Consider the following 288,358-nt stretch of genomic DNA (forward strand, 5'->3'; position numbering starts at 1 on the left):
ATTTATTATTTTATATTTTTATTCTATCATTATTCTACTCTTATTTTATCTGAATAAAAGAAACTATAATTTTGTACTGTAAAATTGGCTATTATCTTCATTCTATATTAAAAAATATAAGTTGTGCTGAAAACCGGTCATTTATACGTGAAGTGTCGGTAGGAATAGTGTTAAATGCTTTTAAACGTACAAAAGCACAGTTATTTTACAGAGAAACATAATAAAAATCAGCTGAACATCAAACACTGACATTTCTGTTGAATCACGAGCATACGAATGCATTCGTTTTCTTCGCGTAACAGTTAGAAGAATGAATAAATCCCCATCATAACTGAATTCTGTCTTAGACGCTGGAATATTGAGAGTCGATCGAGTGCTTGCGAGAGAAACGGTCCCTCTGGCGGCGAATACGCAAGGCGATGGTCCCCACAACTCCATCGCGTCGAGTTTACCTATTACATCTACTTCGTTGATCTTGAAAATCGTTTCAAATTCAATTTTTACCATTTGCATTCCTTTCGATTCTTCTGTGTCTTTCAAATATGGTACACTGTGATTATTAGACTGCGGATCTTGATGCAAATTCATATTTTTATTAATAAAATTAATGAAATTGGAGCTTTGTAGAGGGTTGTCTCTACCCATAGATATAATAATTCGTACCTTGCTTTAAGTATTTCTTATATTCTTGCATATTAACTAAATTCTGTAGTTTTTTGAAAATTAAAATTCGCAGTCTAGTGATTATAAACGATTTTTTGGTGCTCGAAAAAAGAATTCTGGTCAATTAGAGCAGCGTGTTTATGATTTATTTTCTAAAGTAAACGCATCACGTTTACGTCGAAGGTTCCACGGAAAGCTGTAAGATTTTCGTTTAATAAAATACGCAGCCATGGAAGGGGACAGCTGTGGGAAGCAGTGGAAAAATCAATCTGCGCGTTATAAAATCTTTCGTACACGGGATGAAAGAGTAACGACATCGTAAGAGGCGGTGGAAAGTGGACGGGGAAATAAAATTTTGTTCGAGAGACGCGATTGTGTATGCGGGGAAGATTTTTCGGTGTGCATCTCATCCGATTTGGGGCTTCTTTCGGGAGATTTCCCGGCGGAGATGTTTATCGTCAATTGACGAAATCCAGTCCGCGCGTAGGAAGAATAGCGATGCGGTGTTTTTGTGACAGATAATCGATGGCCGTGAACGCGCGTGCCATTTTGGTCCCTCGATACATCGCGAGCCGGGCGATGGAAAGCCAAATAACGTTAAACTATCGTCGAATCAAAGAGATTAACTAATAACGTTCACGTTTACACAATCAGTATTATTTGACATGATTTTACGTTCATTTCGAATACCGTTGCTAATGGCTAAATTGCAAATAAATTGGTATATACCAAACTACATATCAACGCCTTAAGGGGCCTTTCTACCTTGTGGGATTAAAAAAATCGATATTTTTTTTTTGCATTTTCCTTTAGTATGTAGTCTCGAAAATATGTCTACCAAATATTAAATTGAAATTCGGAAACCTAACGAAGTTATAGCCTGCTGAAATGTACCGCGCGTAGGTATAACAACTAGACGTGAAACCTTAAAGTTGTTTTTCTCGAAACTACATCTTTCGGCACTGCGTGCGTGATAACTAAAAAACTATTCAAGATATCAACATCAAATTTATACAGTATCTTCAGAACTGGTCTCCCTATAGCATGAACTAGGATAATTGCGATATATGCAATACTTTTTCTTTTATTAACAAAAAAGCAACCAAATATATGAAAATATTCAGTATTTTTTCGTAAAATAGCTGCCATTTTGCCATTTTTTGTTTTTTTGAAAAGATCCTAGTTCATGCTATAACCAACACTCATCTATATTAAGAATATCGTTGGTTTTAGGATTTCGAATAACTTGTTCGCAAGATATCACGTACGCAGTCGGGTGCCGTTCGTAAAAACTGTTGTTTGATGATCAACAAAAACAGCATAATCAATAGATATTATGCGTTGCAAAAATTCGTAAATATAGCTAAATATATAATAAATGTATCTACAAAATCCGGAATTAATCGCTCTTTAATAACCCGCAAAAAAAAATCACAAAGAAACACGTATTTTTCATGCCTACAAGGTAGAATGGCCCCTTAAGATTACCATTTCTTGAGGATATCAATAATAATTAAACAATCATTTAAATCAAGTTTAACGGACTGAAACCTTCGCGTATTGCTTCGACATTTATCTTACGTGCCATTAACGCGAAAAAACTGTTATCGATCGTCTCGATTATCGTTGTTATCACGTTATTATTATCAAGTGTACGCGAACGCATTCATTATTATCACCGTGTCGCGGTTGATATTATCCCGTGCTTTATGCCATAGAATCGTTGCAAGGTAATTCAATTATCCATTGTTCCTTAATTTCATACAACCTGCTCTCCCAAATAAAGCATTCGCCTTCAAGACAGACGCAGCGTTCGCGATATAACGAAACGCTCCCAACATGGACGTTTCGAACGTCCCGACCCTCGTCACGTGGGTGATCGTTTCATCCCTTATCAAGTTACAGAACAGTTAAACGAGTAACAATTCTGTCACGCCACACCAATTTTATTCTTGGAATTGGATAAACCATACTGTCTCTCTTCTTGATTTCGTACCGATACCTTGACCACCGCAATTTCTTTCCATGTTTAGAAGCGTCTAGACTATATTTGGATTAGGCGTTAATTAGGAATCATTTAACATCGATTCCATATAATTGGTGTCCCTTCTAATTCCAAACAATGTTTGTACAGGAATCGACGAGCAAATGAAAGATTCAAGAGACTGTTGGATGACCAATAGGTCAAATATCGATACGTCATCGTCTGTTAGTCACAAGGCTCGTTAGTCACTAGGTCTAAGGGTCCTCCTCCCCCACTATGGAGTTGCACAAGAAGTCTGAGGGTGTTAACGCCTTGTCCAAGAGTAAAATTTCATTTCAAATTCCGTTATTCTTCACAGTTGAGTTCGACGCGAGTTCAACGTAAATGAATACACTCTTATAATACAAAAGGAGCATTTCACTTGACCACCCAGATTCCATCAAGACTATTACCATATCAGTCCATAAGTAGTTAAGAACTGTATTACAAGCATACGTCCAATCGTTCGAACAACAACTCTACAGCTTTTTTAACACGCACGTGTGTGCTCGTAACATAAGAGCCGTTCTAGCATTGTTAACGTCCACTGACATCGATTTTGTCGATTGTTTTCTAGCAGTGAATGGGGAAGTTTCATTCGAACCTTGATTTTCAGCTGGAAACTGCTCGAACTTTTGTTTGCAGATAAAACCATACAAAACCCATTCCCCCGGATAGCGTTGTTTGGATACTGTAAACTTCATCAAAGGGAGTAAAAGAGTCTCGGTACTGTGTAAATGAAAATTGTTTGTAACGCAATTAGTCGGCGCGATAACATCGCGATTGCACTTATCGCATCCAAGAACATTTTTTCTTCGCCTCGATCGTCAACCTAGATTCTCCTATCGAAGTCTGGAATATTCGAGTACGGTCTGGGTTAAATCCAAGTTAAATAAAGTCGAACGGTTTACTTGTAATCCAATCACTATAACGATCAAATATGTAGCGGGACGAGGATCGTGAATTCTTTGTAGAGTCTCAATTTTTTAATTTCCCTGCTAAGGAATCGAGGATATTCTCTTATTTTGAAATTCTTTCACGTTTTATTAACATTGGAACAGCCAGTCTCGTCGAAACGATGATCTCAGAGTTCCCGTTTCAAGTTAAGAAATCATCAACATGATAATTATATAGAATTTCTTTGTAACTTTTATTTTGAGTTAAATTTATTATCTCTGCTAAGGAATCGAGGATATTCTCTTATTTTGAAATTCTTTGACATTTTATTAACATTGGAACAACCAGTTTCGTCGAAACGATGATCTCAGATTTCTCGTTTCAAGTTAAGAAATCATCAACATGATAATTATATAGAATTTCTTTGTAACTTTTATTTTGAGTTAAATTTATTATCTCTGCTAAGGAATCGAGGATATTCTCTTATTTTGAAATTCATTGACGTTTTGTTAACATTGGAACAGCCAGTCTCGTCGAAACGATGATCTCGGAGTTCTCGTTTCAAGTTAAGAAATCATCAACATGATAATTATATATAATTTCTTTGTAACTTTTATTTTGAGTTAAATTTATTATCTCTGCTAAGGAATCGAGGATATTCTCTTATTTTGAAATTCTTTCACGTTTTGTTAACATTGGAACAGCCAGTCTCGTCGAAACGATGATCTCAGATTTCTCGTTTCAAGTTAAGAAATCATCAACATGATAATTATACATAATTTCTTTGTAACTTTTATTTTGTGTTAAATTTACTACGATAGCCCCAACAGTGCTGTAGCATTTTCTCGAATGCTGTCCATATTAACCTACTTGCGTTTATGCCAGCGTCACCCGTATCGTCGAATCTCGACTCTAATAATTAATCGAAATCGAACTCGTCCCCAGGTGACACGTTGAAGTGCACAAAATTTATGACGGTAATAATGGATACTCGACTTTCCATTCCCGCTCGAAATAATTGAAGCGGTATAAATAAATTATCTAGGACGAAATAAGTATCTCCGATGCCCTTACATCGATTATACAACTACTCTTACGTTCCATTATCGTTTGCAAAATAGCTTCGACATTAATAACGAGAACCATTGGAAAAGAAATATAATTTCAACCTCGATATCGAAAACAAAATAATTTGTAACAAGGATCGAGCTAATTTTCGTAAGCGATCCTCGAATTATTACAAGTACCGAAATCAAATAATTGTTTTATTTCGCTGCTGAAAGCGTTTCGAAATTTTTTTTTTTTAAGCAACTCGATGCTTGAGCCAGTCGTTGGATCGTTTAGCCACGGTCCAGCGATTGTTCAGTGCGAGCAAATAATTATTTGCCACGCAATATCTGATTCTAATGCAGAAACGTACGTAACAGCGGTGAACCGTGCCCGTTTCGTATCCCTCAGGATAAATATTGCAATTCGAGCTGCACACCGAACGGAGAACTCTGTTTATATTTGATTAGGGATCTCAATTATTCATTGCAAACGCAACGCGAATAATGATACAAATGCTTGTCGATCGGAGATGAGTAATTAACGATGGAAACAGTCAAGGAAAAAGATCGTGTTGTTCGTAATTGTCGATGAAGCAACCTTAATGCGATAGAAATTGGCAGATATAATATTAATAAAAAAATAATCGAGTGTTATTGTACCGGTATTTATCTTGGAAATGGAAAAATTCGAACTACAGTGTACGCAAATTTCAGAATCAATTTATTCAATTTCAGAAACGTTTCCATCGATTAAAAAATATTCTTTGCGTGTCTTAAATTGCTTGAGATTCGATGAATATAATTTAATAAATAAATAAGTCTTGAGCAGCCTCGTGGGCATGTTATTTGAAATAAGAAATTATCAATCTGGTTACGTAAAACATTATTAATATTTTAAATAATGAAAACTAAATTCATAGAAATTTTTCAGCTATACGTTGCCATTAATTATACGTACAGTAATTCGCGCGATCGTTACTTTGATATAATTTAAATAGTTAATTTAACGAAGTCTCACTGAAATTACATAAATCCAATTAATTGCAAACATTCTACGGTACTGTTGATCTGTCAATGATTAATAAATGCTCTCATTCTCGTTTGTAATTATAATTAGAAATAAAACAAATAATTAGTGTAATAACTACAGTAGTGTCTACATAAGTGACCGCATTATTGCCCACTTAGATGTCCGTTTAGATTGTCCGTGATGCTCCTTGTATATAAGTTGAAGAAAGTGTGACTGTGACCCATCCGTGGTACATGATTTGCACAGCCGTCTACGGCAAACCGCCCACGTTTGTCGCGCAATAGTTCGTTATTTTCAACGCTAGATGGCGCTCATTTTTCGACCTTGTGGCCGCCAGTCGGAACGTTGGCGCATCTCGGCCATCACCGTGATGCCCCTGGTGGACAGACAGCGAATTAATGGGGTTTTCCCAAAATCGAGTGACCACTCTAGCTACAATAAGGTAGCTTGTGCAACGCGCGCGGAAGAGTACGAGGAGACACGTTGTTGATTTACGTTTAGTTACATTTGTTAACACTTTTTGAGAAATAAAGGAATATATACCAAATATTCATCCACCTCGTCCTGAACATTATTGTGTGTATAGCCGTAGACGCTATAACCTCAAACCCTCTGGTGTTAAAACGTCCAAGTTTGTCGTGGACTAGTTCGTTATTAACACCAGAGGGTTTGAGGTCGAAAAATGAGCGCCATCTAGCGAAAATAACGAACTATTGCGCGACAAACTCGGGCATTTTGTCGTAGATAGCTGTTGAAATCACAGACGAGATATATGAATAGACGTCTCACGTAATGTAATTTTTCGGCCGGAGTTTCTGGGGTCCCGGGACCCCATTACCATTTTCGTGTCACTCGCTACGTTATCAACAGATTCAGAAATTAACACAAGAGGAAGTGAGACAGAAAATAAAATTACATAAATTTTATTATTTTTTAACGGAATTAAAGCTGTAGGGTCCATCATTGGACATTAATCGATTAATTTCATTGGAGAAATCAATCGATTAAGAGTATTTAAAAATTTCAAGATTATTAAAATTCATAAGGATGTATTTCATTGATACGTACACCGCAAATTCTCTATTTTTTATTTTAAATTGTAATACATCATTTATTAAAAAAATAACTCGGCAGAAACGTATTTGCGACTCGAAATCAGTTTAATCAGACTGTGCATCGGGGCCCCGGAAACTCCTCATTCCTCGCTTTCGCACACTATGCTCAATTGCGTGTACGTGAGCTCGTTGAGTTTCGGAAGAGCCGAGAAGAACAGGCTGATACTCGCTTTCCTTCTCGCTCTTGCATCGCTGACGTCGTTTACATTTCTCGAAAGCAAGCCTGGCATCGCCAACCGTTCGAATCGTCAGTAAACGACAAAAGCCATCGTGACTGACAGACCTTACATTTCTCGAAATCGGACCTGGGCGCTTTTTGAAGATTTATTGACTTTCCATACGAAGCGACCATGCGTTATACATATACATATACATGTTATACATGCTAGGAACTATAAATTGTATAACTTTCGTTGTATATCTACTTTCTAATAACATGGGAAAATTTTAAAATATAAAAAAATGTAAGAATACTGTAGAATTTTTGCAATGGAGAATTATTGAAAGAAAATGAGGTAATTATTTAGAAAAGGCCGGGTCTCACCGATTTCGATGATTTTTGAATATGTTGTAGAAATCAACATTTTGAGCAACTTTTTCCTATACATATAACCGCCGCTCGGCCTTAGTTTCCGAGATTTTTCTTCAAAAAGATCGCTACTACTACAATGAATTCTGTCTATATGTACATATCTGTGGCTCTGTATTGCATCAGTCCACGATCGTTGCTTTTTTCTCTTGTTTGTATTAGTCGGCATGACAACCGACGACAAATAATGTATAATGTGTCGAGCTAAATCTAGTTCTGCATTGTTGTCAAAGGTTCGAATTTTCTGAAGTATGGAACTCGCCAAATATATTATGTAGGCTATTTAGGTGAATTCTTCTTCCGTCGACAATATCATGCTAATGATCTAATAATTAAAGTCGAAATAATGGCTGAAATCTTTCCCACTTCTGATAATATCAATAAAGAAAATTGAATTAGAAAATGAATGCGTGGCCGCCGTTTGGCGGCCGGCTACACAAATCGAGTTTTTAAGCACAGCTGTTATACGCATTCATTGCCGGCCGCCTCGATGTATCTATAGAAAATAAAAAATAAAAATTTATTTCTCATAATTTTCTATGGTATGGTAAATTCTGAAACAATTCCCAATATACATAGGTTGATTTATACATGTTTCACAATAAAATGTTGTTTGACGTCTTTCTCCTGGTGTTTTCCTGTCGGAACAAATAATGCAGTCCCGGTTTCTTTGGTCTACATTTGGAATATGTAGCTTATTATTCATTCTATTGTCCGACAAAGAACGTTAATTTATTTAGATTATAACGAAGATAGCAATAGGAATGGTTCGACTTTGAATGAAGTTTCGATTTTACGTTTATAGTTTTTTACGTTTACGTTTTATGTTCTTTATGTTAAATAATTTCAGTAAACATTAAATAATATAGTTTATATAGTTACGTTTATTGTCCACGTGTTTGAATCCGACCATACGCCTCTGACCATCATCGACAATCCTTCCACTTCAACGTAAAAACGGCTGATATATTTCTCATTTTAATAGAATATTTCCCATTTTAATAGGAAAGTACAGGAAAACATGTGTTTCTTAAAAAATTGCGGTGAAATCAGTTCATTCTCCTTAATCACTAATAAACTTTCATGTCCCCTCAGAGGGGACGACCGAGTGCAAAGGGTTAAAATATGTTCATAAAATATTATCGTTTTAAAACGTGTATTTCCGTAAAAACAAATTTTTGTAATTTTTTCTTCATTATGGTATATTGCTTATACATTGTATATGCCTACACAGGTCAGAAAGTCAAAAATGCCTAGGCAGTCGAGAATCTCGGCTCGAGAATATGCGAGATCGAATTTCAGCTGTGGTGAGAGCAAGAAGGATAGACTGACATTCGCCGCCTTTCTCGAATCTACGAAGCTATACGAAACGCCAGAACTCATATACAAGGTGGTTGGCATTAGTGTGTGTGAGTGGTGGGGCAGTTCCCTTTGGGCACGGGTCTGCCGTCTGATAATACTCCACTGTCTTTTCCAATCCCTCCCATAATCAACTCACATGTATTTACGTACCCACTCAGCTGGCTGCCCATCAATACTAATTCAGTGCCTAGTTTCTCAACTAACCGCCATCCATGAGAAGAGGCCGCTAAAATCAGCTCCGAATTTTCAGGTCGGTATGGCAGTCAGATTCGGCCGCGAAAGTCCATAAGGTGAAACGTCTATTCATATATCTCGTCTGTGGTTGAAATCATGTACCATCGATGGATCACACTTTCTTCAACATATACACAAGGAGCATCAAATAGCTAATGGTACAAGGCTACACTGCAATCATTATCGTCGTTATGCTATACACATCCTGTCGGAATACTTATCCCTTCCTCGAAGAGGCCTTTTTGCGCGACACTAAAGACATCTAAAGAAAAAAAGGACAATGCCAGTTGAACAAACAATGGAGAAACAGATGCGAAGAATTGTTCTCATCGTTCTTGCGGTGTTACTTGCGTCGAAAAATTTAGCGTCGTGTACGGATGTTGTTTCCCCGTTGATCTATTTCCACTCGGAAGAAGATGATCCTGGTTCGAACGATTCCGAACCGAAAGCTGTCGTGGATTTGAACGAAGTTAACAACCCAGAAAGCCTCAATTTTATCAAATCCGACGATTCGAAGATATTGAAAAGCGATTTGGTACAAGTGAGTAAATTTATTGCTTTGGAAAATACTGTTTAATATTCTAATCTTGCTCTAAAATCTGTTTCCCTCGTCCTTGTAAGTAACTTGTTCTAATCAACGTATTTCTATCCACACCTTTGAATTTAATTATTTCGAACCCAATCCACTTTATACAGGTATAAATTTTATACAACTCGCATAAAAATATTTTTCTGAACGTTCTCCAAGTAGGACGCTGGTAATTAAACATGTTCTAGGATGATCCGACGAAGCAACCAGATATTACTGATAACATTGAAATCGTTATCAATGGGAGATCAATGAAACCAAACACCAACGCGTGCAAGAGTGGCGTTTGCAAGATATCCGTGTCCACCGATCGAGACGAGGATGGCAATATCGTAACCGACGTGCATCTGAAAGTAATATCAAAAACCGAGAGACCCACGATAAATGATATTCCAGTGATCGACGGAGTTCGCGGCGTAGAAGATCGCGATCTCCGCCTTCCCGATTTCCGGCGTGAGAGTTCTTTTCGTCCAACGACGCATTCGTACAACATTCCACAGGCAAATATCACAATTATCAAATCAAATATCAAACAGTGGTTTGTGACCAATTAATTTATCACTGGAAATGGTCCTTTCATTTTGTCGCGAAGCGAAATCTTTTTAAGAACAGGATATTCTATAACACCGAACATTTGCGTCCAACGCAGATAGCTGGAAAAAGGTCCCCGTAAGCAGACCATAGAAGCAAGGCAATTAAGTATTTTCGCGACTAAAACCGTCCCCATAAACGTAGACTCCTCGACAGCTGCACCTCACGTGCAAACACCCCCAATAAACCATACCTGCCCCAACGACAAACATTTTCCCAAAAATATTTAAACATTCAAGACACGCCTCAAGAACATTCCTGATACACCCTCCTCCCAAGCACCACCAATAAGAAGCCATCCATCTCGCCCTTTCCACTGATGAAACCAACCAACCACAACTTCACCGAGTCGAAAAACGCGGAAAGATACCTCCGTTAGACAGAAATCAATCAACGCTCCTTCAGAGTACACACCAACAGTCTCGTCATCTACTTGTATTCAAATAAAGACTTAAGGGGCCTTTCTACCTTGTGGGATTAAAAAAATCGATATTTTTTTTTTGCATTTTCCTTTAGTATGTAGTCTCGAAAATATGTCTACCAAATATTAAATTGAAATTCGGAAACCTAACGAAGTTATAGCCTGCTGAAATGTACCGCGCGTAGGTATAACAACTAGACGTGAAACTTTAAAGTTGTTTTTCTCGAAACTACATCTTTCGGCACTGCGTGCGTGATAACTAAAAAACTATTCAAGATATCAACATCAAATTTATACAGTATCTTCAGAACTGGTCTCCCTATAGCATGAACTAGGATAATTGCGATATATGCAATACTTTTTCTTTTATTAACAAAAAAGCAACCAAATATATGAAAATATTCAGTATTTTTTCGTAAAATAGCTGCCATTTTGCCATTTTTTGTTTTTTTGAAAAGATCCTAGTTCATGCTATAACCAACACTCATCTATATTAAGAATATCGTTGGTTTTAGGATTTCGAATAACTTGTTCGCAAGATATCACGTACGCAGTCGGGTGCCGTTCGTAAAAACTGTTGTTTGATGATCAACAAAAACAGCGTAATCAATAGATATTATGCGTTGCAAAAATTCGTAAATATAGCTAAATATATAATAAATGTATCTACAAAATCCGGAATTAATCGCTCTTTAATAACCCGCAAAAAAAAATCACAAAGAAACACGTATTTTTCATGCCTACAAGGTAGAATGGTCCCTTAACGAACAAACATCGTCTTTGCTTCTATAAGCACCCTAACTACTCACACAATTTTAAGTAGGCGTGTGAGGTACGCGTACAAAAAGGCAAACGCGCAATTAGTTACGCGTACAAACACATTTTCACTGGTAAATTAAATCGAATAAAACGTATTACAGATTCAGACTCGTTATCGTGACGGTGAACCTTGGTATCAGGGCCAGAGGAATTTCCAAAGACCTCAAATTACTTGGCATTACCATCATCCGGGAGAATTTGCAAGCAGAGGATTCTCGAATTATGGCGGACGATCGTTCGGTGCACCTGTTGTGGACGACAAGATCGAACCGCCGCTCAGCAAGACTCGAGGCAATTAATAACAATCAATAAAAATGCAATGTATCGCGATCGTTCGATCGTTTCGTTTTGAATATTGTTATCCAGTGTAATAAACGTACGAACAGTATCAAATAATGGTATATTTTTGACTTTCGTTTCACAAGAAGGAGGCGAGGAAAGACGGGCACGCAAAGAATTGCGTATCTTAAAACGCAAATTAATTACACCTACATTAAATAACTAGGCGGATAACGATTATCGTACAATAATCGGCTAACAGGAAAGGACGATGAGTTCTTGGGCATCGATTCTTCGGTAACATTGTTTCTCGAACGCAAATCAGCGCTAGCCCGTAAGTTTAAAATGATCCAAAGATCGTTACCTATATCGGTTGAAACGCAATTCTACGCTGACTTGTACTTATTGAATACATAGAGTATTTTTATGGCATTCGATTAAATATATTTGACAAGTAAACGATTAAAGGTATTGTTTATAAACCTGAGTTATAGAGGACCTTGAAGTAAAGGGAAGAAAACGTAGAAAGGGTAAGAAATAATAGATTAGCAAGATCTCTTATACTTCGACGGTGCGGAAATGAATTTTTCCATTGTCATTGACACCGGTTGTCGAAACCTTGTGAGAGACTGCTTTCCCATCAGGACCAATCATCGTGTTGCTACTGCTGCTGGTGAACACCCCATAACTGCCCCCAGACGGTGGTGGAAGCTCCTCAGCGAATCTTGACTCTACTCCAGGGGCACCCTAAAAAATCAAAAGTAAAATACGATACAGTACTGTCAAAATTTCCATATCATTCGTTACTGGCCAAAATTATAAATTCGGTTCAATTTTGGAAGCTATTAGAAGCTATTAGGTGTAATGAATAATCAAATTTTTTCCAGCCATATTCGATGTCTATTTTAAAAGAAAGTAAGTTGAATTGTTCCATCAAAGTATTCGTTGTTACTTTCTATAACTTTAACCCCTTAACGTTCATGCCCGAGTCTGACTGTTTTAAAATACAATATTTGTTTAATCCAACGGTTTGAGGGATGATAATATTTATTTTCCTTCAAATAATACATTAGATACAACATTGTAATTGACAAGAACCGTATTTTTATAACCAAATCCAACAAAGAAAACTGATCATTGTTGGTTAACCCGAAAAATATAAGCGTTAAGGGGTTAAGCCATCTTTCAGGCAGTTGATGAATTCCATCTCGGAAAAATTTTACGTTTTTGGACCCGATTAAGTCGTCAAGACATTTTCGGATCTCATCTACTGATTGGAAGTGCATATCGGATAGGGTGTGTTGCATCGATTGGAACAGGTGATAATCAGATGGAGCAATGTCTGGTGAATACACCGGGTGCTACAAGACGTCTCAGCCAAGACTCATTATGGTGTCTTTTGTATGGAAAGCAATATATGGTTCAACAATTTCACTGGGCGTTCTTCTTTGCCAGTATACGAACGTTTTCGTTCCAATGCTTGACTGAAGTAGATTAATTGACGTTGATAGCAATCTACAGTAACTGTTTCACCCGGTTCCAACAACTCCTAACAAACCACGTCCTTGATATCCCACCAAATGCAGAGAAGAACCTTCTTTCGTACAGGATTGGGTTTTGCAACCGATGTTGAAGCTTCGCCAGGATTTACCCATGACTAGACTGCGGATGTTTATGCATTTATGGGAAATTTTAATCCTCAAAAAACTACAGAATACATTTAATATACAAAAATATAAGAAATACTTAAAGTAAGATACGAATTATTATATTTAGGGGTTGAGACTCTGCAAAGCTTCCGTTTCATTAATTCTATTAATAAAAATGTGAATTTGCATAAAGATCCGCAGTCTACCCATGACTTTCTGCGTTTCTGATTGTCATAGAGTATCCACCCCTCATCTCCCGTAACGATTTTCCACAAGAAAGACTTTCGACGCTGCTTATTGGGAAGAGAAAGACACGCTGCCACTCGTTGATTTTTGTTGGTTGCAGTGAGCTCAAGAGGAACCCATTTTCCTTCTTTCTGGATCTTTCCCATCTCACGTAGGCGTTTGGAAATCTTTTGCTGGGTTACTTTTAACTGTTCTGCAAGTTCTTATTGCGTTTGTGCCGCATTCTCAGCGAGCAGTTGTTCCAAATCATCGATGTCGCTCTTTCGGGGGCCTCCAGGTCGTTGTTTGTCGATTAGACTCAAATCACCGCTTTTAAACCGCATAAACCAAAATGTGCACACATCATACAATACAACACCTTCATCGAGAAAGGAACAAATTGATTCGCATGCTCTTGCAGCATTTCTCCCTTGTGATATGCACCTTATTTGTCGCCATTTTTGACTCTACTCAATTGAATACTTTTGAAGATTATGTTGGGCCTTTCGCTAAACTATCTTTTGTTTTAACTAGCTATATGTCAACACTATATGACCGCTAAAGAACGGGAAAATCTATCGACTTTAAACTTGATTTTATAACTGCTTAAGGGGCCTTTCTATTTTGTAGGATTTAAAAAATCGTATTTTTTTTTGCATTTTCTTTTGGTATGTAGTCTCGAAAATATGTCTACCAAATATTAAATTGAATTTTGGAAAACTAACGAAGTTATATAACAACTAGACGTGAAACTTAAAAGCTGTTTTTCTCGAATCTACATTTTTCGGCACTGCGTATGCGATAGCAAAAAAACTATTCAAGATATCAACATGAAATTTATACAGTATCTTTAGAACTAGTTTCCCTATAGCATGAACTAGGATAATTGCGATATATGCAATACTTTTTCTTTTATTAACAGAAAAGCAGTCGAATATATGAAAATAATCAGTATTTTTTCGTAAAATAGCTACCACTTTGTCATTTTTTGTTTTTTTTTAATAGATCCTACATGCTATAACCACACTCATCTATATTAAGAATATCGTTGGTTTTTGGATTTCGGATAGTTCATAATAACTGTTGTTTGTTGATCAACAAAAACAGCGTAATCAATAGATATTATGCGTTGAAAAAATTCGTAAATATAGCTAAATATATAATAAATGTATCTACAAAACCCGGAATTAATCGCTCTTTAATAGCCCGCAAAAAAAAATCGGAAAGAAACATGTATTTTTCGTGCCTACAAGGTAGAATGGCCCCTTAAGATAATTTGGATCATTCATTTGTACACCTAATATTATCAATATTCTTTGAATGAATAATACAAAAAATATACCGGATTGAGTACAGCAGCGTGGTAACCACCACCAGGTCCTAATTGGATGCTGGAAACTGCACTCTGTTGTGAACCGCTAGTACTGGTAGAACTGCTAGTACCAGTACCTTGGGCTGAATCGGTGTTTATGCGATTAGCTGTATCGAAGATCCTGTTAAAAAGGAGCTCGTATTAACTCACACGATTCAAGTTGATTCAAATTCAATTGATCCTTTTTTACGATTCGAAAGAGTACAGTAATCCCTCGATATAAGCCACAAACATGCGTGAGATCGCGTGAAGAAACGAACGTGGAAGTAGCAAACGAATAAAACTAGCTCAATTTACCAAAAAGTTAAAAAAACTCTTCATCAAAACATTTATTCGTTTTTAAATTAGCAACGAATTCAGCGAATTATCGTGACTCATCGTATGTATTGTTGATTGTCACCCGTTACTTCACCACGTTTACATTGTATTCACATCTGACAAATGACAAAAAATAATAATACCATGTCTCTTCGACGAGGAACAAAGTGTATTCAAGTGCTGTAAAAAGATTAATGATTCTTTTCATGGGCAGAAAACGTGTTCACGTAAGAACTGAAATTCGTCGAATAACTGAATCAAGTTTTTGTTTCGAAATAACCGTAATTGAACGTATGGAACGTAGAAAATAAATTAGTCTCGTCTATTGTTCGAAAATTTTATCCGCGTAAAAACTTTATCTCTTTCTTGCGCAATTCGATCAAAAATATGTTTACTGAAGCTTTGGAACGTACTGTTGTTGCTGTCTTTGGATCTGGTCCTGTAACCGTCTCCAATTGTCCTGCATATGCTGCTGGAAGCCATTAAAATCGTAGGTGGGGAACGCGAAACCTGGATCGTAAAATGGAGCGTCTGTAAAAAGTAAAAAACGTGTCAAGAATGTTTTCGAAAACCATGATCGTGCAAAATGTTCCTACTCTCTTCGAAAATCGTGCGATTGCGCCGTGGTATGTGGATACGTTCGTACAGAGATTACAAGAAAACGTGTTGAATCAATGTTCATGAAAAATCGGGAAATATTTAAAAAATTTATGATTAGAACCGATAATCAAGAATTAATTTAACACATTTCTCATTCTACAACGTTTCCACGATAATGCAATTGTTACCCCTTCGACACTGAGGGAAGTAGTCGCATACTGACAAAACTTTGCAGTACTAGTATCGAACGTGTCAAATAGCGTACAACTATCCTATGTAATTATTCTCAAACTTCGAAATAGAGTTACAGCTCTACAAACTGCGTTCCCAAGAGATACTTCGAAAGACGAGACCGTTTCGTTGATCTCGTCACCAAAAGGTAAGCTCGTTTCTCGCCATCCCCCGCGTGGCATCGATTCCCCCAAAACGCAGATCGTCACAGCGCATGCATGCATATTCCCCCCCCCCGACAGTCTTCAAGATGAAATCCTCGAATTCGAGATCGAGTTTGCCAGCTCACTGAACATTACCTCCTCCAAAGTAACCGAATCCTCCAGGGTTAATATAGTTGGGTACATTGGCTGCTTGCGGGGTGTTGTCGACGAACGCTCCACGGTCGGTTATCGACGGTTTCGCGTAGTTTGGAGCGCCAAAAGCTCCGGAACTAGCGAAGGACGACGCCATGCCGGACCCACCACCGGTGCTGGTCGCTGTCCAGCCATAGCCGTCCGGGCCTGGTATAGAGTTGAAAGTAGAATCACCGTAAGGTGACACGTAAGCTGGTTCGTAACTTGACCCGACGAAAGGAGTATACGGGTAAGTTGGGTACGTGGAATAGATAGGATTCGCCTTCGATGGCATCTGTTTCCCAGGAAGCTTCGAATCGGGCTTCTTATCGGACTGTGGCGGCTCGTCCTTGGACGGGTCGATCCGCGAGCCTATGGCCGGCGCCGCGGTCGTCGACTTTGATTTTCCAGGATCCGTTGGCTTCTTTGGCGGAGACGTCGTCGCGATGGCCTCATCCGACTTGGTCGTAGGACTCGATTTCGGTGCTGTTGAACTCGAACCAGGCGTGGAACTGGTTGTAGGATCTGAATTGGACGGGGACTCGGTCGTGGGATCTGGTTTTTTAGTGGTTATCGCGGGACTGGTGGTGCGTGCAGAGGCAGTGGACTTAGGCGTAGCGGTGCTTTCGACAGTGCTCGAATCGACGGATTCTCGCTTCGTCCTCGACGGCCCGTCGAACTCCATGACACTCTCTTCCAATCCATCTTCGCCGATGAAAAGAAACAAAACACCAACGTTCGTATCGTTAACTGTTCCCGGGCAAACGCGTTGCTAGATATTTTTGGATCCACGTTTGTTATCGACGACATGCTTTTATCCAGCAGATTCCGTGGGCGCCTCTGACCCCACCGGCTCCTTCACCAACACGCATGCATGCGAGAAGATAGTTTCGACACACATAAATGTTAACAGAAGTATCGCTTTTTCGTTTGAAACGTTTAGTCCAACGGTTACGGTGGTTCCGTGCAGTTTGAGAGTATCGACGGTGTTCGAGTAACATAGAGACATGCAGGAAATATTTCCATGCGACACTGACTCGGCCAAACATATATTCGAATGATCATTTCACGGACCTAACCCAGACCTGCTAATTTCCTCGTTCGGAGACGTCGGGATTTACCCAACCGACACGTACAATGAGACGCGGACGGCTATAGAGTGGAAAGTAAAGAACGTTAGTCGCGGAGCAGGAAATAAACGAAGGTTAGACGCTGTCCAACAGATTTAGAAATTATGAGACCGCTAACGTGTGGTCGTTCGACAGAAATGAAACTAGGAGAAAGACAGAAACGGTAACTTTCTTTTTAAGAAACTTACGAATTTTTAAAATTATCAAATAATGTTGCGAAGTGCGTGACGAGAAATGATACAAGCGAAGGAAGTCGAAAGAAAGTATCGTGGTAGAGTTCAAGGTAGAAAGTAAACGAGGTCACGGTTCACAGAAATGTCGCGACAAGTTATCGTCGTTCGTCGTACGCACTACATGCACAACGTTTACACACAAAAGTGAGTGCACTGGAGAAGTGACAGTGATTACGCATGCGAGAAATGATCGATTATCGATACGACGCTCATTTTTACACAGATTAAGCGGTAATCGATTATTTTCAAACCATCTTTCGACGACGATTATTACAAATTATGCAACCTATGTTTCTTTAACGTCGACACTCGGCATACTCTGCAGTATTAATAAAAATTTAACAAGTCAATTATTTATTTATTCGTAGCTTATTGTTTCTAGAACTCTATTACTATTTTTTTTGTATTCCTACACGCGATTAAATCAAATCAACTTGTAAATTGGCCGGTTAATGGAATAGCAGATGAATATATTTAAATCGAGGCGCTAACGTTTATCTCTCCAAAGAAATCATCGATCGTATAAACTCCTCGCTGTCGACCAGTTTAGTCGAACGCAAAAAATGATTGCAAATCTGTTTGACGTACGGTTCTCCTTCGAATAACCGATTTCTGCTTCCCGCTTAATCCTTCCATCGACGCGCCATAAATCAGAGCTCGCGGACCTGTTTCTCGCCATCGATGAACGTAAACATCCTTCGCAACGGTTCCCATTGGCCGTCGAAAATTTATTAAGACCTCGCTATTAACGTTTCGCAATTATCCGAAAATTTCCGTGTCCCGTCGCGAGTCCGGTTTAAATGCACAACGAACGTTACGCAACTTATTGTTGGACACAATTTTTATTATTCTCGACTTACGCAATGGAAGACGATTTCTTTGGAAATGATACTCGAACCGTTGAGGCTGTTAAGCAACACTCCTACGAGTCGTATCCATCGACGAACGTGTTAATTAAAGAGCGTAATTGCAAACAAAATATTGCGTCACGATTATGTTTAAATCGGTCCCGTTGCCGTGTCGACTTTTCTTTATTTACAGATTATTAGCTACGAGTACGGATTTTATCAACACAAAACTGAGCCTGGGAGTATTCGAATAATTCGATATTTCGTAACAGATTATTGAATGAAGAAATAAAAAAGAAAAAGAAAATTAATTTAGAAAAGTAAAATACAAACGATCGGTACAAAAGGCAAGGTAGAGCTTTCTTAAAATTCAAACTCAAATTCAAATTCAAATTAAAGAATATAAATTATTTGAAATTTATTAATATTCAAAAGTTTCGAAGCTCCGCGTCTATTTCAATTTATTTATTTTGTTCGTGAACCGCTCTTTCGAGGTCGATGAATTTCATTTGTACTCCACATTGCTTAATATTCCGATGTCAATATACTCAAACGTTCAAATGGCATTCGAATAATATTAATCGAGTATGTGGATCGCCGAAACGTTCGGAAATATTCGAAAACTCTCCAGTCCCGGGAAAGACAAAGTATAGTGTTCACGTGCAACAAGTTCGTGCATATTCACGTGCTAGCGGCAAGTACAGTTTCTCCGTAATTGCTCCTACAAAGCAGGCGTGTCTGTGCGTGTACTGAAGTCGACTACTCACTTCTACGCATCCTGATATTCGCTGAACGTGCTTCGCCGAAAGATCCTACGATGCCAACGAGTACAATCAACGCCACGATCCTGATATCCATTTCAACGGGAAACAATCGATCGTAACAGCGCTCGTAATAGGAAATTTATACTTGTTGCACTGTCTGTCACTATTGTAATTCACGAATTCGAACGATCCTGACGTTATCGCTGTTTGCACGGGAATGACTGACTCAATTCGCGCCTCCGTCACCTTATATAGTCTTCGCTCGTCGTTGCTTCCTCACCTCCGGTCGCTTCCGCGCTTTCCGCGCGCGCGAAAAGTTCTACGAACTACGATATCGTGTTTACAATTTATTTCAGACCTCGGCGATTTTCTTTCGTTACATTTTTTATTGCTCGCGAGAAAAGAAAGTGAACGCTGCGAAAACAATTTTTGTTCGCTGAAAAATATGTTTTAATTATGATTTACATGAAAAGACGAACATTTTCACATAGAACGAAATGTAGCAGAGCCCCCCACTATTTCTTATTACGTTAATAAAACGTTTCATTATAATGATCAGAATTCATGTCGATCCAAAGAGTTTAAACCGAATAATTATGCTGGGAAGAACTTAGAATCTAGACTTAGAATCTTATCAAATTTTAATATCAAACCAAGAGCCTGAATAAATTATTTCGATTCGCGTTTGTAAATTATGTACAGTTTACTTTGAATTGAAAACAAGATCTGTGATTCGCATTGACTTTGTACAATGATCTACTAACCTTGCTACTATTACGTATTGTATATCGAAATCCAGTTTTCCTCGTTATCACGTTTTATCCATTGCAACTCATGCATCGTTTCCGATAAACCCGTGATACCGAAGAAAAAGATCGAAGCAAACAGTAAGTAGTTTCACAGTTATGTTTATGAATTAATGTCGGTTTAAAATATTCGTTCAGAAGTCCCGTTCGATCCCGACAGAAATTTCAATGATTGCTTGCGTCATTGTTAAACGGCGTTCGACAATAATTATCGTTCGATCGAATCGCAGATTTCGACTGTGGCATTTTTTTCGTCAATTTTCATTGGGCTAACGATCCAGATCCAATTATCGACATCTTCGAAGGAACGAATCACAATGTTTAAAGCATAATGAATTGACTTATCATTCGTTGTTCCTATCGAAGAATTACGCTCCCGCGATAAATAATAATCGCCACGTCGAAACGTAATTGTTCTCACATCCTGTTTTGCGTGACGAGCGATCGAAGATAATTGAGGCCAATCGTTCGGCATTTTTTTATTTTCAAGAAGAACAAAATCGTGCATAAAGATGAATAAGCAAACGATTGGTGTTGCTCGAATGGTTAGATCGATGAATCGATTAGGATGATAGTATGGTTGATTAATGATTGGGTAGCAGGTAACAAATTGATACCTTTTGCACCTACGTTCGTGGAAACTGTCATTAACGACGCGGTCCCTTCGCTGGAATAAACATTGTTGCATAAGTTTACGGAAAAATTCGTAATTCACGAAAGATTGCTCTTGGTCACGATTTAATTTGGATGATCGATAGAGATACTTCCAAAGGACTAACGCTGATGGAAAGAAAAGCTGATACTATTTCACAAATGATACATAAGGTCTTCTAACTTTCAAGAACATTTATTTTCGTAGTTACGATCCTGTTTAACATATTTCGTAGTACACACTCTGGGGGACATTAAATCTGTCGCGTAGTTACGGGGCATATATTACGGTACTAGACTTCCGGTTGGTGAAATGACACTGGAAACGCCACGTTCTACTAATTGGGAGTCAATACCTTCGAGTGTGCATACTAACATAGACGCTTGCTGTGTTCCAGTAATCGTAGTACATTTTAACATAAAATAAAAACATAAGCAAATTTAAAGAAATCTCTTACTTAATAATTCGTTCGAACGGAATCTCCAACGAATACTTTTGCCATCGACTGTTTGCATCGGTAGGCGTCCTGCGTCGACAAATATTTTCTACTCGCCGGACGATGGAGTAGGATGAAAATTTTTTTTCAATTTTTATTAATTTCGCGTAAACAGTTTGTTCGATAATTCGCAGTGACTCGAATCAAAGCAGATTTACGTAAATCCTTGTCCGTGCTGGTGCTAGATAAATTTCTTGCCTCGAAACGGCCGAATGACGCTGCCGGGGAATACCCAATCGCGAAAGTTGATTACCTTCTGCGTATTAATTCGCCGTGGCATCGGAACGGCCGTTCGTTCCGTTTCACGGAGGCGTCCATTGTCTCTGAAGGCGAGGAACATCTGCCTCTCGGGTTCAATGTCAAGACATGTAACCTAGCTACGACTCGAGCATGTACAGTGGATAGAAAAAACCTATTGACACATCTCCTTCTCTCGAAACGACACATTGAAGTCGGAAATTTCTGTCCATCTGCCGTGTAATTATTTCAGGTATCCAAAACGAAATTTTTTTGCCACCAAGACAGGAGGAAGTTGTTAACATTAATGGTAATTACATTGTAATTTAAATATTTCTCGCTTCCCGTCTCCCTGCAAATGCCATATTCATCCAATATTTCGCTTCCTCGTTTCAAAGAGTGTTAACAGGACGACGTTTCGTTACGCAATAGACGATAATCATGAAATCTTGTGCATTACCGTTATCAATCGCGATAAGTACATTTTGGGGTAAAAGAAACCCTTAGGTGAACCGATACGCCTGTGTTTCGAGACCACTTATTATAAGTGAAAACAATATGCACCAGAAATGCCTCAGTATCGTAAAGATAACGCAGTTCCTAATGGTCAGGACAGGATCTACCAGTGAGCAAAATAATGGGTCCTGCTAATGGGTTCAACAAAGGTATATAAATCGACCATCGAGGGCAGAAGCTTCAGTAAGGGCTTTGTTTTTGTGTAACTTATGAGGAAGTAACGACAAACTTCAAGACATCACGATGAAAGTGATAGTTTTGGTATTCACGATATTCGTCGCGTTGCATCGCGATGTCAGAGGTAACTTTTTTGACGATTAGTTATTTATTACTTAGGATGTAGCTTAACTAAATTTTTAAACGCGATCGTTTTCAAATTGCGCTGCCTTTAACATTCAAATTATCCAAGCTATTCGTTTGAAATAATTGATATCCATGCAGCTAATTTAAACCGACGACAGTCTCAACACCTTCGATATTCGATGATATATGCAATGTAATCGATAACAATGACTAAAGCGTGTTTTTCAAGAATACGAGTAACATGAATCATTCGTGTGTTTAACTAAAAACCGAGAAATGCGTTTGCATCATTTAATAAGGAAACGTAAAGTCGATTAAATTATGATCGATCGTACGTTCCGATGATTTAATGCCACGAAATGCCCGATCGCCTGACAGTTCGTGGATATCCAATGACGCATATAATTTTCAAACAATGTTGTAATATATAATAGTACTGTTCAAAGGTGTTCACGTTCCACGAGACGGTAATAAAACAGCCATAGCATCTGCGTTACTTCGATCTTCGACTAATAATCGTGTTTAACTCGACATATTTTGAATTCAATTACGACCATCGAAATGTTGAGGTTGGATTTTGGCGCGTGGGCGGCGTTAAGAAATCGAAGGAACGAAATTCCCATAGCGATTAAAGAAAACTATGGCTATGTGTGTTTCAGGTAACCCGCTCTCGAACCGTTGGTCAGTCAATATTGAAACTAGTCGAGTCACAAGGACGGTCAAACCAGAATCAACGGTTCAGGCCCGTTCCTACAACTCCTGGATGCCGACATTTTCGATAAGCGGCTTGTTTAAAGACGAGGACGATGACGCCATAGCTACGTTGGGAAAGAAGATTTCAGCACTGGAGAAGTCCCAGAAAGAAATTCGCCAACTTTTTAAAGAATTCACCGAAGGTAACACGACAATTGCAAGCAACAAGAGTGACAGACGTAATCAACGATCTATCACAATTTTTAAAATGTGTTCATTCAACAGCTACTAAGAAGACATCTTGCGATGCTGCATTGGCTCCGGGAACTAGCAATAATCGAACGCAAGGGCAACCTCAAAATACGAAGGACGAAAAGGGGAAAGAAAAAGTTGACGCGACTGGAGATACGAAGAAAGATTTGGCGCTAAGTGTTCCTGAAACGACAAATGGCGACAGCGTGGGCGAAATGAAAGAATCGACGCTGACACCGATAAACAATGACGGTGTACAGAGTACTACTATGATTGTGAACGAGCCTGATATGGGTGAAACGATACCAACGTTAGCGAAACCGCAGGTTGAAAATGGTTTACAGACCGGAAATTAGGAAGGAAACTGAAAGTGAAAATGGTTCTTCAAATTGCCAAGAAGAGTAACAGCGCAAGAAAAATAAGCTGAATCCTCCTTTTTGAGAAGCTGGGAAAGGATATTTTTATTTTTATGTATTAATGTACCCATTTTTGGAAAAGGATCCAAGAAAGGAAAGGTCGACTGTTATTAATACATTGAAACACCTACGATTTATATAAGAAGACATGAATTATTGTTATCGTCGAATGATAAGGTTCAAATGTTAATCGTTTGTAAATTTTTAGACGAAAATAAAAATTAGCACTGTAATAAAATTTGTAAATAACATTGAAGTAAATCCGATCGTGTCTAATAGCATTACCTTCGCGGGGCCTTCGAACCAATTCATCCGGTGAAAGTAACGACCTCTTATTTCGTCTGTTATCTTTTGATACGTGTAACTGCATTAAAACCGTAGATCGATTTCGATTAACGTAAAATCTGAAAAATCTGATTGGAAAAATGCGTTCTAAATCACTGCGGAATACAAGGTCAATCAGTATCGAAATAATTATAGATCGTGACATCAGTCTCGTTTTCTAGATTTCTATTCGGTACCCACGAAACTAATATGGTTAAAAAAGGAACAGACATTTCAATAATTTGAATTAATCAGACCAAAGAAAACCGTCCAAGATCCTTAATAAATTGTTTCACATTTGTTACTGAACAGTAAATTCTAGAAAGTGTTCGATAAATTGTAAATTCGTTGTCTACTTTCGTTCTCAAGATTACATTAACCCAAATTGATGGGTGTTCACCGAAAATCGCATTTTTTTATTTACGTGCCATACGACTCATCATGCGATTGAAACTCCGTTTGTTCGAAGAGTATTACGTCGATGGACACACGCTGAATATCAATAAGGCGTCTAAGGTCGTTCATACTTATTAAAAAAGGACGAAGAGCTGGCACGGAGAAGTCAGAACTCTGTTAGACATGGCCAGAACAAGTCTCTGCATCGTACCAGTGTGTTTAGTGTTGTTGGTCGTGTGGGCAGGTAAAAATTACTATTTCCATAAGCTGAAAATATGTGTCTCGCGCGATGCGTTCTCGTCTCGTAAATTTCTGAGTGTACAGTGATCGAACCGCGATAAATCCGTAAGCAACAGACATTCTGATGCGTCTCAATCCGTAGATGATCGCACATTTCTTACGGGGGAGGACGAACGACGATGGAACACGCCACCGGAGCTCATACCGGAGCAAGTGAACGAAAAATCCGACGTGAAGAACGAACGATCTTTAACTATTCCGATCACGACAAATATAAACTTGAACACAGGAAACAATGCACACTCTTTGGGCTTCCAAGTAGGTCCCGAAGGCTTTGGATACTCCGAGAGCAACAGCTTCAACCATCCGTACGTTTTTATTATTAGAATGGCCGTGGTATAATCGAAAAGAAAATGATTCGACGATTTGAAGATAAATAGAAGTCACGGAATAACACGTTTCTTCTAACTTTGGCGTTTACATAGTTTTCCATAAACGCTCCTCGATTATAAATAATGAAGCAATTTGTTTCCAGTACCGTTTCGCAGAGTCAATCGTTGTCATTTGCTGCGGGACCGTCAGGAATTGCTGGCTCTATAAGTCAGGCAGCTGCCAACCAATATTATCCTGTTCATGGTAATCAAGGAATCGTTAATAATCAAGCGCCTGGTTTTGTTAACGGGGCTGCTGCTTCTTCGTCCGGGACTGTCCAAAATGGCCACGCAACGTCTTCCGCCTCGTCGAGCGCAGGAACCATTGTGCTCTCGGAAGGCATGCATATCCGGTTCCCGGAACAAGGCCACAGACAACCGATCTGGACCAACATTCATCCGAATCATAATAATAACGGTAGGATGCATCAATCAGAAATGTTTACTGTATTCCACGATTAGTTTTATTAGTTCGTAATGCAAGTTCGAGACGAATAAAAGATCAACTGACAAATTGGGAATGAATAAAATTAGTTTTCGATATGAGTTTCGAGTAACACGGTGTTTAGAAACATGGAACCATCTTTAATGATCGATGGACTGATGATAGAAATTTTTCAGGTCCTCAAGCTTCGCGTGTGCCGAAGTTGGATATTACCATTGAACCGCAACAACATCAACGCCGTGAACCAATCATGTTACATATTTCGACGCAACAGACGCAATGGGAAAATAGAAAGCCAACTGTCCATATACGCAAATGGCATCCTACTTACAGATCATACTACGATGGTATATAATTGTGAAGAAACATTGAAGATTCGTTTGTTAGATAAATTTTTAATTGACTCGACGGTATCGAATTTCAAGTATTTATCCCGTTGTTGATAGAATTTCAAACAGCCCTTCATCTAACCTTACTGTATGACAACCCAAAACTTTGCGGAAACTTAATATTTTTTAACTATAGCACAATTCATGTATATCGCAACTGAAAGTTAATATATTTATTGTACAAAAATATTCCCTCCTTAAAAATAGTAATATATGTATACGTATACGATTATATACTACATGTAAATAGTAAATGTAAGGAATCAATAAAGAAAAATAAAGCAAAAGAAATATTGCTGTTGTTATATTATATTTTCGGAAAAGAATTTTTTTCTCGAAAGTGGGCAGGATTTCGGGGGTATATCTATTCACAAAGAATGATTGTAATTAACCCCTGCAGCAGAAAATAATTTTTCCAGAACGGTTTGAAAATTTGTAATTTCGCCGAAAAATTTCGACACCTACTCGAATTTTTTTTTCGAAAACGCGTAGGATTTTGGGGGTATGTCTATCGATCAAAAATGATTGTAATTGACCCCTTCAGCAGAAAATAATTTTTCCAGAACGATTTGGAAATTTTTTCTTTTCGTTAAAAAATTTGAGAAATTTGTACGTATTGTTTTGCTAAATTTCATACAGTATTACGTACTGCCTACACTCAAATATTAATTTCGACGATAGTTAAAGAGAAAGATTATCAAGAATCACGAAGAAGGGTTCACTAGCTTTAAGATCTGAATTCACAAAATTGGTCAAGTGCACTAAGCGATAATTCAAGTACTGCCAACCAAATGCCGAAGGATATCATCTACAAATTGGGCGTTTCAGCCTCAATGGAAGAGCTAAGGGAACAACTCATGTGACTTTGTTGAGTTATTAATCGATCTAGGAAATTTGTATTTCAAAAAAATTGGAAACTACGTTAACGTGTCAATAATTCGATTGAAAAAATCTGAGGGAGGCAGTTGCCTAGAGTTCCTTGTAACTGGGTTGATATGTGCTGTTGGAAGGGTGGGTCGCTCTCGAGAAAATGGAGGGTGGTCCGACTAGCAGATTCCTGGGCTGATCGATGAAACGACCGGCGCATTGGATTTTCCGAGTGCAGCGCGCGCATTTCCATCTTTTCCAACAGAATTACGTCCTCTGTGTCTTTCAGTTAGTCACGATCCTGCCGCGGTGGTGCAACCCCCCGTTCGGAAAGTGCATACTACCCGACGAGAGCGATGCAACTGTGTCACTAGGACGAACGGCACGTGATTCTGCTGCCGACTACCGAATAACGCAATCGTGGAAACTTCGATGGATTCGATAAAAGCGTGCAAACATCTTCGTCAGGGGGAAAAATACTTTGCTCTCGGTGAATTCGTGATCCATTCTATTTAAATAACAGTACAGGTGCGTAGTTACGTAAGAAACGTTCGCGTTTCCAATCCAAGTGGAAACAATTTGTTGTAATATCGAAGGTAAATTGATTTGTCGGATGTCGCGGCTAGGTTTCCGATCTGTTGCAACGCAGAAAAACCAGCCGATGTCGATAGAACGTGAACGGAGGAATATTCTACGCTGGTGGGCCAACTGCTACATGTCAATGGACACCCTGTAATAAATAATTTTCGTCCGATCGTATGGTAGGAATCCTTTCCTTTTCGTATTTTCGATTCGCACGTCGAACGATCAAAGAGTTAAAAAATGGTTTCAGACGTTTATGCTAGAAACATGGATAAACGACGGTCTGTCGATGGCAACCTCCAGGAACAGGCTTTGCCCATTCCGGTTCAGATGTTCCTTTGGCGACAATTGAGGTACAATAATTGAAATTACGTATCCTAGAGCAATCGTGAGGCACCAAACTATCGTTCAAAAATAAATTCGAATTATAGTAATAAAAAACAGTAAATAAGAAACGTTGATTCTCTTGAATTTTTCTTAATTTTTTTTAATCATGATTTGATGTGTACTAATTTTATGAATTTCTTCATCTATTTTCATCCCCTTTAAAGGACACGTTAGAAAGAGTTTATTAAGGGATGTAAATATAGTAGAAATTGTTACACAACATTCAACTTAGTATTATTTAACGTAGAATATTTCTATTATTGTTCAGTATTGTATTTATGTTCGCAGACCGTTCATTCGCGCGAAATTGGGCAAGCTACACGAGGCGTCATGCACGGTAAAAATTAACACTGACTTTAGCCGACATTCCTCGAGTTGTGAAAGAAAGTTTGCAAAAGATAAATGTGTGTACTATATGTAGATTAATTTTCAAGTTGCGGATAATTAAAAATTGAACCCAGACGAGCAATATGTCTATGTATTATTCAGGAACAGAAACAAACCTAAAAGTTTCACTGAAATTCATCTAATAGCGTTTGAATTCATCAGGATCGTCTAGATTAAATTTCTATTTTGATTGTACAGCAGTGTTTGCAAGGTATTCGCACGCTACTAACATATATTTATAGAATAAATAAACTTCTACTCGTAAATCATCGAATCGTTCTTATGGAAATTTCATCCACTGTATTGTGCACCCCATATCGTTCTATTTTCATTCGTAAAGGGGTGAAAAATCATAGATCGCGAATTTCTTGAGACTTCGTGTGAAAAGTTCCTTGTCAACCACATCCCACGCTTTGTTTTCCAATACCTAATAGGGCTGTTGGAATACTCGTATATTCGAGTTTCTCGGTTCTATCGAACCACTTCGATTAAACCGAGGATTACTCGATTGGCATTTCCCGAGTATTTCGACAGCTCTAATACCTACCCGACCTGCACTAACAAAGTGACCTCCTGTACGCTGCCACGTGTCACCTGCAGTTCTGTCAACACGCGCCAGGCCATCATGTAAGTTCGCTGAGCCTGATGTCTGCTTGTTTTCGTATTTGCAAACCTACTTTACACTCGCTTTCCAATTACTTTGATTATACCACTAGAGACAATTTGTTATTTACGAACAATATTACCTACGTACAATTGTTTCCACGCATGTTATCGATACGAATACGAACGGCTGCTTCGAAAGGATTATTTTCTAAATGTAAACGTTTTGGCGTTTACTCTTGTGTTGTGTGTTTGACTGCATCTTTTATTACATCCTAACTTCGTGCTTTGGCATCCTCTATTTCCCTCGTAGTTTAATATTTTTAGAACATATGTAGTTTTCAATTGGAAAGGAAACTTGTTCTGCGTATTTATATTGCATATCTTTTACGTTATTTAAGTCTATCTGTATCTTGAGAAAACAATAACACGAGAAATTGAACGTTTCGATAGTGCCTAATTTCTTAGGAATATCATAGAAAGTATTTCAAACGTATGAGCATGTTGGCTAACGAAGAGATTAGGCTTTCACTTTCCAAACGTCACATTATACATTTTACACGTAGAATAACGTAACAAATTAACTTTTCTAAGTATTTACGAACAATTTCAGCAATGACGTCACCACTAAACACGTAGTTTCGTTAATCGTGCAATGACAAAACGTGTAACTATAGCTTTGCATCGTAGTATTGTCGCAAGTACTCCTTTTATTCCTCTTTCTTACTATTTAAAAATTCTATTTCTTAAACGATCGAATATTAATTTCAATTTATTGCGTTTCAATGCATACGCAGGAGACAAAGGAAGCTTGCACGGTTAGTATTTGGAAACCATAAACGTACCACTACAATCTCTATAGGAAGAGATTATTAATATTAGTGGAAATTGCACAGTAAATTGAATATTGATTGATTGCTTCCTAACGTTCAATAACCTTGGAGCTTTTGTTTGACAGTCGCTCGAGAAAGTGTTGGTTCAGAATCTCCGCAATGATTTGACACCCTCTTTGAGCCTGATTCTGGGCAGCGTGCCACGATGGCATTTGATCCAAACCGCCCTTCCCTACATTCTTCATGCCGCCGCCAATCTTCTGCACAATAGGTGAGTTGCCTTTGTGCCCCCTTTCTAAGAAACGTTACTACCTTCTTTCTAACGCGACAACTGCTTTCGTTAATCCTCAAGGAAAGATTTCCAAACCCTCGGAGTCATGGAAACGACGCTCCTTTACATTCTTCATTGGATACTTCTCGATGCTGCCGAAGAATGCTCTGAAACCGAAGCCGATCCTGGAAATCCCTTTTATTATTTGTTTTCTGTGCCCACTGTGAGCGTGAGTAATCCTTTATTAATTCAATTAAAAATTATTAGACCTAAAATTTTAAAGCTCATAAAGTTATTAGCTGTACGTAGACGAGTATGGTTCTTTTAAAAACTCAAGAAATTTCTTCTGCGCTTGAAACTTAACTTAAAATAGTAATTCTAATTTTATTTTTCGTAGCTGTTCGTATATCTGTTTGCACCTTTGTGCAACCATCTGAAAGACATCGACTTCAAGACTAATCTACGATTGGAGAACGGTTTGAAGATATGGTCGGCCATGTACGAGTGCCGTCATCCGGATACTCCTTGTTTCACTACTCACTGTCGAATCAAACCGCAAGCTCTGTGGAACCGATCCTTCAAATCGTCCAAACAGCATCAAATGTCTGACGACGTGTTCGTGGGGGAAAGTGAGCTATTTTCGTTGTAAATAAAAATTATGCCTCGTAACTTCGAATTGTAATACCCTGTTGAAGATGTTTCATGTAGCTCGAAGAGTCTAGAAATCGACATTTATCAGTCACGATGTTTTGAGACTTTTCTTGAGTAACAAACTGCTTTGATCGTTGCAAAGTGACTTATTATGCAATTTTCAGACGTCGAAAGTCCACCCAGTCAATCGGCTAGTGCGTTTTCGGACCAGAGTGCTGAGAAACCTTTGTCCACCAAACAGCAGGATGAAGATGTAAGTATATAATACAAATTCTTAAAATTGTGACTCTAGTAGACTTCCCATGTATTAAAGAGCACTATCAAAGTAACTTTTATTTAATTTTATTTCCAGAATTCTTGGGTATCGTCGCCAAAGGACACCGTATTCCCGGAAACGATTCCCGAAGAGAGCTCTGGCGCCGAAGACGAGCACGTAGTGAGTGTTCCCAATGATTCCAATCAATTTCATGTACTCGAACCGATAAAGAAATAGATCAATAAATATTCTCGTTAGGTTATCTTCAGACTACCGTCCCTCAGCGAGTCGGAAAAGGCGCTAGACGGGGTAAAGGATATTTCTATACGATTTTCACGATCATCCTAGGAAGAATCGTTGAATTCTATCGTTATTTCAGGGCGAGGCTAGCATCTTTCACGTAGCCATGGGTCGAACCAACGATTTCTCCAAGTCTACTTTGACGATCGAAAAAGTCACAGCAATTTCGGGGCTGAACATTTGCAGACAATATCAAGAAAAGCCTCTAAGCACGGGGTCAGTCGGCTATTTCCATAGATTCCTTTAATTAGCTACATTTAACCGTAACCGTAAACGAGTCGTTCGGTTGATAGAGACACGGAGAAGGAGAAGGTGGATAAATGCCAGAAAACGGAAAAGGAGGCACAAGATGCTACGAAAACGGAAGCTGTAACGGCGCAACAAGTGTCTCCTAGCGATTCTGGTCCTGCTGGACTGATGAGTAGTCATGGTATAGACACGGACGTCAGGGCTGCCACCTTTCTAGATGTAGCCGTTCTGAGGTGTCTCTTCATCCCTCAGTGGCAGGAGGAAGGCGTCCATTGGGGTCTGCAATTTTTATACCACCGGTAATAGCTCGTATATTTATTTAATATTATACACAGAATGTCCTTTTTATCTTGGGATCATTTAAGTCGAGATTTCAAGGACGATTTTCTAAACGGAATGGAATATTTTTAATAAAACGAGGAGAACCATCTAACATACTGATAAAAGTCTGCAAGCACCGTTACTTTCATCGAAAATTTATTATTATACACTTTAATTAGAAATTCCTTCATCCCCACAATCTAATTTGACAAATTACTCTAGATTACGCATGATCAACGAGGAGACATCGGTGCAGCAGATGCCACGTCGAAGAAGCAATTCTTTGCCAATACCAAAGATCGAAGTATCGATTTATCAGAGTCCCGAAAGTAAGAAGAAGGACGTGGCGAAGGATTTCATGGAAGTGCCAGACGTTCGAGACGTTTCCGTGCCAAGTGGTACTTGCAAATAAGCTTTTCTCCTTTTATTCGAAACCTCTGAATCGATACTCTTTCTGTATTTCGTGTGTGTAACCATCGCAGGTCAGGATACCGACACAAATCACACGAGACGAGGCAGCGAGAAGAAAAAAAGAATGAAAATGGCTGATCTTAAGGCGTTTGTCGAGACTAAATTGTTGTCAAAGTCGGAAAAGGCACTCGAGAAAATTGGTCAAGACGATCCCAAAATTTTGTTCGAACAGGTAGGTCGATTAGATAGTGTTTCTTTGTACATTCTTTATCAGACAAGTGTTTCGTACGACTTACAACGTTTTTACACTCAGCAAAACGCTATAAGAAACTTAGGGATATTCGTATCTTGTCTCAGGATAGCCGTAGAAGCCTTGACACGGGCGACGATCATTTATCGAGGCCCACATCGACCATTTCGAAAATCTTTGAAGCGAAGGACGTTGATCATATGAAATATCCTACAAACCTGATAAAAGGGAAGAGCATGCCGAGTTTAAGGTACGCAGTTTCCAGACACAGTAAAACGTATTTCTATACTTTACTTTATAGTCATTTTCTTTCGTCGATTTTATTTTTTTTCGTTCGTCGTAGCTACATACATACACGCGTATTCTCACACAGCTTTGGTTTACGTTGCGTCTTTTCCATTCCATTTCTTCGTTCACGTCCCTTAAACTTTGCACGGATATCTGTGCAAAGTTTATATAGCGTTTCAAAACGACCAGAATAGTGCTGAGAATTCGTGTGTAAGTACTGTGTGTACGCGAGAAGTTGGCTAGACAGAGGAACGCGATTCTGATTGGTGTTCGAATCCCCACTCTGGAGCATAATAACTCCCCCTCCACCATTGGCTCCTCCCACTAGCCATCTTCTCACCGTCGCACAGTACGTACGCGCGCATAGATCTTTGGTAGAATAGTAAATGATTTAAGGGGGTTTGATGACGTGTTTAACTAATTAAGAGAATGATTTACAAAAAGTTTCTTGAAATTTCATTGATACCAGTATCGAACCTCTTTAAAGAATAAAGTTGAAATAACTCGTATTACAGAAGGATGTAGTTACGCTTACGCTGAATGCGATAACGATCAAACGTTTCGTTAGACCGATAACATTTCTCTTTAAACGTAGTTTATAATCAGTGTTGGGTAGCTTCGTTCATATGATTTTAATAACCCATATATCTACGTTTTTTAAGGCAATTTTCTATGCATGTAAAACGATATTAAACTTTATTTGCCATAAATTTTATAATTAAAAATAAGTCCTCTTTGATACCGTAAAATTTTTATACGAAATACTTTTTCACAAAACGCGTACTTTAGAAATTATTCGCGAGGGATAGGCAAACTATGCGGCTCTGTATAATTCTTATCGTATCGCTCTTTTTAAAAATTAAATTCCCAATAAATTCTCTTTCTTCAATTTCTAGTGATTCCTTTCGAGAATTGGAAACGCATTTGTTCGGTGTGCAAGAAATATTCGCATACTTTCACCCAACACTGACGGTTACTTTGAACTTTTACACGTACAGAATATCCGAAAACTTTGTTACATCAATGAACATTGAAATTCTATATAAATCTAAGAATCGAAGAATCGTGTATCGTTTTTTAATATGAAATTTCATTCAGTTTCGACTTAAATGGGGCACTTTGTATATAATAATTCATTAATCAGTTTAAAAAGAAATAATATAGTATTAGGTGGCTCGTCAAGCAAATATTCTAATTTAATTACCTCGAAAACGAAGAATCGCGTGAACAAAGTTTGTTCCCCATTTTCGATTTACTTTTTTACGTAGGATCAACTCCTCCTCGATACTGAGGACACCCTGTACAGTTACGTGCAAAGTATTTTAAGAGAGTTACTAATCATCGAAGATATTACACTACTCGTTCAATTTATATGCACATTTAAAAAATCAACAGTTTCAGAAAAGCGTTACAGAGCTTCGATTTTTGTCACTGTAAAGAATTTGCTTATTTTCATGTGCAACACAAGTTTTGGACCATTGCATAATTTGATAAGCTCTTCGTTAAAATTGATGCATAATGTGTTTCTCTATGTGTGTCTTTTTTTTATCTCTCATTCGCCTTTTCACACCTGAACTCGTGCTCAGCTGCTTGATTAACGAGCTGACCGCGGGAGGGTAAGTCATTAACGTCACTCGGAGGAAGTTCCGTACTGCAAGTTCGGTTTACACGCTTCTTTTACGAGCTTCCTGCTTCCGGTAGGGCGCACTAATTATCCTTAAACCACACACCACGCCCTAGTCGCCTGGACACGTTGACAAGAAACAACGTAAACACGTCACTCTGTCTGCTTTTCCTTTAACTTTCTCAAAAGTTCACCAATCGCCTGGTTATTAACACTTTGCCAAACATAAAAGTTATGGAAAAGCGTAAAATATATAAAATAACACAAAGAGGGATTTTTTCCCCGCTTGGTTGACAATGTGTTAAGAATCACGGATGATTTGTATACCCAGTGAGTGTAGAAACTGTACAGATAATTTTAAATAACAATACGAAGAGCACTGTTAAGTGTTAAAGGTCCTCGTTCAGGAATGACCAAACTTCCCCCACCCCCCAAACCAATTTGATTCAAATTTAACACATTCGTAGATCCAATGTGGTCGTCATCGATTTCCTGTGTCACTCCTCCCCGGAGTTTATAGGGCGTGAAAGTTAAAAAATTGTAATGAATTTCGTATCTAAACATAGTAGAAAATTACTGTTTCCATTGTTTTACCCACTGTTCTAGAAATCTACTTCACAATTCCGTGGTTTGATTATGGTTGTAAATCATACGAAACTCCATATATGTATTCTCCATGCAGGTCGAAACAGAAAATTTGTTAGCAACGAGCCAATTTTTCACGTTTCTAGTTGTGTACTCTCACGTTTTCTTCTTCGAAAGAATTTTAGACACGAATCCAGCGCCAAAAAGAATTTGAACAAATTCTGTGCGAATATCGACCTCGTCTCACCAAATTTCCTGCACAGCAACCGTCCACTTTTGATATTTTTTGGCAAACTCCAATGTTTAATAGTCTTCTTCGAACACTTTTAAAATTCCTTTAAGAGCCCCTTGCGTCGCTCGGAAAGAAAACCATACCTAACTCTGATACTCGCGACACGTCGGAGTATAAAGTGCCCCCTGGTATATCGTTTACGTCCATCGAGAGCATTATAATGTAAAATTTTGAGACACTGTACGTAGCGAAATATAATTTGAGGGACGCATCGAGCATGTTGTGTGGAATGGCAAACGCACCAAAGTAGATAAGGACTTTAGAGATCAGACAGTAGCGCTTAGTAGAGATGTTCGGAAACTCGAAACACACGAGCAGCTCGAAATTCGAGCTCGGTTTCCTCAATCGAGACTCAAACAAATTCGAGTAGTTCGAACGTTCCCGAGTATCTCGGATGTTTCGAATCGCTCGATTCGTTCGAGTCGCTGGAATAAGAGTATTCCACGTACATACGTGTTCCAGCGATTCGAAGGAAACTCGGAACGCGAAGGAATCGGCTCGAAACATCCGAAGGAAATTCGAGAAAGAATAATCGTGCTACCGAAAACGTGTTCGAGTCTCGACTCGGACCCGGATAACTGACTCGGTTCTTTTCCAATACTCGAACAGCTCTAGTGCTTAGATAGGATTTACATTGGAAATTGGCATGGGAGGATCGATGCGATAATTGCATCGCGCTGGGCTACTAATCGATCAATTCGTAGGTACGTCGGCGATACTCGCATCGAGAGGAAGCAAAGTCGGTTTTACAGTCAATCGTACACCGCCCCGAATCCCATTATCACCGTCACGGAACACACGCCCACGCCATCCCCCGACTATATGAAACGGCAGGTTAGTAACAAAACAACATAATTTATATTCAAATTTTACGTCTCGACGAACCATAATTCTTTGGCCAATTTTAAAATATATTATTAAATTTTATTCTGGTAGGCTTCGATCGACAGTCAGTTGGACGTTATTAGCATGCGCGGTAATCGTTTAGATTCCGAAAGGAAGCCCAGTCTTACACGCTCGCAAACAGATTCTAACATCACGTATGCCAGCGACGAGATACCGGAAGCGCCTGGATCATCTTGTTACATCACCAAAGAAGGTGACATCGATTTGCAAGTAGTTCTAAAGGTGAGCTTTCCTATGCAATATTGGAATAATTCCGTGGAAAAACAATTGTTTGAACAGATTTCGTGTAGCTACGATCGACAACAATTGTTTTCTTCTATATCTCGCCTAGTATTAGTCTACAATCTATTTTTTGTGTACACAGATACGATAGCAAAGTATATTAGTCTAGAATCGTTTAACGATCGACAAAATCCTTACAAACTTACTAGTTTGGACGAGTAAATAATAATTCACCGAAAGAAAAAGTGATTCATTAACTTCAAATTATAGGGAACTATTCGTTCGATCGTTCTTGTTAATAATACTTTTTAATTCTTTCGCCAGGCAGTGCACTCGGTTGCATTACGAGACAGCAACTACTGTTCTTTACGAGTGTGCGAAAATATTTTGAATTTGGTGGAACTTTTAATGGATATGGGAGTGATGAAACAATGTCTTCGCGATGAGATGACCGGCAGTTTAACAGGTAAATGAAATATAATTAAAATTGTTAACTTTTGAATCTCGTAGAGCAAATATATTAAATTTTCAATGTTTATTTTTATATGTTCAGAGTCAGGAACGGTAATAGAAAAATCGGGCACGGAAAAGAAAAAGGAGAACGCCGAGAACGAACAAGACTATAGACAGAGTCAGACGGACAAAAATAAGACCTCGTCGCATAATCTCCTATTAAATTGCGTGATCAGAGTACTGAAACACTTGGGCTGCCCGCACAGCTGTTCGGAAGGAATACGCGGTCCTCACGCTGACTTTTGTCGTTCGCAAGCCCAAACGATCCTCACAAAGCTGCATCGAGCCAGCTCGAAGCAGTTCTCGCGATTCCTGCGATCGATGATGCGCGATCAACCGATACCAGAGATTCTGGAATTCTTTCATGCATTCATTGGATTCTGCCTGGATCCAAGTTCGTTGTTATCTCCACTTAGTGAGTAAATCGAGGGAAACGAAAAAAGCTACGTGTGTATTTGTTTGGTTTTGAAGTTGCTCGATTCTGTTGCCACGCTTCGATCGTCCATCGTGATTTTAATCCAAAGCTCCCTTTTTCACGAACTTTTCAACCCAATTGCATCCGAGATATTAACATGTACATCGCAGACGCTTCGTTGCCCTTGAATTCCAATTCTATGCGTTATTCGATAACTTTTGCTCGATCGTTCCGCCGTAGATCAGAAACGTGGATCGAGCAAATCGCCAGAGATCGGATCCCAGGGCGGATACGCGACGAATTACGGCGTGAATCTGATGGGAGGCGGCATGGTTTCCGGTGGGACGCTAGGCGGTTCGAACGCATCCGGTGCTGCGGCCAATATGGCGGCGACAGCTTCCGCTAACGCGATCTCGACTTACGGGCTCGGCGGCCATGGTTCACGCGGCATAGAAAGTCACATTTTTAACTGCGTGTTCAAGACGCTGGTCACGCGTTTCGTTAAAGCGCTCAAAGAGCTGAAATCACAGGAAAACATAAGCTTGTACTGCGATCTACGGCAGTTCATGACTTATGTGAAAGAGATACACGGGGGTGTTTTCCGTCGAGTCATCCTGAGCGGAATCTTGGACTCTGCGGACCGACCTAACAAACGGTGCAACAGCAACATTCAAACGACCCGTGTTATCAGGTAAAAATAAATAAAAATAAAAGAAGAACCAAATATTAATAGAAGTATATTCATTCAAGTGCTAGCAAAATAATATAGTCTCGTCTTGTACTCAAATAATAGTGAAATTAGCATATATTCTGTAATCAATCTTGATCGGGAATTGAGTTTACATTTAATGATAAATTTCATGTTCTAGAAATTAATTCCAGACCTAATATTGACATTTATTCTAGACACATACACCAATCAGATTTGGAGGAGCACGCGGACATCGGAGGGGATACTTGTTACACCGTGGACGACAGAGGAACTCGGAAATTCCTTTTCAAGAAAAGGAGCACGTCGTCTACTTGTGCAGTGCGTATATAAACGAACACACGTCGTGTACATATTTTTTATATTTGCGATAACGTGCATCGGAACCTTCCAGAGCCTCCTCGAGACAGAACTGAGCGAAGAAAACGCGAAAATTAGCCAAAGTCCTTTGGGGAACTTGAGAAAGAAACATCACATACTCACACCAAGGCCAAGCGAACGCAATTTGGGAATAGAATTCTTAGGCTCTGGAAAAACTCGGAAATCGACTCGATTTCAGATCGGTAGTATAGGTAATGATAAAACAAAAATGTAGATATATAAGATAGATATTAAAATAAAAATTAATTTCTAAATTCATTTCAGTCAATTGGTTTCGAAAAGAAAATGGCAGAACCGATTCTACCGACAGCCACGAAAGCAGCGAATCGCCAACGGACGGAAGTTTCGTTAGGCAATCCAGTTTTCATTATGGTTATTATCGTAGCGCGTCCAGATCGGGACGCAGGTAAGTTAATCTCGATAAGCTTTTTATTCGAGAATTTTAACCCTTATGTTAAAGACCAAAATATTCACGATACCTGAGTTCTTCGCTTAATTCACTGTTTTCCTTTTAATTAGGATCTACATTCGTATCGTTAAAATTTCAAACAATATTTATGAGTTATAGGCCCCGCGAATCTAGTGTTGAATAATAATCGTAAATATTTGTTACGCAAGCGTGGGCGTGACTCTGCAGAAGGCGAAACGTCGCGTGGAAGACCAACTGACGAAAATTGGCTTTGGAAAAAGTAAGAAGAAGGAAAGTTTAGAAGAAGTGCCCGGAAGTTGTGAGTGAACAAATTACCAGAGAGGGTTTGATAATATGTGGAATCGACGTAGAAAGGACACAACGATATAAAAAGTTTGAAGCTCTAGGCTTGTCTCTGTTGTTTTAAAAAGAGGACCAACAATTTTTATTCTTTCGTGTCTCCGATCTACCCCCGTATATTATGAAATACCCTGTTCGTTTCTTTCGATCTGATTAAAATTATAATCGTTAAGACACGAATCAGGTTTCGTTCTAACCAGATTTCAGCAGAAGAAATTCGATGGAGTTTGGGGAAGCTTCGAGGGAATCTGAATTCGTGGTGTTAAAAGAGAGACGACTGGTGCCCTGCAACGCTGTTTTCGATGGAATGCTAAGATTTTCGTTCCTATTGGAGACTTGCCAACCGGGTTCGGTCCCCGATCACTATCTAATGGCTGCGATCTTAGATCTCGTAAAAATATTTCATTTTCAATACAACGTTAAATCGATTTCATATGCAAACGAACCGAAATAAGTTTTTTAAAGCAATTCACAACATCGCTGTGTGCATTTTTGTTTATTTAGCCGTACGCACCGGTGGTCGCACGGACGTGTTTGCTGCTAGAATGCGCCCATTTCGTTCACTTGTGTAACAAGGGACAATGGCCGACCTGGATGAAAATGAACTTTCCCATATTTCGTCCGTCGGTGCCCATTAACAATCGGAATACGTCCACGGTACTCAGCAGAGTCCATGTTATGCAACGGACTGCTGGAAAATTGTTTTACCAATGGGCCGAGGTACTTAGAATTCGACACGTGATTTTATAAAATATTAATGATTTTTTAATTTGATTTATGTTTAACGCGAACAGGCTATTGGTGCGCGATTGGAAGAATTATTACTCGAGGACAAGCAAAATGGTGATCAAATGAGAGCTATGGTCTCCGACGAAAACAAGCAAAGAGATTTGATCATCGAAGACGAGGAAGAAGATTTTCTCGACGAAGGCAAGTCAAGACTTTCAGGGCAGACAGTAACAAAAATAAGAAAAACTAAATCCTGGGACTACACTCCTATATTCAATTTATCTTCCTGAAAATCCTGAATTCTTTTTATAATTCGTGAATTATCGAGTTTTATAGTATTTCCTTTATTGTATTTTAGCTAGCATAAACGGTTATGGGTCCCAGTGTCCTATCGCGTTGCGACTTGCTGCCTGTATTCTACTGCTGGAGGTGACTGCATTCTTGAGGGAGACTTATCAAACTCTGCCAAAGTTCAATAAACTTTTAACGAAAGAACGTCCTCCGCCTTGGGAACGAATGTACAGCAGAGAAGCGAACAGACGATGGAGTATGGCACTCTCGTCGATGGGACATTCGCAAACATCGGCTCAAAGTCTTCAATCGATCGTAGGCGATCGAGAGGTAGCGCGTAAGTATCATTATAGTAAGGAAAAAAACGCACACGTAGAATTTTAACATAATATTTCAACGTTCGAGCATAGAACATAAACTTCTAATTAATATGTATTTAGCAATTGATTCCACGATAATGAGTATTATTAACGAAGGAACGTTACTTCATTTTAAGGTGTTTAATCTAATCGTTTTGAATTGAACTTTCAGCAGAACGCAAAATTAGCTTTGTTCTTTACGAGCCCGATAACGAATCGGAGGGTAGTAGCAAATCGACTATTACGATTCAGGGGGAGGATTCCCAGAACGCTGAGAAAGAGAAGGTGAAACGCGTACAGCCGCCGCAAGGTCGGCCATTTCTTCTTCGACGCGGTACCGCGGAAAACGCGACTGGTTCGTTCAAAAAACGAAGTTTGAAACTTCGACGCGGTACCAAGGAAGGAAAGGACACCGAATGCGAGGCTTGTGAGTATTAAAATAAATTTTAGAGCCATTAAATGTGTGATCGATGGATTCGTTATTGATGATTAGATACGGTGAGACGAGCGGATTCTATCCAATCGAAGAGAAAAGTGAGCTCGTTGTCGGACAGAAGCGACACTTCCGAGCCCGGTTTCGGGGGTGAAATCAGTGGCGAAGAATCTCCAGGAATATTAATAGACGATCAACCGCCGGAAAGTCCCAGCGACAGCAACGAAACGGACGAAACCAACAAAAATTTCCCGTGGATGAAGGTCTTGGTGCAGTTCGCCAATTCGTTCAACATCTACTGTTCCCATCAGAACTTTTGCCACCCGCATTGCCATCGACGTCAAATGCGAGCCAGCAGCAGGCTGATCAAGTCCGTGAGGAAAATTTATGGCGAGAAGTTCGGGATACTGAACGGCACGGGAATGTTCGACTTCGACGCCGAGAAGAAAGAGGCCAACAAAAAGGACAAACGTGGTCGCAAAGTGTCCGAGCAAACCAGCACGCAGGTGTCCCCCGTGCGAAGAAAAGACAGCGTGGGAAAGAAATTCAAGTAATATTTTAAATAAATTATCTGGAATATCCGCGTTCCTTTCGAATATTTATTTTCTCTGCGTAGAATCGACAGAAACATAGACGGGTCGCAGTCCGTTCGATTAACGCAACGAGACTCCTCGAAGGATTTGGCTGACCAGGACTCCGAGAAAGGGAAGGAATCTTCCAAAAGATCGGGGAAAGACGAATGGGAGAAGGAGAATCCGGCGATTCTGAAGTACATCAAGACTCAAGTGAAGGACATATTCCATGCACCGCTGGCCACTTTGGTCAAAGGAGCCGTCGTAATGACGGAAGAGTTGTTCGTCGACGTTCTACCGATCGCTTGGGAGCTTCTGCTCGAGTCGAACCAAGAAGTTGCAGCGTCTGCAGCGTCCCTGTTCATAGTCGGGGCCGTACGGGCCCCGAATCAGGCGAGCGAGCTGATGCATCGCGGCCTCGAGCACAGCAGCACCAACGTGCGAATAAACGCGATACTGAGGTTCCAAGTGCTATGGAAACTGAGGTATCAAGTTTGGCCGCGAATGGAGGAAAATGCCCATCTGACGTTCAAGGTACCGCCGCCTGGGATCGAATTCACGTTACCGTCCCCGAAAATCGGTATCGAATCGTTGCCTGTCGTCGATCCGCCATGGATGCCGCAGGTGAAAACGAAGGTGGAGGAAGTGACGATCAATCAGGAGCATCATGTAAGTCTGAACCGAGGGCATCGTCGGTGAGTGTATCGTAGATCCTGAATTGTTTAGCGATTAAGTAGAGTTCATTATGACTATTACTTAGAGATCTCTGGTGACGGCAACGAAAACTCGTAAGAAGCAGCAAACTGAACTCATAAAAAAGGCTTTACAGGCGCAGGATGATAAGAAACGAGAAGAGAGGGAGAATTTTTTGATCACGACTATACCGATTACCGTGCAAGCGGCGTACGAACCCAGCCCCGTCGGAGACGATCACGACGAAGGTATTTGTCCACCGTTATACTTGTCCCAGTTTCTTAACCCTTTGCACTCGGCTGTCCCCTCTGAAGGGACATCCAGCAAAGAATTTGGATGTACACAACGATATTGTTTTAAAGTGATTATATAGGACAAAATGCATAAGCAAAGAATGTAAAAAAAAATATTTTGTAAGAAAGTGTGTGTTGAGTTAGTAGTAAGTGATCGAAGAAAAGTCTCCGGAGTGCAAAGGGTTAGATATCTCTGTGTGATCTACGATCGATGCATCGAACAAGTTAAGAATAATATCGTTTTCCGTAGGAAACGTTGGGGACGAGGATGCGGGTGAAACGATACCAAGAAACACGTCCCATCACGGCCAATCAGCGCCATCGCTGTTCCCCTCCTCCTTATGTTCCGCCATTGTTCAAATCATTTACTTGCTCGACGACGCGGGCGTCTCGAACGACGGAAGCGCCGTTTACGAAATAGCATATCAAGTGAGGAACCGATCGAAAGTTATGTTAATAACAAATAAATCGAGTCGCGTGACGTTTTCTTTATCTTTAGGTGATTTGGAATTGTCTGGTGGAAGACAGTGCGTTGTTTCTACGTTACGTTTTGGAGCGTCTCACCAGGGAGAAGCAAGAATTGATGTTTAAAATTTTGAGACACCTGATTCGTTTTGTACCGAAACTACCTCAACAGGCCGCGTTCGCCTTGTACAATTACATAATCGGTTACGTAATGTTTTACGTACGTTCTCCCCACGAAGAAGGGCAACAATTGATCGGAACGGCCCTCTCCATTCTGTGGATGGTAAGGCAATTCTAGGAACATTTCTTAACGCGAGATTTACAATTCTTGTTTCTACAGGTGGTCCACAGCGTCCACGGAATAATGTTTAAAGATCTAAAGCAAATTCTGCGGAAAGAACAGTGCGACGCCTCGATTTTATTAACCGCGAACGTGCCATCGGCGAAAAGAATCGTGGTGCACGGTCCACAAGATCCGGACGCTGGAGGAATTCCCTCGCAATTTCCGGTCCAGGAGGACACGCAATTCTGTCAAATACTCCGGGAATCGTTAGATTACTTTGGCATCGAGGAGTCGAAACAACGGGAATACTTCCTCGTGGACTACAAAACACGTTTGTACCCGTTTATATTATTCTATGCGTATCGTTTGGAATTTACAGTTTCCCTTTTTTTCGATTATCCAATAATTTTCTCGCTTGAAATTTATATACAAATTTCAGATCAAATCCGTAACCCGTCGTCCTACGTTCGGGATTACTACTTTTTTAAGGGCAGATCGCAATTCTCCGAGATCGAGCTGGTTCACATGAAACCGGAAGACGCGTTCAACGCGCTGCAACGCCAGGAATTGGTTCACAAGTTCGTCGAGATTGGAAAGGTTCTATTAACGTGGGCGATTTTGAAAAACGTCGACATGGTAGTGCAGAGGGTGGTATTTCTTCACGAGGAACTAATGAAACTGCCCTCCTTTCCAAGAAGAGCCCTGGAAGCGGACTTGGATTTGTACAAGGGCGGTGAAATTGGCAGAGTAAGCAACCAACGCGATACGATATTTCAAACTAAATTCTACCAAAAGTTTACAGTAAAATTTGTATAAATTCTTCGTCTTTTCTACTACGAATAATGAAAGTTTTTACTCTATACTTTTCATTCAAATTTTCGCGTAGAATCAAATTACTGGACGCTCTTAATTAGCAACAAGAGTTCTAGGAGAAACGTTACTGGCATATTTTGGCGCAAATGCTTGTTTAATTTTCTCTATTTCACCGTATAGGAACTTCTCGGTCTGGACGTGATGCACAAATTTATGTGGGTGAAACTGATCGCGAGGATGTTCGAGGCGATGGCGGGCAATTTCGCCTATTCCGGAGACATCCATCTTTTCTTGAACGTTCTGAACGGCGCGATCATCCTTCACAGCGAAGATTCTTGCATTTTGCGTTACGTTGTCGCCACGTACATAAACGCGGCGCACAATTTCAAAAACATTTTCTCGACCAACGGCTATTTACTAATTATGCCGACGTTGTTGCAATTGTACTCGACCCACCAAACGAACAAATTAGTGACGACCACGGTGGAGTACGCTGTCAAGCAATTCTACCTGATGAATCGAAAACCGTTTATCCTTCAGATGTTCGGAAGCGTGTCCACCATATTGGACACGGACGAAACGAGCGTTCACGGAGAAGCGCACAAGGTACCATTTTTTTTAATTCGACGCTTCGTTAATTCAAAGAATACTCGTATAAAATATTGAAAATTATTTGCAGGTCCCCGCCACGTGTCTTTTCAATTTGTTGTTAAGTTTGGAGACCCCGTCGCCGGATCCTTTGAACATAGACGAACTGGTGAAAGAGGAAAAGCCCCTGAAAGCTATCGACTTCTGTTATCACGACGAAAACGAGATGGTCAACGTGTTGGATTGCATTTCACTCTGCGTGATGGTGATAGCTTACGCGCCTGACTCCGTCAGGGGACAACAAATGTTGGTACGTCATTTTTATATGACAATAAATGAAAAGAGAAAATGAGTTTACGTTAGTTCTTCCGTTCTTGTAATTTCTTATACTTTGTAGATTATATTGGAAGCGATATTGCCGTGCTACGTGCAGCAAATTCAGTCCCCGACTTACAACAGAGAGGGAAAAACGGAGAAGGAAATAATAAATCAACTGGCCATAGCCGTGAAGACTTTGGTTAATAATTCGGAGGCTCTCACGAAGTAAGTTTCGGTGCTTCGTATTTTAGATTCGGTGATGGAAGATCGATGTTTTCACAGATATTACAACGGCCCGCAAAAGTCGAGCCCTGAACATAAAGGATCCAGTCAAAGAAACTATGGAAAGGGTCCGTATTCGCCTGGTTTCGATTTCGAGGACGAAACTCACACGACCAAGTACATGGAACACTCTAAAGTTCGCACCTTTTACGATCGAGACAACGACTACGCCGAAAGTTGCCATAAAAACGAATTTCGTCGGCCACGCGACACATTATTGAACATGGTAGGGGACTTTGTGGCTCGATGCTCGGCTAGATTAATTGAACTGAACAAGAAGTCTCAGGATGGGAAGATGATCGAACTATTAGACTCGAAATGCCATATAGTAAGTAGATCTCACGTAAACGTACGATGCTGAAGTTTTCAATTGATTAAAAAACGTAAAATTCATGATTGATCGTTAGCGTTTGGCAGATATAGCCCACACCCTGTTAAAAATATCCCCGTACGACGCGGGGACAATGGGTTGTCGTGGTTTGAGAAGATACATGAACGACATTTTGCCCTCAACCGAGTGGTCCAACGACGACATGAGACCCGCGTTGACGACTATTTTAAGAAGGCTCGATAAAACATTTAGCAAAATACATAAAAAAGCCTCCATCAGAAGGAACACCGACTGGACGGCGGCGAGCGATCTTTTGAAGGGAGTTTACGAAACGCTATCCAAGTGTCCTTACATTGCACACTTTCAGTATCTGAAAACATTGCTGAGTACTTGTCAGGTATTACAGTTATTATTTTACTACTATCCTTCCGCTTTGTGTTTTATTAAATAAGTTGTGAACTACTATATTCACTAATCGAATAAACAAAAAATATTCCAAAACATTCAGGCCATCTCTGGTTATGATGCAGACAAAAATTATCATTTTGTGTAACAAGTATACTGAATACAGTAACAATTTTCAGTAACGCGATTAATATGAATCTACCTTTAGATATCAATGAATGTAAGTTCTAATTTTGTACGTAGTCTCTGATTATCGGAGACACCCCCCCAGAGGATGTGACCTCGGCTTCCTCGGCTGCTTTAATGAGCAAAATACCTCCCCAACATTTCTGCTCGACCGTACTTCGACTGATAGCTCTTCACGTGATATCTCTGAGCGAAGGATACTCTCTCGACAATGTGTGCGGCGGCCATGCCATGTTCGCCACGCAAACTCGAACGGAAAACATACTGCTTAACTTGTTAATACCGTTGTTTCTGCGCGTGGGCACCGGAAGAAAAGGTAAAACGCAAAAATGGTACTCGTAAGAAAGTAAATCGAAAATGGATCCTTGTGTTTCTAGATGTGACGAAACTAAGGCAATCGGACATAAATTTCACTTTGACAGCGGTGCTGAACACTCTGTGGCCACCGAGTACGAAGACAGTACCGATAACTGCTCAGAATCTCAAAACTACGACGGATATGAGAGCGGGTAGTTTGACATTCGTAGCAAGAGACTCGAAGACTTTAACTAAAACGTCCTTGACGTTGTATCAAGTTGCCTTTTTAGGTGAGCAATCGAACGATTTTTAAGTCTGGGACCTTCTAAAACTGATCTAATTTTTATTGAACGGAATTCAATTCTGAGAGATATCGATATATCTAAACCAGAAGAGAAGTTGATCTCTTACGTTATTTTTAAAGACGTCGTTCGATTTTTTGCAGCCTTGAAAATAATGACGATATGCTTTGAAATGGAGTTGAAGACCGAGTGGCCAAAGATTTTACGCACAATGCGCCTGTTGAACAAACGAAACGAGGCGTCCACGTACCTCTGGAATTTTATAGAATTCGTGGTCACTCATCGTACCGCTCTCTACATTCAAATGCTTCCATTCATCGTTCACAAAATCGGCCAAGCGCCCATTTCCGAACACGAGAGAAACATGCAGAGTATCATACGCGCAAAGATTAACGGAGACACCAAAACGGTACCAAAATCTCGTAGCACTTTATTGACCGACCTCATACACGAATTAAAGGACCTGAAAGAGGAGATAGAAGATAGGAGATTCGGTTAGTAAGTTAGATTTGATACAATCTCTATGATAAGAATATTATATTTTTTTTATAATTACCTTAGTTTCGTTTTTCCTCGACACAATTTTATCCTGGAAGAAATGGTCACATACAAACCCATTCTACAATATTTACATGAATTCTGTTCGCAATTTTTCTGAATTCATCCACTACAGTATGATGAATCCTAGATGAATTCAAACGACTGCTAGTGTGAAACTTTTAACATTCTACAATATTTACATTTCCCTGAAGTTGTAATTCTCGAATGTTTCCCTTATCTTTGAATTTATCCCCATCACTGTGTGTGAATCCCAGATGAATTCAAACCACTGTTAGTGTGAACCCCCTAAATAGAACATGTATATACCGTATTGTGATCATTGCATTTAGACGAAATGCAGCCAGAACCGAAGAAAAGCGTCGCAGATATGCACCCCGCGAACGAAGGGCAGCCCCGTACGCAAAGGCCATCGTTGTTGATCGAACTTCTGACGGGAGATCTCGGATCCAGAGCTCATATAAATCGCACGCCCGCGGAAACTCCGATTTCCCATTCCACGGCCCCTCAATCCGCCCCACACATAATTCATCTATCGAATTCAAGCGGGACTGTCAAGACGTCGCAACCGAGTCAAGTAACCGCACCGCCAAACGGTATACACACAGCACGTGGTACGATTATAGTTCCATTCTGCGCCATTGATCGAAAATAACACTGTTTTCCGTATAACTGATCGCAAACGAGACCTGTGATCGTTCAGTTACCCGGGACAGGGGTTGATTCGTGACGCAGAGACTTTAAATTAAACCGAAAATTCGTTAAAATTGGAACAATTCTAGTCGTTGATTCAAAATTATTTAACGATAATAATGATCGATGTTTCAGGGTCAGCTTCTAGTACGAGCGTGGGTTCTTCCACTCTTCGCGAAGCCAGTGACGTTGGTATTATCGAACCGACCGCGGAACAACAGATGCCCGCAGGTATTCGATTGCTTTCGAGAAACTTTTATGAAACGGTTCCCAACTTCAAGTACATATTTCCGATGCGACTGCAAGCCTCTCATAAATGTTTCGTTATTTTTCTGAGCGATTGCGATACGTTTACCACAGTTGGATCGAGCCATTGTCTACAGGGCACTGCTACGAAATTTTCTACGTTCGACCGTTTATATAATTTTTTTTGCCGACATTTTTCTATTTTCTATTTATACCCCGACAGCGAGGCTTGCGATTGAGCGACTTAAATTCAAAATAGAAATTTCTCTCACGAACCGAACCTCTTAAAAGCTGCTTTAAATCGGTCCGCATTGCTTGTATTCCATTATCCACGATTCCATCGTTCGGACCTTCCTGTTTAGATCGTATATTGAAACATTGATCATTGCGTTGCTTTCATTGCTAGCTAGGGAACGGAGGTAAGCAGATTCTAACAGTCAAGTTTCACCGAAATCTATGATGAACGTCCTGCTGGTGTGTTCCTTGTCACGCTTCTCCGTATCTCATAACTTCTTGTTATACTCTGTACACTTTATCTCCCTTTCTGTGTGCTCCTCTCGATCACACTTTTTGATGGTGTTTTCTTATTGTTTCCACGAACAGAGAGATTCGACGGATTCTTTGTACATTTAACACACGTCTCTGCGCAGTTTTAAATGTCACCGCTAACGAGAAAAATGGATTTTATCGTTTCTCCTATTTGTTCGAAACTTTACTCGACACACTGGAAGCAGGGTTTCTCAAAGTACAGAAAACCACCATTTTGATTAAATCGAACATGTTACGTCCCGTGTAAAAATTCTCTCGTTTTCGAAATTATATGAAAAACACACACTCCCTTTTACTTGAATTTAATAAAACAGAATTTTACGATAAAGGAATATTTTCAATTTGTCGAACGATGCAAACGAGTCGATGCTTGCATTGGAAGAAATTATAATTGTGTTGGAAAAGTCTGACGAAAAATGTTGGGAACCCCTGCTGTAGAGAATACATGAATCCGATTTTCACATATCTCTTACAATATTATATTCTTCTACTATAGTTGTGATCTTTCCCGTTAAATGTAGTTCACGATTGTATTTAATTTATACAGCAGTATTTAGACAATGGTAATGTCCAACGGCTGGTATTCAGTTCGTCGTTACGTAGATATATACTTCACTACACGTAGTTGCTTCGACTTTTTATTGCTTCTCCATTCTTATCTAATCACGCTACGATCTCTGTACTCGAAAGTTCATTTCTTTCATACAGACTGACACAGTATTCTTTACGAAGAAACGCATACATCTAAAATTCTATATACAATTTTCGTAATTCCAGTGCTTTTCTGGTATTCGACGAGGTCCTGGGTCACTTGAACTTTCAGATATACATATTGTCTCGCAAAACTTCCATAATCGAAGCAACCCCGTACCCCAACCCCGACAAACAATTAATAACTGTACAGTACATCGTCTATACCTTATCAACTTTATACACAGTGGGACATAATTCAGAGTACAAATAATGAACTGACTCAAAAGTAAGTAGCAAAATTGGAAAACGGTCTTTTAAAATATTAATATGAAATATTTTGCACACTGGGTACCTTCGCTGCTTTCATTTGTTTATAGTTATATATACAGTGAAGAAATTTAAAACAAACGAAATCTCGTACGAGAAGAATTCAATTCGCGTTACTTCGTGAATCTTTCACCGAGAAATCGTCCAATCTCGGTGTTGTGCTGCGAATTATGTCCCATTCTGCACATTGTACTACGTTCCATTCATATTTAATTCTTTCGTTCATTTCAGATTTAATATTGGCGAAGCGTATCACGATGATATCCGATTTAACGACATTAAAATATCGCGAAACCGTACTATACGTTACTTGCATTGAACGCTACGCGGTCTGTGATCGCACAGAACGATTCGTGAGCGTTTAATGCAATTTCTGTAAACAATGTATCGGCATATCAATGACGTCGTCACGTGGTCTGTCTCATTTGTCGTCTTTCCTTTCATTCTAGACGTTGAATGTGGCATGTTTCAGATAAATCCCAACCACCTTCTACTAGCGATGAACGTAACCATGTTAAGCCTCATCCTATATTAACTCATCAAAAGGCACCAAAACTGCGCTTTCTATCTTCCGTAGAATTTAGGCACTCATCAGGTAAATTCTGAGCCCTGTTCCAAATAAATATATTATAATTGCAGCTAACGACGGCCTCTACGTTACTTCTGATCGATGAAAGTAACGTTGGCCGCTCAAAGTACATTGAAAGTGTGTATGTTACGCGAATTAATTCTGCAGAATGTTTCAAAGAGAAATAGGGAGAAATTTATCAACGAACGATACGTTTAGTCACGAGTAAAACCGATATTAACGGAGATCTAACTCCCAAAATTTTAATACTCGTTACGTTACGAGTTATAATCGTGTTAGACGTCAGAAGATAAACTTTAGTAGATTACAAGATTATAATAGTCGTTAAAAGGGTTCAAAACTGATGCAAGCCATTTTCACGATTATTTTCGACCGTCGCTATCATCGTTGCATATATCACGATTCATTTAATTTTCATTAGAACACCCCTACTTCACTTCTTTTTACTTGCTAACAATATATACATATTTTTGTTCTACGAAAATTCTTTTAAAAGCTAAATTACATATTTCCAAATCATCCACGTATACAACTGAAAAAGATATAATTTCGAAAATACGCGTACACTTGGAACAAACGATTCTTGTAAGCCATTTCTTGCCGTAAAAGACAATGGAAGTATTTAGGTCGATCTCGCTCAAAGGGACATTTTATATTTTACACACAGATATTCTACACAAATATTTTTTTATCTACTATTCTTCCTTGTTTCTCCTTTTACTCCCTGTACTCTATAATTATCAGGCGTTTACTCTTTTGCTGTCCTTCCATGCTCATATTTTCTTCACGCCTCAACAAAGACGCGTGAATTATACTCAAAAGACGATGCAATGCAACTTTGACAATTTTAATTTCTTTGTTAAAAACATTCGTGAACGTAACCGTAAGCAAACGACAAATTCCGTTGAGAACGATCTATAGTAAGAGCGTAGTTATCGATTCTAATAGTTGACAAGTCGCGTTCAGGGTCGTCTGTTCGATACAAGTAGAAATTACTAAACGCTGATCTGCTAATTAGATACGACAATGTTTCGACAGGTACCTATTCGCAAGTAGATATAGTGCGATGTTGAAATAATCATAGTTCGCGGAACACTGTTGTTTATCACGTACACTTCAGGATACGCATCGGGTTGGAGATTAGTTAATTTCTTAAAGAACAGCATGGATAGATTCTATAGAGATTAGCGTTCGATAATAAAAGCGAATTGATCGAATGCTGGTTCATTAGGGGAGACTATGACGAGTCAGCTGAGCCCGACCAGTCCAAACGAGGACAGTTCAGGCGAGTCGCGACCAGACAAACCTCGTTTACAACGATCTATGGGCCAAAGCAAAAAGACGTTCCGACTGAGAAAGAGTCGAAGGGCACACATTGAGGTAACGATGTTCAAAACGGAATCAATTGGAATTAATTGATCTGCGATGCCTTAATGTACCGATTCCTTTTCAGGTGGCACAAATCGGGACGGAGCAAGTGTTTGATATGCCACACGTGCCATTAACGACCCAACTGTCTGTACGAACGTCACCGATGTCGACGAGGGAACCTTCGAACTTCAACATCCCCTCGGACTCGTCGTCCATTCGTTCCAGACGAAGCTCGTCGATCCGTCAGTCGGACTGCGAGAAAAGCAATAACGTGCCAAACGATCAACAACAAATGCATGGCAACCTGCATCACCATTACCACCATTGTCATCACTATCATCATCTGAGTCTCCAAACGTCGGACGTTTCGTGGGACGAGGACACGTCCAGCACGTCCGGTTATCGCGAATCGTACAGCATACAATTGGTATCGCTGGAAAGCAGCAACAATCGTCCGGTTCAAGCGCCACCGTTGGCGTCCCCGGATTTAAACGACATGCCTTCGACCAGCAGCACCACAACGAACGTCATAGCTTTCGACGGTAGTTCGCCTGATTGCTCCATCAACGGAAGCGGAGGAGAGAAGACAGCTCTGTTGACTTCTAGCCAAAGAACCACTTCTCAACACTCCCTGTTGATAGTGTTTCCCAACCAGGACGAAGACACGTTGATATAAACAGTCAACGAGCATAGTTACGAGACTGATTAAGAAGGCACTAACGACCTCTAATTGCTAACTGTAATTCCTGTTATAGCTCAACGAGTTAACGAAGATCCCTGCAGCTCGTTCAGATCTTTCCAATTTTGATTTTTGGCCAAACGAGTTCTAACTCTTTCTAATTTAAACAACAGGCACGATAAACTACTGAATTTTATTTTTTCGGTTTTTTGAGAAATTATTTTTCACCCCGATAGTCCGTAAATTCTCTAGATCGAGTTAATGGCACTACTATAAAAAGATTACGTTAGCAGTTAAAGGTCCGATCGAGATGTAATGTAGAAAATATTTCGCGACAATGTAGAGTGGCAGTTAATAAATCTTCTATTATGATGTTCAAAGTTTTAATTAATGTTTTTCGTTGACCGAAGAGACCAATTGATGATGTATATATGCCGTGGGCCTAGCTTTGTGATTTCAGAATACTTTGTAATACATAGCGAATGTAGCAGAATCACGAGCACACGGACAATTACATCTAAATATTTGTATGAGACGATTCCCTGTAAAAGTGAGTATATTTGAAATAAAAATAATTTATGATTATCAAAATAGAATTATTTTCTACACTTTTACATTTATTATGATCAAGGCATTGATAGACAGTCATAAAAAAAAATTTTATAACATTTACATAAACTATAAATTATTAACTTTTTAAAGAAAAAATTCGAGTTGAACAAAAGTATCAATTCAATTATAAAAAACCATTAATTAAAAACAGTTTACATTTCTGGTTGCAAATCTTTCTAATAGATTGATCACAGCAGTTTTTAAATCAAATATTCCCGCGCTCCTCGACGTACCAACTGCTTAATGAAATTCTCCAAAACTAGGGAAATACTTTAGAAACTAAATGACTGTAGATATCTGGGGGTTCACAAACTTAACCAAAAATGTCAACTTCGTCTTTTCAATGCTTCGATATTATGATAACTATTGGACTTAAATAAATCTCTCGATTCAATATTCTTAACATTATGTTTTGTACAGAGACTGCCAAAGAGTCCGTGGAAATAATAATTAAGAACCACCGCCTTAAAGTATCACTGTACTGTTGCATTTCCTGTATTTACTCTTTGACAAACTATTGTTTGTTTTAGGGTACAGGGCTTAAAGACTAGTTCTTACTTTTTTAAATTAAAGAGTCTATGAACTTTGCAAATGGATAACTTTTAACATTTCATATAATAAAACCTAACAAATGTTTTTAAAAATTTTGTTTCTCTCTACACTCAAACAACAGTGTAAAGTATCTGTTATACTATACTATACTATTTTAAGTATCCCATGTATATTATGTAAACATTAATTTTTGAGAATAAAGTGATTTTAGTGTACCTACATGCTTCATAAATAATTGTTTATTCAACATGTATCCTCGAAAAATTTGTATCGTCGCGTGGATATTCTATGTACAACTGGTGATAGCTTTGTGCAATATTGAAAACAATGAAGTTAACGAGTGTCAATTATCAACAAAATTGATACGAGAAATAGATTCGTATAAACCGATAGTTGAATCTATAATAAATGAGACAATATCAGGTTCGTTCAAAGGAGTCACTTTGAAGGAATTGGCTCACTTTGTGGATAAGTTTGGTCCGAGATTATCCGGCACTGAAGTACTCGAAACATCAATTGATTATGTATTAAATAAATCACACGACTTTGGTTTAGAAAACATACATGGAGAACCTGTGTCCGTACCACATTGGGTCAGGTAAAGTTTGTTAAATATTTATTATATTATTTAAGGGCTTTTTCAAGCATAGGTAGCACAAAAAGATAAAATTCTTACGGAATGTTGATTTGTTAGAGGATCTGAGTCTGCTACTCTTTTAAAGCCAAGACAGAAAGATCTTGCTCTTTTAGGATTGGGTTATAGCATAGGTACTCCACCTGAAGGAATAACAAAAGAGGCTGTTGTTGTAAATAGTTTCAAAGAACTTGAAGAAAGAAAACACGAAGTAAATATTTTCTAGAATTATTTTTATCAAAATTGTTTTTTGGTTTACTTTTGATTATTCCTTATTTTTTAGGTATCTGGAAAAATTGTTGTATTTAATCAAGAATATGTTTCATATGGAGAGACAGTGAAGTATAGATCTATTGGAGCAACAGAAGCATCCAAATATGGTGCTGTTGCTGCTTTAATTAGATCAATTACACCATTCTCATTGTATACACCACATACGGGTATGCAAAGTTATGGGCCAAATGTAACTAAAATTCCAGTAGCTTGTATTACAGTTGAGGATGCAAACTTGTTAAGAAGATTGTCAGATATGGGTAAATAGAAAGCAAAATTTTAAAAATAGTTGAAAAAATGCATTTTTATACTTTTAACTGTCTAGGTGAAACTATAGAAATAAAGTTAAAAATGCAAGCTAAGAATTTACCAAATAAAGTATCGCGAAATGTAGTGGCTGAAATAATAGGATCTACAATACCTGAGAAAGTGGTAGTTGTATCTGGTCATATAGATAGTTGGGATGTTGGTCAGGGAGCAATGGATGATGGAGGTGGAGCATTTATTTCGTGGCAGGCTTTAAGATTGCTGAAACAACTTAATTATCAACCTCGTCGAACCATAAGGTGATCTTTAAATAAATTCAGAAGGAAGTTTAGTACACCCCCGGATAACCAATTCCCGAAATAACTTGCAGAATGATCATGTGGACTGCCGAAGAACTCGGTATTATAGGAGCTCGTTATTATATCAAATCACATAAAGCAGAAGAAAAAAATCTTCAATTTGTAATGGAATCAGATATGGGCACGTTCATGCCGCTAGGTCTCGAATTTACTGGAACAGAACAAGTTAAGTGCATTTTGGAAAGAATTATGAGGTCCGTACGCATACTCAAATTATAACAAAATATTGTGAATTATAAATGTTTTATTGTCTATTTTGTTTATAGACTCTTATCTCCTATGGGACAGATGAAACTACGAAATCCTCATGCAGGACCTGATATAGAATCATGGGTGAATGCAGGTGTACCAGGAGGTTCACTTTGGACACAAAATGAAAAATACTTTTATTATCATCATTCGAATGCAGATACTATTCTAGTTGAGAATTCGGATGCCCTTGATAGGGGGACAGCCTTATTTGCGGCAGTATCGTACGTACTTGCCGATCTTAGCATCGATCTTCCTCGTAATAAATGATTTTATACTCGATTGTCAATATGATTGTTAATGGTATTTGTTATTAAAAAAGAATTGAGCAATAGAAATTTCTTATCTTTGACACCGGGGTCATTAAACGTAAACAGAAAACTAAAGATGGCTACATAGATCGAATAGAGTGTGGCGACACCTTCCACACTCGTCAGCAGAAAGGTACACTTAACCTTCACCTCGCTCACAAATCCAAATGCCCACGATAGCACCTACGACCTCCTTAAGAGTCCGTTTTGTATGTTACAAAAGGCGTGTCCATCAGTAATGCCAGACGGAGCCCACTTTTGCACACTATGACATGATGACTACGCCACCAGTCAGGCGTGACTGAGCTCGTACAATTTCAGAGAGTCGACAAGGATAAACTGACACTCGTTCTCTCTCTCTCGATTCTCCGAAGCTGCCCGAAGTGAGCGCTAATGAACTTCGGACCGCCTCGAGAGAGAAGAGTCGAGTGAGTTTCCTTCTCGATCTCGAATAGATGAATTTCGACCTTCGATTTCGAATCTCGATTGCAAATGTGAGTCTTCCTCTCTTACTATTACTCTTTTAAACGAAAGTCACGTATAGAACAATCACTTTATTGGTCGTGAAATATTTTTTGTGTTTTTCTTCACTGATTTAATTAATGATTGTAGTTCCATATTAGGCTTCAACTTCGGTTGCTTGGTTTGGCTTTCCTAAAGATTGGACGAAATTGATATTGCGATACATGCAATACACGGAACTTATCGAAATATGTTGTATAAAATGAATTTTACTTACATCGACGGAAGTATCATCGACTCTTCTTTTTAATTTTTCTTTGATTAGAGCTTCTGTGCCCTTCGTTTTTCTGTAATGTGGATCTGCTGGATCGATATTGAAATGATGCGAAGTAAACAATGCATTGAACCTTGAATCTTGTACATTCACTTCAAAATTGTCTTCCACTATTTGATCCTGTCCATTCTTCTTTTTATTAAGTCGCTTTTGTTTAGATTTCGTCATCGTGGCATTTTCTTCGATCTTTTTCATATTGAAATGTTGTTTACCATCACCATCTTCTTCATCCATTAGAAGAAGTTCTAACTCGGCTTTACGTCGTGCTTCGTCTTCATCGTCCGACGGAGCCAGACTACCATGTTTCATAACTTTTCTCCTTGTGGAAGACGATAATTTGTTATTTGTATTTTTTCTGTCAGTTTCGTTTGCATCCGAATCAGACATTCCAGAATCCTCAGAATTTGTAGACGCGTCGTTATCTGCGTTTTGACGATTCTTTCGCTCATTGCGTTTAGCTTTTTTCTTTTCTTTACGTTTCTCCAAATATTGCTCAAATGGCGTTAGATTTTCGTTCTTCTTCATTCTTTCCTTTACCAGTTTCTCAGCTTTCTCTTTTGTTCCTATACCCCATGTGAATTCCAATCCAACGTCCTTCATTTGTTTTGCTTGTTCCTGTTCCGCTATCTCGTTCAACAAAGCTGTATATTTTTTAATTGGATCTGCATTTGTTTCCGCGTCGGAATCATTTTTACTTTCTTGACTTTCTTTCTTTGCTTCTTTATCCTCTGCTAATACAAAAATATAATAATAATGTTACGTTAAATATAAAAAAATAAAGGTTATAAAAAATACCTGATTCATCGCCGCTTGAATCGGTAGCTAAATAAGCTTGTAAATCGTTCCTGTTGATTTGATCAAGTTTCCCAGAATTTAATTTTTGTGCAATCTCTAGCCTTTCTGGATTCGTCTCATCCCATGTTAAGTCCACTTTAACTTGTTGTAGGGCTGTAGTTGTGAACTGCCTTGGTTGGTATTTCGTAAATTGCGGCATCTCGTTACAGGTTTCTTTAGGAGTCTTAAAGTAGGCATCTAAGGTCATATACAGTGAATATATTTTATAAGCTTGACAACTAAATAACGTACCCGATCAAACTCCATATCATCTGGTATAAATCTAAGATCTAATTTTGTTGCTGTGGATTCATATTCTGTGCCATCACACTCTGTATAAACTTTATTTGCTGTTTCAGCAGAATCAAACTCAACAACAGCATAGTAATACTTTAATCTATTCAATTGATATTGTCTTAATTTCTCCATATGATATGTTGATCCTTCTTCATCCTACAAAAATAAAATGTAAAATTACAATAAATAGTCATTTTTACAGTAATAAATATAAAAACAATGTATTCCATACATCATTTTCATCATTAATTTCTCTCTCACTATTTGTTTGAGTTAATTCTTTTGGGCCAGCAATTTCTTCTTCTTTCATGCGTTGCAGACCAAATTCTGATGGATAAATCTGAAATTATTTTGTTACAAACTTTAATGAATACTGTAAGTTTGTTTTTGAATTATTCTTACCATAACTGAACAAATAACACCTCCACTTGGTAAAAATGAATTGAATAAGACCATCAAATCTACAGCACGTATTCTATCCCAATCCATATTACACACTGCTAATCGACGTGTAATTTGATCTGTTGTCTCTGCCTCTTTGTCTAATTCACCCCAATTATGTTCAATCTCTTCTTCATCTAATTAGAACATGTATTATTATATTTCTGATAAAATTATTTAGTAAATTATTTTAAAGACTTGTGCATCATATAATATTACCAGAAATATCTGAACTTTCTTCATCAGAAGAGCTATCTGTTAACAAAACTCCTTCACCCCTGGCATAATTTACACTTAAATCCCTTAATTTTTCTTTAATTTTATTTGTCAGATTGTTAGATTCATTTTGCCTCCTAATTTTCAATTGTTTTTCACTTGCTTTCAAATCTGCTTTCAAACTATTTGTTATACTCTTTGCATCAGAATCAGACTCTGATTTGGACTCGCTGTGTTCCTCAGAATCTACATTTGATTCTTCTTTTGGTTTAATTCGAAGCAATTCTCCATTGCTTGAAAAACAATTGTCTGGCGAATCATCATCTTCATCTTTATTATTTGTATCAACATCATGTTTTGTAGGACTAATTTTTTTTAATTTAGATGTATCAGTTTCTTCTTGATCTTCCTCATCTTCGCTGCTTGGCAAATCATAATATTTTCTGAGATTTTCAGATGATGTTTGATTGATAGGTCTGCCTCGCTTATCAATGGTATACTGAACAGTAAATTTTTTATCGTTAAACATACTTTGAAATCTTTTGTCTATTTTCACTTTTCGTTCTGTTTTAGGGATCCTTTTAAATTTAGGATCCCTTGCAATGTGGGCAAACCGTTTATCGCTCAATAATTCATCCATGGTTTTAATATGTTTTATTTCACTGTTATTTAAATTCACTAATATCTAATAACACGATCTACAAACGTTTTTAACGTAACATACGATAGAGTAGATGGGTACAAATCTTGCACGATCCATGTGCTCGATTTCCATATTTATATCATAACCTATGTATATACAGATACCTCTAATAAAGGCTTCCCATTGATTAATTATTAATTTTGACGGATACAAGTGTCAAAACTTTTTCTTTAAAAATACATTAAGTATAATGTGACCGAATAAAAATTTTATGAAAACTTAAGTTCCGTTTATAAATCAAACAAGGATATTTCGTGAAATAAACGCGAAGAAATTTACAATATTTGAAATCGTCTAGAAAAATATTGAAATTAATGACATTAAAAAAATATGTTTTAGTATGTATTAAATTAATATTAATTCGTAAATAGTGTACAATATTGCTTTAATGAGGCAACAGGTTTCGGTCTTATTCTACAGCGGAAAGGGCCAATCACATTTGTTCCCGCTATTTTTGCTTCTATAGATCCATGGAGTAATGTTTGACGCGTCGTTGTGATCAATTTTTTCAACGTGTTTGCGTTTATTGTGATATTGTATATATGTTTTCATACTTTTTTAAATAACAATCTCGTACTTTATTAGTGGGCAATGCAACAAAATTAAATACCGATTGTTGCAAAGAAATATCAATATTTAACGTGTCATATTGAAGTGTACTCGTTATTGAAGATACACAAGTGGTTTATATATTCGAACGAGGAATTCTTCGTTGTTTTGTGAGAAATGAATACCCCTACGACTAGAGACTTTCCACGTAGACGCGATGGAACACGTAGAAGATCTATACGACAAGCTTTAGCCGTAATTCCTATCAACAATTCGACGTCTTCCCCTGGTGTGCTTCCGAAAATCTACTTGTTATTAATTATTCTCTGTTTATTCTTTTTAGTTTCGATTCTCGTGTTTCAGGGGAAGCTATTTCTACCGAAGTGAATGCAATGGATAATTTTTTAAACAGTAGACATGGTTCTGACTCCTGGAGTCCTGCGCCCAGTCCCGATGAGCTAGTAATACAAAAGCGTGGACGTCGTCATAGGACCATAGTATGGTCCCCTGATCTTGATGCATGCAAAAGAAATAGTCTTTTCAGGTAAGAGTTACTGTAAAGCAGATACTTCTGTTTTGTTGTTGTCAAAAGTATATCAAAGCTTTACTCATTTATGGGGTTTCTTAACTTGATTTGTGGATGATTCAACGAACAAATGCACGTATGTTCATATAGACCCTTAGGTATAATTTCTATGTTCATACCTTGTTATTATAATTTCTTGCAACTTAAATTAGGCACGAGCATCTTTCTAGTAGTGGCAATTTACCATAATAGAAAAGTACATTGAAAATTTTTCAGCATAAGCGCCAGAGATCGTACTCCGGTAAAAAGTCCAACAAAAACTTCAATGGTGTTAAGGAGTACACCTAGGAAAAGGCTTGCTCTTGACAATGATAATGTGTCTCAATATACAACACCAGAAAGAAAGAAAAAGTCACAAATCCTATTGGATGACAATGATTCGCAAACACATTTTACTGGCAATTTAGTAAACGGTTTGCGAGGTCTGAGTCATGAACAATTGGTGCAGATGATTACAGATATGGTGTCTATGCAGGAGGATGGTACTCTAGCCGAGCGTGAAAAGTTACGCAATGTCCTTTTGAGAAAAATGCCAATAGCTGATATACAACCATTAATTGATATCTTAAACAATTTAATACAAAACATTTACGCTAGTATGGTGTCTCCTAATTTGGACGATTCAACAAACAAATGTGCATATATTCATTTAGATGCTTACCAGGTGCTATTTCTATGTTCTATGAGCACTCATATTTACTGTTTAACTCAGTTTTTGTTACTTCTGGTTTCATATATTGTTATTTTAATTCGTTCATAATATTGTACTGATTCCGCACAGAAAACTATTATAGATCAGGGAAAGAGACTAGTAGAATCTCAGCACTGGACGTCGGTGATGCATTATGTGTATGCAGCGTGGAATATTACAAAGCAGTTATTTAAGTGCGAAGATCAAAATCTTCGTAATTTAGCGCGTAAATGTTTTAAAAATTTGACGCACTTTTGTTCTCAAGCTTTAAAAAGAGGAGACTTCTCAGCTCCAGTCTTAAATATGTTTGCTGACAGGTATCGAATACAAGAAAACGTTTAATCTATTCATCCTATATGAATTCAACATATTGAACTTACACATATGGTGATTCGTGTTTTAGGCTTGATGCTATGGTCGACGATTATGAAGACATAAAAGTTTGTCTGCAGTTCATAAACGAAGTGAAAACCAACGAAATTTAAGTACGTTTTATCTGCAAATAACAACGAAACTTAAATACCTTTTTACATCGTTAATATTAAACAAAGATGCCATGCGTATTACAAGTGTTAACATATGTTTACATACATATATATTTTTAATATATACAGATATTTTAATATCGATACTCGTCGTATAAAGGCCCTATAGAGGTTTTAACAGTTCTCACTGTTAAATTAATTATATTTTTTTACTAATCGTTTGTACAACTTCTCAAGTACTCTATGAGATTTATATGGAATGGTATTAAAGTAGTTATAAGAGTATTCAGGTATTCAAATGAGATTTTTGTTATAATACTTTAAGTAATCGCATAAGGTTTATGTTAATTGGACACATGGCTTTTTAAGCTACGTTTTTTACAATTAACATAATACGGATAATTTACATCACTCAAAGGAGATGATACTATTTTCAGTAGAAAGTAAGTTATTTCGGACGCACGAGTGGTTAGAGCTTATTCATAATTCATGGTGTTTTGTTCTCTTTTGTTTTATGATATTTATTACGATTTTAATCTTTATATACCTAGAGTATTTTTTTAGAAGTACCAGACGACTACTTTTACCTTCATTTGGTATTGCTGCTCGTCTGTACTATTCATGACAATAAACGACATTTGTAACAATTTTCTATTAAAAGTTTACGAACTCATTACGATTTTAGTTTTTATTTCATACCTCGAGAAAATTTGGTTAGGAGTACATGTCGGACGATTACTTACCCCCATTCGACATCGCTGCTCGTCTGTATCATTCGAAATAATCAATAAACAATATTTATATAATGATTTTCTATTAAAAACAATTTATTCGTCATAATATATCATGCATTCTTACATAATATATATCCATTATTACTTCTGAAAGGCACATACTTCATTTACGAGTAAACGTCAGAAATTTTCTGAGAGCCATTGCAATTATTTCACGTACAACTGTACATACCTAAACAGTACAAGATGTGCTCAGAACCTTTCTGACCTCCGGACATTCGAATTTGACCTAGGTGATAATTATCAATTATACAAGTCTAGTCATGTATTAAGTCGATTATCAGAGATTCCAAGAATCACTGTTGGCGATACATTTCTAAACGAATGTCAACTGTCGTATCGTCAAGTCTCCTGGGACCTCAATTCGCGCGCTTATTTCCGTTACAGATCGTTCGAAGTGCGGTATTGGCAAGATTACATTATACATCGTTAGGAACATTTTCGAAATCCGAAGCCGCCTCTGTCGGATTTGGAAAATTTCGCTGCTGACGAATAAAAACGTAACAATAATCTGCAACAATAATCTGACTTCATCTAAATAGATACATTTAGATGAAACAAATCAAAACATTAAGTACGCCTATATACTGCATCGTTCACGACGAAACGTTCGCGCGACATGCGTAAAATAAAAGTTGTTCCACTGAGGGCGGAGTGTCGTTCGAAAAGTTTCTCGGAAAAACGATGAAAATTGATGTACGATAATTGGACGATATATACTCCCGAGTTCGATAAACATGACTACAATTAATTAGCAGGTCTAAAAGCGAAACAAAAGCTTACTGTTCGCGGTAATGCATTTATTAAAATAATTTAATATCGCATCGATGGTAATAAAAACATTTTCATTACTTTAATCGTAGCCAGTACATCGATTTTCAACAGACTCTTTCTCAACCGAGTCTCGCGAAGAACAGATTGCAAAGAGAAACTTTTTAAAGTTATCTCCACCACGGTGCAATGCTTTCAATCAGTGTTTCTCAAACATCTTCCAACAAACCATCTTGATAAAGAAACATTTTTAGCTAAATCATTCTATTTTATGATATATTTAAAATTATTCAATTTAATTTGAGCTTTGTATTAATTTTAACAAAAGCAAAATGAAACCCTCACTAATACGTTTGAGGAACACTGATTTAAGTGATGAATATTAAATGTAAACGTTTCGACTCTGAACTTACGCAAGTCGTCGACCTATGAGCGTAATTACGGGGAGCGAAATTGAAATTTTTCTTTTGTACTGTTTCGTTGAAGGAACTGACTAACGTGCAGGCTACGAATGCGAACAATTTCCCTTGTTTCCCTTTAACATATTCGGAATCATACTGTCTTCGTTAAGACCGAGTGTGCGAATGCGACGATTTCAGAGTTCGACGAATAAACGGACCAGAGTCTACGAACTATGCGTAACGAAACTGTGCGCGTGGTGCTTAGGTTAACCCTTTCGCTGCAGGTGACGTACTTATATATCGTCGAACAATAGCCTTTCAGCCCAACGCTATTGCATTTTTAAAGTCTTTATGGTGAACACTTAGCCGTACGAGATTCTTCTAGATGTGATTTAATCTAAATAAAACGGGCACGTAGTCCTGCTTCGACACTCACAAAGGGACTCTATGTTCAAGATCAGAACCGTAACTAGTCGGGGACAGAAGGAGCACCATGCTCTTGGGCGCCATGTTACAATGACAGTAAAGCAAATTAACTGTTGTAACGTTTCATTCATTATTTATAAAGTAATGTTTTTTTTTCAATAAATTATACTAATTTGTGGTATAATATTAATTTTTGAGAAAAAAACGAAGTTAAAAACTTCTGAAAGAAAATTGACATATAAAAAATGTATTGTAATCAAAGTATCAAGAAAAAATAACGGCGCCATTGTTGCCCTGTGTACCAAAATACCTAGACCCGGTCCTGATTTTCGACTTTTTGAACAGGATCAGAGAAATTCGTAAAATAAGCAAACTGTAAGAGACGAGATGTATAAATAAATCCTGAGATAGCAAGGTTCAATGTTTAACTATTTTTAGAATAAATGATAAAATGAGGCAATTTATTTAAAACAGGTAGTCCTGATGTATCTATTAATAATCATACTTTTCCTTTTGAATATTAATATGATGCATGTATCAAGGTAAAGCAAGGGCTTGTAAACGACAAAAAAAAAACGAGAAACTCATGTAATGATTAATTTAATTACCCTAATTAGTCATTCAGCAGGTGTAGTCTGGATTGTAAACGGGTTATTCAGGACCACTAATTGAACATATAATACTTTATTGCTTAACGATGCGTATCGTTAACTGAATAATGAGGATCATTTCTAAGTTAAAGACAGCAATTTCCAGTAATAAAAGCTGCTCCTTCGAGCCTTGTTTTTTTTCTTTTTTTAAATCTGTTTACATCCTAGCATGGTTTTGGTAATACTTTGAAATTAATGTACGGAGTCTTTTTTATAAGAACGATTTCTACAGTTTGCGTTTCATCCCGCTCAACAAGTACTCGTTCTGACCATAATATTTCCGTATCAGTCTCAGGGGTTTACAAGCTTGTATTCTCCCATGCACGGCAGTGTCTTTAGGTTGAAGAGCGTCGTAGCGAAAGTGTTAATTCTGGGATATCGTTTTTTCCGATCGACGTACACAAGTCCGAAGCTACTGTTCCTCGAGCTAACTAATTACATCCTAATTGTTCGTTACACTGTGTTTAATCGTATCGTTATTCGATCTTCCTACACGTTCGGCGGGCGCGTGTCCTCGTCACTGAACACGAAGACGATTTTCATCGATCGAAAAACGACGAGTCGACGGCCTCGCTCCTCTCTTCAACGAGATTAACTTACGAGACGACCCGTGGATCCGGGCCCGTCAGCAATTACCGGCTTCGTCTTACAAAACATACAAAAAAAAAAGAAAAAAAAAAAGAGAAGTAAACTATATAAGAACACCTTCACTCGCTTCGTTCGGATGACAATGGGACGCGATTAAATAAGATAACATTGGTAATGCGACGACGATGCAACTATGATACTTAACGAGATAAAGCTGCGAATCGAATACTGTGGTAATGATGAATCATCGGATTATTACGAGTTTAGAGGGCGAGATGCGTCTCTCAGTCCACCTTCGCTGGCTGCACCCTTGGATACAACTGTAACAAAATCAGCAATTAGACCTGGAGTGATTCAAGGTCATCAAAGGTCATGATCGTATCACAAACGTCTTAAAATTCAATATTGAGAGATCGAAGCTGATTTATTCTGGTAATTGTAAGATCCTTTTATGTTTGTGACCTTGAATAACCTTGTATCATAAATCGACGAGCTCGAACTCGTTCCAAACGATTTCGTACACGGTGGAGAACATTTCGATTAAAAGGTACTGTTCACCTCGATGCCACGTGAACGTCTTCACCTAACAGACCAATTTTTACTAAAACAGCGACTCTCCATCCTCCTTTACATTTTCTATGCGGCTTCGTATTTCGACTTTTTTTTACGAGTAAGGTTCTCAACTTACGCCAAGTAAATTCCGTGGCACGTAGCCTTCCTTGTGTCCCAGTTTGCTCCACCACCACTCCCTCTCGTTGTCGTCGCCTTTTCGAAGCACAACCAGGGAGTCGCCGTTCTTCAACGTCAGCTCGTCGTTGTGTTGCGCCTCGTAGTCGAACACCGCGTACACCTGACCGTTGTTCATTATACCGAGTTTCTCTTGAACACCTGTAACGAGACGCAACAAGCTTACGTTAATTGGTTACAAATAGCGCCAAGAATTCGAGAGACCTTATAAAGGAAACTGATCGACTCCATCGATCTCCACTTCCACTATAATAAACGTCTACCGCGTACTTGCACATAAACTTGTACCAGGAGGATGTTTCTCGTTTTTCAAATGCTACGTAACTTTAATATTCGTTCGTATTAATAGTTGAGTGCAAATACCTTGTATAATATTACAAATATCGAGTTTGTAAGTTTTTCAAGCGTTACATTTTCCTTTTTTTAAACTTCGAAGTTTACTTTTTGTGACTTAGCGTCATGCTGTAAAAGTTGAAATTTCTCCTTTGTCATGGAAGTGTACGGTGCCTTTTAGCCGCGACAGATTAAAATGAAGAATGTACAATAGTTTATCAAAGTACTGACTGTACAAGTATTCCGAGCAGCCATCGAAGCCCTCTTCATCCTCCTCGCACTTCTCCGCCGCGGTTTCGTGGTCGGAAAGGGTGGTGGCGAAGATACAGGCTCCATGTTCCACTAAGAACCTCACCATCGACAGGTTGTTGCAGCTCGCGGCGCAATGCAACGGAGTCCTACGTAAATACACGAATTAAAAGTTACTAGTTATCAGTAGTAAAATGACATCGAATGCAGTCGTAACACGCTATTTATTACTCTCACTTAACGTCCTCGACCAATGATCGTTTGCTTACTGTCGCACACACGACTCTTCAAAGTTCGTTAGACCCCCAGGGATCCGTGGACCACTTTTTAATAAACTTGAATAATAAATGGCATAACTAGTCTCTGCTTACCATCCGTCGCTGTCTTGCGCGTTCACGTCGCAGCCAAACTCGACGAGGAACTTGACAATTTCCAGATGACCGGCGCAAATGGCGTTGTGAAGCGCGGTGATGCCCTCGTCGTTCGCGGAACTAGGATTCGCCACTTCCTTGGCGGTCTTCTTCACCAGTTCGAGTTCACCCTCGAGGCTGGCGTCCAGCAGCAACGCCAGAGGATCGAAGGACACCCTCTTCGAGAGATTCGCCTTACCGGTGCTGGACTTGAGATTTCCCTTCTTCCTCCTCATCACCTCGTTGCTCTTCCCGTCCACGTCCAGTTCCGTTCTTCTGTCGCAGTCCTTTTGCGCCTTCGCCTTGTCCTCGATATTTATCACGTTCAGAGCGTCGATGATGTCCGACTCCTCCAGCTTCTCATTACTGATCACGTCCTCTATCGCGTTGCTCTTCTTGCAGTTGTCCGTCGTGTCGATGATCTGCGACTGCTGTTGCTGCTGCTGTTGCTCCGTTTGCATCAGGTCAGCTGGAATCTCGGTCTCCGGGAACAGGAACGCCGGTGGCATCTCAATCCGTCGGTTTATCGATACGTGAACATTCGACTTCGCGTAACGAAGTTTCGGCTGCTCGGATATTGGCGCCTTCTTCAGGGTCAGAGGTCGAGCCTTGATGATCTGATGGTTACCGAATTGCGTCTCTGTGGGCGACTCGGGTGGCTCAGACGTGGGAATCGGTGGTAGGTCTTCTTCCTTCTCCGTCCTGGAGTATTCGATTTAAACGTTAGGACCATACACGGTATTTAAATTACTAGCAACGCGATTTGTAACGCGAAGCTTTAACAAAAATTAAGATCGATGCAATTCCAGGTAAAATTATTTTGAAGAACTGAAGCTATAGGTTTAGGGAGCAGAGTTTGCGAGATATTTAACGTTAACCATTATTAGTCTCGGTAGGAAGTTTCTGTTCTTTTGAATTTCACAAGCGCGACGACACTGGTTCACTGATATTTAATTACCGATCGTTATCAATCGCGCGAAAGGGTAAGTTCCAAGTCGCGGTTGGCCCTCGAACGAGATTCTCGAGTTGCTTGACGTCACGGTCGGTACGTTCGAATCCTGAACCCGGAGGAATAATTTGAAATGAAAAGCGCGCCAGAATGGTCGATCAGAAAACAAGGACTCGATCGATCGAAGAGCTCGCGACTACTAAAGCCTGTTGTCTTCGCGCGCACAACAGCCGTCGTTCTATTTCGGTGTCTATTATTCGAGACAGGCTTCAATTCACCGGCCAAATCGATCGCGGACTAATTAACATTTATAATTAACCCGATAATCGTTTTGTCATCCTGTGCCCGAAACCTTTGTCGTTCGCTTCCATCCGCCTCGATCGATCGTTTTCCCCTCGATTGTCCGACTCTCGATCGAGGAAACACTTTCTTATTTCGCTCGTTCCGTTTCGAACAACGCGGACGAAAGATACAAGACTACTTCCGGAGATACGAAAGGAGACATAAAACCACCCTTTGTCAGTGTATCCTGAAATTCGAATTTAAATACATTCGTTAGAAATACTATAGTTGAGTATTGCATTTCTCACTTGGTAATAATTTCATGTTAATAATATTTAGAGTCAGGTTTAAAAACATTTTAGTTCCTTCAATTTTCTGTATTAATGTTTTGAGTTTTACAGACGCCAAATAAAATAAATAAAAATAAAACTATTGCTTTCTTTTGGTTGGGTTGTACAGTTACATATTAATGAGATTATGCAGAGGTGTAAAATGCTCGCGGATAACCCTTTGAAGAATTTAATGTCCTCGGTTCGCTGTGTGGTAACGATATTACATACGTGTACCAAGAATAAAGGGTGTCATCGCTAACGCCAATAAACGAATGAATGATGTATAGATGAAAAATATACAGGATGTCCTATTGGAAGCAGGCCAACAGAAAGAAGAGGTATCTCGCGATTCTGTTATTTGTTGAATATTTTAGAGGAATTATTATAATTATTTATGTATGCAAGTATGGATATGGGACACGAACTAAATCTAAAAAAGTACTTCTATTTCTATTTCTATTTTTATCGGTTCATCCCTCGAAGCTTGTTTGCTTATCACGGAATTAATACTTTCCGTGGTATTCAATCAATCGGTTGGCCGCTCAAGGCCGCCACCCCCCCCACCACTCGAATCTCCTGTTTTTTTGCTCCGCCCTACCGTTCCAAAGACAGAGTGTGCGGACTTGCAAGCATGCGTTCTTTATCTCTTACATGGAAAAGCTTGTGTGGAGTAGGAGTGGGTGAAAGGGGGCGTGTCTAACGTGATTTACAGCGAGGAAAGTGGCGTCCAGGGGCCAATCGATCCCGTCCCGCTCGCTACATGAGTTTTGTCACGTATTTCATGGTTTCTTGGTGGCCACGCTGTCATCGAATCTCCATAGCGAACAGTCCCTCTAACAATGATATTTAAAAAGTAAACGGGCTACCTGTAGGTTCTCGATCGACCTTAGTGATATCTATTTTTTTCAAAGCAACAATCTAGAAGTTGATCGTTAATGATTAACCGGGTCTTAATGGAGGAACCGTCCTCTGCTTCCATGGGTAATTTAACTAACTGCCTCAGAGCAGAACTATTAACCCGTTATCTAACAATTTATTTTCAAGCGAACATACTCAACCACAATCGTTATAAATAAAATTAACATATCTCGCTAAACTAAACTAAACTCCCTAAATCTTTCCAAAAATGGTACGCGAATATTTCAAATATTTTAGCAGGTGAATCACGATCCAGAAAGATCACAGATGATACGAACCTCGGACTCAATCCTATATTATTCTTGCAATCTCCGACCCCGTCCGCGGTGGAGTCCAACTTCTCGTGATGGGTGAGTCTAGGCGGTGGATTAGGTTTGCTCGGTTTCGGTGGTAGCGCCGGCTTCGTTTTGTCCTCGCCCCGTATCTCGGCCAGATTCTTCCTCTCGTTGTCGCCCTTCAGCCTCTCGAAGTCGAACGTTTTGTCGGTCGTCTTCGCCGGAATGTCGAACTTCCCGTTGTGCTCGTGCTTGGTCGTCGAGCTCTGCTCGTACTTGTTGTTCTCGAATTTCACCGACTCCTGTTTGAACTGTTGCCCCGGTGTCTCGTATTTGCTCGGTGGCTCGTGCTTGAACTCGTACTTGACGGACGGTCTGACCTCGTGCTGATCGTGCTTACCGTACTGCTGAGTATTTTGATTCGGATCGTACTTCGGTCCATGGTGCTGTTCGTGCTTCCCCTGCTCGATCTTCGACGCGTTGTCGTACTTGTTCGTCTGAGGCTGTTCGTGTTTGTTCGACGGCTCGTAGAGCTTGGTCGACTGACCGGTCTGCTCGTACTTGCCGTGCTCGTATTTCGTATGCTCGTACTTCATCTGATGAGGATCGTACTTGTTCGCCTCGTACCTCTGTTGCTCGTGCTTGCCGGGCAACGCGTGCTCGAACTTCTCTTGACTCTTCGCCGTCTCGAACTTCATCTTCTCGTTCTGCTCGCTGTTCGACGACGAGCTGGTCAACGGCTGCGTTTGGTTGTACCTCTGCACCGATCCGCCAAAGTTGGCCCCGCTGGACGACGTGTGAATGCTCGGCGGCAGATTGGGAGAGTTCTGCGTTTGATAGCCCACGGACGTGGACACGTGGGTGTTGGCTTGGATGGAATGCTGCTGGATGCCTGGATAATTGTGTCTCGACGTGTACGTTTGTTCCTGGTTGGTCTGATTGCTGGGTATCGATTGATTCGTTTGCTGCTGGCTCTGCGTGCTCAGACCGACGAAGTTCTGCGCGTTGGTGTGCCCGCGACCTATGAGACTCAAGGTCTGCGGCATCACCGGATGGATCTTCGTCGAGGAAGTTTGATAGATTTGGGACTTGACGGAGAAACTTGGCGCCACGCTGGACACCGGTTTCTGATGAGTTTGGAGGTTCCGGTGGTTTTGGGTTTGCGTGATGGAGATCGTCGTGCCGAGGCTGGACGCCGAGGAACCGATATTGTGCTGCTTTTGCTGAACCGTACCGTGCTGTTGTTGTTGCTGCGTCTGCGGTTGCTGTTGGTGATGAATTCGTAGGTTCTGCGACAGCCCCTCCGGGCTGAAGTTGTGGCCCGACACGATCAGGTTGTTGTTCGTGCTGTTGTTGTTGTTATTGTTGTTGTTGTTGTTATTGTTGCACGTCTGCTGGAGGTTCATCGGCTGGCTACCGATATTTTGATTGTGTTGCTGCTGGTTCGTGCCTAGTAGCTGCGATTGACCTGAAATTCGAGTACAATTTCAACTAAGCTCCGATGTAATTGAGATTTAATGCTGTCAGCTTTATTTCTAATAATTAAGATTTCTCTTTATTTACAAACCTTGAATATGCGATTGGGATTGACTATGGGCGATCTGATGTCCAAACTGCTGGAAGGCTGCCCTCTGTCCTAACTGGGAAGCGCTGGCCGAGTGTTGGATCTTGTTCTTGTTCACGTCGTCCTCGGCAGCCTTGAAGTTCACGGTGAACTTGGTGTTGTACGGCAGCGTCTGATACTTTGGATCGTTCTTATTTAAGTTGAAATCGTTGTCGTTCGGTATGTGGGAGTAGGGCTCGATGGCAGCTATGTTCCCCGCCGGCCTGGACTTCCCTCCAGCGTTGAAGTCGAGTTTGGACTCCGTGAAACCGGTGTTCGCGTTGGTACGGTTCCCGGAGCCTATTTGCTGGCTCAGCCGTTGGTTTAAGGCTCTCTTGCGTTGCAGACGACCCTGAAGCTGAGCTATCCTCGCGTCGATCGACGCCATTTCCGCTTGTCGCTGCGCCAGGGCCAATCGTTGCTGGGACACCACTTGGTTCTGCTGCTCGTTCATCTTGTTACGGTACTGTCGACGAGAAAAGGAAATCGATTCTGGGCAATCTATTTGGATTTAATTTCATCTCGGGAATCATCTTCGTTTTAACGCTACGCATCGACGCACGGTCAGCCTTGAAATTTTAGGGAACAAACGTGTACGCTTGGTGGTCAAACACTATCCTTAACTATAACTCCACTAGGATGTAGCTTTCAGTATAAAGTTTCCTGACTCTACTCAGTTATTCAAACTTAATATGCGAGCAAAAAATGGAATTAAAGGAAAAGGTAGGAAAGCTTCCATCGATGACGTTTTTCAGTTTAACTAACTGCTGGAAGAACTCGATGAAAGGTCCATGAGGCGCTTTGGCTCAGTATCTTTCAGATTCTCGAAATCGAACTGTCCACTCGCGAGTATTGAGGTACAATTTACTGCAAATGGAACGCGGGATCAGAAATGCAGCCACGATCGCAAACGGACAAAGGGACCTTTCGTTTTTCGCGAATTCCGTTCGAAGTTGAACGGTCTTTGGACGGGGACAAAAGGACGTAGAATAGGAAGGGGTCAAAGGACTCACCATAAGCTCCCTCCTGAGCTTTTCGAGCTCGGCGCTGGCCGGTGTCGACAAGTGTCCACCGCCGGCACCGCCAACGCCGCCTCCGCCGACGCCTCCAGCGCCTCCACTTCCGGTCCCGGTGCCAACCGCGTTCTGTCGACCTCGTAGCTCCTCGAGCTGCCGCGTCAGCTCCTCGACCTTTGCCACGGCCAAGGAAAGTTCCTTCTCCTTCTCGTTGAACAACGCTCGTATGCAGTCCAGGTCCGAGGCTGAAGGAACAAATGGAGATAACAGTTAGAAACACCGACTCCCTGAGGGGTGATGCGGTCTTTCGGGCAAAGATAGAGTAAATGCAGTATCGCGGGTTACGAGCGGGAGCAATTTTTAATTAAAGTTCCCGTTACTCGTGGAGCACAACTGGTCAATCAATAATGCAGGACCGCAAGAAAAATGTGTTTAATATAAACGAGTAAAAGTTTCTTCATCTTTAAACTCTAGAACCGAATTCGTTATATTATTATCTCCAATCGTGTCACGATTTTTTGTTGGGCAAAGAAAATGTTTTAAAAACGATATTTTGTGCTTTGAAAATATAGTACTAGGAGCACACAAAGGGACTGTGATATATGTTCCTGAAAATTTGATAAAAAGGATTGACAGTTGCGAAGTTATTCCTTCCTGCGACGAGCAATAGGGAATGCGAGTATCGTCGTTCGAAATACATCGAAGCGTTTCTTCGCTCTAGATGTCGTTTCGTTTTGTTCCGCGTTTGAAGCGTGAACCGGAAACTGATTCGATATTTCTGAAAAGACACCAAAGGGACGCCCAGGCGATCGTTTAATCCAGCGAGGCAATAGTTCGCGCGAACGAAACGTTCCTCTAATTATTATATTTCCCTCGGCATTTGACCGCTTGCCCCCTTCAACCTTTTCGGGATCCTTCCTTGGCCTTTTAATTTTGCTCCAATGGACGTCTCTGGAGACGTCATTCACGTTCCTCGAGATGAGGTTTCTCTCGAGACCTTAGGCGAACGCGAAACTATCAAAAACAGGAAACGTTCCGAGGCTACGACGTTACCGAAATAACGAATAGCGTATCTTTTTAGGTCATTTAAAATAAATCTATTAACGATAGTAGAAGATTATCTCGATATTGGTGGTTGATAAATAAATGTTTATTTTACAAACGGTGTCTGATTGTAGTTTTCTCGTACGCAGTGTGTCATTCGCGGAGAAAATGTATCGAAAAAATATCGAACAGGATCGAGGGTTTGAGCGATTCCGGCTTCGACGTGTCTGAGACCCGTTTTCCAGCGAATCGAGCTGGAAAACGTCGCAACGGAACCATTCGACCGCGGTAAACTGTCTCGTTTCGATATCGTCGGGGCAGAATGGCCTCCAGTCGGAAAACACCGCGTCCAGGGGGAAGAAATCAACAGAAAAGATCCTGTGGTTCCTTTCAGGAAGCACGTTCTTCCACGTAATTAATCCAAAATCTAATTTTACGAAAACCCAGCGCTCTCGTTTCGACGTTTCGTCCAAGAGAACTCTTCGCACGGTGGCATCGTAGCAATAATCAAATTATTATAATTATTCCGAGCGGCGGAATATCCTAACTCGAAAACAAGGTCGTTCTCGCGAAACTTGGTCGGTTTTACCGAATTATTTACATTTTAAAACTCCATCCGCCAAAACTCATAATACCACCGAGCGAGCAATTCCACGGCGCTGAACCATTAGCGTTGCATTTAATTGGACGCAAAGACTCGGCGTGGATCCGGATTTGCAAAAGCGCAGCACGCTCGTTTGTTTCCGCGGGCTCGTGTTTCCCGGGGCTTTGACCGCCTTAACGTCATTTCCCGCGGGAGGAAGGCGGAAAATACGAAGAAAAATAGTCGACGCCCGGGGAAACGGGAGACGACGAGGACGGTGCAAAACGGAGAAGAATGTGGAAGAAGGCACCTTTTGTCGCGTTCCTCTTTTGAGGAACGATCGGTCGCGACCACGCCTTATTAGAATTTTCATTTCCATCCTTCCTTTCCTCGTTTTTATTTTCCTTTTTTTTGTCGCGGGGAGCGTCTTCTGCATTCCTGCTTATTGCGTCGCGACGAAAAGCCCAACGACTCTCGCTGCTCCGCGCGTTATATTCGTCGCGGGACGAGCGCCGCGGCGGGAAATTCCGAGTTCCTTTGATGCCTCGGACGAGGGACGCAAGAAAGCGCATTCTTCGTCTTCGTCGAAAGAAAACCGTACGCGTTTCTGTGCACGAGCGACAAACACGAAAATTGCATGGTCGTCGAAGGGAAAGGGGGCGACATTACTTTTGCGGGGAACACGCGTTGTTGCAGCCGTCGAATTTTCCTCTCGGAAAATTGAGTTCTCGAACCGCTCGAGCTCGGAAGTCCGCGACTACTTGTTTCCCGTTCAACAGATATTAGGTTGCAACGTAAAGAAGTTCTGTTGCGAGCGTAAACGTGCTCCAATTCCAAGAATTCTAAACGAATAACAAACTCCTTGCCCCGGTAGGAAATATATTCTTGCGAAAACGTATAACATTGTTACTCTTTTAAAGCTAGTTAATTGCAAAACGTAGCTCGCGAAGGGTAATTGGAAAACTGCGAGAGAGTTAATTACCTGTAACGAATAATTGGAAACAAAATGTTCCTCGATTTTCACGGTACGAGTATAGTTAATGGCGACGCGACAAAAGAGCCTCCATTAGCGCGTCCCGTTGTTTCGTATTTTTTGGCGCCACCGAAGCTGTCAAGTTGTCGAAAACAAGTAAACAGACAGGCGTGGAGAACGCGTTAAAGTGTGATTCGCGATAAGACAAATCGTTGTTTAATTAAACGGTGGCCTTTTAATTGATGCATACAATTAAATACGGAAGTCGAGTAAATCGACACGATTCATCGATGCAGGCGGTCCTCGTTTGTGCATTATTTACCGGAACGGATTTTCTTCTCGTCGTTATTAACGACCGTTGAATCTTCATCAATTAAACACGTTCGACGCTGGACACTCTATTACTCGATCGTTCGATCCAGCGATGCTCGTTTGGCAATTTCTTGTTTGAAGTGTCCCCCACGATGACCCATTTAAATCGACCCACTCGTCGATGGCACGTTAAATTATATTGTTTTAATAGATAAAAATAGTCGATCAAAACTGTTCATCTAAATCTAAAATTATTAAAAGATCGTGTACATCGATGGCACGAGACCAAAACTTTTCTTTCGCGTCAAAAAGTAAATAGAATTTCGTACCGCGGATAGTCGTCGAGGAGAAGTTCCAGAGCGAATCGAGGACTGGCTTCAAAAATCAATCTCCACTAGAATTCATACGGTTCCGTTCTCTGCGTTCCCGTGGTACGATTCACGAGGTTTTCCGCGAGAAAAAAAAAACCGTAGTATCGATTTCCCCGCTACAATTACGCGCACAAGCGTGGCCGGATCCTCTGAATAATTAACGCTCGGCATCTTCCGGCAACGGTGGGGCTCTGTGAATCGCTTTGGGGTTGATTTACGGTGTCATTGTGGTCACTGGCCATCGGTGATTATCGATTCCGCGAGGACGCGATATGCATATTAAATTGTGTCCTGTACGGGACGCAGCTGCTGGTTCTATCAGAATAAGCGGCCCATCCTTAATTGCTGGCGCGAGCCAATTAGACCCTCTCAAGGCGGCTACTTCGCGCTCGCGACGAAAAATCGAATTTTTCAAATAAAACGCAACGTTGGGAATCGGATTGGATTTTTAATGGTATAGAAAATTATACAGTACAAAACAAAAATGTAAACATTTAGAAACAGGTTTGCAACGCTCAAAAACGTTCGACCAAACCCCGAATTTGCGTGGGGGATCCAGTTTGAATACCACTGGACTAGATCAGGGGTGGCGAACCATTTATCATCGGAGCGCGGGCTAATCCTGCTCTTTCATCAACTTCATCCTGTCCGCAAAATGAAGCAAAAGACGGATTCAAAAATGTATACGCAAGGAACGATTACGTCGTTCTTATAGTCAGTGGAAAGTCCGAACCACTTTATAAAATTATCACTTCCAATTAGCGATGGTGCAGGAGTACAAGATAGTTACATACAAGGGCTCGAAATTTATTACCTGAATTTTTCTCACGATTTCACAACTTCTATGTATTTTATCCATAAATATTCCAACTTTGCAGAGACTACTTTCTTTTACGAAATCAATTTCCTTATAATTGTAGTAAATTTTGTTCTACAAGAGGGTAGAATATTAGAAAAACCACATTAATGTCTCTCGTAAGACGATTAACGATTGCGATGGACAGCACGAAATATTTTGGAAACGTCCGCGGATTCTTAGGATCCTCCCAGCGAAATACATCGTCTTTCGGGAGGGGCGGTGTGTCGAAGGGTTGTACCACGTCGTATCAGAAATCCATTTGCCGTCCGCGGGCTCGTGAAACGCCACGAATATCGAGTCTCGAAAACCGTGACAGGCTGCGAGGAGCGAGTTCTGCGAGCGAGCACCGGCATCCGTCGGCCGTCTATAGGCTATAGATACCCAGAATTCGATAATGGAATTCTAGGTCATCGGACAATCGCTCGACGCGACGATACATCATTCTCGTCGAGATTATGGAGTCGTATTGGCCTCCAACTTACACGAGCCCACCGATCCGCGGATTCGCGAGCAGTTAATTTTAGCAAATCCATGAACACGCCGCGATCCGACGTTCGATCTTAATTTTAGCCGGATAATCGATCAACGCCTCCAATAATTGACTGATTTTTAACGAGGCTCTCGATTACCCGGACCGGAGTTCGCTCTTCCGACACGTTCCTCGTTTATTATGATTCATCGTCAATTGTACTCTTTCATTAACAGCCTGATTAAATAATTATACGATTCTAGTCGCTTCTGCGTTCCTCTTTTAGCGCGGACACCACACTTTGCGAGCAGTCAGTAACAGATGGCTATGGTACCGTCGAACAACGCGGAAAGTTCCGAGTGCCGACGGACTTCGATTCAGCTCCCTCGTGAATACAAAATCTCCAGATGGAAAACCCGTATATCCGCTGCGGCGTCCTTGGTCGTTCAAAAAGTTCCTCGAACACGGTCGAGACCGCACGCTCTACCTCTTCTTTACGTTTCGAACGTCGTTGAAATTTCGAAACGCTCGAAAGCTGCGAAGCCGACTGATGGGGCGACGCCGCGAACGAGGATTCTCACCCCCCTCATGGGAAATCGGTGTTTTACTTTTGTCCCTGCGGGGTCGAACTCGTCGAAATCCCGCGAACGAAAGTTTGAAAGAGATCGGGCAATAACGATTTACTGGATTCAATCCCGATGACCTATCGTTGCCGAAGACACTTCCAACAAGCATCGTTTTCACCAAGAACTTTCTTCCTTCTTGTAACGGCGTCACGTTGTTTGTTCGACGGGGTGCTTACACCCCCCGAGCAGAATTTTATTCGAATAACAATGGATTAGTAATAGACACTTTTCTGTCTCGGCGACATAATAATATTACTATGTCAATTTCATATTGAATCATTGGGAATAGATCTCACTTTACGGGAAATGAACTCTTTGCATACGTTTGCTAACAGTATTCTATTAATAAGGGGTTGTAAAGTAAAATTGGAAATATACAACACAATTTCCATCATATCAGTCTTTGTTGTCGAAATAACAACGTCGAAAGTTCATCAGGTGAGGAAACAAACGCGCGCGCGAGTGACTTGACTAACGCGTCTGACCATTATCGGTTATTTCTACTTCCACTTGGCACAAGCATATCGACGTTGGTACATCGTTCGTTTTGACTGGTTACTGACTAGTCAGGAGACGATAACGTAAGCTCAAATCCATGATGTGACGTTAGATCGTGTATCGACGACGATACAAAGATCGACAATGTCTTAGAAATCCGAAGATCTAAATTGCGGGGCAGTCGGCGATTGCCGTCGATGCGCGATTCTATTCATACAAAGTGTAAAAAGTCTTTTCCCTCGGCTTTATCTCCAGCGAAACAGCTCCGCTTTGCCCCGCCGTCACTTCGAGACCCCATTTCCCGCGGAAACGAGATTTCCCGGTCAGAAGAGCCTACCGAGTGTCGCGCGGAATTCAAGGCATAACGCGGAGAAGAACGGATTTCAGAACGCGACGTTTCGCCTGTAGGAATACTCTGGAGTATTCGGCTATGAAAACTCGATTGCCCCGACGACTTAACACCTTTATCCCCGCTATACGAATACACACTCATAAATATATTAGATGGCGACACAAATAAGTTCGGCTGAAAAATTGTAACTTACGATGGAAAATAAAATGCCAGCGAAGAAGGTGGAAATATGAAATTTCAATTCATTTCTAGGCGATTTTTCAAAAACTTCCGGATTAATTAACTTAAGTACCGCCGTAATCTACTCCCCGTTCATTCCTCTTTTATGCCCAAGGACGCGAAATGAAAAAAGAACTTCCATTTAGGAAATCTTATCGTCAAAGATGTACTTTTCTCCAAGGTTTCACATTGCTAGCATCGAAGCTCTTCGGTGAGCAATTTTATGAAATATAATATTTAGTAAATTATATTAAGTTCACGTGGTAATTTGTGGAAACTCCACAACTGAATATAAAGTAATCGGAAATAGAATCCACGAGCGTGTTTCATGCTTCGCGAGTTTTCTTTGAATAAAAAATTAGAAACCTTTTACATCAAAAGCGCTACGTGCTCCTTTGAAAGATGAGGATCCGATATAGGCAATGCAGGCAAAGATATGAGGTGTCCCAAGAAAGAGAGTATGTTTGACCAAAAGGTAATTCTATATGCAAGGATATGTCGAATATATTGAATAAAATTTGTTCGTATAGTGCTTCGTGTTCGAGGAAACCGACGTTGAAAATTCATCCGGTACGCGTGCAATAGAATACTTGGACATCAATGGGGAAGTAGAAATAGCGAGTAATGGACAGACGCGGCAGCCAAATCGTATTCAATCGCACGTGCTTCGTGAGTTTGCATTATCAATGGAGAGAAACTTTTAGAAATATCGTCACGCAAGAAGACATAAACATGGATAAAACAAACCATCCATAAGGAGATTAACTAATAAAAAGAACAATACTCTTTCAAATGCATTTTTCGACGTCTTCTTTCCTAAGTTAAATATTATTTCGTTTCGATCTGCCAGCCGCGTCTGCCCATTACTGACAATTTCCACTTGATTTCCCAGAAAACAAAACCACGTATGAAAAAATATTATTTCACATATTTTACCCATTTTTACACATCCTGGAACATCCTGTAAGCGTATCGCTTGATTCAGAATCGAATTTAAAATTGTAAATTAAAATCAACATCCAGCAATACAGAACTTCACGAACGAGTCGAAAATTTCTATTCGCGAACGAGATTTTCCCAGCTCCGGTTTAACTTCGAACGCGGGGTGTATTTTAAAAATTTCAATTCCAGGTTCACGTTCGTCGATGGACAGGAATCCAACACAAGGGCAAAAAAGAAACGCCGCCTGGATCACGCTGATTCCTTTTTTTTTCAGATTTATTTGTTCCCCGCTTGGAAACGAGTGTTGTTCCGCTCGATCATGTTCGTGCTTCATCGAAACGAGATTTCGCGATCGGAAGGGGGTCACGGTTGCGTTAACCCAGTTCGAGAAATTTAGCCACCGCGAATCGGAGAAACCTAGAAATATCGTTGTCGAATCCTCGCAGAGCTACGATATCCTCTCGGTAAGGGAATATACCATCGGGACAACGCTTTTTGGACGAAGCTGGCTTAAAATCTCGCGGACAGTATACATAGACGTATCCTGGAATATTAGCTTCGAATGTCCAGTTTTTCTAATGGTACAGTATTATATTGAGTTCGTGCAAAAATCTCGATCTAAAGAGCTTTTAGAATAATTAATTATTACGTCATCCAACGTAAACAACAGTTAATAATATTTCTCCATCTTCTGGTCCTTTGGATAATTAATAAGTAATTAAATGATAAACTTTGTTTTCTTTTTACTTGCACCGATCCAAATAGCGATTGAAACATCGAGAAGTCGCGTTTATCTTTCGTCCTCCTCGAAAATTCGAGGTATTTACCGGTAATTTTGGAATCTCCGATCTAATTGTTGTTTCCTGATTCCTTGGGACGAACAGACACGCGTTTCCTTTTTCGACCGGTATCAACAATGGCCAATTTCGTGCGTTGCTCCTTTTTGCACCGCGTGCAAGCATGCCGGTCGGTCAGCCGACCGTGGAGCGAATCTGCGTTCAAGAGTAACGCGGACCGGCGCTCGGTAATTGCCAGGTTCGCGGCGCGTAATCGCTAATTGGCGAAGAACTCGCAACTGCGAGGGATATTTTCGTTCCTACTTTTCCGCCGTGTTGGAATTAAAAATACAGAATTCGCTCGTTAGGAACGCAATTAAGTAAGAGAAGCGGCCGGCTGTTGTTAATGCGGCGTACGGTCGAGCGTGAATTTCTTTTTCTTCCAACGTTTCAGCGTGACGACACGCGTTTCGAGCCCCGGCTTGCTTCATCGCGCCCCCTGTCAAACCAATACCATACAATTTTCTTTTTTTCATCGGTTGTTTAAGATCGTGTTCCAGCGGGGTTATTAGCGACAAAAACGTACGAGTTCACAGCTGATTAAACAGTTTGGTATGCTCTGAGTACTGTAGAAGGTTTAAAGTTGGATTCTTCTTTGTTGAGAAAGTATCAGTAGCTCAGTTATTTATTATTCTCGAGATTATGGTTTGATCTCGTCTGGTCGGTGTACGAACTGTTTTACTGTTGAGGATTACCATTCTTTGTTCCAATAGTCTTGTATTTGCATTTTACAGTGTCGAGAGTGGTTGCTGTAGTGATGGTCAGGAGTGGATAATTCAACCCTTAATATTTTTAATTTCCAATGACAAAAACTCAGGGGTTCTACCCAGTTACGTAACGATGAGCAACCCTGCCTTTTCTATTAATCTATCAACTTAAACGATTCTCAGATTATTGAACAAAAAAAAAAACGGAATATATTTGGCACTAGCCCGGGCAATTTATATCCGTATTGCGTCTGAACTGGATCAAGGCCTCGGCAGCCTCCTTTCCGCGTTCATCTCTTGTTTAATAATCTAAAGAAGCCATTAGTAACGTTCCCCGAAGCTGCTTCTTTCAAGAGTCAACGGGAATCCCTGCGGTTTATTTTTACTATCGCGCCAATGGAACCGACGAAGCAGCGGATAACAAAAATTAAACAACAGTAACCAGATACAGAATCCATATTACAATCAGAGAACGAATCCGTTGGTCGAACTCTTGCAAACAAGTTAAATCGTAAATATGAGAAATGAACGCAGAACAGGAAAGAAACTGTTCGAAAGTTCAAAGTTGCCAAGTAACGTTCGTTTAAAAAGTTCGAGCCCTGATTACAACGAGACCGTCGAGCATCGCTGAAAAATTTATCGCGAAGAAACATGGAAAAGTTGCCTGAGAATATGTCGATGATGATGGAGAGAAAAAAATAGTTCTCGTCCAATGGAAGGTTGCGTTCACCCTTGGGACCATTTCTACCCTTGGTTTTCCTGCTTTCCAGATAATCGCTTCTTTCGAATCGCGGGGATAATCGAGTCGGCTGTCGGCCGAAGTTTTTCGATCGGACTTTCTCCGGTTGGCGCCCGGTAGATAATGGCGAAACTCGGGGAAAAAAAATGTTTAATCCCGTGAAAGGGTCGTTCTCGGCTTTTGAACGTTGTCCCAGGCGAGATAAAGCCCGCGGTATCAGGAGATCGGCCAACTTTTCAGATCTGGGTCCGGGATTCGGGACTCGGGATTCGGGACGATTATATTAAAATTTCGATCGCTACGAGGGAAGGTTTAATAGCGCAGAAAATTATGTGAATTACGAGCACACGTTCAATGCCACGGGCGAATCTATCGATCGGTTTCCATGGTCGATAATATCTAGAGATCGTCAAAATTTCGTCTAACGCGTCCGACCATTATTAGTTATTTCTACTTGTTTTGGACGCTTCACGAGCATTCGCGTTGCGACGATATTACTTTTGCTACGATTTAGTTGAAATCGAATAGCAGAAATTAATTCTATCGTTTCTAAATGTTAACGCTTGCTCCCGTTTGGTCCTGGGGATATCAATTAACGCGATACCGAGCGAGTGATTAGCGTGCTCTTTTAATTCCCGCGTAAAACGGATTATCGCCGCGGGATTTTGTTATTACGGCGTTACGAGAAATTATCCGTGGTTACGCATCCCGAACGTCACCGCGCCTGCCATAATTCAGGATCGAATTCTGGAATAGTAATCCGCTTGATCGCCGTGACAAAACGTTTGTCCATGTTCCCCGCAAAGCGTTCGCCCACTCCTGTGGGTGCACTCGTGCCCCGACAACACGGAAATTCACACGTGAAATCGGTAGAGAGAAAAGTGGTTCACCTAACGAAGTTTCCCAATAAACAATGGACGAGTCGTCGAAGAAGATTACATTTGATCTTAAAAAGAGATACGAGCTTTCTGAGTGACGCGATAGTTCTGAATAATTTGGCACGCAATTTTGACGAACTTAAATCTGGTTTTCGGAAGCATAGGAATATGACGCGACAACCATTTTACAGCGCGGCAGAACGATTTATCGGTCCTTGAGGCAGCCACTGAGCGTTTCCACTGCTTTGGTAGTCTTGTTTTACTACGTCTCGTAAAGCTTAGTGACTGTACGCGTTTCTGCCATACTTCCCAAATAGTCTCCTACCTCCAATTTCAAACTGTATATTACAGCAGCGATCGCGAAAATTAGGACGTCCTGGTTTTCAATCTTTCGACAGACATTTTACTCGATCAATAAACAACACGTGATGCTTATACAAATCTTGATTCGTTCCAATGTAAAATTGTTCTCACAAGAGCAATGAAAGGGTACTTACAGAGATCAAATTTATATTATTTAATAATCGAAAACGTTTATGTTCGCGAATAATAACGTTTACTAGTCGGTGAATATTCCACGAATAACCTTTTTTATGAGAAAAATTTTTTTGCGTTGCGAGATATCGGTCTCTCGGATGAACGAAGTTGTTTATCTTTTATTCGTTATTTAAAGCCTTCATCGACACAAGAATTTTGCTCGTCCCTGCCATTCGGCATGGAATACTTGGCATTCGCGGCTCCAAAATAGAACGCGACGATCTATTTTTAGATTTCTCGAATTTCGTCCAACGAACTCCTCGTCGGCAGTTTTCTTCTTACTTTTGTCCTAAAAGGGGGAAGAGAGTTCTCGGAACTTGGAATTTTTACGCGAATAAGAGGGAAACTTGCACTTTTCGCGCTTTGTACGCACCGTTCGCGCCGATGATCTTTAGAATGTTTTCACGCTTGACGGAATCTCCGATAAGTACGGGATACGAAGAATCACGGAGGTTGTTGGTCGAAGTTTTCCGAAAAAATTATTCAAAGCCATCGTGTCTCCGAGAGTTCGCGCGCAATTCAATGAGATGCGCTCGATACCCGAGGCACGGGACGGAAATGTACTCTTTTTGCAGTTTAAGCTTCGAGGGGACGATGCCGTTCGCGAAACTTCGACAGGAGACTGTTCGAAAGTTCATCGTTCTCGCAAGAGTCTGCGGAAACACGGCTTAAATTTCTTTCGCCGCCAGAATTTCCAAGAAAAATTAATTAAAACAATTTTAAGTCCGCTTTAAAGTTCCCAGTGCTCGATCTTCGATGATTGCCGGGAAACGATATTCCAAAATGGCGTTTACAATACTCGTTGGAGAAAGAAAGTCTTACGTAAATAATCAATTCAATAGTTAACAAAAAGAACTGCAAAAATAGCCACTTAAAATAGCTCTTCGTGTTCGAACTTAACAGACGCATTTACAAATATGGAGAATATTTGTTCGTGATTATACGCAGAAAAATCGTTTGTATATCGTTGTCGGGAACGATTACGGGGTGGTCGGTGTGCTAAACGCAGGGAGGGTTGGTTGATTTAAAGATTCTCGTGTTATCTTCCCTATTAATCGAACCTACTTAGGGATAAAAGTAAACGAGGAGCAAGATTTATCGCGGACTCTTAAGAGGCTGGAATCCTAAATCGCTGTAATGATTTCTCCGCGCGTTCCAACGTGTCCGGCGACTAATCTTCTTCTAAAAGTGTTCGTGGAAAATATTGCGCGTCCTGAACCTCGGTTAGCGCGCAGTGAGCGGGAAATTAGCCTGCGGAAGGCGCGCGAAATTATCGCTCGTTATCGTCGCGGCGAAGGCGGTCTTTTACCCTGGCTCTTCACCCTCCCTTTTTTCGTCCACTGCTGTTTGTTCAGGCCCCTTTGACCGGCGTGAGTTCAATTTACGAGCAGACTCGATTTTCTCCGTAAGTTTTCACCTCCGTCGCTGGGCCCCGTGTTATTAAGGAGGAATATATACGTCTAAGAGGTCGAGGAAACATTTTGTCTTCTTTTATTTCTGTCAGACGAAGGTGCATAGTCCTAACCAAAGTATGGAATAGTTTTTATTTATTAATTGAAAATTTTTTATTTCTATTCAATGAGTTAGAACCATAGCTAGAGACCTTAGACGAAACTTTGTCGATCCAACATAAGAGCTGTATCGTATTTTGTTCCTGCCATTTTTCCACTTTATGGGAGGTGCCAACCCTTATATCGAAATCACCCTTTTCACTCGTGTCTATATAACGCTTAAATTACAAAAGATATTGAAAAATGTGTCGAATAAAAGTTTTACGGGGCAATCTTGCCTGATCCTTCGAGAGCGCCGTAATTTTGTCAGTTTCGAAGTTTTCCAATTTCTTTCTGTTCAAACGACTTCCACATTTGTATAGGAAAATAATCTGTTGGTATATTTCGTGTCCAATTATTACAATAATATTCACAGTAAATACTTGCTGGAACAAAATATCAAAGATGATTCGGATCGCGGAGATTTAATAGAAACCCGGATCTCTCTGGAAACGAACCTTCGTAAAATAATGAAACGCTGGGTAGTATATTTTCCGCGCGAAGCTAGAGGAAACCGCCAAAGAGTCTCTGAAACGGCGAGATTTTAGTTGAAAATCTGCAACGCGCGGTCCTTAAAATGTAATTGTTCTCAGTTTCGACAGTTTTATACCGATTTACGTTTCAACCGTGCCAGAAACTGGAATCGTTTCTACCCGCTGGTAATAGAGAGGAAGATCCCGTCTCACTGGGACGTTAAATGTCAGATTTGATATTCGAACCCCGTTTTCTGGTTTCAAAGGATTCGACTGAATCGTATTTTAATTGCTACATTCAGTAATAATCTTTCGTGATCTTCCTCGAGCCATTGTGGTGCTCGACGATTCTGATATTTCGTATCGGGCAATTTCGCGCGTAATTCGGCCATAATGAACCCTTTCTTATGTTTTTATTAGTAAAGAGTTTATGTATACGATAACGAATATACTAAATTAGAAATAAAATTCAGATTCGAGTCAAAATAGACCTAGAGTCCTACTTATGGCGACAAATGTACGAAAAGTTCGCGAACACGTGTGTGCATAATATCAAACAATGTCAGCTATGTCGAATAAATAGTTGGTGCTGACATAGCAACCGTGCACCAATATTGACCGTCGTGAAAAGTCTCGTTTGTATTTGAACTACCCTCGTACACCTAAAATAAACGACGTGAACCCTGCGCTACATATCGGAGAATGTTTTTTAAAATACCATACTGTAGGAAACTAGTGTGTTGGCTAGGAGAGGTCGTTCGCAAATAAAGTTTGGACGAGGATTCGTCAAACAAATAACAATAGTTTATTAAAAATACGATAACAGAACAATAATAAAACCCAAATCGCTTCTCTCGCTATAACGCACTCTCGCTTATTCAATGTCGCCTATCAACTGCCGCGCCGCCGAACATTCACGCACTTATAGCATTCACCCTCAGTCGCTCTATCTTTCTCACGCAATCATCCCTTTTCACTCACACCCAAAATCCTCGCATCCATGGTCCAGGTTCACGCAGTCACGTACACGCCTTGCTAATCGTTTCATTCTCACGGTTCAGTCGCTCAGTTCCAAACACTCTTCCTCGCATTCTTTCAGCCACTCGACATTTTTTAAACGCAGTCACCCTATTTCCCAAACATCCCGGCGCCGTCCAGACGCAAGACGACACCGACCGCACGCACGCAACAATGACCAATTCATACCTCACGAAAGTTTTCAAGACCCAGGCACTCAAATCCACAAACATACTGGTGCCATCCCGTCGCGGGATGACACCGACCGTTCGCACGCACCACAAATCGTTTACACCCTACAATACTATAAATTACGCAAAAGTTTAAAACATATTTTCGTAAATTATTACCTCGCTCGTATGAAACATATTACTGTAGAATTAAGTTTTCATTAGTGAAATATGGAAATAGACATAAACCACTATTACGGTACAAGTGGTAGTACAATAGAACTCTATGTATTCGTAATTGCATTACTCGAATACTCTACCAAAGGATTACTGTATTATTTCAACGTAGAATATCCTGGAATATCTCTCCTTGGGTTGAAATATTTTTCCGTAGCAATTTAAATGAACTCTTTTCTCAAAATTAGTTGCAATTTTGCTTGCTTTTGGGTCATACACATGGCAAACTAACAAAAGGAAGTTAATTATGCATACTAGTTAATATTAATTTAATATTTTAAACCAAATTTTCCCAAACCTTTGATAATTGATTAATTGCAAACGTATAAAAATCAAGGCACGTGTAAACACTTTTGAAAGAGATCCAAAACGGTGTATATCGTCTGTGAAATATCGACGCGAACGGTACAGTTCCTGGATAGCAAATAGCTTTGGAGTTCGCTACTCTTCTTTTGTGGCCATTTAGTCTGGACGTACAGGTTTGGGTAAACATTTAACTATCGAGGTCAACAGCACATGCAGATCCTAGATATCAAATAGTTCTTACTGTTTGCACGAGCACCATATCGAATTTAGCATTACAAATATCATTTTGGCGAACGTCTACAGTTTTAGAAGCTCTTTGATGTCTAATTCCTTGTCATCGTCATTAATATTTTCGAATAATGTATAATCAATGGCGATCAACGGTTTTTATTCTTCGCGAATCAAGAGTTGGGAAATTCTCGCGCATACTCATCCGTCTTCTGAAGCGGCGTCGTTTGTCTAACGTAATTAATTTAATTATGATGCTCTATTATACTCAGGTCATTCTATATTAATTATTACCTTACACTCGTGCCTTTGCATTCACACCATATGCCGCGCTTCGTAATTAAGGGGCAAAGCGTTAAACTATAGGGCAGGGGTGGGAAACCTTTTGGCATTCCAAGAAATCACTTTACAGAATTCTCGCACGACCGCACAGTTTCGTGCACATCCAACTTTATCAAAATTAGAAAGACACGTTTATCTAAATTAACGTATTTTTATGAACTATAAACGACTTTTTAAGGACAACACGCGACGCGTATTTAGAGATTCGAAAACTTAGATAATGGGAATATTTTATTAGAAAATAAAGTAATACATAGTTAAATAGGATCATACGTTGTTTCAGCAACAATTCTTCGATTGCTTTATATCAACAATTTCCAAGCCTGGAGAACAGTTTATCGTTTATCGTTTATCTAAATATATTTTAACGTCTTCTTACGAATTTATAAACGACTTTTTAAGGACAACACGCGACGCGTATTTAGAGATTCGAAAACTTAGATAATGGGAATATTTTATTAGAAAATAAAGTAATACATAGTTAAATAGGATCATACGTTGTTTCAGCAACAATTCTTCGATTGCTTTATATCAACAATTTCCAAGCCTGGAGAACAGTTTATCGTTTATCGTTTATCTAAATATATTTTAACGTCTTCTTACGAATTTATAAACGACTTTTTAGGGCCAACACGCGACGCGTATTTAGAGATTCGAAAACATAGATAATAGGAATATTTTATTAGAAAATAAAGTAATACATAGTTAAATAGGATCGTACGTTGTTGCAGCGACAATTCTTCGATTGCTTTATATCAACAATTTCCAAGCCTGGAGAACAGTTTATCGTTTATCGTTTATCTAAATATATTTTAACGTCTTCTTACGAATTTATAAACGACTTTTTAGGGCCAACACGCGACGCGTACTTAGAGATTTAAAAACTTAAATAATGAGAATATTTTATTGGAAATAAAGTAATACCTAGTTAAATAGGATCATACGTTGTTTCAGTGACAATTCTTCGATTGCTTTATATCAACAATTTCCAAGCCTGGAGAACAGTTTATCGTTTATCGTTTATCTAAATATATTTTAACGTCTTCTTACGAATTTATAAACGACTTTTTAGGGCCAACACGCGACGCGTATTTAGAGATTCGAAAACATAGATAATAGGAATATTTTATTAGAAAATAAAGTAATACATAGTTAAATAGGATCGTACGTTGTTTCAGCGACAATTCTTCGATTGCTTTATATCAACAATTTCCAAGTCTGGAGAACAGTTTATCGTTTATCGTTTATCTAGATATATTTTAACGTCTTCTTACGAATTTATAAACGACTTTTTAGGGCCAACACGCGACGCGTATTTAGAGATTCGAAAACATAGATAATAGGAATATTTTATTAGAAAATAAAGTAATACATAGTTAAATAGGATCGTACGTTGTTTCAGCGACAATTCTTCGATTGCTTTATATCAACAATTTCCAAGTCTGGAGAACAGTTTATCGTTTATCGTTTATCTAAATATATTTTAACGTCTTCTTACGAATTTATAAACGACTTTTTAGGGCCAACACGCGACGCGTATTTAGAGATTCGAAAACATAGATAATAGGAATATTTTATTAGAAAATAAAGTAATACATAGTTAAATAGGATCGTACGTTGTTGCAGCGACAATTCTTCGATTGCTTTATATCAACAATTTCCAAGCCTGGAGAACAGTGTATCGTTTATCGTTTATCTAAATATATTTTAACGTCTTCTTACGAATTTATAAACGACTTTTTAGGGCCAACACGCGACGCGTATTTAGAGATTCGAAAACATAGATAATAGGAATATTTTATTAGAAAATAAAGTAATACATAGTTAAATAGGATCGTACGTTGTTGCAGCGACAATTCTTCCATTGCTTTATATCAACAATTTCCAAGCCTGGAGAACAGTTTATCGTTTATCGTTTATCTAAATATATTTTAACGTCTTCTTACGAATTTATAAACGACTTTTTAGGGCCAACACGCGACGCGTATTTAGAGATTCGAAAACATAGATAATAGGAATATTTTATTAGAAAATAAAGTAATACATAGTTAAATAGGATCGTACGTTGTTGCAGCGACAATTCTTCGATTGCTTTATATCAACAATTTCCAAGCCTGGAGAACAGTGTATCGTTTATCGTTTATCTAAATATATTTTAACGTCTTCTTACGAATTTATAAACGACTTTTTAGGGCCAACACGCGACGCGTATTTAGAGATTCGAAAACATAGATAATAGGAATATTTTATTAGAAAATAAAGTAATACATAGTTAAATAGGATCGTACGTTGTTGCAGCGACAATTCTTCCATTGCTTTATATCAACAATTTCCAAGCCTGGAGAACAGTGTATCGTTTATCGTTTATCTAAATATATTTTAACGTCTTCTTACGAATTTATAAACGACTTTTTAGGGCCATCACGCGACGCGTATTTAGAGATTTGAAAACTTAGATAATGGGAATATTTTATTAGAAAATAAAGTAATACATAGTTAAATAGGATCGTACGTTGTTGCAGCGACAATTCTTCCATTGCTTTATATCAACAATTTCCAAGCCTGGAGAACAGTGTATCGTTTATCGTTTATCTAAATATATTTTAACGTCTTCTTACGAATTTATAAACGACTTTTTAGGGCCATCACGCGACGCGTATTTAGAGATTTGAAAACTTAGATAATGGGAATATTTTATTAGAAAATAAAGTAATACATAGTTGTAGGAGAGAAGAGGATAAATTAGTTTGGATAGGCGTGGTCGGAAAAGAATTTGCTACTGCCCGGGTTCCGTTTGTCCTTTCTTCTATTTATTGTTTCTGCTCCAAGGTTTCGCACGCACTCTCGCTCCTCGTTGCGAGTCCGCGCTATTTACATACTAGGTTGTACATCTATCGCCACCTATATCATAACTTCGACCTGTTTCCGCCGAAAAGCGAGGCAAATACAAAATTCGCCTACAGTCGGCCATCCTGACCTTATGGCCGTCTCTGGCCATTGCCGCAATTGATCGCTCTACTTACAAAAAAATAAAAAAATAAATAAATAAAAAAAAATATACATCGAGTCTCGAAAAAAATGAAACAAACTGAAATAACGTACTTTTGCACACATATATAGAACGCTCACTCCTATAAATGCAGTATGTTAAGTGGACATTTAACTCGTTACAGGGGAGTCTCGAATCCAGTGCTTTATCTGATCAGGACCGACAACGCTTTCGAAAAACTTTCGAGTTAATTGAAAGCCATCTATATCGCTCACTATATACCGATCGCGGTCCAATACTTGCTTGATTACGTAGGGTCCTTTGAATTTTGGAACTAATTTCTTATTAACCCCCGGAGTAGAATCTACGTTTCTGATCATGACGTAATCGCCCACTTGGTACGTGCTTGTGGCCTTACGTTTTTTATTGAAATACCGCTCGTTCGCGGCCTGGGTGTCTTTAGTTTTACGCGTCGCGGATTCGCGAATTTTTCGATGTCTCGCCCTTCCAACGGGTGTTGACATAAATACTCCCGCAGTTTATCACTGGCTTCCCCGCGCTGATTTAGGCCGTAAAGCAATCTGCTCGGAGTCTCACCGGTCGACCTACACACGGTGTTATTGATTGCGAATTCGACCGATTCTAATGAAGCGTGCCATTTATGTGGAGCTTCAGAAATTTTCGCCAACATTGGGACTAGATCTCGATTAAATCTTTCCACCTGTCCATTGGCGCGAGGGGTTCCAACGGCGACCAAAACATGTTCGATCGATTCGGCTTGCATAAAAACCCTAAATTCTTCCGACGAGAACGCGGTTCCCCTATCGCTGATAATCCTTCTCGGTCGTCCGTAGCAGCGCAAATAATCCCGCAGGTGCTTTATGGTCTCTTTCGAGGTAACCCCCTTGCATGCGTACAGCCGAATGTACTTGGAAAACGCGTCGACGATTGACAATACATACTTAGCTCCGTTTCTCGATTTTTCAAACGGGCCGCAATGATCCACGTGGATCGTATCGAACGGGACGCTGCCTTTCGGTAGGCTGTGTAAATACCCTTCCTTCCTCCCACTAATGGGAGAAAACTCAATACATTTTAGGCAGTTCGAAATGTAAGATTTCACTTTATCGTAAATCTTTGGGAACCAATACAGCCTCGTAATGTTTTCGATGACTTTATCTGTCCCCACGTGTCCCAGGTCATCATGGCACGTTCGAATGACATTTGTTTCCATAGATGCGGGTACACAAAACAATAACTTAGCATTTTTAACCTTACGATACACTAGTCCGTCGCGAAGTTCGAAATATTTACTCTCACTCTGCTCCAGCCCTTCTCGTATCTGCCGTAAACGATCATCTTGGTTTTGTTTTAAAGCCAAAGTTTGCTCGAAGGTATTCGCTTCCAGTATAAGAACACTGTGGCAACGGCTTAATGCGTCAACGTGCCTCATCCGATCGTTGGGCGGTGTTCGATGGTGTAGTCATACATTTGCAGGAACATTGCCCACCGGGATATACGAGGATTTATTCCCTGTTTGCTTAGTGTTAATCTAAAACTATCGCAGTCTGTGATGATTTTAAACGGAATGCCGTATAAGTATATGTGGAAACGTTTGATCGCGTAAACCGCAGCTAAACACTCCAGCTCGAAGCTGTGATATTTTGATTCTGTGGGTGTTGTTCTCCGGCTAAAATAAAAGACAGGTCGGAGCTTACCATCCTTTTGCTTCTGCATTAAAATCGCTCCGAAGCCGCTAGAGCTAGCATCGCAGTGCAACTGCGTCTCGAGGTTCGGGGAATACACCGCTAAAATAGGTTGACTCGCCAAATGTCCTTTTAATTCGTTAAAAGCCTTATATTCTTCCGGGCCAAAACTAAATTCGGATTTCTTAATCGAGTCATACAAAGGTTTCGCGATCGTTGAGAATCCCCTTACAAACCGTCTGAAAAAACTTGCTAGGCCAACGAATTGGTGCATCTGGCGGGCAGTACGCGGAACCGGAAAATTAACGATAGATTCAACGTGTTCTCCGCTTGGCCGTATTCCCGTCTCGTTTATCGTATATCCTAAATAAGTAATTTCTGAGTACAAAAACGAACATTTATCAAGCCTAAATTGTAAACGATGTCGCTGTGCCGACAAAAACACCTCCCTCAAAATTTCCAGATGCTCTTCAACCGTTTCTGTGGCCACTAAGATGTCGTCTAAATAGATCAAGATTTTATTATTATCGATCAAAGGCCTATAAACGTGGTTAATGAACCTCTGGAAGCAACGGGGTGCATTCGTCAGACCAAACGGCATTTTGACGAACTCGAATTGTCCGAGTGGCGTTACGAACGAGGTGAATCTAACGGAAGATTCGGCCATCTTGACATGGAAAAATCCATTTTTCAAGTCAAGCTTGCTAAAAAACTTCTTGTTTCGCAGTCTATCGAGATGATCGTCGATAAGCGGAGTGGGAAAATTATCCTTGACCGTGATTCTATTGATCTCACGGAAATCTACGCAGAGCCGAATTTCGCCGTTTTTCTTACGGACCAGCACAATGGGACTCGCATACGGCGAATTACTCGGCCTAATCACTCCGTCGCGTGATAAATTATCGAGAATCACTCGCAGTTTCTCTTTTTCCGCAAACGACAAACGCCTCGGGCGAAAACTAATGGGCTGTTGATGTTTTAGTACGATTTCCATTTCAAAATCATGTAGAATCGATTCGATCGCCGACTCCCGAATTTCGTCGTATGTTTTCCGGAGTTTAATGGCAACCCGGGGTTCGATTTTCGGATCGATATTAAGCGCGTCCGAAGCCGGCCCGTCCGTCGCATCCATTAACGACAGCTGACCACAAAATTTGTCCATCTCGTCCGTACCGTCCGTTCGCGTCTCGAGATCGCGACTGACAACGTTTAGCGTGCCCTCTAATGTAAATTTTAAAGTGGAGCGTGAAGTAAAATCCCGACCTAGTAGAGCCGCGCACGCCATCGTTTCATCGGGGACGACGAAAAAGTCGATGTCGACCGATATATCCCGAATACGAACGTGTTTCGAAAACAAAGCTAGTATGACCAATTTTGATCCGTTTATCCCGCAGATATCATAATCTTTCGAATCGATTGAAGATCGCGCGTCAAGCGGAGCATAATTATTTTTTATGAGACTCACGGGGGATCCAGTGTCGACCATCGCCGAGATTTGGAAATTGCATACGTTACCGGACGCATCCGTCAGTGAGTACTCTACGGGAAGCATATACGGTGCGTTCATGGATGACGTTTGAACCAAATTCGCTGTGTTCGCTGGTTCCGATGTCTTATTCTTCGGACAGACGTTGACCCGATGATCAGTGGCTCCGCAGCCGTAGCAGGATCCCCAGCTTCGCTTCGACCGTTGACATTCGACAGCTTTATGGCCTCTTCCGCGGCAATTTGAACACCAAACAGGAGCACGTCGGGCTGCGTCCGCCGATGCTCTCGGTCCCTGCTCCTCGTCTGCTCCCTTGGATGGTTTAGCCGTTCGTCCTTTTGCGTCAACCGGTTGGCTGATCTTCTTAAATGCGTCCAGCAGATCGGATTTTGACGAAAATCTTTGCACACGAGCCTGATCTCGTAATCGAACATCCCGAATACCGTCGATCAAATAGTCCACGATCTCACTCTCGTCGATAGGCACTCTATTCGACAAAATTACCTTATCATGGTAATAATCGGCGAAGGTTTCACTCGATCGCCACGATCTTTCCTCAAACTGTCTCCGCAACGTTAATTTGCCGGGCCGATAGTCAAACATATCGCCCAACTCCTTAAGTAGTTCGTCCACGGGAAGGTCGAGATAATTCGGTCTTGAATGCAACCATGAAAGCGCGCGCCCTTTTAGTTTAGACCCGATCAAAACTCTCGTCATGTCTTCGTCTAATTCGTAGGTTCTTCGAAGCAGGTTAACTTGTTGTTTCCATCTCGCGAATAAACCGTCTTCACCTTGGAAATCACTAAGCAGGTTGCCAACGTTGTTGATACTTACGTTCGGACGAGCGCTCTGTCCGTTACTCATTGGCGTAGACTCGTTCGATCTTCTCTGAGTTTCGCGCGACAAAAGCCTCACTTCGCGCTCCAACACGGCATTTTCTCTCCGGAGAAGCTCCAATTCCCGTCGCACGAGTTCGGGTATCTCGTCATCTTGCCGAGTATCGCGTCCAAAACTATTTACAGTTTCTTGGCGGTAATCCTCCTCCGATCGCTCCCGGCTTTCCTGAGTGTCTTGTACGCTTTGCTGATCCGCCGGGGCAACCAAGACCGCCATGCGGTCCCAAATGTTCGCATCTTCCAACAATAGTCGGTTCACCAACTCTGATTTCGTTCCGCTCGAACTCAAATTCAATGATCGCAAAGCGATCTTCAGTTCAGCAACGGTATAATCGGTGGGTCCCTTTACTGGCGCCATTGCACTCGCGAAGTATCGTAAGTCGCACAAACCGAAACCGACAAAATTTCGATTACTCGCGTGTCGCAAAAATTTCAAGGCGAAAGGTACTACACTCGCGACAAAATTGGAAAAACTCTCGATTCAGATCCCACTTCTGATTCTGTAGGAGAGGAGAGGATAAATTAGTTTGGATAGGCGTGGTCGGAAAAGAATTTGCTACTGCCCGGGTTCCGTTTGTCCTTTCTTCTATTTATTGTTCCTGCTCCAAGGTTTCGCACGCACTCTCGCTCCTCGTTGCGAGTCCGCGCTATTTACATACTAGGTTGTACATCTATCGCCACCTATATCATAACTTCGACCTGTTTCCGCCGAAAAGCGAGGCAAATACAAAATTCGCCTACATAGTTAAATAGGATCGTACGTTGTTTCAGCGACAATTCTTCGATTGCTTTATATCAACAATTTCCAAGCCTGGAGAACAGTTTATCGTTTATCGTTTATCTAAATATATTTTAACGTCTTCTTACGAATTTATAAACAACTTTTTAGGGCCAACACGCGACGCGTATTTAGAGATTTGAAAACTTAAATAATGGGAATATTTTATTGGAAAATAAAGTAATACCTAGTTAAATAGGATCGTACGTTGTTTCAGCGACAATTCTTCGATTGCTTTATATCAACAATTTCCAAGCCGGGAGAACAGTTTAGATCGGTTGGGAACTGGGGCTACCTCGATAGTAGAAGTTACGAGCTCGTTAAATGCTCGACTATGGCGTGGCCTTCGCCAGTCAGCAGCGTTTAGAACATCGATAATTAGGATTCACGGTCTCTGCGAAAAGTATACCCATTACGCCACCGAAGTGGAAACTATTCGCCGGGAAAATACGAGCTGCTCCGATAACGGGTAGCGTCTGCTAGTTCTTTTCCTGGGGACTTTCGCGCGGCATTCGTGTTCCATTTACTTCAGAGTACCCAGAATTCGAGTGAGGTCGTCTTCGTGTAATGTCGCCGGAGCGATAGCCAGGAAATGAAATCCTCGAATGTCCGGGAACGAGAAAAGTGTAGCTTCGGGCGCAAGCTATCTACGACAAGAGATATTTTGGTGTAAATATCGAGAAGAGATTCGAGACAGATGGCCGTGGTAGTAATATCGGTGTACGTTCGAATCGAAAAAGAATCGTACAGAGGGATCTCGACTTTCGATGGGCCAATCGTAGGTTAAATTCAACCTATATCGCCGTTCAAACGAGAATCTTAGGATATTTGCTGCTTTTAAGGTATCTCTAAAACATATTTTTTAGAACCAGCTCTGACACTCGCTCCGTACAGTCGAGAACATTTTATGATTTTCTTTTTTTCGCGAGATTCATGAAACAAGATAGCACGGAATTAAATTATTTAACGGTTTCCTACTTTTCTACGATGCCTGTGTGCAATTTTAGCGAGCATCCTTAAACTTTTGAACGAAAGTGTACATACTCTGGGAAAGCTGCCTTAATTAAAGCGCGAGCTGCCGCCCATCATCGGCTTTGGTCGTTTAATTTGCAGGACTTTTTACATAATCCGTGACGCGTACGAAACGTCGAGATTAGAAGGATCCCGACGTCTATTTCGTTTCGGTTTGGGTATTCCGCGAGCTTCCATTACGTAGGAATGTTTTGCGAGGAACTTTTATCAGCGGGAGATTTCGACTTGTAACGTTAAAAATTACTTTCGACCGTTCTTTTTCTCTGACAACAGCCAAACGAATTTCATTCTCTGCTTCGGTGACTGGCACGCGATTTAATTTTGAAGTTTGTAAGATATACACTGCTGGAACGAGCAGCTAAAAAAGTATTTTTAAGATCGTTTTTAACACCGAGTTTATAAAAGTTGGAAGAATAACTGAAAGATGTTCCTGCCAATTGCCGTAACCCTTTCAATCCCATAAAGTTGGATCCCGAAGCAGGATCTTACGGGTTAGTGCGCCGCTATAAAACGCAAAACCAAAAGTACGCAAAGATCCCAACGCAACGATCTACAAACTCTCTTGGATACGATGATTGTGAATATGAATGTACTTCCACGTATAAACGTCAACTGTTCTGGAGTATATTAGGTAATATAAAGTTTGGGATTCGCTCCCCAGCCAGAGACGTAGAAACTCCTCCGTTCTCGTAACAAATACAATTTATGTTTCAACCGGTTCCCAAGGCGTTTCCGACACGTATTTTCATAACTTGGCTGCTATTAGTAATAAGTTGGAGATGTAGTTTTGACGTTGCTAAGCATTCATCCGACGACTAACATTGTTTAATCGAAGAAGGCATATTTCTTATAAACCCTACGCGTGCTGAATCCAGCCACCTTGCGTAACAAAACAGAAACGGAACGAATTATTATTTCATCGAGTAATACTCAATAACGGTGGAACGATCCAAGTAACCCGGATGGGAATTCCTACTCGAATATAAATTTTTAACAGAGAACGAAAGATAAAGTGTTCGTTCATCCGTTGCTCGTTTAAATAAAAATTGATCGTCAGAGTGAAATATGTTCCGATCGAATGAACGTCACCTATTAAATTGCTGTACGATTCGTTTCAAATTTTTCTTGTCGAACAAAGAAGATCGAGATCATAGAAATATAAGAGGAGCACCAGATCTACGGCCGGGAGTCTCGATGAGAATCGTGTAAAGCGGTTGAATCCGTAGATTATTGTGGTTTATTTGCAGCCCGAACGGACCACACCCCTATTTCACGGTCGAAGATCAATTCGAGGCAGCTGGGCGCTTCGACGAAACGTTTGTCAAGCAATCTCGCAATCAGGCCGTAGGTATGATTCGCAGACAGGCGGGAACTCAATTACCATGTCTGGTGGTAAGAGGCCGACGTGATGCGAAGGGTGAGACGGATCAATCCCTTCAATTTATTTTCCAGAAGTCCTCGACCTCCCACGAACGGAGCACGTCAACGACACTGTCCGGTCGGATTTGATTCGTTATACGGGACGTCCCCGAGTCACCGACAATCAAACTCTAACAGTACTCCTAACGCGTCTCCTGTCACGTTCGGTAGTTTTTTTACACTTTTTAGATGTACACTTCCGCTTCGCTGGACCGACGAAATAGTCCAACGAAAAGAAAACGCTTCGTCCAGTTCAGTATTTCTCAACGACAATAAAGGATACGAGATACAATAATAATTAAGACCAATATTATCTTTGAAGGAGGTTTCGATAAGAAACACGTAATTTGATGTCCCGATGTCCGAAATTCGCCTTACTTTTTATTCGAAGTGCATGCTGTGACCGTTTGGTGGTTTAACTCGGCTACACCCTGTATAATTATTCGAATCACGAAAGCGCGACAATGGGGGAATAAAAGGAAACATAATAGGAGGCGAGGGATGCCGAGAAGAAAGCGGAAGAAACTTCTCCGCGCTTGAGTAAAGTTTGTTCCACGGCTTGGAACGAGTCCCTATTGAGGAGCAGAAGGCAACTTCCACGGCTCTATAGGAAATAGATTACGTGAATTTCTGAGCGTAACGCGATCAGAGAATCCTCTTCAGCCTCCGTTCTCGACTTCGGACCGTGCATCGCGCTCGATTGCGGATTTTGCCACCCCTCCCGAGATATCGAGCTACTTATGCCCACCATTATCGAACTCGTCATTAGGGATACTCGATTCTGAATAATTTATTATTTTACACTCACCACCGTGTAACAAATGGCCAACAAACAGTAACTATTTTGTCATTTGATATCTGCTCAATCTTTCTAACCCCTATAAAATTTGATTAAATCGTATATTCTTGGTAAAGAATTGTTTTCTCGAAACTGCGTAGAATATCAAGGGTATGTGTATTCACAAAATATGATTGTAATTGGCATCTCTAGCTAAAAATAATTTTTCAGAACGATTTGAAAATTTTAATTTTGCCGAAAAATTTCGACACCTACTCGAATTTTTTTCTTGAAACTGCGTAGGAATTCGGTGGTATGTCTACTGACCAAATATGATTGTAATTGATCTCCCTAGCTAAAAATAATTTTTCAGAACGATTTGAAAATTTTAATTTTGCCGAAAAATTTCGACACCTACTCGAATTTTTTTCTTGAAACTGCGTAGGAATTCGGTGGTATGTCTACTGACCAAATATGATTTTAATTGACCTCCCTAGCTAAAACTAATTTTTTTAGAACGACTTGAAATATTTTTTTTCGGCGAAAAAATATAGCACTACACCCCTGTCGATTTTTCTTAAAAATTCGTTTTTCGAAAAGTTGTTTAATACTTTTTTGTAGGTACTCGTGAGCTCTACTTCAGAAAAAAGATTCATTGAAATATAGTCACTATTGTAGGAGAGGAAAGGTATACCTCGTCTGCGGTTGCAACTGATCTGAATTGAACAAAATTTTATTCGATTAGATTTTCACGCCAAAGAAAAAGACCGAACGTTATTTACCAATGCTATTGGAATTTATTCCCGATAGAAATTTTCTGAAATAAATGTTTACGATCGTCGGGCACGCCACGTCGAAACCAATCACCGGGGAACGTTTTCCAGGATCGAACCAAAAGGGTCGCAAATAGGCCGATGTATCATCTCAATCCGAAGTCTTAAGAGGAACGTCGACATTGATGGGACCCATTCTGTTCGCGAAATCTTTATTCAATTCGATATTCCGCGCGCTCGTGCTCGTTCGATATCCTTTTACGAGGCGTCCAATCCGTGTGGAAATTACGGGAAACTCGTCTATCTCGTTCGATCTGGTCTCCTCTCTTGTTCACGGCGAAAAGAGGGATTCGGTAAACGCGGTACTCGAACGTTGTCGAGATACCGGGGCTTCTCGATTCCCCTCTCCCTCTGACCCGACGCCATATTGATATTCGCGATACTCGGTGCTAAAAGGGTTCCAGAGACGAGAATTCCTCTTTGTTCCGCGCGTCGTCCGCTATTTTCTTGGCACCGCGATCGTGTCAGCCGCAACGGGGATCGAACTTTCGCTTTCGAACGCAATATGCCGGAACGCCCGGACTCCGACGAATTGGATTAACGAGGTTTATCATCGTCCATTTTATAGGCACGCTGTCCCGCCGGAACGACATTACAGTTCCATAGCCCTGGTACACGCTCGGATTCATCGTCGCGACTCGCTGGCGCGGAATCTTGACGAAGTGGACCAGAAAACGAAAAAGGATGGCCAGAAACAAACTCGAAAATTAACGCGACTGGAATTTATCGTTATGCTCGGCAACGGTTCGAGCAAGCGTCGAAAAAATATTTCCGTCGATTCGATAACTTCGTGTTTCGAATTATTTAAATTCCAGCGAAGGAGCTTCGAACGATTTAATTATACGAAAGGGGGCCCTTACCCTCCGTATAGTAGAAAAGTGGTTATAGATTGGATACTTCGGGAGGATAACCATCCAAACATACATTCCGGAAACAGCAAAATTGCGTTTCTCGCCGACTCAGCAGCCTGATAATGCCGAGTCTTTACGATCGAAAGCTTCGAGGAGAAGGTATTTCGTATCGAAAAATTTACGAAAACAAATTTTTCGCGACAAATTGAGTCGATTTACCGTCCATCGTTTTATCAGAGATAGGAAACGACTCACCCCAACGGGTCACGAGTGAAAAAGTTCTATTAATCGACTTACTCAGCGTGGCGTTGTTGGCGCGCGACTGATCGGTCTGCGATCGGAGCAATCGCAGCCGATTCAGCTTGCTCTGTTGTTGGTCTAGCCTGTGCCTCAATCTGGCGAGTTTGTCCTGCTGTGCTGGCTCCTGAAACAGTAAACAATTGATCGGTGAATATGGCGAACGCGATGGAACGCCACGGCCAATGCAGTCTAACGATAAGGACGTTTCGCGTTTGAGGCAAAATAACAAAAACGTTCCTATCGCGAAATATACAGGGTGAAAATGCGAATGACACACTGTGGACTATTTTTTTCTTGAATAAATGGAGTTTGGCACGTTTGATGGTTTCTATACGACGCTTCCTTTCTCTTGAAACTAAAACACACGAACAATTTTAACCTCGATCTAAATGCTTGATCTTGCAGGTGTTCCATTATAATGGTTAAGTTTTATCCGCTGAGATAGTCGACAAAGAGACGTACTTTCGCGCGTGCTTTGAGGTTATTAGCGACGTCGTTAATTAGCTCCACGTGGACCGGGACAATTTCGTAATTTGTAATATCACGATCCCGAGATACGCGGGCATATTTGGCTCGTGCGACGCGGCCAGTTTTGCTCGTCGTCGTCACGTAATCCGTTCGTTAATGACGGGAACGTCGGAGTCCACTGTCCTAGAATCCAGAACGCGGCTGGAACGACCGCCGCGGAAACGAAGCGGAATTTAGTCGTCGCGAGACCGAGGCGTCCGAGTAATCCCGTAGGCGCAGCCACCGAAATTACCAGCGGCCTTTCATTCGCGGAAAATAAGATTGGCCCTTGGTTTCCGCGGGCGTACATTGTCGGCCGTTAAAAAGTCCCCCTGGGCTTAGAGCCGAAAGCCGCCTCCGCTCGCCGGGAGAGCCAAGCGGATGGAAGATCAGCCGAGAACCGTATAAAAGGTTCCATCTTGGGCGGTATCGAGTTCGTCGTGCCCGTTCCCGAGGATAGAGTCGGCGGGGATTAAGGCTTTCAAGTCCTCCGGAAATCCCGCCTGAGTCCTGTCGCAGGATCCCCTATTACTCCGAATCGTTCGCGAGCCGGGAATGAAAACCTCGGTGCCTGACGACGGCTCTCCCGCGCGACACGTGTCTGAGCATACATCCGCGCTTTTTGGTCTCGCTGAAACGGACCTCCTTATCTCCGGGGCAGATACGCTCCGGTGGCCTTTACGAACGAAAAAGGAAACAGAAACGTGAGGCTTTGAGAACGCTGAGCCGGGAGTATCTCGATAACGCTCTCGACCTGCAATCGATAGGAGTTCCAGATGCACGCTAGAAGGCGGGCTAGAGCAAGTCCATGCTCGATTTTAGGGGTTCCTTTTAATAAAATTTTAGATTTTTAAATATCGAGACTTTAACGATTCGTCGTTGTCGATGATCTTTCGACTCCAAAAAGTAAGATACAAAGCAAGTGATCGTGCCAGCTATCGGAACGTCGTTTAATTTAAAAGGAAGAACTCGAGATATCGTGTTAATCGTTTCGAAAAAGATAGTGTCACTTACGCTGTTACTTCGATCGCCAGTCGCGACAGTTTCGATCCCCTGCGTGTTGTCGGACATCTCGGTAACTTGCAGCGTTACTCGACGATAATGACCGCGCTTAGCCGTTCAGATACAGGAAGCAAAACGAACGAGAAGGAAGCGAGCGATCCCGAGGAGCAACCGCCGGACGTTCTTTTCCATTTTCGATCGCGGAGAGCCTCCGGTTCGCGTAAAAACGTAATCGATTAATTAGCGATCCTTCCTATCGAGCGCCAGCGTACACGCCGAATTGACTATAACCAGTTCCTCCAGGATTTCATTTAAATCGCATCAGCTTACCCACGGTGGCGCAATGACGCGTTAAAATCGCCTCCGTGCTCGCGAGTAAAGCGATCAGCGACTCGTATCAGCCGGCGCGAGATTACGAAGTCGCGAGGGGGTGGTATCGCAGTCGCGTTTAATCTCGTTAATCTCGTAGAAGAAGAGACACTTGGCTCGTTACCCGGGTGATCCTCGACACGCTCGTCAAGAGGCAAGTACGCGAGACAAGAAGCCTGCACACGCGCGTCGTCGTCGTCTTCGAGAAGAATCCGCCGTTAGTATCCCGCGTTACGTGCTTAACTAGCTCGTGAAAGGGTGCAAGCTGATTGAATCGAGTGGGCGGCTCGATTTAAATCGCGTTTAATCGCTGATTTCGAACGCCCCCAGGCGTTCTGCACCCACGGCTCTCGTCGAGAGTCATCGTGATCGGGACGCGATCATCGAATTCGAACGAATTAATTGCGAGGAACTCCCTGTTGTCACCGAGACACCTTCCGAAGGTGTTGGGAAGATCTACTAGGACTGTAGCTTCGCGATTTTCGGTACCAATTCCCAGGAAACTCTCAAGAAAATACTCCATTTTTGGGGAGGTTATTCCTAATCGATAATACGTAGTCAATAAGGATCGTAACTTAAATATCGAACGGGGCATATTTATTCTTAAATTGCAATTTCTAAACGACAGCCCGGCCATAACTTTTAATGGGACTTTTCGCGGTTCAACCAGCCGTATATCAATTCGCGCGACGATCTCATATTTCACTTCTTTATATCCGCTTCGTCTTTGCGTTAAACCGGACAATGGACGTCCATTCCCCGCAATAGGGCTTTATTTCGCGCCATAATGGTCGCTCGCCATCGATATCCCGCGATTCACGGCGCAGAAGATGTTTCTCTCCGACTGGTTCCCTCGTTCAAGGTCAAGGTCACGGCTGGCAAGGTCAACCTAACGGTAGGCACACACGGAGTGGCTTGGCGCGATTCTTTTTTTTCTCTTCTCGAGCGCGAGTAGAACACCTTTGGCACTGATTTTCGCGCGCCACGCGGAAGGGAAATGACGCGTAGCAAATTTATCAATGACGGTGCCGTGCGATTCGACTCGCCATTCGGCGGACGTCGAACACCTGGGTCTTCGAATTTTTTCCCTCGTCGCGATGACTACGGAACTAGAAATCCACCGTTGTCTTACGATTCGCCGTAATACCAGCTGTTCGTTTACGAGGTTCGCTGTTGGGAGTCGCGAATCGAGAACGAGAGTCATTCCACGCGAACAAGTAGAAGAGCTTCGTGATATTCGAATAATTTCTATCTCGTAAAATTAAGATTCTCTTTAAAAAATAAAAACCAGGAGTCGAATGGTCAAAGTTGTCACGTAATAATTTTGTTTTTCCATCGAATACCAGAAACGGTCGTTCTCGATCGTCCTGTTTGGAGGTCGTGTCACGCGCGCATTCGAATTTCAAGAGTCTGAGATTCGGTCAGGAAACTCTGGCGATGTCACGAAGAAACCCCTCGGTGTCCCTCGGTCTAAATTGCCTCGTCGATGCCACCGAGAGAACTACGCCGGTGGCCATTTCTATCCTGCAACGAAGATCGCCGCCAGGATGTCGATGCCGAAGGGAACCGACAGTTATCCGGCCGATAATAGGCATAAACTGTCCGCGAGTCTATCATTACATTGAATTATTCATGACGAGGGCTTTCTGATTCTTGTTGAACGGAAGTCGAGTCCTCGCGAGGGTTCCTGAAATACTGTCGAACAATATGGACGACGAAAGTCGGGATCGTTTCGAGCTTTTATATCGGCCGTGATAGGTCAATCTTTAGTATCGAGAACGTTTAGAGCGGAGGCGAGCTGGGTGAACCTTAATCCAACATTAGAAGTCACTATTATTCTTTTTTAAAGTCTGTTATTTATCGACTTGAAAATGCTCCCTTACGATACAATTTCCACACCTGTTCGACTCGTAATCCTGTCTAATCCGATCACCGATTGCGGCCTGCTCGTCGTCGACTCGCGCTTTCTCATTATCTCTCTTTTTCTATTTGCCAATTAGCCTATCGCGTACCCAAAGCTTGCTTACACCGCATTTTCTTTTGTCGCCATTCTCTCTTTTCACTGCCCTTACTCATCGTCGTACACGCACGCACACAACATTAGGGTTTAATTAAGGTTTTTGAGGCTCGGGGACGAGGGAACGTTTACAAGCTCGTTCGATAAGGAAAATGGAGAATGTCAGGACTTGTGAATGCTTTTAAAAGTGCAAGCGTTATCTTACCGCTCTTCAACATTCTATGTTGATTTTATCTTAAATATTTCAACTTCTATTAAGGTTCTCTATAGGCAATATCTTAATACCGACATCGAAGCAAAGCATATTTCGCTATAAATGCTTGTTTTTTAATGTCAACGAGGCTTTAGGTCGTCGGTTAGTTGCAATGGCGGAGCGAAATTATTGCGTGGCTTGTAAATTGCAGGCCCTGCTATCGATTTCCGTTAAATAAATCTTTTTTTTTCGCGCACATACGCGGCACATAAACATAAACATCGCGAGTGTGGCGTTTGGTCCATTCGTGGGGGATAAAACAAACATCGATTCCGCTATCTCCATTTGGACGATTCCTATTATGGATCGTATTTTTAACGGATACAAAATACTACGAAGGAACGGCGGTATCGAAAGAAAATTTCGATTGTATTTTTTTCTACATCTAAAACTATGAACGGTATTTATCTCGTTTGTAGTTAGCGTTTGTTTGTACTTTTTCTGTACGTGCGACGATCGTTAGCACGATGCTGCTTCGATAAAATTGGTGTAAAAATTGTTTTATCGATTGACCTAGAACCTGGTACACAGTGAATATGGAAATTTATGTGGGTTCGCAACCAGAGAGTCTGTATCAAATATTATTCAATAAATTCTGTTGCTGAGCGAATAATTGCCTCGCTATACGGAACTGGCGGGAACATAACAATAAGCAATTAATTTACCCATTGTAGAGATTGCTAGGGAAGTGCCGCAATTTGCACAAATTGACGGCAGCTGAGAAACAGAGAAGTTTACGCAATCTTTGGTCTTGTAAGAAATATACCATAAACACTAGTCTGAGTTTTCAAGGCCTGATGCGTCCATTAATTTTTTAAAGGCATTTATCGAAGAGTTGTGGGAGGAGCCACTAATTATTTATCTTTTCAAACGACACTGACCCAGTTCCCCGCATCCGGCTCCAAAACGATCAATAATTCTAATTAGACTTAATTTATCCAAATTATTTTCAGCCCAAAATCGATTCGACTGCCATTTTACGCGTCCTCGAATCCTCGATGTCGATCAGCTATAGTCGGTATTATTCTTCGAAAGGACATAACCAGCAGCATCTAACAGTTTTAACTGCTGCCCCGGGAATCTCTGCAGCACTCGAATACCTTTATTGCTCTGCATAAAGTTAATTCGATTCTTCATTGCTATCGCGAGGTCTAGGAAGGAGCAACTCGAGTGGAAAGACGCGACGCGTCTCGATGGTCGAGTCGCAGCGGAAATCAGGCTCGTCGGCGAGCGGAAGGCGAACGCATCGGGAACCCAGCAAGATCAAGGGACATTACGGTTGCTTGGTCGAGCAATTTCCAGAACGATTTCCGCACTTAAGCGAGTAGAGAACAGAGCTGAAATTCCGTGTCGAATTTTTTCTTACTCGAATATTCGGTCACCTATTTATGCCACTCGATGGTATAAATATTCAGCGAATATAATTCGAAAATATTTATTTCTTTAGAAGTACACCTTTAAAATATTAAATCAGATTACGTACGCTTGGTGTAAATAATTATTTTAAGATCCGAATAATGGTATAACTTAATATTACTAATTTTTGCCCTGTACATATACAGATTACTGAGACCATCTTCGAGGAAGCACCGATTCCACTAACCATCAACGAGCAGCATTTAAACGCGTCGTCGGTATCCGGCATTAAATAGTGCATATATGAATATTTTCTTATTCGAATGATAATATTCAAAGTTTATTCGCACACTTTCAAATACCTATAAAATGTTTGAATATTAACACGTTCGCCAACGGGCATATATGGCTTCGTTAGACGCTAAGACGAGATATGAAACTCTAGTACAGGGTTTAATTGACCAGTACTGCAACATTAAAGTCAACGAAAAAAACCCACGCGTTGAACACGTTAAACGATTTGAATAGCCCCGGTACCAGTCGGGAACGAAGCAGTTCTTACCTGTGCGCCTCGAAGCACGGCTAGACGGGCCTCTCTCTGCTCCAGGAGGCGCCTCTGCTGGGCAATTTCCCGCTGTTGCCTGGCCGCCATGCTTTCAAGTTCGCTGAGCACCAGCACAGCACCACCCCCGCCCACTGGTAACTGAAACAAAATTAACAGTACGTCAGAAAAACGAGTCGCCAATGACTATGCGTTAATGCTCCTCAGGGCTTTGTTTCTCTGGATCCTCGTGAAAGATCCTACCACGATCGGTCATTTGTTTATAAAAAACCAGACAAAATGTGGTATCAAATTCTGCTTAGGTTCCGATGTAAATAGGAAATGATGAAAGGAGAGAATCTTGTTTCCACTTGGAACAGTCTAAGAACGCGTATTAAAAATAGTTAAACTTTAGATGCGTACAGTTTTAAAACTGCTGGTGTTTTATTAATAATTGAGGCATTGTTAGAAGCGGCAGGGCTTCCCCTTTAAAACGGTTTTTGGTTTTTGTCGATCCGACTTCCCGTTTTCGAGATATCGTAATTTATGTAAAAGGGTATTTTTCTTAATTCGACTATCTCTGTCTCCGTCTGACGCGTCGCGTTGGACCTCTCTCTCGTGCGTGAGTCGAGACAGTCGCGTGACGCGGAAGTCGTAGTATTTCCAAGAATTTACTACGCACTGAGTTCATTCAACTCGAGTCAATGAAACGTAAACAAACGCTTCGGATCCTTATATCTCCGAAACTAGCCACCGCATCGACTTGAAATTAAAATCGCTATATCTCCGGAACTAATAACGCTATCGACTTGTTCGAACGCTCATTTTAAAGGATATTTCATCCTCTATCCAATGACTATACCAACTACTATATTTTATGCTGTCTTCTATGTTTATTTTGCAATTTACTTTAACACTATGCGCCCAAAGAAGTTTCAACAATTCCTATGGATTATACGACTGGTGTGCGATGAAACTGGATTACAAATTTCATATTTAATTGAAAATGAATTTAAATTTGTATACAGGATATTTGCACAATTATTACACCAAATTTTCCAGAATTAACTACGCTATCGACTTGAAACAAAATTCGTTTTTAAGGGCGTTTGAGGTGGCTTTTGAGGCTCCCCTCGAGGGTCTCGCGTGGCAGTCAGAGGGCCGATCTTTCCGTCTTCCGTAGACGTTGTCCAAACAAAGTGGTCGATCGGACCTCCCACGCACAGATTCCTCGCCAACAATGCAGCGGCGCGATCGAGGCTGCACAATAAAATCGTACCGTAACGGTTGTCGCGGGAGGCCGAGTATTCTAAATGTCAGGCTGCCATTTCGCAACAGAGAGCTGGAAACGTTGGCGGGAGCAGCGAACGAAGCGCGGCGGATTACGCGATTTTGCTACTCCCCAGCAGAAATAAATCGAAAAACGGAAGGCACGGTCGGCGGGACTGGTCCGGGGATAGGTGTAACGCAGCGGAAAATAAAAAGCGAGACGAACAGTGGTAGGTCCGGAGCCCGGAGCCCGGAGCCCGGAGGACGGACGGACGTGTACCGCGAGAGCGTTCGCAGTTCTTTTTGCTTGACCTCGTGCACCATCTGGAGAGGACCGGCCGCCGATACCAAGTAGAATCCCAAGGACGACCTGGCCCTTCGAATTCCACAGCGACAAGGACTCCCGGGTAACCTTCGTACGTCAACGAAAACTCGTCGAACGACGGATGCTCGCGTATCGCTGCACAGGCGGACAAAGTCTCCCCGGACGCGGAGAAAACGCGTAATCGTGCGATCCCTGACTCGTTTACTCTCTGTAACGATCCATTTTCTAAAATTAAATAGTCGAAGAAACAATGGTCAACTCGCCATTACGAAAAGAGCTATTTTCACGTGAACATAAAATTAATTAGATTGTTCTGGCACCGACTTTGTACGTCAGGATATTTGCAAAAATACAAATGTCGAGACCAGTACATTTCGAAAGAGTATTTGCTAGACGGTGGAGCCATCGACTGCGCTCGTTCTTTGTTTAGGATCGAAGCGGCGTCGAGTCGGTGGTCTTCTGGCAAAGGATCCAGGACTATCAACGTTTCATTGCGATCTATTAAGCTTTTATTGCGACCGCGCTCGTTCAACCGTTTCCCCGGTCGCGTAGCTACGATTTCGTAATTAAACGTCCCCCGGAGCACGGATTGAAGAAATTGGATTCAGCATGCGCTTGGACTCCATTAAAATTTCAATCTCTCCTACGCGCACTCCTTAACGAACGGTTCTCTCGCGTGTTAACGAACGATCGCGGTGGTTCGGCGGGAAATAAAATTTTTCCCCGACGAATCGGACAAATTCATTCGTTTGTTCCTCTTAATTATGGAAATCATCGATAGACGAAGCTTTCGTGAAAGAAGTTTTAACGCGACGATATTTTATTCTTAAATAATTAAAACATGTCGAAATGTCCTATCCTAACGCGTCACATTTTGAGAATGAATTTTTCAGCTCCACAGTGAAAAGTCCTATCACCTATGGTTTCAAAGGGTTAATTTTTTCCGAGTTATTACCGAAACCAATCGTTTTTGTACCGCCAGCGAATGAATTCTGGCCCCCCTGCGTGACGATAAAGCCAGATAACGGCGGGCCTGAGAGCGTACGTCGCTCGTTTCTAATCGTTCCTAGTCGAAACTCGTATACACCCGGGTGTGCTTATCATTTCGTTGGGCGTGGAAATTAATCTCGAAGCTTCCCCAGGGCGCCAGTTTCGAATGTCGTGCTGCACGACCCCCGGAGGCAGCCTCGAAATTTATCATTCACAACGGCTGGTTTTATCGCGACCCTTTGCCCGTAGTCCTCAAGACTCCGTCCAACTTCCACGGCAGTAGGTCTCCTCAGGAGACGTTCGTATGCGGCTCCACGGCTTTTCGTTGAGGGTAAAATATTAATTGGCTCGGTCTCCAGCACACACGTCTGCTGAGTATCCCTCGAGGAAACGTCCGGACACTTTGTGGGCTTCCGTTTCTCGACGCGAAACATATACTCGAAAGCTGCGTCGATAGCTCGCGCGAAAAGCTCATCGAGACTCGACCCCATATCAAGCTATTTAATTTAATTTCTTTTCAAATTCTTTTCCATCGAATGCTTGGTATAATATTAAGTAAATAACTTGCGAGGAAGAATAGGAAATACTGAAATTTTCAGTTCGCTTCTCGAGAAATTGTAAACAAGGTTAACATCGTATAAAAGAAGTCTTCGATACTCTCATTTGTTTAACTAAATGTTCCCCAGGTATTGTTAGCGACAGAGATAACAAGTACTATCGAAAGTTACCCGTTGCAATTTATCGACGAAGAAGCAAGACGAATCGGTAATCGTCCAAACGACAAAACTTTCGTACTTATTCGGTGCTTGTTATCTTTATTAATGTAACCTTTCCAACTTTCGAACCGAGGGATTCGCGTACGAAAGGGCCTGGAAACTTTTATTTTATCCCCCGTCTCGTAACCTGACGATCTGCGTTAAATCTGTCGTGCTCTTTGCGCTTCCCTTTGAATAATTTCGCTTCTTCCTCGGGGAAGATTTTGCAGGAGAAAAATTACATTTTTTACGCGAGGGTGGATTTTTTGCCAACGAACCGTGTTCGATTCAGACTTCCCGGGACCCGAAACACCTGCTTCGTAATCTATTTTTCAAATTATGATTCGTATTAAATACCTTCGGGCTATTTTTACTTCGCGTCGAATAACTCCTTCAGGAAGCGTGTTAAAAAATTCAACTCGATGCTCATCAACGAATCGCCGTTTATTTTGAAACTTTGTAGACCAAATAACAGCGGGATATAAAAGTTGATTAAACCATGAAAAATACTTTATTATCTTCTGAAAAGGATCGTTTAACGATAAAGGATTAGTTCCGTTCGGTATTAGCCTAGGAAACAGACTCTATACGTGAAATATGTATCTGAGAGTATAAAGCATTTTTAAATTCCATCGCCGATTACATTTTTGTAATCTTTTATGTCCTTCTTGGAAATATTATGCCCAATTGTTTTGTCCAATTCGACTGAACTCGAAGGATTCTACGCGGTAACGTACGGCATTTTATTCCTTCGGGTTTTATGTCCCGTTTCTTAACCCGAGGATTTTACGTTTCAAATCTTCTCGAGATCGTTACGCTTCACGGCGTATAATTTCTCGACAGGAGAGATCGTATTTTTATACAGTAGCGCCGCGCGGTACTGTTCCATTTTTTTTAGTGTGTGGAGGTGATTAAACGCATCCAACGATGAGTGTTCCGTTGTCTCAGGCTTTTCGTGAGACTGGTGATGGCAGAAATGCTGGCTGTAAACTATACCGAAAAGTCGAGTGGTCAAGGAAAGTATTTTCGAAGGAACTCGACCCGAAAATTAGTTCAGAGTGGCTTCGAAAGAGACACGACCATTTTGGATCATCTAACGTTGCGGTTCTCTTCTTCTTAAGCGCGTTAAAACTTTCATTATTGTTTTATTTATAAGGGACGATGCATCAAGTAACTCTTTTCTCGAATAAAATTTAAAAACAGGCTAATTGCCGCAATTACATTTTCGCGCAAAGACCTTTTGCATTCGTCCAATTTTCTAAACATATTAACGCGTTGCCAAGTGCATCATAAATCGTTTTCCTCTTCAACGTTTCGTCCGAAGAAACTTTATGAAAGCGTTGTCAGAATAAATTTCATGTCGTTTTCCTTTTTTGTAAATTCATTATGTTAACAAAAATACTAGATCGTGATACTAATTCAACTGATAAAGTGATTCATTTTTAACAAGTAGACGCTAACTTTTTAATGGCCGTTTGCAGAATAATAGCGAAGTTAATGATATATAATAGTGATAATATATATTGACGAAATTTGTAGTTGCACGAAACATGATAATCGTGTCAGAATTAATAACATTCTGGCTATTAATCACGTTTCTTGATTACCGCGTACAATCACAGTCTGCAATTTCATTTATCAATTAATTTTCTAATCAAACTTTTTCGTATATTTTGCTATATTAAACTAGCGTAAATACATAAAATACGATTAATAAAAGAACTAGAGTAAAATGTATCGTGACGGGGCCCATGTTCGTTACGAATTGCAAGCGCCCTTATGAGTCTGGAACAGGATGAAATAAGAGGAACGTTTATAGGTACCTTTTTCATTATTTTTAAGGCCTCTGTCCACCGTCGAAGTAGGTATCACATGTTATGAAAGGATCCGGTGTAACGAAGGAAAAATTCCCGTTCCCCGAAATTCAGCTCGTAAAGAATTTTCAGTCGCGCGACCCTTTTCAGGGGAACCCCAGTGTTCCCATAATTCTCGAACCCGCGCGCGAATTTCTTGCCGTTTCTTGCGACATTCGATATTGCATTCCTCGCAGCTACCGCATTCCGAGCAGTCGCTTAAATCCCGCTACCCCTGTAATTGTTTATTTATTCGCTCGCGTGCCCGTGCGCCGGGAAACGACCGGATATTAAAGAGAGAAATAACGTTCGAAGTTAACTAGATTCGTCCTTTACGGGGAACGAATCAACGCACGCGTGGATGATCTACGAATCGGCCGTCAGAACTAATTAACCTCGGGTAATGTTAATATCGCGTTGATGAAAACCGTTAATAAACGTTAAATAATAAAATCAAAGCCGATCGCGACGGCGATATACCAATGGCGGGGATAAGAGGAGGACGGCGAATATGCAGCAGGCTTATAGCAAGATATTCGACGATACATATCTGTTAAGGCGATTTAAAATAGGATTATAGTCGCCAGTTTTCTATTCACTCGGCGTTGAAATAGGATTACAGTCGCGATCGGTTCCATTCAGTCGGTAATCCATATTGTATGAGTTTCAGGAGTTCTGTTTCGTATGGCGCGATTGTTAGAGCGCGGAACGCACCGTGACGTTGCGCGCTTTATTTGTCTCGAATAACTTACAAGCTGAACGAACAAAAATAATTTTATAACTATCCAAACAGAGTAGCAAATGTAAGTGGAGGTTAACTGTGACTTCAGAGCCATTTGTTTACCGATGACGCTTGTTTCTTAAGTCATCCTTAAAAAATCGATTCACAATTAAATATATTTTATTACGATATTTAATTTAGAATCGATTTTATTTGGTAGGGTCGAGGATTTTCAGTCGAAACGCAAGCGGAAATGGTAGACACGTAATCGGATGGTCATCAGGCTGCTAAGTCCATCGAAACGAGCGGCATACTGACCTTTCTCGTTCCAGGTCGGGTTAAACGGGAATCCCGTAGCCTAACGAAAGTCCTTTGGGATCCTACGATTAACCCCGACGAGCGTGATTTTCGTAACTTCTGTCTATAGAAATTTGAAAGCAAAATTCAAGCGTTCACAGTTTCTCTTTTAAAGAAGATATTCTACGCTTTAAAAAATATCGATATTTTTGCATTTTTCCGTAGTTCAGGACAGCGGTTCTAAAACTTCTCGTTAAGTGCTCGTTTTAGTTTAGAGTGTGCCTGGCGCCACCAAGATTTTAAGACGTCTGATTCATTTAGATACGTCCAGCAAAGCATGCATAAAAATACTATCTACCGGAACGTTCTGGGCATTTTTGAAACGAAAGAAAATAATAAATTTGTGCATTGTTGCCATTAATGTCTATGGTAGTACTGTTTTTAATAAATAATTCAGTTGTCGCGTACAGATCGTTCGAGTCGGTTCTCCAGGGAAGCTGATTCGAGAAGAAGAGGGCGAAAACGAGCGTTTTTAATTGTTCCTCGGACCCCTCTAGCGAGGATTTTACGTTCGGCGATAAAGCACGGTGTTCCTATCGGTAATAGACGGTGCGTAATTCTGGAGGAGCCAGACACGGTAATTCCGAGTAGTGGTAATTAAGGAAATTCGTAGGAGACGGTTACGAGAGGGACACTTTCCCCAAGGAAACGCATAAATACCGAGGGAATTTCATCGAAATAATCCCTACAGGGCAATCCCAGTCCCTCCGTGCGCCTTACAAAGTTATCTCGCGACAGTTTAAGCGGCAGTAACTATTATTTACTCCGCGAACTCTATTCGACGCAGTTACGCTCGGCTATGACGCATTTCCCTCGCCTTACAGTTGTTTCAACGTTTTATCGAGAATAACTAACGAACTCGAGGCGCGTCTCGAAAGCTCAACAGGGTGTCGAAAAATGTTGCCGACGATCCCCGAGGTTTCCGTGATCGAAAACGAATTTTTTCGAGATTCACGACACACGTTTTATATCTTCGTAACCGACGCTTTTTAATATCTCGCGTCTTTCAGCGATTTTATGTCATCAATGTTTTACGGTTTAGAACGCACATTGTATTCGCGATTCGTCGAATTCGCGACTTGTTCGGCTATCTTTAACGATCGTGCAGCGGATACAGAGTCGTTTCTTCGCTCGGAGGAGGTCAAAGATACAAAAATATCTTGTCTTCAATTGCTCTGTATAACTCTTGACTTTATAGGATTCTTTCCGCGAAGTCAGACGATTCGGGATACATTCGGCGACTGTCTTCGAACCACGACGCAAATACCAAATACGGTACAAAATATTGTAAAAATCTTACAATGTACGTATACATTATACCACATAAAATAAACTGGAAATTACTGCTCGTTACTGAGCACTAATTCACCAGAATAGAAGACAGACACGAAGTAATACGTAGAAATTTTTCGTTCCTGGTTTCGGAATATAAATTCAAGCGCAAATATACCGCGTTCCGACTAGATTTTGCTGATAGACCGATCATTAAGGCCGAACCAGCAGAGTTTGCCTTAGACGGAGATGTATGTTGACTTCAACCGAGTTAAATTCTAGACTCGTCTAAGGCAAGGTTTGCTGAGTCAGCCACACTGACGAGCTCGCCGTTAAAACCTGCTCGAAACGCCAACTTATTTGCGCAATCTTTTCTAAACGTATGCGGTCTCAAAATTAATTATCTCGAACGATTCTGTCAGAAAATTCCACCTATATTCTCGATGTACTTTCGGACGAAGAATGCCGCCATTTTCCGATCGCGTCGCGACGTTAATTTCCCGCGACGGCAAACGACGAACGTCGTCCCCGTTTCTCGCGCCCCGTCGTGATTTTCCGCGACGGAAACGCTGGAAAATAAAGGGTCTTACCTCGTTCTCGAGCTTAGCGTTCTCGTTGCATTCCTGCTCCTTGCCGTCCGTCGGTCTCTCCTTCACCGATAGGAGCTTCTTCGGCTTCCGCCTCGATCGTCCGTGACGGAGCTTCACCGTCACGGTTTTCGACTTGTTGAAGCTCTCCGCCGGATAAACGCACGCCAGCATCGTGCTCGTCGACGGTTTCGCGATTATTTTCGTTCGATTTGTCCACGAGTTACCCGAAAACACGCACGTTCACCGGTTAGCGAAACGATCCTCTCCGTTTCTCTGTCGCAGTTCCATCGACCCGCGGAACTCGTTAATCGCGACGATCAATTAAAGAACGCGTTTCCTCGCGTCACTCCGTCGACTGCTTGGGTCCCACGCACTCTCGATACCTCAGAATCTCGTGCAATTTAAAAGAACAAGATGTCTTGAGTCACGAGTTTCTTCTTGGTTCGGGACTCCCAAAAAATATACAAATTCAAGTCGACAATAATTTCGATTTCGAGAGTCCCCGAAGCAAAGTCTTTCCTCGGGTTTTTCTTCCTTTTTTCTGTACCAGGTTCGGCGCTGGTCCTCTTTCGGGGTCGATTCACTTTTTCTCGGTATCGAATCTAGCGCTCAGGGACAGAGGCGCGTCGGTTCTCTGAAATATCACAGAAACAAGTTTTGCGTTAACGCGCGACGACGAATGCATTCGACGTTGCGACGACGACACCCGGGGTCTGGGAAACCGGAGGACGGGAGCATGGCCAATCGAATGGAGCCGAGCCGAGCCGAGCGGCGATAATTAACGATTCGAGTCGCGCGTGCAATAATGCGAGCCCCGAGTGACGGTCCAAGCGGTGAATGCAGCCCGAGTTGCAGCGGAGAATCCGCACGGCGCGTTATATTCCATTACGCCTGCCAATTAAAACGCGAGACAACTCGTCCAGTTCTTTATCATCGTTGCTCGCGATGCGTCGCATTGTATCTACCCCTCCTTCTCGCGTTATTTCTCGCTCTCTGCGCTCCAGATGAAACGTGAAAATAATATGTACCCGATAGGAAATATTACTCCACGCCTGAAACGAATCGCCAAAGTTGATCCGCCTCTTCTTGCGATCGAATCGTCGTGTTTCAGGGAGAATTTATTCCCCGGAATTTGCTCGACAAGTTTTTAACATCTCGACTCGTTGGTAACCGGAGTCGGGTAAATTTTACCCACGAACAACGAAATTAACGAACGTTAAAAAGTAGAATTCTGTTACGACCCTCGAGTTCTTGTACGATCCTGAAGATTTATGAGACTCGTTCTGCGATTCTTAATCAACTCAAGTTCTCTACATTCCTAGACCAGAATATAGTTAAATTTTGATTCGTTATTTGGAAATGGAATTTAAAGACTCGCCCGACAACGATCTGGAATCCCGATAACAACAGAACCAAGGAGTCCAACCCCCATCGGGCGCGGAAGCAAATCCAATTTCGAGGGCAAAGGATGCTCGAAGCGTGGAAGGAGCCGTCTCTATCATCGGGCGGTAATGCGACTCTTGTTAATTATAGTTGAGTCCGTGGAGACGCAAAGGGAAAATGGCTACCGAGGATCCGTTCGATCGTAGCTGTGCCGATTGTCCGCAGCCCCGCGGATCCTCGTCTAGCGTTTACGTATTCCGCCTTTGATTCACGAAAGCGTTCGGCAAATCGAAAGGGAGCATCGCCCCGGCAACGGCAAGTTTCAGTCGTCGACGTCATCGACTCTGTAATTTCGATTACATAGCACGATTAGGCGTGTCGTCGGGCTTAACGACGTTAACTCTTTGCTGCACGGTGGCTAGCTCGGCTAACCACCTGGAAAATGTCCACTAAAGTAGTTAACATCGGTGACCACTTGCTGCGACAATTTACCCAACGCGTTCGCGCCCGCCTTGATAAAGTATCGCATTTCCACGGCGATTATCCTTGTTAAGCAACGATCTGTTTTAATTGCAAAAGTTTCAAACATCGGATTTTAAGTTTATAGACGTATCTTCCTGACTAAGAGTTAAAAATTATAGACAGTTCAGAAATCTCCGATAAACCACGGAAAAGTAGTTCCTGGTACGGGCGCGTTTAAACTTTAATTTCACATCCAAGTTTTTTCGAGTCGCTATCGCGAGCATTTTAAATAAATAGCACGTTTGATCCAACCCAAATCCTACGCGCCGGGGTAAAAACTTTAATTTCGAGCGCTTTGGGGGCGAATTTCTGTTTCCGCAACGACCCGAGCTGAATCTTTGCCGCGCGGTCTTCGAGTGGGTTTTTAAACGGCGCTGAATAGAGCAATGCGAGGAACAGCTAGAGGGTGGGTTCGCCGAATGAAAAATTTACGACGAAATACGCTTAAGAGGCCAACAGAGGAGAGAGAAAAAGATTCGTGAAAGCCGGTTCCTCGGCGTCGCTTCGTGGCAAACGACGCTCGAGAGTGGCCGCTTTCGCGTCTTCGCCTTAATTTCGACTATGCTTCTGAATGGCGATTCCGCGCGAGGTTTTGCGACCGTCGCGCCTTCTAACTCGCTCGAGCAACGATCGTCGTCCACAGAGATTAGCGTTTCAATAGTCGACCATTTTGCGAAAAAATTAACGAGCCACGCTCGTCACCCGCTTTGCCGGGCAATTTCTTCTTTAATCGGGCAATTAATTTGCTAATTCTTGCGCGAAATACGTACACTGACGCTTACAAATATGCGGTCGCTCGGTGAAATCGGATAATTATTGCAATGTAAAACGACTACGCTTTTATATTTATTGCATCCTGCAAATCTTACTGGGTGGATTTTACATCTAGAACATTTCTAAGTTCGAGAAAATAAACATTGAAAACGCGTGCACTGATTGGTATCGGACAGCGGTGTAAGTAGAAATAGCGATTCGTGGTCAGACGAGAAACGTTTCTACTTGCAAAAATGAGTTCGAAATTGCTTTGTAGAGCACGTTTAGGAGGAAATCGACTCGAAGACGCGTGCACTGCTCTTTGGACTTCGCCACAAGTAGAAATAACGATTTGAGTCAGACACGCTGGAGGTGATTCTCCGTCGAAGAATATTAATATTTAATATTTTACGAAAAGGGTAAAGGCGAGTAAAAATATTTCCAAAGCACGCTAGAGGGGTTGAAAAAAGATGTCCACGAAGAAGTTTTACCTCCGCCGAGGATAATTCAATTTTTCACGTCCTCTAGGCTCGGATATTCGCCGGAAGGGCCGTTAAAGTTGATGTTGAACATTACCGTAGCCCGAGCATCCACCCGTAAGACAACAGATTTCTTATTATGTTTTCCCCTGTGTAAAAAAAGGAACGTTCGTTCTCTCCTTTTGCTCGACGGTGGCGTCGACGACTATACGTTAATTAAATCCCGACCCGCTCGATCAATCCTAATATTTTCCGAGCGCCGGTCGAGCATCCCCGTCGGCGGTATCGCCGGCTCTTTAAAAATGGAACGCGAGAAAAGCGACGCGCGGGCAGAGTCCATTTCCAGGCGGGGAAAACTTAGTAGCACGTAACCGTCGTTTATTAAGCGACTATATCCGAAATCGATAGAGGGGCAACGCAAGAGGGGAAGAGGGACACGCGGGACGGCCGTCCGCGCGACAGGAAACAACGGAAACGACGGAAATCGAGAACGATTAAGCGACCGGCATCCCACGGTGCTATCAGTTTCGCAGCGTATCTCTAAAAATAAACGACGGAAGATCACTCGAGGACTCGGGCGAAGTCGTCCTCGTGTCTCGAGCCCCGTCCACGCGACCCAGAAACACGAGGGTGCTCGACGACCCCGCGAGAACGTTCAGGGCGTTTCTTCGAACTTGAAAATAGGACTTTCGAACAATCGAATCGTTCCCCGGTTCAATATTCGAAGGCTGTTCACCTCGGCTAGACCATTAACTGGTTTCACGCTTAAGAAGTTAGAAACGAGATTTCCTGTTTCTCAGATAGCGATACTCTCCTTTTGCTTTGCTAATCGAATTAAAATAGTTTCTTTAAAATACGTATTTATTTCAAAAACTAATCGCAACGTTATTGCATGCCTTGTAAAATAATTGTGTACGATCAAAGTCGACCTACGGGAAGTTTTAGTAATCGCGTTAAGGGTAGATCCTAGCGTAATCTAAATATTTAAATTTCAAGGCGGAAGCGCGTCTTGCAAGGTGAAAATACGCTAATTAACGTGTTTTATTTTCGAAGTAATTGTTCGAGAAAATAGAAGATCGTTGCACGTTGCGAAACCAGAAAATTCTATATTACTATTATTACGCGAAAATAACGAGTTTGGGAAGATTGCTTCAGGTATTTATCGGTAAAGAAAAATGTTTACCAGAAACATCAAATTTTATCAGATCCTTGCAACATCTTATTCAGGGTCCAGTTATACCGTTAAACGTTTCGTTTACGTAGTATTCGAGCATGTCGCTAAAAAAGTAAAACCAAACTCGATGCCATTGGACACGCGTGTGGACGTCGGTAAACGGGTTGTCGGCTATTACTTTCGCGTAGTAACGATTTTATGGTTGCTTCGCTTTGCTCGTCATCGACCTTCCACGGATTTACCGGCAGATTTCTTGGACGATTATTTCGTAAATCAATCCTCGTTCGATGGAGGGAAGAATGAAGCGTCATTAGCGGGACGAGTTCTGCTCCCTATGAAATTTCCATGTTTACGCGTGACTGTGTTAAAAATATTCGTAGCATTCGAGTAACTGCAAAACGTTTGAATAGCTCTGGTTTTATTTCTGGAAATTCCTGACGCGCGGGACGAGAAAATTCTCGGGCGAAAAAACGCGTGAAAAGGGGTCGCGATAAGTGAATCAAGATGCGTCAACGCAAACAGACGCCCTCGGCTCCCCTAAATGGGTTTGTCTTATTTAATTTTCGATGCCTCGAGGGGTAAAATCGCGGCTTGATTGCTCGGCATTTCTGCTACCATCGTGGCGGGAATAAAAGTATTTCCACATAATCGATGTACCGGGTGTCACGACCCGCCATCATTTCTTGCGACCCTCCAGAGAAATATATCTTACTGGGATCATGCGACTAAAATAAAACGATTTCCAACCACCATAATCCGTCTTTCCTATCGTTCTGGTAAGTTTTAAATTTGTTCGAGTCATTCTACGCGAGAAGATCAATCGAAAGTATAGAATAAAATTCTTTCATTCGAGTCTTACTTTTCGAGATAATTGAAAATTTATCGTGTAAGCGAGCGATTAAGTTTGAACGCGTCTGTCCATTATCAGCTATTTCTACTTAAATTGAGTGTTGGTAGGTATCTATACTGACGCGATATTAAGTGTTTCAACCGATACTAACTAATAAAAAGACGATAGGACGGATAAAAATCGTATTACACCATAATCGATGTTAAGAACATCGATTCAAGTAGAAATATCGAGCAATGGTCAGACGTACTGCGACAATTTTCAAGAAGAGAAACCTTTATTACACATTTTCAGTTCACTTTTTAACGTAGAATGCTCATATTATTTTAATTGTGCACTATTTTATATTTAGAAAATTCCAGTTTAATTGGGCCAACTATTTATTTTGAACTATCAAAATTGTTGAATCTTTTTCGACCCGTACACCTGCAATATTTATATATTTAGATTTCTAAGGTATCGAATATTTGTTTCGCTTGTCGGAAGTACAGTCGTCAGAAACGTTAACATCATAAAAATCGAGGTAAGGAATGAATGAAAAATAACTGGTACACGGATCAAACAAGACCCAATGAAATTTCAAACAAGTAAAGCAACGGTTTATTTGGGCCAAACTTTTTTGCCTCAGCGTGTCCCAATTAACTAGAATCGACTGTAGTCGTATATTTAATTTCTTCATTCTTGCTCTCGAGGTTACGTGTGGAAACGGATTTTATCTCCGCCCCGTCTCTTCCGTGCGCTCCTACATTTTATCTTATTTTATATTCCTGTATATTTTCTCCACGGTACAGCAAAGGGCAATAAATAAAATGCGAAATACACAAAGCAGCAAAGTCTCGGGTAGTACTACGGAGTACGTTGTACGGGTACCCGAGTAGAATCAAGAGTCCTAGTTTCCGCTGGATCTTTTCACGGAGCAGCTGCCTCTTCGCCAGCATGTAGAAGTCAATCATGCTCGGTTAAGCTCGCCGCAACGTTCGTCTTTCGATCTCGCGTTCACGAAGCCCCTCGTGATCTAAATAGTTCGACATACGATCGAGCTTAAGCTTCGTACACAATGTCTTGCGTCGCGAAATTCGCGGGCACGTCAAATCGCGGCGTCTACTCCAGAATATGTGAATATTAAATATTATAACAAAATTCGTAAAACGAACGATGCTTGGGAGGCTCGAGATAAATTGCGCGCAGATATAAAATAACTCGAGATAAAACTTTAAAGAGACTACGATTTTCAAACTGGTTGACGCGATTTCTCACAAATTAATGAGCTAACTTCGAATTATAAATCTCTCTGTCGTTCCCTCCAGAAATATAAAATTTTATATTCGTTCCTTCTTCGTCTTTTCAACGTTTAATTTTCCACCGAATTTTTCACCGTCGCCGGTGATGCGCGTCACGAAGAAAATCAAATGGTATTGAAACAGTTTGTCGTTGACATGTAGCACATTCGCTGTTTGAAAATTCTATTATCCGGAAGCTGTTCTATCTACGACAGCGTGTATTCTATCTGCCCCCGAAATTGAATATTCTATGCGGTTCCGTGTACAGTGTGTACACGCACACAATCCAGCGTGATTCTGACGCATGGTTCACCGCGATTTAAATGATAATTCAACGATGATATTGTGCTCGGTTCAAACAATCAAACGGCACCGTGAAAGGGACGACTACAATGACTACGTGGCCTGCATTTCGGAACCATCGAAGGCTTTTTGTAAACGACAGAGCTGAAAAAAGCTCGTAGGTTCCGTGGCGCTCGGCTTTTCCGATATTTTTCTGGAAATAAAAAAAATATGAAAACCGCTCACGGAAAAACGAAGGTCATTGTTATTCAAAAGTTCTTTCGTACGGAATAGTCGCGCGTCCCTGTTAATTCGGGTAATGGAGGTTGCCCGCCGTGGTAAATTCGGTCGTGAAAAGCATTCAGGATTATAAAAAAAAAAAAAAAAAAGAAAGAAAAGAGGCCTCGACGACACGGTAGATCGTGGCGCGAAAACATATCTGGTCAAAGGGAAAAAAGAATCGCGATGATTTCGAGAGCACTTCGTTTGGTACGGTAGATTTACGAATGAAAAGTAGGCCGGAAAGGTCAAAGGTCGTCGAGGATGTCTCGATGGTGGAACGAATCCGATAAATCACCGCGGGATAAATAGATCGCTGGTCAGAGGAAAATTGCTGCTACCCCTGGCAATCAAAGTCCTCTTTAAAGCTCTCTAACGTCGTACTTTTACCTAGATGTCTCGAGATGCCAATCGTATTACTTTCTAGGATCCCTCGAACCGATTTTCCCTCGGAACCGCAATAAAAACCCTAATTGGAACGTCGTTGTCTACGTGCAAGTGTCCTCAAGCCCGAAGTCCCGGACCGAATGTCTCCATTTTCCAACGGGGAGATGCACCGGCGTCACAATTACCGCGAACGTTATATTGGAATTGTTACCGGGACTCTGTGTAATGCAAACGAACCCAGAATCGACTGGATATAACCATCGATGTCGGTGCGTTAACCGCTGCGACGATCGGTTCCCTATTAACTATTAAATGTTCAGCAGTCATCGACGCTGCTCGTTATTTAGTCACGCGACGCGTTCAACGCCGACATTTGTTCATAAAAATAACTGTGCAGGGTCCAAAAAAATATTTTCAATTACATTTTCTTCCGATTTTCACCATCACGATAAAATAATTCTTCGACGAAGACGCGTAGATCAACTGTTTTCAGATACATGGAAATTATTTTTGCAGTCTCGTCAAAATTAACGAGTCCTGTATAGATTTATTGTACATTATACGATATCAGAATTAATTAATGTTTTCAACATTGTAGAAGTGGTAATAATAATAGTTGTTAATATTGCTAGACTCTCGCGACGTAATTAGATTACTTGGTTCGTGTAGAACACGTGTAACACATGGTGGAACGCGTGAATTTGCTAACCAATATTCATTGTGTTAGCTTGAAGGTGGACAAAACAATCACGAAGTTCATTGCACGCCAGAATATAATACTCTAATTTCGAATTTGAAGAAATGTCAAAGTTATTGTTCAATTTTGCGCCCGCGTCGAAAAATCGTTCGAGGCAGCCGTCAATATTTTTCGAAACATATTAAATTTGACGCGGCATATTGACGGATGCATTTTCACATTTTTCCGTTTATCACGTCGTCGCAATTTTTTTTTCCATTTGCTTTCGGTTCGTATTAATCTTTCTATGCTTAGCCTATACTCGCACACGTATTTTCAGTTTGAAATATAAAAATTCGCCGGAAAAAGAATTTTGAACGCAGGTGCATGGAAAAAATCTCGCTTGTGCATTAAACTATGCACGACTCGGGGAACGTGCGATTTTAATTTTAATTTAGAGAAATTACGTTTAAAATAAATATTTTTACGTCACTCGTTGTCCACGGCGCAAACCCAGCCAGGTATAAAAATTTTATAATAATATCGAAATAACCGATGCAAAACATTTCTTTTATGTATAGAAACTAAAAAGAAAAGAATGTACGGGAATTATGACCGTGAGATAAATGTGCGAACTTTATCTAATTCGTTCGTTAATAGAAACTATTGCAAAGGCGACCTTACCGTTCGACCCGGTGCTGCGATGATTCCGGTTAAATATTTGATTGGTTAATGGAAAACGAGGACAGAGGAGTCCATGACGAAGTCGCGGAAGTATCCGAAGGACCGAGAGGAAGCCTGTAGATCAATCGGCTCGTCAATTGACGGGGCGCATTAAAGGAAAAGGTCGTCGCTTAAATAAGTAATCCCCGGCGAAGAAGCGCATCGTGCGAGAATTTGTCTCAAACGGGAACGTTCCGATCTCGTCCTCGATCGCGGTGGACTTTCAGAAAGAAACCCGAATCACGTTCCCGTCATAAAACCGAGATATTCGTCCGAGATCGTAAATCGGTAATTGGAAAAAGAGTCGAAACCTCTGTCGGTTGTTGCACCGCGACTTTCTACGGTTTCTTCGAAACATCCGTAACAGAAGAATTCGACGAGACGAAATCTAAATAAAAATATCAGTGCCTGAGGGGTATTCAAATTTGATTATTTATATATTTGGAACTACCGCGTGTATCGTCTCGTAAAAGCTCGTCGAAATCGATACGTCGAACAGTTCCTTTCCGTTGTCGGCTTTAATGCTGTTGCAAAATGAATCGAGACAATTTATATCTCTTTCGGGCGACTGCGTTTCTCGAGTGCACCGTTGCACCGACGGAGAACAAGCTCGTGGGAAATTCGATCGCGGGACGCAATTTTGTCATCCATTGTCGACCAAGAAAGGAGACGCGAACCCGCGCCAATTTGCTCGGCGTCCTGTACGCTGCGAAACCTATAAATTCCTAATCCTCGATGGTCCCCGGGGAGTCGTAAAGGGAAATAAAGGGGAACAGCACCTCGGTTGGAACGTCGCCAGTGTACACCGGTTCTAGGGTTGGCCAGGTTCGGGATCGGGCTCGAAGGACTTCGTTTTCACTCTCGAACAGGACCTGCCTCAACCTTTCACCGGTTCACGGCTACTTAGGCGAGCGGAGGATGATGAATGCGCCCGCCAAGACGTGGATCGATGATACGACTATTTTTCTCGACGCGCGGAAGTCGGCTCGCTCGGGAAGGAGTCTTCGCGGACGACGATATAAATTCATAACTCCTTCGGATGGAGATTAACAACGCGTCGGTCACTTCTTACTCTACTGGTTATTATCAGGCTACATTTCCATTAATTCGGTCAAAAACTACCGTGATTCGTTGTAAAAACGAAGTCTCCAAAGTATTTTTATAAAAGATACAGTAGAACATTCCTTATCTGACACCAAGTCTGATCCTACTCACTCGTCATCGAGGCTTATATATTAAAATCAACACATTTTTACACGCACGAAGTATTCGTAAAACAAATATATTCTTTTTCGTGGCCATTCCTCGTACGAACAAATGTAAACAAAATTAAATGGTACACATTTGAAAAATTGTAATTAAGTCGTACGTCAAGGGGTTAAAAGAGAAATACTGTACCGTGGACGTATAAAATTGCGGTGAGATCTGTTTACAAGGATTCGGTATGAAATCGGTGGCCATATAGAGCACCAAGTTAAAACAGGAAGCCGACAGACACGTCAGGAGCCGCGAGATGTATTTTTAAAGACGTATACTCGTAACTCGGGAGTCGCGGTTTCGATATAATTCACGATCCGCGGCTATAAATTATCCGGGCTATAAATTGCCGTATCCCGGCCCTGGTATATCGTTAATATCAACGAGGAAACGAGTAACAGGTAGCGTTCTTCGATTCAGAGCCAGTTCGCTCCCACCTCCCTCGATTCTTTCGCCGCGGCACACAAAGTCTTCGTACTCGACTTCCGTTCACCGCCGCCGTGATCCTTGCCTTGGATGTCCTCCGTCTCCGGACAGGACTAACCGATTAACGAAACACGACACCCGACGATCTCGAACATCCTCGATGGAAACGCGAGACGAGCCGAGCCGAACCGACCCATTCTCGTCGAGCGTTTCTCGTCGCTCGATTTCTACGAAGATCTTGGTCAAAAATTTTTACGACGCGCTCGGGAGACGACCAAACAAATATGTTAAACAAATCCCGAAAATGACCCGACTTTGGATTCCAATCGTGGTCACGATTCTGTTCGTTCTTTCGGCGAACGCTTGGGTAGAACAAAAATACGTTCGAGTACTATACGACCATTGTTTGCTTAACAACAGAAAAGTCTTCTTTTCGAAGAAATTGGAGAGGAACGGAGTGGTGCTCCGGATCGCACGGCACGGCCGAGAAACGCGACGAACAAAGTTCAAAGTGTCACCGATTGTGCCCGGGGGCGAAAGGGATGGGAGGAGGAAAAAAAGAGGACACGCGATGTAAGGTGAAGATGAGCCCCACCTCGAGAACACGGGACAATGCCACGGGGGCGACGCAGCCTTTGTGTGTAAAACGATCGAGGTTTCGCGCACCGGTGTCCTGCGTCTGCTCCGCCTCTTTTATTTTGTTCATCTTTCTCGCCACAATCAGAGACAGTTTGTCGTGCACACGACGCGTCTGGTTCGATGTTCGGGGCTGATTCACTTTCAGATCCGCGGAACCAGCCTTTCTCAACGTGGAGCATAGATCCCACGTGGGATGGCAATTTTAAATATTTTTTAACGCTTGAAAATATTCAAGATGTTAAATATCAGGTCGTCCCGTAAGTTCGTGTCGAGTTTTGTACCAGAACTTAAAGCGATATTTCAAGTTTGCGGAAATCAAAAACTTTCGATACGTTCCTTCTATGAAACTTTCTTTTTTCATTAGTATGTTCTTTTTGGCCGTTAGAAAGCCTGCAGTTCAGGAAAGCTTCGGTTTTTCCTACTAATTTGCAAACGTAATCCTCATCGATTCGAGTGGGACGATCTAAAACTAGATCCAGGCTCGTCCCCACCCCTCGCCCGGGGGTATTTTCCAACTTGTCGAACTATATGCACTGTATACAGTTAAGTGATCTAAAGTTTGGCCGAATTTCGTATCGAAGTTCCCTCTCATTGCCATTTATTCTCATTCCCACGATAAAGAGTAGCGATAAAACACCTCGAGACACACAGAAATTCCGGAAGAAAACCGCGATAAATTACCGCGGGGTCGGCAAGCAAAGAGAGATAAACGCGATACTGTGGCAGAAGTTTGACAGCTTCCATTATTTATAGTTTTATTTTTTTTTGTGTGGAAGGAACTGCTTAATAGCTCCGTAGCCGTTCCATATTTCTCGAAGAAAGAAACCCCAAGGTATCTGAGAAAATAAAGAGTTCGATTGAGTCGGTCGGAGATCGCGGGGCAGCAGAAGCCGCCTCGAATCGCATTTTTCATCGCACGACCGTATTTATTCCACGGGCGAGCAAATAAAATGAGGCGGATACGTGTCGGGTGCATGGAAATACGTGATCCGTGCTTGCATCCGCTAGGAAAGCGCTCATTTCCACGCACAGAGATACATTTTTCAACGAATACGAAGCACGTGCGTGACGTGTCGAGACTCCAGATGTGACGGGGTTCGAAAACTATCGATTTATTTATTATTTTCGTACAAATCGAGTACAAGTCGAGTTAACCTTCCATCGTCGATTAAAATCCATCTGCAACTCGTGGGAAACACGGTTAAATATATCCGATCGAAGGTTTGGTATAATGCAATGTGCACAAACGACCGTTTCCGTCGTCGTGACCATTTGCGGGCAAACGCAGCGTCCTGTTCCGTGAAACGATCGCTAAAAATGCACATTCGATCGACAGGACCGCGCGAAATGCCAAGGACGAAGGGTCCGAAAGCGCGCACAGACCTCGTGGACGACATTCATCCGTTGGCAACTATCGATCCTTGGCCGACATCGACCAGATATTCCACTTTACGTTCCGCGCGATGACGTTCGGCGAACGATTCGCGTAAACGTCGCCTGCGCCTGACAGACGGCACCGAAGCGCTCTGTTAGCGAATTTTTTTTCACGATCGTGCGGAGAATTATTTTCGATTCCGGGCGGAGGAAACGTTTTGGAAAATAATCGTCACGACGGCCAAACTTTCATCGGAGTTCCGCCTCTCTTCCGACAAAAACAGAGGTATTTTTATCGATGCTCGTGCCTGGAATGGGAAATATAGGAATCTCTGACTCGGTCGTTAATTAGTTTTCATGAAGTCTACTCTGCGTAAAGTACGAGCCGGGCAAAGAATATTAAACCGTTCGATCCATGACGCTGGAAAGGTGTAGATACCGGACGACCAAGATAAACTGGTTAGACCATAATATCTTGGTTTGCTAAACAAACATACCGTATATTCGAATCGCGAGGAAGGGGAACGAAACTTATCGCTCTGATTAATAGGATCCACCGAGCGTTATTTGCATTGACGACCAGAGCAAGGTAGGAGCAGAACCGAACGAGATTTATTCACAAATAACGAGAGAATTGTAGATTCGTTCGTAATTTAATTCGTGAATTACCAATCCATTTCCGGATGTTTAAAAAACGAATCGAAAATTTGATTCGACCGAGAGGCGAAGGAAATCCAAACTCTCGCAAAATTGATCGAGCGTAAATTACATAATAATTCAAATATTCAATATTCCAAGGATACTATATTTCAAGAACTTTCAAGGTATTCATGATCCAAAAAAAAGCAATACAAAGCTTCTTTCGTTTCCAAAGAAGATTTCCAATCTCTTGGAAGAGAGCTAGTTGGATCGCTTCCACGTTAGCCCCGATGGAGTACGTTCCTCCCAGCTAATAAAGACGATCGTCGAGGCAAATTAGCAAGACACGAATCGATGGAAACGCTGCCAGGGACTCGAACTTCGTTACGAAGCGCGACGAGATCGATATTCGTTCGTCGCGGAACGCATTCATCGACGGCTACATGCACGATACGACGCGACTGACGCGCAAACCAAACTCGAACGCCTATTTTCCTTGGTAATAATCCGGAACCAGGAACGATTGTTTGGTGACGTTGACATCGATCGACTTCTGGATAAATAACTAACCGACCGTCTGACACGCACGCAACGGGACGAGAGAAATTGAGTTTCAGGCCGGGCTTGACGTTCCCTTCCGAGCCTTTCTTCTTCCCTTCTTCCAGCGACGACGTTTAGGAAACGAACCTGTCCGACTCGTTCCCCCCCCCGAAACTTTCAGAGATCAATGACGGGGCCACGTCGAAACTTTCGGCGCTGATGAACTGACAGCTACCGAGCGGGGAACCGGAAACGGTTGCAACCCGCTCGGAGAGATCCCCGAGACGATGATTGAAACGTCTTGAGACTGAAGTATGCAAAGTGACTGGTCCGCGCAAGTATTAGAACTCTACACCGCAAGCTACTGTGCTCTGTTTCTGTAGACTTTTGACGTAGGAACGAGATCGTGTCGATAGATCGCTAGACGTTGATGGACTACGGTTTACGAAAGGCTACCCGAGCCTATCCATCGACTCGCGCACCGGTTCTTAACGTTAGATTTACGGAACCCGTCGGTTTCTTTCGAACCATCCGTTTCTTTGTTTTGTTACTCGTTTCAATCTTCTTCTGGCCACCGAAAACACTTAACCACGTATAACAACGATTTGCTGTAAAATTTTTCAGCTCGAAATAAGAACCACCGGAAGAACGGGTTATCCATACGCGATAAATCAGAGGATTTCCAGAACACCGCGATCGAACGTCTGTTTACAGATTCCTCGACTCAAAGTTTGCGAGAATACATTCCTGACCGAGGGTCATCGAAAATTTAGGTCACCCATGGATTTTGGAGCCGGATACCGGACAAGACCACGGATTTCTCGGTGATTGGCAGCCGTCTCACGAAATACTGAACAACACGACGAATCCGAAATAAAACCGAACGGAAGAGCTCTGTGTACTTGGGCTCGTTCGATTGGAAATTTATCAAATTGACGGAAACTAAAAACCAATGCCACTCTGTCGCCGACAGAAAGCCGTGCTCCTGTTGACCGAGTCGAGTGCTTTTAATTCAGTCAAGCACTCGACCAACATTCCGCGCGAACACTGCGCTACAACGGCCGAAACGTTCCAATTTTTCATCGACCCGTATTGGACTACACGCTACCGACGGCCCGCTACTCGATATTGCAAATTCGACGCGATTAGAATTGTTGGCATAACGCGTGACGGGCTGTGCAAGACTCTGGAAGGGAATTACCTTTTTCCACGCTGGACACTTTTGCAGATTGGATTGTCGACGGAACGCGTGACAGGGTGTGCACGCCCCTGGAAGTGAATTCGACCAGCCTGGTAGATTTATGTTTTTAGGTCTCAGACGTAAGATTTATCTATTTACGCAAATATAACGTACGTGGAACTCGGAACACTGATATCGAGAAATTTAAAAATCGAGTGACTTCAATGCCGGGAGTACGATGAAGTAGCTCGAGCCCAAGGAACGGTCGAACAAGTAAAAGTATGCCTAAAAGAGATCCTGGGACTAGTTCGCGAGAGTTTCATTAGTATAGTCGCTATAGTTTTCGAGGTAATGCCGGTGCTCGCGTAGGCGAGGCCGCGGGGCAAAGACTAGTTCGTGAATAAAATTTGCTTAACTCAGTGACCCACGCTCCCGCAGGAAAGACAGACTCCACTTACGACGCGACAAAAATCTCGTGAAAAGAGTTACGGAGAAGGCAATATGGGAAGTCCCTGAGCGCGTGGCTGGTCGTTGACAAATGGACGCGAGAAGGCGTGTCCGAGGAAGGATGGGGGGCACAAACGAGTCCGTGAGCGACGCTCAGCTGGACAGGGTGACAGGATGCAAGCTGACTCGTAACTTTTCGAGACAGTTACGCAAATTGCTCTCTCGACAGTGCGCCTATGTCGCGAGGGACACGGAAGACCATGGCGATTTATGGAGATTGGAGAATCCTCTCCGACTACGAGCCACCCTGTCCCGTCTCGTTGACGCTACCCCCGTCATGTCCGCTTCGATGGACCCCGTCATGTCCGCTTCGATGGACCCCGTTGCTGACCCTAAGATCCGACACGTAAAACGTAAATTTCGTATCAAGAGACGGTTCAAGATGTCGCGGGGAAACTTGGCCTGGAAAACGTGCCCTACGTTACTTGTCTTCTTAAACAAAAATTAAATGGTTTTTAAGAGTCGACATCTTTTGAACGTAAAATATATCGCACTTTGCACACGCATTCGTTCGTCGATCTTTTTTGTATGGCTCAACCGGATTTATTAAAACGCGACGAACCGTCGACTAAATAATTTTTTGTTTTCACGGAGAACCGTTTCAGGAATGAATATAATTCCGTTCAATAAACACGGAGTTTCAGTCTGTGCCGCGGCAATAATGGAAATGCCTGGGGATCCTACCGAGTCTTCTAAATGCGTCGCTATTAAATGAAACCTCTTAACAGACTTCCATCAACCAGTAACTCCATTCAAAGTTTAGTCGAAGAAAAACCGTCGGAGGAACTTTGGAAGAATTTTTTTTCCCGCGGGTTTACCCCGATGGATTTGCACTCGTTAGCAATGTGTGCGCACAGTGTCCGAACAAAGGGATTTATGACAATTTATAAAAATTTACGATACGAATAATGTTGGATCGAGTAAACGCAGCTGATAAATCCCGGTGTTTTTGCATGCCAATTGTTAGGATGAAATTTTGTCTGTTCCTGCTCTAACCGGTCCGGAAATGCGCTCTGATCGGAGATTCGATTGTTGCTCGTAGATATTCTCAGATGGTTCGTAAGTCAGAAAAAGACGATTCACAAGACGTAAATGAAGACGAAAGGCAGGAAGCGTGCCGTCGTGCGCGAGAATTAATCCGCCACATTTTTACCTAATGGACTACGAGAGCGAGTTAAGAAAGTTGTCGCTGGCTAATTAGCTCTGTAGCTAGGCGATACAATTATGAGAAAAAAGGTTGACGCGGAAGAAGAGCGCCGACACGAGTGATACGATTTTTACTTCGTCACGGCTCGTTTCGCGTTCCGATGAAAAAACGCGATGCATCTTGCTGCGGCGAATGCACCGTTGCGTCAGACTTTTATAATCGTAACGGAACGCGCGGCCATAAAACGCATTGTTTCCAGGTCGCTAAGTTTGACCGAAAATCAGCCGCGCCAAAGGAATTCTTTTCAAACGCAACTCGATCGAACGATCGAGGGGTCATTATTTACATAATTATTTAACATTTGCTAGATATTGTTTACCAGAGTAAAAGTTCAATAGTAATATTTGTCAGAAAGACGCTCCGTTAGAAAAAATGATGCGATCGTGCAAGGGTTAATTGCACCTGCAACTGAATTCTGATTTGCATAGAATTTTCGAGGACGAACAGACGAATATTTAGCTCTTTGTAGGCTCTCAAAGGTAAGTTAAAGCGAGCCACGCAATAAATTCGCGATTGCGTCGTGTCAGAGACAGGCGCGAGAAAGAGGACATCGTCGTTAACGAGGTAGGACGACGCGTAAAAGGATACTCCAGTTTGGTCCAGCTGGGCTCTCGACCGGGGACGTTTTCAAGCGTGCTGCAAACATCGAGGTCATAGCTGTGCTCTCGTTAGAACATGACTTGCGCAACCTTTTGCTCGGGAAAGGACAAAATTCAACGAACCGATCGAATTCTTTGCAAACCTATCGGGTAACCTTCTCGGAAACATAATCAAGATAACTCGGTTAAAGAAAGGCTGACGTGAACCTTCCAAAGCTCCTCTCAGGGTTCATCAGGATCTAGAAATTTTCTAGACACACGATCCTGACCTTCAACTTCTTCGAGTTCAGGTCTTCTCGAGAAGATTTAGTAATGAAACATTCAGTTTTTTTTAGAAGACTCAGTATAAATACGAAGGATCTTTTCCTCTCAAAATGCTATTTACGTGAAATGTAAATTTGTTTTTCCAAATTAATACACCGATGGATGAATTTCCTGGAAAATTCTGTTTTTAATTATCTGTCTGTGGAACGGGATGTTCAAATAATTAACGAGTTCCAAGAGTTATGGAATTTGTGTACCAGAAACGGATAAAGTTTATATGAAATAGCAATGGAAAAAAACCTACATTGAAAAACAGACGTTTCCTTATAATTTTTTAACGAAGCGTACATTTTCATATTACTACTAACCATAAAATATTTTAGCTTTGTACCGGAGCTTTGTATATTTGTGATTCGTGTAAATCATTACCATATTATTTACAATTACGTGAGTCGAATGATGGATATAATCCTATCATTTTAATGAGGGAAGAGACTTGCAACCTTATCCATTTAAATATTTCGGAACACGTTGATTAATTATTTGCATGAGTATTACGTTACTTGGTTATTGCAAATACTGATTTACCATTGCCAATGTTATTTCGCCAAATAAGATAACGCGATTCTGTTCAAAATATATTATGCAAAATTTCTAAATCCTATCCCCGAGGTTCCTACTCTTTATCTCCCTGAAAATGAAACGCTCTATGTATTCTACCAGTTTCGTTTTCACGCAGACGTCCCGCATAAATATTCATCTTTCGATCACGATACTCGTCCCGGGTAAAAAGGCAAAGTTCGTTTCATAAATTACCCCCATTCACCGTGGGCAGTTAGCTGCGCCCTTTACGGTAAACTCTATAAAGCAGAAAACTACGGTGCGTTTTGGTCGAGCAACAAAGCGTTCGTTCCGACCTCAAAGCTTCAACACCGACAAAAGGACCACCCCACCGTTCTCATTTTGCGTGCATTTACATCAACTTCCGGGTCGTTGAAGGAGGAACAATGGCGGTGGGCGCGACGAGATTCGGACGCGCTCGGAACACAGAGGGAACAATGTCGGGGGAGGATTTTCACGCGGAGTCGAACGGAACTCAACAGGTTTTTATCCGCGGCGGCTCGAACGCGGCTTACGAATCCACGGACCGATAAATCCCGACCGTTATTGTTCCCGCGGCGAGCTCGGCTCCGCGTCTGTCGCGAATTTCCATCCGCATTGATGCGCGAAACTGAACACAGCTTGCGAATTCTTCCGAAGCGGTATCAACTCCGAGAATGTAAATTGTTGGTCCCGATGATCAGCCTCGACGCTACCATAAGGCTAACTGGTTGTTTTAACGCGTTCGGTGCCGGGACATCTACGTCCGCCATTAATCTTTCGGTTCGAATCTGTTATCGTTGTTTCGATATTTTTTTCTATGGAGATCATTGTGCAACCATCCGAATAAACAGTAATAAAGTCGTACTAAATTAGATAATCACGGAAGACGTTCCACAGGTTCCCAATTTAATACCTTTTTTCGAGTCGTAAAACTCACTTCGTGAAAGACGTCTCCCTCTCCGTTGACGAAGTGTGGGCAGTTCACCGCTGTCCATTCGTGGGAATAAACTTGGAAATTTATAGTCTGATTTGGTAGTAAAAGTTCGTACTAAATTAGTCCCTCCGTGTTCCACTAAACACGGAGCATAAGCTCTATGTCAGACTTTCTTCGGGTATAGGTCCAGGTGTCTCTATCTTTCTCGAGTATAATTTAAAAAATAATATATTGGTCGTTAGAAAATTCGGTTTTAGAATTGAGTTGTTCAAATATACTGTTATGTCTAAAATCCAAATAGACGAATAAAAAAATAGAAAAATTTTCTTCAACAAAAGTAATTCCTGAGACTTTGAAATATAAAACTTGATTAATCTGCCAACGATATTATAGAAGTTTTCGTCATAAACAAACTGCGCCAATACACGAGTCCATAATTTCACGATGCATTAATATTTAAAGATATCGGTGATTTAATTAATCGTTCGTGACGTTCAATAATAAATTCGTTTCCATCGTTATTGATTCTGGTTATTAACGTTTTATTAGCAGAACGTAATTTGGAAACGTTCGTTCGACGCGTTTCGATCGTCACTGCATGCATTCGCTCTTGTCGGACAGATGCGTGCCCGGTTATCTGCGAACGGACGGACAATAGTGCGAGGTAATAGATAACCCAGGCTCGACCCCTGCCGGTAAACTAGTAACAGTTACAGATAATTAGATATAGATTCTGTCGTGTGCGCATAGGGTTCGATGAACGTGTAAATTTCGATCTTGCGCGCGATGGGGAATCCGTGTTGCGAGCGTAGAATCGAGTATGCCCGACATTGCCAGTCTCTCGACCACTTCGATTTGTTCTCATGGACCGAGTTCCTTTCGAAAATTCATTATTCTTCGCAGTTTCTGCACCGAGATTGCACAGGAATGCGTGGTTCGATTTCTCGATATTACTCCAAATTATAGCAAAATATAAATATTAAATGTGAAAATAGTGATTCGATGTTGGAAGGAAAGTTGCCTGATATAATTGTGTACGATTGTGACGCTAAAATAGCTTGGAATGGAGACGAAACTGATTACTTTGGAAGAAGCAGCTGATAAAGACAAATGTTTTTAGCTGGGAAACGAAGAATTCTCAGAGCCATGTTCGTAGGAATTCTTTTCCCCTTATACAGAGTAGAATACGCTTGTTTTATTATTTAATGTTCTGGGATCGGAGATTCTCCGCATAGAAAGAATCTATAGAAACGATATAGCTGTCCTGTGATTCAAGGAGCTCGAATTCCCGTGCCCTTCTTTTTTCTTGGATTTCTACGCTGACGAAATACTTTGTATAATATGTACGCGTCTTCTTTCCTTGCGCAATAAAGACGCTATAATGGTAAGAACTACCAACGAGAAAAGGGAAAGACAATTGCATCGCGATCCAACGTGATCGTACCGTGGAAATGAACGAGAATACAAATCTCTCGCAGGGGGGGATTACGTTCGCACGAATCTCTTTCAATTCTTACAGTCGGTGGAATACGCTTCGAAAGTTTGACTACCCATTTCTGAAACACCGCGCAGAGGTAGAATAGGCGTTAGTCGCCACTGACACATTATTCCTCGTTACTTTTATTTCATAGCACGACTACCCTCGCAACAGGGAGATAAAGCCGTGGCTAAAAGCAGTCCCTCGTGGCCATCCATTCTCCGGGGAAACGTTTGTCGGTCGGCGGGATGTAACGGCGTGAAATTCGCGCTGGAAAACCCGGGAATAAACCAACCACCCTTTCGTTTCGGGGCTCACCTTCTCTTCGAAGACAACGCGTGGAAATCCGTGATTGTTTCGCGAGAGAGGCTGCGTTTTGCTCTCTGACGCTGTTTCGATAGAACGTTCGATCGATTCGTTCGCGTGGGAGACGTATATTTTGAAACCAGCAGACTGACGCGCGTGCCTCTTCTCGTTATTGGTGGTTCCGTTTCGAATTGATGGGTTTTTTATAACGTGGGATCGAAAATTCGGCGAAAACGATCAACGCTGGATGGAATAAAAATATTTACAAAATTTACTAGACCGAACGGTCAGTTAGACAAACTTTCATTCGCTCAACGCGACATATAATTTAATTATATGGTAAATTCAACCGTTACTTCTACTTTAATGTTATTATGACAAGCTCATGTTAAATCCTTTCCAGCGAACCGACGCGAAATTTCTTTCCAATAAATTAATTTTAAAGTCGAAACAAATCCACGGTTTCGCTTACGGTTAAGTTCATTCAAGATGAAACGTCCCGCGAATTTTTTCCCCGGGCAAATTTACGTTACAAAGGAACAAACTCTCTAACGTAATTCGAAACTGACACGGAACTCTTTCGCGAGACGCGATCGCTTAAAATTCTTTTCCCGGGACCGTGCGCTGCGATCGCGATGCCATTCTGAGCAATGAGAGTTTCCGTATCGAAAAACTTGGAAAGCGCAGAACGTCGCGGGTAAAACTTTAACGTCCCGGAGTTCTGTTGAACATAATCCCTCTGTTAATTACCCCGCTAGTAATCCCCGACGCTTTAAGTTCGCAATTCTCGGAGGGAGCCAAGTGAAGAACCGCCCCCGCGTTTCACCGCGAAACTCGGAACTGCGTGCACTGTTCCAAGAACAATTATGTACAGAATCGGTTAGAGAACGCCTCGAGTTTCGTTCTCACCTAGTCGGTTCGCTTGAAAACACGGGGTCGGGCCATCGTCGTGGAAACGGCGAATTCGTTTAACCGAACGTTGATTGTCGCTGGTAACGAACGCGAGAAGACGCGTTTCCCGATGCATCGTCGGGCAAACACGAGTTTCAACTCCGAGACGCCGACGACAGTTCCAAATAGTTCTGCTCCCGGTTCGTTAGGGCGATAAGTGATAAAAGGGGACTCTCGTAGACCGGGTAAAAGGATGCCAGGAATTTTTTTTTTTTAGTCACAGATACGCGCCGCGCGACCAACAAAAGCGGAGAAACCGCGCCTGGCTCACGAACGCGAACTAATCTTTTTAATGCGGCCTTAAACCGGCCGGCCTGAAAGTCGACCGATTCGATAAAGACTCGTCCCACGGGGAGGATTAATCCCCGCCAAATGATATTCAATTCCGAAATTCTCCTTCTTCCCCGGATAATTGTTATTCAGCCGTCCCCTCCGCGACGCGCAATTACGAGAAAGAACCGGGACCAGAAGGACGAGGAAGAACCAACAGGTATGCAGGATGGTCCATCAAAATCTAACCACTTTGCTTCTTTATCTAGATTTGTTACTGAAAACAGTATGTAAAACTGAGTAAAAAAATGTAGAAGTAGGTCGATCGGAATGCAATATTATTTGATATCTCGACAGATATTAGTCTTCTTTCGAATAAAAACGAAAAAGATTCAATTTCGCGTCGAATCCTCCTTACAGGGGTTGAACGAATTAGCGGGGGGTGGTCTCGAGAATTCTCCGACCCTCCAGGACTCACGGATCGTTGTATCCGCGCGCTATTATTCGCTACGTCAGCGAAATGCTTCGCCTCTGGCACTTGTTGCCTCGAATTTCGATGCAACTTCGCTCTTGTTGCTCGTCTGCGCCGGCAATCGACTACCATTGTAACCAAATTTCGGTTCTCAGCAAGCGCGTAATCGGTTTAACCTGGCCGGGTACTATAGTAAACACGTATCAGAAATTTCCCCTGTCCGCCGAAGCCCAAATAATTTTTACGCAATTCCCTCGAAACTCGTATTTGTACTCTGTCGTTTCAATCGGACGAAATGGCTACCGCAAAGTAAATACCGCCGGTTGAGCAAACAAATGGGTAAACTGATGAGACGGAGCCCCAGAAATCTCCACGGAAACTACGAACGATCGCGACTGCGACTCTGGAACAATCAGCGAGCACGAAAATGGATACCTCTATGCTCGGTTACTGCAAACAAGTTGCAAACGAAACGGGCGTATTTTAATTTTTAAATTAAACTCTTAGTTTACGAACTTACACATTTTATTGATCGAAATAACTTTATAAACTTTCCAGTTCTCTAGTCACTCTAGATAAATTTTCTATAATTTAAAGATACTTCCTTACAAAAGTTCGATCATAAATTAACAATAGATATTGAAAACAAAAAAAATGTATGAATATCGGTTACTTTTGGAGCTGTTACACGAGAAACCCTTTGAAGAACCGTTGGTCTATCTCTTTCGTGGCATCCGAAGCCTCATTCCAGTCCCTAGAACGAAACCGAACACTCCCCCGCACTCCTATAACCCATTAAAGTTCCACGTTACAGTGTTCCGGGGCCGGGTAAACTTCGGAAACTTATTACGTGCTCTCGGCGAGATCGTACGTCCTGTCGTCAGTTTTTTAGCAACAGGAAAGTTTGCGCAAGCTGTCGGCGAGAACATCGACGGTCCAGAGAGACGGAAGTGAGGAACCGATCGCATACGTGGCGAAATTCCCTATTTTAACCACGGTAATATTGGATGACCGAACATTTGAATTTTTCATCACGGAGCTAGAGCTCACGCACTCGCAAGAATACGTAATTCCCGCGCATCACTCCGCCCGGCGCATTTGCATGGATGAATGCGGAGTCGCCGGGGCGAGAATGCGCGATTAAAAAACTTCCTACGAATATTCGCTATAAAAATTCATAATTTCGCCGGCTCGAGAAATCCTCGGATCAAAGAAACGGAATCGCTGATCGAGAAACTGATTTCAAAGATCGAACCTCCGAGCGTGTAATTGCTTCCAGATAACGGCCATCTTAACCGGACGGTCCGATTGATCGACGGAAACGACAACGAATCGATACTGGAGGGTAAATTATAATTTGGTGTCGAACAATATCATTTATCATTTTAAAAACTAAGCAATCTGAATCTGTTTCTGTTTTTCTGAATATAAATATAGTTATATGATAATTGCAGTGTAAGCCGCAACGTTGGTATAATTGAAAAAAGGCGACGGTAGCCAACGTTTCCTTGATTTTCAACGCGAGAACTTTAAACGCGTATCGATTCATAATTCTAGAACTTCTAGTGTATAATTCTGACGTAAAATAGTACGAGTTAAAATTAACCCAGTCCCTCTGTTGTACGGCTAAGAGATTGAAGATTCAATGAAACCGGAAAAAGCAGGTTATTATTCTTCCTTGAAGAATACGAATGTAATTGCTGGAAACTGTGTGACTCGCGATGGGATTTAGACCGCTACGACGATTCTACCATCGTGACTGAGAGTCTTGGAAATATTGTACCGAGCAGGAAACCTTGAGTGGTTCAAGTGTCTCGGAATTTTTAAACGTCTTAAAGCTTTCGACGAAAACGTACACAGGAAAGTGTTACGAGTAATAGGAAAACAAGATTTTACTTGAAATTCCGACCTTCAACCAACAATATTTCAGGTTTTTCATAGAATACTAACGAGCAGCTTCGTTCCGAGGTTTTCAACAATTCCACTGCATTCAAGAGCAGCCGAGTTTGCCAAGATTTCCAAACCTATTTCGAGCTTAATGCATTTTCGAAGCTACTACAAATCTCGTATACACGATACATTTGAAGAATTGCATTCGAGTCTCGCAACTACCTGTAACCTTTGCAAACATAATAAATAATCAGCCAGCAGATATTCTATTGCAAGTTTTCTTGAATGTACACGTGAAATCTATTTTAAATGCAACAATATATCTCGTTAATTAGTTGTAAAATAAGTTCTACAGAAGAAGTTCTTGCTGTAAATTTCATTGAAAGATTTGTGAAATTACCATGAAATTATCGGAAGATTACCAAAGGATATCGTCTCTTCGAGACAGCTGATACAAAAATAATTAGAAAACGCAGCCATCAAAGATAGAAACTCGTCGGCTGTAAGTGGAAAATTGTCAGCGACCGTGTCCAGGTAAGCTGCCTTTCTAGACACATCTCGCGTGCTTCTATATTAGGCAGAAACCGCGACTCTCGAACAATACTTCCGAGAGATCGAGGAGGCGTCGAACAATATCCAGCGACGCGGCTATCGACGCCGCGAAAGATAAACGGTGAAATAATAATCGAACGTCCATCTTGGCTCTATTGTTACTTTTTCACCGATGGGAACTTTTCGTGGGCAGTTTCGAATCTCCCCTTTCGAAATTTTAAATTCGAGATTCTTCGGGCTCCGTGTTAGGAGACCATAAAACGCGATCGCATCCGTCTAGAAACGAAGAAAGATTAAGGAAATTCCTTGGGAATATCGTATAGGAACGGAGTAGCGACGCGAGAACGGGACGACTCGGGCCACGATTCAACGCCGTATATATCGGGATCTAAATAACGCCCTGACGTTTTACACCGACACGATCGTCGGTCTAACCTTGATTCCCTGAAAATTTTATGTTCCTATTCCGTCGCTCGTAGGTCATTTATTAAAGGTTTCCTCGACGTGCTATCGCGACTCCCTTTATTATCGCGGAGGCTAAAAGGCTTTTCTGATCGATCCACGGAATTCCAGAGAATGTAGAAACCTCGAAATTAAATGTCACTTTCGATAGAATTACGAAAACAGTTGCTACCATAAAGGTACCGCCAGAATCGTCCAAGAATCTCTTTACAGGACGTGTCTTTCCGCGGTCACAATCGTCGTTGCGTGAAATTAAAACGTTAGACCGTCGTTTGGGAGGGAAGAAACCATCGTGCGAAAGAAGAAACAGGCAGCAAATGCCTGGTATCGATGAACAACACCGTGAATTTATTACTAGTACTAGTACGTATTAAAATGTTGGACCATCACTCGAGAGGGGAAGATCAGTCGCGCGAAAACGGAAACAGTAAACGCGATACCGATGGCCATGAACGAGTGGTGGGAATAGGGTGATCGTTTACCCTAAGTCACCCCCTTACGAGTGCCTGCTGATACTTCTCGATGATCGAAAATGTCAAATTCTCTTGTTACCCGAACCGTTTGTTTAGGGCAGATAATTCTTGTAAACGTGATCCGAGGCTTTCGAGTCTGAGACGCATTCAAAGACAACAATACTCGTATCTTACGATCAGATTATTAAGCATGCTACGATTATACCAGTTAGAGGCAAGCACAAACAAAATTGGAACGTAAAAGGTTCAAAATTAAGGATAGGAAAGTTCCGGATGAAAAGTTCGGATAGCTGATGTTGAATTTTTAGTCGGCGAGCGTGTTGAACAGACAACAAGAAAGTCCTGGAAAGTTTCAAAAAGGGGTAGTCAGGGTCACAGCGAGGATCAGAGATGCAACGTTTAAAACGTGGGATCAGCGTAGAGTGGCAAAGTGTGTAAAAGGGAGAGTAAAAAGCAGACACAGAGCAACACAGTGTGTCAAAGATTTTCGTGGAATTAGCTTTCAAAATAAAATGCCACTCTATTCGCTCGTTACATTTTCGGTGCAAAATAGTTCCACAATATTATTATATAGCTATTTTACGAACAGAGATCCCTTTGGTTCCAATGCATACGCATAGTGGAGAACTGGAATTCGCTGTGAGAGATACTATCTACTTCCATATCAAAATTCACGGGAAAATCAACATCTCCGAGGTACGCATACTCTACAAGTCTTTTATTAAAACAATAATTCATTTTCTATAATTATTTTCATTCTGAGAATAGCTCTGTACCAGTAGTTACGTTTAACATCGAATTCTAGCAACAAATACCGCGTCTAAGAAAGCCTCGAATCACGCAGTATCCTGCAGAAAATTAACCCTTTGCGGTCGATGTCCACACACACTGGAGAACAAATTTTTACAACACGTTCTCTTATAAAGATATATAAAAGCTCGACAGATTCATTAACTGACTAATTTATGTATGCAAAAATAACCAAGAAATAATTTCTTTCTCGACGGACAAAATAATTACGGAGGTAAACTAAATGCATACGTCGGGCAAGGTAATTTTCTTTCGTGCTCCAAAACATGCGTCCGCAAAGGGTAAAAAACCAAACATCTCCGGAGACCCAAACGACCCTGTCGTGTCCCCGTAAAATAAAAAAACCGTAAGGATTGTCTTACTGTGAACCATTGCAGACCGCAATTGCCTCGGACTCTGTGAATCGTCCCGCGGATCATCGGAGCCGGCGGAACAGCTGTCACGAGGATAGCAGCGAGAGAGAGCTCAAGGTACGCGCGATAGAGAGAAACGAGCGCGAAAAACGAACCCACCAACGTACCGTGCCGCGCTCGTCGACCAACTGCATTGGTTTGTGGGCGCTTCTAGATCGTAAGCGCGCTCGCGGCTCGATTCGGGCGAAATCGCGTCTCTTCGGCTCGACTCGGCCGCGTTCGCCACCCTTCGACGACACTCGGCCGGTATTCGAGCCATGGCGGGGCTCGCGTACTCCCTTGACGCTCGAGCCGATAACTTTCACGGGGGTTGCGTGGACCAGAAGCCGAATTAAATAGATTAGGATCTCCATCGGGGTTCACGGGACAACCTCCACCGGGATTCATATTATGCTTGATAGCCGGACACACTAGCTCCGGAACCTTTGTGCGGCGGGAGAAACGCTCCCGCGTTAATTCGATTTGCGCGCCGATTCGCGAACGGCCACTGTGTGTTGCACGCCGGGGGATTGAGTTAGGGGTATAAATCGGAGGTGTTGATTCTTGAACTGGTACTAGAGTCCAGAAAACTGTCACATAGGATTTCGATTGGAGGTCATAGTTTTGAATTTGTATTAAAGAGACACTGAGAAATTAAAATTCCATGTCCTTAACACTGAATCAACCAAGAAATTCAAAACTATTCTGTACTATTTCGTTCAGTATGGGTTCTTCAAATTTTGAATATTGTCAAACAATATTTAACTCGTTTCACATTCGATTTTAATGCAAAGGTATAACATAATAATTCAAATTATATTTTGTTCTTTTTATTCTACTGAAAGATAGCAGAAAATTCTTTTAAATATTGGGGAGATCTTGGTATAAATCAGTACCTTTTTTTAATAAAACGTAGCCTTTTCCCTCCGAGGTAAGGCATTTTCTACCAAACCTCCTGCAGGCTTGTTGGGATTAACGAGATTTTATGATACTGTTGCAGCCTCCCGTGTTTCATAGGGGACCAGAAATTATAGACGACCAACGAAAAAAGAAAGTGGCACTTTTACTCGTGACGGAATAATTAAAACACGACGATAGATGTGAAACGGATGGTTCATCCAAGTGGAGGAAAAAGCTTCCAGAGGAAGGGAACAGGACGAAGCGATTATTCTGTACATATTACAGCTAATTACACGTACGGCCTGGCCTGCGTATACACGGTGTTCTTGTACAATTTTTTAGACACTGATAATCTAGCGAAAATATATTACGAACAAAGTCATCAATATGTCACAATACTTCCCGACACAGCGTAATATTACTTTAACCGAAGATAACAAAATTCAACAAAAGGTTATTTTGATTTTTTTATCGAAGAAAATATACACTGGCAATTTTTAATATTGCATGTTGTTTCCGAGTACTAATTAACTTTAGTTCGTAACGTTTGTTTGTTCAATTACTAACGTACAGCGAGAAACATCCTGCATATCGTTGCAGGGGAAAACGCAACGCCTTAACGAAGGCTCCGAAGTCGACCTCGTATCTACCTTGACACGAATGAAAACAGGCATGCAACGATCATGCTGACAAGCGTATCGAGAAAATTCTTTGGAATTTAGTACTCGCGATAATGTTGCAGAAATTGAACGTTAGCGTGCGAGCCGATAATCCAACGCATCCCATAATTCGACGCTGCTCAAATCCCACTCGCGCCGACCGTACAGATTGGACTGCATAATGAAGCATTAAGGGGAACATAGATCTCCCCATTGTCTGGTTCTCGCCTCCAAACACGGGCCAATCCAAACAAAAGGCTATCGTCATTGTCCTTGAAATTCGGGACAACATGTATACTCCATTTGCGGGCCAGAATTGGAACCCTGATGGCTGGTCACCTGGGCGTTCGAACCTGGTTTGGGCATTATCGTAATAAACCATTTGTCAAACGATTATTCTCTACAGCATTTCGTGTTCAACTCCAAGCACGAAACAATTTTTAATGCTATTCTTTGTTTCAATTTTTATTCGACTCTGATCGGAATTGTCCTGTAACCGTTCGATTCCCCTGACACGAGGGTGCAAAGATCCAGCTTCGCGTCGACCCGATCGTCTCGAGGAGCTTCTAAACATCGCCTCGGAGCCCGTCGAGAGTTAATTTAATCGACAATTGAACGCAGCAACTTCGTGGGAGAAGAGGCCGACGGAGGTAACAGAGGTTCGTTAACTGTGCGAGCGTTCTTCGCATTGTCGCGGCGATTGCAGAACTCCTGCCGTGAACTCTGTTGTCGCGGGAGTTTCAACAACGCCTTCGAGGCCAACACTCGTGCTAGTCCTCTCCAATTACGTGGCTTCCAGTTTTAACGCGACCGACCGTCTCGCGCTCACCTTTACCACCTGGAGATGAAGCGAACGCGAAGGGACGTCGCGCGTCTCCCGGAGCCAGGACAGCTACGCAAAAGCGATTAAACGGATGATCCAACAAGCCTCGGGACACGATGTCAGGGATGAACGACTCCATTCTACTTCGTAATGGCCAACAGCTTGAAAATCCGTTCGAGGGAATCCGAAGTAATACGATCGCTGTACATCCTGTTCTCCGCTTGTCATAACTGTTAACAATCCTATGACAGTGGATGAACGCTACGTTACTCACGCGTTAACAGAATTTAATGTATTGGCTGTTCTTTGCGTCTGTACGACTTGGAAATAAAATGTAAACTTTCGTAGTTACTGTGTTCCTTAATGTTTGTTTCCTATGTTTTGTCGCGTTATGGTTTTTATGTTACTGTTTGCATAAAATAACTTGCGTTACTAATGTAAAGAAAACGCGTGGAGGGAATGGAAACTCGGGGAAACAGCAGAGTTAATGTTTAACCTTCCGTTGATCGAGAAAGAGCTATGGTTGCCCCAGTTTCGAAAACTGCCCTGTATTCAGACCCGTGTTTCACATTTATAATAATAGCGATACATTCTTATAGTATCGAAATTGTGGAGATATATGCCAGGTAAGCCGTAGCTATATACTGTTATTAAGTTAACCTGGGTGGGAACAGTTGCTGGTTAAGCTGAATTTGCCACAGGGGTCATTCCATGCGAAATCGGACACTTTTCGGAGTACCATGTCGGATTTTGTTCTACTTTGAATATGTTGTAGTCTTTAGTGATATATAAACGTATCTCGAAGGATTTTTAAAAATTTTAAAAATTGTTGGTTTTACATCTGTTTGAAATATAGAACTCCCTTTTTTTCAATAAATAATAGCTGCTAAAGTAAAGAAGTTATAAAAATGAAATTTTAGGTACTTGTAGCAGACCCATGGGAGTATCAAATAAAAATTATTTTAATTAATAAAAAAAATTTTTTGACTATTTATTTTGCAATTGTTTACAACAAATGTCATTTTTTTATAGCGGGGACATATTTAAAAATCTGAAAAAAATGGGCATATAGTCCTGTTTGTCCCCTTCACGGACCAAGTTTTAAAAATACGGACACTTTAAAATTGGCCTTATAAAAATTAATTGAATGGAACGCTGCGTCGCGTCGTGACATGCTGGCTCGACCGGCCAAGTCGCGCAGTGCCTGCAACCGCCAAGCGGCTATACCTGCTATTGTTATACATAGGGTGTTGGACTGCTGGAAAATGTAACAGTTATTGGACACTCACTCTTTATCAATGACACTTAGCATTATACACATTTAAGTTGTCAATATTCAATGGGATAGGATGTTCAATGTTCTAATGGGATAGGATATGATGGGATGTGATGGGATTAGGTTCTGGTTAAGAAATAATGGTTGGATTGTACCAATGATCATCTACCGGATTAAATTGTTTGTTATAAAATTACTTACCTCATAATAGCTACAACTGTTGATTTTTCACTGTCTGAATAAATTCGGGCAGTTAAATGCGTTACTTCTTTAGTTGGTGTAAATAAGTGAAAATTGCGTGTTCCACAGATTGTTGTAGCCAGTCCACGCCTTTCCAGCAAGAATTCCGAATGTTCCTTATATTCTTATTTTGAGTTGAATTCAAAATGTACATTTTTAACAGCAACACAGTTTGTAGATGAATTAGAAATCCGATTACCAAAGTTGCAAATTCACGATTTTATTGCAAGAAGTCAAAGCAGCTTTTTTAAATATTCTAAAGAAAATGTAGGACCTGATGAATTTGTTGTCGTCGGCGATTTTGCGGAAAATTATTCCTTCGCTATCCAAGACGAAATCCAAAATTATCATTGGTCCAACAAACAGGCGACAATACACACATTCATTGCATATTATCAGGTGGATATTTGTTTAAACCATGAAAACTTTGTAATTACTTCGGATTGTCTCCAACATGACAGCACTGCAGTCCATTTATACCAGAAGAAATTAGTGGAATTTTTGAAGGAAACACATGGCACAACTATCAAGGAAATCAAATATTTTTCTGACGGAGCATCATCACAGTACAAAAATAAATATAATTTATTAATTCTCAATTTCCATTTTGAAGACTTTGGAATCAACGCCGAATGGCATTACTTTGCAACATCGCATGGCAAAAATGCATGAAATGGTATTGGTGGTTCTTTAAAACGTCTTGCTGCTCAAGCTAGTTTACAAAGACCGTTGGAAGACCAGATAACGACACCACAAAAATTATTTGATTGGGCAACTGCCAATATTAAAAATATACATTTGCAATTCAGCTCAACAGAAGAATATAAGGAACATTTGGAATTCTTGCTGGAAAGGCGTGGACTGGCTACAACAATCTGTGGAACACGCAATTTTCACTTATTTACACCAACTAAAGAAGTAACGCATTTAACTGCCCGAATTTATTCAGACAGTGAAAAATCAACAGTTGTAGCTGTTATGAGGTAAGTAATTTTGTAACAAACAATTTAATCCGGTAGATGATCATTGGTACAATCCAACCATTATTTCTTAACCAGAACCTAATCCCATCACATCCCATCATATCCTATCCCATTAGAACATTGAACATCCTATCCCATTGAATATTGACAACTTAAATGTGTATAATGCTAAGTGTCATTGATAAAGAGTGAGTGTCCAATAACTGTTGCATTTTCCAGCAGTCCAACACCCTATGTATAACAATAGCAGGTATAGCCGCTTGGCGGTTGCAGGCACTGCGCGACTTGGCCGGTCGAGCCAGCATGTCACGACGCGACGCAGCGTTCCATTCAATTAATTTTTATAAGGCCAATTTTAAAGTGTCCGTATTTTTAAAACTTGGTCCGTGAAGAGGACAAACAGGACTATATGCCCATTTTTTCAGATTTTTAAATATGTCCCCGCTATAAAAAAATGACATTTGTTGTAAACAATTGCAAAATAAATAGTCAAAAAAATTTTTTTATTAATTAAAATAATTTTTATTTGATACTCCCATGGGTCTGCTACAAGTACCTAAAATTTCATTTTTATAACTTCTTTACTTTAGCAGCTATTATTTATTGAAAAAAAGGGAGTTCTATATTTCAAACAGATGTAAAACCAACAATTTTTAAAATTTTTAAAAATCCTTCGAGATACGTTTATATATCACTAAAGACTACAACATATTTAAAGTAGAACAAAATCCGACATGGTACTCCGAAAAGTGTCCGATTTCGCATGGAATGACCCACAGGAGAGAGTGGTCGATACTAAATCTGCTCTGGAATGTTTAGTAGTATAGTAGTATCTAATCTGCGGCGTATATCTTGATGAATGTTGTATCTTGGAAGTATGTAATTCGGATTTGAATCAACACTCGTAAATCAAAAGTAGAGTCAACGCGTGTGCTTACTGGTTATACAATCGTAGGATGAATGTATTGCAATAGAATGCCAAATACGAGTTACATAATCGTTAAAAAATATATTTTATTTAAGTTGCTGTTACGAAAGGAACAAAGAAATCTAATGCTTTCTTCAACCCTACGATATAAAGTAGAACCCAAGTATTGGCACTCGTAAATATTGTTAAAGTAATATTTAACTTTCTCCGTAGGAAGTAGAACGTAGTTTATTATTTTGTATTCAGTTAGATATCGGTAGGTGAAAATTGCACATCCCATCAAGCATCGTGATGAGATTATATCGTACTTCTCGAGTTTTGTTGAATCTAGGAGAAAGTGATGAAACTCTCCTTTAGGAGTTTCGAGCGAAGTTGACTTAAAACATTAATAACTATAATAGTGTTGCAAACTTATTTCTAACTATATAACGAGAATGAAAAAGAAAAACAGACGGGCGTGGCGTGAGCTACGAACGGATAAAATGTGTTCTAGGTTCAACAAAAGTCGTGAGGTAGGATATAGTTTTATCACGATTCTCACGATTATGTAAAATAATAAAATAATAAAGAAGCGTTTTAAAAAGTAGCTTCGTACGGAGAAATTATTCTTCTCGTTGTCGTCCGTCTTTCTCGTTTTGCTCATCAAATTTGTTAGCAGAGGGATGCTCGTTTGTAGTTTCGTTTCTCTGACACGGAAATTCACACGTTTCCTCCCGCGTGTTCATTTCGGCCACGTTTTATTGAAACCCGCGCAAAGCTCGATTATCCATACAATATTTGGAGCGGCTTATTGCTCCGTCGACCGTTTATTGTCGAACGGATTTCGAAATCCGATTCAAAAGCCGAAAAGTAATAATTTTCCAACGCTTTCGCAGAATTTTAGGCAATTTTTGTTCGCGTTTTCTCTCGCCGAGAGCTGCCATCTGGCCCCTGGCGAAATAACAAACACACATTCACCGAATAACAATAAGGCGGAACGGCAGAAGCTCGATTCGTCGATGCGTGCTCGAACTATAATACAATAAAACGAAATTCACTACGAATCGATCGTGATTTTAACCCTCCGCGTATTGTGAGAATTTTATTGTGCCCATTGTAAAAAAAAAAATTATTTTTCGATTCTCTATACGTTCTCTAAACGTGACAATTGGTTGAATTTTTATTTTCACTGTTTGTCAGATTTACGATTTTTTTTAAACCTCTGTTAAAATTACATAAAAGTAATGGAAAATATAAAAGAGAATTTCGAAGCCTTCAAAACGATATACCGTTCCTACGATTAAAACAATTTTAGTCGGTTGAAAAATTCGTACAAGCACGATACGAGAACAAAAGAGGAAACTCATGGACCGCCCATATAAATATGTAAACCACATTTTCGCTCGACAGCGACGACGAGCGGACAGTCTAGCATTTAACATTCCATAAACGCGCATTGTACAATTATTTTAGGGCAGTACTCGTTTATTCGTCTTTACGAGATAATTTAGGTCAGCGCAGATTTTATGACTGCAAATCGAGTCGAGTTACTCTTCCATTTTCTTCGTGGCGAGCGCACGCGCGCACCTCTTTCCCGTGGAATTAATTTTCGCCATTCAGAAATAAATAATAACACACGCATATCGATTTGTTCGTTACTCGTTGATTACTCGGTGAACAAACGTGAAATCAAAATTAAAAATTTAAAAGAACGTTTCTGCTTCGATCATAGATTTTCAGTTTTTCAACCTTCGTTTTTTGTCATCGAAATACTCCATAGAATAGTTTAATTTTCCAATGTAGGAGAAGCGTACGAACGATGTTACGAATTAACGGAGCCCGTAAAGAAATCAACACCGAAAGATAAATTGTAATCGTTGGTTCGCGAAAATTCTCATATAATTCGGTTGGTGAAGAGGCACAGTTCGAGGCTGCCGGCATACCGAAGCGAATTTACGCGAATTTTCTTTTCCCCTGACCCAGTTCCGAGCGGCGGCCAGATAAGCAGAGACAGGTTATGCTAGCTAGCTCGCCCGGATAATGAATCGCGCGCGCAAATGTCAACGGAACCAGCTCCACCTCCGGCACGTATCAAGTTATTTACATAGGTGTTTCGGCCGTGGACCGTTCCGGATTCCCCATTAATCGCGATAACGCAAAGAGAATCGACTTGGTCAACCGAAGACGTTGAACGGACGCAAACAATATCCGATAATGAACTTCCGCCCCCGGAGAGATTGCTCTCGAAAATTAATATCGATAAAAATTCAATCTGGTCCTCTTTCTTTCGGAAGAAGGAAGGTAAAGAGTAATTACTTCGTAACACCGACTCTTTGCTTCTGAAAATTACCTCCATACAGTTGAAAACGTTCATTTCTTATATTCATTTCGTACCTTTTTTTTATTTATGACCTATGTATATCGTATTAATTAAAACTCACTTTTATTATAATAAAACAGCACCAAAGTATTGCTTCGACGGATGATTAAAAAAGTACTCGTATACCTCGTTCGTTTCTCCCGCCAGTTTGACTCCCTTTTAATTATAGTCACTTTAGCACAATTCAACCACGTATTAACGCGCGTACAAAATGGAGCATCGAGTTGACAGTGCCTCAAGAATGATCCAGGAATGAGCAAATACTGACCGAGGAATATTTCCTTTGCTTCAATATCTAATTATGAGTCAAGATGTCCAAAGATATGTGTTATCTGTTCTGAGTCAGTTGCAACGGTTCCTTAGTCACGACACATGTTTATATGCATGTAAAAGAGTATTGCAACTCAATGAACTCTGACGAAACCGAGGTAAGAGAATTATTCTACCAATAATTTGCAAGAACAACATTCGACAAAGTTAATGGAGCTGTCCAGATTTCCAAGATTAAGTTCACATAAAAAATCAACGTAAATCAAATTGACTGCTGGAGGCATCGACGGGATAGCCCTTATTTCTATTAGGAATAAAGTTGTTACATCGATCTCTAGTGTTTTGTTTTGTATAATAGTCGATTACAGCGCATTATTCCTGACCATCGGTGGATGCAAATCAATTTCAGTGTCATCCAGGCGACGTCTTTACGTAAGTAACTGATCTCGTCGAAAGTAACAGCGGTGTAGTTAATAAGCCAGTAGTATGTGCAGACCGCATTAACCAAACGCGCGATACTTCGAGTTCGTTCGCTGTCAGTGGTTTCACGAGGGACAAAAAACAACGTGGTGAAGCCCTCGTCCCGATGAAAGAACAAGTTGTGAACGTTACTATCGGATTACTGGTTGGCGCAAAACGTTCGTGGGGCAACGGCTGTCGCGATCGAATGCCCGTAGAAATCATGAATAATCACTAATTATCGATTACGAACCGAATTCGAGATTTGGAATTTTGGATTGTTTTATATTGCATCGAGAATGAAATCGTTTGAGAAACACTGATCCACGTATAAAAATGTTTCGATCTTTGCACGAGTCTTTTCGTGTATGGTTCACGATGGAGGAAGATCGGCGAGGGATCTCTTGGACGGATTTCCTTCGGAAAACAACGATTCGGACCTCGATGGGCAGATAGAGCGAACCTTGAGTCGAAGGTGCAATCGCCTCGAAGCCACGTGCGTGCGCGTGAATTGTCGTGGGAAGGCGGGAAGCGCGTAATTAAGCGAGCGAAAACGATAGCGTTTCCTTCCCGTGCTGAATTTCATCCGTGGAAATGCGATAAATTTGTTCAGAAAACGGTGTCGTTTGCTGCACGAGCCGCACACGGCACAAAACAATTTCGACTGCGCCGCGTCGCGCAAACTTCAACGTGGAAATTCGACGGTTACAAACTTCGGACGCGCGCGTAAATGGGTCGAATCGTGAAATCCACGCTGGTTAATCACTGAAACTTCCCGAAAGGGACGTAATTTTCTCCCGTTGCGTGAAACTCGACCGAAATACAAAAACGAAAATCCCACGATCCTTTGACGCAAAGTCGAAACTCGCGACTGTTTGTTCGTGATTTACAGTTTATTTCCACGCGGCGTCGTGTATAAACTCTGCGAGGATCGCGGTTCTAAAATTTGCTTAATGACTCGTGGTTCGGGAGATACGGTAATTAACATTTTTGCGCTCCATTGTTAATTTTTGCGAGAAAAACTGCGTAGGAATGTTTGGTTTCATTAAAATAGATAGAATCTAGAATAATTAACGAAAATATAGTTATTTCCTTATAACAGAGCGAGTTTTCTGCAACGTCTGAACAACAGGTGCAGAGAAATTGCTGGACAACTCGACCAGATTTAATTTCAACCTCGATTATCTTGCGTTTAAAAATTCATCGGCGCTGATAGATCGCGCGTGTAAAATTGCAAATCGTTCGCGAGAGCGATTTCAATGCGCTAGATGATGAAAGGGAAAGCTATTTCCTGTGAACCAACGAAAGTTCCAGTCACGAAAATGCATATTTCTCGGGATGCTCTCGAATATGATCGGTCATTACTCGTGCCACGGTTGGCTCGCGATCGCCGCTATTTCCTCCTAGAAACAGGGGAAAGCGGATTTACGTTGTTCCAGCTGCATCACGATCTTAATGAGCTAATTTACACCGAGTGTTTAAAACGTTTACCAAGTTATTCGGAACAAAATTGTGGTTTCAATGATCTCTATCTCTTTGATGGATCGTCAATCTATTCATATATTTAGAAATTGTCTATTTATAAACGGTCAGAACAAAGCAAACAAGCGTATAGCACTCACTTGTTCGGACGTTGGGGTAATTCGGTGAAAACGTAATCGAATGAAGAAGTTGACTCGCACTGTGTTAGTCGTGTGTCAAAAACGAGCACGGTGTAAACCGAGTCACTGTCCTCCCCGACTCGTCGACACCGTTGGTGACGCTGTATCGTTAAATGGTTTCATTAGGGAATTTCTAGGCCGCCATGATACGGGAAACGCGAGACGAAACTCGGCTGCGAGATACGGCTGAATGATAGCGGGGGTCGAGCGTCCCAACGCGAGCCACGTAATTCCGAAATCCACCTCTATCGTGAACCAAACGAGTCGGTTAATTAAACCGGCTGAAATCATTAGGATAATTGCGCCTCGCGTGGCTCCCAGGGACCGAGGGACGAGCTAGTCTGGCGAACATCCGTCGACGAAGATTTCAAGTTATACTTCAGAAATGAATCGGCAACGTTTTCAAGTTGTTTCGAGGAAGCGCGAGTTTCGAGGACATCTGATCAGTTCGTGGGTGGCAGGAAAGTTAGAATGGCCCTTCTCCCGTAACAAATTTCGTATATCGCTCCAGAGATTAAACCAGTGACGGGTCTGGAAAAGCTCAAAGGGAGAGGGTTGACTATTCGAGAATTGAGAATAAATGAAACTTGGCATTGTTTAACGTTACAACGCAATAGTTTAAATAATTCTTAACAATATATGGTATATGGATAATGAAGGGGCCCATTAGTATGCTTAAATAATAATTTCTCGTGACCAGAACTGACCACTACTGACCAGTTGGCCAATACTGACCACTTGACCAATGGTGAGCTTGTGATGACCAATGGTGACTACACTTGCTGGCCAGTCGTGAGTACTGTACAAATTTTCCCCCTCTCTTATTTTATTGATGCCAAAACTAGTATGTTTCTGTGTACTATTTGATGGAAGTATTGATTTTGTTTGATTTACTGGTTTCTGTTTCGTTTCTATGGATATTTCCCCTTATCGATATTCTTTTAAATTGTTGGTCATTTTTATTCTTCCGTTAATTTTGACAATCCTAGTAGTATCTTAAGTATATGTGGTCATTTACTGTTCCTATTTTTTGTTTGGTTCTGGAATTCATATCTGTCTCTAACAAGAACTAATGTTGAAAGACGATGTATGATAAAATACTGCTTTCACTTCTTGTTATTTCGTACAATCGTTTGACTCTCTACCTGCGTGCATCAGTATCGCCTGTTGATTAATTATAATTTTTACTTTGATGTTATTTGTGATGTGGTTTCGACGTTAGGCGCAACAAATTACTCCCCTGCATTGGTCTTTATTAAATGTTCTTTAATGATACTAACACAAGTAGCAGTTTTTGTTTTAGATCAGATCTATTGTAGATCAATTCCAAGGACATCGAGGAGGACGCCACAGCCGCCGAGGGATTCAACCATCAAGGGATTCGATCATCGAGGGATTCAACCACCAAGGGATTCATCCGCCGAGGAACCTTTAATTCCAAGTACATTAGTCTTAAGCTTCGTCGCGAATCTTACAATTAACGTCGAAGATTTCTCTATTATCCGTGTCTCCGCGCTCTACCAAGCAATTATTGACCAAGTATGTAACTTCATTTTCTCTCGTCCTCCCGTTTCTCGTTTCGATCACCACTGCTTTAATGTAGAAAGCAAGTGATCAGCCGTGTAGTTGGTCCAAAGAATCGCCTTCCCTTGGTGGCTCGAGATATCAAGGCCAGTAGGTTCAATCCTAAGATCTGCTGCATGGTTCAGCATCACGTCGCGTCTCGTATCCCACGATTAAGCTTCATCCCTTTGTAGACGGTATAATTACTTGGTACAACTAAACTAGAAGATCGAAGGAACTTTGCTTCCTTTTATCTCTCTAGTTTAGTAACCTAAGAATGTAAAAGGGAGATCAATGGAACTTGGATTCCATCTATCTCACTTCGGGTCTCCACTCGCAGCAACCTCCACGTGGTGATACCTGGTAATCGGTGTTACCTCCGATCGAAACGTTCTTCTTCATGGGCAACACCGAAGTTAATGGCTGCCCAATTTAGAATTGCTTTTTAATCTAAGATCGTACAGGCTTTGAATGCTTTAACGAAATTTGAAAGCTATACGCAATCTCGTGCATCAAATACTATGCGTTCACCAAGTATATACTCTGAGGCTAACAACTTCGTAATGAAACTGAGAAATTTAAAGCAACATTCAACGCTAACCGGCAAACGATGCCAGGTCGCATTTTCTGACAGAGACCAAGAAATGTCTATCTCGACGCTTCCGTTTCTCGCGGGAGCGCGTTGTTTTAATCACCAGCAACACGACACAATGCCGCCAGGAATCGACGACACTTGGCGGGCACTTGTCTCGTTTTTCTTGGCTGGGAACGGGGCATTCAGCAGGGACAAATGCTCGTTACTCGCAGCGGGCGTCGGGACGAACGAGCATCTTCAGACTAGGCCTCTCGTCGTACGAAACAGAGCCCCACCGGTGATTGCAGCTACGGAAGAGGACTTGGGGGCTCGATGTAAAAAAATTTGTACAACCGTGAAAAATAAACGAGCGGTCGGCCGACACTGTGGTCCAATGTAATTCCTTTCTTCGGGAAAAATAGATGCTCGTCACCTGGCCTCGCGAGCTTTAAGTATTTAAGCAACGGTGCAAAATTATTTTCGAAGGGGTTCGAACGTTCTTATTTGCAATTTCCAATGAGTTAATTAAATTAGTGTTAACCTTTGTTTTTTACTACCGCCGTGAATTGAGCTTTCTAAATTCAGGTCTCCAAATGAGATTGGATTGTGTCTTGTGAAAGTTTATTCTTTCATTTTTAGTTCTCTGCGAATGCACTCGTTTCGTCGTGTTGATTTTAAGGCTTTTGTATAGTAGGAGTTCATTGTGTACCGATGGACGCGAAATTGCAAATAAAAATAGAATTGATTATATTTTCGACGAATGTGTAACAAAGGAGGAAGGTTCAAACCCTCAGTGGGCGACCCGCTGCTCCTAAACGGGACAAATTTAGGGGTTTACGAGCAGGGTTAGTGTCCAACGATCGACTGACCTGATGCCACAGGCAACGAAGAAACTTTCACGAGGGTGAAACGAAATCACAGTAGGAGTCGAGTGCGTGCGTCCCGTTTATTGTCACCGAGTTACTCTCCTCTCTGTAGTTGAGTTCGCAAACTCGACGTCTGATTCTTGAGCGACTGATAGCGAGACAATAGAGAAGCGAGTATTCCTCCGACCTATATTTCAGTCGGCATTTGATATTTAAATACACGCTGGAAGCTTTAAAACCGACCTCCTCTGGCCTCTATTTCAGCTCCTTCAATCAAAACCCGATTTCCCGGCGTCTTTTCGCCGAACAAAGGACCTCCGACCTGCCCACTCGAGCGATTTTGAATTGAAATGGATCACGCCGGAGGATCGATCGCAAATCGATTCGAAATAACCCTGTGCTCTGCCAGTAAAAATAAACAGTACTCGCTGACTAGTCTGACCTCGATTGCTTCATCAAAGTAAACCCGAGAACCTGACTAAACATCTGACGCGCAATTGTCACACTTGTCACTGTTAACGTGGTGAGAATTCTATTAATCCATCGTCCTGAAGTTTATTACATTAAAATTCAAACCTCGTCGTATTCTCGAGCTATTAGTAAAATTAATCTGTCCTTTTGTTACCACTGGGTGTACGAATGCATTTACAGAAATTAAAGAGCATATATCTGAATAGTTATTTCTAATTAAATTATACAAACAGGGTTAAATCCTTGAAAAATATAACCTTTTTCAACGAACGTGTCTGAACGTTTGAATCTGTTTCGTCACAGTTTCTTTAGTCTTGAATTCTCCGTGTTTACCATTGTATTTCCCTGTTATAGACGCACTTCTATTTACGACGGCTCGAGCAAGAAATTGGAACATTGTTTATGCAATTTTACGCAGAATAACAACAATGGCTGAAACGTTCTTACGCGAAACTTCGCTCCAAAAACAACTTCGAGAGGTGCTCTCGTCGTTCAACACAAACATTGACTTGCTTTCGCACGTACACATATTTAATGTAGGAACAGAATCCGTGTTACTCATTGTATAAACATTAAATATTAAAACTGAATAAATTGCTGCAAAATACTGGCCAAGTGCCTAGGCAAATCGACAGGCGAGACGAAATCGCGAAAAAAGAGAAAACAACTGGCAGCAAAGAAACAGCATTTGCTGCAGAAGATTTATTGCATGGCTCTGGAGGAAATAAGTTCTGGTAAGCTGACAAGTTTGATCATTACTCATGAAATAATCGATACCGAAACTATGAACAACAACATTGGCACTTTTTTTGTATGCAAATTGCCACGAATACTTTTAACGTGTATATGAAATATTTTTATTCGATATTTGGTGTCGTTTAAAAAAAAATCCCAATTGCTTGGCTGTTTTTTGGTCTTCGTGGTTCGAGCACACCGGCTACTGTTATGGGTTCTGACTCATAATTCAGCGTTTATTGAACAATGGGCAGTGGTTACTATAGGAACGTGACGACGAAGCCACGATAACAACGGCACACGCAATCGGTAACACGACAGCTCGGAGCTATAGGTACCATGTCTGGGTACATACCTCGAGCTAGTCAATTTGTATAGATCCGTTGAAGGCTCCATATACATTGTCGTTGAAAGATCGCCGCGGAAAAGCTCGATAAAATTGCGAGCGAAACAGAGTTGGCGCCACTACAGGACGTTTCAACAAAAGATTATAGTAAATCTTTGTAAATTTTTGTTAGCGAAGAGTACTATTTTCATCGTTCAGTTTGAATCCATACTTTTAGCGCCATGTCTCAAGAGTATGCACAATTTTTTTCGTACGGAAATATTAAAAATTGTAAGAGTTACAATGAATCCAGTGAAGGCCTTCTTCATCTTGCAATATACCCTATTTATGTAACTCGACATAGTAAGCTTTGTATACTTAAGACACTCGTTTCTTCTTTAAATAATTAAACTATAATCTAATCTTTGTGTGTGATTAATCAGTAGTTACCCTGTGTTTGGTTGGTGTAAACGAGTTTCATCAGCACATGCACTATAAACCCTACAGGTCTCTAACCCTATTCTTTGAAACATCCTGTGCAGACTATGAAGGCGTTGTCTCGTATCACCCACTGGCTAGACAGGTACCTTCGACAAAAGAACGAGCTTCTTTGTGTGGGTGATAGTTCCGTGTAACATCCTTCGCGACGTCCTGGAAAATATATTCTCTGATATGTTGCTGCGTCGATAGGTGTAAGCCGCGATCTTTCATCATCCTTTTTTAAAAATGGAAGCCGCAAAAGCGATCTAAGCGCGTCAAAGGCTCCCACAGGTAACTTCGATCGAAGGGTATAGACCCATAAGTATGCAGAAAATTCCATTTAACCGTGCGTCGATCGTCAGATTTCGAAGAAAAATATTTTTACCAAGTTTCAAAGATATTCTATTTTATACGCTGTTGAAACAGTTCCAGGACAGTCTCGTTTACAAGAAATAGTAAAACGTAACTTATTCAGTTTCATCGAGTCAATACACCTGTTATTGCCATTTATGCAAACTACAGATCGATTTGTTTTTATAATTTCCGAATTTATCGAGCAACGTGCGATTTCGCATGTGCCCGTGCGTACGCACACCTCGTCGGGGTTTATTTAAATTAGCAGAATAATCAGAACCGCGAATTACTGACGCCAATTATTTCCTCGTTGAACCGTTCCGTTATCACGCGGCACCGCCATTGCAATTAGCTTGGAATCTTTTATATCATCAACACGAAACCGTTACAAAGCGAGCGTTGATAACGGGAAAGTTTGACAAAAGCGGATTACGGTTACAGTCGGAATTCTAACAAAAGCGGATTACGGTTACAGTCGGAATTCTGACAAAAGCGAGGATTCCCAGTGTTGGCCAAGTTTCATTAATTACCGAAGTTCCGATGATCGGAGGATCCGATACATTGTGGCAAAGCACGCCGTGTCACGTATACCCGGTGTATCCTGCTATTTCTCTCGCTATCGCGAACGATCGTGTTACGATCGAACGTGTGGCTCGTGAACGATAAAGATCTGCGTCGCAAACACCTGTAATATTTCACTCGAATATCGACCGATGCATCGCCAAATCCGTAGGTCACCTTGATTTAACTTAATGATCCTCAACATTTTTATTTTTCTTCCCCTTTTCTGGGCTGAACTTGACATTTTCTCGACGTTCGAAAATATTTAAATTGAAAATGTATTAGTAACGATGTCGATTATAATTTTGCAGATTCCAAAGATTTTCCTAATTCACAAAAAATGAAAAGGAAGGAAATTACGGTCTCCTAACGGCGCGAAAGTCGCGTAATCCTAGTTTCCACGTGCGCGTGCAGAAACTGCGAACTCGCGACCGCTCGAAACCGCGTCCCCGATTCCTCTCGAACGAATTGATATCGTCGTTTGTACAGTTTCAGTGATTTTTGCCGTTCTTTTTTTTTCATTTTTTTATTTTTCATTCGCGTCTGACAGAACCTTCGGCGCAATTTGATCGCCGCAAATAAATAAAGGTTATTCAACGAGCTCGACAGCCACTATAAATTTATCGTGTCGTCTCCGACGGGTACACGGTTATATTTCACTTTGGAAATTCGCTCGTCCCCGTATAAATTGCAACGTTAAACTTCCCCGACCTTTTTTTCACGGAACATCAACGAACCGGCGTCACGAGCTACGATCTGGGCTGGCTGTTTAACTCGACGCGAATTTTTTATTAGCTCCGAAACATCCCGCGTACGGAATCGTTGAGATTACGACCCCGACGTATTATATTCGCGAACGCTCGCTCAATTTTTATGCCTCTTAAATTGAAGATCCGAAAACGGCGGGCTTCCCGTGTAGAATTCTAATCGCACGACTTGAGCTCGAACGACGTGGGTTTCGGGGGATGTTTATGAAGATTCAACGAAGCGTTCTAGCGCGGAATGATGGTACCAACGCGAACACCGCTTGAATTCTTCGGAAAACGGTTCTTACGAGGAGCTCCTTGTTATTCGACAGCGGGATTCGCGATTACACGGCCCGAACCGAAATTTGCTACCGACAACACGTTCATTGTGCTCGAGGACAATGGCCGGAGGGCCCTTTTAGGGCGGCGTTACTGTAACACGTTGCCGTGCAGGTCCTGGTAAATCCGTGCAACAGCTGGAATCGTCGCAATCGACGCAGAAGCGGGCCAAGCCGGAAGTGAGGATCGTTACTCGACGCGGTCAGCCTGTATATAAATTTTACGTGGCTCCGAATGCCGCGTGTCCTCCCATTTGCCGTCCCACCCCTCTCGATCGATATTCACACACACGCACGTCGGTTGTTTCTCCTGCTTTCTCGTCTACTTCGTTACAATCTTCCGCATCGCGCGGCCAAATGGACTGTCGAGGGTTGCGTGCCGCCATGCCACCCTTTTTCTATGACCAACCCTAACCTCGACTTTTTTAATATCCAAGTTTCTTGCGTTTCGAAATTAATCCCTAACGATCGAAAGGCTGTGACAGCAACTTCTGCTGGGGCGAATGGAGTCAAAAGTAACACAATCAAATTGTTTTCCAAAGATTAAGAAATGCTTCGTGCACGATAGATGGATCATTTCGACCGAACGCTCGCATTTTCTGTACAAAATTCGTGAAACTGTTCGTTTTGGGTCCGTCAAGATGGCGTGACCCCATAACTCCGGGGAAAACTGTCGCGTATTTCTATCTACGAGTGTCCAACAAAAATGGAATAGCAGAGAGTCGGCCGGTTCGACCACGAGTGATTCATGCCAATGAATTCGAAACACCAGCGAACTGCAGACCGCAAACTGAAACGGAAATCTTGCATGCGGAGGAGAGTCGCGGTGTTCACGTATATACGCACATCCGTAATACAATCTTCAACGGCTAGCAGCGGACTGTAATGCGTATTTGAATGCACGCCGCGAGACCGTGTAATGAATAACATGCCCACGAGACGAACCGGGAGAGCCGACGACTGCGTAAATAGGCTTTTCGGAACGTCGTTCGTTTCGCTTTCTCGCCGCAGATATAAAGAGAGAACGATCGCTCCAGCGAATGGAATATAGTAAAAATAGATTCTCCGAAAATATGCTTCTTGCCCTTCGTAAAGCCTTTGGAGTCGATCCGAGGCAGTGGACGATGGCGCAAAGTCAACAAAATTAAAATACCAGAAGCTCCAGTCAAGATTACGCGTTTAAGTTTAGGTAATTAAATGGTTCTAGGTCAGACAATATAAAAAATTAAGATTCATTGAAAATATACGTTCTTGTCCTTCGTAAACCCTTCCGAGTCAATCTGACGCACTGGCCTAAGGTGCAAAGTCCATAAAATAAAAATTCCAGAAACCCTGGTCAAAAATTATACGCTTCGTATTCAATCGACGGATACGTTCAGGTTTATGTAAATGACTCTACGGCAGAAAATAAAAAAGATTGAAATAGATTCACCGAAAATATACTTCTTGTCCTTCGTAAAGCCTTCGAGTCAATCTGACACAGTGGATTATGGTACAAAGTCCATAAAATCAAAATTCCAGAAACCCTAGTCAAGATTATATGCTCGTATCTAACAGACGTATACGGTCAAGTTTATGTAAATGGTTCTAGGTCAGAAAATAAGAAGATAACCGTTGGTGTTCGTCGAGGCTCGGTCCTTGGACCGTTGCTATGCATCATACATATGTATTAATGATGTCCTTAAAAATTCAAACACATCGTCTTAGCAGATGACACAGCCATGTGCTCTTTATGGAGTTAAACTCAAGCGGCGTAACATCCAAATTACTTAATTTTTTTATAGAAAGTAACTCTCGAGAGCTGTACGATGATCTTGCAGGAAAAGAAAATTGCTCTCCACAATCGCCTACATTCTTTAATAATTTAATTCTACTATCAAGATGTATTAATTTTGGTTCAAACAACTATTTTACAGTACCTCACATTAAGATGGGTTCGGATGAATACTTGCGTTTATTTACCTTTCAATTTGTATGTCAATATTAGGGTTCGTTGTCGGTCATTTTGTATAATTTTCGGAAGCAAAGCAATTTGGGGATGAACTGCATTCCGATCAATTCGGATAAATGCAGGTCATAGAGAAACATTCTAAGACGTAATCGACGCAACACGAGTGGGGGAAAAAAAAGAAGAGTTACATCAGCGGCCGTCTCTACGAAAACCTCGCCGGACCGGACCGGAGCAACTGGATAGTCTCCGAAAAAGTATCTCTTTCTTCTTTGGACAGGAAGCAGAAGGAAGGTCGGGCTTCGAGCAGGTACGTCGGAATGCCTTTCGGCAGTTGCACCCTTGGAATTTCTTCCCACGGCCAGTAAACTCGAAATCCGTCTGCGTTCTAAAGTGCCCGCGCCGCCGGTGCACGATTACGTTTTATAAGAGCCTCTTTTCACGGGGAGCGTGAATGTCGAATTCCGGGGACCCGCGTCCCTCCGTTGGCGAAGAATGATCTTTACGTTCACGTTTTCAAAAGTCACGCCCAATGGATTGGTCATTACGCGACGAATACGAAATAGTAGGGTGTCCCTTAAAATACCGCTTCACGTTAACCATTTTGCTTCCTGGGTAGTTTTAAAAACATTTTTTCTATCGATTATAAAAATTATGATATTAAAAAATAACGATTCCGTAAGTCATCTTTCACGTTCTCTCATCATAAGATTCTTAAGCTAACACCACTTAATTTTCCCTCTTTTTCTCTACAGTTTCTTAGTCTCTAACAATTATAGACTTGTCGATTAAAATCTTTGATTCATTGGCAAAGAAAAATTAAAAAATGCAATTGTTTTCTATCTTAATGATCGAAAAGTTTTGAGTTTCAACTATTCGAAAAGATCTAAGCTTTGATGTTTACACACCATTATTGACTACAAAGCTACAGTTCTGCGGCTCAAATTATAATTCACCCAGTGTATAGTCCAGACCTTGCACCGTCTAATCATAATCTCTTTCGAGCAATGTAGCACTTTTTGAGCGGAAGGTGATTCAATAATGATGACGACTTCAAACGTGCATGGGCGAAGTTTTTGTACCCAAAGAACCAGCATTGTATTACAGAGGAATGCAATTGCTTTCAGAACGTCGACGGAAGACCATAAATCAGTATTTCTTAAACTTCATCTTCGCATGGACACCGTATATAAAGGACAACTTCTGACGGACCTTCTGAAGTATAATTCCATTATCATTCTGTTAATGTATTTACAACTGCTTTATAGAACTGCGTATTTGTATCTTGAAACTTTTTAGTTAATTCGAATAAAGGAATCGCTTGAAACGATTAAAATTCCATTCTGCTCGAGCTATCCAAAGTGTCTAAAAATTGTTTTCCAATTAATACTTCTTTACGTGCTCGATACTGGCACGCTACATATAACAATGCTTCGTTAATTCAACGGAAGAGTTAAAGGAAGACAACGCAAGTGCTATAAATCTTCAGGACACCGAACGACTTTAAAAGCAATCGGAAGTACGGATTCTTACTTTCTCGAGACAACTCGGAGTAATGGACGCCGCCGTTAGCAACGCGCGAGAAGAAATTTTTCAACGAAAGAAGATTTGACGCGATGATAATTATTTTCGCGGACAAAGAGGCAGACGTCCATTTTTCTCGGGAGAGAAGTTTGCCAACTTTCAAACTTCTTCGTAAATATCGTTCTCCGACTGTCTCCTGTGCATCAAGCCAGCTCGAAGCAATAATAAGAAAACGCTTGTCGGTCCAATGGTCGTGTGTACCATATGAAACTATCGATATGCGATCAATAATGCAAACGTAAAATATTTAGTACTTCGACGAGCGTATGTTCTTTTTCGAAACGATATAGTGAGAGATATACTAATACTTTCTCTTTATACGAATTTAAACTGAGACACATTCGAGGCAGGTAGAAGCATTAAATTGGCCTTCTAGAAAGGCTCTGATAGGGATAGGACTATACGAAGGTGTTTGGACAAATTTCGTTCTGGGGATCTAAACTTGAAAAATGAGTCTCGAGGGGGACCCAAATCCGTTCTATACGAAGATCAATTGACGGCTACGGTGGAAACTAACCTACAAACAACTTTACAGCAGACTTAGGTATTCTCTATATGAAAATTTCTCGATATCCGACTATAACACCGAAGGTGACAATTGGAATATTGGGAATCGTCCCTGAATCCTTGGACGACCATTCTATTATAATACAAGATTTCTAGAAGCTAAGAATATGTATTCTTGACGTATTTACTAAATTTATGCTCTAAAATGGCAAGCAATTTATTATGATCATGATTGTCCACTTTCACAGATCGATAGCAGCAGTATCATACTAGTCGTAGTTGGTCCAAATCCAACACGAATTCATTAAACGTCGCGATCGTTCTGCACAATATAATCCGAACAGTAAATTCCATTAAATAATTGTCGAATTTTATAAACTCGAAATACGCGTACGTCGTTTGATATTCCACCGGAGGAAGAGATATCGACAATGGTTCAATAAAATTAAATTCTTCAAAAGCAGAACGATTTCATTTTAGCCAACGAAAACGGCACTTCCGCGTGAAACAGTCAAATATATTTGTTCGTTAAAGCAAGCACGATAAATTCATCGCAGTGGTCAGGGAACGTTTCGCCGTTTCGTTCCAGATTCCCAAACAGTCGAGGACGCTTGTAAAGGAAACTTTGGGCCGGCTTAAAGTACAGCCGCGAAATCTTTATCGTTCGGAGAGGCTGCATTGATTCGTCGGAAAGTTTCGATGGAAATGGTAATGAGCACCGGGGCCAAACGGAGAGAACTTCCACGAAATCTCCTGCGCTTTTCCGTTGTCGGTCTGCGTTCGGTTTTACGGTCGCTTGGCCTTGTTTCGAACCAGACGGTGATCGAGTTTGTCGAGAGCCGCAATTACTCCGCGTCGCTGTTTGATTAGATAATTTGGACCCCGGGTCTCTGTTGGCAGTGCATCTCCAAGGAACCCAACCGAGTCAAACTTTCGGGATCTTACGATTATGCACGGATCCTGCTAGAGAATTCATGAGATTTTCTGATAAATCCTCATCCCCGTTTCTCGAGAACACGATTTTTAAACGTTTCCTCGATAATCTTAGAGACCATTGCATCTACGTATAAAATGATTCGCAAATTTACACTGTAGAATGAAAGGACTGAAGAAAAATCCCGTTGGGAAACATAAATCGACAGGGACGAACGACTGCACTTTCGTTGTCGTTGCTTGTTCGAGTTGGGGAGACAGATTTCATTTCGTGTATGCAAATGTAATTCGATAAACATAGAGTAATAATAGCTTCAAAACTGAAACTGAAACTATTCGAATAATGTAACACGCTCGCCTACCATGGGACCAACAACACATACGCGCGACAGCTATTTTATATTTCATGCGCGTCGAACATGGGCAAAGTTCCTATCAAGTCAAATATCTTGAATAACGAATGAAAGATAAACAACTGTTTACGTGCTATTCGCTAAATAGAAATAAAGGTTTCAATTATAAAGTGCAATTTTAAACAGATTAATTATTGGCGAATGTTTATAATATATTTTACTTGTTAGAAATATGAGTTAGGTTAAGAATATTATTACAAATAGAACGTGATCCGTGGTCGACGATTTTCAACTAAATGCTTGTAACAAAATATTAGTATTTGAATATTTGATGCCACAAATAAACATCGATATTCGAATATTATTATTCAAATATAAAAGTATTCATACGTTTGTACTATATGAATAATGCGAATACTGGCCATGTATTTAAATATTAAACCTCGTTATCGGATCATATATGTATACGGATCAGCCGTTTCGATAAGTGAAATTGATGATTCGTAGACGATAATTAATAATCTGCATGCGTATAAATATGTATATATGAATACGGTTTTACGCTTTCTAGAAATATTTCCGAAAAGCATACAATCCGTTTTATTTCGCAGCAGAAGGACGTGCTCCAAATGAAATCATAATGGGCGTCAGTCATTCGGTCGGTTTAATTTTCGGTAAGCCTTTAGAATCGTCGGAACGTCTCTTTGAAAATATGCGACCGAGCGTCCGATGAATAGACGCAGTAACCAGGCCACTTACAATAATGAACGCGGTGCCTTTTTAATAATAAAATTGATTTGGATCCCAGGCGAATGGGGTTTGCTTTGTCGAAGCTATTTTATCAGTGTTGGTGGATTTTCCTGTGGAACGCGAGAGATTACGCGGTCACGGTCTACAATCTCGCTCCATACAATCAGGGGGCTCGATCAGAGACCGAATATCGAAATTATTAACCTCTTACCGTATAATACTGATCGAGACTCGAACAAAATCCGGGCCAAACGCGAAAATCACGACAGATCCGCGATACGGATCATGAATCCGGGCCAAACACGAGACCCGTTCATTTTTTCAGCTTATGAAATTGATAACTATAGGTTTTCTAAAATCAATTTTCCTCCAATTTCCGTAGAAAATCGTTTGTTCCTTAAAACTCGAGAAAACTAAATGAAAGATTATTTCCAATACGAATTGTTCGAATTTCAGAGAAATACAATTTTGCGATTACAAAGATTGTTCCAATGACAATCGAATTTAAAATAAATACAGGTTTGTAGTTGTCGAGTTTGATCGAATTCCTACGAAAAGAGATTTCTTCGATCGACGAGGGTCGCTTCGTCCAATCAGGGAGACTCGATTATCGATACGCGAGTACTAATCGTCTCGGTGATGAAAAAGTCTTTTACGCGTGAGATTGAGCCGTTGAAAAATTAATAACGTCTGAATAAGACCGAGTCTCGCGTCGACGTTCATGCTGCATGAGTTTTTCCAAGATGCGCTCGTGCGCCTCTAACCGTCTGCCACCTCGCGTTCTCATAAATTCATCACCAAGGGACTAGACATGATGGGTGTAAAAAACCCCGCGTGAAAAGGATTAAGGCTGAATCAGAGCGTTCAGAAGGGGAATTTACGTTCGTTGAAGGCACAGAGTTCACTTGGCTCGAGCACGTAATCTTCGAATTATCTTCGTGGAAAAAGTTTCCGCACGCGTACGAATAGCACAAGTTTGCCAATAATAACTTTTAAAAGTGAATCAAGTATAGACTAATCACCGTTTCGAATACTATCTCGACAATTATTAATAAGCTCCATCTCTCGCTAAGATTGCCTATACACGCTAGAAATTACTGGAGGCTCCATCGAAATTTATTTTAAAAACGCAAATTAGAAGTCGTAGAATTGTCCAAAGAGCAAAGATCCATAACAATTGTTCGATATTCCGTCGATTTGGACTAAAATATTAAATCCAAAAATAAAAGTTTCTCACTCGTCTAATAGATTAAATTAACATTTAACAAATATTTCGAGAGATTGATTCTGAAACGTAATATTTTGTTCCCTTCTATTTGGTTCGGTTCCCGCGGAGATAGCGCGAAAAAAGCGTTGTTAAAAAAGAAACATCCCCCGTTACGATGTTTTTTCCACGAGCTTTTATCAGTTGGTTTATTTCTAGCTGGTTAACCAACGCTTCTTTACGTTCTCCCTTTGTTCTGGCTTCGATTAGTTTCCGGGCTCGAGTAGGGTCAGGGTTGGCGAGCACGCGTTCCGAATAAATTTTGGCTCCCGGGCCGGAAATCCTTCAGCTACTGTGCACTCATTTCCGACACGGCTTTCGAGGAAAACCACTTGACGGGGGACATCGTCGATTTTCACATCGAAAATGAAACCTCTCGTTTGTTTTTTACCCCGAAATAGCGAATATCGTGCAAAGCAGGATCATTTGCACGTCAGCCAAATTAATTGGAATATCGGGTTCGCGAACTTTGTATTACGGAAATAATCGGCGCGTCCAATGTTTTGATTCTGTGCGGATAAAAGCACGCGCGCGGGTCACATTTTCGATAATTCGGAATATTTACCTCATCGATTGCTTCGAGGAAACAGCACTCGACGAATTAGACAAAATATTTTACTCGAAAAACAATTTCCCTGTTTGTACGATCGCGACTGTAGGTAAATCGCGCGTGCCAACTCTAAGTAGCATCCCTCGTCATTCGTTTCCCTAGCTGGACCGCGAATAGAACCGATTCCGAGGTGACCCCGATAAAAAGGGCTTCTGGCTGCCCCAACTCGTAACATAAGGGAAATAAATCGTGGTTGGCGATGGCGAGTAACGGTCTATCAAAGATATTAATAGTTCCAGTTCACCTTCGAGAGGGGAAATGGCCAAATTGACGAGGGTCAGGGCCGATGGGTGCGGTGTACTGACCAGCCTTCCACGATGCGTCCATCCGGTCGACCACCGGCACACTGACCACTACTCACCACCGCCACCCTTTCAACAACGTTCCAGGAACTGGTCTCTATACCATCTTGCTATTTGCGAGGAAACGTAACAGGACGTATCGAACGTTATCGAACATCAAGGACCGCGATAGCACTTGATTTCTGACCGTTCCTATTGCACTTTAACGCCAGATTTACGGATATTAGGGGACCGTATAGCGGAGAATTGTACACACTGGGTACCGCAATTTATATTTCGGTCTCTCTTAAACCAACCTGTGTCCTACTTAGACCAACATTTGCAGAAACGTATTTTCCACTGGCGTTAAAATTGACTCGAGTATCGTGTGGTTTTTTAAATACGAAGTTGAGACTCGAACAAACTGCAATATAATATTTGGGAAAGTTTTATGAATTCATTTTTCTAGACAAAAGAATAAAGGTAATTTTATTTTACCCATTCATTATAAACCTGAACATCGCTCCGTATTTTTTTTTCATCCCCTTCGTTATAAAGCCACCGAATAAAAATAAACGAAAGATCAATTCAAAAATCAACTGTATCCCGACCCCTATCTCCGTCGAAAATCACTGACTTGGAGTTTTCGAACACCTGTACAGTCCCGATTCCAATCAATCCTGAAAATGAGGCAAATACTTGGCTTTCTAATTACGTCGCGCGCCGCAGTTGCTTATTTACCGTTCGAAAGTGATTCAATTTTCCATTAAGGGCAGGCATGCAATAACGGCACGTCGTATTTCCCAGGAACTCGCGGCGAACCTGCGTAGCCTATTTAGCGCGCAAAGAGCCTTGGCATCACGATTGCGCGATAAAAACCGATTCCGTAACGGTAGTATTTGTAATGAACCTACGTGGCCGGGGCCTAGACAACGTGGCCATTACACTTCGTCACGGTTATTGGTCGAAGTCGCGCACTCCAGCGCAATTCTAATAAAAAGATATTATTCTCGACGGTAGGCTCGCGCCGCGATGCGAACGCCAGTTTTCCTAATTACGCCTCTTTCAAAACGTCCAACGTGATTGTAAACGCGTGGAGAACCGCTCCGAACACACTTTTATTCCTCGTTGTTTTAAACGTCCCAATTTCAACTTATTTAAACAACTATTCCATCATCAAAACTGTTAAACCAATCTTTTAACGAAAAACGTATTTACGAAACGTGTACAAATTTATTATTCTTTAATGATATCGAGGCTTTCTATAATTTGCGATATTTATAGGGATAAGATAAGAAGTATGTATTTTTTGATCGCGACCGGAAAGAGGAAATAATTGGTGCACGGAGGTCGACCGAATCGTATAATCCTAACATTCACGATAATAAGAAAAAAACCAAAGCTAGTAGAAATCGTTTGCGCGAATAGAAATTGGGACATTTACCTTGCGCGACGTTTTTATTTTTATTCGCGGTGAAAAGAGCGAATAATTGGTGCACCGAGGTCGTTAGTCGTGCAACCCCTATCCGGGCTGTTGGGAATTTTCCACATTTCCATAAAAGTCCCTCTAATATCGTCAACCACGATACAGTGGAAACCACTCGAGCAGAGTCCTCCGAGCGATACACTTTCAATATAAATTCTAGTAATCCGTTTCTCGAGTAATTCGGCTCCCGTGCTCGTCCCTTTAACGACTCTTCTATCCCCCTGCAGATATCAGGCCGCGTTTCGAACGTATTGCGTCGGCGATTTTATTTCCTCGTTCATTTTAATCCGACGCTTTATTAGAGCGCCGTTGTTACGATCGAGGAGGGCTGGTCAGACGGCCCGGCAGCGATTAATTATCGATTGATCGTAATATCGTCGCGGAAGATTGGACCTCCATTATCGTTACCCGTGCGGAAGATGCACAATGACCAGCTTCAACGCGGAAAAAACCTTTTCACGTTCCATGAAATGTGAAACGACCTATTCGTGGCCAAGTTCGCAATCGACAATTAGTTTGTCATATAAGCGACAAGTATCTCGATACCATTATAGTTTTATTTTTTTTGTATCCTTTTTGTTATTCTTATTTTTTCAATAGCATTAAAGACGCACTGTACATGTGGCAGGATGACTTAAAAGTGTGTCGCACAGAATCCAGTGATAGTTTTTCCAAACGAAGGTAATTGCAATTATCGTCTGATAAGACTATTACTCTCCGTTCGAGTCCCTCGAAGGTCTAATTTCTCCCTGATTTGGCGTTCTCCTAGTTTTCATGGAAGAGCCACATGCATCGAGATCTGCTTTTCACGTCCCACAAAAGGTGGAACGACGCATTCGTGGCCGGGTTCGCTATCGACATTTAGGAAAGCTGAGCAACGAGAAGGATCGTCGGCCGAACGAGAACTTCTGATTAAAGTGAGTGCAGCCCGTCAACGAGATAGAGTATCGCAAATAGAAGAATCGCGCGCATCGGAACTAGAGCCTAGCGTGTCTGACCCGGGGTTTGCCATCGTGGTTTTCACGAAGAAAGAGAAAGACAGAGAAAAAAATTCCGAGGCTTGAAATATTACACGGCGCGGAAATGCATACGCGATCGAAGGAGACTATCACCCATCATAAAACGCACGATAAAAGAATTTACCAAACGTCTACATTGGAAAGCTGTAATTATATAAAAAAAAAAAGATTATCGAGTGAGTATGAAAAAGACTGGAGTGACCAATCGTCGGACGATGAATTCTCCGATGATTGCGAAATAGATATACGATTTAAAGGTTCGTAGAAGTTTCATGATAGCGATTAAAAAATCTAATCGTCGCAAACTGACGCGAATTTCGAGTATGGAAGTTTAAATCGATGCTGTCGAGGGAATTTAATTTGCTCGTTACGAAGCGTTGAATTTTTCCACTGTTCACCCAGGTCCCCGCAATCTTTTTCGCGAGCAAGACCGACGCAAAGTGGATTTTTCAGCTCCTTGACGGCAACCCCGTCCCATCCTTCTCATTTTCTTCGACGGATCCTGTTCCCTCGAGAAAATCCGTACCACGCCTTAATAAGCCAGCAAGGTGTACCGTTTCGCTTCCGTTAAATAATTTCGAGGAACGTTAAAGACCCGTCTCCGTCAGAGGCTCGTTTGCCCAGAGTCGAGTGAAAATTAGGATTCGTTATGAATCTCTTGGTCTACATGAAATATCCGTTACGAGCTTTATGAACGAGGAGACCTCTTCCGACTATGCAAACCCCGATCTCTAGCTTAACGCTCGTATTAATTTGAATTCGCGAGATCCGAGGCGTGCAGGGGAAAAGCTAACCGATATCGATCCTAATAATTTTCTTTCCGTTTCGACTTAATATCGCGTCGTCTGTAAAGTCATTAGCAACGGGCGTGGCACGGTTGTTCTCCGACTTCTTGCTGCTATTAGATTCCGTAGTACAGTCGAGTTTCTTGCAACCTTCGAACGACAAGGAGTCGTGGTCAGCGATAGGGGAGCCATTTTGATCCACGATAAAAGTTTCGATATCCTTCGTTGCAGTTCGGAAAACGAACATTTCTCGCGATCCGGCACGAATACTCGAGGGAAAATGAAAAATTTACGAAATAACGAGTCGCGATCGACCCGTAGAATAGTTTTGCACCGAAGGATCGATCCCCAACGCATCGCGAGCAAAACTCTCAGGCGAGAAAAATTGAATTTTCGCGTGCTTCGACGTCGCAATAACTGCTGGCTAGAAATTACGGGGTAAACGTATAAAAAAAGGCTTATGAATCCTGAGCGACAAAAGAATGCTCTCGGTCGGAGGTGAAAAACGGACGAGGCAGAGAGGAAAATTTAAAGTTTCGTCCTCGCTCGGCTACGCGGAGCCATAAGTTTGATAAAATCCCCTTTTTCGTCCGTGCGCCACGCATATTCCAGTCAATTGTATTTTTTTTTTTTTTAGTTTTTCATTCAATTTAACTTGCAAATTCGTCCCTCCTTCACCCCTTGCCGGCAGGTTTAACCAGCGATATCGGGGTGCGCAATTTTAAACACATGCTCGACGCGATTGTACAACTTGAATCATGCTCTCGCTCTAACTGCGCGCGAACGGTCGTGCGAAGCTTTACAGTTTTCATCAACGTCCCATGGAAATCCTTTTCAATTTAGGAACAATCACTTTCTTCTTGACGTTAATCTCACAGAGAGAATCACAGAGAGAATGTCGAGAATCATCCATGGTTTAACATGGCAACAACTTGGCAAAATCATCGTTAATCGTATAGAAGACTAAACAAACATATTATAGACTAAACAATCGGGAGGTGAGAGATCTTGGAGAACTCAAAACAGAACGTGACAGAATTTAAGAACGCAAACAACGAATGATAAAACATCCGGGGATCAATTAAAGGCTGGAGACAATACCAAAGCATACATCTCGAAGACTGTACCGAACAAAATTGGCGCGAACTATGGTGATTTATGACTGTGTTTTGTAAGCGGGGATTAAAACAAACTTTCGTCGGCTACCTGAAAAGAGTTTATCCGGAAAGTTTAGTCACATTTTTAATAGCAATACAGATCCTTTCTCGCGGTTGTAACGGCCCTGTTTACAATCAGACGCATCTCGATGCAGTCATATTTCGTTACGAATGAATTTTCCATTAAAAATTCAACGGTCCATTAAGCTGTCCGTTAAATCGGCCGTTCGTTTCAACGAGTTTCGCGAAGAAACGCAGATTTTCTCGTTTCACGAGAAAATTTCGCAGGTGGCCAGAGGCAGGGTATTGTAAAATCAGCGATTCCCTATTTTCCCCGAGCGAGCCCGATCGTCGTTAGGCATCCGAGAGAAGCTGAATCGGGTTCGCGGGGACGCAAACGTGCCCTCGTATCCGCTTTTCTGCCTTGGATGGGCCACGGGGGTGAATCAATTTTCCGACGGACGTTCTCGACGCTGCGTATGAACCGAAGAAAGTAGAATGAATATCGACGAGTGGATAGCGCGGAAATTGCACCGGGGGGAAAAAGGAGGACGACGACGACGCCGACGACGAAGGCGGGAATGGCGCGACAGTGACGAGGCACGTTCGTCGGATAAAACTATCGTCGAATGATGCAGCCAGTCGACCGTGACAAATTTCCAGCGGATTATTCGAACGTGCACGACAGCTTGGAATAATGCGCTTCCTTCGGTCGGTACGATGCTCGTATTCAACCCCGTCGAACGAGTTTTAATTCCTTTTCGCCGGGACGCTAATTGATTCCATTAAAAAGTCTAGCTGGAAAGAAAGATACGCATCTTTCGTACCCTCTCCCGCTTCTCCTGTCGAGCTATACTCTGCCTACGATTCGTTACGCTAATCATTTTTATTCCACTTAAAAAATATGTATAAACAACAATGGAGAATGTTTTTAGCCCATTTTAGATAGTATACGACAGAAGAATGTCTGATTTCAGTGTCTGTATAAGGTAACTCTCGTAAGAATCCCACAACGACAGTCATCTTGGGTTACGTTATGTAATAAGGCTCGAGCTTCGAGATCGGTTTTTGCGGTTTTGTTACGCAACTTGAAAAATTTAGTCATACAATGCACTTTAGCACCGTACGTCATTATTAATTATTTTACTACTTCGCAGGCAGATTCAAATACAAAAACTAAACAAAATCCAAATGGAAAGATCATTTCGAACAACGTTCGCTGATATTCGACGTCTTTATTAGAGAACCCAGAGAAATGTTCGTAAAAATTTAATCTGGTATTTAAAGAAAGGAGGGTCCTCGAAGAACGAGGAGCCAGAGGCTACAGAACCCCGTGCTCTCTCTTATCCGTAATCCGTGTCCGCTCATATCCTCTCTCCCTCGTAAGAGCCCAAGCCGAGAAAATAATTCGTCGGAAATCCACCTTCAAGGATGCGCAATTACTACTAACAGCGTTTCTCTCGTTTCGTGCCCCGAGTCAATGACATTTCCCAGTCGGACCACTCAGTTTCCGCTCGGATTTTCACCCACATCCCATTTTTATCCGAAGAAGAACGAATCGGGAACAACGGCGCAGGCTTAGCGTCGAAATCCCCGCGCGCGTTCCGGTGGCCCGTGCGCGCCTATATTTCACCGAAGGGAGGATTAAGACAGACGTACAACGCGGCCGGGACGTTTCGCTCGCAAACTGGAAGGTACGTTTTATCGATAACGCGTTGTCGCGGCTGGTGAGCGTTTATCGTCCCGATCCGTTCCGGTTCGTTCGTCCCGCGCGACGAAAACTGCGCGCTCGCGCGTAATCCGAACGTACGGCGTGCCCTTTTAACGACGCCTTTCATGTTTGTTCCGTCGATGCTTCCGCGTCGTCGCCCGTAAAACAAAGTTATAACCAGTTACCATACATTGTACAACGTACAAGTAATTTTATGTACGGGGTGTGCCGCGTGATTCGTGGAAACTCGAAAACGAGGCAAACGCCTCGCCTAACAAGGAGTTATTATTATCTTACGCCCCGTACCCTACAATCCACTCCCAAACTGTGACTCACAGACCCCCGAGGGTGTTTTAGAGATTCGATGAAACCGTTTAAAATTTTCAATTACTTCCGATATAACGAAAACTTATATTCCATATAGTTATGCAACGACGGAAAACTTTTATTTACTCTGGAATTTGGAAAATGGTCTTTCGAAGACCGTTTGAGGTTGAAGAATTGAAAATCATTCTATATAGAGTTCTAATATTCCAAAGTACAAGAACTTCGGTTACCTCTGGGTAATTTTGTAAAACTTTCATGAGAACTAAATTAAATGTAAAATCGATGCTCGTTACTCGACTCGGTTACGGGAAATTTTAGAAAATTAAATCAACGAAAGTTTGCAAAATGGATGAGCAAGAAAAACAACACGCTATCATTTATATAAATCTAAAAGGATACATAATTCAAGGATTGTAAAAGTTGGAAAATCCATAAGATAGAAATATTTTACTCGACGATTTTAAATACGTAGCAGTGAGGGTACGACAGTATTAAATCCTCTTCTGCGAAGACAAATAGAACCTACTTGGGCGAACTATCCGTAAAAGGATCCTATCGAAACTTGTGCGATCGAACAGACAGAAATAATGTATCGACAGATAAAACGATAGAACGCGGAACGAGAAAACTATTTGCTCTGCACCACGAATATAAATATATCATTTATCAAGATCCACGAAGAAAAGGGAAAATATGAACGGGACGATAAGCGGCAGCTGTTCGAATCGTGTCGAATTCGCATCGGCGAGCTTCTCTCTTGTATTGGGGGAAAAGGACGGTTTGTAATACCGGCGAGAGATATTTCTCCGAGCCATCGAGTCACAGGCGACGCAGGAAGCGCGAAACGTGTAAATTGGTCCGTGAATCGGAACGAACCTGAAGAAACGGATGGCTCGCAAGACGAACACGACACTGGGTATCGTTACAGACTTGCAACCCGGAGCATCGGGTTGGTGCATAAGTTCGTAACGGTTTAATACAATAAAAGTTGCGTTTCACCGAGCGCATTTTCTTCATCAGGCGTTACGATTCGATTTAACTTACACTGTCTTGAATTTTGTTCAGAGTTTTACGTATGTTAAAATAATTACAGTGATATTTATCAATTTATTTCCGACATAAATTGATTTGTGCGTTTCAAAGAGGACAATTATCGAGATTAGAGACACTGTTCAGGATGACTTTCCGATTTCGACGGGGACCACCGCGAGGATCAAAGAGAATAACTGGAGAATCGCCTCGGGAGGTAGTCTGCGATCATTTAACTAGTACTATAGCTTTACACGATAGATACGAAAGGTATAAAAATTTCACTCGTGGGACGACGCGCATCTAGGGCCGTCAATAACATTCATCGACACCTCTTTGTCAGTCTGTCGTCGGCACTTTCGCCAGCAATATCGATCATTTCTGAAGCTCGCCGACAACGAGAAACGGTACACGCACGGCAATTCGAAACGAAGGGTTTAGAAATTTATTTGGAAATTTTAAGTACCCTTAAAACATTCGCCGATGGAACGATCGAAGGTACACGATCGTCGAAAGTTTCACGTTCACGATTACACAGACAGCGAAAACGTCGATCGGTCGATCGGTTCGCAATTACTGGCAAACGGAACGCGCTAGCACATATCGGAGACAGGAGGACAGTTTCTCGTAGTTCCTTCGCGAAAACTATGGCCAGAGTCGACCTCGATGACTCCCCGGTTCCGAGGACGACGAATTCTTCGCTGTTTACTCGCCGTTCTCGACTGGTTCAATTCGGTCGTTCTCGGCACTCGTTGCTCCCTTTTTCTCCAGGAAATTCTGTTTGAGTTCGACTTTAATGAAAAGCTCGCAGTGCACGGGTCGTTTTGAACCGTCGGAAAGCAGTCTTCCCTTCGTGATCGTCGAAGACGGGGGATATCGTCCACCTTTTTCCTCCAACTTAGACCGAAACGTCCGATGAAGTCGTCTCGAGCGTGATTTATCCTCGAACACGATGGGCGATAATGTGTATGTATAAATTCCCGTTGAAACTCATCGATCTCTATCACCGTCGAGCGGACCCGAATTATTCCGGTGTCCGAAACACCAGACCCTTTCGTTCGCGCGTCAAGCTGGCCGGATAAACGGCCGATACGTCATAATCAGTCCAAAGATTTCAAACTCGGTCGAGCCGGCGCGTCACGACGCGTGTGACAAATGAAATTACATCGAAACAATTACTTTGTCTATCGAAACTTTAACGTTTTCAACACTCTGAACTTTGAGATTATTTTGTATCTCGTAGACGTTATCCATTACGACGATTAATATTACAGGAACTTAATTTATTACTTCTGAAAGTGAATGTAGCGAAGATCGACGCGGGAATAATCTTTTATCGAAAAAAATCGCCCTTCCAAGACATTAGTCTAGATAAAATGTCCACCTGGGACGGAGCGCGTAAAACTTGTCCGATAGTTGAAAAACTGTACGCGTTGATGCATGTTACGTGAAAAATTTGTCTGTTTCAACGACTACTAGGAACGGCCATTTTCGAACGGTCCTCGACAAGTGAAAATAGATAAGATACGAGTTGGTTACAAATGCGGTCGGAACAGAGTTCCAAAACACCCAGAGGAACATCGGAATTTCTATTTTCTCGAGAACGTGGTCCGACGTAGACAAATTCTATTCCGCATTTTCTACGTATCTTTTTCACGGGTAGGGAATCTACCCTTTATCCGGTCGTGACACCGTGTATAAGGCGATAAATTGGATTCCCGTCGACGAGCTTGGGTAGATGGCTGCCTAGGCAAACTGTAATCTTCGCGGGGACTTAACGCGTACGTACCATCAACCGGCCGAAGAGCTCAATTAATCATACGGTCTTACGGTGACAGCTTCTATGAAAGCTCGTAGTCTTCGCCTTGTTACTCCGTGGCGAGATCGATACCGTGATCCCATTCAAACTAAATTACCTTCCATTATCGACGTTACACGACCGACCGACACTCGTACGCAGTTCTCTATTTAATCTTTTAACGCGGATTAACGGCCCCGGGGGCCATTTTCGTCGTTGCGCGCCGGGCAAGACTGTCGCGCGGCTCCTCGAGTTGTTACGATATTTTAGAATCAATAATTTGTGTCCAGTGTGATTTAAATTGTTCATTCTTGTAATTATGTTATTTGTTTCGAATGTAATTCTCTTCGTCGATCCTATATATTGTATAATGTCTTCGTGTTTCTACGTAACTTTATGCCTGACTGACTGCACATCGAATGAGTGTTTACGCGTTTTCGAGTCCCGCGTATACTCACGAACAATCTTAATTACAGAGTTTAGACGAAGCCTCGCGTATTCGCTGTTAATCTATACGTCCATGCTCGCGCTTACGCCAATGTATAAGATTCCACGTATGCCAGACACGTTAAACTCTTTTGGCCCGAGGACCAATTTGGACTTTGCTACCATGTCAGGGGCTGCAGAGGTATAATTATGCATTTTACAACAGTCAGAAACATACTGCCGACTATTTCTCAGTTGCACGGACACCAGTTATTACACTGTCATATCGCAAGCAAACGCGTATAGAATTGAAACGAAAACCATCATTCCCGTAGGAATGAGCAAAAGGATCAGAGAAACGCGTAAGTATATTAAACAATTTTTAAATATCTCTCTAAATTCTTAAATTATCGTTCGTTTTAGCTTGAAAGTCTAATTGATTGTAAAAGGAACAGAAATAAAAGTAGAAGAATAATAAAAAGTGACATAGAAAAGTTGAAGCGACGAAGCTGGGAGGATTTCGCCGGAGCGATCGATGGTCGATCGAACGCATCGTGGGTTGCGATTTCGTTCACCACGTGCGTGTTTTCTCACGGAATGACTTTCCTCGGGAAAGGAATGCGCGGGCCAGCGCGCCGGCGAATAAAATCATTGCGCGGGGTCGTGGTCGAGTTCAACGACACACGAACCTTGGCTACAAAGAGAATGGACCGAAAGGATCGAGGATCCAAGGGATCCGGTCGATCACCGTAGACACGTTTTCGAACGTCGTGTCTCGCTAATTATTTCTGCATCGCGACAGGGTTGCGTAATCGACTCCCACCCCCCGCTGTCTCGAATAATACTGGGTGTGCAAGAAACGAGCACAAACGAGAACAGAGTGCTCCTACACGCAGAAACAAATAAAAAACGCGAAACAAAATTCTTTTACACGGAGTTCCATTACAGTTACATATCTATTTTCTCATAATACTTTAAATCGGGCCGTTGAATTTCTCCATTTTTCGGGCGCTAAATTATATATTGTTCCTTCTAATTGACGTTATTGTTCGCGAGATTCAGCTGCGCGTTTAATCGAAACGGTGATTATCGGTGCTGGCGATTAACGCGACGCTTGGCTCTCCCGGTGAAATCGATTCGCTTTAACGCGTCTCGATGTCACTCGGACTGGATCGGGACCCGATTCTGCGGTCGGGCCACGAAACGAAACTGCTGGACGGATTGTCACCGAGAGATCGAATGTCCCGCAGGTATTCGCGGAGATCTGTGCCACGAAATACCGGATCGCGATCGCGATCCCTTCGACACCGGTGTCGAATTGCAAACCAGATTCGATACGACGAAACAGCGCTACCGATCGACCATCGTCCTTATATGCTTTCTCCACGACGAAAGAAAAAAGGAATTCGAACACCAGTCGTGAATAAACGAAAAAAAATGTTTACAAAAATGGTGGCTTAATTGTATTTTTGACGAATTTTTTCAATTTTGTGCTGCATTCGACTTCCACCGAAGCGTTTTATTGTTGCCTTTTAATCGAATATGCTTGTAATCATCGTTATCGTGAGTGCAAGTCCATTGCGTGAAACTTGCACCAAACGACGCAAATTCAAAATTAATACATCTTATATTTTTTTAAGTATGAAAGATGTCTCGTACAATCTGCTAACAAGCCTTCATTTTGTTCGTGTTTCGTCCACAAATCAAACGAGAGAGAGGTCGACAGATTCTGCTCGAGAACGTGTAATTTATGAACCAAAAATATACCGCAAGCTGCATAATTGTAAAATAACGTGATAATACTTCTTCGTTAACAATGCATAATTATAATAAATACCTGTGATGAAACATTTCTTTGGGAATTAACTGTGAATTTGTCTATGTGAAATTTTCGTGACTTACCTGAAACAAAAAAGAAAAATCGAGTTAGAAACAACGAACAATACTTTTAGCTTCTGATCGGGAATGGAGTGATAATTTACTGTTCGTGTTTGCATTATGTATTCGGCATTTTCGTCAACGTTGTATTATTCAAAATCAGTGAAATAATATTATGTACATATTAAATAACTATATTTGATTTTATACAATATTGCTGGAATAATAAGGAGCGTAAATATGCATGGCGTTACTGTACCGCAATCATAGTAACTTTTTGTATTTGCCAATATTAGGAGTGTAAACAATGGCTACCTGATCTTCAATTAGTGGCAAAAGAGCAGAAATGGTTGGTTGTTTACGTCTCCCAATTTCAATTTGCTAATTGCTGTTATGTATACACACAGTAGGTCTTTAAATTGCAGCCAAACATTTTAGCGAAAGGGCGTAGTACGCAACTTTACGTCCGTAAAACATATTCAACACTAAATATAGTCGGCGTCGTTAGCGCACATCACGTCCCTATTTTCCCATTATTACTTCTACGGTTAATTTTTTCAAAATTATCAAGAGGTACGTAAATAAATATAAATTAATATTCTGCATTTTATTTCTGCAGTTTCTATTTCCACCAAATATTTTTTATCAAATCTTTTTGGAACTAAATTGACAATTTTGTGTGCAACACTCACCTATAATATGTAAAATATTTCGAATTATACTAATAATAAATTGAAATGAAACGAAGTTCTATATGGACCCCGCAGTGAAGCCTTTCGTTTTCTATGTTATAAATGTAAGTTTCCAACAGTGGAGCCATTAAGGGTTAATAACGAACGACTATTTCAAATTACAGTGCAAGATATGTCTGTGATTAAACGTACTACTGAAGTTTCACCGACGCGAACGTTCACCGTTGTAATGTAGAAACTTGTCTCAATTTGTATTGCGAAACGTCGACCTCTCGTCATAACAATCGTAAATCGACTGTGACCGCTCGAAACCTCTTCGAAATATTCTGCAACAACCGCACTCCATGTTAGACTGGCAATTATTCAGGGATTTGCTGTACGTGATTGGCCCTTCCAACTTCTGGAGAAGGAAGATCCAGGACAAGACATATTCGAAACGTTTTCGCTAATTAAAAGGATCAATTCTCTAGAACCGAGTTGTCGAAACAAGAGCTAGATACATTTTATTCGCGGTTAAAAATTAAAAATCTTCAATTCATTCCTAAACGAGAATTACTTTACAAATGAATTTAAAATTTTTATTAGTTGTATTAAATAATTTCTACCAAAACTCCATCGAAGGGTTATTAAAAAATATTACAAGCCAGTAGAAGTTAATAGTTGTTTTATTTATTATTTTTCTATCGTACGGGTATAAGTTTATCTCAGAGCGTTAAAAGCTTAAGGGCCACAAGACTGGTTTTACTGCTGTCCGATCGAGCTTATATTTTACTCGAATTATTGTTTTATGTGTTGGAACCATCCTAGGGAACGAGACCAAAGTAATTCCGAGGTCGAAAAGTAAGTACCTCCCCAGTGTACACGTTTGAAACATGTCGCGCGTTCTCGGTGCACCGGCTGGCAGAAATAGCTGGCAGAAACTATTCGAGATTTCTTACACGCTTCCGGAAGAGTTCCATATGTCCCCCAGATATCCTTTTTATGCCCTTCCGATTGTCAATATTTCTAGGTCAATAAACTTTAGTAATCGTTCGAACTTCTCGACGTGACTCGTTCTTATTTTTCTTCGAGCATTAAATTCTGCCACTACACGCAAGTCTTATTAGTTATCTATTATTTAAATAAAATTTTGCACATCTTTAATTGTAACGTATGAAATATCCTTTTTCGTTTCGATATTTGTAATGCCATTACCGCGAAACGTGGAATTCCTAGTTTCGATAAACTTAGAAAATACACGTTCTGTTACCTTTTATATGGTAAAACCTTGCATTTTAGTCCGTTCGCGTTTCTTAACTCTTTGCGGTTCTATATGCGAGCTGGACTCGACATCGTATTTCGTTTCAACCGGTCCTACGAGTCCGGCTCGCTATACGTTACTTACGCTAATTACTATACACGTTAAAACACTGTGTAACCTCGAAGATCCCTATATACTATACACAAATATTTTTATTATCCGTTTAATTCCAATACAAATCTGTTTGTCGCGTACGATGACTAAAACTATTTCCAAAAGGATTATTTCTATTTACTCGTTATGAAAAAAGAATCGAAAATTAAATGTCGTACTTTTAAAGATTTTTATATCGTACATCTTGTAAAACGCGAACGGCCGTACGTTTAATATTCCTCACCGAGGAGGTCAGCGATCTCTCGGGAGTAGAATGAAAGTAATTTGCTTCAGGAAATACGTGCGATCGCGAAATCGGCCGCAGAGCGACGACGTTGTTGCCGAAAGTGCAGGAGCAATTTCCATCGACGGATGTGTTCACCGTCTGCTGGTCAGTGGAACGATTAGGCGACTCGATTGAAACGCGAAATTGATGTTACGAAGTTAACGGCCACGCGCTCTGCGTGGAACATTTCGAGTAATTTCACCAACGGTCGTGTTTGCATCGATTGTTCGTGGTCCACGAACTCTCTTTGTGAGAAATTTTACAGAATTTTCAAATGAGTTTTTACGGAGCTACGTTTCACTGTTACAAAACGCAGCATTTTAAATCGTTGACAGCCACTGAAACTCTCTTCTTCTTTTCGCAAGTTCTGCCCAACCATTCTCCATTACGTTCAGGTTGGGCGAGCGTGCTGGCTAATCAATACCAAATATTTTTTGACCCGAGAAATGTTCATTACGTGTTTCGTTGTATAAATTACGGAATTTAAAATAATCTTTGATATATGTAGTCTTACAGGCGCATAAGATATGTAACTGTTGTTCGCGCAACAATAGTTGCAGGAATCCAGAACCGTTACCATAGAAACTTGGTAAATCTAAACACGTTTCGACCATTTATTTCCCATCGATCTAATATTACAATATCAAATCTTTATTTTGAGATTCAACGTACTCGTGTATAGTATCTCTGCCAGATTGGTTAGCGTATGCAGTTTTAATTATCTTGTTGATAAGATAGCGTGACGAAACATATCCAATGTCGCTGCAGAGATTACAAGGAAGCCAACAACGAAAGTCTCATCCAAACTGATCCACTGGATTTCGTGATTATCGGCTACAATCTCCATCATTTTATAATATTGGTAGAGATAGGACCAAAGTCTGGATTTGGACTTGTTTAACAAGATTCCTGTAATTGAAGAACGAATCGAACCCACCTAAAATCGATGTTCCATTAGCTGGCTCCGGTCGTAGGTCGCGATTGTTACCGTGCAACGCGCCGCGGCTTAATTTGCCGATTAAAATTTCCCATTGCGAGCGTAATCGGGCCACCTCGTAACGGCCGTTTCCTTCGAACGATTCTATTAACGTTCTACGAATTTATTAAGACTTTACCAAAGATAAAAATCGGCTATTCGGTTTTACGACGTTCCGCCGTTATTTTTCCCGCGATCGCGTACGATACGCCGCATTGCGTGCACAAATTCGAAAAGGATCTCGCACTGCTGGTACGTCGCGGAATTCTCGCACGATTAAACGTTGTCCTGCAGGATTTGCACCCGATATTCCCCTTGGTCGCGATCACGTTACGCTATAAACTCCAGCCGGTGCACGAACAGTGGTGGATCAACCTTTAACGGACCCCCAAATATATTTGAGAAACTTTGAATGTAATTATAGAAATGATGTAACATAAGAAATTGAGAAAGAAGAAGGCAGAGAAGGGATGTAGTCATCGTACGAAACGATAAAAATGTATACGCCCGCGTCTTGAAAGAAGCAGAATCCGTAGGACAGATTCGAGGATTCTAAAGTGGATTTTGGTCATCCATTATCCGGGGATTACCGTACCTTCCTCAAATGTTTCACCGAGCAAACCCATCTCGGTGACGAACAAGCGGGGATTACTGTACTTTGAAGTACATACACTCGATAACCGAATGTATAATCTTGGAAATCTATCGTCCACAAACCATTGGCCGGATTTCGAGTAAAGCCGGGTCGAGTCTCGCGCCCCTCGGCTGTATCGGGACACCAAAAAGCTAACCACAATGCGAAATAGGTCATTTCAGCCCCTAAGACCCACTCGAGCTGGTCTCGTGACTCGAGAGGGCGAGAGAGTTTCTAGGTCCGGCCGAGACTCTCGACACGCGATTCTCTTTCCTCTCACGCTCTGTCTCTTTATTCCCGTTCATCTTTCCGAGCCTTTTTCTTTTGTGTGTTCCCTGGCTCTCGCGGCCTCTTCCTCCGCGACAGGTAGCTCTCTGTACCCGTCTCGCGAGAACAGAACAGGCCACCGGTAGAAACTTTTTTTTAATTAATTTCCAACCATCACTGCGATCTGCTACAAAAATAACAATAAGCAAATCTTCAGGCTAATTAAATTTAAGATGCAGCTATTTAGACTCATAACCAGTGTACATGTTATCAAATGCCTAGTTTCTATTTGTCGATCGATTCAAAAGTCGTGGTAGGAGTGGGCAATTGCTCCCTTATGTATCTCCTTAAGCGAACGAGTTTCACCATAATATATTCAAGAGAAAAGGTCGAAGGTTTTTCCAGAGAGTGTGATCGAGACCAGTTTTAAAACTGGTGGGGATAGCAACCGGAAAATGACCAGGGGAAAATCCCGGCCAATTTCCGTGGTGTACTCCGGTGCAACCCCTTCTGGGTGCGCCACTGGTTGGGATCGATGATGCATCCCGATGACTACGGAGCACGTATCTGCAACGTCAAAAGGAGTAGCCGCGGAAGAAGCACGAACGCCGTCACGACTTTCGTGCAGGCTCGCGAGTCCGACGCGTTTCTTTCGCGGCGGAACAGACACGGCTGAAAGAGTTAGAAAGTAAAACAGAGCAAAAGAACAGCGTCTGCTGCGTGCGGTTAATAGCTTCTTTCACCGACAGCGGGGAGGAATAGACGGTAGCCGAACCTTCGGGCAGAGGCAACGGAGTCGATAGAAACGTCAACGTCGGCTCGCGGATACGATAATTCAAAGCCAACGCGACGAGTACCGGTGAAAAGTGCGCCGATTCAACGTGCATGCATGTATATTGGTCCCGGCAGACTCGATCGGGCACTCGCGAGGCGACTTTGACGTGCAAATTCCGTCTGTTTGAATTACAGATCAGTCGTCGGCTGCTCGCGTGCTCGGAGGGCGGAGCCCGGGCTCGAGAGTGACGCACTTTTCCCTCCACGTGCAACGGAATCTCGCCGCAAATCGGCTTGTTGCTTCGCTTCGACTCTTGCCACGCGTTTTCTGACCAACGGAATCGCACAAACGAATTAAAATTTGCGCACAGAGGGGACCACAGGCTTTAAGGGATTCCTACGAATCATTACGAGAACGTTTCGCGACGTATCGGACGCTTTCTGGACATCGATCATAGTTCGAAAAGTGGTGCGCCTGTACAGGTTGGATTTTAACGATTTTTTTTAGGATGATAGAATACATATTTCTCACGATACGTGTGAAATATTAGTCCTAGATAAAACTGTTCACATATTTGATAAATATAAAAAAGTATAACGGAGAGTGCGGTCCAAAAGAAGAAAGGACCGAAGAACGGCCACTTCTGTAGTCGCTCTTTTCGCGACTTGGAGCGAGCCTAATCCGTCGATTGCTGACCAAAGGGAACACGAAAAGTACAAAAGTGCTCTTAAGACACTCGAAGACTCACTTTCTTGTAGATCCATTTGATGCTGCGGCTGAATTTCGCCATCGGCGAGTCGTCGACGAGGAAGTACTTCACCGGCGGTGTCTCGACCTCGAGCTCTCTCGCGGAGTCGCTTCTCGGAGGGCCAAGTTCTTCTTCGCGGCACTCCTCGCGATCACTCTTGTCGGCGTCGATCGCAGGCTCCGAGTACTCGGTGATCGTCGACAGCCTCTTCGCGCGACCGTCGCTCGTCGTAACGGCACGCTCCATCTCGCGGATGGATCTTCGCCGACAGAGTCTCGTCGGATTAGTATTATTTCACGCGGAAAGTCGCAATCCTCGCATGGCTAACCGAGCACGGCACAAATTGCCAGGATCTGATCTCGTCCGGCGTCGATTCGACGCGGTCGATTAAACGTTCTCAACGCGAAGTCCCACGCGCAGAAACCATCGCGGTATCCGTTCGACGCTCGAGACGCCTCGAATTATCTTTAAGAAGAAAAATTTAATACGGAACACCCGGCCAGACCTCGCCGGAACGGAAGATCGAATAGGCGCAATTTGGCTTCCGACCAAATCACTCTACGATCCTCGTCGGGCTTACCGAATGCGCTGACTATGGAATACAAGAATAGACTCGACGAAATTGTTCTTGACCTTCGTAAAACCCTCCATTCGATTTCGCATAATCGATTACTATGTAAATTGCACGATACGAAAATTCTAGAATTTATAATTAAGACTATACGCTCGTACTAGACTGACAGATATATTAATAGATCTTTCGATTTTTTTTTTTTTGCATGAAAAATCATTCCCCCAATGTACAACAATTGCTGGGAAATCCTAATACATATGTATTATACATTTACTGTCCAGAGATGAGAAGTTCGCTGGCGCGTCTGATCATGTATAGTATAATCTACTTCCTATGAGCCTAGATTCCTGGTTATATAGGAAGGAGATTATACCGCAAACAATCAGACCAGTTAGCCAACTTCTCATCCCTGTGCAATATAGCACATATGACGTTACTATACGAACTATCCTACGACCATTACTAAAAATAAATTGAAAATGTACAATGAAATTTATTCGTGTAATGGCACGATTTCGAAATAATTAAATACGAAAATATGTCGCGTACGCGTGCGATGAAATACGATTTGGCTGGCGCGTCCGTCCATTACTTATTAATTCTACTTGCGTCGATGCCCAAGTCGTACTCCACTGCACGTATACCCGATGAATTTTCAAAATTAATTTTCCCGAAAACGAAGCATCGTATGAAATTTTATTCTACATTTTCGATTTTCGCTATATATGCATTATAGTTGATTATCGTGACTGACGATCGTCGATTTAATTATACTTTTCCCAAACAGCGTCTCCGAGAGTTTTAGAGACGCACGGTTCGATTGATCCGACGATCGTGTGCGTTCACTCGATTCAGCGATCATAGACGGAACGTGCGTAATCAGGCCGATTGGGGGTGGAAGGAAGATCGAGTTGATTCACTTAGCGAACTCTACGTTACTCTGGAAACCGGCCACCAGGATTAAGGGCGCAAAAGGGCAATCGACCAGTCCTGGAAATGCGCGTTTGCACTCGGTGCCACCGACCCTTCGACGCCCGCTCGTGAAACCCTTTCGCGGAAGATGACGCTGATGAGGATCGATCAGCGACGCACTTTGGAACGCTTTGCCAACGATTACCGCCGGAGAGATTGGCTGAGTTGCTGCATCATCAATCGGTGCTGAGTCTACAGTATTCAATAATGAAAGACATCGCTAATTGTACGCCAATCCACACTCAGTTGGAGTAATATTTTACGAATCGGGCTGTAAAGGAGTCCCCTACTCCGAACCTCGACCTTTCACCCTGCTTAATTAAATTTTTCTATGTACATTTAGCTTCCTTGTTTTTGTTTGGCGAACAAAGTTGTTGAATAAAAACAAATATCTGCAGAGTTATACGAATCCAAATAAAATGCAATTTTGCTGGTTACTGCATCGCGGAAAACGGTTGGGAAAAAATAATTAAACTTGGAACGAATATACAGGGTAGAGGCTAATTAAATTGTGCGATATCTTGGTTATCTTTACAATTATAGCGCTAAGGTATAATTAAATTTATTGAAAATTGAATTTGGAAAATTTTCTGTTCTGCGCAAACATTCGATAGGATCGATGGCAACCCAGATATCGACACGACAGAATGTTATAGCCTTCGATTCTCTACAAGCATGAGTAACAGCAGGGGTATGTTTATTTTTGCCCCAGAAATTCAAACGAAAAGCGATGTACACAGAATGTTAAAACAATGTTTACACTTTCGGGACATATAGTATACATTGAACTCGCGAGGAAACATCGCAAACTATCAGACTCCGATTTTATTGAAAATCACTTCGTTGTTGTTGTTTTTCAATTTTAAAGATGAAACCTCATATCAGATTCACCCATTTTACTTGTGACTAAAGTAAAGATACTCGTTGAGTAAAATTTGAACAGAAAACATTTTTCAATCGACTATCAAATTAAAAAAAACTATTGAAATATATTTCGACTAAAAAATATATTGTTCACGAAGGCCTGCGAGTCAAACCGTAAACGCTCGATCGTTAACGTGCTGTAGAAAGAAGCCTAACCATAATGTTTGCAGTCGAACGACATTTCCTGTTCGGGTCAACGTCGTAATTCGGCTATTCAATAATAGAAGAGGATACCGCTCCATTTAAGAACTCCCAAAGTGTCTGGAGCTTTCGAGTTCACGAGCCCCGACGGGAAAGCGTCCGTGAAGGTGTCCGGGTCGAAGAAGTTGAAGAGGAAACTCGGATTTAATTGGGTCTCGCCGAGGGGGCTAGTATACGCCAGAGGATTATGAATGAAGTGTCACGTTCCGGTCTGAAAATAGTGCTAGGGATCGACCGTTTTAGCCGCCGCGGAATTAGCCCCGCTTTCCTTTAATTCGTAATAACAGCGATACTCGAGTGAAAGACGAGGCTGCCGCGCGATCAGCGCCAGGATAACGAATATTTCATACGTCCAACAAAGAAGAGGCTATTGTTCTCTGTGTTTTCGTACGGATCTGGTCCGGATGATCCAAGAGTTTCTGGGACGACACAATGCTGACAGAATTCTGGTTCGTTTAAAATTTACATCCTTAAAATTTTATGGAGATATTTGAAAATTTTTAAATATTATAGTGAAATCGTGATATTCAATTTAAATTTTCTATAGTAATTAATATCCAAAACACACGTTCCTGAATATCTCGTTTCACCGTTCAACAAACCAGAACCCTGTTTATGGTATCCCGGCCACGTGCGGGCCGACGGCCTCGTTAATTTAAATATCCCCGTGACTGACCGGGAATAATTAATTACAGGAGGCTGGTAGATGGCGACGATACAGTGAGAGTCGGGTACTTAAGGGATTCCTCGAACTTGTAGAATCACAGAGACAACCGATAGCCGCTAATAGTCGACCACGGAACCCTTCGACTTCCATGTGAACAACTGGCTCTTTCATGATACTTCGCACGCCCTCGTCCGACCGGGAACCAGTCACTGATGGGAAACATACTCTCTCAGAGTACGCGAAATGTTACCAACGCCGGACCAGATCGAGAGGACAAGTGAATCGTGTTGTGGAACGGCCCCAAATCGCGAGAGATATTCTTATTTCGTACATGATAAAGTACAGTGACCAAATTATTACTACGCCTTATAAAAATGCCCCTACAGGGATTGCTGACTGTCTTTCACCAAAAATAATGCTAGCTCTTAAACCATTTATATTATTGATTGCGTTTTTAAATTGTATTTTTAGGAGCCTTGTAGTGTAGAATAAATCTTGTCGTTAAGCGTTGGAAAGAATATTCTACCAAAAGCATAGATGAAGCTATTAGTATTCTAACACCAGTTTATTTTAGGCAGCGATCAATCCTGAGAGCCACTTTCCCAGCTTCCGTGTTTGAAAAGACATACTACCCGGCGTCAATGACCTCTAACTTGTGGAAATGAAAGACGTGGCACTGTGTCATTCGACGTTCAAGCATTAGCTTTTGAAATTGACGCTGAAAACTCGAAGTGATCGAAAATATAGTAAATATAGTACAGTTTGCAGAGTATCTTATACTCGTGGAATTATCGCGGGTTTACGGTAACTATTTTAATTAGATTCTTCCTTCTATTAAGATTAATCTCTTGCGTTACAGAAAAATGATTAAATTGTATTCGAGTTGGTAATACGTAAGTGGCTTTGAAACAGTTCAGCTGTGTTTATGGCTTGCAAATTCAACGATGGGTATGATATCGATTGCAATTACCGATAGTTCTCACTTTATGAAGTGATCCAATTGCTATGCATATATGCCGAAGATAGGACGTGCGCCAACTTTGAGCGAAGGGTTTGAATTGCAGTTAGATAGTAAAATGTAGATCCAGGTGGTACGTTACGAGAGGATCTCTATATTATAATTCATGGGTGTTGTTACTGTAAAATGTAGAACAGAAGATTTTCTACGTACAAAATATCAATATTAATCCCTTGATGCGTTAAAATATTGTACAAATTGATATTCCACGTGTCTTTTCTAATAATTTCAAAACGTCGAGGGTTCGAATATAATAGACCGTCTACGGTGTTGAAATAAATAAATTCAGAAGGCTCGAACACGTCGAAGGAAGCTACCTGTTTACGCGTGACACCGTTACGGGACTGCTCGGAAGCGAGGGATCTCGATCGAGCTTCCACGCCGGTCGATTTTTATCGTGCCACCCCTCTAATTACCAGGGAAGGAACGATAATTGCCCTTAACACGCTCGATCGTTCCTTTGTCCCGGACCGACGACGACGGCGACGATCGCTCCTCGGTACTTCCTCAAGGGATGAACGAACTCCGGCCGATTCGTAAATTAATTAACGCGAGAACGCGGGACGTGATTTCGAGCAACGAGACTGGTTTATGAAATATCTCCGTGACCGACGTCGTGTTTCCAGCGTGCCGTTCGAATCGATTTCACCCTCGAACGATGGCCGCGAGGACGGCGAGCAATTACTCGAAACGAGACGCGCGACTCGATTTCCGCTCGAAAATAGCACGATCCTCCCGCGTCGTTCTTCTGGCCGTTTCGCTCGTTCCTCGGAGCCAAGGTCGTCATAAAATCGTCGCAGACTTAGCCTCGATTCCAGCTACGCTCCGAAACGAACACCGTATATATTTATACGTGTACCACGCACTGTTTTGGCGCGCGATAACGAACTCCACGCACGTATGTACCATCGAAACAGATTCACCGATCAATCGGTACGTCGAAAGTGTTTCTTCTCGAATTTTAACCTTGGTTGATTAAGGAAAGGGGCATAGTAACTCCAGTCATTGGCCTAATTCCACCGGGTCTGTACTATGGACCAGCAGTTTTGAGAATTATTGTGTCTGCAATTCTAAATATCGTTGCGATAAATGCGTATGTTCCATACAGATTCCATAAGACGAAGTAAAAGGATATATCGTAACTGGACTCGGGGTTAAAACGCAAGGGTCAAAAAGGAAGTGTCATAAATTGTTCCTGGGATCTCAAAAAATGTTTGCATACATTGTGCGAAGACGAGCCTTTCACATTTTGTGCTACAGCTCGTGGTATAAAATCGTACTGGATAAAAACAGAATAACTAATGGAGGCGAGAAGGGATCCAAGAGAAACTTCCTACTCTACGATAAAATTTCTCTCGGAAACGCTGACTAACTTTTCAATATTTAGAGATTATTATGCGAACATTTTGCACTTTGGTTTAATGGAAAATTTTGGAAGTGAAAACGTACGATAACTGTTTTGTAAGAATACATAATACATAACTGTGTCCATTCGATGGAGTATTTTATACAATATTATAAAATCTGATTGATTTACAACTTTTTGGACTTATTTCTCATACACTATATTATTTTTTCGTTTAATTATATGTTATTATGAAGAAGGTCATTGAAGGTCAAAAACATTCGTTGCTAAATAATAAGAGAAAAGCTAAAACCTATTCCATAGTTCATGGTTAAGATTTTCGTACTACCTTAATCTTGATATCCACGTATAACCTACAGAAATTGGTAAACCAATGTACTAAATCATTATTTGCAACAGTCACGATTACTCCTCCGCACTATTTACGTTACAACATTGACACCACACTGATCGAGGGTTAATCTCCATGACACGAGGGGGTTGGGGTTGTTGAAATCCCACTTTCGCGAGATCGAAATGTTGCTCGACCGTTGACGGAAAAAAGAAACTTAAACGCGATCGCGCGATATTCGCGAGAACCACGAGGGACGATCGGTGGTCCGGCGCGGAATCGGCGTGGCTCCAGCAAACTGCAACTGCAGCCGCGGTCGCCGCCGCGACTCGACTCTTACAACCGACACAACAGCGTGTTTTGACTAGGTGGTTACACACACCACTCGCCGGGGATCCGCGGCTCTCGCGCCTCTTCCGTCGACTTTATATTTAGACGTACACGCGCGACACGCCGTGCTCCCTAGGGTGCGTTCGCGCTAACAAGCCCCGGCCGCTATCGCCACGCTCCACCCACGCTCGCCCGCTAATCCTCTAACGCTTACGACTCTATCCCGATCATGTCCGCGCTAGGTAGCCCCCGTTAAGTCCCATTTACAGCGAACGTGATTTCTAGCCAGGGTTACCAAATGGGAAATACAGCAACGCCTTGGAAATTGGCCAGGATTTTCCCTTGATCATTGCCCGATTGTTATCCCCATCGAATTGGCTTCTCGACTTTTATTTACATTTCTAAATCTATGAGATATCGATGCGTCCTTTTCACTATCAGTCCCAAACGTCGGTCAATGCCCAAGACATTGCTGTAACTGAATTGCCCCGAAAAAGTAGATAGGTGTCCAAAGTGGTAGAGAAGTTATTCAAAGTTGTGCAATTATGATTCAATACATTGGAATATTGTACACTGTTATATGCTTGTCTACTGTTTTTGTGCCGCGTGACCGCGACGAACATGGATCGGTAACTCGATCCAACTTCGATTACTAAAACTGTTATTTCCTGATGTATACGAGCCGATTCTAGAAACTGGGGCGGTATGTAACTCTGTTTTAAGCGCGAACGGAGAAAACTGGCTGTTCGGGTATTCCACACATTGGATTACGACCTGGATACTGCAAAACGTGCTACAGTAATTCCAGCTTTCGAGTGATAATTTGGACACGAAATTCGAATAACGGATTGCTGGTGGCTAATCGCACAAAGATAAGTGCTTGTGGTATATAGTGTGTAAAAGCAGAATATATCGTTCTGAATAAACTGAAAGCTGTTTTCACAGAAACCAACAAAGTAGCTCGTTGGAAGAATTTGTCTTCAAGTAATAAAGTAATTCCATACCGAAATTGCCTATAGTCGGCGTTGGCCAAATTTCACTTTCATTTAACCAGGAACGTCTCGATGGCGTCGGCGGCGAGCCACGTAACCGTGCCTGGTTGCTGGAAACTGTTCGCGGCGTTGTATTCAACCCGGAGTCCCCGACGTGGTTGCATTCAGATTGAAACGGGAGAACAGTTTCTTTCGTCGTTTTGGCGCCTTTCCCGAGGCCGGTAAAAGGGCTTTCACGCTCGAGGAAATCGAACGAAATGAAATTATGTTGGGTCGGGCCGCGTCGATCGGGAAACTACGGAGGACCGATATCCCCGATATGCACACACCTCCTCGTCGTCCGATAATACAAATATCCATCTACGTTACAAATTGAACGTCCACGAATACGAACACGGACGGAGTTCGTACGTGTCGCGGCTACGTTAAGTAGATTACACGGTACGCATATGCGACTGAATATGTATGAGGTTCGTACACAGAGTCGCCCGGTGATCCGTGTCACGTAGCCGGTGGGCGTGTGCGAGCTCGTATCGCACGCACGTGGCCGCGTACTCACGCATGCACATACGAAGTACGCGTGGGAGGTGACAGAACTGACTCCAAGTTAGCTCGATGGTAACAGCATTCTATAGGTTAAGTCGACGAGCGATGGCCCACTTTTTTTCAAAGTCGATTCATTGTAAAATTAACCGATCTCCAAGGTAATCGAAATATATTCGTAAAAAAATACACGCACGACTAAAAAAAAAGAAAGTTCATGTTCAAGAGAGACACAGACCTATGTCAATACCTCTAATCGATCTGAAGCAGTGAAACTATTAAAAATAACGCCAAAAGTTTGTCTAATTTGTAAGTTTCCACGAAACGAAAGGCCTCAAATTGCTTGACCAAGATCCTAAGCACTGTTTCGCGAAGCATTCAAAGACGGAGGTCGTTCCCGGAACGCGAAACGACTGGTCGCCTCCGTGTGGAACGAGTATGGCAATACCGTGTACGGATCCCAGGGAACTTTGAAACAACCGATACGTTATGGCGATCGCGATGCACGACGGTGGTTGTTGCGCGTCGGTTCTGCCTATGCACGCTCGTTTCCTAGTACTTTATCTCGGTCGGCTATCGGCATACGGCGTGCATTATAGCACGTGTGGGTACGCTCAAAACTAAATACATCCGAGCCAACAGATCCCCAACCGAGGCACGAAACCACTCTACGTTTGGCAAGTCCATTGGCTTGCTCGAACGTCACGAAACACGCCGCCTGTTACTCGCGTTATCACTTAGGCGAAATTTCTCGTCGTGTCGTGATCGGCATACAGTGGCGATCATACACTTAACACACAATCACATAAATGGTGTATGTCATTGATTATGGTTATACGACAATGTTACATAAGTCACAGTTCGGTAAAATCAAAACGTTTACGATTAATAATAAAAATCACACAGAAGTGGTAATCTTCGCTGTATGGGTTTCCTATGTACTATTATGGAAAGATTCTGTAAAAAGTGGTCAACGAAAGAAGTTCGAACCTTTGCAACGATACCTTCGGACTTCTTGCTTCGAAGAATTCCAAAAAATTTCTTCGATCTGCTCTTTAGAAACGCAAGCAGTGTAACTTGAAATCTCCGACTACCGGTTAAAAAAGAGTCACGAGCCCGAGGACTCGAGCAAAAACATCGTCGTTTAACCCAGCCTTTCTCAAAGTACGGTCCCACTGGTGAGCCGCGTGGATTTCTTGACGGGTCACCGAACCGGACCGATGTGACTGGGCGATTCCGCTTAATTTACTAGAAAATTTCTACGACATCCTACCGTCTCTCCTATTTATATTTCAACCAAAAGACGCCACACGGCATCTAAATATAATTTTGAATTCAAATGAAAAAATATGCGACCGCTTAGACAAATTTATAAAATCACGTATCTTTTATTCGGTAAACAATAAATATTATGCCACGTTATCTTGTATATTTGTAAGAGTAAAAAGAAAGATATAACTTTCCTTAATGTATTTTGATTTAATTTTTAGCCGAGATCGGTTCACAGACTGCCAATGACTGCACAGTTAATTCACAATTTTACACTTCGCCGCGGCATTTGTGGATTCCTCTTTGACGGTTAACCTTTTCACTGCGCAATACGTTTAAGTGCGTATGCATTGGCAGTGTGCAATACTTTCAGCGGCAGCGAGTATACTCACGCGGAGCATTCAACCGTTCACAGAATTAATTTCAAATAATTTAAAGAGCCGCGTCAATGAACAATAAACTCGTCCAGAGCTCTTTCCTTTTAATTCTGCTGTAAATAATCTTAATTACATTCAATATTTTCTTTCTCCGCTATTATTTGCAACAGTTTCCCATTTCAAATGCAACTTATCAATGCCATTCAAGTACGATTCTCAAAATTAGATCATGTTCATTTTTGCAACCGAACTGATTAACTCGTCTTGGGTGTATCGTAGCAATATCCTCGTTTTGAGTATTGCAAAGGTTAAATATGGTTTATTGGCAAGCGGGGATCGTGGAAATGGCGTAAAACCGAAGTTTGAGAAACACTGGTCCAAGCAATGTCTCGTTCTTCGAACCATTAAAACTGCCACGAAACTCACGAGCGATTATTAACGTGACCGCGCGATAGAAAACCACCGTCGGCGTGCTTCGTCGGGTTTTTCAGCCGGTGGGCCAGGTTCTGGATAGCGTCAATCTATTCCGAAAGGCACTGTAGCCGAGCACAACGAACGCTTTCAGCGGGGAACGCGAACGATGAAGTGCAGAGCGAGTCAATGACAGATGAACTTCTCCCTTTGCCCGATGCGTCCAGAACTGCACCCCTCTCGTTCTCCGCGTCCGTCCTTTATTTTCCCTCTGCGTGCCATGCACTCTGCACTTTACACTCTGGTTTCTGGCGAAGGACATTTTGGAGCTCTCGTGCCTCTGAACTTTCTACGATCCCAGGACCAGGCGTACGCGATGCTCGTGTTTTCATTCCACGCGAGTTTCTTCCTCTGCTCTGCAGGCATTAGTATCTGACCTTTAAGGCGTACATTTTTTTACGTTCGTTTCATCTTAATTGTTGGTTCGAACGATCCAGCTTCGGTTTCAAGCACTTATTAATTAACGAGATTCACTTTTGACGTAACACAGATACGACAAGCCTAATAAAACGAACTTCAAAAACGTGTAAAATTTAAAAGAAATTATGTAATTCGACAGTATTTATAGTTTCATAGAAATAGACAGTAGATTTATCATTTATCATTGTTTTATCGAGGTTTTAAATACTCTAATGTCAGACCACTTGAAGGATTAAATTTCTTGCATTATCTTCTGATTCTGTCTTATTAAAGCCGACTCGAAGAAGGCCAGAATACAACCGACCAGAACGTCATTGTAAATACTGTAATAATTTATGCAGCGCGTGCTCGTTCGAGTTTGGCGCGACATATTAATAGACAACACACGTAATAAAAAACACAGATTTATTCAGGCAATGAAACGCGCCCGTTCTCTTTGCTATTTTAAGACTCTCTTTCTTTTACACGAATCCACACACTCGATAAACATTAAATAACACGTACAACCACACTAACAATGCTTCTTCTGTTCTTAGCTCGAGGACCTAGTTTTCTTTTCTATTTTCAACAATTACCCGACAGCCGACCGAGAATCTTTCAACCGATTCTTTTATCGTTTTTAGTTCCATAAATAGCTACGTACGACGAAATAAACCTCTGCGCGAGCGTAAAGGAAAAAAGTGAATTTCTATTTACCATTTTCCCGCAAGTTTTTACGAAACCTCAAGGTTACTTCGTACAAAATGTCTTTCATACACAAAGGATCACACGCCAAGCGTTCCAATTGCATGTACGAAGTTGTGCTTTCAACTTTGGTTAAAAGAGATGCTACTTCGTGCGCGCGCCATTCTCAAACAATTCTGAATGTATACGCCAAGCATACACCGCGAAAACTTTTGCAAACGTAGACAGGCGTCGTTGGGAAAACACGGTTGCACGTAGGCAACCTTAATACGGCTGTCCCGAGATCAGCAAATAAAGCAGGCTCAAATAAACGCTGCAGCCCCCGTGATGGCGTCTCATCGCATAACTATGCGCGAATGTACGGCCGGCACTATCGTCCAAGGGGTGCTCGAGAAGTGATGCCCCCTCTTTAATTAAAAGAAACGTCCCTGGCCGCTGCTTTCTCTTCCCGGTGCTCGTAAATCTTCCCACTGTTTCTCGCTCTGGACAATCTTCCTAAAAATTTTTTAGCGGAACGCGGTTGCAATTAAGGGAAATTGGGGGTAATTTTCACAATTTTCTATGGCAAATTTTTAGCTGACCCGGTTCGCATTCTTTATTGCTTTTTTCGGACCAAAGAAACACAGAGATTCTGTTTAAACTATCACCAAAGGCGATGTTATATTGTACAGAGTTCGGGGATGATTTGCACAGACGAAACGAAAGGATAACGAGCAATTCAACATTTAAAATCTGATTCGACCATTAGGTTGAAATAAAGCGTATATGTATACATATATGTCAATGATTTTTCTTTGATTTCCGTGTGATTATTTGTTTCGAAAAAACACATGCACCAGAAAATGACTCGTTTCGTCGCCTAACGGACCAGAAACCTGTTTCGAGCGTTCGCTCGGGCGCGTAAATTGCTTGTTCCTCCACTCAACCCCTCGTGCCGGGGGTTAACACGACAGATGCAGAATTCCGAAACATACCGACGAAATCAACGACCGTAAACGAGCTTGGCGCGGGCGCATCGTCCCGTAGAATTCGCAATAAATTCCCCAGGTGGTTCGAGAAAGCCGATTAGAGAGCGACCTAGGAAGAAAGGGGAAACAGGGAAACGACGGGTCAAAGGTGCGCGAAAGTATGTAGGTTGAATCTGGCTACGGCGTTGCTCGCGGTTCCCGACGCCTAATTGCGCGACAGTAATGCATCCAGCACGGTGCACGCGGCGTTATCGGTTATCGTTAGTCGTACGAACCGTGGGTAATTATGATTCACGGGGGCGGACGATGACGAAGGATGGACTGCGCGGCTGACTGATACGAGTGGCGGCAACGTTTCCTTCGTTCGCCGGTATCGGAGCTGTTTATTTATTGTGTTCGTAGCGTAGCTGTCGCGCTAAGAATCACAATCGAACGATGCTACGATCCTCTTTACGATAAGCCGCTGTTTTTGCAACGACTAAATTGCAACGAGCTATCGTAATCTTCGCGTCGCGTAGTTATCTTTAAATTATAATATTCCTCCACGGTTCGATTGCACCTTCGCTTAAAACAACGTTGCAGCCTGACCTGGTTAGTAGAATTGCTCCGTACAATAGAAAAGTATCACACGGAAGTACCGCTAAGTGTCAACCTGTCAATTATTGAAAACAGCAGTCAGGAAGTGGAAAACTATACGTTCGGAATGCTTGGCGCGTCTTCGATCGAGTACAATCGCTAGACTACAGTAACCTTTATACACAGTAAATCAAAATAGTTGTACTAAAATAATTTTCTGAACGAAGAAGACCTCTATTTCGAGATACGTCAAATTGACGCAACACGTTACCATTAGTCATAGTAAAAAGTGACGTCACCGGGTTAAAGGTTAATACACCTAAAAATGGAACGTGGTATTCTAAGGTTAAAAGCATGCAATGCATTAAGTAAAATTAAAACAAACAAAACGTGGCCTATGGCGGACAGTTTTCCAATAGAGTAGTAGGAAACGTGTCAAAAGTATTCTGATCGATGTCTAAATGCAATCTCTCGTGAAACGTAAGATACGTTCCTGACGTCAGCATTAATAGCCTTTTATCGTTGTGTCTCGAACGGTGAAGTTAGATGTCTGTAAACGATTCAAGCAGAATTCATGAAAATCAACCTACCAAAAATTCAGTTTCTAGCCAAAGTTGATCGTACAAATCGAGAAATATACAATAAATCCTGATTTGATTTTACTACGTTAGCAAATGCGGTCTTATCTTAGCGCTATAAGAGCGATACGTTACCACTTTACAGTTTTTTCTCTCTTTCCGTAGTCGTAGAATCTATCTGGTAAATAACGAGAAAAATAAATCTCCCGGGAAACGTTCGAGGGAGATAAGGGCTCTCAAAATGTGTCGCAAGAATTTCACAAACGCAGTCAACGTTTCTGCTGGGTCGTATTTTAAAGCGGAAAGGACGCCTGAAACTTTGTGACGTCGAATAAAAGGTACTTAGAAGGGATGCCTTAAAAGTGCCTCGAGCGAAAACCGTCTGAGCACGACCGATCGAACGAGAACTCTAAAGTGACACGACCATAGGGGAGGAACGAGTCACCCTTTCTTCTTCCAAGCTTCACCCCGCCCGTTGCTGTCGAAGAATCGAGAGGGCATTTAAATCGCAGCCACTTCCTCAAAGAGGGTCAGACACTCGGGGCGACGAAAAAAGTCAATTGACCCTCTGCGCGCCAACTACTTAAAACAACATCACTCCTCGCTGAAGTGAGTCGAATGACTTCGCGGAATGATAAACGACGCGAAGCGTACGAGCCAATAGTTAGACCCACCGAATGGTCGAACGAAACGTACAGTGCGTACGAGCGCTGCAGAACGTGTACAACGCCTCGAAAAACTGCCCTCTCGACGCGTGGTATATCGTTTAAGGATCAGAAAAGAACGAGAAAAGTTTGCATAAACGATCCTCTGTGCTCTCTGTGATCCACTGACACTCGTAGAATTGCATTTTCTATGCGAGTTTACGGTTAGATATTCACGCCAAAAACTTTTAGAGCATCGCTTTACCCAACATTGTGCTTCCTAGATTGGAAAACACAGGTCTAGAGCACAAGAAACGAAGTCGCGATCGCGAGGGAAACGAAAGAAAAGCATCGTAGATCGCTGTGCTACCGTTAGCGAGCGTTCACGTGCACGTTCACTTCGTGGTAGAACGCGTTCCCCGCCACGACCGCGACACTGGCCTCTTGGAAACGTGGTTAGGTTCGCGGAACGTGCTCGACTTCCGTCAGAAGAAAGCTGCGTGTCGTACGCGCCGCAATTTTCGCGATGGTCATCGATCGACCGAGTCGTAAATCCTTTTTTTTCAACGCCGAGGTCGCGTCCGATCGTTTGTAAGTCATAAACCAGCTTAGGACCGTTCTAATCAATGAGAATTTATAATAACAGCGGGTCGAATAAAAACCTTTACGGTTCGTCTTCGCGAGATTGATTTTGCTGCTATTCGTCGGTTGGTCTCTAAAGCGTCTCCCTGATTAGAACCTGAACGTCGATACCTCGCCTATATGCGTCCAATTTACCGATAATTGGAGAATGATTTAGCTAGCTGGTGAGTCGTATTTTCGTTCAATCTCGTTTTCTACTCGTAGATCGTGTAAAACGTACTTGATATACAGCATCGCGTTCTGCGAGTTGTTTACTACGCAAAGGTAGTTAATCCTCGGGACGTACTCGATCGATTAGTTGAAAGTTATAGTTTCATTCTTTAGAATTTAAATTTTTTAATTAAAATCAGTCACTGGAATGTACATTGGATTGAGTTAACCTTGAAAAAGTAGTAGAACTATAGTACAGTGAAAAGCTTGTAAAAGAAGTTTAGTGGTAAATGGGTTAGAAACAAGTTATTCCATCGTGCACGATTTGATTCGCGAACGATAGAGGTAAACAGAACCTGACTCGCGGATATAATTGCTGACTTTGGCCTGGGAACAGTTTTCACACCCATGCGCGTAAAACAAGTGTCTTCTTCCGCGAATAGAAACCCGTCCCATAGACCACCGTTGTTCAACCGCTGCGCCCTGGAAGTTGTCCAAGGGCTTTTAATCTAGTTCTCCTAACTGGAAACGCGTGAAACGGTACCAACGCGTGCAACGTTAGGTTCGTTTCAACGTCAGTATCGCGCTATTCAAGTTTTCTCTAACTCTTCGCCAGGTTTTTCGCCAGGATCGCGTCCGGTGACTCGTAATTCTTAACCCGTAAGAGGTACACGAAGTTTTCCTCCGGATGTCACACATATCCTGAACACGTTTGCCATCACCATTCAGTTGAAAAAATATCTACTATAAACCACGTTACGTTTATAGACATTTTATTCAATGTAATCCATGTTTTTCAATCACGTATAAATAAAATGTGTCCATAATTCATTTCTTACTCGTTTATACGACAATAAAATAGACAACTATCGCACAAAACTTTAAGTATCTAATATATATGTAGATACTTAAACCGACGTGTGGGAAATGTACATAATGTAACCAACCGACTGCTAAATAATTCCAGAGAATTAACACGTAAAAGCTGTGTTTCTTGTTATGTAAATACGTCGAATTCACGCAGTACCATGAAGCTAGAAAAATGCCATGAGAAGAAACATTGAATGTTTACAATGCAATAAAACACGTTGTCTACTTCCTTTAATTCTACGCACAATTCGTGAAAGTAACAAATACCCTCTTGTTTTACTTTTCCTTTAAAATTGATACACAAAGAGAATATGTATTAATAAACGAATTGTAAAAGTTAAAAAAATCGAACAAAATTCTAAAATATAAGTTCGTACAAATTCGTACGTCCAATGTTCTTCTTTTATTACGATTTTTTCCAATTCCGCGCAGGAATGCCAGGTACTGTAATTGCGTACCAGTTCTTTGACGTTTGGGAAAACTCGTATATTGTTCTGCAGTTAATACAACGGGGAAATACAATTCAAGCGCGAACCGCAATTTCGATGCGTGGTTATGTACCTTTTGACTCGCGAACAATATGGCTGGTAAGATGAAATTCTGATTCGTTTGAAAGAAATATGAGAAAAAGGTACGAGCAACTTTCTATTAGAAATCTTTAACAAACAAAAAGCCGCAACGTGCGTTCTGTCCTCCAGGCGACACGAATTTATTGGTTCGCAAAAATACGTGATTACTATACCCCTTTTCCCTTTACTTTTATTGCGAGTTTCAGAAGTTCGATTATTGGAACGTCTTGGTATTTTTTAATTAATATAATAATAAGATATAGGATTGAAAAAATAAAACTAGAAACGTCACAGATACACAGAAAAGGATACTAAGATAGACGAATACGATAACATAATCCCCTGCGGAAAATGATAAAAATTGCGAAACGCGATTTCCACGTAGCCTCGCCTGGAGGGTTAAGTCGGAGGAAGCAAGGCACTCCATCACTTGTACATACTGTACAAGAGTAATCTACAAAAAATCGAAGAATCTAGGGATACGCGGTACTAATAAGAATGTTCAATTAGCATGTGCTCACAAATCATCTACGATGGAGATGCAGACAGTTTGATATCTAATGACTTGGGTTTCCACTCCCGAAGATGCACAAGAAGATCGTGTACCTACTTAACAGTTAGCAGAGCTTGTTACGTTACGCTTCTCGTAAGTATCCAAGAAATGTTTACGTCCCGAGCGATATCTTGCCGCAACGGTAATGTTCCTTCAAGGAGTTAATAAATCTATCTTCCCCGCCAGTTTTCATCGACGCTGACGCGATCTATCCCCGACGATCATCCACGTAATGCGTTTATCGTCTGGATGGACGTCATTAGTCAGAATCGACGGCAAAACATTGGGTCAAGCATCGAATCAGCACGCTAGACAACGTCCCATAGTCATATATCATTTGCATCATTCGTTGCAGCCTACCTTGTCATCAAGGATTCTCGCGCGTGTTATTTGCTCGATTCGAACAATACCGAGACCGCAGGATGAAGACTTTATATGGGGGGTTAATTAAAGCCCCCATTGTATAACAGTTAGCCAGTAATTGCGATGGTTGATTCCTCGCGAACTCCAATCTTTCCTTACCACTCGGACGATTGTTGTTACAGAACGAAGCGTCTGTTATATAAACTTCCATTATCTGTACGTTCCACTATACGAAACCCTTTTTGTTCTGCAACACTGTACTCTCTGTCGTCTCTGGAGATAGAGATACATACTCTGCACCAGTGGTTCTTAACCCTTTCACCCACGACACCTCTTGGCAGTCTAATGGGGCTTGCGAAACCTTTTTCAGAGTAACGCTTTTCAAAGTTTTTCAACCAGTGTCGAAAATTGTTTATGTCGCTTTAAAAAACACGGATAAGCTTCTTGCAACGAACACTAGAATCCTCGGGGTTTTTTTATTAAATTCATTCTTAATCAGGCCTGAAAAGACGAAGTATTTTAGGCATACTATATGCAATGAAAATAAATAGTTCTATGTGCTAGTTCGTGAAACACAGGTTAAGAACCACTGCTCTATACGATTATGACCATAGGTCATATGCACACCATTTAATACGAACGACAGTATGTATATACGTAGCTCGGGTCAATGAAAGTGATAGTACGAAGGAAATGCCATTGTATGTGCCCTAATCGTACGTCCAAAATCATGCTACGTTTGGCTGCTATCAAAATGATACAATAGGACATTGATAGACACTGATAATTGAACATAAATTGAAACAATGTTCTTAATAATCATTCACTTCTTACTGGTATTCATCTTGAGAATTAATGATTATTCTGACCAGATTTTTCGTTGACCACATTTTGACGATTGTTATAACAGAGTGAAAAGTCTGTTACGTAAACTTCCCTTATCTGAACGTTCCACTCCATGAAATCCTTTTTGTTCTACAACACTGTATCGTGTCCGGAGATAGAAATACTCTACACGATTCTGTCCACAGGTCGTATGCACGTGATTTAATACGAATGACAGTATAGGCATGTGCCTAGCTCGGGTCGATGAAAGTGATAGTTCGAGGGAAATGCCATTGTATGTATCCCACCGTATGTGCAAAATCAAGCCAGCTCCATATAACTCAAACTATGTTTGGCTTCTGACAAAACTATACAGTAGCCCGTTGATAGCCACTGATAATGCGGCACAAATTGAAAGAAAAATTTAATAAACACTTTTTAACCATATTCATCCAGGTGTAAGGAATTGCATTAAGTAATTATTGTAAATAAATTTTTCGTTGACCACTCTATTGTTTGAAGATGGTAATTGGCACACACTGATAATAGGATTAAATAAAACTTTAAAAATGTAAATAATGGGAACGCGACTCGCTGGGTTATAGAGGGTCAACTGCTATTGCACTGGATCAATGAGACCGGATAATCGCGTTTAATTTTCTCAAAAAAATTCCACAACAGTCTATAGCATTATTTCTATAATAATACCTCCTTTCATAATGGAATTTTCTATAAAAAATTATGTATTCATTTACAAATAAAAAAAATTCAAACCCTGAAGAGATCGGACAAGAAATTTATTCGAAGAGCCCTCGAGGTCAAAACATTGATACTTCTTTTATCGAAAAGTGTTTTTATCGGAACAATCCTGGCCCCTCGTTATTGTTACAAGATAATGGCGGTACTTGAAACGCCAGCTAAACTTAATTCACTTCCGTAAAATATTTCAGTCAGTCGCGCTTTAGCTGCTATCTGCTGACGCGGTGAATTGATTTCGATAATATCGTCCGATTAATTGCTCGGTCGCGGCAATGGGTTATCGACGCAGTATACCGCGAACAGTGAATTTCACTCCATTATTCTGCGACTCCATGGCCCAGCGTTCACGGATATCCATTCAGCTTGATCCACAATGAGTCAGATTTCCAAAAACGTGGTCAAATTTTGCACGGTCAATTTATTAATATCCTGAACACGATCATAATTAATCACTGACAAATGTGATCCATTAGGCATGTAAAATAATAGTACCCAATTTTAATCTATAAACGTGAATTGTTCAAACAGAAACCGTCACTGCGGTCTTAAATAGTAAAACGTTATTACGAACGAGAAACTAATTCGATCAAATATTATTAGAGATCGAATGAATCGTATTACCTTACCCCAATTTCAATATTGTAAAGTTCCCCACAAACTAATCAAATCTAATTCAACTCAAACACGAACGTTTACGCTTCTATTGCTCGGTTCAAATCTTCTATCGAAATAGTGTTGGAAGCACGAGGAAGGATCGAAATTTGGAATCACAAAAGTCTATTCGACAAGCTCGAATTTGAAATTCCACTACCAAGAATGTTCCGGAGACTCTGTCGTCGATACAGCAATTACGGGACCAGGGGCTTAACGTTTACAAGGACCGTTAGTTGCTTGCACACGTATGCCGCCGCGAACGGATCCGATAATTAATTTAGCGCCGTTAATCGTCCACGGTCTATCGAGCGTCGAATACGGAGGTGCTTTAAAACGCGTCGATTAATGTAGCCGTATTATTACGCGTGCAGGAGCAATACGCGGGATGTCTCGTGCAGCTTTATGGCTACAAACGTTAGCAATATTCTAATTACAAAGGGTAAAAATGATCTATTCGAGGCAAGAAACAGCGACCAAAAAGATATTCAAAGAAATCAAATAACGTTACGTGCGGCAACATGACGTCATTGAGACGACAGAAAAATCATCAGAAAAAGAAATCATTTCTTTCACATGGACACCTTGCTAAGTGGGCTACTCTAGCAGAGGGTTTGAATTCCTAAAATTCGATTCAGAGCATGATATGAAAAAAAAATATTCCAATTTTGCTCCTTTGCCGGTGATTCGAGCCCATTTCTGTCCTGATCACCGAGACTCCACAGTAACAGGATGAAGAGGGCTCGTCCAACCTGCTCATTGCACTCCATCGAGCGAAAATTAATTGGAACACGCCGGTGGTTCGTGCTCGGCTCGAAATTTGTCGAACGTTTAAAACGAGGAGGCGCGGTGCGTCGAATTATCGAATTGTCCGATCGGGATTGCAACAATTGTCGCTGCAAACAACCTGCCCCCGCGGACCAGTGTTTCGAGTGTCGCGCGCTCCCGCGTATTTATCGCGAGTATTTATTTCTGCACGGGACGTGTTTGTCGTTCCTATTGCAGCTGTGATTAAATATTGCTCGTTTCCGACAATGCACAATTTTACGCGATTCAGCCGATCAGATAAATGCGAAATCGTATAATGGCGGTGATTTTGCGTGCGGCTAGGCTTAACCAGCCGTACTCTTCCAATAGCACTTGTACTTTTTGTCGAGGTATCGAAACGATGTTCTTTTACTTTCCGTCCGTCAAAGCCAATTATGCTCTTTCTCACACGACAACGTAACGAAATCATATTTAATTTTATACCGTATATTTTACATTTGTACACCCACTCTCCCAGATTATCGTTTCCAAAGATCAGCACATCGAGCCGTCGTAGCGAACCGGTTTTAATTGAAATTGGGGTAAACTCGGTGGTAAGATCAGTGCCAACTTCTCAGACAGATTAGAAAATCGAAGGGAGGCGTCTTCAAACGGTCTAGTTCAACAATGCCGACGCTTCCACGGCCGATTAAATAGAGCGGACTGCTCGGTGCGATTGTTGGAGAAACTTTCGGAGGCACGTGCAAGTTCGGGTCACTTCCGACCGCTTCTATTTGTAGGATACGTTAACCGTGGCGCCCGGAATCGCAAGGAAGAGAATCGTAGCGGAACGTTCCTCCGTGCAAGTTCACCGAGTTACCGGGTCAGGAGAGTTCGTAAAAAACGCTTAACCTTCTCAGCGTTGAGCAGTGCTAGACCAGCAACTTCTCGCGTTTTAGTTCGTGCAACGCTTTGACGTCTCACGGGACCGAGAGTCGCGTGGAAATTCCGGGGTGACGCCTGAACCGTAAAACTTTATGTACCGCGTGCACTTCTTTCGTGTACTTTGAAATTCAAATTATGAATTGAAGACCACTCGGATAACGGGACCATGCGCTCCCCAACACTTCATTACTCGTGGCGCGTTATACTTCCTCGGGACCCAAGACGAAACGAAATTTGGACGCTCCATCCGAAGAAACGGCGAATAAAATTGTTTTGCTCGAACTCGTTTTATCGAAACAAAACAAATAATTCGAACGTAACTAGTTACTTGAATTCTCTTGCTCAAGAGAATTTCTACTATATTCGTTTTGATTATTTCCACATTCAGAGATTCTGTTGTCCACTAACAATTTATTGTAAACAATATAACAAACGATTCGCAACGTATGATTGCCTTCGTACCGATCCAAAACTGTCTAAGAAATTTCGACGAGATACAAAGGTGGATGAATTCGTGTGCGTGTGGCTTAATACCAGTCCTTCAAGTTTTTATGATCGTGGCATTAAGAACCTGGCAATTTGCTGGCAAAGGAATATAGTAGTTAGCGGAAATTACAGTGAAAAGTAAACCTTTATTAGTTTGCAAAATATTTGTCCAGTAATATAAAAAAAAAGAGTTACTCTGGTATTAAGAAAAACGGTGCATTCTTGAAATCCGATTTGTGTAAACATGTTGCAATTGGTAAGATCGAGTTCTGTAATTGCATATATTTATACCCGTCGCGTGACATCTTGTTCCCCGCAAGATAAATAAATAAATTCAAGTACGACCTTCCGACGCGTACAATTTTACCCCATTTTATGCACGTACGGCACACTGCGAATCTGGGTGACACTCATCCAGCAAGTATGTTGAACCCGAACGCGTCTCCCCTTCCATATTTCTCGGTTTACTTTTCACTGGATTCCGCCAAGGTCAGCCGACCGGAGAACAAGCACCGTGCTTTCATCGATTCAACGCAGCTCAACCGTGTATCGTTAACTGAATTGCAATGCTTTTGTTTCGACAATATCCACCATTAACCGATCCTCGATGTTCATATAGATCATTTCGGTATAGATCTTTAACCCCAAAGTAACCGCACAAACGTTTATAGTACACCACGACGGTACGATATAGATTGGTTATTATTTATCCAAGTGGCATAGATAAGGGAAATTGTATTTATTTGTTATTATAATAATGCTTCTGCAAACCATAGCTTTTAATTCTTTTTATACAGGTTATCCCGCAGAGTGTGGTATTATCGAGCTGAGGGTAAATTCTACATGACAAAACAAGTCGAAAATGAAAAATACAATTTTTTAAAATAACGTTTTGTTTTGGAGATAATCGAATTTAGAAATATGTCGGATACGCGAACTAACGAAGAATACGAGTTGCTCTGGTATGTCTGTCCACTACCCACTGTTTCTACTTACGTCGACGTCCAAGTCCTACTCTACTGCACGCGTACGCAATGAATTTTTAATTGCTGCTTAATATGGATTCGTATAATAAACAGGTTTTAAATTCATTATCCAAATTGCGTCTTGATAAATTGGTAAACTGTTCCAGTAATGTCAACTTCGTAGCAGAAACGGAGCCAGAAGATCCGCGATATCGAGGCATAGCAAGGTAGTCGACGCGGGAGGCATTTTCTACTCTTATTCCGAGTCATCGTAGTTTACTAAATATCAACGTTTAAAGATCTTCCCGTGGCAAAAAGTTAGACGGATCTGAAATTTCTCTCCGTTTTTCTGCTCGTCCTTCTCACGCTCGTCGCTTCTCTCCGCCATGTATTAACCCGGTAGCCTACTTCCTGGCGCCAATAGCCGCGGGGCTTTCGAAAATACTTTGCGTACCTATTCGCCGTTCTCTGGCTACACTGGCTCGCGAGAAGCCCTATTCACGCTTTCAAAGGTCCAGTTAACTTATCGCAAGGCGAATGCCAAAACAGAAGAATCCAAGAACTTGTGTACGAAGCGAGTCGCGAAAGAGGACTCGCGAAAAATGGGAGTTTCATCCCTGGAAGCGAAACCCAATGGCACTTTGGAAGCTCGATTTCGATGTATCGCGCGATTCGAGACTCACGGTTGTTTAGTTGTACATCGAAATGATTCATATTTTATCGTTTAAACATTTTAGTTTGTTCCCTCTCGAAAATAATTTCAATTCACAATCAAATAATTCAAATTTGTTAGAGAGTAATTTCTCATGGAAATATAAACGGAAAATGTAGAATAAAATTTTGTCTCAATTAACGAGAAACATACATTACGCGTTTGAACGCGATAATGTAAGGCCTCTAAAGTCACCCCATTCTATAACTTTTTATTATCGCAGTTGTATAATAGAGGGTACGGCTCGGTGATAAAACCAAAAGGAGTATTTATAAAAACGGTAATGGTAACGGGATACGAAATTAAATATAGCAGCATACGTACAACTCAATCCCACTGGTTCGATAAGAAAACGAAACAACGGAATTGAACATTAGCCAAAGTACCGTTCCTTGAATTCTGAAATTACAGAACCCGTGTTGTTGTTCCATGGAACTGTAATAAAATAATTTCCCAACGCGAAATATGAAATATCATTTTTTAATGGCAACACATTAATACGTCTATTCGTGGAACAGCGAGAAGAATGGATGCAACTAAAAAAAAAAACACGATTAGTTAAATTACGAAAAATGTGGTTTATGTCCGATAATACTGTGAATAGTTGAACGATAGATTAAATATAATATAGATCGTGGAATGTTATAGAGTATTCCAGAGAGAATCTTTCCCATACCAGTCCGATACTTGCGATCTAAATCAAAGGTAGCATAATTTATCCGCCTTTGTGTAGCCGTCCTACGAGTAAATAACAATAGAGAATACTCACCACCTCGGCAACGTTGCCGGAACCGTCCCTCATGCCATCTCTGTCGGCGCGTCCCCCTGGAAAACAAAGAAAGAAAAAATCATTTATTACGGTTACGCGATCAACGAGGAACTCGCGTAAGTCGTTTCCGTAATCCGTGTCGTAAAATTTCAACGACGATGCACGGAACGGACGGACGCACGCGTTTCACGGGCGTGTTTCGCGTCTACTCGATCGCCGGGGATTCAGGCCAATCGTTTCACTCGAGTGAACAACAAATGCGATAGACGGAAGTGCCGAGGGAGCTAACTGGAAACGGAAAACGACGAACTGGTCGCGCGTACTCGACCGAGCGCGAGTATCATTCACCATTTTCCCCCACTTTTCACGGATACCATCGACCGATTTCCACGTTCGCGGGATCCGACGACGACCGGTACAATTAACGCGGACGCGAGAAACACGTTCCCGATAGGAGGTGTCAATGACTGCCTAGGCATATTTCCCGCCGTTGAATTATTCAGAGACATCGGTGTCTAGCTAGCTAGTAAAAGTTTCGCAACGGAGAATGGTTGCGCAACCGTTGTGAGAAAACACGTGAATGAGCGTCTAGAACAGGAGTCGGTGAAATTATTTCGAGAACGTTCATCGTTTCGATAAACAATCAGGCATTTATTAACCCTTTCATGGTGAACGGGACGCGTATGCCCCATTCAAATATTCGAACCGTTGCGTCGGTGACATACCGGATCATCCCATTCGAAATACATATTCTCAACACGTGTGTTTCACTCGAGTATTCCTACTATGCTTCACGTGGCAAATTGCATTTTTTTTCGTCCTGCTGTTATTGCATACTTTTATATTTAGTTCTGTTTTCGTGAATGTTAGCGTAACAGATGTCATTGTAATACATTCTTGAGATATCAGAGATCATACGTAAATTATTGCCAGTACTTTTGAAACACTTTAACACGTTGGAAACCTTAACTAGACTTAAAAGATCCAGAGTGTTCTCGGCGTTAATGGAAAACAAGAGTATGCCCGTAGGGTTACGTTCTACATTTCAACTCCGTCACGTATGCTCGGTTAAAAAAGGTCGAGTCTCTGGACAATATTGTCGTATGTTTATCTGCTAGAGATGGAAAAGTAAGAAAAGTCGAGAAACGTATCTAACAAAATACCATTTCGTAATAGTTTTAATTGTTTCGTTTAATTATTGTTAAGACACGTTATACTAACGATAATTCTTGCGCATCACTGCGTCGAGTGGATTCATAACTGATGAAATAAGAGTAAATTTAGCTTGTGTGTGTATCGTCATCGTGTGAGATGCCGCGCGAACGACGCGCGAAATAATCGATAAAACAATGGACGGTTGAAATCGACGATGGGTTTTTTGTTTCGGGAGCACGCCGTACGAGAGTTCTATTCTGTAAGCCAGTGGGCTATGTTCGGTGGTTTTATAAAGGAAAGAAATGTCCTATGTTAAATAAATAAAACACCAATCGGGAGACGACATTGCATCATTATTTCAACATGGTAGCAGGTCCGTGGTTCATTGAGTAAGTGAGGATATGGGAACACGTGGCAGCGGTTCGAAAAGTGATATAAAAGGTAAGGAGAGGTCAGGTGAAGTGATCAAAAACTCAGTGAAACAGGAAGAAAGTGGAAAACGATTTGTGGATATCGTAAAGAAAATTATAACGTTGAATAAAGTGAATAAAGCTTCTGAAGAAAACGAACAAAAGAGAGGAGTCAATATGGCGGACGAGTTCAAGATGACGCTACCAATTTTCGATGGAAAAGACTACAGCACGTGGAAGAAGAGAATTACAATATTTTTGAGGATGAAGAAGTGTGAGAAAGTTATTGAACGAGAGAGATCCGGAACGGATAATGAAGCCGCATGGAATGATACAGATTTGAAAGCGATGAACTATATATATAGTGCCTTGTCAAATAGACAAATGGAATTTATAAATGATGAAACAACAAGTTATGGAATAATTAAGAAATTAGATAAACTATATCTGCGTGAATCAACCTCACTACAGATATGTGTGAGAAATAAATTAGATAAAATTAGATTAAGAGATTATACAGAAACAAGGAATTTTACAGTGAGTTTGAAAAATTAATAATTGAACTAAAGAATGCAGGCGCTACAGTGACTGAAAAAGAAAAATTAAACTACATGTTGAGAACGCTGCCAAGTTCATTAAGTCATATTGGAGATTTAGTCGATGTATTACCCGAAGGAGATAGAACTGTGGATTACGTAATTAATAAAATTAAACTATGCGAAGACAGAGAAAAAGAGGAAAATCAAAATTCAAGAAATAAAGGTGTGAATTCAAATGTATTCAAAAGTGAGATGAAAAAGGACAGAACGTGTTATAAATGCGGAAAACCAGGGCATTTTCAGTACGAGTGCATGAGTCAGGGCAGCGCTGGAAATTACTGGAGATACTCGAGGGGAGGTGGACAGCAGCAAGCGCGAGGAGGCGCACGCCATTACCACCAACAGCAGCGAGACGGCTACAGCCAGGGCAGAGGCAGCGGAAACATCGGAGGTCGTGGCGCAGGACAACGGGGACGAGGCGGTCAACAACGGCAAGATCGTCAGAGCGCAGACCAAGGAAGGATGACCTTCGCAACTGAGGTAGAAAATAGAGTAGGCTGCAATGTCGTGGTGAATAATTGCGAAAATAAATTAGAATGGGTCTTAGATAGCGGATGTTCGGATCATATTATAAATGAAGATAAATATTTTGTAAAGGTTAGTAAATTAAGTAATCCGATAAGTGTGAAAGTTGGAGATGGTCGTACAGTAAAAGCAACTAGTGTAGGAGATATTATAGCTAAGTTTGTGACAAATTATAATGAAACGGAAATAGAATTAAAAGACGTTTTTTTTGTAAAAGAAATGGATAGAAATTTAATGAGTTTTGGAAAAATCGCAGATAAGGCCAAAATTGTTTCAATAGGAAATACCTCAAAGATTTACACGAGAGAGAATAATTTGATAGCAGTCGCGAATAAGGTGAATAATTTGTACAAGATAAATACCGTTTTTGAAAGTAAACAAAACTATGTGACCGAAAATGTAAAGAATGGTATGACGTTGAAGGAAAAATATCATAGGATGTTAGGACATCTAAATTTTAAGTATTTGGACATCTTGAGTCGGAATAAGTTAGTCAAAGGACTACCGAGTAATTTAGAGAGCGAGTATTTGAAGTGTGGTACGTGTGTACAAAGTAAAATGACTAATACGAGGTTTGAAAATAATAGACAGAGAGCAAGGAATATAGGAGAAATTATTCATGCAGATGTAAATGGACCCCATAGGATAATTGGATTTAGGGGGGAGAAATATTTCTTAATTTTAATAGATGATTATAGTAAAGCTGCAAAAGTATACCCAATTAAAGAAAAAAGTGAAGTTTATGATTGTTTTGTCACGTATGTGAATCAATTAGAAAATTTAATTGGAAATAGAATTAAGCGATTAAGATGCGATAACGGAAGAGAATTTTTAAATAAAGATATGTATAATTTTGCTAAAGAAAAGGGAATTTTTATTGAGCCGTGTCCTCCGTATGTTCACGAATTGAACGGAACGGCGGAACGATACAATAGGTCGGTAATGGATACCGCGCGATGTTTATTATCTGATGCGAGAATAAATGGCAGATTTTGGCCGGAGGTAATTAAAACAGCTGTTTATTTAAAGAATAGAACCTTGGCAAATACAATTGAGAAAAAGACTCCGTATGAAATTATGATGGGAGAAAGACCCGATATTAGTAACTTGAAATTATATGGGAGTAGAGTTTTTGTAAGAGTCCCGGAAGTTAAAAGGGAAAGTAAGTGGGATAGAAAAGCAGAGTTAGGGGTATTGGTCGGATACGAAGAAGTAGGTTATAGAGTCTTAATGAATAATAAAGTAATTATAGCTAAACATGTTGATATTGTTGAAGAAGATGTAAATTTAGTTGGATTTAGAGATAACGAGGAAATTAATGGAAATGAGTTAAGTGAAAATGAGATTAATCAGGGATGCAAAAACGATGTTGAGGAAAATGAAGATAACGATTCGGATGAAGAGGAAATGAATGAAAGTAACGAGCATGTGAATAATGTACCAAGTGCTAGCGATAAAAATGTAACATTACCTAGAAGGTCAGAGAGGAAGAAAGGTCTTGTAAACAGGTATGGAAATCCGATAACGAATTGTATTTATGTAAATTACGTAAGCGTAGATAATCCGGAAAACTATAATGAGGTGATAAATAGTAGTGATAGTGAGAAATGGCGAGATGCGATGAATAGAGAAATTGAATGTTTAAATAAGAACGATACATGGAAATTAGTTGGAAAACCGAAAGAGGGAAAAGTATTAGATTTAAAATGGGTCTACACAAAGAAGTCTGAGGATAAATTCAAAGCTAGAATTGTGGTAAGAGGGTTTCAACAAAAGGAAATACTTGAGGACATTTATTCACCTGTTGCGAGAACACAGACGTTGAAAATATTATTAACTTATTGCGTACAGAACGGTTTACGGATAGATCAAATGGATGTAGAAGCAGCATTCCTAAATGGAAAAATTAAATCCGAAGTATATGTAAAACAACCTCAAGGGTACGATGATAATACGGGAAGAGTATGTAAACTTATTAAGTCTTTGTACGGACTGCGCGAAAGTCCACGAGCGTGGTACGAATGTTTAGATGAGTATTTGACAGGATTGGGATTTAAACGTAGTGAAATTGACTACTGTTTATATTACATGGAAAATAATAACGAGAAAATTTATTTGATAATTTTCGTAGATGATTTATTAATTTGTGGTAGAAATAAAAAATTAATAGAATTTATTAAGAAGAAGTTAGCTGTAAGATTCCGAATGAAAGATATGGGCCAGATAAGAACTTATTTAGGAATAAATATTGACTATGAGTGCGGGAAAAATTCTATGACATTAGACCAAGAAAAGTATATAGAGTCATTGGCGAGAAAATATGAAATCGAGGAAGCTAAGTTGTATGCTACTCCAATGGAACAAAATCTGAAATGTGAACCTGCTTTATCAGTGTCAAATGATATTAAATATAGAAACTTAATTGGGGCATTGTTGTATATAAGTTCGAGTACTAGACCGGATATTTGCTATTGTGTGAATTACCTAAGTAGATTCCAGAATTGCTATGACCAAAGTCATTATAAGTATGCATTAAGAATAGTGAAATATCTATATTACACTAAAAACTTAAAATTAAAATTTGAACGAGATGTAAATTCTGATGTATTAGAGTGTTGTGTGGATGCCGATTGGGCAGGAGATATTACTGATAGAAAATCTACGACAGGATATGTTATAAGAATGTATGGTAATACTATATTCTGGAAATCAAAAAAACAAAACATTGTAACGAAGTCGTCAACAGAAGCAGAATATGTAGCGTTGTCTGTATGTGTGAGTGAGACCAAATTAATTAGAGATTTATTGAGAGAATTTAGAATTGAATTTAAAGATCCGATCCGAATCTATGAGGATAATGCTGGTGCAATAAGTATAAGTAGATATGGAAACTTAACGAAAAACTCTAAGTATATAGAAACGCACTATCATTTTGTTAACGAGAATTACGTGAAAGGAGTAATTGATGTAATTAAAATAGAGTCAGAAGAAAATCCAGCAGATATCTTTACGAAGTCGTTAGGACGAATTAAATTCGAAAAATTTAGAAAGAGTCTAAAGTTGTGTTAAAATATAAGAAATTTAAGTCGAAAATTGTGAACTGTAGGAAAGCTAAATTTAAGGAGGCGTGATGAAATAAGAGTAAATTTAGCTTGTGTGTGTATCGTCATCGTGTGAGATGCCGCGCGAACGACGCGCGAAATAATCGATAAAACAATGGACGGTTGAAATCGACGATGGGTTTTTTGTTTCGGGAGCACGCCGTACGAGAGTTCTATTCTGTAAGCCAGTGGGCTATGTTCGGTGGTTTTATAAAGGAAAGAAATGTCCTATGTTAAATAAATAAAACACCAATCGGGAGACGACATTGCATCATTATTTCAACAATAACGTTGTCTTAGAGTACAAGGTAACTCTGCAGCATCGTAGCGAACAGAACGAGGATTAAGTCGCGACGACGAAACTGTTCAATTAGCGAGACTACGAGTGCAACGACCATCGGCTACACGTGGAAACGGCGAGCTGGCGCACGGTTAAAATTCACCGAGACCGGCTGTTAATTAATGGAAAATTGATCTCGGGCTGCGGAAATTAGTTCGGTGCATGCGGCGTGGCCAACAGAACCGCGTAACGTTCACGAAGATTTAATTAGGGGGTCGTTGATTCTTGTCCGAGCGCTTATTTTTCTGCTCGTGACGCTGAAAGGAACTTCGACGACAAAGCTCTAACGTGTTATCCACCTGAAGCGAACTTTCGCGACTTCGTTGCAATAATCAACGGAAGATGAACCTTTCAGCCCCGAGAACTTTTCGTACCAAACGTAATTTATCCCAGACACCATTAACTCCGACGGAACCGCGCGCGATACGGTCAATGGCGTGATCGTAGCAAAACTTTGATCTCGTAAGGAGACACGCCCGATTGTGACGATCAACTTTTAGTAAACTTTGATAGAGGCTAGCGATAATGCTTGAAATACTGAAGATAACGATATATGGCTCTAGGCATAGGCGGTTACCAATTTAGCACAGTGAGTCTCCATTACTGTATCGGTACGAACAATCGTGTTACGGTGTCGACAACATCGTTGGATCTAAATTATTTTTTTTTAAACAACTTTTAAAACAATGACGACAAACGTGACGTAGATTCTAACGTATTTTATCGTATCTTTTTAATCGTTAATTACGATTTACGGAAACAGTGGGTTTTTCTAAAACGATCGATTCAACCAGCAGACTTGAAGAATACTTGTAAGAACCATTGCAGGTGAGAGCGTCGGAGAAGTTCTTGAGGGTCAATTTCGTGTTTTCGTTTTTTTGATCTGAACAAGTGGTCTCTCCTCGAAGCTTAAGCGAATCGCACGGGCTAATCGTCGTAATTTCGTGGGTACGTTCCCTTCCTAACGTTCCTGCGGTATTTCGGACGGAAAAGAGTTATTACCGCTCTGAAACGTACAGGACTGTCAAGCAAAGTATACGACAGGTTGAATAAATGGTGCCCGCCGCAGGAGCGCCACGAAATTAACGACTTCCACAATTTCCAGTACGGAATGAGACTAATTACGCGAGTAAGTAGACGTACGACGCAAAATATTAGACTTTCGTTCAAAATCCAGACCTCTACTCATCTTATCTTGAACGATTAATCAAACACATATTACGAGTGATTTTCGGTAAAAGTAAGTGGTCCGCGACACGATAGGAAAACGCAAATTGGCCCAAAGACAAATCTGAACCATCGAGGTGTACTTCGCAACGATTATTTTCCCTCATAGCGCTTATTATATTCCAGGAACCGTTGATTCTTGAACCACGCAAACACGGTTGAATGCACAATAGCGAAGACTGGTATTGTGCGGACAACACACGCGATGTATACAATTCAAGAATATTAGCCCCTGTCATCGTGGAAGATCGATCGTATGGTATTGATAAGTGCTGCAAGAAACATCTTTTGTTCCGCTTCGTGGGAAGCTCGCGAAGTCGTAGAAAATTCCATTCAGCGCCAACAGAGTTTTCCAAACAACGCATTTTCATAGGTAAGGAAATTCGGAGTAATATTGCTATATATGGGGAATACGAGCGGTATTGTTGAAATTGCTGAAACTGCTGTGTATCGAAAGGAATACAGCGAACGTAAAGAAGTTAAGGTAAAAATCTGCTACTTTTACCGATCGTAAGGTAGAGTTAGTATTGCTCGGACATAAATTAGATTCAAACATAATACCGTCGAAGTAATAAAACCGCCATGTAAGCCTTTTAACAGCGGCAATAACAATGATTAACATCTTATCCGTTACTCTAGGTTCAGGGAACTCTATGAAAAATCAGGCTCTATAAAAGTGGCCTGATTGTGGGTTGGTGGACTCACAATCGGGGCAATGTTTGAAATCCGAGTGCAGGTCTACCAAATGTTTACAATATGTAAACAAGAATGTACCCCTGTTACTTCTGTTTAGTTTGGTGGATGAATCGAATTACGTCCATATTAGCTCGAGTTCCGAAGGAGCAGATGAAATGCGCGCGAAACGCCGTTGAGATAGATTCAAATTTTGCACAATCTACACGTCGCGCTGGCTCGCGGCTAAATGCGACCGCCCTTTGGTTTTTGATGCCAATGGTATTCGATTTGAAAGTTAAATCGAGCTTACCGGTGTCACCGGTACCGGGAAGAGGATTTTAATTGAAATTTTGCCGAAGCCACGGGAGAGCACAGGTACGCGCGGCAACGAAAGAGGTAGACAGAGAGGATATAAAAGAAGAAAAAAGGGCCAACGGTTGTATAGCGCATGCGCGTGTCCCACGAGAGCCAAGATCGTGTGTTTTAAAAACACGCAAGAGGCGACGAGTGGGATTTCAAGGTTAGGCGGACCGAGACGCTCGAGGTTAAACAGCGAACGAACGAACTTTTCTTTTGTCGTGAAACGCAAATTCGAAAAAGTCACGTAAAAAAAGAAGCAAAACATAGATACGCGATCAATTTGCGTGGCTTAATGCTCATTTATCTAAAATATCACCGTCCACCGCGCTCCCATTCGTCAAATTCGATGGACATTATCGCTAAAATACTACTCTATGATCTTGCAGCGTTATGATTCTATGAATATATGTTATATTTATGTATCTAGGGCTCGCACAATGGTACTCCATTTCATAATTTAAATGGGTGGCGCAGATAAGAAGCGACGGTATTCGATCGCCGGTTACCGTTGCAATAAATATCGAGGGTGAAATCAAATACAGCTTATCGAGTTTGTACGATAAGCCGTTCCGGAAATCCAAACAACAACGATAACGAAAAAAATATAGATTCGGATATTAGCCAACGAGAAATAGGCGCGAGTCGGGTCGATCTATCGCAGATAAAGCTCGCTATCGTCCAGTAAAAGGCAACGACCGACAACAGCGACGCGAGTATTCACCTTTTTTATAAACCGGCAAAATTTTGGCGATTCTCGAGTCGCCCGTGTAATCCAGTTCTCGGCGATCGCGTGCGGTTCTTCTTCGGTGTCCTCTTGTCTGGATATTTCGTTTCGTTTGCACTTAATCGCGGTGTCGCAGTTTACTGCTTGCCCACTGCCCCCCTCTCCGATCCTTTCTTTCTCTTCTGCACGATCCTAACCTCACCCCGCACCGGCACAACTACGACACACTGTGGCACGACCACACTCCACCAGCACGAACGGAGCACCGTAGTAGGCGCACCTCCAAAGAGAGATCAGAAAATCACCGCGGCAACTATATTCCTCGTCTTCTTTTCCCTCCTTCTTCCTTTTCTCGCTTCCAGTTGCGACGATCCAGAAACTTTTCCCGAGTATCGGCCGCTTTCCGGTACTCGGTTTCGCGGCGACTTATCTTTGGCAAAGAATCTACGCGCCACACGCATATGTCACTCGACCAACAGGGAAGGGGGGCATACGTTCCAAAAAGGAACTGCACGCGGCGAAGTCGCTCTTTCCTCTTTCTTTCCCTGTCTTTCTTACACGCTCCGGTTCCTTACCCTCTCCTTTTCGCGCCGCGTTCTACCTGTCAGCAATGTGATAGCCGTTGTTGCAGCGTTGCCGGGTCAGGATGACTTTCCTGCAGCGTGATCGAATTTTCCGTCGACGTACAAACGAGCGTGCACCGAGCGATCCTGGCCGCGAAAGAGCCGGTAACGTGGCCCCCCGTAGAACCCTCCTTTCTCGGATCTCATGCGTGCCCCCTGTGTAGGTTAGGTGTCCCGCGTTCGACTGTTGATAAAAAACAGCGGAACCGGTGGGACGTTGTTCACCAGCGTGCGATCGCCGGTCGTCGCATCGGCATTATTTCGAACGTGGATCGCGGGTTTGGGTATCGACTCACTCGCGGTTTCGCGACATCGCCCTCTCCCCCCGCCGTCGGATCTGTCTCTCTCGCACTGTCGGGTTATAACGGACAGAAGCAGGCGGACGACTTTTTAAAAATGCCACGCACCGACCAATCACGAACACGCGCACGGAACGCAGACGGTACGAGAAGATAGAAGAGGAGAGAAAGAAGCGGAGCCGCTATACACGCACGCGTTGCCGCCGCTCGCTCGTACACGCTACGTACCACAGGTATATACACACAAGCCACTCGGAGGGAGGCGAGAGAGAAAGAGAGAGAAGGAGTGAGCGCGCGCGCACACACGACGCGATCTCCTAACCGATGTCGATCTTCCCTGCCGTTTTCCAGCGATCACGCGCGACGCGATCGAAGCATCGGCGACCGCGACTCTGACGACGCCCGCGCACGTCACTCGAACAGGAGAACGAACTCCGACGCGTAGCAAACGGCCGGAAGGAGCTGGACGCAACTTATTTCGTGGAATGTCCGGCGCGAGTTGCGTGGCCAACCGTCCGTCCGTGCGGCTAAGGTAAGTTGAACTGAGCAGCAGCGCGCCTACGGTGAACGAGATTAAAGTCCCGTACCGGCAGAACCGCGATATCGGCCAATCAGCGGGCGGTTTTGCGCGACTCGACCAATCGCCGTGCCCGCTCACCTGGCGAACGGTTAGCCCAGGTGCAGCCGCTAAGGCGCCATTGCCTGGCGTTGGCACGTTACCTGCCCGACTCTTGGAGGGGGCACCGTGGACGAAAGACGGAGTGGGGGCACCGGTACGCGACAGAGAAAGCCTAACTTTCGTCCAGGTAAGGGAACGAAGAGAAAAGACTACGGCGAGAGGCGAATTGCAGTAAGACTTTCGGTGATAAGCCGAACCCCGAACGTTCGTTTTCACGAAATTTTCGCGATCGACTTTTACGCCAGAACACGCGGCGTGATCCAGAAAGAATCGCACGGGTTGTTGATCGCACGGATACCGGCTAGAACGCGGATAATCGAGTTCGAAGTCTCTCATCGTTTCTCGATGGGTACGTTTACACTGCTGCAACAACGCGCGCAGCGTGCACCGTTGTTTTGGTATCCAGTATCCACTCCGCTGCAACGAGCGGCGCGGAGAACACTGGAGCGATCGAGACGAAAACAAGCGGCATTCGACTGCAATTATTCGTAATTTGCGGTAACACGATAGATCGATTGCAACAGGAATTATTTCTTCCGATGCATTCACGCGCGCGCGCATCGATGATTCGATTCGTTTAACGAACACAAGATTATCTTCGTTCGATGTACTCGAAAAGGATTTGGTATAATGCATTGTTATACTGTTTTTGGATTACGTATACGAAGCTGAAGTTCTTTCGGAAGAAAGACTTGTTTCGGAGATCCTGTTAACGTTGTATGTTCGAAACTTTCATCGTCTACGCACAGTGTCTCATTAAAATGAAACCCTTTCAAGGGTTTCAAGTTCATTCTGTAGCAGAATGTCTCAGCATTGTAAACGTACCCAATCACGACGACGAGCGCAATAGCGAGTGTATCGTGCCTCCGGAGACACGTTACGCGAGAAACTCCGCCGGTGATATACATAGGCAACCGGGACGGGGGAGGGAGAGGGACGGCTGTTATCTAAATTACTCTATTTTCTCGAGGGACGCTCGCGATGGATTTTTTTTTTCGATCGCTTGGAACGTAGGTATCGAATCAAGGTGGGTGTTCCTGCTGTTTCACACAGACACTGACCCCTTTTTCCCTCCGCGTTCTTCCGTTCCCATCTTCTCCCTCCGGCCTTTCTCTCTCTCTCCCTTGTACTCTGTATTCCTTCTCCCTGTCCGCGTCGAAGAAATAAGCAGTTCAGCAATCCAGGGCACCGTGGTACCCCTAAACACGAGTCATATTTAATTTCGAGATATCCATCTTTCGATTAGGACAACGAGACGAAGCGTACATGGAAACTGGGTGCCGTCGAGCCGGGGACGAGAGCCAGGGTCATTAGGGAGGCACGGTTGCTCGAAAATCGAATACACCTCTTATATTTATTGCCGTAGTTATTGCACCTCACGCGCGTCGTGTATATTGCACCCCTGTCGTCGTACCCGTGCGTCATAAACGTTTATTTATCAAGCCCTGGGTTAAGTCGGGGACAATCTGCTTTACGACGAAAATAATATTCAACGCGCGCCCAGGGAACGACGATTTTAACGGTAATAGTAATCCTCGAAAATCGGTAACGATATAAAGGAAAATGGATGTGTAGCGTTTCTTACCAAATTTTCAGGCGGTAGACGATTGCTTTCTTATTCAAATGGCTGATACGAATCGTTTATTACGAAAGTGGCGTAAGATCATTTATCTACGTTTCGAGATACAAAAGTATTTGCAATTCAATCGACTAGAGAATATTGATAAGCGTTAATTGGCTAGATAATACAATTGTGTATACACTCCCGCTCAAAAGTACCAGGGCACTCGATGTTTTCAATTAACTTTCGTCTCGCAACGTTATTTATCAAAATTAAATCGCTTTTTTACAATACCATTACGAATAAGCTTATGTTTGAATCTTTGACTAGATATAACAAATCAATATAATACAATTTCATTTTGTTTCGATATATTGTTCATTTTATAACCCTTACACCAATTGAAATCATATCAATTACTTTTGTACTTGATACCAGGGATTTTATTCAAATTGAAATATGTTGCAGCCCATGTAAAAATGAAAGTGGCTTCCGTTATCAGTTTGCAAATTATTTAAATAATACAGACTTTGTTAGCAATTCTCAACAACGTTTAAAAAAAACCACCGTCGAAAACGACTTTTTATCTCTATATATAAGTATAACTCTGTGAAATATTTTCATTAAACTCGAACAAAATATTTTCATATTCTCTGTTTTTTCTTTTTCGATAGTGCTATTCGTATTTGTGGAAATTCTGAAATTATGGTCGCGGCAGGTCAACAAATATAACGATGTGCAACGACTCTGGTAAATACACCCGGCCGATCGACCATTCCCCTTTGGTGGATTCCGAAAACCCAAATGTCCTTTGTACTATAAAAGGTATTAAACGAAGTGGTTCGTTATTGTAGTCGAGGCAATAGGATTATGTATCCCCCAGGAAAATTGTTTCTGTTATTTTCCAGTACCCTTTGTATTGCTTAACAGTTTATATAATTACGCCCACTTTCTGAATAAACCAAAGACAGTAACAATCTTTGACCTGTCCGTTTATTTGTGCCTTGTGGGCTTGTACAAAATTGTGTAAATACTTTAAAGAATAATTTCCAAATAATAAAGTTTAATGTAATATCGCCTTGCCTCTGAAACCAGAGGAGCGTGTTTTAGCAGATTCTAGTGTTATAGACTCTATCTATGTCCGTATCATTAATCAAAATTTAAAATTAATGTTACATGCGATAAAGTCTGATAGATGAAGCGATAGAAATAATATTGAGAATACATGAGATTACAAATGCGTTCTGTGTCAAATGATGTATGAAAATCATAGTCCGGATTGTCGTTTAAATAAATGTAGTAGTTGCCCTGGTTGGCGTGCTTATCTTGAATCATTAAACATGCCTATCGTCGTTTAGCGGATTGTCCTAACTACAATTTTGAAGCATCGATTAATTAAACTCGATACAGGATATGGGAAAACAATTGTTTCTAACTTTTTAAAACTTCATTCGTAGTTCAAATTTGTACTTTTTATATTGGAAAATGGCATTCCTTTGCGACGGCAGTTTTCACAAAAAGTGATAAAAATTGCCAATTTGATGGATCTGTATTTTGTAAACAATCTCGAAAATTACAAAGTGATAACTTAAATCACGTCTATTTTTACACGGGCCATAACATATTTCAATTTCAACAGAATCTCTGATATCGAGTACAAAAGTGATCGATTTGATGTGAAGTGACCCGTACTTCAGGGCCGTGCCCGTATATGTATTGAAGCCCAGGGTAATAACGAAATATGACGCCCTTCATCCATTCCCTTTACAGCAGACATACAGGTCTTTTAAAAAAGATTTTCATTCCGGATTTCATGGGGAAAAACCGAAATAAATAAAAGTCGTCTCAATTTTATCTATTCTTCCTCAAGTTTAAGGTAAAAATATACGATCTCAAAGATTCGTTGTTAGCTTCTTTATAATCTTTGAAGTTCTATACAACATGTACCATCATGCTATATCAGAGGACTGATCAGTAAACAAATATGTTGGGCAAGTCAAAAATAAATCACTCCCTTTCTAATCTGTTAAAGATAAATCAAAGTGATTTGGTATATCTGTATGAACATAGACGGTAGTTTGTTTGTCTTAGATCACGCCGATTATTTTAGCTAGTAATCTATTAACCAAACTGCACAACGAGATTCCACTGTACCTTTAAATATTAATTGCAGAAATTCCGTTTATTTGATACAATCTACGCACGTCTCTTTCGTAACGAACCTCAAATGAGACAGGCGACTCAGAAAATCGGCGTCAGGAAGTTCGTAGCAGCGGAGAGAGGAAAGTTAATGCGGCTAGGAAAGATAAACTGCTGGCGGATATAACAGGTGGGAGCGATATGGTTGCGTCGCTGAATGGAAGGGCGTACTCCCCGTGTTCGACGTAGTATTTGCTCATTCACTCGTTCCTATTTTATTGTGGCCCCGGCGTTTCGTTCACCGGCAAGCCAGCCACGTGGATTAGGGACACTGAAGATTTGTGAGAACGAGAGATACTCGATATCCGGCTGCTCGATGGCTTTCCCTTTTCGTTCTCCGTATCGCCTCCGAGCAGCCTCTCTGTATACAGTTTCGACGACGCAATATCGCGATACGTTTCCGAGACAGATACACGCTCGCGAATTAGAGCGTGTAATCAAATATCCATAGAAGCCCGAACGAAGGTTTCCGTTTACTTCGATCTTACGCGCTACGCTTCTGTCTGTCGCGAACTCCACTGCGTTGCGCTCCGATTTACTCGCCGTACGAGTGCAACGGACGCAAGAAAATGAATGAACAACGAGCTCGGTAACAAAGTTCATTAAACTCGAGAACTTGGATATCCAACGTAACTACAAACTGCAAATGTGATATTGCAGTGGAATTTAAAGATTCTAGAATAGAGTAACAACGCAAGGAAACATTTAGAAAATAAATATACATCTGAATTTGCTAAGATTTCCGAATACTTATGGACGAGAGTGTACATTGGGGTGGGAATGTTGCATTAGCGACATTGCACGATCGTCAAAATCATTACACGCCAAACTAATTTGGACAAGAAGAATCCAGCAGTGCTTCGCTCGGAACGAGTGTCTTTAATTACGGTACACGGAAAGGGATTTCGAAAGCGAACGAACTCAATTCCTTCTGATAACGTTCTTGATGTACACTCTCAGTCCCGACACGTCGATACAAAAGGAGACACGGTGTCTTTGTGGTGCCGCGCGAAAACACAGCGAGGCTGTTCCATTTTGCGAATTATCATTGAGCCCCGTCTGCATGAACCGAGACTGTCCGGAGGGCCCGGCATTAATTACACCGACAGGTAAAACTTGAGCTTTCTGCATTGTGCACAGGAATTACAATGCATTTTATGCAAACCAGCTTGTAGAATAGCAGCTCGTTGAATGCTGCGACCGATCCTCTCGCTTCTCTTCGCTACCCACTACCCCTTTCAATGACTTTTTCGTACTCCCTCTTTCTTGTCTCCCATAGATTGTTTTCTTCGCGTTACAAAATGACCAAAAGGATCCGAATCAGCAATCGCTACCTGCTCCTTTAATCGACTCGTGACACGCGATATCGATGAAACTTTGCACAGCTGTTCGTTAGACCAAGAATTCAGCCGTAATTAGTTCATGCCACTTTTTTACTATCGGATAAACGACCCAATAAAACAGAACTTTTTAACAGCATTTAAAAAGTACCGACAAACTAATGAATTATTTAGAATCAGTAATTTGAACGAAAAACGGCAACACTAAATATTAATTAGAAATTGATTGTTTATGATGTGTTCTTCCTATCGTGTCCACCTAATTGTATCCCCCTTCGATCGGTCGCCTTGTTCGTTCAACACAATTTGCCGATACAGTAATGTTAATACTAATTTCAATTATTGATTGAATATTCCGCGTACCATGAGGATACATAATAAATAGAATTTAATTTACCCCCGATGGTACTGTTTTGATTAAACGCAAATGGCAAACCATTTCCATTCCTTGTTGGCTTAATTCTCTCCCTGATTGTGTGTATCTTCTTCGTTTATAAATTATACAGTCTCCAACGGCGTTTATTCTAATGAATGCAAATTAAGAACTCGTTATCCTTAAAGAACAATGTTAAAAAGTTAACCCCTTGTCAATCCATTCATTGTTCTATTACTGAGAGGGTATCACGTTCCTGAGGGAGTTCTATTAGACTCCGGCAGTAAAAATGACCCAAGAGAAACTTTTTTACGTCAAGGAGTCTGGCGGATCTCGGGTACCCTTTTCTTCATGACCCGGATAACGAAGAGAGGGTTATAAACGAGTTCCACCCTCTGGTAGCGGTGGAACTGGATCGTGATCTTCGGAACAAAAAGGATATAAACTCAATGAATACCATTCATTCGACGAATTGTAATCGAGTAACGAATAAAATTTCATTTAATCGTCTATTGTGTTTGTACCCGACACTCTTGCAAGTAATATTCCGTAGAAAAGAAGCGTAATGTTTTATGCCAGTGATATTGTACGAGTCTACGGTTTCGTGCAATTACATTTACCATTTTTACATTTTCAAGAATACGTTTCGCCACCACAGAACAGTGCGGCTCCATGTTATTTTCCGAAGTGGTTCCGAATGCCCTTTTCTATATCTTTAAAAAAGGATAAACAAAACCCGGGTTCGTAATCCGCGGCTTTCCCTTGTGAGAACGGATGGAGTACGTGTGTAAAAGATTACGTTCCTAACGTACAGTAGAGAATAGAGTATTGCGGACTAAAAGTTTATGTTTAATCAAGAATTTAATGAACAGAAGAGAAACGCCTACACATTAACAGCTATAAGGCGAGAGGAGAAGCAAAGTCCACATACAGAAGATCGCAATAATCGACGAAAGCGATTAAATCTTTGAGTCAACACCGTGGAAACGTTCAAAGCTCGACTACGATCTGGCAGCTGGATGACTCCAGGCTTGTTACATTCGACAAACTACCTTTATTTGACCAACCTTTCCAGTCCCTTATCTCGCAACAGATTCCGCGTTACATTGTCGGCGACGGGGTGACGTCGCTCGCTCTTCGTCGCGACAAACGAACCACGTGCAATTTCGAAAAGCGCGCTTTTGCATTATTCAGCAGCGCCGGTAGGTGTGAAACGAATGTAATGTAACGGGTCATTGGGAACAATGGTTAACGCCCTGTCGACTCACGGGGCTGTTCGCTTCGTTTACAGCCGGATAGAAGGCATAACGGAAATCGAGGAATTCGTGGAAGTCCGGGAATTCGGGACGATCGTAAAAGGCAAATGAGCTTCTAAGAAGGGCATTAGTTTAATAGGTAAAATCCTGGACAGGGTTTGTCTTTTATAAATCGCCAGCGATTTAACTGTTTCCGAACGATTTGTTTTAATGGCCTCCCGTCGTCTGCGGGCCAGCGACGCACTCTAACCGGGAATACCCGAGCGCGTTAGAAATTAAGAAACGAAAATCTTTCAATGTTTTATTCGAGTTGTAATAAGGTTCTAATAATACATCGAATGAATCGCCGTGAAGAATTTCTATTTATCGTTGATTGTTCGCTGGTGGTTGAGCCACCAAAATGCATCTGCCCACGTTTGCGCGGCGTCGTCGCTCGTTTGAACCGTTCGCCGTGGACCGTAGACAATGTGTCTGCGCCACTGGGCGCGGCCTAAATAATAGCGTAACACGTACGAACTCAAGAATGATTGACACGTAATTATTACAACAATCGCGCGTAACCCGATACCGCTCTCAAGACTATTGGCGCCGAGTGTACGCCTACTAGTTTATCCCTCTCTTTCCGCCTCCATTTGTACTGGTAAACACAGATAAGCGTGCCCGACTCGCGGGAGCAGTCCGAGTCAACGACTCCGATGTGAAACGAGATATCGACGCTTTCAAAATTGTCTCGCGTATCTGCATACGTACAGCGTGTCGCCCCGGGTGATTTTACAGTCGGAACGGAATCAACTGGTCGCTCGAGGCCACCGAGACGTTCCTATCCCCACCCATTTCTCTTGGCTGTTTTCAAACTCTATCTCGTAACTTCGCATAAACTTGCTGGCAGATGCTGTCTTCGTCGATATTGCAATTCAGATTTGTTTTGTACCGCACGCCTTTACCCCAACATTTCTGGATACGTCTCATGTTAATTTTACACGGTGACACGGATGCGTTATGCTCTAGACAGATATCCCAATCTCTTTATTCGTTTACGAATGTACTAGTATTTAGAAGAATTACTTGAGTAAAAAGTGTGAAACAATTGAAATACTATTCATAGGAATGGGATTCTCGACTCGAATCGTCAATCAGCGTTTACAGACTTTCCTTCTCGAAAGGTTAAATTGGACAGCGTTGCTTTAAAAGCCAAAAAAAAAAAGTGAAAAAGAAATACTTTCCGCGTTGGAAACGTGGTGTAAAAGTAGGACCAATGCCCGGCGAGATTCACAATCGGAGAAGCGGCTTTGAACGACCAGTTGATTTTGGTCAAACTACAGTTGTCCGGCGATCGCTTTCAAAGCTAGATTCGTCAAAGGGAATAACGAACTTGTTTCTGAAGAGTCATCGGCGAATCCCGTCCCACGTTCATCTGTCTCATTCTAAACGAATGTCGCGTCCAACAATTACGAGTTACGTGCTTGGCGCTAGGCACATCGGGTTCTCCCGTTAATTTAGTTACACCTGTTTGCTTTGAAGTACACGACACTGACGACAGGTTCGCTCGGATAACAGCTTTATCTTGACCGGTTTCCAGTATTGTTCTACGAACTTGAACAGTTACCGGTCGTACGCTTTTGCACGTTGGCTCTAGAAATTGAACACGCGTTTCGAAACGGAAATGCTGAAACGTCAGAGCGTCCGTGTATCAAATCCCGATTTAGAGTAACGTAATCTAATATGATTTACGGGACTGTGAGAAAACGAGAGCAGAAAGGACACGTCCCAAAATTCTTTGTAAATAATAATCGAATAACGGAGATGGCGATTGCGAATCCACCGTGAAACATATTGACAAAAGGCCACCGTATGGCATTGTTGCCCCGAGCACCGAAGTATACCTAGGAACGTCTCTGACGATTAGCTATTCGAATTTAGGATTCTGCAGTAGGAACCCCTGGGCGCTTTGCATGTTTATTCATTTAAACGAAGTACTGTTGCTCGAAGGCTCTCGCGGTCCACGTTACAGCGTTTTGATTGAGATTTCGAAATCACGTTTGGTCATGCTCGTTTGTTCCGAATACGCTTGTAACGCCGGGGCACGTAGAATAGCGGATCCTGTTAGCGTCGACGCTAATTCGGTCTCGCGAGCGGATTCAGTCGCGTGTAACTCGCCGCGGCGCGTTTATTCGCTTCCCAGCTACACGTCGAGTTACACTCTTGTTTGTAAATCGCTTTTCATTAGCGTGCATCGATTGACATTCTGGCGATGGAACAAAACATCGAATATAATACTCGAGGACGCGTTGCCCTACATTTCTATACGTTTCAATTTTCGCGTTAATGCAATCGCAATCGTCGTTGGGAAATCCTTCCGTACGACGTCGCGGTAGAAGTTAGGCGGCTGTCACGCGTACGTGACCTCGTTGATCAAGCATTGTATCGATGGCTAAAATCTTTATTCACGAAACGATATTATTGTACCGTGTAGTAAGCAACGCATAGTGCGCGCAAGAATTTAAAATATTTCGCCGACTAATGTTTGTAAGAATAGACCTCCACGGTTGCGTGTCTTCTCATAAGCTTGGGGGGGTAATTCGCTTTTGCAGAACGCCGTGGCAAAAAGGGAGAGTACCTTTCTTTTAACGGGATACGCGTTATATGGCTTCCAGATGCCCCCCTAACAATATAACCGTAGCCTAGCGAACACTATGGAAAGGTATACCATTAAACGACGAACGAGAGAAAGAGAGAACGTGTACATTTTCCTACGAACTGTGTGTGTGTGTGTGTGTCTTGCGCGACTCCTCGTTTCCTTCAAAACATTCTCTTCATCGTGTAACGCGAGTCGGATGCAAAATGCTTGCGTTTATGGCCCGAGCAGTTATCGCGAGATACGATTAAAATGGCAGAGTTTCGCGCACCGCGTTGCAAAACGTAACAGAAAATACGCGTTGCCGCGCGAAACTTGAGTTTTCGGGGGGACGATGCGTTCCGCGGGAAGAAATTATTATGCGAAAACGGAGTACGAGTATCGTCGTAAATTTTAAGCTGAATTTAAGAGGTTTTAAGACCGCCTCTCTAGCAACGAGAAGGCGATATAAACGGGCATAAACCGCGAACACTGGTTGCTGCCAAAACTTCGCCCATTACTTTACCCTCTCCGAGTTTCTCCTGAACTCGATTATCGCGCGATATCGAACTCATAAATCTCGACCAAACGCCGCGTAAAAACAACGATCGGAGCTTACGGCGTGTGTCGTGAAATTAATTGGAAAACTAAGAATTAGGTATATGGGAGAGCCGTGGAATTTGTTTCCCGTTTAGAGAATGAACCTTTCTTCGCGAACATTAACAATCGAGAACGCTGCCACGTATATGTAATTTCAGCTATCAATAACTCTGAGACAAACCCACAAACGCAATTTCGTTATATTTTAGCATGTAGAATCTTCCCCTAAAATATGACCCATCTCTAGATAAAAACCGTATATCTACTGGTCCATATATCATTCCATGGTTGTCATACTACATATTTCATTACATGCTAAAAGGAAATATCCACTTTTGAAAAAGTCTACATTGTAATTTTTCGCATACAATCACATATAAAATTCTAATACGAAGTATAACCGACCCGTCCCGTTTAATATGTTACTCCACTAAAAATAGTCACTGCAGTGAATGGAATCTAGAAAAATAGACGTCTAGCGCAAAATACACACTTAGGGCAAATAATGGTATCGGTGACCATTAAATATCTGCTTGATAAAAACAGCAAAGACGGTACACAGGATCTCTCTGCAATGGACGCTTATAGTTTTCTTCGGACGGTCATTAATCTCGCTCAAACCAAGACAATGACAAATAGAGATCCTCTTTTAGCGACGCCGTGAGCGCGTTTAAAACAGATCAGAAAACTCGTTATTCTTTCGTCGCGTTTTAAGTATCCAAGCGTTATTTCACAGAGGCGCTTAGAAACAAGATTTTAACCTGGACGAATTAGAATTCTTGAGCCCATACGTTGCACAAAATTTAACGTTTCTATTGCTAAATCTAAGTGTTTGAAGTTTGAAGTTAAAGAATAATTAGAATGACATGTGCCCATAGTATATAACGATATTTATTAACATGTTCCTATTGTAAAAATTTGTTAAACGTGGAAGAATAATTATGACTTTATGTATGAAACATGTCAGTTCGTAACAAGGATATTATTTGAAGTGTTTGCAGGTGCAACGTCCCTGTTATGATCACGTATGCTGTATCAGCGTTAAACTGTTGGTAATGTACCGTAACAGATGCCGCTAATTATCACCGAAAACGCTTAACGTATAATCGATTATAGGATCTATGCCCAGAATCAATCTTGTCATTAACCAAGCTTGTTAATGTGGTACACAGGTTCACAATTTCAAGCATGTCCCTTGGCAGAATCGCGATGTAAGCAAACTTTTGGAAAATGCACACAAACGAGCTTGGTAACTTTCTCTTGCTGTAGTGAAAACTCTTTCCTTGCTAAATCTAATATCAAAACCGTAAAATCGATCAGCAAATTCTCTCACTTGTATCTAGACTATATCTGGATCCATTTCGTAGTAAGTACAATCAAATAATCTTAAAATCCACGTATATTCAATCGATTCGTCCGATGATATCAGCGTTCCAAGCTTTTCCTGTTCTTCTAGCCGTCTTTTCTCGCCTCTCTTTTCGCCAGGTTCTATTTTTCACGAAGTTTTATTAGCCCTCGGTCTCTCTTTATGTGGCTGTTGCATCCCTAAGCGCGATTGTTCGTTCGTTGTTCATTGCACCCACGGCGGGTTCCGCGTCGAAATCGTTCGTTCCTTTTTCCAATCCGCGAGGTTGGAACTGCATCTATAGAATATCCCTGGTTTCTATACGGGAACATTAACGCGAGGATAAAAAGTGCAAAGGAAAGAAAGAGGAATGCGAGCATCGATTTTCTCGATGTAAAACGACGAGACAATGAGGGAGAAATAAATACCGCTTGCAAACGCGCGGCGAACTCGATCGATTCGCGCAAGTTGGGGAAACGCGGGAAACCAATAAAATGCATTCTCGTTTCTTCAATCGACGTTAAAACAATTTATTCGAATGTAAAACGGGAATATACCGTTCGCTTTCACGATACGTTTTCTGAGCCACAGCAAGCGTAAATCGCGTTCCCAGAAGAGGAGCCGCGCAACCGTCGAAACGATGAAAGAGGAGCATAATTTTCATGCTTTTCCACAGAGGGTGGGTCTATCATGGGACTAATGAAACCAGACATCGCATTGGGATTGCAAATAACGATATTGTTAGGCAGATGTTCCATTACTTTTAAAGAAACCGAAACGATATTATTCCTGTAATTGTTCTACTATAGGAAGGAAAAAGGAATTCCAATTTTAGCAGTTGGCATTTACAAATCGATTTTATTCCATATGGAAATTAAACTAATTAGAAAATGTTTCAACGAATAACGAAGAATGATACTTGGTCTTCGATCGTTCCACGCAAACAAAAATAATCGTGAAATTTACATTCCTCTACCTCAGGGTTCAGTTTGTCACACACCGAAACGATTTTGAACAAACGATGAACAATTTCGATCTACCGTGACGAGAGCAAGAAATCCACGGGATGCAATTCCAAAAATTCCCAATTCCGCGCGTCACCCCGAGCCGATTGCAAAAAGAGAGCCGTTGGAAAATGACGCATGTAGCCGCGCGTTCCGCATTACCGATCCTGAAACGGTTATCGATATCGACTGGTTTTTGATGCTCGATATTATTCTACGGTAGACTTTTATTCGAGAGCGAAATTCCGACGAGGAAGTATCCGGCTACCGTTCAAGCATCGAACCACTATCAACGGTCGTAGAGAATGCCTCGCATCGATCGGTTCGAGGCGAACCTTTGATCCTTTCTCGATATCGTCTCGGTCGGTTCGCGTTATCACGCTTCCGAACATTCGAAAAATTTCACCATTTATTCGCGTTACGCGTTGCAAGGCAATATTTATTCTTTGTAACTTCGTCGGTACCGATACTTATGGCATTCAAGGAACTCGACGACTAAGCATTTCGTTTAGAAAAATCAAAACGTATCGAAAGCTGATGTGTACTTGACGGAAGAAACAGAATGCGAGAGCCATTTAATCCCAGAATGCCGAGGTCCGTAAAAATTATATTGCAAATGGCTTTTTTTTATTTTACTCTTTTCATTTGTTGTCCAAGCAACCGAATGATGTTCGCGTGTCATGGCCTGCTGGCCAAAATTATGTATTTTCACGTTAGATAAAAATGATAATTGCATTCTAAGCTTGATTCATGAATGCGAGGTCAGCAGTGCCAGAACTTTGAATTCCAAATTTATCGAATTGCAAATTTACGGTTCTGGTATAAGAGGAATGATATGGTCCGCTACTAAATCAATGCATTTTCTGCTATAATATTTTACAGACCATGTCACCTGACAAACTCGATTACGCGTGGATAGACATTTGTACCCTCGATTTCCATACCTGAATTGAACTTTCTGTAACGCTAAATAACGCATCTATTATTATAGAATGCGATAAATCGTCGAAATATACAGCTTACGTTCCAATTGCACTAAAACAAGAGTATATCGACTGCTGACAAATTCCAGGACTTCCAAAAAATTCCTTTGGAAGGGATAACCGAGTGGAAAGGGTTAAGGATCGATACGAATTCAAAGATATCATTTCCACCGTTTTAGTTTTACTTTTTCCGCGTGGATCGTGTTTGCGAATATTATTATCGCCATAACGATACCAGTAAATTGCGAATTGCCTCGAGTAAACGGATACTGATGCAAATTACTGCACTCTATTTCCCCGGGAACGAGTATCGCGCGCGTTTCAAGGGAATCAATCCGTCTTGATCGAAACCGTGGCGAGGAAGATCGAGACACTGAACCAGGAAGACGGCGACGACCTCGCGCAACGAAGGATTGTGTTTCAGCTACACCGATGCTTGTACCAACAAGTCCTTCGGATTGTAACGAACCGACGATAAAAAGGCACTTCGATCCGGTTCAAGAACTTCCGACAGAAAGACAACGCGCTTCCAGCGAAATTTCCTGGATCTTGTTTCACGGACCACTAGCTGGAAGCGGTCTTCGAAATCAGTTCTGTAAGCGGTACACGATCATTTTTGGTATACGTCGTAAAAGAAAAATGTTTATATAATATCCAGAAAACAACAGCTCACCTTTCGTCGATCGATTTAATTGGAAATAACTCTTAAAAATGTATTCTAAACTGTTTATGCAAGAATCACAAATGTGCCTTGCGTGAATCCATGCATGCTATATAGAAATGTTTCTTTTTCTACGAGTGTAAAAAATGTCACTTTTAAACATTGTCCCTTCGTTCGGACTCGACACACTCGAATGGTTTCAAAACGTTCGTGGAACGCCTTTGAGGCGAATCTGTATAAAAGAAATATTTTCTCCAGGGAACAGGACAACGTTCATCCAAGGAATTTAATAAACTTTCCCCCCAAATGGATTTCTTAATCCATTACGAGTTTTTCTTGCATCGTCTTTGCGCCGTGAAAACGACGAGTAAATTCCTTCCGTCGTTCTTCGCTACGGAACGGATTGCTAATTCGTTTCGCGGAAAGTAACTTTAATTGCTCCGCGTACTAAGTATTTTGTAAACTTAGAAAGATACGATTTAAGGTCGTAATTATTAATCGTAGACGTAATTTTTTTCTCTCGACGAAATGAAAAGCTTTTCATTTCGTGTTCGCTCGAGAAGGTTTTCATAAAGAATTTCTACGCTGGCCTCGAGATCGAGCTCGGTGAAACTAACTTTACCCTTTTAGGAACTCGAAATTCGGTTCACTTCGAAACTTCCTTTTCCTTTTTCCTGTACACGCGAAGAGCGCGCGTATCCATTTTGTTTCCACCCCTTTTCAGAGTTTTTTCACGCAAGTGACTTTCTGGCGATGTGAATTTATTTTCTCGAACTTACCCTCTTTCTGCTAACCTCGTATTGCGCTTTTCTGCGACAGGTTTTCGTCGACCTTGCCTCTTCTTTCCTTTCAATCATACTTTAGCCAGAAACCAGCGTGCAGTCCTCAGCCTCGAGTTCGTTGAAATTTCTAACTGTAATTCAATTTTCCAAGTCATAATACGAACACTATTTGTTATTTCATAAAATATCCAAGTTAATTTACATATATTTAATCGATTAATACGGTTCGATCCCGAGTTGCAACGATAGTGTTAATTTTGTATCTGATGTCAGACTATACAGCTATAAATGTCGTCCATAATAGTAATAATGATAACAGTTGTACTCAGAAATAAATCTACATGCAAGAAATAAAGACGAGACTCGACCAACCATGTTGCAAAATTTTCTTACGTGAATAGAATGCACACGACCGATTGGATCAACTTTAAACGTGGCATGCATCAGCTGCAGACTGTGCAGCAGGTAACACATGCAACGAACTATGGCGATGATCGACGGTGCGCCATACAGTGGTATAGAAATTCTATCATAGACGAGATATACGAGTAGACCATACATCCAATGTATTTTTTCGGCCCATTTTTCTGGGGCTCTAGAGCCCCATTACCATTTTACCAACAGGTTTAGGAAAATGAAATTACAGAAATTTTATTGTTTCTTGTTGGAATGAAAGCTGTACAGTCCAGAATTGAGCATCGATCGATCGATTCATTTTTAATAAATGTGTTTGATGCTCTACGGAAATGAGCTCTACTTGATAAATAAATTCTCGCAACGCGAGTGATACTGACCCCGCTCTGCTTCTTTTCCCGCGATTGCTGTTCCTGTTCCGTGGAAACTGGCACGCACGAGTATCATTTTGTCCGGGATGTAAATTCTTGTGTTCGCTTCGGTTGTTTTTGCACGAGCGAGAAGCAAGTGGTCCGGAAACGTCGCAGTTGACGCCTGGCAGCGGTTTTCCTCAAAGTGACCGACCTCGGGCTAGGAAAGCACTCATCAGCGTGCGAGTTCTTGCATCCGTCGCGGACCCTGGCTGGAAGAATTTGCGGAAAAGCGGACTCTATGACCAGTTTTAATTAGACCGAACATTTAAGGACTTTTCTATTCGTCTAAACAGTGACTGATACAAAAAAGAACCGCAGGACCCTGAAACTCCCCATTAATGCGAAAAATTTGTTCGATTTCATTCGAGCGATTGCTTCATACTTTTTGCATTTCATGCGTTCGAGTCAATGATTTTCAATTTTTTAACACCGTCGAAAAAACCATCGCAACGCGCGTCTTTTCGAACGAATCGATTCGTTTCTCAGGCACTTCCTCGTACATTCGAATCGCCTTAGCGTTCGAATATCCGAATACAGAACAATTCAACAAGTAGTTCCAACCGCGCTAGTATTCCTACATGTCCCCACTAACAATATACAAGATAATCTTTGTCGATGCTTGGCAAATCGAAGATCGGAACGTGAATTCGACGTAGCAACGCGTCAAATTTGATTGCGGGTAGCGGCCGATTATCCGGGAAGCCCGGTAATTCACCGTTAATTGGATTTGACAGCGGGGACGGCAAATCGAATTAGCAGACGATTCCCGGTTATTTACCTGTGCGTCGGACGATTCCCCGTCGGAGACGTCAAAAGTGGTTTTGAACTTTGGTTTCCGTCTATCTACCGCGAATGGATGCAACGATCCAAGTCCCACGTTTACGAAACGAAGCCTTTCTTCTCGCTGTACGTACGTTTCCCCTAACCGCGCTCGCCGTGTGTCGAACAATGAAAGGCTAAATTCGATCGTCCGCGCGGAAAGTTCCCGAAAAATTTCCGGTCTGCGATAACGAAGCTCGCGATCGACGTTACCATCGCGGTTTTCTGCCGCTGGCGAGCAAAGAAACAACCGTCCGGCGTTGTGTACGCGCGCGAAACGAACGTTCTCAAGAATGTTAGGTCTCGGTTACAAAAGAAAAGACCTTGCGATGGCAGAATGGTAGGAAACACTCTGGGACCCTTCCCAGGACGACGTGTAATTAAAGTAAAGAAAGACAACGACTGTTGCGCAACCCCGAAAGATTCATCTTCCTCCGCGACAGGAACTAATGGCACCCGGTACAGGCGGTCTTGTCGCGATCAAGGGAAACCATCAAGGATACAAGTATTGCGGAACCTGCGATCCCCGAGAAAAACCTAAAAGAAACACTGACTGACGTAGACGGAGAATTGACCAACAGAACGTTTAATCTCCGACCGGTAGTCGGATCAAAACGGCTACCGCCGTTCCTTCGCGCCGTCACGCGTTATTGGCAACATTTTACATCGATTCTGGCGATCGGGAGTTTCGTAACGAATCAATCTATCGCCAACGTAAATATCCTGACGCGTTGAGTCGTTCCATGACGAATGCGAATTTCCCAATGAGACGGCAATAAAATTATAATGAAGCAACTGCATCGATAATTGCCCTTTCAAAAGCATGGAGTGCTGTGAGGAAGATCGATAGCATTAAGTATGTCCTCTATAACTTCGTTGAATGAATGTTCAAATAAATATACTGTAATGGTAATTAATATACCGATGAATAAGTCCTCGGTAGAGAACGATTATCCCACCTTGGTATAAAAGGGTTAATGTTAGTAATTTCACTGCGTTTCGATAGGTGACACTAGTAGGATAGCGGTACAAAAAGATCTAAATGTTTTAGACGTCCTTGTATAAAATCAGAGTGGTAGGAAATTCAGAATTATCTTCATCTAGCTAATTATTAAAACACTTAGGAATAGACATTGATAACACTGTGGATGCATCATTTAATATTTCAAGAATATAATGATTTTGTAATAAAACGTAATAACATTCGCGAAACCTATTAAAGCAAGAAAATGATATAAATATGACGTAGTTTGCAACTTCTACCACCAAGAACTTTGGTAGCGAGAAGGTGTCCTGAAATACGTTCCCACTTTTCGTAGGCGCGGAATTGTTAGCCCGTTTAGAGGAAAACACAGATAAGGTTCGCGAGATAAGCATTACGGCAGAAGGTTCCTGTCGCCCTCTGGTAAATGTGACGTTTCTTCGTACAAGTAGGACGATAAACATGCACCAACGGCTCTCATTGCCTCGCATTATGACCCTTATCGCAGTCACTGTTGCGAGAAGCAAATTATTCGCGGCCGCCTCTCTCTTTCAATGCTACGTTTCCCACGAACTTTTACGAAACATGCTTTTTCTCGCTGGTCTTTATTCTTTTATCGCGCGGGGCTGCAAGCACGACTCTTTTTCACGGTTAAAAAAATTCCAACGCGACGCAGGTTAGTCAGCTGTCGTGCACGCGACGACGCTCCGCGTTCCAGCGCGCGAAACAAAAATACCAAGGAATCGTTACCGCTCGTTACACGTAACTCGATTTAAATATTGTTCTTTTTCCACGGAAGTAAAATCGTCGATGGTATTCGGTGTTATTGCGTTTCCCCTGAAAATATTCAACGTGCACGAGGATCAAATCGAATTATCGTCGATGGAAACTATCAACTTTGAATCCGCGTATCTATAAAATTGCACGACGAAAATTGACTTTGATGAAAAATTAGGGTTCGATGATTCTTAAATAAAATGCAACGCGCAGATTTTTCAAAGAAATAAGAAATTTGTTCGCTTTTGTCCACGATTCTCGGGCAAATTTGCCACTGTGGGGCGTCGCGTTTCTTCGACCGCTCGAGTTCTCGTTCTAATTTAACTAACGACAACAACGAGGACAGCCGGGTGTGCAGGAAGAAAAGGAAAATCAAGGAGGACGGCAAGCAGTGTCGGTATAGGTCAGTTACACAATAAGACAGCGGCCTGGTTAAAATTAGTCGTAAACTATTTAAAAAGTAAACCGAGTACACTCAGGGGCCGTTGTCCGGTCTGTGTACCGCCAACTTTTCTCGTTCGTTGTCAACAAAGTCCTTCGTTTCTAGATACGATTGTTACTATCGGAACTTATCTATCCATTTATTATGCTTTCATAGTACTCGAACGGATATACAGCATTCTGTTACGAAAACTACGTGCTCTTTAGATAAATGAAAAAAGTAAAAGATACATCTTTCCTTGACATTATTAGATTCTTTAACGCGTTAATGTATGTTTCCTAATTGATATTCTTCAGCCTGTATCCAACACTTGCGTGTGTATCTATGCTATATTTAATAATATTTAACTAGTTACTTTCGTTCCCTATTACTTGATTTGATATTATTTGAACGTTGACGAACAAATAGAGAATCCCCTTCGGACAATTGGTTTTAGTTGCTTCATCATACTGGAAATGTTCGAACTACGGAAATCAATATTTCGCTTATTTTTAACAAAATCAATAATTTACGGTTACTTTAATCGATATACGCAAGCTTGGAAAAGTAGATTTTAATTAAAATGCAATTTATGAGAGTGGGCAGTATAGCTTGAAACCGAAACGCTCGGAATGTAATTATTTAAATTAGCGGTTCGAGTTATTTTTCGAATCAATATTTCTCTGCGTACTACATACTACCCTGTGCTTTCACGAACACCGAAAATATTAACGAGTACGCGTAAATATTGGAAGCGATTGATTTTTACCATCGGACTATATGAATGAGAACTCTCTGCGAAGCTGCTTAATTATTACACACACCCCTTTGGGGTCGAAACAAGAGGATTACTATTCAGAACTACCTAAAAAGTCATAAACATTCATGAAATAATAAAAAAATAAAGTAAACCAACTAGGAAAATATTTGAAAATGAATCATCTTTTTCCACTTTTACTAAAATAGTAAAATATTAAACAAAATGTATTATAAATCTCTTTCGATTTAATAACCGACTAAGGGGTAACAAATCATTCATAAGAATAAACCAAAAATAGATAAGCCATTAAATAAAGTTAAAATAGGATCAAATTATAAAATCAAATAAACCGATAAATACGGAAGTGTTATAAATAGAAGAGGTCGAGGCTTAAACATTCCTCACTGGGTGTCAGCACTAGTCAACAGTAGTGATCAACAGTGGTTACCTACAGTGAGTGTACTGAGGCTCATTTACTTATGAAAGTAAGTGGACATTTTTAAATAAATTGTATTACATCGTTGAAAATGTCGATTTATTTCCTAGAGATTGTTCTTGCAACCTGGTATATTTATTCCCGTCAGAACGGTAGTACAAACTAAATTCGAATGGCTTACAGTGTAGTGATTTTGTCAACAGTATCCTACACCCCTATTCAGTGTATAAGAAATTGCAAAATTATAAATACAGACTAGACAGATGCACCTTTTGGTGCTTACAAGCATCTAGGCAAAGTAACAAGTACATAAAATACAGATTTGAAATTTTATTTATAAAGACATACATACGTAATATACTTATCTAATGACAAAATGAGAAACCAATTCTACATAGTAAAAATATATCTGGAATCCATATTTGTAATAGAGCATCTTATGGTAACTATAAACCTAATCGTTATCTTACAGGACAGCGATAAACCATAACAATCTTAGAAGTAATGCATGTCTGAGATTCAATAACAAACTTCTTTTACTTAACTCTTTCAAACTTATGCTCGACTTCATAAATTCCTACGACTTGCTTAGTCTTTACACAGTAATTTGACCATTCGCCTTCGGATAAATCTACATCTGTAAATGTCGTTCCGTGATTCTCAGTTTTAGCAATCCATCCATCTCTTGGTGAAAAATCATTGGGTTCGAAACCTCGGCAATCGAATACCACTATCGTTTGAAACTCGCCTTCCTTTTCGATCTTGTACGACTTTACAGTATCTTCCAAAATGGACATGGAGTTTTCGCGAGAACAAAGTTTACATTTGCTCGTGAAATGAGTAACTGCGTTTCGTTTTTGAAGAGGAGTAGATTCGCTCAAAGACGCGTAATTCCATTTTTCGGATTTTTCACCACAACTGCTGCAAGTAAACTTTAGGTACCATCTAAAGTCTTGTCCCGAAGGTTTCACCTCATCTATGCTTTGTAGGGTAGCTTTTATTTTCAACGCTATCTTTACCATGTCGTCGACTTTCTTTCAGCGGAAACTGTCTACGTTTTACGATATGCAAGTACACTAGGATTCTCAGATTCTCACTTATTTATGATGATAAACACACCAATTTGAGGTTAGCGACGTTAACCTAACCCTTCTTCCGATTTTTTACGATTCTATGATAACAACTACCGTAGTCGTCACCAGAGGGCTAACCAACTTTATCTTTCAAGTTCTTGAACAGTCTTTTTGATTGAAAAATTATCACAGATGAGATACACAAGTTACAGACGAGCTATACAAGTCGACGCTACATCCAATGTATTTTTCCTGGCCATTTTTCTGGAGGTCTAGAACCCCATTATCATTGCAACTTTACTCGTAACATTACCAACAGGCTATAGAAAACGATTATAGCGCTTATTATGGTAGGAAGTGGAATTACAAAAAGTCTTTTTGTTCTTCAACGAAATGAAAGCAGAATTGGGCATCGATCGATTAATTTCATTGAAGTAATCGATCGATTAACGGATATGATTGAATGAAAATTTATTCGTCGGAAGTAAGTCGCGATTAATAATCAAGAACAGCCTTTGGGGCATTCTATATGTATGTCGTAATTCTAAATTAAAACAAACGCGATTATTTGCAACGCTACACCAAAAGCAAACGCGAGAAATATAACCAATCGCAACTCTAAAAGTAATCAAAATCGCGATAATATTTACATTTCGCAGCACTAATGCAATCCGAGATCAGTATTTCTACGCTACACTACTCTGAAAAAAAACGCGAAATTATTTATCGTCCGTTTATTTACAACATGGTTGGGAACCAGAGGAAACAAAATAGCATACGACTCACCAACTGTAGAATGCAAGCACCCGGACGACGATATTGGCTAGTAGGAGTCATCAGCGAAGTCATCAGCGAAATCAGCATCAATGTCAGCAGCGAAATCATCGCCGAGTTTCTCTGGATCCACAAGTACGATAATGAGATGTCAGGATCCTGTAGAAAGAAAGAGTAAATGTTTTAACGAAAAGGTTTCTACCGTATTTGAAAACTTGATGCAGGAAAATTTGAATCAAAGAATTTTTTTAAGCGTACTCGGAACAAAATACGAAGGATACTTACATTTTTTCGCACGTGGGCATCGCCAAATACTCCTTTTCGCTTAGATACAGGTTTCCTGTCGAAACATGTTCACAAACTCTCAAAGCATTATGGCGTCGCGTCGATTGCGTGACCGTAGTTCCACCGTAGTTTGACGGTACTTGAGCGTCTCATGTCTTTGAGTTGTAATTTTGACTGTAACAGAAATAAAACACAAATTTGTTAACAGACACTTATTAATATTGTATAAATGCATCGATGGAGAATGACGAAGAGAATAGAAACGCTTAAAAATGAAAAATGCGTTTGACCGTAATGAAGCGTCTCATGTGTTTGAATTGTAATTACGGGCTCTAATAGAAATAAAACACAAATTTGTTAACAGACACTTATTAATATTGTATAAATGCATCGATGGAGAATGACGAAGAGAATAGAAACGGTTAAAAATAAAAAATGCGTACCTAATTAGACGCGAAACTGTCAACGCACTTATCACACCACTTTCCAGACGAAGAATGACGAACAGGATCGGACACGTCTACCGTGCGAGGAGTGGGGAGTGGGGTGAGGGAGTCGCGTAATCCGTCTCGATTCTCGATGTATATTTAGAAGGAAAAGTTAAACTTTATATTTCGAATAACTGAAAATAAATAAAGTAAATACGAAAAATAAATAAAATAAATACAAAAAGATACCAAACAAACAATTAATTACTTAATTGTCGTTATATTCTTGTGACGTCAGAATGCAAGCCGGTCATTGGCTCTGCTTGAACATTGAATATCGATCTGTTATTAGATGCATAGTTACTAGATCGATTGAAATATATTAATTACAATTATAGAAACATGTAATGTGTGAATACTAACTTTCAACGTAAATTGCAATCAGTTTCTTATATAAAAGTTTCTTTTATTTCTACTAAACTTTCTAAAGATATTTATTTTAATTGTCACTAGATTTGCATACCAATCTTTTTTGACGCGGTGTCGGTAACATTGAACTTGATATAGTTGTGGTAAAGAGTCTGGTACAGGCATAGACCCATTATGTAATAGACGTCAGAAGTAAATTTTTTCCGTAACACACGGATTAAGGACGCAGATAATGCATAGTGAGACGTGTAAAATAATACTTTTTCGTGACACACGGACAAGGATTTCGTGAGTTCAGCTCCAAGGTGAAGTCGAGAGACCGGCGACCGAGAATATAAACACAACTGACCGAGCAAGTGTATCAGATTACTAATCCTGGCGTAAGAATGCTAGCAATGGTATATAAGAATAAAATTACTTCTAACAAATATTATTGAAGTCGTGAAAAATTAATATTTTTGTGTATTCTACCATATACATATTTTTCGTCTGTTGTTGAAGTCACAAAATTTATATCAAAAGCATTGATTAAAATTTCGATTAAAAATTAATATATTAATATATTATTAAGTAGATATTTCAATCGATCTAGTAATTTGTGCATCTAATAACAGATCGATATTCAATGTTCAAGCAGAGCCAATGACCGGCTTGCATTCTGACGTCACAAGAGTATAACGAGTATAACAATTAAGTAATTAATTGTTTGTTTGGTATCTTTTTGTATTTATTTCATTTATTTTTCGTATCTACTTTATTTATTTTTAGTTATTCGAAACTCCCTCTACGTCTACGTGACTCCCTCACCCCACTCCCCACTCCTCGCTACCCAATTGGCGCGGTAAATGTGTCCGGTGATGAAGTACAGTGGCAGGCTTCGCGTCTAATTAGGTATATACTTTTTATTTATTGTAATCTAAATGTTCCGAATCGCTCATAGTACTCTCCCTTAATCTCTCTTGGTGTTTTCATGTAATATTAACACGTGTCTATTAGAAATTCAACCAGAATCGCGAAAAAAGTCGAGTCAGGATCGCGCGTTCTCTTACGTGTCTAATCGACATCAATTATGATATCTGTAATCGTAATTATCAATTCATAGACCATATTTCGGGTTCAGTCGATGTTTAATTGAATTATAAATACATTTATTTTAAGCATTAAATCGTAGTTTTTCTTTTATTTCTGTTACAGACTTTGCTGCAATTCGGCTGGAAGGGACGTTACCCGGCATGCAATGGATGGCCGCCATTGATGCTTCGAAATATGGAATCGAAGAAATTTCAAGTTGGATACTGGTAAAATCAGCTTCATTATAACAAGTGAGTATGCACCTATACATATTTACATTTTTCCGTCTTTTTATCGATTAAATTTAATACTAAATCAATTTTTTTTTTCAATTAGAAATTTTGATGACCGCGCGCAATGCGATCAGTAAATTCAGTGCTTGCGTCCTTTAGAGTTTTGATTTTAGGGACACGCGAAATTCGAGTCAGTGTGTATTGCGTTCTCGTAAATTTTGTTGGGAGCAACGGCGCTCTCTTTGCTTTATGAATCGCGATAATAGAGTCAGTGCATCACTGAGCATATTTGGCGATGCCCACGACTTCGCTGCTAACTACGTTGCTGACTTTGTTGCTGACATTATTGCCGACTTCGCTGATGATTTCTACTAGCCAACCTTGTCGTCCGGGTGCTTGAATTCTACAATTGGTGAGTCGCATGCTATTTTGATTCCTCTGGTCCCTAATCACGTCCTAAGACAAAAAATATACGATCGATTAATCGATCAATTACGTCGATGAAATTAATTGATTGATGCCCGACTCTGCTTTCATTATGTTGAGGAACGAAAGAATTTTTGCAATTTCATTTCCTACCATAATAAGCGCTATGATCTTGTTCTATATTCTGTTGGTAATGTTACGAGTAAAGCTGAAATAATTATCGAATTCTAAAGTCCCAGAAAAATGGTCGGAAAAAATACATTAAATGGTCTGTCCACTTGTATATGTATATCATCTGTGCTACCATCCACATGTCGTGATTACTGTTCGTTGGTAAAAATAATAGGATACAAGTTGTTTATTTATGTACCAATTTTTAATGAGTTTGGTGTTCCAACCCCTTTGATTGCTACATTTAGTCCATGCCTCGTTTGTAGTTAAACTTTATTACTTATAGCATTAGCTATGCATGTGTTGTTTTCGGTCGCGCATACACGAATTACGGCAAAATTGGCCATACTGTCTAGGAGTGACGGAGGCGCATTGTTAGACGACGAGTGTATATTTTGTTCTGTGTTTACAAATGGAGTGTCATGAATGTTAGGTTAGGAAATTATCCACATACCAACAATAAACTGTTATGATCATTATATGGAGAAGCAAATGGCACGTTTGTTTCCCGAAAGATGATTTTGGAATAGAAAGAAAGTGTAATATTCATGTAACAACTTTTGTTACCAGCAGTATATTAAAGTGAAATAAATTAATTACTATTGATTCAAAATGGATAAATTAACTATTATCTCGGGAACGTTGTTTCTCGCTGCTGATGTATTCGCGATCGTCAGTCTTGCTATGCCTGATTGGATTATTACTGATGTTGGTGGTGAGCAATTATAAATACACTGTATTTGTCGGTTTTTTTTATAGTAATGGTGTAAATTTTAATTACACAATTCCATAATTATAGATATTAACTGTATTCTACACGAATTGTTTACAAAGTTAGAGACTTCGTTATATATTTATACCAGCAATTGGTTTTTATTCTTAGTTTGTCCAATTTGTTACTGTTTGATGTTTACAGGAGATATAAGGTTAGGACTAATGTGGTCTTGTATGACACTATACAATAGACCTCAAGTTTGTTATAGTCCAGATTTACAGCCAGAATGGCTAATGGCTTTGGTCTGTATTTTTGTTGGTTGCATTTTGATAACTGCAACTATAATATTGCTAGCTAGTTCCCATTGGGATCGCAATGTTATTCCATATGCAAGATGGGTGGGATTTACAGCTAGTAAGTGTTGGTAGTGAATAAAATTATTCTGTAATGTTAAAATTGTCGATGAATTATAAAAGTTAAAATCCGATTTCAGTGGTACTGTTTTGCCTAGCAGCAGTTATATTTCCAATGGGTTTCCATATTGATGAAATTGGTGGACAACCATATCAGTTACCTAATTCGCACCAAGTTGGAATTTCTTATATCCTCTTTGTTTTAGCTTTGTGGATTACTGTAATTTCAGAATTATTTGCAGGCAAAGTTTGTTTGCCACATTTCTAGCATTTCTCATTTTCTAAATGTATGCTGTATACATGTTTGGCATTGGTAGCAAGTATGATTCTTTTTGCCGAATGTTTATTCAAATTATTTGAATACTACATAATATATGATAAAATTCATTAGAGATCTCATTTGTAATTAATAAGTATAGTGCAGTTTAATAAATTGTAAATACACTATTAATGGAAGTATTGCAAAGATTTCTGTTTGTGTATTGTTTATTAAAATATATTACTTCATTGAAATTTTGCATAAATTTCAAGTATTTTTATTGTAATATGGTAAAAAGGATTAATAATAATGTAAAAAGTTAAATCTAAACATTCGACAATATTTTATAATAAATGATAATCAAACGTTTTATAACATATGTACATACTTTTATTAGTTTCTATAAACTGTAGATATATATTTACATTTCCATAGGAAGTAAATGAAAACTATTATTTTGTATTTTATCGCATAAATTACAACTGTGAAATTTTACTTAGAATATTTCTTATCTACATTATCTGGTGAATAACATGTAAATAATGTATGTAAGATGTTTTGCAATGGGATTCTATAACTTTGCTGCTTTACCAAATTACTATACTTACATATAAATATTATATTATTTAAATTATAAGAAATTAAAATAGTTTATACCCAAAAACAAGAAAAGAATCAGTAAAGTTACAAAATTAAACTTTCATTAACCCAAAGCAAAACAAAATAATTAACATTTTATTCGTATGAAACCAATAAACTACTTGTAATTTTAACACATATTTTAATAATGAGTATCCTAATATAATTTAAGCAATTTTATGTTTAAAAATCGCAATACAATCAGTTTCTTATTACTTGAAATTTAAATTAGTTTGTTCATTAAATTTATCGCAAAAAATAAAAAACATGCCTTTACATGCATTAACATGTATAAAAGGAGAATATATGAATATTTTTTTGCTTTTTTTTTTCTATCAAAAATTTTGGTACTTAAAGATGCAAATCTGACACATACAATGTAGTTTTGTACATAAATTTTGTGTTGTTTATACAATTTTCCTCACTAGCGATGTTAGTATTCCATCTTACCAATTATTTCTTTACCTTGAAAACTTTTCAATTTCCTTTCAAGCATTCATTCCATTTACATGTATAAATCCAGAAAATGATACTGGAAATAATGAAACATAATATTTGGTTGGTATTTCAGCAACTTTTTTCACGATAAGAAAGAAGTTATTAAATTAGCATATATGTATAAAATGAAGAAATTATTGGCAAGTTGGAATGTATATTTATAAGTGTGCAGGAAGGTTATATACAAAAATAACTTAAGGCATAAGATGTTCTTTTTCAGATATATATAAAATTTGCATTTCATAGAAATTTTGTCATTAAAGTAGAAAAACTTTTTTCTCTATTTTCGTTTTCTTTTTTTACAAAGTTATCGTGTATGTTTTTTCTCACATCTTGTATACTCACAATCAGATAAGAAAGATATGTACAAGAGAGTTTCGACATTTAATATTTTCATAACATGTAATGTGTAAGCGCTTAATTATGTAACTTCAATAGAACTATGAGTGCCAAAATCAAAACTCTTATTTAACTTCAACTTTAATTATCTTTTTATTTCGTGTACCAAGAAAACTATGCATAAAACTCGTAACAACAATCTTAGTACAAATATTCGATGGAAGTACAGCATGTTAAATGGAAATAGCTTTCTATTTTTTCATGATATTGGATAATAAACATTCTCTGTATTTAGATACAAATATCAACAAGAACCACAAAACTGTAAAAGCCATTCTTTCAAACTGCCTCTTTAGACTTAAAATATAGTTTTACCTACATGTTAATGCTTTCCTTTCTAACGCGTTTTACCACTATTTGACTGATTATTTCCGATGGTGTCGCATCTTCGATAATATAATAAATATGGGACTCTCGGAGGAGTTGGCTTTAATACGTTACTTTCGGAAACACCTTTCAGAGAACTATCATCATACCTGACCCAGCCACCATATCCCACGTGAAAAGCGTCCGTAACATAATGGCCCTTTGTTGCTTCTTTTCCATCATGATAAGTAACTGCGAATAGTTTGTAGTGTTTTTGTTTTGGATTTAATTTTTTAGCAGCATTTAGAGACAGGAATTCTGTAAATCAATTTGAAACGTGTTGCATACATTTTAATTGAATAACGATGACAATAAATTGATTACTCACTGCTATCTAATTTTAAGTCGACGGGAAATTCCACACTTTTCACGATTTTTGAGCAACCATCGAGTTTATAGTCAAACCACTTTAAGTGTAATATAAGGATAACCGGTAATTCTTCTAATGTAACTTGCTTCCAAGCCTCTATCTGTTGTTTCGTTTTGCTACACGTCATTCCCTCTAATTGATCTTTTCCGACAAGAATTTCGAGTGCACTCTTCACAGATTCCGCTTTCTAAGAGAAAAAAAAGTTTATCAATACATAATTGTACGATGCTTTTACAAAGAGCCGTTTAAAAAATAAATACCTCAATATCAAGTTGCAATGTGAAGAAAGGTTGGACATTATCTGTTGGTTGTTCTCCTGCTCGTGATACTCTAGATCTTAATTGACCACGAAATATATCAGATAATGGTGTCCTTCCAAATTCAGTACAGCGTGTAATAGATCCCTTATTCTTTGGGCCCATAACCTATAGTATCTTAATATTAATGTTTGTTTCTTGTAGGTAATTATTTTATCGTTTAACAGGAAAAATGTGTTTACCTTCCATTCTTCTTCTCCATTGTTGTAGTTCATATTAGTTTCAACATTAGTCGTTACGTTTTGGTCGTTATTTACTAATTTAATAAGCTAAAATACATAATTACCATTTATTTAAACTGTACTAGTTGGATATAAATTAGAATGAATAATAAAATATTCATACTTCGAGCATTTCGTCATTGATACCATTCAGAAGGCACGAAAGGAATTCTTCTGCATCTTCTTGGCGCCCTTCCACAGAAAATACACCCGCAGCTGACGTATTTTTTAACATTGTATATACATAAGAAGGTTCAAAGGCCACTCCACTTTGTATATCTACTACCGTATCCTCTCCCCGTTTGTTTGCTCTATCTTTTCTAGCCAATCGTGCACCATCTGACAAAGGTGTGAATTCGTGTACAAATTTTATCCTGTATAAAAAATAGACGAACATGTTTTATTAATTATACTTAAGAAAAGCAACACATGTTATGTTAAATGTAAGAAACTATTTTTTACTTACATATTATCAATAAGTGGAGTGGAAGACATTTTACTGGGACTTTTAGAATGTGGTAGAGCCATTAGAAGATTATAAAAAGGTGGACACGCAAGCAAGGCTTGTAATATACTATTAATGTAACAATAATTGCTACGATTTGTTAATCCCCGTGGTAATAAACTTACAGTTTGTTTATCCATGTGGTAGTTTAATAAGAACTCTAGAAAGATAAATTTAAACGATTATTTCGCAGTTCATGATATCTTTGTTAGCTTTATTCAAATAATTAGGTGTGTGCGAGAACCCGATGGTCGGGACGAATCAGGAAAAGGTTGAGTCGGGTCGGGTTCCCGAATATTTCGAGACTCCCGAAAGAATCGGGTTACCCGAAAATTTTTGAGACTCGAAAAAAGTTTGTGTTCCCCATCCGACCCAATATTTCGGGTTCTCGGCACACCCCTACAAATAATACATACCACCCATTCGGAAAGCAATAGGATCATTATAACGGTTTTGCAATGATTCCGTTTGTAAGTTTTTACTTTCATTTACAACATTTTGTGAGTTGGATGAAACATTTTCATTTACAAAAACCATTGTATCAGTATGTTGGTCTTTTTCTAATTGTAACTGTGGTTTTGGAGCCACACTACTTTCTGTGACTGGACTAACTGGTAGAGGATTAATGCGTGCCATAGGTTTATAATTTAATGGAGTTGATTGTGTTTCTGCACTTCCTTTCTTCAAAATACTAGCCCAAGATATGCTAGATACATTAGAAGATGTTGTAGTGGGTACAATTATTGGAGTACTTGTGGTAGTAGAAGAAGCATTGAGCGTTTTATTAATAATTTCGTCTTGTACACTCTTTGCAGGAGTGTCTTCCTTTTGTGCTTCATTTTCACCTTTAGAAACTGGTTTTGATAACGTTTTAACGACGGTAGTTTTAATGCTGGAAACCGTTTCATTTTTGTATTCTTTATCAGTTTCTCCATTTTGTTTTACTTCGATACTACTGTTAATATTTACGCATGGCACATCATTTTTTTCAGCTCCATTACAATTTTCATTTACAGTTGATACAATATTGTGTTCTATTTTTACATTTACAGGGGGTACTTTTCCATTTGTATTTGAATTCTTTCTATTGGCAGTGTTTTCATCCACATTCTCAGTGCACTGTTCTACTTTACTGTTATTTACAGTTATCACTGTAGTAACTATGTTGGTCTGTGAAGAATTATCCTCTTCGTTTATTTGGTGAAAAGGTTGTTTGACAGGCGTGTAGACATTTTGCACACGCTTTTCGTGCGATTTTGCGGTTTGTACTTTTGTACACTCTTGAGTAGATTGAGAAAGCACAGGTGCTGGTTGTCGAACACATCTCATATTACCAGAAGGATGATGGTATGGAGGGTATCCATACGTAGGCTGTACATGCGGGTGTGTAGTTGTATGCGTATGTAGATTTGGCTGGTATATTGCTAATGGTGGATAGTGAACATGGCCAGAGAACTGCTGTTGCTGCGTCTGATCTGGATACATAACTACAAAAGATAACTGTGGGTGAAATTGTCCTTGCTCTCCCATGTATCCTGGCTGTATATCGTTTGCTGGATTCATTCCATGATTAAAATTATCTCTCCTTATTCCTCTGCCTCGATTATTTCTCCTATTATTTTCTCTATTACAGTTGACATCATGAATTTCACCTCCAAGATTGTATCCAGGGTGTGAATAAGTCATCGCAGGCATGAATGGTTGTATATGGGCATCTGTTGGAACAGGGTACATAGGTGGTGCCTGCCAGTCACTGCACATTATTTGCTGTGTATACGAAGGTGGTGGTGGCATTGCTAAATAAATGATGACATTTTTATACCAATTTCTCATATATAGAATTTACAAAAAATAAATTAGTCATACAATTCATCTTGTATGATATTTTAAAATTTTAACCTTGCCATTTAAACATAGATATAATTGTTTTAATACAATTACCATTGTGATACCATTGATTTTGTAGCTGAGGAATTTCTGTTACAGAAGCATCAATATCATTGTTAGTTTCAATTGTATCCCATGGTAATTTTAAGGCATCTGTAGTGACATTGGATTTCAAAATTCCTAGTAAATGATTCTTATCATTGTCATTTAAATCACGTAGATCCAAAAATTGAAAATCAAGCTGAAATAAAATGGCATGATGATTATAATTTTTTATGATGACTAAACAGCAATGAAATGAAAGCATTTAAATACATCTGTAAAAAAACATTTTTTGTAATACAAGAATACACATATAAGAATTATTTTTATAATATTTATTTAAATTATAAAGATTGATTATGTAGAAAAGATACATAATGTTCACAAACAGTTTTGGGTCAATCAATAAATAGTCAGCAGTGTTACCTCATGACCATTTTTCCTTTGAAACTAAATATATATTAATATATTCTTAAAAGATTCTTAATAATTCATTATGAAAATAAACATGTTAAAGTTTGAATAAGATTACAAATTAATATAAATTAATATTAGTTTACATAATAACTGATGATGTTTCTTAAAGGTAAACGTATTTTTTTTTAAGTTTACAAAATATGTTACATTGTTTGAACTTAAGGAAGATATTTCAGTGGTTATATTTTGTTCTATAATCAATAATACTTTCAATTTTATCACGTAATCATAAGCCTAACCTCAAATCTTATGATGGATGGTACAATCGTTGCAAGTAGTTATAATTTTGTATGCCCTAGCCACTAAACATTTAGACAAATATATCGTACCTCATTTTGAACATCCATGGTTAAATCCATACGCGGTATAAAACATTAAAAACAATACCAGCAAAGAGACATGAGGCTCCGGTGATCTGTGTCGGCAGTAAAAAGGGTCGACGTTGGAGTTATCACTAATTTTATTTTTTATTCGCGTGAAAATGTGATAAAAAACTGGTTCGGTTATAAAAATACAATATTTGTATTATTTTTGTGTAACAATGAAACGGAGAAGAAGTATATTCACTGTTAATAAATTACACAATATGAACGATCATATTTCGGCAGTTCTATAGTTAAAATGGGCCAAGCACGTTGTTCACTGCTATTTGCTGTTCCTTCTCTTCGCGAGATTGGCGTCGCCACTATCATTGCTGAATTAGTGCTCTGTAGGAATATATCTACATTAAAAGTAACTTTCCCGCTTTCTTCTTATCTACCTCTTTTTATATTACCGAGGAATCAGAATATGCAGTCCACATGTAGATGGAAACGCGTATCAATTTGCATATGTAGCCTCTGTTTCGATTGAATTCGTCTACGATCAGATGCGAGTCTATATCCAGGAATGGCATATTTGCATTTCTTCAGATTTCAATAAATATTTCAATGGAACAGATTTTCATGACTTTTTTACGCAACATACTGGTTCATTAGAAGAGTTTGCCAGTAAAAGAGTTTACAATCAATATCGTTTATTTAGTTTTTATCTTGTCGTGTCGAGAATGTTCCATCGAATGTTTACGCAATCTATGGATCGCACGCTCGAGGATTTGAGGTGACTTATCTATTGCTAAACCGTGCGCAATATTTAAAGTAGCATTTCTTTTCTGGAATTCAAGTGGGAGAAGCAATAAAATACATTGTCATGTTCGCGAGGAAGCTAGCTTAGTCGCTTTTCTTCCAGAACAGTGAATTTCACCCCCAGTAGTCGAGAAGAGAGACAGTATGTACTTTGAGACGATCGTACCCTCGTAGATATAAAGCTGCCAATATGAAGCTTCGTGGCTCGGAATCTTGCTTCTAATCTTCAAACAAATCAAACATGTTCGATTATGTTCCCTGGATGTAAATTCTTTTTTCTTTTCCACATCACAATAATTAGGTAAGAGGAGTTAAAAATTACTGATGCAATGATATGGATTGCAAATTCAATATTCATTGGTCTTTAGGACAATTCTCGATGCGATATCGAAAAAAGAAAAAAGAAATATTTATATTGTTTACATTTCGGCCAATTTATGATTGCCTCTTTTCAGGAAAAATTATACATATAAGAAGAACATTAATGTTATAAAATAGGAAGGTATTTCGGAAAATTGTAGAAAGATCAATGAGTATTTAATTTACAACTTATACAATGGGAAGTAATCAAAGAACAAAATCATACAATTTTTATTGAATTACTATCGATGTAATATTTGTTGGTAGTATGTATTGATCGACAACGACTCCAGGGTTATACACTTTTACGCTAGAGGACAGGTTGGAGTAGTAAAGAATTACAATATTTATTTATCGACCGATTTCCTGTTATGTCTGCAGAGCTCGTCGACGAGCGAACAACTTCAGCCAGTTTCCGCATGGTGGCCGAGGATGCTTTTCTATGGCGCCATTTTTCGATCGTGTAATAGGTGTTGAATGCTGTTTTAAAATGTAAGTTAAATCGAATCTACTATGTAGAATATAAAAAAACTGTATTTTCTAAGGTTCTTTATATTTACCAAATATTATGTTTAACAAATATGTGTATCTTATTATCTAACTCGAATCCGGTTTATTTACGTTCCTAGACTTTTTTAAAGATAGAATCTCGAACGAAAAAATTATTTGTTTTTTTATATTACAAATGATGGAACATTCCTTGTAATTTAAGATGAACTCGTTCCATGATCGTGTTGTGTCTCCGACGACAAGACGATTTTAAATATTTGTAAATTCTATTCGCGAGCTCACGATGACCGACGGTAAAAGTTCCGTTGATTTTAAGACTGTATTTTCCTCCGTGGCCTACATGCGAAATGCTTTTATGCGTCATTTATGATATTTATGTCATGCACCGCCAGTAGCGTACGACCTTACGTTTAGTTTATATCCTGTCGCCACGAGGTGCGAGTAAAAAATAGCAACATTTTTTTTATTGCCCGATCGTATCGGCAACTTGCGGCACGCATTGAAGATTGCGTTATAAAATAACATGGCTGCGAAAGAATGGTTTTAAAACGGTATACAGGCGGTCTCAAAGCATGTAGCACTGGTCGGAAGTACGTAATTTATAAATCCAAAATGTAGAGTGAATCGAATCATAATCGAGTGATCATTCCGCCCACTAATTCATTACTTACATTCTCGTGACCAAAGAAAATACTCCACACTACATTCTCAATTTATTTCTTGAAACGGATCAATTTTTTTCTGGGTTGGATCATGTACTTGGAGACATCCTGTACATACAGGTTCTACACGAATGCATGTAGATTTCGGGATTAATTTTTCCACGGGTCTCAGGTGCCTTTCATATTATTAAATCTCCATCAGATTTTTAACGCGTACATCGATACTGTTTTTTCTCTTATTTATTTACGTTCAAACTACTCAATAATTAAGGACAATATTTTATATTTCAACGAACGTAGCACAGGACAATACTTATAAAATATCTGTCTGCTGATTGCTGTTGTTTATAATTTCATAGGAATAAATGTCGAGGAAAATTTTGTCGATTTTATGGCGATTCTTACAACCGAGTTCAATTTGTATATTGTCGATCAGTCTTTATCTCTCGTTTTAGAAGGTAAAATATCGCGGAACAACCCGATACAATTTCGAGCATAAATCGTACAAGGGACAGACGGCGCGTTATTGCTTACGCCTCAAGTCGATCCGCCTGGAAGGGAAGTTGCCGGTTTTACGGGTGAAACGCGTTTAAGGCCGCGTTGAATGACAAATAAATATGCTAATGGGCATTCGGCGAACTTCAAATGCCGCGCATCTTAGCTTTTGCACCGCATCGAAAGAAGAAAGTTAAGCTAACTCGGCCCGGGTACCTTCGCGGCGCGGTTGCGAGGGAAGAGTGCTGCGAATGGCCGCGTACACGGGGGATGAGGAAGAAGAGGGACGAAACCCCAGTCGGAGGAGGGAAGACGAAACGAGAGTTCTCTTAAATAATAGAAAATTCAGAGGAAGTTGATAAGCCAGGCCGCGTTCAAACTTTTCACTCGGCGCCTTCCATTTCTTATTATAATGAATGCATATCGGCTTAGCCGAAGCTGGAAAGCTACGGCCATAAGAACCCTTTTGCAGTTTTTGCGGCCTCTGCTCCTTGCCTCGCGTTGTAATACCATTGATTTAAATACTCCCATGCGTCGCAAAGTAACTAAACTTACCCGCTTCCTCGTCCTCCGAGATCCCGACATTTTTATGTCGCGGTGAAATACAAACTCGGACGAAACAGTTTTAAACAAAAAACAGTATGCGTACGAGGCGGAGCATTTAAATGGGAATCACTAAATCTCTCTATTATTTACGACTGTATGAAAAAAAAACATGTTTTTCTTCTACGCTCGTGCAATAAGGATATTAAATAAAAGTAAGACGACGATACACGAAACTTGGCTCGATTTCTCGAGTCACTGTTCAAACTATACAAGGTTTTATTCCCAAAGACGAACGAATAGAATTTTTCGCACTTTCTTCTCGACAAAGTTACCGGTTAGGGTAGTCCTCGGTGAGTTTAATTCGAAATGTCAGTGGCAGATTGCGTTCGTCGAACCACATGTTGCCAACCGACTACCCACGAAATCCTGCTCACACCCACGCACACCGCGGAATATTTCGGTTATTATTATTACCGTGGCCGACGTGTCTTTCGGCGTGACGGCTGCACGTCTGTCGTCCGGAACGCGTTCCACCATTTTCATTCAAAATCGATCGCCTATTTTCTTGCGAAATATTCGCGTTATTAAACACAATTTAGGAATAACGTAGTCAGACGCGAGCGTAGATTTAAATAACAACACGTTCGTACCCGTACAATAAAATCTAGAATTTTTATTTTATATCCAAGGGACGAAGTTTAAAGTATTTCGTAATAGAAATTATTACGCGTTTCTTTGATTTATATTACACGTTTAACGAGCATTTATTATTGAATGTGCGCTTTAGCGGGTGGAAAAAATTCTAATGAATTTCCCGCGGAGGAAAATTATGCCGAAAGTTTCTACTGAACGGCGAAGCCTAACAGGGTTGCTTTATTAACAGCGCGGGTGGCAATAAAATTCGCGGAGACAAATGGCCTCGGTCCCGTTAAATCATCGCGAAAAAGTTGCTCGATTTAATAAGCAATTTCATGGAAATTCCGTGGATCGTTAGTGTAACGATCTTCAACGAGAATTAATTCCTTCGGTTCCTTAAGGAGAAGTCCTGTCGTTCGTATGTGGGTCGCAGGACAGTTAGCGCGTAAAAGCGATATTTTTCTTTTCGATTCCTCGTCGGTTCTCGGTTTATTATTCCCTGGGTCTCGAGGTGGATTCGGTGAACGCATTTCTAGGACGATACGAAGCAGATAAAATATTCGCCAGCGCGGAGGATAAATGTAAGTCGGTTGACAGGGATCGTCTTAAGCGAAGGGACACGTTTTTCGAGCGAGATGCTCGTTGATCCTTGGCTGATTCCACTTTTTATCCCGTGGAATCGATCATCCGTCGCGTCGTTCGCCCTCTCGGCGATATTACGGAGCGTGTGTGTCTCTACGAGAATTCGCGTGACGAGTATCGGACGTCGCCGTAGACGAGATCGGAATATCAGTAGTCGTTTCGCTTAAATCGAGGGTAAAATCGGGCTCGTACGATCGACCGATTTCGGTGGATTTATTTCGATAAACCAACGCGTTTGCCACTCGTTCCACGTACGGCGTCTTTCACAACGCGTGGCCTCAGCTTCTGCTTATACAGGATATTAGTGTTAGGATAAAGGGCGATGAAAACATAAAATAACATATTCTCATACGTGGCTCCCATACTTGTACCACAAGACTTAGCGACTGTTTACAATGGGTTAAAAACTGCATCGGTTACAGGCGGTCAGCACAAAGCAAGCAAGCGTACGGAACACGCGTGCCTCGAAGGAAATATCAATTTCTGTCGCTGTTTTTAATAAACCTCCAAAAGCAAAGTTTCGCCGGCTCGATCTAAATATCTCGATAGTGGGATCTACGAGCCGGTTCGGTTTCGAAAATATTTATTCGCGTCACGGTTGGTTCGCGATGCGTGGTCGTGCTTTCAAAAGCTCAGATACCGCTATACGGCTGTAAGTACGTATTATACATATGCGCGTCGCGTGACGTCAGTGTCTGTGTGAGCGGGCGTATAGAAGCGTGGAAGAGGGAAAGAGCGGGGCGTATAGTTGAATGGGTGGATATGCAGAGGACAGCGTGCCTCTTTGCGCAACCCCGAAAGCAATATATCGATGTTTAGCAACCAATAAACGGATCCCTCAAAGAGGGCTTTTACCGTAAAGCGCCGGTGCTTCGACGTCTCGTTCCTTCCATAGATGTTGCGCTCGCACACGCTCGGGGAACGAGAGTACGTACACGCCATCGCGGGTGTACGTTAACGGTGGCAACCGAACCACTCCGCTTTTATGGCTCAAAGTAAACGCATTTATAGAGCCGTTTTGCCGCCAACGCGTCGACGTAACCTCGCGACCGACCATTTAACGCCGCTTTTATGATAATGTTATCAATAGCTCGCGACCCTCTTTCCTTTCCCTGCGATCAGCTGCCTCTATTTCACAATTATTTACGACTCGCCTCGCTATCGTTCACCTGTCTCGCGGAAGCTCGCGACCGCTGGTTTTACCTGCGACGTTCGACGTTTCCGGGAAACGGTCGTCAGTCCTGGTACCCTTCGATCCCGAAGACCAAACGAAGCCAGGTGAGAATCGCAAGAACCTAACGATTCTGACCTTTTCACCCCTTTAGATAGTTTTTTTTTATGGTGGATGTTGGAATAATTGTACGCGTCGGAGACGAGACACTTGTCAAACTTAACTATTCGCGATCCTATGATTTTATTCTAAAAAATACAGTTTTTGGTCTCATATTTTACGACAAGTCAACATAGTAACAGATTTATATCGTGAAAATAGAAAATCACAGTTTACTCTAAAATAATTGACCTCCAGTAAGCTGACCATGCACTTTTTTTTATCAAGTGCAACGATTATTACGAACCTTTGGTCTATATTTAAAAAATATCTCGTATCTCGCGAGGCACCGAGTCCAAGAAGTATCGAAATTATACCCTTCGCGGAGCGCGGATCGTCTAGTGATTGCTTTACGAGCAGAAGAAATTAAGTTAAAAGCCGAGTAGTCTGTGTCGGACATTCTGTCCAGAAGCGTCGCGTTTTTACGCCTCTGTAATAAAACTCCGTGTACTCGTTCGAGCGGGCAACTATAACAGCCGAGGGTGAAGAAATCGAGCAGAGCTGGCTGACGGAGACCCAGGGTTCTTTAAGGTGCTCTTATATTGTCGCTGGCATCGTAGTGTCTCTCGCAGCTTCTTCATAATTCTTCCGTGAAGTGGAGGAAATAGTTACCGCGAGAAACCGCCGAGTAGCGGTTGTAATCTTGACTTCTTCGGTTCGGGGTTTGGTCCCGGGTAAAAATTGCATTGTCACGAATCCAAGAAAAATAATTAATAGCATAGACATTAATACCTAGAAAATTCGCATTTACTACAGTCTTCGAGATCGCAAGCATCAATTTTAATTCCATCGAAGAACTATAGAATATTCCGGTGAATACAAATGCTATAAATCATGGGAAGGGATTCCGATATCCAGTCGGTGCATCGATATGCCGGAACAAGTTCCTGGAACCATCGAGCGCATTAACGAACCTCGAAGATGCTCGCGATTATTCTAAATATACGTCGAGGGCTTTATCTTGGAGATATCGCGGATCATTGCCAACATGGCAGGCCTGACGTGCTCGTTCCTCCATACTGGCGGACGACGTACGTACGCGAGACATATAGAAACGGTCACGAGCGTGCACACAGGATCCCGAAGAGGGGGAGAAACGAGTAAAAAGGCCAGAGCATTGTACGAATCAGCTTCCTGGAGGGACGCCGGCAACAAAGAAGAAAGACGGTCCGGATGGAAGAATCGAGCAGTCGAGTGGCGAGGGGGTGGCAAGAGGCGCCGGGGGTGGTAGCCGAGAAAAAGAAGCGGAACGAAGGAAAACGGGGGGGTTTCTGGGTAAACCCTGGCCGAACCCTGCTGACCAGTGGGCAGTGGCCTTGACGCGTACGTAGGTCGTCGCGGGGAAAAGGCAGCGTGCATCGCGCGGCGTTCTAGATTCGCCCACACCCAGGATTTCGGGGGAGAATCCTTGAAAACCGGAGACCAGAACGCCATTGGCCGCTCCGAAAGCTCCGTCTGAGGTTGGCCAATCGCGGCCCGGGCTGATAACGGCGGCGGTTCTTCTCTACGTTCCGCCTCCTCAAGACGGAGCGCTTTTGGCACGGTATATCACCAGTCGCTATATATCGGCCAACCTATATCCAGGTCCACTTGTACGCTCTCCTCTATATGGATCGACCATCTTCTTTTCTCTGCACGGAGAAATTTTCCACCCGTCTGGATCGAGTCATCCCTCCCCTCCCACTGACGGTCGTTTGCTACAGCCACTTCCTTACACTGCCGTTTCAAACTTCTTGCTTCTTCTGCTTCTTTTGTCCTCCTCGCGGCGCAACGAGCAAAGGGCGTCTATGTGGCCGAATTATTTTCCGTTCTCGCAAGTTTCGATGGGTCGCCGAATTTCTACGTTTCCCCGGGATACGGTCAGGTGTGTGGGAGAACGTTGTTCGAATTTTGATAAGGATACCGGTAACTCGAATATACGTTTCCTACATTTTTACTTTCTTACCATGATAAAAGAAAAAAAAAATTTCATTTTCTATCGTCCAGAACAAGTGTTGTAATTCGTTAAAACGAATTTAAATCGCATCGCCCATTTATAAGTTAAAAAGGAATAACGTACGGGATATTATGGTATCTGATTATCAATGGGATGCACCGCACGCCATATCGTGTTCGGCATCATTTTCGTAATATGTTATACAAATTAAATAATTAAATTAACGTAGTCGTTCGTTATTCCGCAAATGACAAAGTAACCGTCTTCGAATTAATACGAATTTGTCCGATGGTATTCCTTCGTGCGTGGATACGGGATCAATTAAAACTTTTATCGCCCAGCACAGGCACGCGGCTCGTCTCTTATGTAGCAATATACTTTAATGAATAAAACAGCGATCGAAACTAAATGAAAACAGATGACAGATCCAGATAAGAAAGTCGACTTGAACTAATAAAGTAGTCGACAAATTGGAGTAATTATCCGTCGAGTGTCTCATCATATTGCTGTTATGAGGGTAAATTAAAGACAGCCGCAGAGGAACTTCAGAATTCCACGAAGGCACACTCTCAATTGGAAAAGTCTCCGTACGTCTTGTACTCGCTCTTCTAACGGGTCATAATTTTCAATCATGACAAGAATAAATGCCTCACAGTTATTATTTAACAAAGATATTTAACATACAATCACTTAAGAAAAATCATATATAACAATAAGTTTATTTATACAGAGTCAAATACTGTTGAAATCGTTGTTACATTATCTCAAAATTTCCGTAAAAAAAGACCTAACTTATAATACTAGTTCTGTCGTCTAGTGGTGAACAGGAACATAGATAGTTTTATTTCTGAATCGTTCGGAAGATACAAGTAACCAGATATCGTAAGGCTATTAATGCATATTATCTCGAGTTAATTTCAGTAACGACAAGCTTTGATAAATTTTTATATCTCGATTTTGTCCCGTGGATGCATCGCTACATATTCTTCTTACGCTGTTTAATATGTTTTACGAGACACGATAAAATCTCCTGAGATTATCTGAATGCAATGATCTCGTGGCAAGAATATATCCTGCAATACTGGTATCATAAATGCTGAAATTGCAACATGTATTCTGCCAAATGCTCGGAACATTGACAGTAAATATTGATTTGGAACAAAAGAGGAACCGCTATGATCACCAACCCCTAAAGACAAACGATTCGAGTTTCGAAGTCTATAAATCTCGACCTGTTATTTTACTTGTATCGATGCTCGAATGATCGACGACACACTTTTTCATCGTATAAAAGATCGACGCGAGTAAAACCAAAGCCGCGAGAGAGCATCGGTCGATTCGAGGACGATTAAACACGCTCGCATCGAATATTCCCGTGTACGCGATTGATTCTTAATTACACGTCAGCGCGAAACAAAACCGCAACGATCGTCGGTGGTTCGCGATTACGGTTGCCGGTTTATCTGGCCGTTCGATCGCAGGTGGTGTCGTTCTTGTCGGTAACATCTTGGTTCGCGTGCAGGTTCCGGTCGAGGTTGTTTAAGCTGGTTCCGTCGTCCTCTTTCTAGAAGAAGGTGCGCGCGAGTCGGTGCCCCGTAAGTGGCGTAATGGGACTGCCCCTTCGGTTGACAAGATAAAGGGTGACGATAAGGCTCTTTCCTCGCGGAGGGGGATGACGAGGAAAGAGGGTGCGTGACGGCGGTGTGCCGCGTGACGCGTGTAATAACCGTAGCCGCGGCTCCTTGCACGCACCCCAACGTGCAGTAGAAAACTAAGTGTACACTTACTTCTATACTCGGCCTCGTGCACCATGGGTTACACGACAGGTGCCCATTGCCGAGGATTCTTGAGGAACCGTGGCCGGGAACGAGGGGCGCCACGACCAACTTTCTTTGATGTCGGCTCGAGTCGAGTCGCGGCCTCCACGCCTCCTTTCTAGATTGTGCTTGCACTTTATCAACGCCCGGCACCGGTTATTCTGACTTTCGCGGCGAGACGATAAAGGATTTACGGGAACGTTAAAAGTTTATGCCCCCCTTGGCTCGATTACGGCCTGATTAGCGATAGAGCGTTCCGTTCGCGAATGGAATAATTTTCGAGGAAGGGCCCCTCGGAAATTAAAGAGAATTCGGACCAGTTACCTGCCAGAGGCCTCCAAAGTTCTGTTTTATGCGATAATTATTTAGATACACTGGGCAATATTTCTGTAGTTAGGTAATCTTCAATTGTTCCTTCGGTTATTAGTATACTGTGCAATCTCTTCAATTAATTCTAGTTTACGTGAAAATTACACTCGTACAGAAATTTCAGGGTAAGAGTAGGATGTATTTCCTGTGACATTTAAACAATTTGGTAATGGGGGGGTTAAGCGATTCTCGCAATTGACGCAGCTCTGTGTCAAACCTTTCGTGGCAACCTAACGAGCCAGTCAGATTTTCGGTTCGCTACAATAGGCCGGAATTAATGTGCGACCGTCTCTGACTTCCCTCCCGGAATATGGAACGAACCCGCTAATGAGTTTTGCCTCGCGGCGACGGGCCTAAACACACACACCAGTGCTAGCGAGCCGTGAGAGAACGTATCGCGAGCAGCAGGGGCATAGGCGATCGGCGTCGATATTATACGACGATAATCGATTACGTCGTAACGTCGAATCGGCGTAAATAGCTGATCACGAATCGTGACCGGGACAAACGAACCAGCGGACGGACGGTCCGAGCTGACGTGCACCAATGGACAGACGTTCCGCCTCGACGCATTAATCGAGTTATTAATTATGTAGTCTCATGGTAATTGTGCCTGTAATCTGCCAGCGACGCCGTAAAATATCCATGCGATTTACGTTCCGATGGATTCGGATTTTGGCTCAAATGAGCCGTGATCGTTTCAACCTGTTCCGGCCGCCTCCGATGGTCCCCGCTCCTTGCGCGAAACGTCCGCGGATGCGAACCGTAGGTACTTCCGTCCTCCTCGCGTATTCCCTGGCGTTCACGGAAGTCGTACTATGGCTCGATTTTCGCTCCTCTTTGTTTGCCACTTCGTCGTTACGATACTCAACTCCATAGGCACAGGGTAAACCAGCCATCGACAGGTTAAGGAGAAACTGTTGGGACTGTCTACCTAAACGTTAGATCGAGAATAGTTACCGGATCGGTACTGTTTCTTCATAATTGAAAGCAATCTTCGATTCGACGCGTATTTTGATATTTTCCAGAAAGTCGTCGCGGGTGTTTTCGACTCGCGCGACAAGATTCATCCCGGCGCGAAGATGCTCGCTTCTGGCCGTATATCACGGGCGTACCGATCAGAGAAACGCATAATACGGGCACGGCGAACTCGAGCGTGCCCTGGACGGAGAGAGAGGGCGAATCTCTTGGCGGTCGGAACGCCAGAGAGACGTCGAACGGTGATAAATTTGCGAGAAAGATTTTTTGGACGCGAAGGTTTATCGCTTCCTCGGTTAGACGCAGCGTCGAGGTCGACGGGGAATTAGAGGGACGGGCGTTCGGTACGTATACACAGGTAGTCGGTATCGAACATTTATCAGCGGCCCCAAGACGGGGAGGCTGATCTCGAAAGACAAGCAGCGATTGAGTTACGTTGATTTTATTCCGCATTATTCCACCCAGCGCCGCGATACGGAACCGCTCCTTGGTCCGGATCAGTTTTATTTTTCAGCGGCGAACGGTAGCCTGAATCCGCCGGCGTGCCGGGATTAACGTCATTGCGGTTTTTAAGCAGGCAATTTCCTAATTCGGTTGCCCCGGGATCCCTGATTTATCGCGCTTTTGCCAGTTATTCCGTACTGTCGGTGATTTACGGCTGGGTTTCCGTTCCCGTTCCCGTTCCAGTTACAGACCTCTTCCTTCGTCTCCTTGGTTCTTTCTTACCGTGCCCGAATACCCGCGGCGTCGTTGTCGTTTCCGCCGACCGGTCGCGAAGTTTCTTCCTCTTTCGCGTTCCAATTTTCCACCGAGTTCGAAGGGCGTCGTCGACAATCTTGAAAGGGACACGGCCCGGAAATCGCGCCCAAATCGCCCCTTTGCGCGGCCCTCCTACGGTTAAGTTCCAAGTTATCATTTTCTGTAGGTTGCATTCGAAAATACACGATTAAAATAAGTTTTTTGCAAATATTCAGGGGCCGAAATCGTAGTTAAGGGCGTTGGCCACATGACAGATTGAAAAATAAGGTAACTTTTAGAAATCTTTCACAGTATTGACGGATTAAATTGACGCAAAGGGTGAGTTTTTATACGAAACTCAGTTTTAAACGAAGCAATCGGGTCTCAGTCGATACATAAAAACAGATTGTCGTTTTTACGTAAAACACGATCTTTCTCGCTGTCGACTACGCGAATTATCATTTTCATGAATGTTTTTACCCGCCCTGGGGCGTTAAAATTTATCTTTATACGCAGTAGGAGTCCAATGTCGGTAGCAAGATATCGAAAGTGTCTGCTATTTCTGACTACTACATATTCAGCGACAGTTTGTAGAATTTTGATCACAGTGATTTACAGTCTTGCATGGGCAAAAAATGGTCGATAAACGTTTCAATTTAAGGAGTGAGTTATCCTCGATACAACAGGACAAATTCTATAGTATTGTTCATCGTATAGACTTCGTATGATTTGGAATATCGACAAATCTTCGTTTAATATCATCGTATTTAACACACGGAGTATTCAATGACTAGTGCAAGCTTTTTCACATGAGAAAATAAGTCTAAAGTATACGACAAACCTCTTCGTTTTCCAGAAAATTCGTCGAGCAGGCGAGGTATTGCAACTTGGCCAGCTTGTCTGTCCATTGCTAGTTATTTCTACTTATGTTGTTCTTATCCCTCGAACGGGGAACCTCGAACGTTTCTGTCCCACATTTAAGGCTCGTATTCCGCATTATCCAAAGAAAACAGTTGTAATATATTCGTAAAAATGATGTACCCATCAATTTTTGTTGTATCCTGAATATATGAGAAAATATTGCAAGTGTAATTAATAGCGATATGTGTTATTGAAAAGCAGCCGAACCGCATAAATTGTACATAATTGTATATTTTATTCGCTGGGTACCAGAACGCGATCATTTTCAATGTTACCATTGTTAGTTTAGATCAGGGGCGATATCGTATATCGCGTACGGTTTTACCCACCGTATCGAGCAAAATCGGAAAAAGAGGTGAGTCTGTATTATTGTTAATTTAATTACCAAGTTTGAATGTTTTAATGCTACTCTTATTTTATGCTCGTTATGAATGTGTTCAACGATACGGGTTTAATTACACAATTTGTTTGATAAATTAGAAAGTTATAGAGTTGGAACCTTAAGCGTACGGTTTTGTAGCGTTTTCCCCTACATTTTCTTCGTTCGCGCCATAAAATCCATCGAAAGGGACACGGTCCGGAAGTCGCGGGCATGATTCCCGGCGCCGCGTATCGCGACTCGACGTTTAGAGGAAAAAAAACGGTTCAACGTACTTAACAGATTAATTGAACGCGAAACGTTCACGGTGCGTGCTACGCATCCGCGTGAGAAATTCGATGTATTGTACGTGGCGGGGAACGCGTCGAGGGAACTGGTCTCGTACTACTCCCGGTGTGTTTAAGTCAATAATTAGTTATAATCTTAGCGTAATCGCGGTATGCCGCGATTAACAGTTATAATAAAATCCGTTATCGGCGTACGCAATCGCTGCATGGTAGCGGCAATTAAGTCTGGCTAGAACTAATTCGAGACAGAGTTACAATGAGCGTAATGAGAAACGTCTCGTCCGCGTTTCCTGGTGTACGTTTTATATTTAGAGTTATCGGTGTGAAACGTAGTCACCCTTGCGGTGCGTTTAGAATCTCGTTTGTTACCAGCTCCGTTCTTTAATGACGGCTTAATTACGATCGAGAGAGGAAGAGACGCGAGGTTGTTGCTCGAACTCACGGGGGTGTTGGAATCGGAAATCATCGCTAGATTACGTAGATCGTAAACACGTTCTATACCTTGTTGCTTTATTACTAGGGAGTAATAAGTAGACCTTTCAACGTTATTCGAGTCGTAAAAGAATAGGTTCAGAAGTTTCTCTAGACTCTAGTAGACATAAATCCTAAAACCCTTAAAGGTATTATACATACTCTACTTTCGAATTTTTTCTATCTTCTATCTTCTATTTGAAACTCCTGTCGTCTTGCTCTAACAAACTCCAAATGATATTTGGCAGTAAGGAATTTACTGTAGGGATACTCTTAGCCCACGAATCGACTCCCTCGATCTTTTTCGTCGCGCGAACAACCGTATTTCGGACGTAAGGCGTTTCGCGCTCGATCGTATATTTTTACATGCTCGCGCGAAATAATTCCCCGCCGCGGCTTTTGTTGTGCGGGAGTACGGGGAAACTGTTGTTTCTCTGCGTGCAAAAACAGAAGGTACGCGGGCGGTTCCGATTCACGGTGGACTGATCATCGCGCGAAAACACGAGCGGCTTGTTTTTTCAAGCGGGAAACTCGATCGGGGTCCAGTCGCCGGAATACGCGTCTGCTGTTTGTGAAAACATACTTAAGAGATAGTTTTTGGAACACGTTTTCTAGGAAGCCTCTAATTCTAAATACGGCAAATATCGAAACGTTCGCTATGATCGTACGGTTTAGACGACCGTCTGCCATAAGCCACGCTTTTCTACTTCTTGGCTCCGGCACAAACTATTTTGAAATCTTTCGATGAGAGTTGGTTGGGTCTTTTTCTTATAAATGAAACGGTTATATTATATAGGTAGATCGATAAATGATTTTTCAGATTATATAAATCTGGTGCAACATAATCCGACGGCCAGCGATAATCAAATGGAAGAATTAGTGTAATAATTAATGTTCTTCCCGACTATACGCATAATACGCGAAAAAATGAAACAATTTTAGTACAAAGCAAGTAGGGTGGGAATCTGGAGTATAAAACAATAAACTGACATTGTTACTCGGAGGGTCGTAAAACAACGGTCGAAACGTTTATGTTGATAATAACTTATGCTTGTGAATGGTAAAACTCTGCCGTTCAATAGCGGATCTTTCTCACCGGTGAGTCTGATCTAACGTCTCGTCTCATAAAAGATAGTTTCCATCTGGGAGGTAATTCTAAAGCATCCGTTAGAAACGCTTTACTAATGAGTCCTCCGGCGCAGGAATTCTCAGTGGGGGCACAGCGAAAGATTCCTAAGCGAGCTACATCAAATATTATAAATAAAAATATATCATTCAAAAAATGTTGAGGATCGTTTTCGAATTAGTAGTAAAATTGAAAAAAGAATCGTGTATCTCTCGCTGAAAGCTTTAGTCGAATTTTTAAAAATTCGTAACAGTTTCGATATTACAAATGGAGGTGGTTTCCGGTTTATCTCTAACAACGCTGCAACCAGTGGCGGATACGAAGTAATCGGGGCGTGAAATTAATTACTTTGAGGGGCTCTTTCCTTTTCTAAAACGTTTTATGAAAGGTAAATGTTAGTATTATGAAAATATATTTATTTTCTGTTATATTATTAGTAACTATTATAATTACAATTAACTGTAACGAACACACGGGCATAGGCAAATGAAAGGTCTGCGAAATTTTATACTTCGTTGGTTTATACGGACACAATTTAGAAAATCATCATACGTGTCATTGAACTCTCGCGAGAATTGGCACGTCACGAACACATGACGCGCGAAGGCGCGTTAAAGTCGCCTAGAAAAGCTTCGGGGGCAGCCAGGAATTTTAACGCTGTCCCGAGGAACATCGATCTTCCTTACGATCGACGCGTTCCCAAAGAAATGGCCGATCGTGTATTTACGTGGCTAAGGGTGGGTCGGAAGTGTATCAGTAAACAGAGGAGGCGAGGGTAGAGTCAGGAGGAGAGAACACGCTAGAGGGAGAAACCCTCAGAAGGATCGTTTCGAGGTTAACGAGGAGGGCCGTGATTCGAGGGGGGTGGCTGTAGAAGAGACTGGAAGGGTGGTAGCAGAGCAGATAATGGCGGGGACAGCAAAGGCAACGGTAATGGCAGCCCTTGGGACGTTGCTCGGATTCGAAGGATCGACACTAGCAAGGGAACGCTCGTTAGCACCTTCTAACGGTCACGGATCACAGCCGCGTTTATGGATCCTGTCAGGATGTCCAACCCCTGTCTCTGAGCCGTCGTCTTGGTGTCCGCCCTTCGAACCCTCGGTTCCGTTCTTTCCAGCTAATTGTATCTATCCTGGCGCTAATTGACGGCTAGCCGGACACTCGACCGTCGGAATTTTATTTGCTCGATCGGATCGGAGGCGTCCGGATCCCACGGGAGAAATCGGTAATTCGAATTTTCGATCCGTGCCGGTGACCAGGAATTATGGACCCGATAAATAACGCTGCATCCAAATTATAATACCCGTAAACGTCGCGCGCTTTATACACGAGGACGATAATTTACAAAAGAACGTCGACTCGCGTTTAATTATCCCAGTTGCGTGTGCTTTTCTACCGCGCTCCTTGATTTTCCATTGTGCTTTTAATTAATTTTAATTACCCCCGGAGCGGTGCATCTTCGCCAATTTCGCCCGGCAAAAATATATAGATTTATTAATGTAAATTGAACCTCTCGATCATGAAGAGGTACATCCATATTCTCTGTTCTCGTCTTATTTGTTTCTTCGGCGCGAATTCTAATTTCGCAATGATCATAAATTTGGCACGTTAAACGTATTATTAATACTACGTACGTTCGTTTCGCGCGTCACCTTCGTATCTTGACGATCTTCCTTGTAAAAATATTCCGCCTTGTTCTCGGACCGGTCCGATATAAATTAGCGCCGCGGAGATCTCCCTGGTCGCGCGAATTAAAGAATTTCATGGTTTCGGTTTAGAAATACCGCGGTCGACACGTGAACAGCGGGAAGTGAAATGAAAAAGGGGAAGAAAAAGTAAAAGACCTTTGTCCTTTCTAGCAGCGTTCCATAAGCCGAGGCGATATCCTCCGGCGATGGTCGTTAGATCGCCGTTATCGCCGTCGCCGTTAGTTACTCCACCTATTGTAACAATTTCATAGAGGTCCGTGCAGGGTGTGTAAAACCCTGCAACGGCCTCGCGTGTCGGAAGACGATAGTCGTCACAGTGACTGTTATATCAAACGGGGTCGAGATTGCGATAACGACTTGGAACATACGTAGGATACACGGTTTACGTACCTACACTCCTGCGGAGTAGTTAGTGAGAACGTGCTTTCGTCCTACGCACGAGAGGGTTGCAATGTCGTAGGACCGTTATCCACCCTCCTCTTTTTCGCCACTGCCGCACACCGCGTATTAAATGTTCCGCGCAATGGCAATAAATTCTCCTCAAAAAACGTTTACCGTTATCACTTTCCCCTGTTTTCACCGAGTCGAGTCTTTACGCGTGCCTATTCCTATTTACTCATCGATCTTTCCCCAAGAGGCTTATAGGTCAAATCTTAACCGGAGGTACAATATGCATAAGACAGAATTCTTGTTACCGATATTCTCTAAAACGTTGATCTTCTCGTATCTCGAAAGAAAGTCAGCGACGAGGCACGGTAGGACTGTATCATAGTCGACTCGCGAGCCACGCGGGAAAAAGGGCACACACACCCGGGGGGATAGATTTCTACGCCAGTGGCCGGTAGGTGGTACGTATGTAAAGGAAGCCCCAGTTCTACGTAAGCCGGAACGCCGGCGTTCGTGGTCGAAGCCAATCTCAGTCCACGCTGGCCATTTGGCGTTTCCTCGGTCGTGCCGGTCGTACACACACACGAGTTTGCCTTTTATTCCGTTTAACCCCTGCCTCCGAGCACCAGCTTCGCCCCCTCTCTCGACGGAGCGAGAAAGAGAGAGAGGCCAGGGCAGCTTCCTAAATGATTAATTACCGATCTCCATCGCGCGGAGGGATCCCGCAGGAAGGCGGGTCGTTGGACGGCCTTAAAGTAAGCTCATTTCTAAAACGGATATTCCGTGTTCCGCGTGCCATGGAACGGCATTCGGTGGCCCCCGACGGGTTGCTGCCACTTGGCCGCCGCCCGCCAACCCCCTATCGCGTCCTCCCCCCTGTAGTTGCGTAAGCTCTGCAGACCAACGGGGTTCCCTCTTCGCGTGGCTCGTCGACTTCGCGGAGATTGCGAGCCCGATACCGAGCGCTCTCTCTGGCCCCTGGCGTAAATGAAATGCGTTACGTGCCAGAAAAGAAAGGAGAGAAAAAAACAGTTTCTACCTTGTTCCGTTGATCGATGGGCCAGAAAGTTCTCGCGCGAGACCAGGTGGCACGACGCAGCGCGGGTGCTGCCCTTATTCCCGGATTTTCCCGGATCGAAAGCTTCGATATTGCGATCGCGACTAGGAAACGCCGTTTCTTTTCAGTTCTTCGCGCGATCCCCCATCGTCGAAAAAAATTTAGGGGACGCGATGCTGGAACTCGTCCTTTAATTTACAAGATTTAAAAAAATTCTCATAGCTCGACAGAATATAAATAAACGTACGTAGAAAGTTTGAAGTCGAATAGTTTCCACAGGAAGAAATCTCACAGTTCCCAGGGACTCCGAACTAGACGAAGCTCTCGAACTGATTTTCATTCGTGCGATGGATATTCGTTGCTGTGCGCGTTACGATCGTTTAACGGCGACTTCGCGAAGATTTTATCGATCGGGTGCGATCGAGCGATCAAAATCATCCCGCGGAAAGACGGCGAGAAAGAGATTCGGAATCTCTGCCGACGATTCTCTTTTCGTCGATCCTTCCGTGTTCTTTCCTCTCTGGTGCCCCTGCCCCCCTTATTCCCCACCCATTTACTCGGTACCTCTGTCTGTGTGCGCGTTTTCGTGCGATACGCTGTGTTATCGTTTGCATTGCAAATGGCAACCCACCCCGCCCACAGTCAAACACACCGAGACCCCGAGGAGCGTGCGCGTTTTATGGTGAAATCGGGCGCGTGTGCGAGCCTCGCCGATATATCGAGTCCTACGCGGGATGAGTCACGGGGAATCGGAACAACCCTAATGATGCCCTCTTAAGGGGGCCAACTTGTCGAATTTCGACGTGTCCCGCCGCGTTCTCGAATTACTTTCGCATCGCGGCGGAACTCGCCGATTGAGAAGCGCTAATAAGCGAGCACGACCATCCGGCCAAATACCTGAGTAGCTGACTTTACGCGACCGAAATGTTCCTCCAACTGTCGCGGTTCGATATACAGGGTGGTTCGTAACTACTTCGTGGCGAATGGGGGATGTATATTTCTGCCTTCTTTTGTTTACAATGCGAATATACGCAATTTTTGTGGGATCTTTTTATTTAATAATAATATGTCTGAAAAGGTACAGTAAAGAGAGACGAAATGGTATAGAATGTAAATGACAATGAAGTCAGTAGACACCATTTTTCGAAAAGTTGTCTCAAGAAACCGGGAATGGAAGATTCTCTGGTCGCGAATTCCGCTGCCGGCTCATCCCCCGCGTCCACCCTCACGGTTCGTATTTTAATTCGTCGCGCGTGTTTTCGCGTGGCACCCTGCTTTCGCGACTCTCGTCTGCCAGGACTTACTTTTTTTTCTTCTTCTCCTTCCTTATCCCGAGAGCCAGGTTTACTTAAGATATTAAAGTACTCACCCTTCTTCCAGCTTTCTTTTCCGTTCGCCCTCTGCCTCTTTCCCTCGGTCGTCCCGAGGGTGCCGGGGAGGATCCTTCGCCTTTTGCCGGCATCCTCGGGGGAGTTCGGTGCCTGAGCGTCGGCTTCGCTTAATTTGTAAGCGGATTTTTGCACTAATCAACGGATTTAAGAAGGACAAGAGACGACGGAAAGACGAGGGAACGGGGACAGGAAGAACGAGGAGGCCGGCGAGAGGACCAAAGACGGGGGACAAGAAAGTCATTTGAATTTATTTTAATTATACTAACGAACAGGCCGCGGAACAAGGGCCTAACGAATTATTTGCTCGAATATGATTGCACGGAATTTCTAACGAAGGATCGACCGATCTCTGCCCGCGTCTTTGGGGATCGTTACCGTTGACTGATGGGGGGCGTCCATCGTGCTCGCTGGGAGCGTTACAGTTTCGCCCGGTAATCGTGGAAACGGAGTTCCCTGATGACGATTTCCCTCCTTTGACTTCGGTTTTGCGCAACGCCCTCGCGAACCAAAGAAATTTACCGCTTAGAATCTAGACTACGCTCGATCAAATGCGCGCGAAACGAAGCGAACGTGAGATTGCATTCCCGGGCCGGCTCGCGTTAATAAATCATTTCGTTAGCGACGGAGACGTTAAAGAACCCGACGGGCGATAATGGATCGCGTGATTATTCACGGATCTTGTATCGATCGCCGAGCGATATTGCGACTAGCGTGGCCGGGATACGAGACGAACGCCTCCTTTGCATCTAAGAGAAGAACCGTTTAAGAGTTGCTCCATAGATACTCGTATAATTTACGCGCATCGAGACACCTTGTGCATGCCCGCGTTCGCATCGTCGCGAATTTAAGGGGACAATAAACGGCCTCGTTTCGCGGCGACCGTGACTCTCTCGAGTCACTCGTTAAGGTTGAAACCCCGTAGAAAAAAGAAAGCACGGCAAAAGGGGGATGGACGCGCGTCCGCCCTTCGAGGACGAAAGGTTTCCTTAATGAGAAGTACAGAGCAAAGCTTTCTTTGCGCCTCCTTTTGCATGGAAGAGCGGTCCTTTACCCCTTACCCTCGCTCCGCTGCTTAGTCGAGCTTCCTTGGCGTGCCCCGTCGCCGCGAACACTCGCCTCGAATCCGATTCGCGGCTCCGTGTAGACTTTTTTTCCAGCCGGCCGGCCGACCGCTGAAATGCTTCTTGTGTAAGTAAAAATCTAAAGTGACTACCGAGATCTAAGTTTTAATTAGTTTATCTTGGCCGCGTGGCCATTGAATATTTATGAGCCATCGCGGCCGCCGCCTGTGCGCCGCGGCGCACGAGAGAGCAATCAACGGAGAAACAGGGAAATGGAAAGAGACGGGGAGAAACAGAGAAAGGGAGAGAAAGAGAGAAAGAGAGAAAGTCGAGGAACCGCGCGGACCCTCACCGACAGCGCGGGGGATGCGCCGGCTAAAGGGGACGAAGAATGAGATTCCACCGGCCATGGAAAGGAACCGCCTGTGGTTACTGTCATCCCGTGGGATTTCTCTTTCGATGCTTCCATCGAGATGCTATCCTCCGGGATATAATTGCACGCCAAAGTACACGATGTTCGCTACCACGAAGAACGGTTCTCATCTCGTCCCAAACGTCGCGGAATCGAGATCGTTCTTGGGGGAAACAGCGTGTCCATAACTGACGTGATTATTCTCGCAGAAAAGTAAAGATTATCCTTGGTGACGTTAGAATCTCTGTTTTGAATCTGATTCCATATAGTTGGAAATACAGATGGTACTACACGTAATTCCCAACAATTTTGTAGCAAGACAACTGTATGTATTTAAAATATTTTGAGTGAACGAAATCTGGAATACGATCGAGGCGATTGTGTCGGTGCAGAGCCTGTCGCTACTTCGCAGACAACTAATTTTCGGGAGAAATTTAGCAACTGTTGTGACTAACAGTTTTCCAATACTCTCCCCTTTGCTATCTGGAAGAAACGAGCGACGGTCGAAGCGGATGGAGGCGTGGTCGCTAGTAAGAAGCACGAAGTAACATTTGAGAGACAAGCGTATCTGGGGCAAGTGGATCCACTGTTTTACTTATCCGCCGCATAATTCGCAGGTCGAGTGAATATAACCGAAAGGAAGAAGGATTGACTTCGCCGGGGGTGGCGGAGAACCGTAGGAAACAAGAGGGATGAAGAAGTCGAGGTAAGATTCGCTATAGCCGGGGAGAGGTTCCACCTTCGCGAGATCCAAAGGAAGGAAAAGAAGAAGGAGAAAGAATCTATAAGTCCATAAATCTGTAAAGCCAGTCGACGGAGAGAAAGCAGAGCGGGGAAAGGAAATTTATGACCGTCGCCGTAAAAAACAGAAGCAGAACACGCCGAGGAATTTTTATTTCCAGCAGATTCGAGGAATATTCCCTGGTTTTGGCAACGAACGTCGAATCTGCTGATCTTCGTGGTCCTGCTGCTTTCAACTCGGAATGGAAACGATTAATCGACTGGTTAAAATCGACATGGTTGATATCTTGAATTAGTAGCAGGTTCTATAGGAGGGTGGGCTAATTAATCCAGGGTCCTCGTCTTGGCACAAGTTTATGATCGGACAGAGATACCTATAATTTAATTCTGTAGGAATTTCTATCATATTTCTAAAATGATCAACATTTATCCGAATAACTATACGTATAAGTTTAATTAATTCTCGACACAAGAAATACTCAGGATCTACATAATAATGCTAGTCTAGTTTTATTCCTATTTAAGGTAATTATATGTATCTCTGTTCTCTTCCGTTTCGTAATTATTCGTGTATTTCCTTTCGCAATTTTCCAGTATTAAATCTAATGTTATGAAGAGGTAGCAATCCAAATCGCACTTTATGCGCTCGACACAATTATGATTTTTTAAATTTATAAATACCTGGAATTTTTAAGCAAATATGGCGAAGAGAAAGAAGGCAAACTCGTTTTGGTTGTTAAAGCAATTCAGGAAGAAGATTTATTAGTCGACGTTTCGGTTTATGGTAAAAGCTTCTCTCGGGACAACATACCAAAGATTAACTAAAATAAGTATCTAATAACTATAAATAACCGCATAGTGGAACATTGTATTTAGAAAGTAAAACTAATAAATCTTCGTAATTAATTGCTCTCACAATCAAAGTTTACCTTTTTTCTTCTTGCTTGAATCTTCACGCTATCGGGCTAAATAATTAGCGAATGCTATTTCGATCGTTTCCTCTGAAAGTAAGGAACCGTATGCACATTAATAGTGTACCGAACTTATTAAACGAATTTTTAATTAAACGAATAATATACATGATTTTTCTGTGCCAAGCTCGGTCATCGAGAAATTTAATTCAATCTGAAATATGCTACTTTTATTTATCATAATTTGCCCGAAAATAAATCGTAATGGAAGAGGTTGATACGCCAGGCGTCTCTGAAAGATAAATGATCGGATCTCTGTCGAACTCTGGTGGTTCTCGGAAGGAATCGAGCGAAAAGTTGAAAGAGGAAAGTTCGAATCGTCGACGATAAAAAGTTCTTCGGAAAAAGTTTTACGCCGAGCCTATTTGCGATCGTCATCGGCGCGCTTTTCCGAATATTCGCGACACGTTTATCTACACGGCAGCGCACACGCGCTTAACGCGACGCGGTGGGTTACAGATTGTCGATTCATATTTACATTTTAATAACTCTTCTCTTCTACCTCGTCGCTCTGGTTCTCTCTGCACGGACGGATCCGCGCGGATACCGGAAGCTCCGCCTTCGCGCTGCCCTTCCTCCCTGTCTTTCGCGAAATCACGATTCCGACGCGCACGGTATTAACGCGCTTGCCGCCCCATTAAAAAGAATCCCGTTTTAATGCCGGTGTCCTGTGTCAATACCGAAATCTCTGGTGTACGCGACGACTAGAGGACCTTTCACGCCCGCCAGACACACACGCTGAATGCCGATTCTGTTCGAGAATTCTCGAGATCTCTCGACGAATTTTCATTTCCGTTTCTTGAGAAAAATGTCTACGGTTTCTCGATTCCGTCGAAGAAAATTTTAGAAAACATGCACTCGTATAATGCATTGAAAAAGGCGTGGACAACTCTCGAGGCCATAGCACACGTTTCTAAAATGTCGGTGTTCAAATATAAAAACGATTGCGTCGGAGAACACACAGAATACAGTTTATTCAAATTTTTATTTAAATATATTTTATTTATCAGAGGATGTTATTTAATTTTTTTTTATTATGCATCAAATTGGAAACGTACACGTAAAATGTATATTATAACGCGTTACAATCTATTCTTAATTTAATGCGCATGAAAATTTCGATTTAACAAGCTCGCCTCATAGGCGCAGCCTACCATGTAACTCTTTATAATTATATCATCGAACGACGGAGATGTTGCTTGTACCTCTCTCTTCGCTTTCTCGTTTTTAATCGCTCGCCGGTGATTATAATAATTCGAATTTCAAATGCGATCGCGTATCACGGTCGCGCCACCCACACACGTTACGGGCAAATATTTTTCTGGTCATTGGATAGCCGGGAGCGCGGCGGAGCGATAATTTCTGATATATTTAACATTACTACAATTCCAACGCGCGTTCTCGTAATTATCGCGGCGTATATACGCGCGCGACCGCTTATTATTACGTACGGGGTGAAAATTTCACTCGTTTTAATAATTAAACCGAGGCGGGCACAGGAGCCCGTGCTTTTACGACCGGTGTAAAATCTCCGCGGGAATAACGAAGCGTGGCACGGAAACGTTCGGAAATGCCGCTCCTGGATAGATCAAAGCGTTCTTTTTTCAAAGTTATTGGATCATCCGAACGATTCGTTGCCTTTTCTGCGTGTTGCGAACGAGACTACGACTGTCATTTTGTCTGAAAAATTCTTTCTCGCCATATTACGCGATATCAAAGACCATTCAACTTTGAATCAAGTATTTTCACGATATCTCGTACATTTTTGTACATAGTTACGATCATGAGAATAATTTCTTACTGGCATCGCTTGAACTAGATCTCCGCAAAGTTTTGAATTTTCTTTTCTTGTCATTTTAGATTACCGGAAAATTGTCTTTTAACGACACGTTTAAGTTTAAGTTCCCGAGCAACCCAATATTTTTGCTCGTCCAACGTGCGATGGGTGGGTGAAATTTGTCTAAAATTATCCGGCGACCGGTTCGCGCACCTTGGCCTTCTTTGTTGCCGTGTTCGCGACGTCGCGACGAGAGTCGTTCGGAAGAGGAACGCACGGCTGCGCCTGCGAGTGGGGAAATCATTTAAATTTAAAAGGACCTAAGTTGGAAGTTTTAAGCGGACCAAAGAAGAAGTTCGTTGTCCCTTCCCCGGACCCGCATCGGGCGTATTTGCATGAGAAAAGTGTTCTACAATTCTTTCGATTACACACTCGCCACCATGAACTCCGGAGATAGCTCACATTCTGGGAAACTCTTTCAGGAGGTCTTTGTGACGATGAACTTTGCAGATAGACGTGACACCGTACACGTGTTCCATTCACAGCAGGGTGGTCGCCGTCTCGACCCTTACCCGAATATTTTTCTTACATTCGACGCGTTTGATCCCTCTTCCGTGGCGTTCGATTCTTCCTCCCGCTCTTCGTCGATTATTCACTAGCTTCTTGGTCTCCTCGTAGACGCGTCCTCCTGAAATACAATGTAAATTTCTCCAGAAATTAATTTTAAACGCGTTCCAAGGTGTCGCGCGTTATTTGAAACTTATTTTAAAACGCCAGTCGCGATCTTTCCAAGGAACACGCAAGAAGCACGGACATAGTATGTTCGTTATTATTCATAAAATTTCAATATATAGAAACGTGCACTCGACTCGATAAAGTGGGCAGATCAGCGTCTCGCTGTTTCAAGAAAATGGCTATCGCGTCTGTCCGAGGCCCCAACAACGAGGAATCGTATATCGCGGAACGTTCCGCCTTTTATTTCCGAGGCAAATATTTCGCGCGTGTTTCTACGTAATCCTCTGCCCTCTTCACGAGCACCAACGACCCACGGTTCCCAATGGAGGTTGATATTGGCGGTTGATTATCAATTTTCTACCAATTTGGTTCCACTTGTAGCGGCGCCAGCTTTTGTCCCGCTAATCACCCCTTGGCTCCCGCTTTCACCCCCCGCCGGGTACATCCGATCCGCTTTGCATATTACGCCGCGATATATCTCTACTATTCTGCATGACTTGACGAGTCTCACCCCACGTCGCCTTTCTTTTCGCTCCCTCTCGCCCCCACGGGAAAAAATTCCCCGCTGCCACTAGCTAAAAAGCGCAATTGAAAAAAATAACCGCCTTTGTCGTCGAGTAAATCTTGTTCGCTTCGCGGAACCGATTTTTAAATAAGTCGACGCGTTGCTCGGTCAAGTCGAGCAATTTATTACAGAACGTTCTCGGTACGCGAATGTTAAAAAAGTGACTTTGAACAAATTTATTCCAGAGAAATAACGTTGACATTTTTCCGTATGGAAGATGAGTGAAATATTTAAGGTGGTGTATCTTGCGTAATAAATAAACAAGATTTAATTGTTCGAGGCAATGGTCGAAGTAGGGAACTGGCCAAGTACTCGAGCGCGAGGCCTGTTTCCAGTCGAGTCGAAGAACACGGTTATAGCTTTTCGCGAATTAACCGGGAGGCAAGCGAATGCGTTCGCAAAACAACAGAGGGATCAAACGTGGACGCTTATGGGATCAGCGATCTGAAAACGTTGTGTTGTTTCAGGTGAGCCAGCTCTCACGCGCCACACCCTGTTTTCCACGCTGGAACCGCCCTCCCGCTCCCTCCGGCTGTGGACCGCGTGCGTTCCCTCGTCGCGACCGATCGGAATTTTGAAATCGTTCAGTCTACCGGCTAACTAAATTTTTATTTCTCCGAAAAATACGAACGATCGTTTCGACACAACCGCCAACGTTTTCCGAACTCGCGTGCTCGAATTTCACGCGGAAACAACGGACTTTTTCGCGTCGCGGTTCTCATATCGACGGTTTCGATCAAAACAGGTCTTTTCGAACTCCGAATTCAGTTTTTCTCTGTCGTTGAAACAATATTTTCTTAAACGAACACCACTTCCAGGAGACGTTTCACGAACTGAAAAGGCGTAAAATAAAATTTTCGATATAGAAAGCTGTTCGATAACTTAAGCAGAGAAAAGTAGGAAGCATAAGCATAAGGTCGTTTGCATAACATTTGTAATAGTCTGTTTAATGGACAATTCAAAGCAATCGTGGACGAGAGTAATTGGCGACTTCAACGAGGCACCGGATCAAATTTATTTCCATTAAACTCGAATTCGTTGCTTAGTTTTTTGACGTTCATCAAGATTTATCCGCCATTACGAGCGAGCAATTGGGGTGGACGATGAAATAAAATGGCGTGTTCGGCGTATCGTCGCGCCTGTTCAGAATTCCGCGGGGCTGCTGGCAATAAACAGTGTATCACTGTACACCCGGGCACATTAAATGCCGCTTTGCGCTCGTTTTCCCGCCATGAGCGGGAATGAATCAACGTCTCGACGTCGCGAGGCCCTTTCAAGAATTTCGCGCGAGATAAACTCCAAAGAGCATTTATGAATGTTTACTTAATTCTCTGAACGACACTTGTTAAAAATTTCATCCCTCAATATATATACGAGAGCTTTCAATAAAAATTCGACGAACAGTTCCAGCCTTAAACACGAACCCCCGTTACACAGGGATAATCGAGGATCTATCGCGTTGAAAATAGTTCGGCGACGATGACGGAACAAAATTCTGGGGGGGAAGAAAGGAGCAGCGTCAATATTCAGCGATGACGGTGGCAGAGAAGCGGAGCATGATCGCTTGTGACACCAATGACCAATCGACACCGGGGGGAGGTGGGCGCGGTAATGGGAAAGCCATGCACGCCGGCCCGATTCGCCGTTCGCATAAAATTAACCAGCTCGTTCGTTCGTTCATTTTAATTAACGAAACACCGAGGGCATCGCGCTCGCGCGCGGTACGTCTATCTCTTCGTTTGCACGAGATCGTGCGAAAGAGCCGGGCAGTTTTGCAGTTTTCTCGTGTCCCTCGCGACGATTAATTTCACCAGGGGACTTTAAATTGTCGACACTTCGTCTAGAAACTATCGACGAACCAAGAGTTGAGAAAAAAAATCATCAATTTTGATGCATCGACGATTAAAACCTATACCAAGGCCTCTTGCACAATGTAGGTTCGCTTGTACAATATCTTTGACTCGGGTATAGATGGCTAACATAAAAGAAGCATCTTCAGCAGAAGGGATGAAAGTGAAATTCTGAAAAATGTTTTGGCTACTAGGTCGTCTCTCTCTCGTATAAGATCATTCTAAACCCGATCTAGATCGCAAAGACTAGATCTGCGATGAGAAGTGACGTAGGCGGAGAACTTGTCCATGTCCTACGGATCTACTGAAAGGCATAGTCGGTCGTCTGACGTATTTATTGCAGTTATGTTTCGTAGATCGTAAAGTGCAGTTTAGTCGGTAAAAAAAGAATTTTTTGTGCATTCCTCGCGGTCCTGCGGTTTCGATGCAGCGGTCTTCGAGTTCGTGCATCAGCGTGTTCGTGCAGCGTCGCAGTGGAGGAAGGGTCCTCTTCTGCGGCCGAGGACCGTATAAGGTTAACGTGTAGAGCGGGTCGGTGGCACGATGATGTCTCTATCTACGACGGAACGGCGGTCCGTTAGGTGTGCGAGTCGATGCAACACGTGTGCACGTAGACGGACGCGTGCATGTGCAAGCACACAGGCGCCATCGAGGCATGCAACGAGCCCAGGGTCGCGTGAGGTCAGCCAGTCACGGAGTTAATTAGACGGCGTGCTTCGGGAGCTCACGTGGCAGCGCGCTCAGATATCAATCGCTTCTCTGCTCCTGGATGGACCCGTGCTCGGTTTTCTTAAAAGATTCTCTCGCCAACCCTCTCCCCTTTCCGCCACCGCCGTGCCGGACGAAAAATGGGATACCGAACGGATAGAATCGTGCTTAGAACGGTCCCCGGGTATACGCCGGCCACGTTCTTTTCTTTCTCGCGTCGTTTAATTAAGGCGCAAAGAAAACTTCGTCCCGCTACGTCGCCTCTAAACACGATCTCGCGTGTAGCCAACGCTCGCCACGTCGCTCGAGAGTGTTCCCCATCTGCATAAAAGTATTAGCAACCGAATTGCACGGCAGTTTCTCTTTTTCGTTGTTCGAAAATTGTTCGGTTCAAGGTAATAGAAAATTAGTTTCACCGAGGGTAATATATTTATTCTACCGGGTGCATTTATCGCGGGGAAGTGTTATGCCATCCAAAAGAATTGTGAACTATTTCTACTATTTAAACGACGATGTACATAGATTCAGGTTTCGTAAGTGCGTACCGTAGACGAAACAATTTTCATCTAATTTGTTCGAACAGAAATCGATAAGATTCCTGAGAGCATCGAGCACGACGTTGCATGTTGAACAACGCGAGCATTCTGGTACCCAACGCACACTCACTTTCGACATACATAAACGATCGCGAATAATGTCGTGAACACGTTCTACATTAATCTTCGCAGTCTCAGCTATTTCTCTAACATAAATTCAACGATCTGCTACAAGATCTATTACAGAGCGTTAATCAGTCCCTCGCTTTTCTTTTATCTTTCGACCGGTACTCGGTTGCCAATAATGTTTCCAATTCAGCAACCGACGGAGCGTTCGTTCCGAAATTCTACGGGGTCCAGAAACGACCACGCGTCACGATAAAAAGGTCCTGGAAAAACGAGGGCTCGCGTTATATGAAAACTTTTCAAACGACTCTCGTGTTTTCTCCCGCACACCCGTTTCGTCGACCGATTTTACGTCGCAGAAGAAACAAGCTTCGTTCGTTCGCGGTGGCTTTTGCCCTCCTTCCACGTTCTTCTCCCGACTTGATTATCCCGGGCTAATTCGGCTGCCCCATTTGGTAGCGAGATAGGAAAGCAGCAAGACCTCCCCTTACGTTTCTTCTCCGTCCATCAGGAGACGCGAGATCACGGTGGTCTTACCTTTCTGCGGACTCCTTAAGGCGCGTCGCCCGTGAAACCGACTATCTGCAATTAGCCAGCCACATTTATATGACCTGATTACGTCGCTTCGCCAGCCTCGTTTAATCCTCGGGATCACCGGGGCCCCGAAATCCAGAAACATCTTGCCAGCTTTCTTCCGTGTTTCGCAAAACGATCTTCGAGCTTCGTTTATCTGGTCCAAATACGTTGGCTCGTTTCTTGCGTCAATTTCCGTTAAGGATTCTCGCGAATAAACGGTAAAGGAACCATAGATGCCCAATTTCTAATAGTAAATAGACCGGTTTCTGACAATTGGTGGGTGTAAACCGTATCAAGCTTCTCTGCACAAGGCTCGTAGTTCCGGTAGACGGGCTATTATTTTGATAACTCGTGGTAAAAGGCGGGAGAAAAGTAAATCTGGAGGCGGTTTCGTCGGAAGCGTAAATTTCCCGGGTATTTACAAATGAACGAGCACGCGAGAGGCGGGATAGGATGGGTAGAGAAATGGAGGAAGGGAGAAAGAGGGCACTTCATTAAGGCACACGATGATAACGAGGAGGAGGATTCGAAGAACGTCGAATGCCCTGCTCCGGTTCGCTTTAGCGTGAAGGGTTTCGCTTACGCGCCTTCACGAGAACGTGCGAACGTCTACGTTCCTCTTCGCTAGGAGATACTCTCGCGGCGGGAGACGCAGATAGAGATGAAAACTCGTGGAATCGTGAAACGAGAGGAAGTGGAAGAGGACGAGGGCGCGGCATGACGGAGGGTTCGGGTGTAGGTCCGCCGCCCCTGCTGGCTCGTTGGAGATGGAAGCAATAGGGATCAACTAGTATGCAAATCGCATGTAAATATCGTTCACTCTCCCGGTACCGAACCAGCTAAAGCCTCTTTCTCTTTATGTCTGTGTCTCCTCTCCCTGTCTCTCCCTCTCAGTCTCTCGGGCCTTTTGCTCTATCTCTCTCTCTCTCACTCTCGGTCGTGGAGCACCGAAGAGAAGAAATCAAAGCAGGGGACAAAGCAAGCGCAGACGAGATCGTGACGAATTCTTTCTCGTTCTTCCGCTACCCACTCCCTTCGGTCGAGCTGGCAGAGCCACCCCCTCGTAGGTATTTGGTTTTCTCCATCTCGAGTGCCCGACAATGCGTTCGAGTCGAGTTTGCGTTATCGAGCCCCGATCGTGTCGTTAGCTCTTAATTAATTTATCTTTACGTCGGGAATTTCCGTTCCAACTCCGTGGATTCCGAAGGATTTTTAACGAATTTTCGCGGCTTAATTTTTCGGTGCAAAACGAACGACGATTTTATAAGATTTTACTGCGTAATTGCTGGTACCCGTCGAGAATTCTCGGCAAAACTTTACATCGTCGACGTTACTACGACCGTCACCGACGAGGACTATTACGTCACAGTTGTTGTAAACGGCTCTCGTGTTTACGATTGGCAATAGTGAGAAAGCTGCCGCGGTATCGCCCAATTATTCCGTCGGGGCTGTCGGAAACTTACCTTAAAACGTGAGAACTTTTCCACGGGAAACGTTTCCACGAAGTTCTGATGCTTCCACCTCTTAACGCAGTTGGAAACACGTTTCCTCGCGTTACGAAAAATCAATTTTACCAATATAATATGATAAGCGGAATCTTTCCGAGCTTTTCGCTCGTATTTCACGCGTCGAAGATCGACGGGATTTTTCATCAAATCCTGTTAGGGTTGTAAGGCTCAAGATTGATCGCCATGGATGCAATTAGCCGAACCGTAGTAATGCCTTGCTTTATGCATCAATTCCCGTCACTGTTGGGCATCGATCAATTACATTTACAATCGATTGAAAAATTAATCGGAATTAACCTTCGATTGCAATTGATCGCAGTTGCAATTAACCTTCGATTACACTTTGAAATACAGAACTTAATTGCCACTGATTTTTGAATTACAATTAGCAATCGATCGGTTGTCTTGTATTTGTAATTAACAATTACTGAATTATTTACTCGGCTTGACATACTTTCTGCACGTACATACGTTGTTCGTTCGTATTTGACGAACAAAGACGTTAAGCGAAAAGATAAATTAAAAAATATAAAAGAAAAGAATTGGACCTTTCCTAAATGCTAAACCATAATGTTTCTTTAAGACTTTGATCCTTGGAACATCCGGACACGATGAAAAGTGCAAACAACCGTCGAGCGACCGCGTATTATCGGTTTCGTGTTGTATAAGCGAATAATCGTCCTACAGGATGGGTCTTAATAGGGACGAGAATTAGTCGTGGAATTATATGACGACTTCTGTCTTATTTGGGGCGACGGTCTAGCGGCGCGAGAAGCTAGAGTACGGTGCGACGGGGTGGAAAGGGGGTGAGAGAAGTAAGACCTCTCTAACTCCAGGTATTTTCATCCTATATTCCTCGACCTCCGTGCCGGCAGCAGGATTACTTGGAGAGACCCTGAGAACTTCTCCCTTTCTTACCTTTCACGAACCTCTCGGCTTCCCGGCGCCCGTCGACGTCTTCCTTTTCTTCCTCTGTCTCTTCCCGGGGCTTCCGCATTACCATTCTCAAAATTCTCGATAAACCGGGGCTTCCGTCGTGACGTTTCGCCCCCGCGAGCCGTAGTCTCGCAGCTTCTATTTTCCGCGAAAGCCAACGGGATATAACCGAGATTTTCCGGTCCGACGAAGACTATCCGACACTTTTGTCCTCTTCATTGTCACCAACTAGTCTTTGATAACCGACGAATGCAAAAATACGACGATTTAAAAAAGATACGATAGTTCTTTGCCACGCAAGAATGCGAATAGTTTTCAGACTCATTGTGTACAACAAGAGAAATAAATTTATTTATATTCCCAAATACAAAAGTCACTTGTACTAGAAAGCAAATGGTCACTGATATTTGAATGGGCATTTTCTAAGAATTACGACGCGTTCGAATCTATAGAAGATCCCGGTTATCAATCGACACGATATATTACGTCCTAGGCTCGCTCGCAAGAATATACGAAAAATTTACATGTAAAAGGACGATTCCTTCGTTGTGAAAAAAAGAGAGAAAAAAAAAGTGGCGAGCGGGAAGCGAAGAAAAGGGACACGAACCAGCGAAATTCGCCGTTCCCGAAGAAGATGTCGGAGTCTTTGAACAGCGATACTTACAACTCCCGATTCGGCGGAGCGGCGGCATTTTCTATGCAAAAGAAGCGAAAACGTAGGACGGTTCTCGCGGCGGGAGGGTGCACGTCGGCGTAGAGACAGAGGGATGGAAGGGAAATCAGTGAGAGCAGGAGGTGGTGTGGCGGTTGCAGCCGACGGCACGTTTTAATAATGCCTTCCCTCCGCCGACCAAGAACGAGGAAGAAGTTTAACGAAGATTGTGCCAGATACTTTTAATTGCTATTCCTCCCTCCGCCGACGTGCGCGCCCGATGCCGGAAAATGAAGGGATGGCTGGAGGTCCACAGAGCCTCCTCCACCCTTTTCCAGACCTCTCTTGCACCCCCGTCAGCCCAACCCCTCCCTCTCACTTTACAGTCTTTTTATCCGGGCGTCCCGTGGACCCTCGTGATTTTATCGTCCTTGTATCCTCTCGACTCCCGTTCGCCGAAGAGGTTTGTTATTCCACCGGCAGATAGGCGACAAAGGAATTAATCGGGTCGTCTCTTCCTACTCTGCCTCTCTCGAGCCCCTCTTTGTCGTTCGAGTGCCGTCAATTAAATCGAAACGTTAAAAACCAGAGATAAATTGAAACGGTGCGAATACCTGCTTCCCTTTCGTCCGCGATTCCTGCTCGCTTTGTCGTAATTGTCGCGTTACGCAACTACATCTATCCTCCGCGACCTTATAAAAATCTTATTATCCACCGTTTGCTTCCGAGCATTATAATAACCAGAGCGAAGTTGCTGTTCACAATGAAAGTAGATAATTTCAGTATTCGTAGATACTTTCAACCCTTAGCGCTTCGTCGTACGATTTAATTTGCGATTCGAAGACGCTCTGTTTAATCAGCTACGTAAAATATGGTATATTTCGTTCGAGAAGCTTCGTCTGTAAAAGCATCCGCGACAAATTTTTCAAATATTTTGTTTCGAGTAAAAAAACTTTTTAAAAATGTAGCAATTTGAGGAAGAGGAATCGTATATAGACCCGCGGTGGCATTAGCATAATTATGCGCGACACACATTCCCCGGCGGAATTACGAGTCAGATACGAGAACGGTCGTTCGCTGGGAAAACATGTAGCGTTTCTGTTGCGCGGAATCGGAACGTTTTGCACCTTCGGTGAATCAGCAGGATCGATCGTGCGGCGCGGTATCGTTCTTTCCTTATTTTTCCGCGATAAATGGCCCCGGCGTAGCCGAAGCCACGGGGGGCGAAACGTCAACAGAGATCGATTCGATTGCCATTCCAGGGGCGTCCTGCAGAATTCGCGTGCTTCCTGCCAGCTCGACTATTATGGAGAGCGGTACTTTGGCGGCGTGGTGCGAGCGCACGGTCCGCACAATGAGAACGAAGGCTTACGCCCGGCTATAATACGAAGTCTAAAAATCAAAACACATTAATCTCCGGCACGTGGCGCGGATCGCACGCTGGTAACAAAACATTCTCCTCGTCCGGCCCACGTGGCCAATATCAGGACTGGTACTTTCGGCGACACTTGCGGTACACGTTTGCGTTTCAATACGCTCGCTGTTTAGCCGGCATCTATTGTCCAAACATCGCTGCGAGTTTATTTATTTTAATAAGCTCCGCCGGTAGCCTTGTCTCTGCTAATTTATTTGCGAAGCAAAGTGGCTGTCGGACAAACGCCACGGGGGCAGGTAAACGAACGTGAAGTTATAATTTCGATAAGTCTTCGCGTTACTTGGAAACATTTAAATCGATCTGATTTCAACGAAAATAAAAATACAATTGAATTTTATCGAAACTATCGAGCGTAGAAGTTTCTGTTTGAAGAATAGCTTAAGTCACCCCGTTCGACGGTAGAGGATAAATTTTCGATAAATGGCGGCCGTTCGTCCATGCGGGCGGCCGAATATCTCTCAATCCACGGTAGATGACTAATCGACGCAATCTGTCAACGATGATTAAGAATTGTGAAAGCGGACGGGCAGAACCGACGCGCGCGTCTCCTTTCAAACGAAAAGCTGCCTTCATGGTTGTTTCCGTTTTCGTTTTTAATGCGACGTAGGTCTTTATGAAACATCCAATCCCTGCACGGCTCTCGCACCCTGACCGTGAACGTTGAACGGACGTGTTTAGCGACGGAGGGTCAATTTACCAGGGTGCGATACTCCGGTGGACAGTTTCGGTCGCTTCTGTCGAGCATCTGACGAGGGTATTATCGATTGTAAATTTTAATAGAAACATCGGTCTCGACTTTGGACGCCGCGAGGGAAATCTTCGAAAACGGATACTCCTTAACACGCAACGCGCCTCGCGGATGAAAGTTCGCGATAAAATTGTACGCATTCCACCGAAAGTTAATAAAAAGTATCGCCGACCAGCGAAATATGACGCGTGTACAGCCCGACGTGTTATTTCGCACGCGATCACGTACGCCGAAGATACATGTAGCCGCTTATCTAATTCAATTTCGTAATATCGTGCCCATTGAGAGAATAAATGATTACCGGGAAGATACGAAGTTATCTGGCCCCGTGGGACCGGTAAATTGCCATTACCCGACGCTCCCGGCGGCCCAGAGCCGAGAGAAAAGCCCGCGGCTTTTTAGGGAGCCCGCTTCGAGGATCTTAATTATTAATCGTTCTCGTTAATCACGCCGATCGCGGCGGGAGATCGTCGATCATATCTGATCAACGGAGGCCGCGTGAAATATCACGCGGTGAAACGTCACGGTGGCGAAAGCGATTTCTCCACCCTTAACGAGTGCAATTCATCTTGCGTAACAATCTTCAACGATCCCGAGTTTCAATTCTTAGCGTACCGTTTCAACATACGCTTCGTACAGTTTGGAATAGACAGAGATCGTCGGGCTAGGGTCAAAGGTCCACAGGAGAAAGAGAAGATTCCAAGTTTTAGCATTTCTCGCGAAAGAAAAATCAATCTTTTATACGACAAAATAACGTGGCCGAACGCTATAGTATCTCTTTAACGCTTCTCATTTCCCCATCGCGCACCTGAATTTTTTATAACCGTAAAAGTTGGAAAATTCATTGCGTGACTTTTGAATCTCGTAAGCAAGAAAGCCGTGCTCGCCGTGAGAGGTTCCTCAGTTTCCTGAACTCCTGAAATTTTGCAAACACGTAACGTTTGGCAAGTGAAAGAATCGTGTTGGCTAAGGGATGCGGTACCAGTAACAAAAGTCCCCGCTGTCGCATTTTGAGCATGCAAACTGCTTGGCCTAGCAAGTAAAAGTTGGAAAAGTTCCCCTCGGCAGGGCATATGGCGGGAGGTATTCCAAGTCGATTCTTTCACTTGCCAGACCTTAAAACCTATTACGATTTTGCGGCAGAAGGATGGAAAAAATTTAGGGGCGATCGCGGGAGGATGACGAGCCAGATACCGACGCGTTGTCGTGGGGTGCACCGGGTCGCGGGTCGTAACTGTCGTAGACCCGATTGAACGGATATGTACGTTGCACGGCGATCACGAAACCCGAGGGGGAGGATGAAACAAGGGGTGGAGGTTGACTGTACGCCCGAGTCTCGAGGGGTGCCAATGGAAAATCGTGACGGCAAAGAGGGGGCGCGAACAATGCGCCAGAGATTTAGCGTGACACGGACGGTGCAAAACCGGTCTCCACCGTCGAACCTTTCACTGACTTTAGAAGGAAGATTGCGCACGATCTGCGATGCAATTTTACAAATTTTCGCGACGACAACGTTGCACTGGGTGCCTCGAAATACGCAGAGCGACAATCAAGCTTCGTCGCATAGATTTGACTCTGGATAATAATATTCTTTGGGTCTTTCAAAGTTTAATATACGTAAATTTAGACTACAATTTAGTTATAGATCTTTAAACAGGTATTAATACTGTTTGGGAGCCTCTTTAGAAGTCGTTTTCTTATAAAGAAAAAAAAGAAACTTACGTTAGAGCGTATCACTATACGCCTAACCCAGAAACGACGGAAATTTTGTGTTTTTCTAGCATTTATTTCCATATCTAGAAACCATTCGACCAAACAGAGTTAATTAAGCGTTCCAGTTTCGGCGATGCACCCAGAATCGATAGCAATTTATCATTTTCAAGAATCGCGTTCTCGATGAACGGAGAACGAGGATCGAAGCGACAGTTTAGGGCGAGATATTCCGTCGTTTATCAATTTTTTATTTATTTCGCACGCGACAGTCTGATTCACAAATCTTCTCCGCTAAGTAGGGGGTTCTGGGCGAAAGAACGAAGGGGGGCACCCCTGTTGTACCCGCCCCCTATGGCATCCCGATGGAGCGTGAAAAACAG

General features: G+C 41.6%; 12 protein-coding genes across 18 annotated transcripts; 7 read left to right on the plus strand and 5 right to left on the minus strand.

The window, feature by feature from the left end:
- The first annotated feature begins 8,937 nt into the window (after nt 1–8,937).
- Nucleotides 8,938–12,210, plus strand: LOC122401594. Its single transcript, XM_043403818.1, has 3 exons — nt 8,938–9,503; nt 9,740–10,051; nt 11,484–12,210. The coding sequence occupies exons 1-3, from the start codon at nt 9,243–9,245 to the stop codon at nt 11,679–11,681; spliced, it is 771 nt and encodes a 256-aa protein (XP_043259753.1). The 5' UTR covers nt 8,938–9,242; the 3' UTR covers nt 11,682–12,210.
- On the minus strand, nt 11,764–19,600 carry LOC122401595. Its single transcript, XM_043403819.1, has 5 exons — nt 19,370–19,600; nt 16,356–16,559; nt 15,639–15,756; nt 14,878–15,028; nt 11,764–12,408 (listed from the first exon to the last, which is right to left on the minus strand). Exons 1-5 carry the CDS (start codon nt 19,458–19,460, stop codon nt 12,220–12,222), a joined length of 753 nt encoding a protein of 250 aa, XP_043259754.1. The 5' UTR covers nt 19,461–19,600; the 3' UTR covers nt 11,764–12,219.
- Nucleotides 19,601–22,185: 2,585 nt separating this feature from the next.
- On the plus strand, nt 22,186–23,912 carry LOC122401624. The gene is made up of 3 exons (XM_043403862.1): nt 22,186–22,374; nt 23,036–23,272; nt 23,355–23,912. Exons 1-3 carry the CDS (start codon nt 22,317–22,319, stop codon nt 23,675–23,677), a joined length of 618 nt encoding a protein of 205 aa, XP_043259797.1. The 5' UTR covers nt 22,186–22,316; the 3' UTR covers nt 23,678–23,912.
- A 700-nt stretch (nt 23,913–24,612) lies between these two features.
- On the plus strand, nt 24,613–26,161 carry LOC122401622. The gene is made up of 4 exons (XM_043403859.1): nt 24,613–24,701; nt 24,840–25,065; nt 25,233–25,546; nt 25,750–26,161. The coding sequence occupies exons 1-4, from the start codon at nt 24,641–24,643 to the stop codon at nt 25,926–25,928; spliced, it is 780 nt and encodes a 259-aa protein (XP_043259794.1). The 5' UTR covers nt 24,613–24,640; the 3' UTR covers nt 25,929–26,161.
- Nucleotides 26,162–27,136: 975 nt separating this feature from the next.
- On the plus strand, nt 27,137–52,718 carry LOC122401650 (protein unc-80 homolog). The gene is made up of 52 exons (XM_043403905.1): nt 27,137–27,357; nt 27,456–27,590; nt 27,662–27,764; nt 28,087–28,135; nt 28,786–28,812; nt 29,586–29,606; nt 29,747–29,892; nt 29,974–30,121; nt 30,290–30,521; nt 30,708–30,796; nt 30,896–30,979; nt 31,058–31,108; nt 31,179–31,315; nt 31,393–31,647; nt 31,892–32,067; nt 32,152–32,312; nt 32,438–32,580; nt 34,205–34,234; nt 35,824–35,953; nt 36,056–36,247; nt 36,572–36,713; nt 36,801–37,175; nt 37,416–37,866; nt 38,082–38,213; nt 38,272–38,456; nt 38,530–38,671; nt 38,884–38,993; nt 39,235–39,425; nt 39,539–39,754; nt 39,829–39,964; nt 40,122–40,391; nt 40,586–40,840; nt 40,907–41,396; nt 41,463–42,087; nt 42,179–42,359; nt 42,655–42,833; nt 42,904–43,152; nt 43,210–43,483; nt 43,592–43,899; nt 44,146–44,571; nt 44,645–44,863; nt 44,951–45,096; nt 45,154–45,481; nt 45,561–45,881; nt 46,133–46,391; nt 46,453–46,662; nt 46,818–47,168; nt 47,565–47,846; nt 48,067–48,156; nt 50,213–50,335; nt 51,561–51,709; nt 51,783–52,718. Exons 3-52 carry the CDS (start codon nt 27,679–27,681, stop codon nt 52,374–52,376), a joined length of 10,566 nt encoding a protein of 3,521 aa, XP_043259840.1. The 5' UTR covers nt 27,137–27,357; nt 27,456–27,590; nt 27,662–27,678; the 3' UTR covers nt 52,377–52,718.
- Nucleotides 52,719–53,791: 1,073 nt separating this feature from the next.
- LOC122401573 (carboxypeptidase Q-like) lies at nt 53,792–55,608 on the plus strand. Its single transcript, XM_043403792.1, has 6 exons — nt 53,792–54,141; nt 54,238–54,388; nt 54,461–54,710; nt 54,776–55,016; nt 55,088–55,270; nt 55,343–55,608. The coding sequence occupies exons 1-6, from the start codon at nt 53,792–53,794 to the stop codon at nt 55,593–55,595; spliced, it is 1,428 nt and encodes a 475-aa protein (XP_043259727.1). The 3' UTR covers nt 55,596–55,608.
- A 553-nt stretch (nt 55,609–56,161) lies between these two features.
- LOC122401572 (ESF1 homolog) lies at nt 56,162–59,034 on the minus strand. Of its 2 annotated transcripts, none has more exons than XM_043403791.1 (7): nt 58,224–59,034; nt 57,966–58,141; nt 57,796–57,903; nt 57,519–57,719; nt 57,228–57,450; nt 56,376–57,160; nt 56,162–56,290 (listed from the first exon to the last, which is right to left on the minus strand). In XM_043403791.1, the coding sequence occupies exons 1-7, from the start codon at nt 58,858–58,860 to the stop codon at nt 56,186–56,188; spliced, it is 2,235 nt and encodes a 744-aa protein (XP_043259726.1). In that variant the 5' UTR covers nt 58,861–59,034; the 3' UTR covers nt 56,162–56,185. The 2 variants fall into 2 exon arrangements, with proteins under 2 accessions (XP_043259726.1, XP_043259725.1); XM_043403790.1 differs by having other exon boundaries at nt 56,376–57,163.
- A 400-nt stretch (nt 59,035–59,434) lies between these two features.
- On the plus strand, nt 59,435–61,392 carry LOC122401616. Of its 2 annotated transcripts, none has more exons than XM_043403851.1 (5): nt 59,435–59,761; nt 59,836–60,016; nt 60,275–60,722; nt 60,840–61,066; nt 61,153–61,392. In XM_043403851.1, the coding sequence occupies exons 1-5, from the start codon at nt 59,650–59,652 to the stop codon at nt 61,232–61,234; spliced, it is 1,050 nt and encodes a 349-aa protein (XP_043259786.1). In that variant the 5' UTR covers nt 59,435–59,649; the 3' UTR covers nt 61,235–61,392. The 2 variants fall into 2 exon arrangements, with proteins under 2 accessions (XP_043259786.1, XP_043259787.1); XM_043403852.1 differs by having other exon boundaries at nt 59,857–60,016.
- A 1,762-nt stretch (nt 61,393–63,154) lies between these two features.
- Nucleotides 63,155–217,898, minus strand: LOC122401657 (probable serine/threonine-protein kinase yakA). Of its 4 annotated transcripts, XM_043403921.1 has the most exons (12): nt 217,716–217,898; nt 208,603–208,658; nt 114,492–115,125; nt 106,381–106,521; nt 100,312–100,438; nt 71,976–72,223; nt 70,927–71,428; nt 69,363–70,827; nt 66,565–67,305; nt 66,176–66,342; nt 65,553–65,752; nt 63,155–65,184 (listed from the first exon to the last, which is right to left on the minus strand). In XM_043403921.1, the coding sequence occupies exons 3-12, from the start codon at nt 114,660–114,662 to the stop codon at nt 65,149–65,151; spliced, it is 3,798 nt and encodes a 1,265-aa protein (XP_043259856.1). In that variant the 5' UTR covers nt 114,663–115,125; nt 208,603–208,658; nt 217,716–217,898; the 3' UTR covers nt 63,155–65,148. The 4 variants fall into 4 exon arrangements, with proteins under 4 accessions (XP_043259856.1, XP_043259858.1, XP_043259857.1 ...); XM_043403923.1 differs by lacking the exons at nt 208,603–208,658; nt 217,716–217,898 and adding an exon at nt 184,692–184,810; XM_043403922.1 differs by lacking the exons at nt 208,603–208,658; nt 217,716–217,898 and adding an exon at nt 141,474–141,582.
- A 21,576-nt stretch (nt 217,899–239,474) lies between these two features.
- On the minus strand, nt 239,475–240,354 carry LOC122401617 (CXXC motif containing zinc binding protein). Its single transcript, XM_043403854.1, has one exon. It carries the CDS (start codon nt 240,079–240,081, stop codon nt 239,596–239,598), a length of 486 nt encoding a protein of 161 aa, XP_043259789.1. The 5' UTR covers nt 240,082–240,354; the 3' UTR covers nt 239,475–239,595.
- Nucleotides 240,355–244,198: 3,844 nt separating this feature from the next.
- On the plus strand, nt 244,199–245,496 carry LOC122401618 (uncharacterized protein C16orf52 homolog A). Its single transcript, XM_043403855.1, has 3 exons — nt 244,199–244,664; nt 244,866–245,078; nt 245,158–245,496. The coding sequence occupies exons 1-3, from the start codon at nt 244,562–244,564 to the stop codon at nt 245,343–245,345; spliced, it is 504 nt and encodes a 167-aa protein (XP_043259790.1). The 5' UTR covers nt 244,199–244,561; the 3' UTR covers nt 245,346–245,496.
- Nucleotides 245,497–246,331: 835 nt separating this feature from the next.
- Nucleotides 246,332–251,706, minus strand: LOC122401593 (ubiquitin carboxyl-terminal hydrolase 10-like). 2 transcript variants are annotated; one of them, XM_043403817.1, is made up of 10 exons: nt 251,387–251,706; nt 250,593–250,779; nt 250,304–250,447; nt 249,068–250,138; nt 248,613–248,811; nt 248,271–248,520; nt 248,108–248,194; nt 247,869–248,033; nt 247,567–247,795; nt 246,332–247,496 (listed from the first exon to the last, which is right to left on the minus strand). In XM_043403817.1, exons 1-10 carry the CDS (start codon nt 251,414–251,416, stop codon nt 247,210–247,212), a joined length of 2,649 nt encoding a protein of 882 aa, XP_043259752.1. In that variant the 5' UTR covers nt 251,417–251,706; the 3' UTR covers nt 246,332–247,209. The 2 variants fall into 2 exon arrangements, with proteins under 2 accessions (XP_043259752.1, XP_043259751.1); XM_043403816.1 differs by having other exon boundaries at nt 249,068–250,447.
- Between the last annotated feature and the right edge of the window lie 36,652 nt (nt 251,707–288,358).

Source organism: Colletes gigas, unplaced genomic scaffold, assembly GCF_013123115.1.
Source record: "Colletes gigas isolate AHSC1104 unplaced genomic scaffold, ASM1312311v1 Colletes_gigas_Sc00026, whole genome shotgun sequence".
NCBI lineage: Eukaryota > Metazoa > Arthropoda > Insecta > Hymenoptera > Colletidae > Colletes > Colletes gigas.

Bases quoted from the DNA above. Each gene is read 5' to 3' on its own strand.
- LOC122401594 (XM_043403818.1), top strand. From the start codon at position 9,243: ATGCCAGTTGAACAAACAATGGAGAAACAGATGCGAAGAATTGTTCTC. The intron at 9,504-9,739 runs GTGAGTAAATTT...AACATGTTCTAG, and splicing joins TGAAAAGCGATTTGGTACAA to GATGATCCGACGAAGCAACC. The intron at 10,052-11,483 runs GCAAATATCACA...AACGTATTACAG, and splicing joins ATTCGTACAACATTCCACAG to ATTCAGACTCGTTATCGTGA.
- LOC122401572 (XM_043403790.1), bottom strand. From the start codon at position 58,860: ATGGATGAATTATTGAGCGATAAACGGTTTGCCCACATTGCAAGGGAT. The intron at 57,720-57,795 runs GTATGGAATACA...TTATTTTTGTAG, and splicing joins AAATTAATGATGAAAATGAT to GATGAAGAAGGATCAACATA. The intron at 56,291-56,375 runs GTAAGTAAAATT...TCCAATCTTTAG, and splicing joins TCGATGATACTTCCGTCGAT to GAAAGCCAAACCAAGCAACC.
- LOC122401595 (XM_043403819.1), bottom strand. From the start codon at position 19,460: ATGGATATCAGGATCGTGGCGTTGATTGTACTCGTTGGCATCGTAGGA. The intron at 16,560-19,369 runs GTGAGTAGTCGA...ACTCTATACCAG, and splicing joins GAATATCAGGATGCGTAGAA to GCCCGGACGGCTATGGCTGG. The intron at 15,757-16,355 runs GTAATGTTCAGT...TACTTTTTACAG, and splicing joins ATTCGGTTACTTTGGAGGAG to ACGCTCCATTTTACGATCCA.
- LOC122401622 (XM_043403859.1), top strand. From the start codon at position 24,641: ATGGCCAGAACAAGTCTCTGCATCGTACCAGTGTGTTTAGTGTTGTTG. The intron at 25,066-25,232 runs GTACGTTTTTAT...ATTTGTTTCCAG, and splicing joins AGCAACAGCTTCAACCATCC to TACCGTTTCGCAGAGTCAAT. The intron at 25,547-25,749 runs GTAGGATGCATC...GAAATTTTTCAG, and splicing joins TCCGAATCATAATAATAACG to GTCCTCAAGCTTCGCGTGTG.
- LOC122401624 (XM_043403862.1), top strand. From the start codon at position 22,317: ATGAAAGTGATAGTTTTGGTATTCACGATATTCGTCGCGTTGCATCGC. The intron at 22,375-23,035 runs GTAACTTTTTTG...TGTGTGTTTCAG, and splicing joins GTTGCATCGCGATGTCAGAG to GTAACCCGCTCTCGAACCGT. The intron at 23,273-23,354 runs GTAACACGACAA...TTCATTCAACAG, and splicing joins TTTTAAAGAATTCACCGAAG to CTACTAAGAAGACATCTTGC.
- LOC122401618 (XM_043403855.1), top strand. From the start codon at position 244,562: ATGGATAAATTAACTATTATCTCGGGAACGTTGTTTCTCGCTGCTGAT. The intron at 244,665-244,865 runs GTGAGCAATTAT...TGATGTTTACAG, and splicing joins GATTATTACTGATGTTGGTG to GAGATATAAGGTTAGGACTA. The intron at 245,079-245,157 runs GTAAGTGTTGGT...ATCCGATTTCAG, and splicing joins ATGGGTGGGATTTACAGCTA to TGGTACTGTTTTGCCTAGCA.
- LOC122401657 (XM_043403920.1), bottom strand. From the start codon at position 184,937: ATGGAGCGTGCCGTTACGACGAGCGACGGTCGCGCGAAGAGGCTGTCG. The intron at 71,429-71,975 runs GTGAGTCCTTTG...TCTCGTCGACAG, and splicing joins AGCTCAGGAGGGAGCTTATG to TACCGTAACAAGATGAACGA. The intron at 70,828-70,926 runs GTTTGTAAATAA...CTCGAATTTCAG, and splicing joins ATCCCAATCGCATATTCAAG to GTCAATCGCAGCTACTAGGC.
- LOC122401617 (XM_043403854.1), bottom strand. From the start codon at position 240,081: ATGGTAAAGATAGCGTTGAAAATAAAAGCTACCCTACAAAGCATAGAT.
- LOC122401650 (XM_043403905.1), top strand. From the start codon at position 27,679: ATGGATAAACGACGGTCTGTCGATGGCAACCTCCAGGAACAGGCTTTG. The intron at 40,392-40,585 runs GTAAGTATCATT...TTGAACTTTCAG, and splicing joins AGGCGATCGAGAGGTAGCGC to CAGAACGCAAAATTAGCTTT. The intron at 43,153-43,209 runs GTAAGGCAATTC...TTGTTTCTACAG, and splicing joins CCCTCTCCATTCTGTGGATG to GTGGTCCACAGCGTCCACGG.
- LOC122401573 (XM_043403792.1), top strand. From the start codon at position 53,792: ATGTATCCTCGAAAAATTTGTATCGTCGCGTGGATATTCTATGTACAA. The intron at 54,389-54,460 runs GTAAATATTTTC...CTTATTTTTTAG, and splicing joins TTGAAGAAAGAAAACACGAA to GTATCTGGAAAAATTGTTGT. The intron at 55,017-55,087 runs GTGATCTTTAAA...AATAACTTGCAG, and splicing joins CAACCTCGTCGAACCATAAG to AATGATCATGTGGACTGCCG.
- LOC122401593 (XM_043403816.1), bottom strand. From the start codon at position 251,416: ATGGATTTAACCATGGATGTTCAAAATGAG. The intron at 248,521-248,612 runs GTAAGTAAAAAA...TTTTTTATACAG, and splicing joins ACTCCACTTATTGATAATAT to GATAAAATTTGTACACGAAT. The intron at 248,195-248,270 runs GTATGAATATTT...TATGTATTTTAG, and splicing joins TCAATGACGAAATGCTCGAA to CTTATTAAATTAGTAAATAA.
- LOC122401616 (XM_043403851.1), top strand. From the start codon at position 59,650: ATGAATACCCCTACGACTAGAGACTTTCCACGTAGACGCGATGGAACA. The intron at 59,762-59,835 runs GTGTGCTTCCGA...CTCGTGTTTCAG, and splicing joins CAATTCGACGTCTTCCCCTG to GGGAAGCTATTTCTACCGAA. The intron at 61,067-61,152 runs GTATCGAATACA...TTCGTGTTTTAG, and splicing joins TTAAATATGTTTGCTGACAG to GCTTGATGCTATGGTCGACG.